The 243,264-nt window shown below is 39.8% G+C and overlaps 2 protein-coding genes, 2 non-coding genes and 1 pseudogene across 5 annotated transcripts; 3 read left to right on the top strand and 2 right to left on the bottom strand.

The window, feature by feature from the left end:
• The first annotated feature begins 28,940 nt into the window (after positions 1-28,940).
• PPIC (peptidylprolyl isomerase C) lies at positions 28,941-42,135 on the top strand. Its single transcript, XM_012448351.2, has 5 exons — positions 28,941-29,143; positions 36,218-36,331; positions 36,769-36,862; positions 39,593-39,777; positions 41,523-42,135. Exons 1-5 carry the CDS (start codon positions 29,027-29,029, stop codon positions 41,649-41,651), a joined length of 639 nt encoding a protein of 212 aa, XP_012303774.2. The 5' UTR covers positions 28,941-29,026; the 3' UTR covers positions 41,652-42,135.
• A 2,118-nt stretch (positions 42,136-44,253) lies between these two features.
• LOC135270584 (U4atac minor spliceosomal RNA) lies at positions 44,254-44,379 on the top strand. The gene has a single exon (XR_010338740.1). It is a non-coding gene; the product is annotated as a U4atac minor spliceosomal RNA (small nuclear RNA).
• An 11,817-nt stretch (positions 44,380-56,196) lies between these two features.
• On the top strand, positions 56,197-56,300 carry LOC135270586 (small nucleolar RNA U13). Its single transcript, XR_010338742.1, has one exon. It is a non-coding gene; the product is annotated as a small nucleolar RNA U13 (small nucleolar RNA).
• A 640-nt stretch (positions 56,301-56,940) lies between these two features.
• On the bottom strand, positions 56,941-227,417 carry SNX24 (sorting nexin 24). 2 transcript variants are annotated; one of them, XM_012448361.2, is made up of 7 exons: positions 227,338-227,417; positions 138,341-138,424; positions 129,384-129,488; positions 66,134-66,228; positions 64,375-64,407; positions 63,810-63,874; positions 56,941-58,122 (listed from the first exon to the last, which is right to left on the bottom strand). In XM_012448361.2, exons 1-7 carry the CDS (start codon positions 227,395-227,397, stop codon positions 58,055-58,057), a joined length of 510 nt encoding a protein of 169 aa, XP_012303784.2. In that variant the 5' UTR covers positions 227,398-227,417; the 3' UTR covers positions 56,941-58,054. The 2 variants fall into 2 exon arrangements, with proteins under 2 accessions (XP_012303784.2, XP_064222291.1); XM_064366221.1 differs by lacking the exon at positions 227,338-227,417 and adding an exon at positions 139,750-139,826.
• Positions 117,397-123,612, bottom strand: LOC105715278 (protein BUD31 homolog; annotated as a pseudogene).
• Positions 227,418-243,264: the final 15,847 nt, after the last annotated feature.

Genomic DNA, 243,264 nt, shown 5'->3' with positions numbered 1-243,264 from the left:
AAAAACCTTTTAAAACATTTCAGTCACAGACCAATCTCATCCAGTGAATCTGTCAGATATATATCTGTATGTACAGATGTATATAATTTTTTTTTAAAGATGGCCTTCTAGAGGACTCTGCTCCCCTTCAATCCTCCTATCTAAGCTTATTACTACCAGGACTACTGGTGGCTGCCATCTTAACACCTGCATTGGCTGTCATCCCTGAACTGCCTTTGCCTATCTCTGGGTTTAGATTCCCCATTCAACTGAAAAAAAGGGCACTGAAACAGGGAGCCAGGTGATCTGGCTTGGCTGGTCCCACCCCCACAAAGACGAGCAATCTGAAATGCTCTGGATTGAGAGTTTCACAGAAAGACCAGGGATGGTCCAGCTCTGTGGGGGGAAGGGTGTCCACCATTACCAAGGCAGTCCACCACTACTGAGGAAGTCTGCCATTACTGAGGCAGACCACTATTACCGAGGCAGTTCTAACTATAACCTTATAAGCAAAACTGCAAGGAAGTTCATACAGCATCTGGGCAGAGCCCATGGCAGCTCAGCAATACCTCTGCTGGCAGACTGTGACTAGGCTACCTCCTCTCTGGGCAGGGCATTTCTGAAAAAAGGCAACAGCATGACAGGAACTTATAAATAAAGCCCCACCTTTCCGGGACAGAGCACCTGCGAAAAAAAGGCAGTTATGAGTTCCACTGCAGCAGACTTAAACGTACTTGCCCAGCAGCACTGAACAGAACAACAGAGCTCACAGCGCAGCACCTAAGCTCCTATAAGGGACAGACTGTTTCCTCAAGCAGCTCCCCAACCCCTGTATAACCAAAGAGACACCTCATAAAGGAGAGCTCAGGCTGCCATCTGGTGGGTATCCTTCTGGGACAAAGATAACAGAAGAAACTGACAGCAACCCTTACTGTTCTGCAGCCAACACAGGTGATCCCCAGGCAAGCAGGGTCTGGAGTGAACCTCCAGCAGTCCTACAGCAGGGGGGCCTGACTGTTAGAAGGAAAACTAAGAAACAAAAATAAATAACTTCATCAGCAACAAAAAGGACATCCACTCAGAGACCCCATCTGAAAGGCAGCAACCACAAAGACCACAGGTAGATATATCCACAAAGATGGGAAGAAACCAGCACAAAAAGGATGAAAATACCCAAAACCAGAATGCCTCTCCTCCTCCAAGGGATCACAACTCCTCACCAGCAGGGGAACAAGGCTGGATAGAGAATGAGTGTGATGAATTGACAGAAACAGGCTTCAGAAGGTGGGTAATAACAAATTTCTCTGAGCTAAAAGATCACATTCTAACCCAATGCAAAGAAACTAAGAACTTTGAAAAAAGGTTTAACGAAATGCTAACGAGAATAAACAGCTTAGAGAGAAATATGAATGAATTGATGGAGCAGAAAAACACAACACGAGAACTTCATGAAGCATACAGAAGTTTCAATAGCCAAACTGACTAAGCAGAAGAAAGGATATCAGAGATCGAAGATCAACTCTATGAAAAAAAAAAAGAGAAGGCAAGCTTAGAGAAAAAAGAGTAAAAAGAAATGAACAAAGCCTCCAAGAAATATGGGATTATGCAAAAAGACCTAATCTACATTTGATAGGTGTACCTGAATGTGATGGAGAGAATGAACCCAAGCTGGAAAACACTCTTCAGGATATTATCCAGAACTTCCCCAACCTAGCAAGGCAGACCAACATTCAAGTCCAGGAAATACAGAGAACACCACAAAGATATTCCTCAAGAAGAGCAACTCCAAGGCACATAATCGTCAGATTCACCAGGGTTGAAATGAAGGAAAAAATGCTAAGGGCAGTCAGACAGAACTGTTGGGTTATCCACAAGGGAAGCCCATCAGATTCACAGTGGATCTCTCAGCAGAAACTCTACAAGCCAGAAGAGAGTGGGGGCCAATATTCAACATCCTTAAAGAAAAGAACTTTCAACCCAGATTTTCATATCCAACCAAACTAAGCTTCATAAGCAAAGGAGAAATAAAATCCCTTATGAACAACCAATTGCTCAGAGATTTCATCACCACCAGGCCTGCTTTACAAGAGCTCCTGAAAGAAGCACTAAACATAGAAAGGAATAAGCAGTACCAGTCACTCCAAAAATGTACCAAATGGTAAAGAGCATCGACACAATGAAGAAAATGCATCAACTAATGGGCAAAACAACCAGCTAGCATCAAAATGGCAGGATCAAATTCACACATAACAATATTAACCTTAAACATAAATGGGTTAAATGCCCCAATCAAAAGACACAGACTGGCAAATTGTATAAAAAGTCAAAACTCATTGGTGTGCTGTATCCAGGAAACCCATCTCACATGCAAAGATACATATAGGCTCAAAATAAAGAGATGGAGGAAGATATACCAAGCAAATGGAGAGCAAAAAAAAGCAGGAGTTGCAATCCTAGTCTCTGATAAAATAGACTTTAAAGCAACAAAGATCAAAAGAGACAAAGAAGGGCATTACATAACAGTAAAAGGATCAATGCAACAAGAAAAGCTAATGATCCTAAATCTATAGGCACCCAATACAGGAGCACCCAGATACATCAAGCAAGTTCTTAATGACCTCCAAAGAGACTTAGACTCCCACGCAGTAATAGTGGGAGACTTTAACACTCCACTGTCAATATTAGACAGATCAACGAGACAGAAAATTAACAAGGATATCCAGGACTTGAACTCAGACCTAGACCAAGCAAACCTAATAGACATTTACAGAACTCTCCACCCCAAATCCATAGAATATACATTCTTCTCAGCACCACATCACACCTACTCTAAAATTGACCACATAATTGGAAGTAAACCACTCCTCAGCAAATACAAAAGAACAGAAATCATAACAAACAGTCTCTCAAACCACAGTGCAATCAAATTACAACTCAGAATTCAGAAACTAACTCAGAACCACACAACTTAATGGAAACTGAACAATTGGCTCTTGAATGTTAACTGGATAAACAATGAAATGAAGGCAGAAATAAAGATGTTCTTTGAAACCAACGAGAATGAAGACATAACGTACCAGAATCTCTGGGACACATTTAAAGCAGTGTCTAGAGGAAAATTTATAGCAATAAATGCCCATATGAGAAGCAAGGAAAGATCTAAAATCGACACCCTATTGTCAAAACTGAAAGAGCTAGAGGAGCAAGATCAAAAAAACTCAAAAGCTAGCAGAAGACAAGAAATAACTAAGATCAGAGCAGAACTGAAGAAGATAGAGATGCAAAAACCTTTCAAAAAAATCAATAAATCCAGGAGCTGGTTTTTCAAAAAGATCAACAAAATAGACAGACCACTAGCCAGATTAATAAAAAGAAAAGAGAGAAGAATCAAATACATGCAATAAAAAATGATAAAGGGATATCACCACCAATTCCACAGAAATACGAACCACCATCAGAGAATACTACAAACAACTCTATGCACATAAACCAGTAAACTTGTAAGAAATGGATAAATTCCTGGACACTTACACCCTCCCAAACCTAAACTAGGAAGAAGTTGAAACTTGAACAGACCAATAACAAGGGCTGAAGTTGAGGCAGTAATTAATAGCCTACCAACCATAAAAAACCCAGGTCCAGATGGGTTCACAGCCGAATTCTACCAGACATACAAAGAGGAGCTGGTACCACCCCTTCTGAAACTATTCCAAACAATCCAAAAAGAGGGAATCCTTCCCAAATCATTTTATGAGACCAACATCATCCTGATACCAAAACCTGGCAGAGACTCAACAAGAAAAGAAAACTTCAGGCCAATATCCATGATGAACATAGATGCAAAAATCTTCAATAAAATGCTGACAAACCGACTGCAACAGCACATCAAAAAGCTTATCCATCACGATCAAGTAGGCTTCATCCCGAGGATGCAAGGCTGGTTCAACATATGCAAGTCTATAAACGTAATTCCTCACATAAACAGAAGCAAATACAAAAACCACATGATTATCTCAATATATGCAGAGAAGGCCTTCAACAAAATTCAACAGGCCTTTATGCTAAAAACTCTCAATAAACTAGGTATTGACAGAACGTATCTCAAAATAATAAAAGCTATTTATGACAAACCAGCCAATACCATACTGAATGGGCAAAAACTGGAAGCATTCCCTTTGAAATCTGGCACTAGACAAGGATGCCCTCTCTCACCACTCCTATTCGATATAATATTGGAAGTTCTAATTAGAGCAATCAGGCAAGAAAAAGAAATAAAGGGTATTTAATTAGGAAAGGAGGACGTCAAATTGTCTCTATTTGCAGACAACATGATTGTATATTTAGAAGACCCTATCATCTCAACCCAAAATCTCCTGAAACTGATATGCAACTTCAGCAAAGTCTCAGGATACAAAATCAAAGTGCAAAAATCACAAGCATTCCTATACACCAATAACAGACTTAAAGAGAGCCAAATCAAGAATGAACTGCCACTCACAATTGCTACAAAAAGAATAAAATACCTAGGAATACAACTAACAAAGGAGGTAAAGGACCTCTTCAAGGAGAACTACAAACCACTGGTCAAGGAAATAAGACAGGACACAAACAGATGGAGAAACATTCTATGCTCATGGTTAGGAAGAATCGATATCGTGAAAATGGCCATACTCCCCAAAGTAATTTACAGATTCAACGCTATCCCCATCAAGCTACCAATGACCTTCTTCACAGAACTGGAAAAAACACCTTAAACTTCATATGGAACCAAAAGAGAGCCCACATAGCCAAGTCAATTCTAAGCAAAAAGAACAAAGCTGGAGGCATCACACTACCTGACTTCAAACTATACTACAAGGCTACAGTAACCAAAACAGCATGGTACTGGTACCAAAACAGAGATATAGACCAATGGAACAGAACAGAGGCCTCGGAGGCAAAGCCACACATTTACAACCATCTGATCTTTGACAAACCTCACAAAAAACAAGCAATGGGGAAAGGATTCCCTGTTTAATAAATGGTGTTGAGAAAACTGGCTAGCCATGTGCAGAAAGCAGAAACTGGACCCCTTTCTGACACCTTATACTAAAATTACCTCCAGATGTTTTAAAAACCTAAACACAAGACCTAATACCATAAAAACCTTAGAAGAAAACCTAGGCAAAACCATTCAGGACATAGGCATAGGCAAGGACTTCATGACTAAAACACCAAAAGCATTGGCAACAAAAGCCAAAATAGACAAATGGGATCTAATTAAACTCCAGAGCTTCTGCACAGCAAGAGAAACAATCATTAGAATGAACTGGCAACCAACAGAATGGGAAAAAATTTTTGCAATCTACCCATCTAACAAAGGACTTATATCCAAACTCTACAAAGAAGTAAAACAGATTTACAAGAAAAAAACAAACAAACCCATTCAAAAGTGGGCAAAGGATATGAACAGACACTTTGCAAAAGAAGACATATATGAGGCCAACAAACATATGAAAAAATGCTCATCATCACTGATCATTAGAGAAACGCAAATCAAAACCACATTGAGATACCATCTCACGCCAGTTAGAATGGCGATTATTAAAAAATCTGGAGACAACAGATGCTGGAGAGGATGTGGAGAAATAGGAACACTTTTACAATGTTGGGAGTGTAAATTAGTTCAACCATTGTGGAAGACAGTGTGGCGATTCCTCAAGGACCTAGAAATAGAAATTCCATTTGACCTAGCAATCCCATTACTGGGTATATAGCCAAAGGATTATAAATCATTCTACTATAAGGACACATGTACACGAATGTTCATTGCAGCACCATTTACAATAGCAAAGACTTGGAACCAACCCAAATGCCCGTTGATGATAAACTGGACAGGGAAAATGTGGTACATATACACCATGGAATACTATGCAGCCATAAAAAATGATGAGTTTGTGTCCTTTGTAGGGACATGGATGAACCTGGCAACCATCATTCTCAGCAAACTGACATAGGAACAGAGAATCAAGCACCACATGTTCTCACTCATAGGTGTGTGTTGAACAATGAGAACACATGGACACAGGGAGGGGAGCAACATACACTAAGATCTGTAGGGGAGGACTAGGGGAGGGACAGTGCGGGTAGGGAGTTGGGGAGGGATAACATGGGGAGAAATGCCAGATACAGGTGATGGGGATGGAGGCAGCAAACCATGTTACCATGTATGTACCTATGCAACAATGCTGCATGTTCTTTACATGTGCCCCAGAACCTAAAATGCAATAAAATATATATATTTTATATATATTTATATATTTTTATATAGTTCCAATAATATAATATATATTACATATATATATAAATGAAAAACTGCTATTATTGGAACTTCTGTACTAGTTACCTAATTTTATCTTTTATCTTCTAGTTTTGTTTTTTTCTCTATTTTTTGAAACATTTATTCAACTTTCTTTTCCAATATTTCACATTCCAACCATAATATTTTTGCTAGTATGCTTTCAATTTCTAAAAATTAATTTTTGTTCTTCAAAAGTTCTTATGTTTTTGTTTTGTTTTTTGGTTAATGACATTTGTTATCTAAATGTAATATCTTCTCTTAACATTCTGTGGATATTAATGTCCTTTGGGGGTTTTGTATCATTTAGTTTTCTTTCCTCTGCATTGCTTCTGATTTCTACAAATTGCTTTTCTTTCTGTCAGTTCATTTTCACCTCTATCTTCTGGGTTAGTGACACCCACACACACCTGGCAATCTTTGGCTGTCTGTTTATGTTTAATATGGGGAACTAGAAAGCTGATTGGAAGTTTTGAGACATTTTCTTTGAGTTTATCCATGATGAACTTCATTGAAGATTTATCTGGCTGAGTTATTTTGGGGCACCTTTTGGCATCAGTCAGAATCTTTAGGTCTTTTTTCTAGGGCTGGTCAATTGCAAGCTGGAATACTTTTCTCTCTTCCTGCCTAGAAGGAAAAAAACTGGCTTTCTGTATTCTGAGAGTCAAGTGGGAGAAAAAGCAGAAAGTCTTCAGCATAGAGTGCACAAACATTTGCCTAACTTTCTTGTTTTAATATGGTAGTGTCACCCAAAGCCCTGCCTGGAATTTTCCAGTCCAGACATAATCAGTTCACCCTTTGCAGGAAATAAAGTTCCTGGGCTGAGGGGCCAGTTCCCAGGGTGGAGTGAGGAGCTAGCAGAGGGGCCTGCTTACTCCCTCAACAGCTGTCAGTTGAGCCTCTGTGTTTTGCTCTTCACCACCCAACTTCTCCCTTCTGGTCCAACCCTCCTCCTCCAACCAAGCCCCTGGTGCTGCCACTGCTCAAGCCTTTTGAGGACTGTGCTTCAAAGTCAGGTTTGTTCTCAGCTTTTTCCACTGCAGGCTTAGAGTTGGGTTTCCTGCATTTGCTAAGATGCCTCCTGTCCATCTGCTTTCTAATTTACAAACTGTTGTTCTTATCTCTTGTTTTGTCCACTCTGCCCAGATGAGTTTACTTTTCACTTTAAATCTCTTTGCTATAGTTTTTGTGGGGTTTCAGGAGAGAGCAAAATTAGACAAATGGGTTCAACCTGCCATGTTATCTAAGAAGCTGTATTGTGTTTTTTCTACTCTATTATAGATATTTGTGCTAGTTATATGAAGCATATAACTCAGGAATATATGATTATTATGGTACTTTCACAAATAATAACCACCTTAATCAGCTACAGTGGTTTTATGTCAGATAAAACCATGAAGTAATGACCAGAGGTTATCAATTTTAAAAGGAAGAAAGGGTTGAAAAAAAGGGGAGGAAAGAAAAAGAATTTTAATTTATTATGGATGATGTAAGTTCCAACAATCTTGTAGAATAAAAATGGTTATCTAATATAAGAGCAGCCTTAAGAAGCTTATTATTGATTCATGTTATGCACAAAGAGGAAAAAGAGGAAACTCCAGGGACTAAAATTCTCAAAGTTTGCGCATTCTCCCTTTAGGGATATGCAGCTAATAAGTCATGACATAAACAAACTCTTCTCCAATGGTGAACTGCCTGGACTTGTCCCATGGTAGATGCCATGGGGATTGAGTTGGGGCTCAATGGACCACTGAAATCAGCAAGCTGCGTTTTTATATTGCAGTAGCTTTTGGGGTGCAAGTGGTTCTTTGTTACATGAATAAATTGTATAGTGGTGAATTCTGAGATTCCAGTGCACCTGTCACCCAAATAGCGTACACTGTGCCTAATGTGTAATTTTTTATCCCTATATCCAATCCCATCCTCCCTTTTCTGAGTCTTTGAAGTCCATGATATCACTCTGCAAGCCTTTGTGTACTCATAGTTTAGCTCCCACTTATAAATGAGAGCATTTGTTTTTTGCTTTTCCACTCCTGTGTTACTTCACTTAGAATAATGGCCTCCAGCTCCATCCAAGTTGCTGCAAAATACATTATTTTGTTCCTTTTAATGGCTGAATAGTATTCCATCATGGGTATATACCATATTTTCTTTATCCACTCATTAGTTGATGAGTACTTAGGCTGGTTCCACATCTTTGCAATTGTGAATTGTGCTGCTATAAACATATGTGTGCAAGTGTCTTTCTCATATAATGACTTCTTTTCCTTTGGTAGATGATGCACAGCAGTGGGATTGCTGGACTGAATGGTAGATCTACTTTTCACTCTTTAAGGAATCTCCATACTGTTTTCCATAGAGGTTGCACTAATTTACATTCCCACTAGCAGTGTATAAGCATTCCCTTTTCCTTTTCCCCACATCCATGCCAACATCTATTGTTTTCTAACTTTTTAATAATTGCCATTTTTTTTTAAGACAGAGTCTCACTCCGTCACCGAGACTTATGATCAGGAATTCAAGACTAGCCTGGCCAACATGGAGAAACCCATCTCTATTAAAAATACAAAAATACAAAAATTAGCCGGGCATGGTGGCAGTTGCCTATAATCCCAGCTACTTGGGAGGCTGAGGCAGGAGAATCACTGAAACCTGAGAGGCAGAGGTTGTAATGATCCAAGATTGTGTCACTGCACTCCAGCACACTAATTGTTAAGACATGTCCTCGTGTCCTATTGTTTCACTAAAATGAGAACATACACACCTGTGGTTGGGGCTAGGGGTCTTCATAAAGGGTTCCTGACTTGGCCAAATACTATTCATGAAACTCAATTTAGACCTGGTGTCCTGGCTTTACTTCTCCAACCATCTTGATCTTCAGATGTAGATTGCCTTGTTCATTCTGCTGAGGCCTGAAGTCCCTGTCTGTTGATTTTGTTGCTGGCTCAGCCTATCCCTGACTCGATATTTGATAATTGAATCAGGTTCTATGGGCTCACTTCTGTTCTCTCCATTATGACCTCTGCTTTTCCACTTTTAGGTTGGAGACTACAGGTGAAATCGGAATCAAAGGGAAACCTTAAAGTTACTCATATGGAAGTCAGCCTACTGTATCCCAATGTGCTTCATTTGTAGAGGCTGCTCCTATGGTTGGGGGTGCAGTATCATCATGTATGTGTCAGAACCTTCAACTGTAGACAGCCGAATCCACGTTATCTAGTTTAAGCAGAGAAGAATTCATTAAACAGTAGTAGGCACCTTGCAAGAATTTCTGAAAAGACTAGAGAACTGGGCTTTGGACTCCAAATCCCCAGTGTAGATGTCCCAGGAAATCCAGGTGCCTCATTCACTGCACTTGCCAGATCTGATCTCTCTCTGTGGAGCTATCATTCACATTTGGCATCTCTGCCTCCTAGTCTCAAGCAATATGTCTTCTTGGTGATAGGTTATATGCAGAAACTAGCTATAAGGGAGTCTTGGAGAATGTAGTTGTAATATTCCAGCCTGCATCGTACAGGAAGGAAAACTGAAATGAAATTAGAAAGGGTACTAAAGTTGAAATGAAATTAGGAAGGCAATTTACTGTATCTGCCACACCCTAAAGGGAATGGAAATTCCCCATATTACACATCTGGGATGAAGTGGCTCCTACACTTGGGCCTGGACTCTAAGACTCTAGTCAAGAGGGTGTCCCTAGGTAATGGAGGAAGAACAGTGTCTGGCCCAAGGAGGCAAGCTGCAGTCAGATAAGGAGCCAGTGCAGCAGAAAATCCCATTGCAATGGTTGGTACATGGGGCCTCCTAAAATAGCCATACCTAGAAGTCACACATATGACTCTTTGTGGCAGTAGAATGGAATTTTTAATAGCACAGACTCTGAAGCCAGACTACTGGGTTTGAATCCTAGTTGTTCTCTTTACCAGCTATGTGACCTTGGGTTTTATATATGTGTGTATGACATGTGTTTTATATATTACATTATAGTATAATGATATATAATGGTTACTATAGTATATAATGATATATATGTTAATTTCAATGTCAATTTGAGTGAGTGAGCCATGGGGTATCCAGAGTAAACATTTTTTCTGGGTGGGTCTGTGAGGGTGTTGCAGATGACAGCAGCATTTGAACTGATAAAATTAGTAAGATGACTGCCCTTCCCAATGGGCGTCACCCTGTCTGTTGAGGGCCTGAAGAAAATAAAAGGTGGGGTAAGGAGGAATTTACCCTTTTTTCCTACTTGAGCTGGAACATCTCACTTCTTTTCACTACTTGAGCTGGAATATCTCATCTCTTCGCCTCAGACTGGGACTTATGTCATTGTTTCCCTATGTCAGACCTTCAGACTTGGACTTAATTACACCTCCTGCTTTCCTGGGTTTCCAGCTTACAGATGGTAGACTGTGGAAATTCTCAGCCTCCATAATCATGTGAGCCAATTCCTCATAATCTCCATTTTTCTCTACACACACGCACACACACACACACACACACGCACACCCCTCCCATTGGTTCTGTTTCTCTGAAGAATACTAATATACTACTGTGTGTTTATGTGTGCATGCATGTGCATGTGTGTATGCGTGTGTGTGTGTGTGCGCGTGTGTGTACTTTTTCCTTTCACTTACTCCCAAGTCTTTGGTAGGTCCAACTTCACCTGGAGCTGGGTCTATTTCCATGCTAGGGTGGTGATGTTCATGAGAAGAAAGGGATAATTCACACTCCCCATATGAGATTCTCCTCCTTTACTAACCTTGGAAGTTCAGGGTGTTCTTTTATTAGGCAGATGAATAACCTTCATTACAGAGAGGATTACTTTGCATGAGGAACAGTGCAAGAATGTAGAGGAATTGTAAAAGTTTCCATTAAGCAAATAAGCTTTTGTGATATAATTACAGGTTAAAAGATTATGACAGGCTGTGTCAGCTATCTATTACTATGTAACAAATCACCCTAAAATGTAGTGTCTTAAGACAGCAAGTATATCATTTCTCATACTTCTGTGAGTTGGCTGGGCAATTTCTCTGCTGATTTTGCTTGTGCTTTTTCAAGTAGCTTCATGCAGATGGATGATTATCTGGCTGGAGGGCTCAGATGGCCTCACTCACACGTCTGGCAGTTGGTGCTGGCTGGGGTGCCTCCATTTTTCTCCATGTGGCCTTTCAGTCTCCTGTAGACTAGATCAGTTTCCCTACATGGCAGTTCTGAGCAGTGTTCCAAGAGGTGAAAGTGGCACTTTCGAGGCTACTTGATATCTAGGCTCAGGAACTCAAACAACCTCACTTCTATCACATTCTATTCATAGCCAGAATTCAAGGGGGTGGAGAAATGGGCACCACCTCTGGATGGGCTGTGAAGCAAAGACCTGTTATAAAAAGGAGTACATACTGGAATTGGGAGGTAAGGGAGGGGATTTGGGGTAATTAAGCAATCTACCATGTGGGTAAATTCAGAGCTAATACAATTAAACATTCAGTGATTACTACAGTCTGAATGTATCCCCCCAAAATTCATATATTGAAAGTTAATCACCAATGTGGTAATACTAAGAGGTGGGGCCTTTAAGAGGTGATTAAGTCATGAGGGCAGCACTCTCTTGAGTAGGATCAATGACTTTATGAGAGAGGTGCAGGGAGTACAAGGGGAAGATGGACTTAAGGTGTAGAGTTTCATAGTTTTTTCTGTTTATTTTCTTTTCCTTGAGATCAAATTTGTCATCTATTTAATATAACTTGTTATAAGATATTTTTTGTAAGCCTCATGGTAACCACAAAGTAAGTAAAAATCTGTAATACATACACTGAAAAGGCAAAGAATGAAAGCACACTACCAGGAAAATCACCTAACCATAAGGGAAGACAGTAAGAAAGGAAGAAAGGAGTTACAAATCAGCCAAAATACAAGTAACAAAATGACAGTAGTAAATCCTTACCTATCAATAATAGCATTGAATGTAAATAAATAAAATTCTCCAAAAAAAGGCATACAGTGGCTGAATGGATAAAGAAACAAAACCCAACTATATGGTGCCTACAAGAAACTTACTTCACCTATAAAGACACACATAGACTGAAAGCAAAGGGATGGAAAAAGATATTCTATAAAAATGAAGCCCAAAAAAGAGCAGGAGTGGCTAAACTCATAGCAGATAAAGTAGATTTCAAGTCAAAAACTGTACAAAGAGGCAAAGAAGGTCACTATATAATAATATATGGGTCAATTCAGTAAGAGGACATAACAATTTATATACACACGCATAAACACACACACACACACACACACACACACACACAATACTGGAACACCAAAATACATAAGGCAAATATTAATGGATCTAAAGGGAAAGCTGGACTGCAATATAATAACAGTAGGGGACTTCAACACCCCACTTCTAGTAATGAGCAGATCATCCAGACAGAAAATCACCAAAGAAACATCAGAGTTAAACCACACTCTAGACCAAATGGACCTAAGTGATGTTTACAGAACGTTTCATCCAAGCGCTGCAGAATAAACAATCTTCTCATGAGCACATGGAACATTCTCCAGGATATGTTAGGCCACAAAACAAGTCTCAACAAACTTTAAAAACTTAAGATAATATCATTAATCTCTTTTGACTACAATGGAAAAACTGGAAATCAGTAACAAGACAAACTTTGGAAACTATAAAAACACATGGAAATTAAACAACATGCTCCTGAACGATCAATGGGTCACTGTGGAAATTAAGAAGGAAATTTAAAAATGTATTGAAACAAATGAAATGGAAACACAACATACCAAAACCTATGGGATACAGCAGAAGCAGCTCTAAGAGGGACGTTTGTATCAATAAATGACTAGTAGAAAGTAGAAAGACTCAAATAAACAACCTAATGATGCATCTTTAAAAACTAGAAAAGCAAGAACAAACCAAACCCAAAAGTTGGTTTTCTGAAAAGATAAAATTGACAAACATTTAACTAGACTTAAAAAAAAAGAGAGAAGACCCAAATAAAATCAGAAATTAAAAAGAATTTACAACTGCTATACAGAAATACAAAGGATTCATAATAGAGAACACAAAAATACAAAAGATACATAACAGAGACTATTACGAACAACTATATGCCAACAAGTTAGAAAACCTAGAAGAAATGGATAAATTTTTGGTCATATGTGACCTACCAAGATCGAATTGTGAAGGAATGGAAAACCTGAAGAGACCAATAATGAATAACAACAGAAGCAGTAATGAAGTCTCCTACCAAAGAGAAGCCCAATACCTGATGGCTTCGTGGCTGAATTCTACCAAATAGTTAAAGAATAATATCAATTCTACTCAAACTATTCCAAAGAATTGAATAGGAGAGAATACTTCCAAACTTATTCTACAATGCCAGCACTATCCTGATATCAAAACCAGACAAAGATATAACAGAAAAAGAAAACTAAGGCCAATATCCCTCATGAGCAGAGATTGAAAAATTCTCGACCAGATACTAGCGAACCAAACACATTTAAAAGATTATTCGGCCGGGCGCGGTGGCTCAAGCCTGTAATCCCAGCACTTTGGGAGGCCGAGGCGGGTGGATCACGAGGTCAAGAGATCGAGACCATCCTGGTCAACATGGTGAAACCCCATCTCTACTAATACAAAAAATTAGCTGGGCATGGTGGCACGTGCCTGTAATCCCAGCTACCCAGGAGGCTGAGGCAGGAGAATTGCCTGAACCCAGGAGGCGGAGGTTGCGGTGAGCCGAGTCCAGCCTGGGTAACAAGAGCGAAACTCCGTCTCAAAAAAAAAAGACTATTCACCATGATCAAGTGGGATTCACCCCAGGGATGCAAGAATGGTTCAACATACGTAAATCAATAAATGTAATACATTTACAGAATCAAGGATAAAAACCATATGATCATTTCAATAGATACAGAAAAAGCATCCAATACAATTCAACATTACTTCATGATAAAAATTCTCAACAAACTGGGTATGGAAGGAACACACCTCAAAACAAGGAAGGCCATAACTGAAAACTCTCAGCTAACAGCATAATGAATGGGGAAACACCGAAAGCCTTTCCTAGGCAAGCATGTCTACTTTCGCCACTTTTATTCAACATAGTGCTATATAAGTCCTAGACAAAGCAGTTAGGCAAGAGAAATAAAGAGCATCCAAATTGGAAAAAAAAAATTCAAATTATTTGCAGAAGACATATTTTATTTAGAAAAATCTAAATACTCCATCCAGAAAGTTTTAGAGCTGATAAAGCAATTCAAGCCAGGCACAGTGGCTCATGACTATAATCCCAGCACTTTGGGAGGCCAAGGTGGAGGGATTACTTGAGATCAGTAGTTCAAGACCAGACTGGCCAACATGGGGAAACCCTGTCTCTACTAAAAATAGAAAAAATTAGCTGGGCATGGTGGTGGGTACCTATAATCTCAGCTTCTCTGGAGAATCGCTTGAACCTGGGAGGTGGAGGTTGTAGTGAGCCAAGGCCACACCACTGCACTCCAGCCTGGGTGATAAGAGTGCGACTCTGTCAATCCTAGCTTCTCTGGAAGCTGAGGCAGGAGAATTACTTGAATCCGGGAGGTGCAGGTTGTAGGGAGCCAATATTGTACCACTGCATTCCAACCTGCATGACAGAGTGAGACTCCATCTCAAAAAAAAAAAAAAAATTCAGTAAAGTTTCAGGATACAAAATCAACATACAAAAATCAGTAGCATTTATATACACTAACAGTGTACATAAGTCAAAAGAAAGCAGTGAAGAAAGCAACTCCATCTACAATAGCTACAAAGAAATACCTATGAATAAATTAAACCAAAGAAGTAAAAGATTTCTGTAAGGAAAACTATCAAATACTGATGAAAAAAATGGAAAAGAACAAAATAAAATGGAAAGATATTCTATGCTCATGGGTTGAAATAATTAATATTGTTAAAATGTCTATACTACCCAAAGCAATCTACACATTCAATGCAATCCATATCAAAATATCAATGATATTCATCACAGAAAAAGAAAAAAAATCTAAAATTTTTATGGAACCACAAAAGACCTCAAATAGCCAGAGCAATCATAAGCAAAGAGAGCAAACCTGGAGACATCACACTATCTGATTTCAAAATATACTACCATAGTAATTGTGATGATTAATGTTAAGTGTCAACTTGATTGGATTGAAGGATGCAAAGTATTGTTCCTGGGTGTATCTCTGAGGGTATTGCCAAAGGAGATTAACATTTAAGTGAATGGAGGCAGACCCACCCTCAATGTGAGTGAGCACCATTTAATCAACAGCCAGTGTGGCTAGAATAAAGCAGACTTGCTGAGTCTTCCAGCCTTCATCTTTCTCCTGTGCTGGATGCTTCCTGCCCTCAAACATCAGACTCTAAGGTCTTTCTTCAGCTTTTAGACTCTTGGACTTATATCAGTGGTTTGTCAGGGGCTCTCAGGCCTTTGGCCACAGACTGAAGGCTACATTGTCAGCTCCCCTTCTTTTGAGGTTTTGGGAGTCGGACTGGGCCACTACTGGCTTCCTTGCTCCTTAGCTTGCAGACAGCTTATGAGACTTTACCTTGTGACTGTGGGAGTCAATTCTCCTTAATAAACTCCGTTTCATATATACATATATCCTATTAGTTCTATCCCTCTAGAGAACCCTAATACAGTAATCAAACAGCAAGATTCTGGCATAAAAAAACAGATATATAGACCGACAGAACAGAATACAGAGCCCAGACATAAATTTGCACATTAATGGCCATCTTATTTTTGACAAAGAACATATGCTAGGGAAAGAAGAGTTTATTTAATAAATGGTGCTTGGAACCTGGAAAACCATATGCAGAATGACTTTAGACCCTTATCTCTCACCATTTACAAAAATAAAATCAAAATGGATTAAAGACATATATAAGACCCCAAACCATAAAACTATAGAAGAAAACATTGAGAAATGCCTTAGGACATTAGTCTGGGCAAAGATATTTTGGAAAAGATCTCAAAAGCAGAGGCAACAAAAGAAGACATAGACAAATGGGATCACGTCAAGCTAAAAAGCTTCTGCACAGCAAAGGACACATCAAAGGGAAGAGACAATCTATAGAACGAGAGAAAATATTTGCCAACTATACATCCAACAAGGGATTAATAATTAGAATATTTAAGGAACCCAAACAACTGAATGGCAGAAAACAAACTGATGTAATCTAATTTTAAAATGGGTTAAAGATCAGAACAGACATTTCTCAAAAGAAAATATACAAATGACCAACAAGCACATGAAAAACCACTCAACATCACTAATCATCAGGGCAATGCAAATCAAAGCCACAATGATGTATATCTCACCCCAATTAAAATGGCCATTACTAAAAAGAAAGTACTGGATGCTGATGAGGATGCAGAGAGAAGGGAATGCTCATACACTCCTGGAGGAATGTAAACTGGTACAGCCTCTATGGAAAACAGTATGGAGATTCCTCAAAAAACTAAAAATAGAACTACCATATGATCCAGGAATCCCACTGCTGGGTACACATCCAAAAAAAAAAAAAGGAAATCAGTATATCAAAAAGATATTTGCACCCCTATATTTATTATAGCACTTTCATAATAGCAAAGACAGAAAAACCTAAGTGTTCATTAATGGACAAATGGTTTAAAAATGTGTATATGTACACAATGGAATATGATTCGGCCATAAAAAAGAATGAAATCCTGTCATTTGCAGCAACATAGATGGAACTGGAGGATACAGTTAATTGAAATAAACCAGACAAAGAGACAAATATCATGGCATGTTCTCACTCATATGCACAAGCTAAAAAAATTGTTTTCATAATAGTTGTACATATTTATAGGGTACATGCATACAATGTGTAATGATCAAATCAGAGTAATTGGGATACCCATAACCTGAAATATTTGTCATTTCTTTGTACTGGGAACATTCCAAATCTCTTCTAGCTATTCTGAAATACACAATAGATTATTGTCAGCTATAGTCACGCTGTTCTCTTGGACACTAGGACTTACTCCTTCCATCTAACTGTATGTTCCTACTCATTAACCAACCCCTTTTCATCTCCCCCTACCCACCTTCCACCCTTCCCAGCTCTAGTAATCACCATTCTATACTTTAATTCCATTAGATCAATTTCACACAGCTACTTTATAATTAAGTTCAGAAAAATTGAAAAACTCTTTCTGCAATAGTTTTAGTTGAAGGCAGGAATGTTTAGTACCCTCTTGGTGATAGATGTAATAACCTCCATTTTTTTTAAACTGTGGCTTAAAAGTCATAACAAAATATCACCTTTATAAAGCTCTTTCCTGCCCCAAGGGTCTAGAATTCCAGGATTTCTGTCAAGCCTGAAAGACAGTGGGCTTTATTGGGTTCTGTTATTTAAAACTTTACAGTTTTTGAGTTTATCTGGCATGTTTCCTCATTGAATGGAAAACGTAGAGGCTTTTCAGAATCATTCAAATGGATTTATGATGTGCCCTTGGTAGAAAGGGAGGTTGAAATCCTCCTTTGCTATTTAGAAACTTTCATTTGGGCTTATGCTGGAAAACAGGCTGAATTTGGCCCACCACTGCCGGGCAGTTCTCTGCAGGCAGCTGGAGGCAGCAGAGTCACCTGCTAAGAGAAGTGGAGAAGCTGCCCAGGCACCCCTTCAGACTCCCAGGGAGGGAGGACTGCTGCCTAGTGACAGAGCCAGCTCTGCATTGAGTTATTTCACTTCCCTGGACCTCAGCATTCTTATCTATTAAGTGAGAGGCACTGGACTAAAGGTCTTCCTGTTCTGATATCCTTAGAAGCAGGGTGGATGGGGCATCGCTGCCACATTCCTCTCTGGGCCTGGCTGGCTGCAGAAACTGCCATGTGCAAAGCAGCACAGAGGAGACACCCCGAAGTTTACCAGGAGCTGATGTGGCCTGAGGGTGGGTGGGGGACCTAGGTGAGTGAATCTCCACACTCTTCTCCACCAAGGCTGAGATTCTTTTCACTTCTCTCTGCTACAGTTCCAAATTCAGTTATTAGTTCCTACCGATGAAAACTATTGTTTGGTGCTTACAAGATTTGGAAATCTTTTCTTTTGAACGATTTTGTTGTTGCAGGAGAAATGCTACTTAAAATTTTTTTCAATTCTGTTAATTATCTTACATTTTCCAAAAGCATGTTTTAATTTTAATTTAATTATTTAATTAAAAATATTTTTTGAAACTACGTCTCAAAAAAAAAAATATTTTTTAAGAGACAGGGCCTCAGTATTTTGTCTAGGCTGCTCTCAAACTCCTGGCCTCAAGCAATTCTCCCACCTTAGCCTCTGTCACACCTGAGCTTCTAGATGTGCACCACCGCACCTGGCTCGAAAACATGTTTTAGGCTGGGTGTGGTGGCTCATGTCTGTAATCCCAGCACTTTGTGAAATCAAGGTGAGAGGATCGCTTGAGCCAGGAGTTCAAGACCAGTGAGTTAACAGAGTATGACTCCTGTCTCTACAATTAAAAAAAAAAAAAAAAAAGCCAGGCATGGTGACACTCGCCTGTAGTCCCAACTCACAATTCTGTGAGCCGTGCATTCCAGTCTGTGTGACAGAGTGAGACCATTTCTGAAAAAAAATACGGAAATGATCAAACTCATAATTCACACATCATCATGAAAGACATCCCAGAGCATTATGCTAACTGAATTCAATAAAAAATACAGAATAGGATGAACAGAATAACCAAAACACTGAAAGGAAACATTAACAATATTTACACTGAAATATTAACAATATTTACTTTGGAGAACTAGGACTTTGAAAATTTTTTCCTGTTAGTTTCCTGAATTTTAACCTTTCTTATTTCTTAAAAAAAGTTATAGCTAGGCACAGTGGCTCATGCCTGTAATCCCAGCACTTTGGGAGGCTGAGACAGGCAGATCATCTGAGTTCAGGAGTTCGAGACCAGCCTGAATAACATGGAGAAACCTCACCTTTACTAAAACTACAAAATTAGCTGGGCATGGTGGCATATGCCTGCAATCCCAACTACTTGAGAGGCTGAGACAGGAGAATCACTTGAACCCAGGAGGTGGAGGCTGGTGATGAGCCAAGACCATGCCATTGCACTGCAGCCTGGGCAACAAGAGAGAATCTCCATAGCAAAAAAAAAAAAAAAAGTTACATATAGGAAAAAACTCCATCTCAAAAAAAAAAAAAAGGTACATATAGGAAAAATAAATGTGCTCAAAAATATTTGTTATGATAGTCTCATACCTTGAGCTACTTTAAGGAGCAATTAAGAATTTTAAGCTGGGCACGGTGGCTCACTCCTGTAATCCCAACACTTTGGGAGGCTGAGGTGGGTCAATCACCTGAGGTCAGGAGTTTGAGACCAGCCTAGGCAACACGGTGAAACCCTGTTTTTACTACAACTACAAAAATTAGCCGGGCATGGTGGTGGGAGCCTATAATCCCAGCTACTTGGAAGGCTGAGGCAGGAGAATTGCTTGAACCTGGGAGGCAGAGGTTGCCATGAGCCAAAATCATACCACTGCACTCCAGCCTGGGCAACAAGAATGAAACTCTGTCTCAAAAAAAAGAAAAAAAGAATTTTGTTTTCATTCCTAAAATAACATATTAGCTTGTATGTATAGATTGATGTGAAAAGAGTGACTTGCAGTTCATCTTATATTTGACTCTAATTTTATGGCCATGGATTAGCCCTGTGATAGTGAATACAGGCTAGATTTACAATACCAATGTCTTTTCTCTCCCAGAAAAGCATATTAAACTGCCACTCTAGTGCCCGGGCGACCTCAGTCTGAAAGCTCGGTATCCTTTAGATCTACCCTAAAAATATGAAAAAAAACAAACAAGCAAGCAACAACAAAACACAGAACTCGAAGAGAAGGAATGTTTTGTTGCAATCTCAAATATGTACTAACAGCTTGCTTTCTTGAGCCATGCTCTTGACCAGAAATCCTTGGAGTGACTAGCTTATCAGTTGATAGAGGAAAGATATTCAAGGAGAAATCCACACAGACACTGTTAGCCAGTGGCCAGCACCAAACACACAAAATGATAAGAATGTCAATGTTTAAAAGGGCTGGGACTTTTTGAAACAGAGAAGTGCATGGACTTTGTCAATGTGATGTTTTAACGAGGAGATAGATGCCACCATTTTGCTTTGCCAAACTATTTTCTTTTCTAAGGGCAGGGATATTTGTTTCCGAGGATGCTAATTATATCTCAAGTTGCAGTCAAGAAAATGTTTTTCTTTAGACTATTGTTGCTAACAGCAATTGGGCTCAGAATTGAATATTTTTGTAAAACAATACTAGAAGTATTTTGCTATCACTTAAAAATACTAATAATTTGAGCTTTCCTAAATTTCCAACTTTAAAGAAAAATCATTCAGATAATTTCTTTTAACAAATGACATAGGAGTCTTTAAAGTGAAATTTCTCTCCCCTACAATAGTAGGGTTTTCTCAAACACAATAAGTCATTACCAATATATGAGAATCAATTTGTATTTTGCCTTTTAAGTTAAACATAATATATAGCATCATTCAGTCCCACAAAATATGTTCTGAAGTAGATAAATCTGCTTATAGTAAGTTCACAAATGTTCCTTTGACTTTCAATTTATTATTTCAACTGTCTCTGGTGAGGGCATTTCATATGCTTGTAAATCTCTTCAGTTTCTTTTTGTGTTTTAGTGCTTCACGTTAATGGACTCCGTAACTGTTACATAAAACACATCTATCAGCAAAGGTTTAGGAACAAACATTTACATCAAGACTGTTTAAAAGTTGGCAGCCTTGGTGAACAGTAAATAACTGAATAGGACAGAACATAAATACACAGATCAATTTAATAACAGATTGTCTCCAAAGAATTAGAAACAGTGTTGCCTGAACTGTCAAGGAAGACACATCTAGGACTCAGATCAATGCAGCATGAAGTAGGAATCATCAGAGTTTTACAGCATGAGATTTTCATTCTTTTGCATAAATAAATTCTCCTTAATTTTTGGAATATAATCAATGTTTACTCAATCTCCTATTTCACCAGTTGCAAGAGCCATATTTACTTGCTTTCCACCCCGCATCACTTCCTAATTATCATTCTCCAATGCAACTGTGCTTCTATACTCTCTAAATTAACCATTTTTGACCAGTTGAGTTAGATATTTGTGAAATCTCCATCACACCTGAACTTCGCAGATGTAGACACATTGAGGTTTTCAATGAACTTCAATTCCTCAGTTTTATCAGTTTCTAACAATACCTCCCTCTCAGGATTATAGAGCATATTGTATACAAGATGTCTTGCATAGTATTTCCCTTCTGCAATCTTTCTCCATGGTCTAAACCTGTTCCTTTACATAATGTTAAACCCTTCTCATGAATACATCCTACCTTTGAAATTCCTTGAGGGCATCTTCATTTTTGTACCGCAGTGCCCAGCCCAGGTAAGTACCATTGCTGTTGCTTCTCTTCTGGTTGACTGCTAAAGGAGCTCAGGGAGGGTGAGAACAGGATGTCTTAATGATACCTGTCATTAAGAGTGTTGGTTGGTTTTGTCCAGGTTGGCAAATAAAAGCAAGATTGATTTTTAATCCCTTGAAGATTTTATCACTGAAAGTTTGGCAGGGGCAGCTCGTAAAGGGGGAGACATTTGGCTAAATGTTTAGTTCCAAAAACAGATACTGCACACAATAAAGACAAGAATAGTATGAGAGCCCCAGTAACTTCACCCTGTTCTCAGATTCTAGCCAGGAGACCCTAGTGCCTCCTGAGTGATCTCAGGTGACCCATACACTTCCCCTATTCTAACATTTAAAGGAAAGTTTCCAAGCAAAACTCATCATTCAAATAAATAGCTGGTAATTAACAAAGGCCTTAGGCATTTACTTGCTAAAAGTGAATGTAATTTAACAAAGGCATTTGTGCCACTTCCATCTTAGTTTGAGGGGAAGGTATCATTTGACTTAACTAAGATGTTATTTACATAAATGAGGGAAGAAGTTAGTATAGTGGACAAAAAAAAAAGGGTTTTACAAAAGACATTGGCATGCAGCTTTGAGAGCCACATTTATTTTACAAGTAGCAGTAATCTAAAACTTGCTTCTAATAAGCTAGGGGAAAAAACACTAAATGTGACAAAACTGTACCCTTTGGTACTTATAAATGATTAATCAACAAAACACAAACAGTCTGTGATGAATCAAACTACAACAACAAAGGAGGAAAGCTATGGAAATGTTACACTGCCATTGTTTATTTTAACATTACAAAAGATAACTGCCAGCAGATTAGCTAATCGTTTTATAATTCATCCACATACTATTTGGATTTCATGTCATAGTCTTACATTTTTATTTATATTTTAATTGTACAATTTTATCATATGATTATATCACTTCAAGTGTCTTCTGCATGTAAAAGACAGTATACAAAATATGCATAAATGAAAGTAATTGGGCTGAGTGTGGTGGCTCATGCCTGTAATCCTGGCATTTTGGGAGGCCAAAGCAGGTGGATCCCCTGAGGTCAGGCATTCAAGACCAGCCCGGCCAATGTGGCGAAACCACATCTCTACTAAAAATTCAAAAATTACCTGGGTGTGGTGGTGGGCACCTGTAATCCCAGCTACTTGGGAGGCTAAGGGAGGAGAATCACTTAAACTGGGGAGGCGGAGATTGCAGTGAGCCGAGATTGGCCATAGCCTCAAGCATGGGGAGACAGAATGATACTCTGTCTACAAAAAAAAAGTAATTGTACCAGGGTACTGAGATTGATTATAACTGACTTCAAGAGTTAATGACTGCGAATTTTCTAAGCTTGGTAAAGCATCAGAAACCCTGAGTCCCAAGTAGGATAAGTAAAAAGAAATCTATATTTAAACAAATTCTAATAAAACTGCTTTAAAACCAAAATATAGAGATAAATGTTAAAATCATTCAGATTTTTAAAAATGGATCACCTTCAAAGGAGCAACAACTAGACTAATAGTGGATTTCCCAATAGAAATAATGGAAGCTAGAAGTCAAAGGAAGTAACATATTGATACTACTGAAAGAAAATAATTTTATACTGGACAAAAATATCCCTCAGGAATAAAATCAAATAAAGACATTTTCAGGTAAGCAAAAATAAAATAATTTGCCACCAGCAGACTAGCACTTAAGGAAATACCAATGTACTTCTTCAGGCAGAAAGAAAATGGCCACATATATAAAGTCTGAAACGCAAGAAGTAATGAAGAGCAAAGATAATGTAAATATATGGATAAATCTAAGTGTTTACAACTTTATAAACAATAATAATTGTGTGTCATGAGGGTAAGATAAAATACATGACAACAATGGCATAAAATTCTAGAGAAGGGAAATGGAAGTAGTGTCCTGAGCTGTTTGCATTACCCAGAGAGTGAAAGTAATAAGTAACAGTAGGCTTTAAGGAATCAGTAATATATATTGTAATCTCTAATATAACTACTGAAAGAATAATAAAAGAATATCTAACAGACCAATCCAGTAGAGGCGGAACATAGAATATTAAAATCTGTCCCACTGAATTAGAATAATGCAAAAAAGGAGCAAAAGAACATAATACAGGGTACTAATGGGAATAAAATATTATTCAGATGTTAGATTTAAACCCAAACATGTCAATAGGCTACTATTCAATATAAAGTTTATCAAACTTCATTAAAAACCCAATATATGTTATTTACAAAAGATATATTAAAACATAAGGACAGAAAGAATGAAAGTAGAATCTTATCTAAAAAAAAAACAACCCATGCATTCAGTAACCAAAAGAAAGATGTTATATTAGTATCAGACTTTAAGGCAAAACACATTACTAGAAATAAAGAATGATACTACATAATAAGATAATTCATCAAAAGATAATTTTAGATGTGTTTGCATTCAACAAAGTTGTTCCAAAAATATATTTAAAAAACACATAAAGAAAAAATTTATAGACCTACAAGGAGAAATAGACAAACTACAGTCATGATGAAATTGATTTTTATCACACTTCTCTCAGTAACTCTTATAATAAGCAGATAAAAGTAAGGATAGAGATATGAATTGGTCTAATGAACACATATGTAGAACACTATATCTAATGAGGGAGAATCAAATAAATTGTTCAGATCCGATGTGATAAAACAAGTCTCTACATATTTTAAAAGAATGAAATAATATAGAATATGTTCTCTGACCACAATACAACTAAGAAATCACTAACAAAAGGATTTATTTTAAAAAAATCATCTTTGGAAATAAAGTACTATGCTTTTATATAACACATGGGTCAAAAAATGTAAGTTAGAAAATATTTTTAAAGAATAATGAAAATATGATATATCAAAGCTTTCAAGAAGCATAAGGGGAACTTTATCATTTTAACTGTATATAAAGTATTATAAAAAACAAAAGAGAGGCATTAAACACTGATGAGTTAAGAGTTTATCCAAGAAGATAGAAAAATAACAGTAAACTCAAAGAAAGTAGAAGGAAGGAAATAATAAAGTTAGAACATAAATTAATAAAATAAAGCATTGGATTCATCAGCTTCCTTGGTGAAACTGTTCAAGAAAAACAAGAAAAGAAACAACCAATGTTAGGGATGAAAAAGAAGACATTACTACAGGTCCTGCAGACCTAAAAAAATCATTGAAAAATGTTTTAAACAACTTTATAAAACTATTTAAAATATAAATAAAATGGATATATTCCTTGAAAAATACTACAAGTAAAGGTTGATAGAAAATTTGAATAATCTTTCAACTATTTAAAAAGTTAAATATATAATTTAGAATGTTACAATAAAGAAAACTCCAGGCCCAGATGGCTTCTAACAAACATTCAAGGAAGAAATGGTAAACTTACGCAAACCCTTTAAGAGTAGAAGAAAAACAGCTACCATTTGCCAACTTGCATTAAAAGGCCAGAATAACGCTAATATAAAAACTGACAGGAAATTCCAAGAAAGAAAAATCTCAGGCTAGTCTCATTCATGAATTTAGATGCAAATATCCTGAAAATAAGATTCTCAGATTTATTCCCTAACACTGAAATGACACGTGGGTGACCAACTCAGTCTCAACTGGACAGCCAGAGCCACGCTTTACCCACTCCTTTTTTCCTGAACTTCAGAAGAGTGTCTATACTCAGTTTTTGGTAGCTTTGTTAATAAACAGTTATTAGCAAACCACATCTAGTAATGTATAAAAAGAATAATCCACATTGGACACATTCCAGAATGTAAGCTTAGGTTAAAATTTGAAAATTAATGTAATTCATCACATTAACAGAGTAAGGGAATCATAATTATTTCAATTGATTTCAATAGATGATGTTGACAAAATTTAAATCAAATGTATGCTAAAAACTCTTAGCAAACTAGGACTAGAAAGGAATTTTCTGAATCTAAAAAAAGATACCCCAAAAGGACCTTCAGCAAATATCAAACTTAACGGTGAAACACTGAAAGCTTTCCCCCGTCACTGGGACCAAGACAAGGTGTATGAGCCTCCTAGGGCTGCTGTAACAAAGTACCACAAACTGGGTCACTTCAAACAAGAGAAATGCATTGTCTCACGGTTCTGGAAGCCACCAGCTGAGATCAAGGTGTTGGCAAGGCCAAGCTCTCTTTCAAGGCTCTAGGGGTGAATCCTTCCTTGCCTCTTCCCAGCTTCTGGGGGTTGCCAGCAATCTTTGGCATCCCTTGTCTTGTAGATACAGCACTCCAATCTCCACCTCCATCCTCACATGGTGTTCTTCTCTGTGCGTGTGTCTGTATCTCTTCTCTTTTTATGAGGATACAAGTCATATTAGAGTAGGGCAAACCCAACTCCAGTATGAATCTCGTCTTAGCTTGATTACATCTGCAAAGACAGTCCAAATAAGGTCACATTCACAGATACTGGTGTTCAGGACTTCAATATACCTTTCTGGAGGAGAATTCAGTCTACAATACCAGGACTCCCACTGTTGCCACTTCCTTTTGAACTGCAGGTCCTAGCCAGTGTAATAAGGCCAAAAAGTAAATATAAAATACAAAGATTAGGAAAGAAATAAAACTGTCACTATTCATAGATGACATAATTGTCTATGGAGAAAATCCCAAACAACTCACAGATAAATTATGAGAATTAATATTTTTAAAAGGTTGGTATAGACAAGGTTAATATATAAAATTAATTTTACTACAATACATAACGATAGCTTAAAAAAGCAAACAAATCAAACTAATAAAATACATGTAAGACCTCTGGGCAGAAAGCTATAAAATCTTACTAAGAGAAACTAAAGAAGACCTAAATATGCTATGTTCATGAATTAGAAGTCTCAATATTGTGAATTTGCGAAGTCTTAAATGGTCTAGAGATGCAATGCAATCCCTATCAAAATCTCAGTGTGTGGAAACTGACACGCTGATTCTCAAGTTATAGGGACATGGAGACGGTCATGAACAGCCAAGAATTTGTTGAACAAAGCTAAGAGGGCATGTACTACTGAATATGAAGAGTTATTATAAAGCTATTTTAATGAAGACAATGTAGTATTGGCACAAAGACAGACAAATAGGCCAATGGGGCAGATACAAACACACCTATGCATACATGGGCACTTGCTCTATGACTGAAGAATACTACGGAGTGGTGAGTTAAACGAGAGGCTTTTCAATAAACTGAATGAATATTCATGTGAAAAAAAAATGAATTTGCTCTCTACCTTGTATTAGCCACCAAAATAGTTATATTCAAAAATATAGATGAATTTCACAAACAAAAATTTAAGCAAAAGAAATACATACTGTAATACTCTATTTTCAAATAAAAGTAAAACAAAATTAAACTTTAGTGCAAGAAAAGTCAGGATTGCAGTTAATTTTGGAAGAAAAGAGTGTTACTAACTGGCACTTTTTAAGAGTATAAGAGGAGTTTCTAGGCACCTGGGAAAGATTTCATTTCTTTGCCTAGAGGGTGAGATGGTGGTGGTATAAGTAGTTGGACACATTCATTCATTCAACAAATAGTTATTGAGAAATCACTATATATCAGGTATTGCACTGGGTCTGGGGTCATCAAAAGGAATAAATATAGGCATGATCCCTGCTCTGACTGTTTACCTCTGATAGCAGACAGACGAAAACAATTAATGAACACAGATAAATATATACAATCACCTAATAGGGTACGTGCTCTAAGAGATACCCTTGTCTTGCTACACAAGGGGGACTCTTTAGGAAAGCCATTAGGTCCTTCACTAGACTGAATCATAAAAATAGTTCAGAATTGCATTTCTCCTTTTCTCCATCCCTAAAAAGTCGTGGTTACTCCTTTTATGTCTAATGGTTCCAATGTCATTTTAGATCTACACTTAGTTACACCTAGGAATCCCATCTGACACTTAGAAATCCCATCTGTTAATCTGAGGAAAATCTTGGCTCGAAAGTAATGGCACCAGTCCCCTTAAAATGGCACCCATATGCAAATACCACTAGTTTTTAGTTAATTTTAGGACTGTTACTCTAAAATCAAAAAGTTCTTCTGAAATTCTAATTTAAAAAGCAATGAGTTTTAAAATAACTCTTTCTATGTTATAAAATATTTATATGCTCATTGTAGAACATTTGGGAAATCAGAAAACTGCAAAAAAAATCCTCAAAAATCCATAATTATATCAATAGCCATCAATTCTATCTGTAGCTACTGTTGGGGTACATCTCTTTCAATATTTAAATGCCTTGATATATTTATTTTCACAGATGAGATCAGAATTTCTATGTAGCTTTGCAACCCAAGTTTTCCATTTAAAAATATAATAAGAACTTATTTCCCCAGGCATTAAATAATCTTCCTAAACATAATCCTTAAGTTTGTAAAAATTCCATTTTACAGATATACCTAAAAGTCAGTTTATTTGTTTCCCCAGAAAAGAAATCTACATGACCATGGTTCTGGGCCTGTGCTGCCTTGTAAACAGGGTAAGATCACAGTATCAGCCTCCAAATAAAGTACTTAAAGCCAGTGTAAAAGTTCTTCCAAGGCAAAGGGGGACTGTGAATCCAGCAATTGTCAATGTTCCCCAGACGCGAACCATCTCAGTAAGAGACCATTCTTTGAGTGCAAAGAGCTCCACGCGTCTAGCGGTGCCAAAGTTCCGCGAAGCGTCCGAAGCCCAGCAAAAGGTTCCGCTGGGCCTTTGGAAGTCGGCGGCCGCCGCAGAGGCTGCTCCCAGGGCGGCAGCAGTCAAACCACGACCGGGCGCAGAGTTCTCAGTCCCGCGGAGCGCCAGTTGCCGGGAGGATGCGGAGGCCCGAGGGTCGCGGTCTTCCCGTCCAGGTTCAATCCGCGCCTACACGGTAAATTCCAGGAGGTGCTCCCAGCCGAGCCCGCTGCGCCTGGCGTCGCGCCTGGGCAACCTGGGCTCCCCCAGGGAATCAATCCTTGGGCGCGGCGGCCGAGCCCGGGTTGCGTCCTCTGGGCGCGCCCCTCCGAGTCCCAAGTTCGGGTCGCTAGGCTGAACTTGGGAGGGACGTGCCCCGGGTCCCCGCCCTTCCCCGACTGCCCGATCCCCATCCCCCGCAACCGAGAGCGCGCAGGCGCAGCGGTCCGGGAGTCCCGCCAGCGGTCCCGGAGAGAGCGGTCACGCCCGTGCCGGTGGCGCCGCTGCCACTGCTCACCATGGCCCCGGGTCTCCGGCTGCTGCTACTGCTCGTGCTTTGCGGGGGGCTCGGCGCGCGCGTGTCTTCTTCGGGGGCCGGGGGCTTCCGCAAGCGAGGCCCCTCGGTGACGGCCAAGGTGACCGAGAGCGGCGGGCAGCAACTTCCCCCGTGGCGGGCGGGGGCCTGGGGGCGCTTTGGACACTGGGACTCGGTGTCAGGGTGGGCGAGGAGGAGGTGTCCCGCGCGCAGCGGGACGGGAGGCGGCCGCGGGGCTGGGTGGGAGGGGGCTGCTGGCGTGCGGGGTGGCGGCGCTCCCGGGGAGACCCAGGGGGCTCTGGGCTGAGGCCAGCTGGCCCCCACCGCCGGCTGCCTGGACTTCTTGTCCCAGGTCGAGGATCCGAGGTAAGCAGCCTGGGGGTAGGAGAGGCTTCCGGAACCGGCGGGCCCGTTCTCCAGGAAGGAGACTGCCCAAGTACTTCCTTCGGCGTGGCCTGGGCTCGGGAGCGGAGCGAGAGGAATGCGGGAAGGGTGGGGGACGGGACCCGAGCGGGAGAGGCGCTCGGAGCCCAGGGCTTGCAGCCTTCCGCCCCGCTGTCCTCGGGCGGGTAAGAGCCGAGCTCCACGCCGGCTGCGGGGTTTCGGGCAGGCGTCAGAGCGCCTCGCTCAAATGAGAGGCTGTCCCCCGCCTGTTTTTGGGAACCGTCATCCTCTCCCGGGAAGGGGAGGTGCGCCTTCAACTTCGGCTGGCGGGCGGCGCCGACTGTGGGCTGTGCTAGGCCCGGCGAACGCGGCACCTGTGCACCTGGGGCGGCTTCCACGGCGGGGGACGCGGGCGGGCGGGGGGCTGCCAGAAAGTGGGTCTTCAGGGCTTCCTCGTACTTAACTCCGCTTCAGTTCTTTTTTCAGCATATTTAACCAAGGGTAGACGATAGTGGGAGAGCGCAGGGAGAAGGAGGGGATAACTTGGTGCCCATGATCACCACTTCTAGAAAACCTGCCGGGAATAGTGTCTTGGAAACTGAAGCCGGAGGGGGCGGGGTGCAGCTGAAAGTGGTCCTAATCAGTCTGGGGTTTGTCCGTGGAAAAGACTAATCAACTAGTAGAATGCTTACATCCTCTACCGCAGACGCCACCTGAGGCCGGGGAGGACCGGGGTGGGGAGGAAGAGGTCCAGCTCAGCATTTGATGTCATGGCTGTGGGCGGGGTTGATAAACAGCCTGATGGTTTTGAGAAGCTCTGATCTTACTCCCAGCCTCTTGATCTTGTAGGCATATCTAATTTTGGGAAATGGTTTGTGCAAGGCCACAGAGCCGAACGGGGTCTCTTGGGATAAAGCCATAAACATAAAATTCGCACAATTATGAAATGTTGGAGGAAATAAACTTTAATATAGATTATGTGACATTTACAAATACCTGAAAAATGAGAAAAACCAGCGCAGGGATGACTTAGGGGATAAAAGGAACTGCACGTGCAAAAGCCCTCAAACAGGAGAGCCCTCCCTGCATTCAGAGCCTGTGGAGAGGACGGCGGTGTGTCTTCAGCACAGAATGAGAAGTGACTTGAGAGGAGGTTGGAGGGGTGAGAAGCAGCGAGATCACACAGTGCCTTAGAGGCTGCGGGTAGGTGTGCGGGTATCGAGGCAATTATTCTTAAAATTTGAAGTCTTACTCTGCAGTCAGAGCCACTGAAGGGTTTTAAGCCTGAGAATGGCATAATCTCAATATATGCTCTTAAGAAATTTCTGTGGTCACTCAGTGGAGACTGAACTGGGAGGTCATTCAGGGCACCATGCCAGCGTCCAGATGGTGGCTTGGATTAGGGTGGTAATCATTGAAATGAGGAGCAAGGGAAGGACTTGGAATAGATTTTGGAGGTGTAACTAACAGGAATTGCTGATGGTTTACAAAGTGGGTGAAGGAGAGGGAATAGGATTGCCAAATAAAGTACAGGATGCCCAGTTAGATATGAATTTCAGATTAACAACGAATAAATTTTTTAGTGTAAGTATGTCCCCTGCAATATTTGGGAACAAGTTTCACTTGGGAAACTTTTTAAACCTACTGATGCAGAGACCCACCGCAGAACAAGTCAATCACAGTCTGTATGGGTGGGGCTCAGTATCCTATCTTTTAGAAGCTTTCAGATGATTCTGGTGTGCAGCCAGTGTGGACTGGGAACCACTGGAAGACAGAGCCAAGAGAAGAGGAAGCTGGTGGCTGCAGGAAGGGAAGGGTTTGAGTATCCTAACCCCTTGTGTGACACTGTCACTGAGGGGAGTTAGCATGTACCCTACTCTCAGAATTGTTGCTTATCATGTCTTTTTTTCCCCCTACCAAATTTGTCATTAAGTTCTAAAAGCTAATTGTGTAGGCGCATCTTAAACAGATTCTGCTCTGTTAAATTACTTTTTCATGAACTTTTAAAGACAACTAAATCTATTGGAAAATGATGTTACAAATAATTTCTCTGAGTGCAGACAAGTACATTAACTGGCCCTTGCTCTAGTGTAATGTTTTCCCCAGCAGTGTTTTCATTTACCTCTGATTTCATTTAAAAGTAGGAATCTGTAAATAAGCGAAGTGTGAGGTACTATTGTGCCCACATGGCCCATTAGTGGCACTGACTTCATCCATAGATCCTGCTGCTGGGCCAGCCTGGCAGCTTCCTGCCCCGGCCATAGAGGCTCAGGTGGGGGCCCTGGCTCATTGGGCTCCAAATCCACAGAATTACATTTGCTGACCTATATTTTTGAACCAATGCCATCGGATCTGTGCAGGGTCCGGCACCGGGAGTGTAGGTACTGGGAGTGTAATGCCACCATCCTTCCAGCTGCACACATATTACAGCTTGCAAGCGCATTAGCATGTAGTGGCCAGGAGGCTGTGGCTAGATGGCCTTGGACAAGTGATCGAATGTCTATGGCTCCGTTTCCTCCTCTGTCAAATGGAGACAGAAATACCTGGGAGGGCTTTGCATATTAGATGTGGTAAAGCAGATGTCTTAGTCCATTTGTGTTGCTATAAAGGAATACTTGAGGCTGGGTAATTTATGAAGAAAAAAGGTTTATTTAGCTCATAGTTCTGCTGGCTGGAAGGTTCAAGATTGGGCATCTGGTGACAGCCTCAGGGTGCTTCCACTCATGGTGGAAGGTGACAGGGAGCAGGCATGTGGGTGAGAGAGGGGGCTTACGGGGGTGATGGCAGCTCCCTTTAAAAACTAGCTGTTATGGGAACTAACAGAGTGAGAACTCACTGCTGAGATGGCAGCAGGCCATTCATGAGGGATCTACCCCCATGATCCACACACCTCACATTAGGCCCCACCTCCAACATTGGGATCAAATATTCAAACCATAGAAGCAGGTAAAGCACATAGTCCATAGTCCCTGACTTCAGAAGTCACTTGTTAGTGTTATTTGTGTTTATCTTCTTAATCCTACTGTGACAGTGCAGACCTGAAAGGAATCATCATTTATTTTATAGATGAAGAGAGGGAGTTCAGAGTTTAATTAATTTGCTGAGGCTTCCACGGCCGTTGAGTGGTGGAGCTGCGTTTGAGAACAGTTTCTTTGACATCGCAGCTCATGTACTGGGTGTGCTCCCAAGTTACTTTGGAAATGGAATCAGGATTAATTTCACAGGGGTTTGGGTCAGGCTGTGCGAATGCCTCCTCCCTCTCTACCTCTTCCCACCTCCAATGCCGCATAATTTTCAAATGACTTTCAAGGGCAGCCTTGAGGAAAGAAAACAAGTGACTGAGGTGCCCACCCCCAAGGTCTAGCATGGAGTCCAAGTATCACCTTTTCCAGGAAGCCCACCCTGATCTCCACAGATAATCCCACCCCTTGCCATGACACTTTATCTGTACTTGTCTTATAAAACCTGACTTCTTATTACAGTATAGCATTCATGTATGTGTTTTCTGCTGGACTAAGCTCCTTGAGGGTAGGAGCTTTGTAGCCCCACCCCACCCCTGGCCCAGCACTGGGCATTGTTTCGCAGAGGCACTCAGCAATATTAGAGATGAATCCAGTGGTGAGAGGGTTTAGAGTGAGAGAGTTTGCTGCCAGCTGCCTCGCCTCCTGCCTAGGAATGTGTGTGTCCGGGTCCTCCTTGAGTATCATTTGACATTGAACCATTTAACATTTCCTGACTGCCTCCTTCTGCTGACCTTTAGCTGGGGAACTAAAAACACTGTTTCTACCCCTTAGGTTTCCCTGGCTAGACTGGGAGAGCCCTATTAATGAAAACCAGTTTAGCTAGAGGCAGCCCTGAAATTCTGGCTCTCACACTTACAGTAGGGAAACCTTGGTAAATCACTTAACCTCTCTCATTTCCACTTTTCTCGTTTGTAAATTATAATAGTTCCTATCCCACCTTTCCCAGGTGTGGTGAGCATTAATTATATAAGATGATGTGGGTTACACACACGGAGACCAACACTAAGTCACGTTTGTTTCCTTCCCTCTTCCTTCCTGCTCTTCCTCCAGTTTTTGCCCCTTTGTTTAAATGCCTCTCCTGGTCGGGCACTGTGGTTCATGCCTGTAATCCCAGCACTTTGGGAGGCCAAAGTGGGTGGATCACTTAAGATCAGCAGTTCAAGACTAACCTGGCCAATATGGCAAAAGCCCGTCTCTACTAAAACTACAAAAGTTAGCCGGGCATGGTGGTGCACACCTGTAATCCCAGCTACTCAGGAGGCTGAGGCGGGAGAGCAGCTTAAACCCGAGAGGCAGAGGTTGCAGTGAGCCAAGATTGTGCCATTGCACTCCAGCCTAGGTGACAGAGCGAGATTCTGTCTCAGTAAATAAGTAAATAAATAAATAAGTGCCTTTCCCATCTTCCTTGTGCATTCCCTCCACTACCACCCAGTGCAGGCCATTATGACCTTATTCTTGAACTAGTGTGAGAGCCTCCAGATTCTCTCTCCATTTAAGTAACATTCCCAGAGCCTCACTCGGCCCGATTCTTTCTCTTCTCTCTGTTGTCTAATGAAACTCGTGCTTAGGCCAGCATCTCTCCTCTGCCTTCTGAAACTGGTGGGCAGCTTCTTTCCTGACCCCCACTCACCCTCACCCCTAGTCGTGGTCAGAAGGGCAGCTTTGCTTCTCTGCACACAGGCCACATTTCCTGCCTAGGTGTGATGGCTCCAGAAAGAAGTCTGCCAGGCAGGGCTCACCCCTATCCTTGTTGGGGAGATGGCTCCCCTCCTTCCAGACCCGCCTCCCTTAAGCCTTCCTCCTCAGCCCCATCATTCCTGGGCATACAGTGTTTTGGAGGCATTTGTCACACGCTGCCCTGTACTGTGGTTATGGGCTTGCCTAGCCTGTCTCTTTATTTTAAACTGCTTTAGGACAGGGACTCTCTTACACAGTTTGTGCCCTTACATTGCCTTTTACGTGGACCTTGCATAAATACTTGTTGACAAACTAAGATTTGATTTTATCCTTTCCATTAGAGTTGGGAAAACCAGCTTTTTGTTCTTTTGCTCACTCATGAAGCTGAAGGATATTTCAATTTGGGGAAAAATCACAATGTGTGCTAGGCTGTGTGTAAAAAAAATGTGATTTTTGCTGAAGAGTTATGCTGGGTGACAGGTACTTTTTCTTCATCTGCTCATGCTGCTGTCCCAGATCGTACTCCCTTCCTTTCTAAACATTCACAGGCTTTGTTTTCTGTTCTTTATTTTAAAAGTCTGGAAGGCCCTTCTAGTGTCTTATACGATGTTTATTTAAGGTTGCCTCTCTGACTGGCTTCCGGGTGCTGCTTTGTTATTGCTGGTTATTGAATTTACACCTTGGCTTGCAAATCCCTTTGGGGAAACAACTTCTCTTGTAAGCCAGCTCTGCACTGAGCAGGCTCACGCATGTGTTGAAGCAGCTTCCTATCCCAAGCCATGCTGAATTGCAGTCCTTTAACGCACTGCCCCATCTCAAGGGCAGGGCCTTTTATGCATTCTATAGCACTCCTCTATATAAATAATAAAAGTTTTGCTGCTTTGGCCATGTAAAAATTGTAAAATGCCACATGGAACACTAAATATCACATCACCCTGTGACTGACGTGCTGATGTATTGGCAGAAGTTGTTGTCTTGAAATAAAGCTTGACAGTCTTTACTTAGTGATTTTTCTAAACTGTAAGACATCTTTTTTCATTGACAACCCTTCTTATATTTTTTAAAGCCATCTGTTGAATGTCTTTTCTACCCATTCAAACAGTAAATTGGTTCATATAATCTAAACTCGCTAATAGAATGCCCTTCGACTCTGTGGCCTTTTCAAGCGTTCTATTTCAGAATCATCTTAGCACAGTGATTTGTGAAGCAAAACGCATATAATTTTGTTTCAGATGAGACAGTTAAAAAACAAGTCCAAGAGAACTTTTAAGGTTTTACCTGCAAAAAGGGGACTCACACTCCCTTCTGACCACGTGTTTTCTTTTTTTCTGTTCTAAAATGTTGGGTTAGGGAAAGCCAATTTTACTTGGGTAACTTGTGAACAGGAGGACTAAATTCAGTGTCTGAGTTTACAAGGTGATGCCTTTGTCAGGACCCAAGCTTAATGTTTGCTGTCCTTTGGAAAGCTGGGGACCTGGTGCTTTACTGTGCTTGGATGTGAGTGGCAGGCCTTTGAAGGCCTGATGAAACACTGCTGTGTTTCATCATTTTCACCATCTCCTGGATGGCAGACATCTATTGAGAACTCATTGCAAATTTGAGACTGTTTGAAATTACAAAAAAATAAATTTGGATGGTTAGCCTGTTTCCTCACAAACTTTTTTTTTTCTCTTGCCAAGATTAGAGAGCATTATTTTCTAAGAGAGCAACATTTTCCACTCTAATATTTATCCTTAAAGCTGGGAAATGGGAAGTAGCAGCAGTGTTTGTCTGGGGTATGGGAAAAGAAGAATTATTGAAGACTTCGTTGCCCAACCCTGATAGGGTTGAGCCAGCCTTTAAACTCAATACCTGGTACAGTGCCCGGCCCATAGGTGGTGCTTAGTAATGTTTGTTGAATGAATATTTGTGAGTGAAATGCACCCACGCAATAGTTTTAGAGTACCTTTAATTGACATCATGCTCCTTTATAAAATACTGATGGGCAGGGCTTTTGTAGTGGATCAATTCTCAGATTTTAATTTTGACTTACTTTGTATTTGTGATTTTCCACCTTATAACCTTCCACTCTGCCTTTCAACTGCACACAGGTCTTCTTTGATGTGAGGATTGGAGACAAAGATGTTGGCAGAATTGTGATTGGCCTCTTTGGAAAAGTTGTGCCCAAGACAGTGGAAAATTTTGTTGCTCTAGCAACAGGAGAGGTATCTCTCAGTTTTATTTCCTTTCAACTGGATATTCTTTCTTTTAAGCCAAATATGAAGATGTCGTCTGGAAAATAAGTATTAAATTAGTATGTTAGATGAACCTTACCACATTTTACTTTATTTTCCAGTAAAATCTGTATTATTTGGGCACTCTGTGCCCTCAGGCTTCTGGAAATTGGGAGAAAATTATCATCAAGTAAAAATACAGTTTGCTCTCTTTTTAATTTATTCACAGTAATACTTTGCTTACATAACATTATTTATTTTTTGGTCAGCTAATGATAAATTTCTCTCAGTAAACCATAGCTGGGGTGTAATCAAGTTCTATAGGTATTTTATTTCATTTTCTCAGTTTGTCCTTTCCAGATAAACACTGAGTTTATCTTTCAGTATGGCTTCTGTTACTTGTTACTCAACTGAAATCATCTCTTCAGAAAGGATATGGATATAAAGGAAGCGTGTTTCATCGCGTCATCAAGGATTTCATGATTCAGGGAGGCGACATCACTGCTGGAGATGGCACTGGCGGTAATGTCTTTGCATTTCTCTTTTCCCATTTGCCAAATCGAAACCTAAGATTAAGCCAGTATATGAACCCAGTCCATTGAAATCCAGAGCTAAGGAACACAGTTGTAAAGACGACTCTACCTCTTTAAGAAGGATGGAGTTTGGGGGACTCATCTAGCAGCATCTTGGCAGGTATGAGAGAGGCGTCCTCCTTTTAAGCAGGATTGTTTTGGTGTGTATTGTCTTTCCATAATCGAGATGTATTCGTTTGGCAGGATATTTTGCAATTATTAAAATGCCGGACTGCTAGTCAGTAGCCATACAGAAAAATATCTGCCATAGGAAGGAAAAGGTGTGGAACTTGAAGCTGCGTTCCCCTGGGATGGCAGCCCGCTGCAGAGGCTGGCGTGGCAGGAGGGTGACACTAGAATTAGCAGCAGAGTCTCAGCGCACTTTCCTCCTTCTTTCAAGTCTTTCATCATATTGACGAAACAGTTAAAAACAAGTCCGAGAGAACTTTTAAGGTTTAACCCGCAAAAAAGTAATTCATACTTCTGGCTGTGTGTTTTCTTTTTTGTGTTCTAAAATGTTGTGTTAGAGAAAGCAAATTCTACTTGGGTAACTTGGGAACCGGAGGACTGAACCCAGTGTCTGAGTTTACAGGGTGGTGGCTTTGTCAGCACCCAAGCTTACTATTTGCTGTCCTTTGGACAAAGGTGGGAACCAATAATTTTTTAAAGTTAAAGCAATAGCTGAGTTGTCAAAATTGTAATGGAAACTAACTCTTATAAACAAAATCGGAGTTCAATAAAGTATAAACAGTTAAATTTATAGAGTTTCAAATCTCCTTCAGTTTATTGTTTCTCATGGAGGATTATAGCTATCCAGCTCCATGTACTGTTTTCCCTCAGAAGCATAGTGAGTTCTTTTCTTGATCATACACTATATAACTCCAAAAAATTTAAATTTATCTTAGATTTAAGATTTTTTATTCAGCAAATACTGGTTTGGATGGATATTTATTGTCCATTTTAAAGCAACAGGCCATTTTCAAGCACTATTTCTAATTTGATGTTTATTGCAATGGTTTGTTTATAAGAAAAAAAATGGCTGCTATTAAGTGTTTTGATTTGCCAGGCACTTTGGGAAGATTACTTTTAGTTCTTGCAAAAATGCTGTGGGATATGGGGATGTAGACTGGAGAGAGGAAGGCATTCACATTACCCCAGGCAATGGGATTTGCTGAGGACGCTGGTGGATCTCACTGGAAAACCCTGCGGGGCTGGTAGCCATGCCCTCAGAGCTGGCATCTGGCCTTCCTGCCATAGGAATCCTGCCCAGCAGGAACGGTGACTGAGCTTCACTCTGCCCTCTTTTTGCTAACTTTTTTTTTCTTACTACCTTCCCTGCCCAGTATGTGTCTTACGTTAAAATTCTCTGAATTTTGGACAGACGATGTTTTGGGCCATTTAAATACAACCTAGGCCCCTCTGTAGGAGCGTTCTCTTATAAGGCCACTTCAAGTATCACTAACCAGCCAGTTATAAATTGCTTGCCTGTGATATCCACTTCTGGGCTTTTTTTTTTTTTTTTTTCAGACAGAGTCTCACACTGTCAACCCAGGCTGGAGTGCAATTACACAATCTTGGCTCACTACAACCTCCGCCTCCTGGGTTCAAGCAGTTCTCCTACCTCAGCCTCCCAAGTAGAAGGGATTGCAGGCGCCTGCCACCTCGCCTGGCTAATTTTTGTATTTTTAATAGAGATGGGGTTTCCCATGTTGGCCAAACTCGTTTCAAACTCCTGACCTCAGATGATCCGACCACCTCAGCCTCCCAAAGTGCTGGGATTATAGGCGTGACCCACCATGCCTGGCTGCTTCTGGGCTTTCTAACTGAAATCCGAATTTTGAAGTTAGCAACTGATAGGTAAGGGGGTCCTACAGAAGGGGAGATGGGCCTGGCAGACCCTTGAGGTGTTGGAGGATGGTCAGATCCTTCTCATGGTCTGTGGAAAATGGTCTTTCACTCTGCCTGCTGCTTTGCTAGAACTCCAGACCTCATGCCTTGCTTTGGTTCTCCTGTTCAAGGTTGACCACTGGGTGCTCCCAATTGCCATCATCCTCTGTGTCCTGATGGGCCCTGAAGTTGCTGTGACCAACAGCTTCCAGATCAGCTGCTATTGTTCTCAGTGCTGAGGCAAGAAAAAGCACCAGCTTTCGAGTCAGAAAGTCAGTTGCTCAAATTCTGCCCTGCTGTTTTCAAGTTTTGTAACCTCTGTATCCCATTGTAAAATAGGATGGAGAATGCCTACTCCTCAGGGTTGTTATGAGAATTCGCTGTGGGTGTATATTGAATAGTTGGTGCATCCTGCTTAGGTGCTAAGTAACAACCATTCCTGGATAAGTAACAGGACTGTCCTGAGCTTTGAGGCTCAGGAAACAGGTACAGAGCCACTAGGATAGCTTGTACACCTTTCCCTCTAGCTTTAGGATGTTTTCCTGCCCTTCAGCTTCTTCTCACTTCAGAGTGAAATCATGGACCTGCTTGATGAAGGTTTGGCTCTCGGTTCGAGGTCAGACAGTATCCCACCATCCTGTGCTTGCTTTGTTCATTTTAGGCCCTAGGGCCCTATTTCCTTAAGGAGTTAATGATACTCCCTCCTTCCCTTCTCCATGTTTGAACATGTTTTCCCCATCCCTACCTTCCTATTGGAAGACATCTGTTGACTCTCCTCCTTGTTTTGTCTCAGGTGTGAGCATCTATGGTGAGACGTTTCCAGATGAGAACTTCAAGCTGAAGCACTATGGCATTGGGTGGGTCAGCATGGTCAACGCTGGGCCTGACACCAACGGCTCTCAGTTCTTCATCACCTTGACCAAGCCCACCTGGTTGGATGGAAAACATGTGGTATTTGGAAAAGTCATTGATGGGATGGTAAATTGATACATGTTTTCCCTTTCAAAGCTTTGTATTTTTAATGAGAGTACTTTCAGTGATTTATTTTGATCTTAAAATATGCTTGTTGGAGATCCATTATATAGCTGACTGGCCTCTTCAAAGGTGAATAAATTATATATGGTATGACATTTTAATTCTTAGGGTCATTGGTGCAGCAGCTGGGGACTTGACAAGGAGAAATTAAGTACTTAAGTTGATTTATTTTACTACTTGCTATAAATGTAAAGCCCTTTTTAATGGAACCAATATATACCAGGACCCCATATATACATACAATGAAATATTATTCAGTCTTCAAAAGGAAGGAAATTCTGAGGACATTATGTTAAGTGAAATAAACCAGTCGTAGGAAGACAAACACTGTATGATTCCATTTATATGAAGTATCTAAAACGGTCACATTGATAGAAACAGAAAGTAGAATGGTAGTTGCCATGGGCTGGGGATAGAGGTAAATGGGATGTTGTATTTAATAGGTATAGGGTTTCAGTTTTGCAAGATGAAGAATTCTGGAGATTGGTTGCACAACAATGTAAATATACTCAACACCACTGTACTGTGAACTTATAAATGAGTAAGATGGCAAATTTTATGTGTTTCTTACCAGAATTAAAAATAAATTGTTGAAAACAAAGCAAAACAAAACAACTCCAGAATCCTATGTGGTTCAGCTCAGACACCTAGGTCACACTCACAGAGACACAGTATAGCAACCAAAAATTACTGAAGAGAATTTGAATCTATACTGTTGGTTCTCAAAGAATGTCAAAGCAGTCCAATTCACAACCCATAGGAACACTTCTTAAAATCCTCATTCTCTCTCTTTCTCAATATTTCTGCCTCACAGCTGATAGAAGTAGCTCTTTCAGCTCCTAAACTGGCTACTGTGAAATCTGCCTGACCCAGGCCTGGACCATCCTCGTCTCCCTTGCCCTCTTCCATATTTTATTTTGTTTGTTTCCATGTGATTTGTTCTGCCTCCCTTATCCAAATGTAAATAAACCAATCTTGCTCACTGCAGTTCTTCCACAGCTACTTGCTCTTCTGATTCTACCTAACACAAGTTTGGGAACTGAGCTGGTAGCCTCAGCACTGTTTGGGAAACCCACCAAAAGCCTACTTTGTTGGTCCGTTCTAACCTCATTCAGTGTGAAATACAGTTCTGTTGGGCTTGTGAAGCCTTCCAGGGTAGAGAAAGGTGCCTTCACAGCACTGTGAGGACTTGGGGTTACATTAGTCTTAGGCTCAACTTATAGGTTAATGGCTTGGGTCACCTTTAAAATGGACAAACTTAGAAGTAGGTCCACTTCTACATCTGCCTTCTGGCCCATTTTATCATGTCCAGACCTATTATAGGATGGAGCTGAAACTGACTCAGACTCCATGTTAACTCTTACACTGGCTTATAGCAGGTGAATGGAAATGCCTTTCAATAGAGCTGAGTGTTTACAAAAATCTCTTTTGTAGAATATAAAATGCTTATTTAAAAATAAGTGAGGAAATACCAGTGTGGTCTCTGAGTAAGAAGGTCATGGATGAATTTTATTATGTGATGTATATATTTTCTGAATGTTCTAAGTTTTCCACAGTTAGCAAGCATGGTCTTAGTAGTCAAAAAAAAGAAAACACCATTCCCACTTGGGCTTTTGGAGTTGGCCTTGAACCTTTGGATTGCTATAGCTGCTGGTCAGAATTCAACATGTCTGCTTTTCTCTCACCAGACAGTGGTGCACTCCATAGAGCTCCAAGCGACTGATGGGCATGACCGTCCACTCACCAACTGCTCGATCGTCAACAGCGGCAAGATAGACGTGAAAACACCTTTTGTGGTCGAGGTTGCTGACTGGTGACACAACTGGCAGAAAACAGACACACTTTGGCAGGAGTGTGTGTGTGCGTGTGTTGTGTGTCTTTCAATTCTTTGGTTTGTTTTTTTACTTTCTTTTAATTTGCTACCCCAGATCATAGGAAAGTTATGAAAGTCAAACCCTCAGCCTTTAGTGTGCTTTAATTGTAGTAAACCACCTGCTTAGGGACTTTGAACTGAAATATATCCCCTTCCTTAAGTGGTGCTATTTTTAAACTGGAAAAACTTTGAATTGGCTATTTTTTTTAATGCAATAATATTTTTTCTGAATTCATTATGATCCCTGTGTTGGATAATGCTAAAGATTTATCTGAAACAGATGAGGATATGTTTATTATTTTGTATCCAAGTAGAAATTCAGATAAGGGAAATTTGACTTGCGTAATCTGAGATATGTCATAGGGATTTCTTCCTGACAAAAAGGTGCTTTGGTGTTCTTTATATTAAATACTTTTTATATAGATCAACTCTTTTTGTAATACTTTTTTAAAAAATTTAAAGTTCTTTAAAAAAAATAAATATACAAAAATACACTCTCTAGCATTAATAGTGAACAGATTAGAAAGATTTTATAAATCAAACTACAAACACAATTAGATAACTCAGAAATTATGTCCATCCACATCTCATATGCTTAAGCTGATTTTTCACTTATTGTTATTCAATGTAACATTTTTAGAAAGTTATCTTGAGTCCAATTGCAATAGGAATATTTTTTGTTACTTTCATAAGGGGATTAAGACTCAGGCTATAGAGCCTGGGTATGGTGACTCATGCCTATAATCCCAGCACTTTGGGAGGCTGAGACAGGAGAATTGCTTGAGCCCAGGAGTTTGAGACTAGCCTGGGCAACATAGTGAGACCCTGTCTCTACAAAAAAATAAAATTAGCTGGTTATGTTGGTGTATATCTGTAGTTCCACATACTCAGGAGGCTGAGGTGGGAGGATCAGTTGAGTCCAGGAGGTCAAGGCTGCAGTGAGCTGTGGTTGCACCAGGAAACAGAGTGAGACCCTGTCTCAAACAACAACAACAACAACAAATCACTCAGGCTATATTTAAACTAGATGAGGCCAGGTGTGGTGGCACATATCTGTAGTCCCAGCTACTGAAGAGGCTGAGGTGGGATGACTGCTTGCACCCAGGAATTTGGGGCTATAGTGAGCTATACTGATTGGGTATCTGTACTAAGTTTGGCATCAATATGGTGACCACCAGGCCGGGCGCGGTGGCTCACGCCTATAATCCCAGCACTTTGGGGGGCCGAGGTGGGTGGATCACGAGGTCAAGAGATCGAGACCATCCTGGTCAACGTGGTGAAACCCCGTCTCTACTAAAAGGGCATAGTGGCATGCGCCTGTAGTCCCAGCTACTTGGGAGGCTGAGGCAGGAGAATTGCTTGAACCCAGGAGGCGGAGGTTGCAATGAGCTGAGATTGCGCCATTGCACTCCAGCCTGGGTAACAGGAGCAAAACTCTATCTATCTCAAAAAAAAAAATATATGGTGACCACCAGGGAGCATGGGACCACCAGGTTGCCTAAGGAGGGGTGAACTGGTTCAGGTTGGAAACAAAGCGGGTCAAAACTTCTGTGCTGGTCGGTAGTGGGATCACGCCTGTGAATTACCACTGCATTCCAGCCTGGTCAACATAGCAAGACCCTATCTTTAAAAAAAAAAAAACTAATGGGAAAGTGGAATTCTACTAGGTCCTTGTTATAAGATACCTGGCTATAACAGAGTGTGCTTGATTTCTGTTCAGAGGAGAAGTATTGTCTGTTAGAAAACAGTGTCATTGCTTCTCCTCCAGGACTCACACAGTGAGGATCCAAAGTAATCTATCTATCTAAAGTTGTTTTCTAAGAAAACAGCATCCATGAGAGATGAATTGAGTATTCCTACTGCTGATTCATAAATTGCTACAATACTCTTGGAGAGCAACTTGTTAATTTTTTTCCAACAAATATTTATTGACTGTCTTTGATCTGCCAGGTGCCAGTTTGAGTTTTGGGGATACAATAATGGACAGAAAAGGGCCTCATGGGGCTTACAGTCTAGTGGGGAAGACAGAATAAACAAGGAAACAAGTAAAAAGGGCAAATTCTGTGAAAAAAAAAATTTGCCCATATCTGCTGGAGAGGCTGCGAGAGAAGCATCGTGGAAGTGGAAGGCCTCTTGGGCCTCTTGAGGGATGGCTTTTGTGCTAAGGCCTGAAGGAAGGGTAGGAAGTGGTAAGAAGGGCCTTCCAGGAGGAAGGAAGAGAAAATATGAGGGTCCCAAGATAAGGATGAGTGAATTCCAGGGCAGAAGAGAAAGCCAGTGTGTTAGGGCCTGGTGCGCAAAGGGAAGCAGACTGGGGGCATGGTCAGAGGTAAGGCTGAGACTGGACCAGTTTGGGCCTGGATGCCAGGGTGAGCTTTTGGTCATGGTACACAGGAAAGTTATCTGTTTGAAGTTGGGGAAGGGCATGATGTCATGATCTGCATCTAAGAAATACTATTTTATCTACTGTAAGAATTTATATGGGGGCGGTAAAAGTGAAAGCAGTTCTTCTCAGGAAACCCAAACATTCATATCCTTGGAATTTCTCGCTCCTGGGATTGGGGCCGCGCTACTGTCCAATGAGCCCGTAGTGAGGGCAGTACTGCTAACGCCTGCACAACACACTCGCATCCACTAAAGCTCTGCTTTACGCTGGTGCAATTTTTAGAAAAAATGAAAACCCTTTAAAAAAAAAAAAAGAAAGTGATCTGAAATGGTAAGGGACATCAGTGTTTCAGGTAGCCCAGCATTTAGTCTGCTTGTTCTGGTGATAGCTGCCCAATTTCTTATTTTTCTTTTGAGAAATCACATCCTATCCTATCCCTCACCCATCTGTAGTCCTCAGGGTGAGCTGACCCTACAGATGGGGACACACCTGGCCTGGGAGACTCGTTCATTAACTCACTTGATAAATAGTATCAATGTTATAGGGTGGACTAGAGCTGCAAACAAACAGTGTCACCCCTTGTGGTTCCTGTGAAGGTGACAAGTTATACTACCTGAATATATAACACAACATCAGGGAGCAATAGGTCTGTGAAGTCAGGGAAAACAAAGAGACAGTGAGGGTGGTCAGCGGGGACTGAAGGAAGTGAGGGAGCACGCCATGGGGACAGTGGGGGGGACAGTGTGGAGGCAGAGGGGATGAGAACAGTGGTCCTCAGTGACAGGCAGCCCAGGTGGGCTCAGGAAACAGCAAAGGGGCCAGATGAACAGAGCAGGGGAGGTGGGAGAGGGAGCAGGGCTCTCCTGTTGGCCATCTAGAACATTCTCTTACCCCGGCTCCAATGACAGGCTCAGGCTTAGGTGCTGGACCTCAGTCATATGAACGAGCCATTGTTGGACTTCTGGAATGACTGGGAAAGAGCTACTGTCTTTCTGAAAGAGAATATAAAGGAACAGGCCTAAGAGCGAAGCCAGCACAGAAGGAAGTGGCCCAGAAGACAGAAAGCTTCTGAAAACATCATTTAGCTGCTGCATCCAGCTGTGCCCAAAGCTAATGCACGCTTAGCTTTCCGCTACGTAAATGAATACATTTTCTTTTTTCTTAAGTCAAGGCAAACTGATTTCCTTTGACTTGTAACCTAAAGTCTTTACCTAATATAGCAATATAGAACATTTTTTATGTGTAAAGATGTGAATTGCTGAATATTTATGATAGCAAAATACTGGGAGCAACTTCAATGTCCCAAAATGGTTATAAAGCATACATCCCATAATAGAATCGTATGCATTCATTAAGACTGATGTTAGAGAACTCAGAGTAACATGAGAAAATGATTGTTTTAATTTTTCTTTAAAGAAATTCTATATGCAGCATGATCTCAATTATGTAAACATTCTCATAAAGTAAATACAACAAAATGCAAATTCACATAAGTAAATGCAAATGGTGGAATTTTTACACTCTATATTTTTACTTTTTTCAGTTTTTAATTTTTCTCGGGTGCATTTCTTTTTAATAATTAGAAAATAATTTTTTAAATTTTAAATAAAGATAACATGGAGGGAAACTTGGAAACTGACCTCTGATCCATGCAAAAGTGCTTCGTATCTCAATGTGCAAGAACACATAGCCATCAGCCTCCCCCATGCAGAAGGACACGTGCTTTACACCATACATGCCATCTAGTTTTTTCACTACTGTGAGCATACATGACTTCTCTCTATAACAAAGCAAAAAGCACTTCATTTTGGAAGTGCTGAAATTCGGAGCCCACTAGTGCACCCCTGGTAAATTATCATGTTATCTATCATGCCAGATGACCAAGAGCTAAGGACATACCAAGGGTCGGGCCTCATACAGAAAACATGAGCAAACTGATGACTATGAAAATAGGAACTGTTACTTTTTACAATCTAATGTTTTCTGCAAAAGCTTTTGAAATAGTTCACTGTTTTGAAGATCACGTTACTAAAAGGACACATTTATAGCTGTGGGCGGATGTGGAATCAGGAAGATTTACACTGGACACCACCACCAAGCCCTAATTATTATAATTTAGTCTTGAATCACTTTAATCAACAATTTAAAATATTTTGGTATTCTTAGCCATAATCTATTTTGTTCTCTTACAAGTGCTCTTTAGCAGTTTTCTGGGTCATCAAATAAGAGTTCAGTAAAATTTACTTTTGGGTCAATTAGTTGAAATAACATTTTTGGAATTATCAATTACTTTATTTCTGATTAAGTTTTAGGTTTTGAGCAGGAGTCACCAACCTCATTTCTCAGTTCAGCCGCTTTGAGTTACATAAAGACAAAAACATGGCAAGGATTTTATAGCAGGAAAATGATTTGTTTTTGTTTTTCAACATTCCTATAATCCAGACAGCTGAAGAAATCTTTGATCTAGAAAGCTTGGAAATTCAAAGCCCCCTCAAGGCCCTTTTTAAAATTTTTTCAAATTAAAGAAGAATAAAAACAGTATTTGTAATGGAAAATGTTGGTACTGTTAAGTACATAACAGTTTTTACTTAAGTCTGTAATTCATCTTGTGGATTTAAGATTTTGGCCAAGAGTAAGTTTTAGGTGTGATATAGCATAAGCTCCTCTAAGGTTTGCTAGTGTTACTGACATTCTAGAGAGGTGGAAAAACAACTGGCATTAATGCAGAATTGGAGTGACTAGTCCCAGGAATCAAGTCAGAAAAAAAGACCATCTGACACGTAGTAAGAGCTAAAACAAAATGCATTTAAAATCCCACCCTAGGCCAGACGCTGTGGTTCACGTCTGTAATCCCAGCATTTTGGGAGGCCGAGGTGGGCGGATCACAAGGTCAGGAGGTTGAGACCAGACTGTCCAATATGGTGAAACCCTGTCTCTACTAAAAATACAAAAATTAGCTGGGCATGGTGGCAGGCGCCTGTAATCCCAGCTACTTGGAAGTCTGAGGCAGAGAGTCACTTGAACCAGAGAGGCAGAGATTGCAGTGAGCCAAGATCGCACCACTGCACTCCAGCCTGGGCAACAGAGTGAGACTCTCCATCTGCAAAAATAAAAAAAAAATCCCACCCTAGCTAGATTGGGATGCAGGGAACTCTCAGATTTGGAGGATTTAGAGGACCCAACTTACCAAAAACCCTTTTGTTACCCACTTCTAAAGTTTTTTTTAGAAGTCAAGTAAGTTTCCACTCCGGTTAATTTTTCAGAGCATGTGAAGGACTTGCTTCCTGGAGCACAGTGGGCCTTCAAAGTGCTGTTAAAACTACAGTCACCGTCTGTCTGAGGTGGTAATGTTATGTCCTGTTATAGATATCCTGGATCAATTTCCAGGATCCAGATATCTCTATTTGGAAATGATCCTTTTTCTTCCCTGTCTTGAAAGACAAGTCTGCTTCTGGTGCCTCTTCTGGACTCCAGGAGCTGCACTCTGACACAATGTCCAGAGTAAAGGGGGAAGAACTGCTCAGCCTGGAGCAGAGAAACTCCAGACTTGCTTTAACCGTGTCTGCTTGAAGCATAGCCTCTCTTACAAAGACTTCAGAACCCTGAATTAGCTCCACGCCTTGTGCAAGGTGCTCTCTGTTTGCTGCTGGCCATCCCTGGGGCCTCAGTGTGGGGCTCTTTCAGGAAGACCTCTTCAGATGCTCCCTCACTCTGAGCTGTACCTGCTTATGGCCCTGGTATCTCCTATGTCCTCCCTGAACTGGAAGCTCCTTTAGAGCAAGGATTAGATCTCATTCCTAATCTACCCCCAGAGTATTTCACACCTAATTAATGATCAGTAAGTATGTTCAGAATAAATGTGTATTAGTCCCTTTTCAGGCTGCTGTAAAGACATACCCAAGCCTCCACAATTTACAAAAGAAAGAGGTTTAATGGACTCACAGTTCCACAAGGCTGGAGAGGCCTCACAATCATGGTGGAAGGTGAAAGGCACCTCTCACGTGGTGGCAAACAATAGAAGAGAACTTGGGCAGGGAAACTCTCCCCTACAAAACCATCAAGATCTTATGAGATTCATTCAGCACCACAAGAACAGCATGGGAGAGACCCACCTCCCCATGATTCAACCACCTCCCACGGGGTCCCTCCCACAACATGTAGAAGCTGTGGGAGCCACAAGTCAAGATGAGATTTGGGTGGGGACACAGTCAAACCATATCAAAATGGCCAAAAATAATATGCTCAAATTTAGACTGAGGTACTTATAATAATCTCTCAAGCCCCCGAAGATTGTCTAACACTGGACTTGCCTTTCAACTGTTTCTACTATTTTTCAAAAAACTTAAAGAAAAACAAAACTTTTTATTTTCTGAGTTGAGGTTTGAAAGGCATGATCGAAGTAGACTGGCAAAAATGAGGTGGGTGGCAGATGGCAAGACGAAAGGCCCAGGGGAGGCGGGCCTAGCGGAGCTGGTGAGATCTGACCTGAAAGGTGAGGAGAAACCACCCTCCCTTAGGTACTGTGAAGCACGGCATCCACTCTGCAAACCATTAAATTCGAATCCCCACTTGTTGGGTGATTTATGTGGCCCTCCCGGGGCCCCATGAGACAATTATATACACTCACACCATTCAGCACTTGTGAATGCAGGTAGTGATGATGTACTTGACTGAGCACAAAGTCACAGGTTTGATCTCTGTGCTCTGCTTTGTTCCTGACCAGAGTAAACAGGGGGAAAAGTTGCAAATGGTTCCGCAAAAATCTGTCACTACGGTGGGGAAAACCTAGGCTCATTTCCTTCTGTTGATGGGTCAGTGTTTCATCCAGTTTTACTTTCAAACAGCTGCAGACATCCTGAAAATGGAAAGTGAAAATGTTTGAACTAGAGGAGGGAACAAGGCCCAGGAAAGGATTTCTCCAGCCATGTGAAGTAACCTGAGCTTCCTAAAGACAGGAGTCCCACCCTTCCAACCTCCATCTATGAATAGCACCAACATCCACCCAGTTATTCAAGTCAGAAGCCCTTCCTTCACTTCTTTCTCCCTTCCCTTTGCCTTCCACATCCAAATCCATCAGCTAGTTCACTGGTAGCACTGCAATACATCCTGAATCTCTAGCTCATCCTCTCCACTGCTGCCACCCTACACCAGGTCACCTCCCATCTACTCAAGTGGCCTCCTAAGTCTCTCTGCTTCAAATCCTGAGCCTGTCCAGTCCACTCACCATAAGCAACCGCAGTAATGTTTTAAAAATAACTCAAAGTGTGATCCATCATATACATTACCCTAAATTGCACAGTTTGCCCACCTCACTAGCCCCAGCCCCTCATTATGCTCCAAGTTCAATGGCTTTCCTTCAGGACTTTGACTGAAGCTCTCTTATGATTTGGGGCTTTGTAACTTGTTGATGTCTCTGCAACACCCTTCCCTTGCCCCTTTGCTTTTCCTGGCTAATTACTCTAATATTCTTTAGGTCTCAACTTCAATGTCACTACCTCAGAGAAGGGCCCTGGCCTGCCCAAATCTAGGTATCAGTAAACCTTCCTATTTTCCTTCATCATACTTAACACATAGTTTATAATTGTAACTATTCAAGTATAATTACAATTGTTCAAGTATTTATCCAGCCAATATCACATTATTCTGTAAAGGGCATAAATTCTACTTTACTAAGGTCGAATCTGGAAAGATACCAAGGTTTTAGAAAAACACCATGTTGCCTGCTGTGATGAAGAAAAGTTACTATAACTAGGTATAAAAATTCATGTAAAAAAAAGGTGATAATTTCTAAGTGCATATGGTATCTTTTATTTTTTATTACATTTAAAATACCTTACTTATTTTGTCCAATCATCCTGATATTTGCTTGAGTTGCTGAGCATTGGAATGCTGCCTTAACGGGTAGCTCATGCCTGAAACCCCCACTACAAGGTCACTGGAGTCTTGCAGTAGCTATGCTAGTATTCTGTTTGATTTTGTGCCTGCTCCTTCTAGAAGTATTTTTTTTTTTATTAAAAGAAAATTGAACATTTTAAAATGTGCAACATAAAAATAATTTGAGGTGCCCTAGGACTGTGGTTCTCAACCCTTAGGGTGAATCAGAATCACCTGGAGGGCTAGTCAAATATCCAGACTGCCTGATTCTGCAAGTCTGGGATAGGCCCTGAAAAGCTGTACAAAGTTCTTAGGTGATGCTGATGCTACTAGTTCAGAGTCCACATGTTGAAAACCACTGCCCAGGGGTGTCATAAAATTATAGTTTGTAATCACTGAATTAGCTTAGGTATTTGTAAAAAGAACAGACATTTAAGAGATCATCCAAATACATAGTTACATAATCCATTAACCACTCTGTGTCAAACTGGTGAGCAAACTATAGAAAGTCTCTGTTTTCAAAACAAGGAGAATGTAACAAATACCAATTGGAATCTGGGAAGATGTTAGCCAATCCTGATTTCAAGGTCATTTACTCAAAGCACAGTTCTGAAACCCCTGCTACAGAATATGCAGCCAGCACTGACCCGGGGGCCAGAAGATAGGCTGCCATCCATCCACTCATTCAACAGTGGTTCTTAACATCGGCTCTGGGCCTTGCACTGGAGAAACTGTCCACAAGTCAGATGTTGCCGGTGCTGTAATGGAGTTCACATACTTTGAAGGAGAAAGGCAGTAACAAGTACACAAACAGGATAACTTCAGATGGTGACAGCAGCTCTGAAGGAAGCAACAACAAAATAATGGTATGGATTGGGGCCTAGGGTGCTACTTCAGATGGGGTGACCAAAGAAGAACTCTTTGAAAAGGTGACATTTAAGCTGATACCTAAAGGGTGAGCATTAACCAGCCTTTGAAGAGGTATGAAAGGGTTTCAGAGACTAGCAGGTCTAGAGGTCTTGTGGATAGACCAAGGTTGACATGTTCTGGGAACTGAAAGGCCACTGTGGCAAGTGAGCACCTGCAGGAAGAATGTAGAAAGACCTTGGAGAGGGCAGCAGAAATTTAAATGTTATGCTTAGTGGGAATGAAATCTACTGGAGAACTTTGAGCAAGAGAGTGATGTGATCTGATCAACATTTTAAGATCACCCTGACTTTTGTGTCAAGAATGGATTGCAGTAAAAATGAAAGCTGAGAGCCCTGGGAGGAGGCTGCTGTTAGCATGGAGCTTGGTTTAATTGAGATGGGAAAGCACTTTGCAATTTATAACAGTGTGGAAACATTAGCAGCTATTGCTGATGTTCTTTCTGATTTAAGAGTTCATGTCTGGTTCAGAATTGCACATGGGCTGCATGCAGAGCTCACGACTATAATCTCAGCACGTTGGGAGGCTGAGATGGGAGGATTGCTTGAGCCCAGGAGTTCAAAACTAGCCTGGGCAACATGGTGAAACCTCATCTCTGCAGAAAACACATGCACACACGAATTAGCTGGGTGTAATGGCATGTGCCTGTAGTTCCAGCTACTTGGGATGCTGAGGTGGAACGATTTCTTGATTCCAGGAGGTGAAGACTACAATAAGCCGAGATCATGCCACTGTACTCCAGCCTGGGCGACAGTACAAAGAGTCTCCAATTAAAACACACACACACACACACACACACATAAACACAATCCTACTGTGAGGCTGATTGGGGAGTGGATTCACCCAAGCTTTGTAGATCAAAGGTTCAAATCCAGATCCCCTATTAACTGGTATCCTTGGTCAAGCTATTTCACCTCTCTAAGTTTCCTTCTTCTCACTGTAAAGTGGAATAAGAATACACACATCTTTAAAGATGTTGTGAAGCTTCAATGAGATAGTCCGTGAACACGATTTAGCCCAGTGCCTCCTGGTCCCCAAATTAGTATTCATTCATGTTAGCTACTGTTTATTTTTATTAATCTCACTGATCTTCAATTTCTTCTTAAAAAAAATGGGGGCACTTAAAACTACCGTGTAAAGAACGGGATTAAAATATGCAAAACCCTTGTTCGACAACACATGACATCCAGTAGAAACTTAGTACATAGGCGTATTAAAATGGCATAGAACATTGCAGCTAGGGACACCAATGATCTCACTGTAACTACTATTAAGTGCAATGAAGACAGAAAATGGTTCACATTTTATAGGCCAGATTTACAATTGCACTCTTAGGACACAAAATTTTCTCTAGTAAATTATATGTATTCCAATGACTTGCCATAGATAATATGCCCTCCTTCCCGTCACACAAAGATAGATGCCCCTTTGTCTTCATCAGAATCCAGTCTGTCACTATGTATCTCCACAGACAGAAAAATGTTGCAGACACTTTGGTTTTGAGTTAGTACCTGCAGCTTCCCTGGGTTTCCACTGCTGAACTCAAAATCTGTAATTACCATCAAGGATAAAAACCAAAACAAAGCCAAAATGAAAATGATGACTTGCAAGGAGAATAGAGAGGCTGGAGGAAGATAGTCTTAATCACTGAACTTCATGTCCAATTCATTAAGATGGAAAAACCCTTCCTAGTAAATGGCCAATTCCAGAAAACAAGGATTACGACTGTATTCTTTAAGTGATTAACACAGCACCTTAATCCAGTGGGGGAACCCAAATACATTTCATTGAACAACGAATGAATGAATATACAACCTCCCCATTATGCACAGGGCATCTATTGAGACCAGTACCTAAACTTGTCCTTCCTGCTTCTTCAGAGTCTCTTCCTGTGGCCTCATATAACACCCCAACGGTTGAACAGATGTTTTCTTGGTACTGGATTCTGAAGGAGTTACAAAAGTCAGTAATTCAAGGAGATAGCTAAAGGGTGGGTCATAAACCATTTCCCTCAATTGGTGGTCCCCAACACAGGTGTGTATCAGAGTCAACTGGGTGGTGTTTCTAACTACCCAAGGACAGGTCCCTGGCTAGATTTATTGATTCAGAATCCCAAATGATTCTGATGCAAATTTCTAGTTTAGAACACTGTTTTAAGATTGTAGAGGTTGCCAGGGATGTGAGACTAGTAACTGGTTATGTGTGCCAAAAGCTCTCCTGCACATGACAGACAGTGCTAATTGATCACTACACCCTTACTCTCTGAGCCTGCACTCATTCAAAACCTTTATTACTTTTATTGTGGTAAAATATACATGACATAAAATTATTTTAACCATTTTTTAGTGTGCAATACTATGGCATTAGGTACATTACATTGTTAAGCAACCATCACCAACATCCACCTCCAGAACATGTTCATCTTCCCCAGCTGAAACCTATTAAAACACTAATTCCTCATTTCCTCTTTTCCCCCAGCCTCCGGCAACCAAAGTTCCACTTTCTGTCTCTACAAATTTGACTATTCCAGATACTTCATAGAAATGGAATCATAAACAGTATTTGCTTTTTTTTTTTTTTTTTTTGAGATGAAGTCTTGCTCTGTCACCCAGGCTGGAGTGCAGTGATGTGATCTCAGCTCACTGCAACCTCCACCTCTCGGGTTCAAGCAACTCTCCTGTCTCAGCCCCCTGAGTAGCCGGGACCACAGGCCCATGCCACCACACCCGGCTAATTTTTGTACTTTTAGTAGAGATGAGGTTTCACCATGTTGGCCAGGCTGGTCTTGAACTCCTGACCTCGTGATCCGCCCGTCCCAGCCTCCCAAAGGGCTGGGATTACAGGCGTGAGCCACTGCGCCCAGTTGAGTATTTGCTTTTTGGTGACTGGCTTATGTCTCTGAATGTCTTCAAGGTTCATCTATGCTGCAGCATGTGTCAGAATTTCCTCTCTCTTTATCCATTCATCCGTTGCAGGACACTTGCGTTGTTTCCACCTTTTGGCTACTATGAATATATGCTATGAACATGGATATATGTATTAGTCTTTTCTTACACTTCTATAAAGGATTGCCCAACACTGGGTAATTTATAAAGGAAAGAGGTTTAACTGACTCACAGTTCCACATGGCTGGGGAGGCCTCAGGAAACTGACAATCGTGGAGGAAGGGGAAGCAAACACATCCTTCTTCAAATAATGGCAGAAAGGAGAGGTGCCAAGCAACAGGGGAAAGTCCCTAATGAGAACTCACTCATTATCAGGAGAACAGCAGCATGGAGGTAACTGCCCCTATGATCCAATTACCTCCCACTGGGTCCCTCTGATGACCTGTGGGGATTATGGGAACCATGATCAATTCAAGATGAGATTTAGGTGGGAACACAGTCAAACCGTATCATTATACAAACAGCTGTTCGAGTCCCTGCTTTCACTACTTTTAGGTATATATCCAGAAGTGGAAGTGCTGGATCAATTCTGTGCTTCATTTTTTGAAGAAGTTATACCATTTCCCACAGAGGCTGCAAGCATTTCACACTTCTACCAGCAATATATAGTTACAAGGGTTCTAATTTCTCCAACTCCTCACCAAAACTTGTTATTTTCTGCTTTATTGATACTAGCCATCCTCACGAGCATGCTAGAATTCGTACCGCAGCACTTCAGGCAGCCATTGTCAATCAATCAAAATTGACAAATGAGATGAAAGCCATTTGTTATTTCAAAAGTGTGATCATGATATTTCTCTAAACTCTGATTATGAGAGCTCAACTTTTTCCAATGGGAGCTTATAACTGTAACTGTAGGACTTGCCATGTAGCGATGGCCATGGTGTTATTGGGGTTGTTCACATGGCTGATTGTAATGGGGGCAGTAACAAGGCCACCAGGAGAAAGGACACAATATGCAGAATGGGTAGGCAGAGATGAGGCCTGAGAGGCCCTGCATAAGGCAGCATCGGGAGACCGTCCAGGCAAAACACCAAGTCCAGGAACCAGGGGGTGGGAGAGTGGGATGTCCCCACATCCTGACTTAAATGGTAATGGGATTTTTTCCTTTTTTTTTCTTCTGGTTTCTTCTCTCTGTCCTTTACTTCTCTATTGCCTGTGACTCCATAGTTTGAATGATCTAATTTTTTGATATTTTCCCCAAGTGCAGGGTTCCAAGCACGATTTGGAATAATATTAACATTGTGGTCCATGTGACGGTACTGCTTGGACTTGCACAGTGCACAACCTGTACAGCAATATGGGCCAGACATGCCTAGTGAGATCCAAAGGAAAATGGTACTGGTTACACAAATTATAGAAAACCCATACATTTTTTTTTTTTTTTAAAGAGGATAGCACTTTATATACTGATATAAAAAGAATGCCCAAGATAGTGTTAAATAAAAACAGATAGAAAGCAATGAGTATTGCATGCTACCATTTTTGTAAAAGAGGAGAAATTAACTATATATACACTAAATGTACAGTATCTGCTTGCATGTAGATGAAATATTACTCAAAGTAGACACATTAAGTACAGTAGTTGCCTGTGGGAGGAGAATTGGGTATGCAGGAGGTAAGATGAGAGAAGAATTTATTTTTTTATCTATAGTTTTATATATTTTTATTAAATTTTCAGCCATGGAAATGATGGAAATATGTTCCATCATCTTACCCCGTGCGTTCCTGAGCTGCAGAAGGCTAGCAGCTCCTTTCCAGACTCCCTGCACCTGGGATGGAGAATAAGGTTCTACAAACTGGATGTGTGTTGAAGGGAGCTATGGAGTGGGAGGTGTGAGTGGGCGAACACCATCTTCCTGCCACTTTGGGCTATGGTTGCTGGCAAGCAAGGCCACAGGTGTTGAGAGGCAATTGTGATGCAGGCCCAGTCACCAGCTTCCTGGGTGCTACTATGAGGCCGTACCTCTTGGAGATATCGCCATTGTATCTCCTGGGAGCTCCATATCTCACAGATAACAGGTACTTTTTGATCCTACTTGCTGATCCCTGGATTGCAGCTCTCATGCTGTTTTTCACTTTAAGAGCTTCGCTCACAGCCTCCTGACTCCCTATATTCCTGCTTACGGCACAGGCTGTAGCTCCCAGGCAGGTCAGTGCTAGAAGTTGCTGGGGCATTCTAGAATTTGTCTGTGGACACCTACCAGGAGTGCACTCCTCTCACCCTTCCAAGAGATTCTGTAAGCATTCGATTTTCAGCATTACAGCCTTTTCTGCTTAAAAGACTTATCCGGGTTTCTAGTTCCTTCAATAACCCTGACTGATAGAATTACACATTAAAAATGTAAACAAATATGATCCTTTTGTAGTGCACAGGTCTGACAACTGGGTTTTCCTACCCTTTTGTGAGGTGTGCCTCCTGCAAATCTTGTTATGATGTCTGCATATGACCTGTCTGACATGGGAAATAAAAAAAATTTTACATAAATATAAAAATTAAAAGTCATCACTAAGAAAAAATTTAATTCTCAAAAAAGATTTCTTGGGCAGTATATGGCTATAGATACTTGGTCTTTTCAAGAAAAATTCTTATTATCTTGGTAAATCATCAAATATTTAATGAACATGTACTGACTTAATAATGAGGTAACTTTTTATAAACATCTATGTGAACGTGTGAGAGGCTGTGTGTGTAAACAGACAGATACAAACCATGTTTCCAATGAAATCCTAGGCGCAGAAGACAAACTCAAATATTTTCTTGTTCTCTGTTTTTATTTAACTCCAAATAGCTAATAACATAAAAACCTTTTAAAAAAAAAAACTCCAATACTCAACTATTCCGTTATTTTTGGTTAACACCACTTGATTATTTCTTGCATGTTTCCAACATATAGTAACAGAATCTATCATAACATATCTTTACAAGTTTGCAGCAGACTTAAAACTGTATGTTTAGATCCTAATCAAAAACCATGATGTAGTTATTAGTTTTGATTTTAAATACTTCCCCCCCAAACTTATTAAAATGAACAACCATAAATAGGCTAGCTATTAATTAAATCTTAATGAAATGCCCACATACAGCACATACATGTAGGTAGTATATATGCTTTTATCCTTTATTACTCAAAGTATGGTGTAGAGTGGAGTTATATCATAAACACATTTAACTTACATTAACACATGAGGTCAGTGAAAAGGAAGCCATAGCAAAGTAAGAGGAAATCCTGTGGCGGTCCCACCTATGATGAATGCGGTCCCCCGAGTAAACACAGGTGGGTGCTGTCTGCCCGCTGGTGCTTCACTCCTTGTCAGTTCACATCTGCCACTCACAGGGCAAGCATCTTGCAGCACTGAGTATGATTCTAGTGTTGAAAGGTATGTGCTTTTTATACAAAATGGCCCCTAAATAAACACCAACAACTTCACTTGGTCTTCAAACAAAGAAACACTCTTTTTTTTCCAACCTGGGAAGAAAAGCTACTTGTGGCAGATGTACAGATTTCCAATATGGCACCTTTCTAAAGGGCTTTCAAGGATCATCCTAGGAGCCCATTTTACCTATGTACTGACCTTGGAAGCTAACCCCTGAGTATGATGCAACCCACTCTAACGTAAATTAAAATGCCATGATCTTAAAAATGCCATAATATTGTCAGTATAACTTAATTTCCAGTTTACTTCCTTCTTCACATTTAGCTGTGTGTGTCTGTGACTGTCTCCTGATGCCAGCATTTCAGAAGGTACTATCACTGGCTGAGAAAATCTCACCGTGAGAAGAGTAGTGTGTCATAAGATCTGAACAAAAAAGCTACCAAAGTTGATCAGTCTCAGTATGATTCAGGACATGTTAGCAAATGGTGTGACTGAAGCAGAGAGTGGCTTTGTTTTGCTACACCCAGTGCTCCCAGGAATCTCCTGTGGCCTCCTTTCCATGGGTTTCTAAGCTGGCGGCTACACTCTACTTCTTAAACACTTGGCCTTAGCCTGACCACCGCCCTAGTTCAGTTTCTATTTTTAAGAGCACCATTCTAATGGAAACGTCCCTGCCCTGAATTAAGCTGGGACTGTGAATTTTGCCACTAGCTAGAGCTGTTATATATCACAGAGTCTAGGTTAATTTGGTAGGTATTGATTTCCATGACTGTGACTTCGAAACTTGCTTCTGCGACTTCGAAGCTTGCTTCTGCTTCTTTTAGCCATGTAGGATTTCTACCTGGGCTGCAGATGAGGGTAAAATACCCCATGGAGGACTCCTTCAATAACCACATTTGGAAAATCTGAAAAACAGAAAGAAAAACTGCTTTTCTTATGTGTAACAATAAAACATAATTGCATTCTGTAGAATGTAACAAGGCAAGGCCCCCGGTCAACACAGGAATCTGCATTGCCGGCGTCTGACTGGTTTTAGGATGTGCTATCAGTCATGCTGCTTCAGCCTAAAGCCACTTGAGCACAGCACCAGGCGCGGCAGGAATGTGCGGCCAGATTTGTAGCTTATTGATTTAAGGGATGTTCTAATGGTTAATGCTGCTAGGCCTCAGCTCTTTATCTGAATGTTTTCTCACAAGGAAGATGGATTACACTGGCAATTCAATTTCTAACAAAATCTCAATATACTTGAAGGAATTCCAAGATTTCTACTGGGAATACCTCACTGCAGTTTTTCCATTGTGGTTTATAGCGCACTTAGTCCAAGTTGTCTTGAGTCTACTTGTTCTATTAGACTAGCTTCTAGAGAGCAGTAAGATGGGGGCCTGTCTTTCTAACTTTAAAGGGCAAATTTCCAACAGAAGCCATCCTGCCAAACTTGAAAACACAGCTACATTATTATTACTATTATTTTGATATTTTGAGATGGAGTCTCACTCTGTTGCCCAAGCTGGAGTGCAGTGGTGCAATCTTGTCTCACTGCAACCTCACCTCCTGGGTTCAAGTGATTCTCCTGCCTCAGCCTCCCAAGAAGCTGCGACTACCACGCCCAGCTAATTTTTGTATTTTTAGTAGAGATGGGGTTTCAGTAGTTGGCCAGGCTGGTCTTGAACTCCTGACCTCATGATCCACCCACCTTGGCCTCCTAAAGTGCTGGGATTACAGGCGTAAGCCATCGTGCCTGGCCCACAGCTACATTATTACAGGAGACAGATAGAAAGGAAGGTTGGGGTGCAGAGTATACTGTACCACATTCCAGTCATTAGAGTAGGTAAAATGTGAATGGATTTCTTGAATGGGAACCAATCTATCACATGGTTCAGAAGTTTAATTTTTAAACTTTCATCTGTATATAATGAGATCCAGGAACTATGCTCAAGCTGAGCACTATAAATAAATATAGTTATTATGTAAGAAAATTAAAGTGGTCCAATATTTTTAAAAAAAAAGTGCATCTAACCTCTATTGAGAGTCTACTGTGTAAATAAAATCACTTACTAGGGGATTGAGCCTCATCAGAGGAGGCAGAAAGGCTCTCAGAGGCTAGGGGTAGGTAGAGGGAACTAACCAGGTGGAAAGTCTGTGGCCAGAGGGAGCCTGGAGGGTTCAGAGACCTAAACGAAGGCAAACATAGTGAGAGAAGCGGCCATGAGGAGGCTGGAGGGCACGGGGTGCTGAATCATACCTGGGAAGAACAGACGGAATTCTGGCTTTATCTGAAACTCAATGGGAAAGCCAATCAGGGAGTTTAAGTAGAGTGGGACAGAGTCGAATTGTGTTTTGAAAAAGATGATTCTGGCTGCCACCTGGAGAATGGACTGGAGCAAGTTCAAAGCAGCCACAGGGAGATCAGTTTGGAGACTACTGCAGCAGTTCAAGAGGGAGATGATGGCAGCCCAAACGAGGCTGAGGATGGAGAACCATGGAGGAATTCTGGAGAAATGAGGGACATGACCAAGTGACAGGTTAGATGTGGCTACTGAGGAAAGGGGTGAAGTCGAGGACGCCTCTTGAGTTTCTGGCTCACATAACCAGAGGGTGGTGGGAGAAGACCCAGAATGGGAGTAAAATAGATCATCAACTTGGTTTGGAACTTGTGTTTGAGGCACCCGTGAGACTTGCCAAAGGGGAAGTCAAGTAAGTGATAGAATATGGTGACAAGTTTACCTCAACTAATGTTTACTGAGAGGCCTCTGTGTCCTGGATCAGCCACTTAATAGCTGTGTTACCTTAGGTGAGTTATTGAACATCTTTGTGCCTCTCTTTTCTCAACTGTGAAATAGATTTTATAATAGTATCTGCCTTCTAGGCTGTTATAAAAATTGGGGAGACAAGCAAATGAACACACAAAATGCGTCTTAGAAAATCTCTAATACATGCGTATCCAGTTACTTTTGGTTGATGACACTTAATCTTTTAGTGGATGTCTTTCCCCAACATGAAGTAAGTTTTTCATGAAATATATCTTTGAAAGCTTGTGATAGGTCTTATACATGTATACTTAGAGCCCAATACAAAGCAATAATTTAACTAAGTTAATTTTAATTCTAAATGTATTTCTCCCACATATAAGGGTATCAAAATCAATTCCCATGAATAGAGCTGTAGATTAATTTTCTAAGATACCCAAATAGGACATAGCACATGAAGGTAGCAGACGTGCCTTTACTCTTTGCCACCCACAATATAAAAGTCAATTTGAAGGTCAGTGAAATGACATCATAAGCATATTTTGCTTAAAAGGATTCAACTAAATAAGTGAAGCAAAAAAGACATAAAGGAAAATAACATAAATACTGTGGGTAACTCTACTGCGCTGGTAATATGTCAAGCAGTGACAAGAACAGAGCAAGGAGAAAAACACAGCAGGGCACGGGCTGGAGAGGGCCCAGGGACGGGGAAGTGAGGGAGGAACCTCTGTGATGGTGCCATTTGGGCGACAACTTGCAGGAAGGGACAGAGCAGCCCGCTGGGAGGGTGTCCGGGAGAAGGGCATTCCCGGCAGAGGGAACCGCAAAAGCTGAGGCCCTGTGTGTATGTCTACCAAGAGCTGAGCATATGCTAGATACTGGGGATTTAGAAGACAAAGAACAAAGAACAAAGATAAGATCGTTTGTGACCATTACTATGAAGGAAGCAAATAGGGTTCTCTGACAAGAAGTTAATGGGATGGAGGTATTTTACAGCAAGGTCCACCAACTAGTAATCAGAAATAAGATAATCAGGGTTTCGGTTTGTTTTCTCATCTGTTCCACTCTAAACTGGTGGAGTTTTGGCTTTGTCATATGCATGATTTACTACAATGTCCATTTATTGCCAGCATTATTCAGAAGACTGTCCTTGCCTTTGGTTCTCATTGACAGGTGATGAGAAGGAAGGTGACTTAGGGCAGGTTTTGTTGTTATTTTTCTTGGGTTTTTGCTTATTTAATGAACATTTACTGTGAATGAGTGGAGGGGCTCGTGGAGAGGGAGAATTAGCAGAGGTTTTCTGAAGCTGTGACATTCAATGTGAGCCCTGGATGATGAGAGACAGCCAGCTATGGATGGAGAAAAGAAGGCTCAAGGTGGAGGAAACAGCACAACTGAGGCCCAGAAAGAATCAGTGTGGCTAGGGCAGAGTGTAAGGGGAGGTCCAATAGGAACATGAGCCTGGGGCAGACTATGAAGGACCTTGTAGACAAACCACAGTTAAGAGTCTGGAGCTCCCAGGAAAGGGTTCAGATGGAAATACAATATCATGACTCAGGTGGATACATGCAGGAGGCAGGTCCTGAACAAGGAGATTATTTGAAAGAAAGTGTAGTGAGAAGAGGAGAGGGTCTGTGACAGCATTCCAGTCAGCTGCCAGCGAGTGCAAGGAAGTGGGAAAGCCAGAGGGAGACAGTGTTTGAAGGAGGAGAAACTGATCAACATGTCTAAAGTGCATGAGAGGCCGAGGAAGATGAGGACTGAAAATATCCACGGGCTTTAGCCACACTGAAGTCACTGGGGACATCGGCAAGAGTTGTTTTGAATTTTCCAGAAAAATCAAAACAAAGACCAAAAAGCAAATGCTTTTCCATCTGTTAAGAGCGTACTCACCTGACTTCTGATGTTAAAAGCTAAGGGATATTTGGTTATTAGTATTTTATAAGAAGATATTGCTTGTCAGATCTTTAAAGACAGACACTCCTCTGACTTTGTAAGGGGGGTTCGGTACATCTGTGAAGAAATTTCCATATGCAATTCTTCTGTAATAATAACCTTAATTTCTTACTAAGAGGCATAATAACAAAAATGTGTGCAAGTAAAGTTTCTCTTTAAATTAAATGCTAAAGATTTGCAAGAACACATCATTAGTATAAAACTTCTAAGATAACAAGAATCTGATTCATGAAACTGGATTGGTCAAAACTCTCAGAAAGCAGATCTGGTGACTGGTCCTCCCATATCTCCCATCCCATCCATTAAACCCGTGATCTATTTATTCTCAAATAGGAGATCCCTTATTTTGCAAGTCTTCATCCATATTTCCATGCTACCAATAATACATACGTTTTACTCTTTCTAACTCAAGACATTTACCCCTGATGTTCGTTCCCAGAAAGTTCCTCCTGTTCTTCACTGTCAAGCCAGGCATATAGCACATGATAGGCACTGCTCAATAACCTGGATGAACTGGATTTAAAGGTCATAAAGATCTTTCCTCTTCCATCAAGTATCCTGGCTATTCTAGTCCAAAGTAACCATTTCACTCTCTACACTTCTGCAGGAATTTCAATCAGATGCATGACATATCTGAGCATAAAGAATACATAGAAAAAGTGCTTGTGGAGCCATTTTTCAAAGATCGTAAGAATAATTTATAAAACATTGTCTGTTTAATCTATATTAGGTTGCATTATGAATATTTGTTAAATATGATATTTTAACATAACATCAACTAAAATAACATGTGTATTTGTTAAACATAAGCAGATGCTATAGAGAGGCAGTATTCTTCACTGCAAGAATCTTACAGGAAAAAGAATATGAGGACATATTCTTACACAGCAAAGGCAGCTCACTGTGATCAGGGTTCTAGGAAGGGTCCCTCTACCCATCCTAGGGAGAAGCAGAGCTGCGTCCTGGCCACCCTTCTTTAAACTGACAGCTAAGTGGGTAATCTGAGTACGTGCATCCTTGCTATAGAGAGCAGTTCCCTTTCTCCTGCTCATTATAAGGTTTTATTGTCAGATATAGGAAGGGTTTCAATGGATCATTTATCTATTACTATTTAGTGACTCAGAAACAAGATTCACTACATGCAATGAGCACAGATAGGCAAAAAGAGATCCACCCATCAACCATCTGAGTGGACAAGTCTGGAACTTTCCTGGACCCCAATTTTCTCATTTAGCCAATTATAATATCTGCCCTGCTTAGTTCACAAGGTTGTTAAGAAAATTAAATGAGATAATGTATGCACATGAGCTCATAAAGAGATGCATAAGAGAACACTTTAAGAGGAACTCTGATGAATTTAAATTTCTTTGCATAGAGAAGACTCAGTCAATTATATTGATTACAATTATACCTAAATCAATTAATTGTATTTAAAATATGCAACTTTACAAAATATATAGTTGGTCATCAAAGATGCTGTAATCTAAATAGAAATGGAGATATGCCTGCAATGTATATATACATAGTTTTTGAGAAGAGGCATTTTTATAAAAGACTAGCCTTGAATTTGAACACTGGCATCTGGGCAAAAAAAAAAAAGTGGAGGCCAAAATGACATGACCAGAAAAATTAAGGACCATAAATACCTTTCTTCCTTATTACTCTAATTCAAAATAGTCTGGTAAGAGAAAAAGAAAAATTACATTTCCTCCTGAAAGGCCGGCCCCAATTAAAATTCTAAATGTCTCTTACACCAAGAGCACTGGTTTATTGGCAGATTATTAAGCCCTGGACCAATGTCACTCTGTTAGACCTGTATTAAAAACGTGGTTTATGTGGTGCAGGGTCAGATCAGTAAAGAGCTGTTAGCAGATGACAGGTTTGATTACCGCTGGCTGCAGGCAAGACGTATGGATCCCTGAGGAACAGCAGCACAGGCTGGTGGGACAGTTTGCTGGAAAGGTCAAGAACAGGCATGTCAGCATCAGGGGACGATGGTAAACAGAAAACACTACAAACTAGCTTTGAGGGGATCAAACTGCTGTGCGGGGACGTCTCAAGGTTTATGTTCTAACAGTGTGGGTGAATAATAGTGCACAGAGCGAGAGGGAACAAATGAGCACTGCTCTCATCTTCTAAACATTTCTTTGCGGAATTTGAAGCAGATATACAATCTATACAATAAATCATTGCTGAAACGTGCTTTCCTAAAAATCTTATATTATGATTGTTGATAAAACATTCTTATTACTTACATGAAACAATGTAGGGCTCTTATTCCTTCACTCTTAATTCTAACTGGTTACTCCTGTAATTCCCTATTAAATATTTATAATCTTAAACCAATTTCCAAACAAAGGTTTTTAAGAAAAACAAAACGTGAAACACATCATGGTAATCAAACATTTAGCAAGATCATAATCCTATTCCTGGCTGACGAAGAATAGCCCTTACCTTGACTCTTCAGACTCTGTTTCATCAAAAGATCTAAAAGTTTTGAGAAAGGGAGAAAAAAAAAAGAAAAACCACATATGTTGAGTCAATGTTAATGCCAACAAAGGAAAAAATACCCAATGTTATTAGACCACTGAATTGGGAAATATTTTTAAAAAGAGTTGTGAGTTTCCACTGAGCCATAGCATGGCTATGCACCGTCCTAAGGAATCTGAAGACTGAAATATTCTTTGATTTCAATTTTCCTGAAGATTACTTAAAAATCCTCAGGTTTTATTACTACTTTTGGGCTGGTATAATAGAGAAAACATTTCACTCACTGCTATTGCTAACGTCTGTTCTGAAAAATACATAAACATATATGAAGCCTAACCTCCCTATAAACACATACAAGTTGGAACAGAACACACTGACAACATAGTATTTGCCAAGTGTAGTGTACAATTTTTGCCCTGCAATAAGTGGAAATGGCCCTGATAAACAGTGCCCATGAGGAGCTGTGACAAGTGTCTGCAGCCCCGTCATCCAGCAGACGGCTGGGGTTTAACATGACTTTGGGTGTGGTCTGCTTGATCTTGTAGTTAGTGTGTTTCCTTCAGGCAGATCTGGAAGCAGTGAGAAAATGGGTAAATCTGTCTCTTGCTTGGATTTTTAGAGAGTTTGTAATGATTTCTTTCCCTGTAAATGGATACAGTATGCCACAGATGTTCCTGAAGGCCTTCTGAAGCTAGCTCAGCCCATGTCATGTGCCTGTAGCTGGGCAAGCGACTTGCTTCAGAGTTAATTCTTCAGGAGAGTTTTCCCAATTGCTGATGACATCAAACCTCTGGGTCCTTGGTAGATAGGGATTAGAATCTGTGGTCCTGCCACCGGAAGTTCCTGAGAGAGGCAGCTGGACAGCAGAGGAAGAGGGCTCACCTTGGAAGGCCTGGGTTCTGCCAGCTACAAGACAAGAGATCTTGGGAAAGACACTAAATTCCTGTGTCTCTGTTTGCTCTACTACAAAATGAGAGGAGTTGGATCAAATCATCTCTGAGGCCATTGATAGCTTTAAAATTATATGAATATGGGCCGGGTACGGTGGCTCACGCCTGTAATCCCAGCACTTTGGGAGGCTGAGGCGGGCAGATCACGAGTTAGGAGTTTGAGACCAGCCTGACCAACATGGTGAAACCCCATCTCTATTAAAAATATATATTAAAAAAAATTAGCCGGGTATGGTGGTGTGCACCTGTAATTCCAGCTACTCAGGAGGCTAAGGCAGGAGAATTGTTTGAACCCGGGAGGCAGAGGTTGCAGTGATCTCAGACAGTGCCATTGCACTCCAGCCTGGGCGACAGAGCGAGACTCCATCACCCCCTATCCCCTCAAAAAAAATATATATATATATATGAATATGTGTACCACCAGGATATGGACTTTGCTTGAGTTTTCACTAATAAATGAGTACATAACAAGTTATCTAGATTCATAATTCCCATCAAGTACATCATTCTATGTAACAGTGTAACTGAAAAGATTGATTCCTTGAGTCTAAACATGGGTTACTAAACCATGGTCATCTGGCCATAAGATGGGCATGAAGACTTCAGAGGAATTCTTTTGACCACAAGCAGGGGGCGAGCAAGTGTTGCAGCAAGCCAAAAGAGTGGGTGTGGCCGGCTGGCTACTCGGGCACCACTCTGGGCTATTTGTTAGACCAATTGGTCATGGAAGAGTAATTTAAAATACACATCCAATATGCAAACATGATTCTTACCCACAACTTTCTGCCTTTGGTAGAGAGGGCAAGTGTCGCACGTTTAGGAAATCAAGAAACAGTTTGGGAAGTTCTTCATTTTCTAAAATGACAGCCTGTGAAAGTAGAAAAAAACAGAATTAGAAATTGAAGTGAAGTTTGCTAGGCGATCAATCAAATGAACTATTTCAAAAAGTCATAACCATCCATCAAAGTTCTTACCAGCAACATTCCTCACAGTCAAGATGAGGAGTGGTCTCTGTTTTGCCCACCAGAAATTCAAGTTGACACACATGCTAGGCAGTGCTGGCAAATGCTGCAGTTTATCTGTTCTTTTATTCAATGGGCATTTATAGAACACCTACTATACACCAGATGCTGTCTAGGCGACAAGACAGTGGGGAGCCAGGTAGAAATGGTTCCTGCCTTCATGGAGATTCTAATCTAGAGTATTTCAAAACCTGGGAATATCAATAATACCGTTAAGTTATGTACATCAAATTTTCCTTACTGAGTGATAAAGTGGTCTGATATACATTATGTATACATTGTGTGTGTGTGTGTGTGTGTGTGTGTGTGTGTGTGTCTCCCTACAGGAGACCACTAATATTTAGGAAATATGATAAATCATTTTTTAACTGGAAGATTTAGTCAAGACTCTCAACTATCACCTGTTTCGGCATTAGAATCAACTGACATTTATTGCCATTTGGACAGTTCCACTTAAAGGGTCAGTAACAACTTTACTGCTAAATGTAAATCAGCGTACATGCTGAAAAAAAATCTATAGAGTTCTTCCATTTAGTGAGCTTTGCTACATAGCTGGCATAATGGCATAACCATGTCAGTATTCAGAGATCCAGATTATGCAATGTCAAGAGAAATCTGACAAAGAAGTATGTATCTTCATAGCTATGTACTTTTAAAGTCTACCAGAGTGTGTAAACTGAATATACGTTTGCCACCACCCCCTCCCACTTTTCCAAAAGACCACAGGAGGAAAGCATCAAAGATTGTGTAATAATCTCTGAGTTCAATACTACTATTCTTCAGGGTCATTTTTCATAACTACCATGGGTAAATTTTGTCCAATAAGTACATGTTGTTTAAAGAACTGTGAGAATTGATGGTGAAACATCATTCACACAACTAATCAGGAATACTGTGTAAGGTGGTGCATAAGACATACAACAAGTAGCAAAAGTGAGGTGAAATTATGTGTACCTTGTAGATACATAGTTCTAGATCACATCTTGTTTTTAGCCATGGTTCACATACTGAGTTGCCCCAATTTCTCATCAGGTTTTCTAATACCATTACCTAGTTCAGGTCATACAAATGGGGTGAGTGACTACACAGGCTGCCAGGCCTCCTAGGCTGCCCTCTGTCCTACACTAGATCACAGCCCTCTTGGTGTTCAGTCCCTGGAGAGGGATCATCTAGAGAGCCACCTCCACTGGGGGTTGCTACTGTTCTTTACACAGCTCACTGTTCCCATGGAAACTTAAGGAATAAAAGATAGAAGAAAAAAATTGGGTGTTATATTTTATTCATTAAATAATAATTTACTAGGCATCTATTATATTACACACTGGGACATGATGATAAATCTTACAGGTCCAGAGAAAAATGAAAAGTTCAGAAAATAAAGAGGAAAAAACCTTCTGTCCAGAGACACAATTTCATTACTATTTCAGTTAAATTTCCTTAGATCATTTCACTTTCATCTCAGTTTTTACCTATTCGAGGAAATTTTTTGTGTGCCCAGAGGTCATTATTTCAGTGCCTAGAACTCAAAAAGTTCTAGGAATCATCACACATATAAAACTCCAATGTATTTTGGTTGTGATACAGGTTTCAATGATTGTTCTTTTTTTTTTCTAGATATCTGTTTAAGAGGATGATACAATACTTATTTGAATAATAAAGCTTAATGTTGTAACACATGCAGACCTGTTCCCCTAGGCAATAGTTTTAATTATCTGTATAAGTGGTAGCTTTCAGATTTAAAAAAAAAAAGAGGCAAGGGTATAACATTCTTATCTCCACCCCCACCTTTTTAAAATAAATTAAATCAATAACAAGTGTGGGACATTTTTAATGACCTGAACTACTTAATTTCCAGGATCTTTAGACATGTCATCCATCACCACAGTATGGAGGAAGACATCTCTTGAGTGTTCAGAGGGTTACTTAGGTTTTATTAATGCAAGATTTAGGGAATTTTAACAAGGTGAATTGTTTATTTGCCTTGACAGATTGGCTTACAATGCACTGGCTACATCTACAGCATGATCATTAATGACAAAAGACAGGCAAAAAGCTGTTTACACTGCAACACAGGAATGGGAATTAATCCTGCTCAGCTTCCCCAAACAGAGTTCTCCAAACAGATGATCACACTGCTTTACGTAAGATATACTGGCAAAAAGAAATAAAGAAAACTCCAGAAATCTGTGTATAATTTATTTTGCTAAATTGTCACTGAATATTCTCAAATAATATTTTCCATAAAACAATGACCAATATGTACTTTGGGATTTATAGTTTTAGAGAAGGCAGCATCAAGGGTTAGTTAAGCATTTAGTTATGTGGGCATTTAGTTAAAACTGTGTTTTAAAGGCCTGGGAGAAAAGAATTAATACTTCAGAGACAAAGTAAAATATAGTAGAATTTATATAATCTAACATGTACCAATGAAATAACTGTCATCAGTTGGTACAGAGATACAAAAGAGGAATTAAATCTTTTTATTCACAGACACATGATCTTATTCATGAGAAACTGAACAGTAAGGCTGGACCTCACAACTCTTCCACTGACAACTTCTTCAGTTTCTTGAAAAGCTTTTGCTCTGAAGGAACCACCCCTTCTTGAAGGTGCACCCTGGGTCATCCTATAGAATAAGGATGTCAGTTTGGTTTAAATCACTCAACTTTGCAAACGATAAGCTCCTAAGTTTTAAAAAATCACATTTTTGAACATCAAATCCTATCTCTGTATTGTTTTAGATTGCTTATCTTTATTTTTTATTAATCTCCAATAGTTAATCTCTTTCATTCTTTAGAGAGGCAGTGTAGTGTAGTAAGTACGTGGGCTTCTGGGGAAGACCTGAGTTCGAATCCTTTCTCTTTCTATCTTAAAAGGTTATTGTGAGGATTAAATGTTTCCAAGAGTCTCTGATACACAATTAGCAATGGATAGATGCTAATTCTCTTTTCCCTGAGTATTGTTGTTGCATGAATTCCCAACAACCTATTTTATCCAGTTTGAAGTTTGGATTATTGTTCATCGAGCAAACAGAGCTTCTTAGCCCTCTATATTTCAGGGATCCTTTTGAGTATCAAATAAAAGCTGAATAACCTGCTTGCTGGAAAACACACATACATGTATAATTGTGCTTTTAGTGGCAGGGGGCTTGCAGACCCTTGACAGCCCCAGCCAAGAACACCCGCTTCTAGCTTAGACAGGGCAATAGCACTGTAGGGCCTACTTTTCTTTGGCCTGGAGCCCGATGCACTGTTGGCTGGTGCTGTGTGCCAGCTCCCCAAAGGACATGCTGGCCTTCTTGTTTCAGTTTTCTATCTCTTTGTCAATTAGAACCCCACTGGAGGGTATGCTGCCTTGCTATTAGAATTCATTAATGCCTTCAGCTCTGGGCTGAGTTGAAAACATTTGTCTGGCGTTGAGGTAAAGGATTCTTTCTAATAGACCAAAATCTACTGCTGCACCGATTCTACAGAGTAATTCATATTCATGATTTCTGTGTCTTCTATATATTATTCTAAAATGCAGCAGTCAGTAGTGTGGAGGGTTCCCAACATTAACAAAACATGAAGGAAAGTATGAATTTCAACTGTATCATTGCTGGGTTAGAGTACAGCTGATGAAGCCCCGCCATGCTGCCCCTGTTATAAGAGGGCACTCTGAACTGCAGGGCAGCGATGGGATCAGGCCCAGTGCTGTCTACTTAATAATCCAGTGATGCTGGTGGTGGAGTTCTGATGCTGCTCATCCCATTCCTGGATGCAAGTTGGCACACATGGCCTGTCAACTAATTTATGCAGTAAAACATCAAGAATTCAAAATGAATGTGACAAGTTTGGAGAAAAAGCTAGAAATAAATCCCAATACATTTTACAGGTATACATATGGAGTGAAATACTGTGAGAGGCAGAATTAATTACCCAGATGCAAGACAGTGAGTAGCCGTTTATGAATGAGAGTCATGGGTTTCAAGTGGTAGGTCTGCAAGAAAGTGCTCCTTCTACAAGGTGTCAAATGAACTGAACAGTTCTTTCACTCCACTTAATGCAATATTATCAAGCACTCCTGCCCCATCACAAAAGAGAAATATGAATAAACCTAGGAAGAGCTAGAGGCAAGTGATGAAAATAGCTAAAAGATTTCAAAATAGTTTCCATAAAAACAAGCCATCCAATAGTGGGTACCGAGAATGGAACCAGGCAGTGGAGAGTAAAGGGGACAACGATCTTTAAGTTAAGTAACCGTTCAGTTAAGGAGGGTGGCCACTGGTTATCCAGCATTTTCAAAGCTGCTGGAACAAGAAGAAAGTACTGTCAAAACCAGCAAGGAAGGAGTCATTCTCTAATTGAAGTGTTTGCAATAAAACTAGTAAAAGTGACACAGGTATGAGAAGACTAGGCACTGAAGAGCGTCTAAATATCCTAGAGTCTTTAATACACCTGCAGACTGGAGATGCTGTAGAATTAACAGAGAAATGCACTAAAGAAATTTCCATCCAATTTATCACTTAGGAATAGAGGTAGACTAAAAATTAGGTTGTTGTTATGGTGCACGTAGGAAATGAGGTTAAGTGAAAGAACTGTTACAAGTGTGTGATAGGCTACTTGACTTACTCTGATATTACTACATCCAACCTGATAAATGGTAAAACTGGGCAATACAGTGTACTTTGTTAAAAAAAAAAAATTACTTTTCTTTACACAATACCACTCACTCTTGTAAGAATAAATGACTTTCTCTAAAGCAGACCAGATATTTCTGAAGAAATATCACCTTAAATGAAGAATTTTAAAAATGTATACTCTATGAAAGCATTTACAAAGAGCTGCCTGAATGGGGCATAAAAACAACTGCATTACTGCCAGCAGCCCCTGCAAGCTCAGTGTTTACTCCAGAAGAAATGTTCTTTTTATTGAAAAGGTGCAATTATCATCATGTAACACAAATCACAAAATCCAATTTTTCTACCTTATCAGCTTTATAAAATCATGTTCCCAAAGGATACCATTGATTAGTTGCACATGTTCTTTCTGTGACATCCCAAATACTTAATTGTCAGTTATCTTTTCTTCTTCAGTAACTAAAATGTAGTCACAAAATTACAGAGGGACTTGTTCTGCCTTAACCTTCGCGAGATGCCATCATGCAGTGGAAAACACTGGTAAAATATCACAGGATAACGCCGTCCGACAAGGGAGACATATAAACACTGTAATGATTTCCCACGAGTTTCCATTTTAGAAAATTGTCACTAAGGCGAGCATAAACGGTGACACATCTCCACTGAGAACACGGTGAAATCGAACGCTGGCATTCTAGTTAGGTCCAAACCTACCCAGCAGCCAATTATAACAGGAATGGAACATCTTGTTGAAAACTTGGACAAGACCACTTTGCTAACCTTCTAAGATCATAGCACAGGGCTGTATTGTTTTCACTGATTTGATCCTTTTATTCCCTTTTCAACACACACACACACACACACACACACACACTCTCTCTCTCTCTCTCTCTCTCTCTCTCTCTATCTTCTTTCCATTGTCTATCAGGGTTGTTATAAACTGTAGGGAACCTCTTTGTCACAAAAGCCAAGGTACTGAACTAAGTCAAGAGGTTTACAAGAGCACTTTCAGCCCTTCCTCCATTCCATCTAGTTTGGTTTGAAATATCTGGGTGGTTGGGGTGACAAAGTTCACCACCGCAGCTTTTCCTCTCTTTACCAGGAAAGATGCTTCATACCATATCTACTTTAGAGATACAGCTAAAAACAGGGAAGGAGAAAAATCAATACCTTCTCACTGCAGTAAGTGGGTTGCAGTGTCACTGTCCTCTGGGACCCAAACCTACGAGCTCACAGAGGCTCTACAGTCCTCGGTCTTCTACTTACCACTTCCCTGCACTTGGTCAAAATTTCACAAAATCAGATTAGCAAAGGAACGCTTTTTAAAAAGCCAGCCAGTAAACAGATTTAAGAAGGATCGTGACCACCTGAAAAATAAAAATCAGATGTGCTTTGAAGAACCCACTGCACCATGCATCCCGCTTTTTGTTTGTGACACCATTTGCAAGATGTGTCTAGCTGTGCCTTGGTAAAAACTGCACTACTCAAGGAATTCAAACAGACATCTGCTATGGTTTTACAGGGCTTTACAGACTACCTTGCAAGAAATCTGAGGACCTGCACTAAACGCTGAATGCTGAAAGGGGCCTATTTGAAACAGTAATGAATCTGCACAAAGAAATAATAAAATTTGGCTTCAGACGATTTGAAAAAAGGAATATCATTTCTGATAAAGTGGCTAAAAGGACAAAACTAACCATGGAACAAAAGAAACTAGAAACTCAATAGTCTTTGGAACTATTTAAATATCAAAATTTACATTCTATGTTTTTCTGGAAGGTATTCATATAAAAGTATTTGTTCAGCCTACTAAGTACAAGCATGGTACTGGGGACACAATGGTTAGCCCAACAAATATAGTCCTGCCTTTCCAGGGTTTACCATTGGGTAGGGAAGATGAATGCTGAATCACAGCAATGAATGTGAAATTACAAAGTGAATTAGTACCTTAAAGGGGAGTAGCTAGTTTCCTTGATCATTAGTAACAAAGCACCCTTATTAACCTGTGGGGTGAAGAAGAGCTTCCCTGGGGAAGTGACCCTTGAGCTGGGAGTTGAATGAGCTAATGAGAATAATGTGAGTAGGATATTCCAGCTTGTTCAAAGGCTTGTGGAAGGTAGAAGCACGACATTAAAGAACCCTAAAGAAGGCCACAAAAAATAATGCCAAGCAATAAAATGAGGAAACCTAAGCTGGAGAGGTTAGGCAGGGCCTTTGGGCCATGTGAATGATTTTTTTCTTTTCTCTGTAGATTTGGGGGTTATCAAGTGATCTTATGTGGGTGGGTGGTAGATAGTGTATCTCATTGTACATGACACAGTTCGATTTGTATTTTGACTACAACTAGAATAGTGGTAGTGTTCATCAGATCCAGGGACCATGCATTAAATCCTCTTTGGATGTCTCTAAACTGCTTCTTAACCAATCCATTGAGCTAATTTTAATGACTATATTTTTCAGTTCATATTTGTTTCCTTTTCAAACCTGGAGGTTCTATTTTTCTTACAGTTTTGATTTTTTCCTATGCCTTAGACTAAACATTTTTTAATTTGTTTCTGTTAAATTGTTATTTAGTTGCAGTTCTTTGAATCTAATCCTGCTGTTTTGTGTGTTCTCACTCATAGCTGTTTATTCCTGTAGTTTTCTATGTTTTGTAATTTTGGTTCATTAGCTCATCTTCAGAAAGGCTTTATCTGTGGGAATCTACTGCAGGCCAGGTTCTAGGTATGTCTTCCTCAGATGGTTTTGCTTCTTCTCCTAGGAAGCAGATCCTTAACTGGGATCCTAGGGATATAATCAGCTTTGAGCCAATGGTAACTTTAATTTTCTAGATTGGGGCTTCTGAGACTATGCAGGTACTGAATATATAATACATATATAACATGTATATATACATACATATTCATATGTAAAACTCTAAAACTCTAAACTCTCAGGAAACATGGTTAGAAAGCATTAGGAAACCCCCTGTCCATACTCATGGATTTTTTCACAGGCCAGGGGTCTCCAAAGTATGTTACAGACGTGGAACATCAAGCAAGATCATTAACTGTGATTCAGAAAAAAGTATCAGAACTTCTATTTTTACTTATTTTTACTTCAAAGATAAAAAACCTGTTTTTTCTAATATTTAGTATGTGGACTTACAGTACATGTGTAAAATTTATTATTAAATATGCACATTTTGGAGTGTTATGCTGAATCATTTTTCATTGATAAGGATGTATGGTGCTAGGCCAGTAGACTAGAACTCTGAATATAGTGTACCCAAGAGTTTATAATAGCCAAGCCAATAAGGCCCAATATATCCCTACAACACTACTTGAAATAGCCTCTTTCATCCTTGTTTACTCTAAAGTAAATGATGTGAGGGCACAGCTCTATTACTGGAAATGACTTTCTCACCTCTTTTTAACTGGCCAACTCTAACTTATTTTTCAAGTTCCAGCTCTAGTGTCATTTCCCTTAGGAAACTTTTCCAAACCCTCAGGTTGGGCTCTTATCTTTTTTTGGTGACAAAATGGAATCATTTTATGTGATGTAATGATTAATACTGGGTTGTCATATTAACTTTCAACAACTTTAACCTACCAAATATGGCAATTTTCATGTGGGTTAGGACAACAATATTTTATTTAACGTCTACTCTGTGCCAGGCTCCTTATCTTATTTAATTCTCACAATACCATGGGATGTTATCATTATCCAAATTCTATGTATGAGAAACTTGGGGTTGAGAAAGGCTAAATCACTGGTGAGAATTTCTTAGAAGGTAAGGGGACAGTTGGGATTGGAACTCAGGTATCTCCAGCTCTAAAACTCCTGTTCACATTATGTATCAGTTCAGAGTCAATCATTCATTCACTCCCCAAATATTTACTGACATTTACTGCATGCACAATAGCACTATGCTACATAGTTTAACTCTTCTCTTATTTAATTTTATTGTAATATTTTACCTTTCCCAATTTTTTAATTATATTTATAAACTTAATTTATTTGACAAATATATTTAAGAGATCCATTGAAACTGGCTCAATTAAAATACATTCTTGATTTTCCTTGAATTTTAAACTTACCTTAAAATCTCAACTAATTCTTACAAATATATAAAGACTTTCAGACTAAGAAAGGCAATATATTTCATTAACCTTTCTCTTATATTTAAAAAAAAAAAAAGACTGGGTATAGTGGCTCATGCCTGTAATCCCAGAACTTTGGGAGGCTGAGGCAGGTGGATCACTTGAGGTCAGGAGTTTGAGACCAGCCTGGCCAACATGACAAAATCCCGTCTCCACTAAAAATACAAAAAATTAGCTGGGCGAGGTGGCACATGCCTGTGATCCCACTACTCAGGAGGCTGAAGCACAAGAATCACTTGAACCTGGGAGGCAGAGGTTGCAGTGAGCCAAGATAGCACCACTGCACTCCAGCCTGGGTGACAGACCAAGATTCTGTCTCAAAACAAACAAACAACCCAAAAAACAAAAGGATCTGGCCTTATAACATTTCAAAACCTGTTTGACTTCTAACCAGGTCAATTCTTTTCAGAAAATGACTGGGTACAATTACTTTAAAGTCACATATTGTACATATTTGATCCATTTAAATTACCTAACTGTATATTGAATAAAAATGCACTTCAATTACACGTAATAGATAATGCCAGGATTTATGAGGCATTTTCTTGATTATCTAATAGAAAAAAAAAAACTTTAAATAATTATAGGCTGAGTGCAGTGGCTCACACCTGTAATCCTAGCACTTTTGGAGGCCGAGGTGGGTGGATCACTTGAGGTCAGGAGTTTGAGACCAGCCTGGTCAACATGGTGAAACCCCATCTCTACTAAAGATACAAAAATTAGGGCCAGGCACAGTGGCTCATGCCTGTAATCCCAGTACTTTGGGAGGCTGAGGTGGGCAGATCACAAGGTAAGGAGTTCAAGACCAGCCTGACCAATATGGTGAAACCCCATCTTTAAAAAATAAATAAATTAATTAATTAAATAAAATGAACTAAAAACACAAAAATGAATCAGGTGTGGTGCCAGACACCTGTAATCCTAGCTACATGGGAGGCTGAGACAGGAGAATTGCTTGAACCCAGGAGGCAGAGGTTGCAGTGAGCCAAGATCGGGCCACTGCACTCCAGCCTGGGAAACAGAATGAGACTCTGTCTCAAAAATACATACATACATACAATTATAAACTAGCTATGTACCTGTAAGTCAAACCTAAGATCAAGAGACTACGGCATTTAATATTAGTGTTTTCCAACAAAGCAAACCAAAACAGATTTAATAATTCTAATAATGTGGTAAGACATTAAGTTAAATACAAATTATAGAATATTCCTATGGAAGTGCTGTTTTACTACTTTATAGAAGAAATAGTAATCAGAACTAGGCTTACAAAATGTTCCCTATAGATAGCCTTAGGAGAACTGGTTTTTAATAAAAGATTTATTAAAAACACAGCCCATATATGTTGATGAATTGATGCTTTTAAGGTGCTTTAAAACAATCTGCTCTCTCAGGTTCCCAAACATTCCCCCAACTACCTGGTTTATTCAGCATTCTCCTTCTTTACATACTGTACACTTTGATCCACCTCCAGCATAGCCAGATTTCGAGTGGTATAGTCCAGGCAGAGGAGGCCTTCCTTGGTATATACATTCTTACTGTATCATAGTTTAGACATAGTATACTAGGCTAATACCATTTTTTTAAATGAAGACTGCCAACACAACACCATTTTACATTTGATCAGTTATAACACTACATTTAGTCACCTGTTTAAATGCAATTGATGTTTTACATGAATTTAGGAATCCTCAATGAGCGAACTTCAAAGTGCACAGTACTTACTGGGAAAATAGTGGGAAATGGTTAGAGAGTGTGAAAACAGAATTATTATGAGCTGTGTGAAAGTTAGGAGGAGGTGCCAGGCCTCTTGACTGCAACAAAAAATACAGTCAATGAAATTGTTCACATAAAACACACAGGTAGGAATAGTAGCCTCTGGGACTGCACTACAGAAGACAGAACACAACAGCAAGAAAGATGAGAAATTAGGGTTATCTACACATGGCTGGTGAAGACGGCACAGGAGGTCCAAGCTGGAACCTATTCTCTGAGTTCAGAGAAAGAAGAACATGTGTACCCCAGCCCTTCTCCCAAATCTACACTGAAAAGAATCCTTTTATAACTTGGGAGTTAAAATTACAGACATTTATTCAGGGACCTATACACAACAATGAATATACCCTTTCCTGGGAGTTTTTCAGATTACACAGCCTTTTTCTCATAGGCTCCCTGATATCCCTAGAAGTAGGAATAGAAGGGTTACATGAAAAGCAGTTTTGCACTTGCATGAACACCAGGTTTTGCTGCCTACTGTCTGCTACTGTAGACATGGCACAGACTACTAGTTGTCTATGCAAGATCCAGTATTCCCTTCTTCTTTACTAATAGAATACCAATTTTCTTGGGGTATATGGCAAGCTGCCAAGCTAAAAATAACAAAGAGCAATAACAAAAACGGATGAAAATGATACACACTGCCCCACTCTTCCTCCAAAATTTCCCATCAACCAACCCTCCCCCCACTTGTTTCACTGTCCCTTAGCATGTGACACAGACCTAGCCAACAAAATATGAATAAAGCAGCTGGATGGGAAAAGTCAAAAAGCTTCCTTAAAGTGACTGGTCAAGCTGCACTGGCCCCCGTCTTTTTGCTCATCTTTCCACCTGTTTCCTCCCTTCTCTTGGCTAGAATATAGGCATGGTCTTTGAGCTTAGCTGCCATCTTGTAATTATGAAGAAAAGGCCAAAAGAATCAAGAAGATGCAATCCCTGATAATCTTGAGCCAGTGAGCTAAAACCCACAATTACCTACCACTTTACTTCTCAGTTCTTGAGAAGGTTAAAACTCACTTTAGTTAAGTCCTTGGATTTGGCTTGTTACCTATGGTAGAGCATATAAACCCCTACTGATAAGAGTCCTCATGCTTCTGCAGATTGTAAAGTCCTGTTATTGGCCCATAGAATAGAATACTAAGTAGAATGATTGCTACAAAGAGAGAGAGAGGGAAAAGAAAAAGAAATTCTGATATTCTATTTTTAATTTACTGCTTTAGTATTACGTAGAATACTTAAGGGAAAAAAAGAAAAAATAATGCTGATATGCTACTTTTAATTTACTACTTTAAAAAAAGTCCATAACATAAAGAATAGCATATGAAAAATGAAAAAGCAATTAGGTTCATGCACAGTCTATAAAAAGAAAGAAAAGCACTAATATATGAAAAGTTTGTAAACTTAACTCAGCAGGTGCCAAGAATACCCATTATAGGACAGTAAAGAAATCAGAATACAGGTAATGAGATGGGACTAAACAAAGAAAAATGTAAGCTAATTATCTAGAAAAACATCCTCCCAAATTGGGTCTTTTAAAGAAATCATAGACTGTATTCCCATGGAAATGGTGTGTTTTATTAAACTTACTTTATAAAACAATGTTCGAACCACTGTACAATGAGCCATTGGGAATACTTTAGCATTGGTTGGTGGAAAAAAAAATACAATTCTAATTTAACAGGTCTTTTAAATCACAAATTTTATGATCTTTTAACAGCCATCCATTAAGAGCCATTAAAGGAAGATAGCAAGGACTTACACTAATATTCCAGCAAGTTAAAGTGACTACATACATCTTTAAGCGGAAGTTTTCTATCTTGAAGAACTTAGCTAAGTTTGAGGAAGATATACTAATTTATTGTTTTTTTAAGCTGGAAGATGTGTCTCTGGTGTCTCAGGATAAAGGTTTTGAATTCATTTCTCCTCCCCGCCCATGGTTATCCCTAGTACACCACCTCTAAGGGGCCAGACATCACTGGGGCTGGGCAAAGGTTCAGGAGACACAAAGGTACTCCTAAAAACAATGGAGAAACCACCAGCCTAGACAGCTTGTCAGGCCTTTTTATTAACCACTCTAGTTGGCCAGACAGACCATACCAGGCAGTGGTTTACTCAACCACCCTCACCCCAGTCTGTTCCCACTGTGATCTGGAGAGGAGGGCAGGGAAGTACCTGGGAACACCTGACAGGCATGCACCTTTTGCCTGAATAATCTAAATAGCTCATTAAAGAAAGAGAACATTTTCTTACATGGTTTTATTTATATTATTATTAACTTCTCTTTAAAAAGCTTGTATTTTGTATGTAATCCACTATGTTGTAACTTCTTAGCCCCTTAATGCACGCACACAGGCCAAAGAAAGTATTTGTTCTACAGACTCGGTACGTGAACTCGTTTACTCAGAACTTAAAAGCACCATCTCTGTGGGCCAGTAAGTTTAGACAAAGGCCTTCTGTGCAATGGTGTTGCCCCTAGTATCAGCAAGATTTCCAATCTTGCTAACTAACTCCCATTAGTCCCTAACTAAATTTAGTACTTCCTAACTCCCCTTAGCCCTCTCTAAATTTTCTGCCCTCTTGTCCAGTTAAGGCGCCATGATCTACCACCAGAATCAGTCCCCTGAACTACCTCCAAACCCATCTGCCCCTCTCCCTCTGCTTTACTTGGGACAGCCCAGTTCTGGCTGAATCCCAGCAATCTCTCATTCATGCCTCAACCTAAGCAGCTAAACACTGAGAAAAATCACCGAATACAAAAAAGATTGATTTCACTTTAAATTTAAGCTCTTATCCTCAAAATATTGTCCAGAAATCTTGTTACTTTTCTCTAGAACAGTAGTTTTCATACTGTAGCCAGCATCAGAATTGCCTAGAGGGCTTGTTAAAACAGTTTGCTTGATCCTACCCAGAGAGTTTCTGATCTAGGTGGTCTTTGGTGGGGCCTAAGAATTTGCATTTCAAATAAGTTACCAAGTTTCCAGGTGATACTGAAGCTACTGGTCTAAGAAACACATTTGAAAACTATTGCGCTAGAAGAATCAGCCTTTACTCATTTTCAAAACTTACCCTCTTCTTTTATCTTCCTCAGCCCTTCCACCAACCTCTCTCCCAGTTGATAATCACTCTTCACACTTCAAAGAGAATGCAGAAGCCACCTGGCTTAATCCTCCTCCTCTTCATCCCAACAACTCTACCTATACTGCACTTCCATCGACCTTCTCCTTCTTCTGCTACAGTGGAGAAAACATCCCTCCTTCCATCAGAAGCCAATTCCTATATCTCTGCTCTGGCTCTCAGCCCACCTCTTGACTTTCTCAAATATTCATTTTTTTCAAATATTCACTTTTTTAATTATTGCCCTTCTTTCTCCTAGCCATTCATTAATTCCATCCATCCATCCATCCATCCATCCATCCACCCACCCGCCCGCCTATCTATTCACCTTTCCATCTCTGCTGAATCATTCCTAACAGCATATAAACACGCACATTCATTGTAAAACAACAGGAAAAAAAAATCCCACAGAGGCTACAGCCCATTCTCTGCTCTTCATGGCAAAAGTTTTCTACAGATGGTGTTTCCCTTTCTTATCTCCAGTTCATTCACTCTTCCATGTTCTGCAAATTGGCTTCGGCTTCCACTATCCTCAGCTTGCCATGGCCACAGGTCTCTTTTGGGTTGCTAAATTCTGGCCACTTCTAACCTCCCCTTACTGAGTTTCTGAGCAATCCCTACTCACCCTGACAACCTCCCTCCCACTTCTCTTTTCTTTTTTTCTGTGACTCTTCGGGTTTGTTTCACTTTACATTCTCATTTCTTTGTAGCCTCTTCCTATTCTATCTGAACTAAAAACATTGAGATTTTTCAACGTTTAGCCAGCACCCTCTCTCCCTAAGTCCACCAACTGCCATGGATTTTACAACCTTAATGGTGATGAGGTGCAAATTCACATCTCCAGGCTAGACCTCTTGTCTGGGATCCAGACTCATAAAATGAAATATCTATTTAACATCTCCACTTGAATTTCTTACAGACATCACAATTCAAAATGTCCAAAGGAGAACTCAGCATTTTTTTTAACAACAGCAATTAAAAAAACCCAGCCACTCCATGCCCCATCACTGTTCACTTTCCTCATCTCTGCCAGTGATGGCCACATCCACCCAGGAGCTTCCTTTCCCTCACATCCAACAACCAGGCTGCCACAGCATCCTCTGGAGCTCCTCTCTCTTTGCTCACAAAGCTGCAGCCACAGTGGTCTTCGGACCTCCCAATGTGAATGTGTTTACTCACAGCCTCTGCATATGCTGTTCCCCTGGCCTCCTCCTCACACTTGGCAGGGTTAATAAACCTCATTCTTAGGACTCTGCCCAAATGTCACCTCAGACCTGCCCTCTATGACCATCCAAACTCAAGCACTCATTCTCACTCTCTGATAATCTCTTTCTTGCTCCCTTATTTGTTTCCTTCAGAGTGCTAGCAATTCCTTCCTTTATAGGTTTACTTGGTTTTCATCCATTCAACTCCAGCTCCAAGAGGGCAGGGCTGAGTCTGCCTCATCATCACTGTATCTCTGCAGCCAAGAAAGGGCTCTGAACGCATGAGGGTTATTCGAGAGGCAGAATCAGGGCCAACAAAGGTTAAATACTGAGAAAGCAAACTTTGGCTTAGTATAAAGAGAAACTTTATAACTGAAGTCTCCTGATGGAATGCTCTGCTTTGGAAGGCAATAGGTGCCACTGCAGCAAGTGTCTGACCCAAAGCAGCTGGAGGCCCAGTTCACGTGAATGTTGAAGCAAGAACTTAGAGACTGATAGAAAATTAAGCAACGGATTTGCTGGGGAAACAATAATAACATCTAATATCTTCATAATGTTTTATGGCTTGCTAAGTGGCCTCACATATAATGGGTCACTTAATCCTCTCAACCAGCTTTGAGGTAGATAAGCTCAAGAGCACTTTATGGACAGAAAAACTAACTTTGAGATGTTAAATGATTTACAGTCCTTCCTACCAAACCAAGCTCAGATCCACCAAGTGGACAGTCTCTGTGTTTTCGGGCAGGAGAGCTGAGGATCCAGGTCTTGCACTCTCCCTGAAATGCTCTGAAGAGTCCTTCTCTCACCACCTTCTGGTCCTTCAAGGGTCAGCTGCTCCTCTTGATCCGGACCCACAGCACTTCTCTCACGCTCTGGTGAAAGGCCAAGCTGTGGCTGACTACATACACAAGGCTCAACCAAGGAGGATGTCACAGGAAGCGAAACAAACAGGGTCATAACATGAGATGATGTGGTTACAAGTCACCAATAAAATAAGCCACTGTTCATCTAAATCTTAGGAAAAATAATCCAAACAGAACAGTAATGCTCTCGCTTTGTGTCAAATGTACTCTGCTACCCAAAGAAGTCCCTCTTTGGCCCCTTTATTATGGCTCATTACAATCTCAACTTCAATAAGGACAAAAAAGAGAAACTGGAACCAGCTTGTTCACTATACCTTTTTTCTTTCTCTTTTTTTATTTGCTCACTATACTTTTTAATGCATAAAGAAAAATGCAGGCTGAAAATTCGGTTAATTTCTCTTTAATTTTTAAATCCTACTATCCTAATAAGTGCTAAAATCTCATGTCAAAGTTGCAAACATTTTCTAACTTTTTTTACACAGCTCACTATGTCTTCATTTCTAGAAGAGGAAAATAGCTCCTCACTAAAGCAATTTATCTTGAGTACAATTCTGCAATTGGAATATAACTGAGTCAGACAGCAACCTGGACTCTTTTAAAACACAACTTTGAATAATGCAATGAGAAGAAGCTTCCCAACTGTGATAACTTTTCTTGTTTTTTCTCACTGATATTTCCTTATGAGGGTTCTTGGGTCAGAGTAAACTCCTGAGGACTGATCCAACATTCCCTTTGAAACTAATTACATTAAACGGCAGGTGCCCACTTCAAGTTTGAGCAGGAGAATGCAAGATGTTCAGGGAATTCAGTGCACTTGGGGTTAATGCTCTCATTTCTTAGGAGTGTCTTTAAGCTTAGATATCCTCTGCTCCATTAACTGTATCATTTATGGAAAGAAAAAAGAAGGATCAATCTGATAGACTGAAGTCTAAAAGTGAAAAACACGGTGGGGTTTTTTTTTTTTTTTTTGGTGTATTTCAGCTACTCTAACAATACACTCGGAAATGCCTATGTACTTTAAGAACACATTAGCTAGTCATATTTTCAGGGAAAAATCTGATATTCAAGACACAGCTTCCAACAGATTGCTGTGATAATCATATAGCACCTAAGAGGGGAGCAAGCTCTAGCGAGGAGAGTGACGGATGTGTGTCTGTGACTGAACACTCTATCAGTAAACCCAGTTTTGACAGAATAGCGATTTTTTCACTAATTAATAGAAATAAAGATTACTCTGGAAAAAAACATTGATGATGATGTTATAATAAACCAACAGATATCAATGATTCTTTAGTGGCCTTCTGTTACTGATCTGATGACTATCACAATAATATGAATATTTAGCAAACTCAAAAGTATACCTTTTCAAACATACAACTTCACCCTAAATATAAACAGAAGCAATACAGTCATAGTTTTAAAATATTTGCTCACAGCCTGGGCAACATAGTGAGACTTCATCTCTACAAAAGTTTTTTAAAATTAGTAGGGGCATGGTTGCACACACCTATAGTCCCACCTACTCAGGCAGCTAAGGCAGGACGATTGCTTGAGCCCAGGGGGTCAAGTCTGCAGTGAGCTATGATCCTGCTACTGTGCTCAAGCCAGGGCAAAGGGTGAGACCCTGTTTCACCAACAACAAAAATTGTTCACTACTTTTTGGTTATATTTGAAGGATTTTGATAAAGTCTGAATAGCCAGTCATTCTAACACTGTAATCTCACTCCGAGTCTTGGCCTAGAAGTCTGCCCTCATCAGTGACTCCAAAGGAGTTGATTTTGAGATAAAGAGAGCCTAAGGTAAATGGTTTATATTTTATGCAGATAGTATGTGGTATAGGTAAATATCCAAAAATGCTTAAAGATCACAGGTTCTAAGTGTCTTAAGACAGAGAAAGAACAAAAGAGAAATTATAAGGTAACTTTTAGTTATGCAAAAGTAAATAAGAATATGCAAAATTTAAATTATATTTCATTTAAGAGAAAAAAGGAATGAATACAAATGAAAGAATAATCAAAATACAATCTAAACTGTTGCACTTGTAGAAAAAAAAGGCTGAAAAAGCTCACTTGAGAATGAATATGTCTCATTTTGGGACTAATTATATAATTATTCTCTTAACTATTAAGAATAAAACATTACTTACTAAAAAATAGCACCAGTAGTGATTTCCTCAATTTCTTGGTGAATTAGGTGTGTTTTAGAAGTAGATATTCAAAATTCTGTTTGGAGAAGCAGATCAATAACTACTGATAGACTGCATTGTTACTACCAATACTACTACTATTATTACTATTCAAATGCTTTTTTAAAAAGAGTTAATATTTTTTCAAATAAAATATCCAATGCCTATGCAATATTTAATGTATTGCCCATCACAGATAATACAAGAAAATCTCCTATGAACAGACTTACTCTTTATTATTCCTTTAAATTTAATGTCAGTTTTTATTCTACTAAAGGACTTTGCTGAAAGCTAAGTATCTCCTCTGAACCACCTACAAAACAAATCAATCCCATTCTCCTTCAGTAAACTATATATCACTGTACACACTTCTTTCAAACATACATATTACATTGTAATAATCGTTTAGATATCTGAATGGCCAACCTAAATTCCTCAAAGGCAAGGATTATGTGTTAACAACCTGCTCTGTGCTGGGCAGCTCCCACAGTAGACTTCTCAGTATCTACTGAACATTAGCATCTTTTTCCTAATTTGTTGACAGCATACCCTATATTCTGATAACTATAAAATTTCATTTCATAAAAAATGCTTTTGATATCAGTTTTTACTTTAGATTACCTATAGGTCCCATTTTTTTCCAGTAGCACAAATAATTAAGTTGCTTATAATTCTAAATTGTGTAATATAAAAAGTAGTTTAATTTGTCACAAAATACATTTTACATGCTAAATGGAATACAATTAAACATGTGTTAAAAAAAACTGCTCAAAACAGAGGCTGAATAAGTAGCAGAATATGATACCACAGCTCCTTCAGATTAACTCGAGCCCATGTAAGAAGCACTGGCATGCCCTTGAAACACAGGATATGCTCAAGAAATTGAGGTTCTCCTTCCTTTTCCCCCTGGAATCCACTACTACAGGGAATCAGGGACAAAATTAAAATGGGAAAGGCTTCTATTTTCTACCAGCCATTCTTCCCTGGAAAACAAATGTGTGTGCCAAAGGGAATGACAAAGCCACAAACAGAATGAAAGTTACATTACTTTCTTCCACTTCCTGCCTTCTATCTTTCTCTTGACTGTCTGGAAGGGCAGGTTCCAAAACCCACATTTTAAGATACAGCTACAACCTTCCAAGATGGTCTACATTCCAAGGACAAGCCACCTTCCAAACCTGAAACAGACAAGTGAGTAGAGTCAAAGACTCACTGATAAGAAAAGGGAGGCACCACCACTTTTAATCCCAGCTACTTGGGAGGCTGAGACAAGAGAATTACTTGAGCCCAGGAGGTGGAGGGTACACTGAGCAGAAATCATGCCACTGTACTCCAGCCTGGGAGACGGAGCGTGACTCTGTCTCAAACAAAAAAAAAACAAAAAAATCCCAAAAAACAAAACATGTATTTGATTTTTAAAATCTCAAGTTTATAATGAAAATTTCTTAAACTGTACAGACAAGAAAACTAGATTCTATGGGCATGATGCAAATATTGAGGTTGTTATAAATATTCTAAAACTATATTGTGCTGATGGTCAGACAACTCTATAAATTTACTAAAAATGATTGAATGGTATACCTAAAATATGTGCTTTTTATGCTATGTAAATTATACCTCAGTAAAACTTTTTTAAAAGAACATCTTTTTCATCTTCTCACTTTCCTATAGCTGATATTAAAGAGTCAAGTTGCCAGACGATTTGACTAAATAACTACTAGAAGATGCTGACCAGGTTTTTTCTGGGTCAGCAAAAAGACTTAAATACGGCTATACTTAGTGTAGGGTGTTGTCAAGAGAATGGGGAGGAATTCTTTTCTCTAACAAAAAGCTAATTAAGCATACCACTTTTAATATATCTAATGGTATATCAAGGTAGAAATACTACTCATCTACTAAAAACATACCAAATTGGCACAAATAACATATGTTTTGCATAAATTAAGACAAGGTCTAACCTTAATAATTTTGCTTTAATATTTTCAGTCAACACTTTGGCACGGCAATGGAGTGCTGGGAGTTTTGTTTAGAATTATTCAAGCATCTTCCCTACAATATCATCTGTACTTTCCAGCTTATGGATTCTCTTTGACCTCATGGACACAGGTCCCATTTGTCTGGGACAAAGTATGAGCACTGGCAATCTCAGAGGCAATGGCTCTCTGTTCTCACACTTGTCCTGTCCCCCACCAACAGCAACCTGTAGAAGGAAGGTCTTCCTTCTTTTCAACTTCCTTCTGGGTCCAACAAGCCTGATGCCAACTAGTCTTTTCCCACCTTGGAAATGAAAGCTCATATTTCTGGGGCAAATCATGGAGTAGGTATTCTCTGTCACGCTAGATACTGGAACGGGCACTGAGTTAAGTAAATTAGTCAAGGCACACACCCGACTCAGCACATCAGCATTTCAAGTGTGCCTCTTGCACCTTAAACTCCTTCTGCTTGTCAAGATTGTCTCTTATGTGAAAAGTTTGAGAAATTTGTTGAGTTTTCTTGTACTAGAAGAAGAGAAGGTCAAAAACATGAAATGCAACTTCATTTTGTTAAAGCAGCAAGTAAATTAAATTTCACCCCCAAACTCTTTATTGCCAGGGTAGGAGTGGATACTGGGAAGGGACAAAGCTAACATTTACTTGGGATCAAGCAAAAGGAACTTGCTTCTTTCCTCCACCAGCAAGAAAAATAGCACACAATAAAACATTTCCATTATAAGGAACAGCAGTTACAGAAATGCTTTTAAAACAATTATTTGTTATAACAGGTTGCTTCTGAGAAGAGCCCAGTAAAGTAGGTCTGCAGAGTTCTGCTATTACGGGCAACAGCTTCATTATACATTTTGTGTTACTTACATTTAAAATTATAAATTGCAAAAAAAATTCCCAAAAAATTAAAGTTGGCTAAACATGACTAATGTGTGTATTACTGAATAAAATGTATGTTTTATGATGTAAGTATACTTACTATCTTTTCATATTGTTTTTGACAAAAGGATTTTTGATATTTAATGAGTCTGGAAAACAAAGAAAAAACCCACAATTGGTGGGTTAGCCTACCTACCCTTAGTTTTTGCAATATAAAGTCATCGTTGGACACAGCTTCAAGGAAAATATTTACAAATTCAACATCTGCAACTACCTATTAACAAAAGACATTTTAAAACCAAATGTGGTTGCTGACAAAAGATTCAGGTGGACTGCAGGATAAATGGAGATGGCACAACTGGTAAACATGGAGAGGTGGGCTGTCAGCACAACTTGCATGTTCACTTTTATTTAAGACTAGAAAGCTCAACGGTGAGCATTACATGGTGTATCTAAAGATTACCTAATTTTGCCCCAAAGGCTGGAGGAGAGGTTTTATTTAGTTTTCTTCAAATGTCACATGCTTAAAATTCGTATTCTATGATTATTACTCTATTTGTTATTCACTGGAGATATCTACATAAGTGATGACCACAAATACTCTTTCTTTAAAAGCACCAGTGCATAAAGTGGCCCTATCACATCTAATTATGTTAATTCATGTTTTCATTTAAGTAGATCTGCATGGTTTCCAAATAAAATTTTTCTTCTTTAGGATTTGGGGGTGGGCTTATCAGCCCTTCTTGGCTTCCACCCTGGTCCCCAGATCTACATCCCTTTTCACAATGCAGTGGGCATGCCGGGTTGCAGGCTGCTCCTTAACTATGGAAGCAAATCAATAGCAGCTGAATGCCATCTGCTTCGGGCCGCAGAACAGAACCAAAGTGTAAGCCATGCATCTTTCCTTATTGAAAGGTTATTTTATGCAAGTAAACAATTCATCGTCTTCTTGCACGCTTGATGCTCATTTACCACTTTGATCAATAAAATATGCAAAACAACAAAAAAATTGAATCCTAAGAGTAGTTCTGATGCCAGCGTGATAGTTAATCAATATCCGGCCTCTGTTCATGAGGGCAAGTGGTGGGGGTACTCCTATTGTAACCTGTGAAATCCAGAGTGGTAGACGTAGCTCTTTTAGAAAAGACTGTTTTAGAAGGGATACATTATATTTACCCTGTAGATTACTTAGAATACATTCTCATTGAATTAAATCAAAATACTAACATCAACAGGCTTGAATGTTACTGATTCAAGCCAGTACTTTCCAAAGCCTGAGAAAAAGTAATTTTGGTGTATATGCCTTTTAGAATTTCAAAGACAAATAGTGGATGAGATAACTGACATGGGCCTTTGGACAGGAACCGTTTCAGCTCTTTCTCAGCTGTGCCTTATTAAGTCTTGCTTTTTCAATGTATTCATGTTTCAGGTGAACTCAGTTTTTCTTCTAAAAACAAACTGCTGTGGGAATTTCCTGTGCACAGTGTTTCTTTCAGTCATACCACAAGCTGCCTTATTATATTAAACCTCTTGACAATTGATTCAAGCAGAATACTTTCTCCCAACAAAGAAAACTATATCATCTTACAGATGCTACCATATAAAAGCACTCAATTGAAGACTGTTCCCGAGCAAAACTGAAAACACTAAAAAAGCTGGGAACTTTTCCATTTTAACTGGGTATCTCCAGCTGAACTGTGAATTCTAGTGTAGCACAGGAATAAAAATAAGATAAATTAGATATCTTTCTTGAAAGTCTAACAAGCAGTTTGATAGGAACAAAACAAAACACTGCCATGTGAAATTAGAACTGCCTCTGAGAAGACGGCTTTTGTTTTAGTGTGTTTTCAGATTTTCTGTATGCTATAAAAGTGAAATGAATTACCTATAAATCAAATATTCCTTTTCAGATAACTATTACAGAACAGTTAGAAACCAAATCTTATTATTCTTTACCCTGGTCTACTAAATTTATCATACTTGTAAACACTTCTCTAATCATTAGATATAATTTCTGTTATTCAATGAACATATTTTGTCCTATTTTTTTCATATGTATACTGAAGTGAATTGTTAAAGATCTAAATGATAAATGGGGAAAATGAGTAACGATATTTATTATACAGGAGAAAGGAGAATAAGTATGAAAAGTCTTACCAGGATATCTTTAATATGAAGAAAATAAAAACCAATGAAATATCCCACCAAATTCTTACCAATATATGTTTGTATATCATTTCACATCAAATACTATTAAAAATACTTTTCTTTACAAAGTATTTAGCTGAGACCAAAATTTTCCCCAAAGTTCTCCATTATGAAATAAACTAAATTTTATGATGATTATGGGACATAAATTCCTTGTGATATTCTTATCATCATAAGAACTCAAACAATAGAACTCTCTATTTCCAGCTATTATTTTAAAATCATAATCTTAGAAGTATACCTAATTCTTCTACTCTGATTTTTAAACACTGTATATTCATAACAATTTAAATACTTAGGTCAAATAATTGTGATGAAATTAACAGCAACAGCATGACTACGGAAGTGCAGTCACTTTGAGTCAATGACCCAACCAGCAGCAAGGGTATAATTTAAAGGCAGAAATTTCCAGTGCATGCACCGTTAGCCACAGTGAACCTGTTACTGCTCTAAAGGGAATTGTTTGCCTCTTATTAGATTTTCTACAGCACAGCCATAAGTGATAAATGTACTGCTGTACTCACTGTCAAGTTAATCAATGCTGCCAAAGTTTTGTTGACCTAACAGTAATCCATAAAGTGAGCAGCATTTTCTCTATCCCTATGACATCTCAGTCCACAGAAGGGCTAAGAATCAAAAGTAGCTTCGTATGAGAATGTGTGTGTGTTGGGAAGGGGTGGGGATGGGTTGGAGGAAGACAGGGTTGACAGAATAGACAGATTGGGTGATTTTTAAAATTAGCAGGTATTATGGGTCCCCTGTTCTGATGAAAAAGCATTTAAGATCACGGCTACAAGTAAAAATTCACTTTTAATGTTTAAAATCCTGATAAATGAATAACTCTACAAATAAAAGATGATTTCTTCCACAACCCCATTTCTTCACTTCAAAGCAAAACAAAGTACACCACCCCAAACCTTCAAGAATCTCAAAGCAAAACAGCCACTTCTAGTGTACAGTCTATGCCTGTCTATAGTGCAGTGCACTACCAAATCCAGTACAGGACACCAGTAATAAGAATGGTAACATGGATAAGAAAAAAAAAACAAATTTTGCTCCACTGTAAATCAGAGCATGTGAAAGACACACCATTAGAAGAGGGAAGAGAAAGGAAACAACAGGAGAGGGAAATCTGCCCTGCAAACAAACCACGGCCATGCTCTCACAGTCATTACAGACATATGAAATATGAATTGCGATTGATTTTTCTTCCTGGGGTCACTGTGCTCTGTGTTTTACGCACTCTAGGCATTTATTTGGGCAGCAAACTGACAAGTTTTCGTAGAATGACCTGAGCAGTGTAATCTTTGCTCAATCAGGGGTACTTCATTGTGGCTTCCCTTCCCTGACACTTGTCCCTCCCGAAAACTCACTGGCAAGGGATTCCTTAATAAAGACATGGAACAATACAATTACTGTCGTAAAGGGCTGGCAGAACCTGACCAAGGGATGCTAGCAACCTTTTGTGTGCCAATGAAAAATAAATAGCATGAATCTGGAAGAGTGACTTTCATCCTTATTCTTCTACAGCAAATTCTCTTATTTTGCTAGTGATAATACAGCACAATTACTAAACTCATGATATTTGTCTTGCTAATAACAACAGAAAAGTTGTGGCTATGAGAATAAGTAACACAGATTTCTTAAACAGGGCTTTAAACAATTCCAATCATAAAAAGGTAAGTTTTTTTGCCTGTTTTTTTTTTTTTATGACTGAGTGATTACAAGATTTCCCATATTTTGGTCTTCACAGACCTCCAAATTGTGAATGTTACTAATCAGAAGACAAACATTATATTTAAAAAAAAATTGTTGCTGGAGAACTTCCGATATCTCTTCCTATATCAGCCATAGGTGTTGGACATCTTTCCTTATCAGAATACATACATTTATAGCATTCTTTTGAACTGCCATGGACCATTTTGTATCTTTCCACTATATGAATATTCAAATACCTTTTTAACCAAATCCCCTCTTATTGAGTAATTTTAATAATTATATTGCAAGGAAAATGCCTTACAAACAGCATAGCCAAATTATGTAAGAATAATTGTAGGACAGATTCATAGAGAGGGAACTACCAAACTGCTTTCTCAAAAGGTTACTGCAATTTCGGTTCCTTTAAAGGTATGTATATGGGGATGCTTGTTCCTTTGTATCCTTACCAAATATAGGTACAAATGTTTTGTTTTAATCTTTGCAGATCCAAAAGTAAATATGTTATCTCATTTAATCCACCATTTCTTGATTAATCAAGTTTCTTTCCCCCTGTTTACTGACCATTTATAATTATTTTTAAATAAATGAATTCTGCCAATTTTCTTATTGAATTGTCTTCCTCCTAATGATTTGTAAAAGCTCTTTGCATATCATAGGAATTAGACCTTTGTAATATGTCTTGAATATATTTTTTCAGTCTTTTTGTCTTAGGATTTGAATTTGTGGTGACATTTTTACTGTACATAATTAAATTTTATGCAGCTAAAATTTAGAAGTTTCATATATCAATACAGAAATACCCTATCAATTCAGAGAATGTAATATAATGAAATACTACATAATGAAATCATGTAGACATGAGTCATTCAAATGTAAGATTATGTTCCAAGCTATCAGAGAAGAACACACACAAAAAATTCATCTTCAGCAAACAGAAGGAAGGATTAAAATAATATCAAATATCATCAAAACCAAAGTATCTATGTGGCAGCCTTGGGACAGTAATCAAGAAGGATTGAGCTGAAGTTAGGAGACATTGCAGGGAGCCCAGATGGGTGACATACAGGACTGGTAATCTGGTGTGGAGAAGACAAATACCCTAACAGCTATAACAGAAGAAAAAATGTGATGGGGTAATAGTCTATTAAAGTGCATTAGGGTTTAAGAATAGCACACCTGGGTGTGGAGAATCAAGAAAGGTCTGAGCTGACATTGATTCCAGAGAGCCCAAAACATCATTGTGGTCCTCCAGTTAAAGTAGGGGCTTATGGAGGTCAGGTAGTTAATGGAGTTTTAGGTCCAGTGGGTCCCCGGACTCATCCTGTGGTCATTATTTCCCCAGTGTCAGAATGCATAATTGGCACAGACATGCTTAGCAGCTGGCAGAACCCCCACATTGGCTCCCTGACTGGTACAGTGCGGGTTATTATGGTGGGAAAGGCCAAATGGAAGCCATTAGAGCTGCCTCTACCTTGAAAAACAGTAAATCAAAAACAATACCACATCCCTGAAGGGATTGTGGAGATTAGTGCCACCATCAAGGACTTGAAAGACGCAGGGGTGGTGATTCCCACCACATCCCCATTCAGCTCTTCCTATTTGGCCTGTGAAAAAGACAGAGAGATTTTGGAGAATGATAGTGCATTAGCATAAGCTTAGCCAAGTGATGACTCCAACTGCAGCTGCAGTACCAGATGTGGTTTCATTGTTTGAGCAAATTAACACATTTCCTGATACCTGGTTCATAGCCGTTGATTTGGCAAATGCCTTTTTCTCCATTCTTATTCATAAGGCCCACCAGAAGCAATTTGCCTTCAGCTGGCAAGGCCAGCAATACACCTTCACTGTCCTACCTCAGGGGTATATCAACTCCGACTTTGTGTCATAGTCTTGTTCACAGAGATTCTGATCGCTTTTCCCTTCCCAAGATATCATACTCGTCCGTAACATTGATAACATTACACTGACAGTCAGCAAGAAGCAGCAAGCACACTGGACTTATTGGTGAGACATTTGCATGCCAGAGGATGGGAACTAAATCTGACTAAAATTCAGGGACCTTCTACCTCAGTAAAATTTCTAGGGGTCCAGTGGTGTGGCGTGGGGCCTGTTGAAATATTCCTTCTAAGGTGAAGGATAAGTTGCTGCATTTGGCCCCTCCTACAACCAAGAAAGAGACACATGCCTAGTGGACCTATCTGGATTTTGAAGGCAACATATTCCTCATTTGGGTTTGTTACTCCAGCCCATGTATTGAGTGACCTGAAAGGCTGTCAGTTTTGAGTGGTGTCCAGAACAGGAGAAGGCTCTGCAACAGGTCCAGGCTGCTGTGCGAGCTGCTCTGCCACTTGGGCCATATGACCCAGCAGATCCAGTGGTGCTTGAGGTGTCAGTGGCAGAGAGGATGCTGTTTGGAGCCTCTGGCAGGTCCCCATAGGTGAATCACAGCGAAGTCCTCCAAGATTTTGGAGCAAGGCCCTGCCATCAGATAACTACTCTCCCTTTGAGAGACAGCTCTTGGCTTGTTACTTGGCGTTGGGAGAAACTGAACGTTTGACTATGGGTCACCAACTTACCATGCAATCTGAACTGCATATCATGAACTGGGTGCTTTCTGACCCATCTAGCCATAAAGTGGGTCATGCACAGCAGCATTTCATCATTAAATGGAAGTGGTATAGGCTCGAGCAGGTCCTGAGGGCACAAGTAAATTACATGAGGAAGTGGCTCAAATCCCCATGGTTCCCACTACTGCCATCCAGCCTTCTCTTCCCCAGCCTGCACCAATGGCTGCACAGGGAGTTCCCTATGATCAGTGGAAGAGAAAACTAGAACCTGGTTTACAGATGGTTCTGCACGATATGCAGGAACCACCCGAAAGTGGACAGCTGCAGCACTATAGCCCCTTTCTAGGATATCCCTGAAGGACAGCAGTGAAGGGAAATCTTCCCAGTGGGCAGAACTTTAAGCAGTGCACCTGGCACTTTGCATGAGAGAAGAAATGATCTGATGTGTGATTATATACTTATTCATGGGCTGTAGCCAAGGTGTGGCTGGATGGTCAGGGACTTGGAAGAAGCATGATTGGAAAACTGGTGACAAAGAAATCTGGAGAAGAGGTATGTGGATGGACCTCTCTGAGTGGTTAAAAACTGTAAAGATATTAATATTCCATATGAATGTTCAACAAAGGAAGACCTCAGCAGAGGAGCATTTTAATAATCAAGTGGATAGGATAACTCATTCTGTGGACACTACTTAGTCTCTTTCCTCAGCCACCCCTGTCATTGCCCAATGGGCCCATGAACAAAGTGGCTATGGTGGCAGGGATGGAGGTTATGCATCGGCTCAGCAACATGGATTTCCACTCACCAAGTCTGACCTGGCTACAGCCACCACTGAGTGCCCAATTTGCCATCAGCAGAGACCAACACTGAGCCCTCAATATGGCACCATTCCTCAGGGGTGATCAGCCACCTACCTGGTAGCAGGATGATTATATGGGACCTCTTCCATCATGGAAAAGGCAGTGGTTTGTCCTCACCAGAACAGACACTCACTCCGGATATGGGTTTGCTTATCCTGCATGCAATGCTTCTGCCAAGACTACCATCCATGGACTCACAGAATGCCTTATCCACAGTTACAGTATTTCACATGGCATTGCCTCTGACCAAGGCACTCGCTTTACAACTAAGGAAGTGCAGTGGTGGGATCATGCTCATGGAATTCACTGGTCTTATCATTCATTCTCCCCATCATCCTGAAGCAGCTGGACTGACAGAATGATGGATGGGGCAAAGTTCTCCAGAAGGCTGTGTATGCTCGGAATCTGCATCCAATATATGGTACTGCTTCTCCCATAGCCAGGATTTGCAGGTCTAGGAATCAAGAGGTAGAAGCAGAAGCAGAAATGGCACCACTCACCACCACCCCTAGTGACCCACTAGCAAAACGTTTGCTTTCTGTTCCCATGACATTATGTTCTGTTGACCTAAAGGTGTTAGTTCCAGAGGGAGGAATGCTGCCACCAGGAGACACAACAATGATTCCATTAAACTGGAAGCTAAGATTGCCACCTGGCCACTTTGAGCTCCTCCTCCCTCTAAGTCAACAGGCTAAGAAGGGAGTTACAGTGTTAGTTGGGTTGACTGACCCAGACTATCAAGATGAAATCAGTCTACTGCTCCACACTGGAGGTAAGGAGTATGTGTGGAATACAGGAGATCCCTTGGGGCATCTGTTAGTATTACTGTGCCCTGTGATTAAGGTAAATGGAAAACTACAATAGTCCAATCCAGGCAGGACTAAAAATGGCTCAAACTCTCAGGAATGAAGGTCTGGGTCACTCTACCAGGTAAAAATCCACAACCCACTGAGGTGCTGGGTGAGGGAAAAGGGAATAAAGAACAGGCAGAAGAAGGTAGTCATCAATACCAGCTATGGCCATGTGACCAGCTGCATAAATGAGGACTGTAACTGTCATATTCCCTCATTTTTAACAGAACATGTTTGTGTGTGTATACACTTGCACTAGGAAAATATCTTATTTCCTTTCTCATGTGACATAAGATTTATGGATTTCATATCAGCATTTAAATGTTGTCAGCTTCATGTAATAGCATTTAGGTTAAGGATTAGTGTGCTTCTGGTTGCATGAAGAATAGCTGGATTATGTTACACACAATTATCACCCTATTATCTTTATTCGAAGATTATGTATGATTTCAGGAGACACATATGGGTTCAAGTTGACAAAAGGTGGACCTGTGATAGTTAATACTGAGTGTCAACTTGACTTGGATTCAAGGATGCAAAGTATTGTTCCTGGGTGTGTCTGTGAGGGTGCTGCCAAAGGAGATTAACATTTGAGTCAGTCCACGGGGAGAAGCAGACCCACCCTCAATCTGGGTAAGTATCATCTGATCAGCTGCCAGTGCAACCAGAATAAAGCAGGCAGAAGAAGGTAGGAGAAGGTGACTTGCTGAGTCTTCCAGCCTTCATCTTTCTCCTGTGCTGGATGCTTCCTGCCCTCGAACATCAGACTCCAAGTTCTTCAGCATTTGGACTCTTAAACTTACTCCAGTGGTTTGCCAGGGGTTCTAGGGCCTGTGGCCACAGACTGAAGGCTGCACTGTCAGCTTCTCTACTTTTGAGGTTTTGGGACTTGGATTGGCTTCCTTGCTCCTTAGCTTGCAGACAGCCTGTCATGAGGCTTTACCTTGTGATTGTGTGAGTCAATTCTCCTTAATAAACTCCCTTTCATATATACATCTATCCTATTAGTTCTGTCCCTCTAGAGAACCCTAATACAGGGGTGTACTGGAAATAAGCCTGTGGGGTGGCTTGGTAAGCAGAGATGAGAAAAGGGGAGGGTACCAGGTACAGAGTCTGATAATTACAGGGGACAAGTGAAGAGGTTAGTTAGTAAATAGTGTGGCTGACACATAAGATTTGTGCAGAATAAGGCTGGAATTCCAAATATCTGGCCTAAGAATACCACAATTTTGTAGTCGTCAAGGATTCATAAAAGGTTTTCAGTAGGTAGTTATCACCATCAGAGATATACACCCCACAAGCAAGAGTATGCCACATTCTAAATGGGAAAGGACTTCTAAAATAAAGTTTTTAGAAATACAGCACATTTAACAAACTATAAACAAGTAGTCTAGGAAGAATATCTCCAAATTAAAAAGTTCAGTAGGTAGTTCGGTAGGCAGGCAAGTAGATACCACGAAAAGGAATATCTACCCAGAAACTCTGAGAGTCAGAAGAGCTGGAGTGAACCAGAAAATTGCTATCATGATCTTAGAGGAAAAGAACAAAGCAGTAAACGGCAATGGCAGTGGTGAGGACAAACAAGGAAAGCACTCTTTTGACTAATCACAAATAGCTTCCAGGGCACAGCCTGTTTTTAGTGAAGAGAATGGTTTTTATAATAAAAAAAAAAACCACCTAAGAAGGGCCCAGATTTTTCCAAAATAGTACAAGAGAGGCCCGTGGAGAAAGTCTTAAATAGGGGTGGGTGGGTGGTATAGAGACAAAGAACAATACTGCCTGAAATAAGCAAGCCCACGAGCAGCACCCTGGGTGTGATGGTGCTGAATTTGGTAATGGGTGTGGAATATAAAGAAGGTCTCACTGGGGAAAGAGGGATCCAGGATTAGTCTCCTATCATGAATGGTTTAAAATAATAACAGAAACAGATTATCAGATTTCCAACATCATATCCACACTGCTCTAATGTCTTTCTGGAATAATATTGCAGAATATCCTCTGATATTCCAGGTGTATGAGAAATAAAAAAAGAAATGTCAATTTATTTGTGTATCAGCTACATGAAAGGCACTCTGGGACAAGAGATGTTACGAAGTCATCCTGAATCACTGCAAGGGTCAGGAAATAGTGAAAATGGAATATAAGCCACAAGTCCCTCTGAGAACACAAGCATCCTCTGTGGAAAACGTTAAGGTTTTTTTGAAAACCAATACCTGTTCTCTAAATGGAGACCAGAAAAAGTAGAGAAGGCAAAACCAGGCAATGTTTTAGAAAGTATTAGACTTTCTTAAGACCTTAACTCCATGGCCACAACTAGAATTCATTCTGGATGCAGCTGTGTGGAAGTGAGGCCCTTCATCCAGCCTGAAAACAACCCACCACTTGCACCTCACAAGCAAGAACTGGCCACATTCTGAACGGGAAAGAGCTTTTAAAACACAGATTTCTGAAAATAGAGCACCTTATTTAATAAATTATAAACAAGTTATAAATAAATAATAAACAAAAAGAATATCTTTAAATAAAAAGGTTCTACACACCCTGTCACTATACTATTTTACTTAAAACCCGGAGTAGGAAGTTCCATTCAGGATGGAATAATGTTAGAACAGTGTTTTCCAAATGCTTTTTTATCACACACCTCTCCAGCATAAAAGAGCCCTAACAAGTGCATATTTAATTATATCTGATATCAAGATACTACTGTGCCAATTAGGTACTGTACAAAACACATACAAAAAGATATTTTAAAATAATATAAAGATGAAGTAATAAACGAATTTCGTTTTACTGTATTTATTATTGGTATAAAAAACTTCGCTGTTCTTATTCTAACATGAGTAGTGATAATATTTTAACTTGTGAGTACTGTGAATGGATATGGTCTATTAGGTTGCAACACAGTGATTGCTGTTCCTTGTGTTAAAGAGTGACTGGAAATTCAGCTTATCTCATAAATACCTGGTTTCAATGACTGCCATTGTCAAAAACATCTTATGAAGACAAGTAGAGCCAACAGCTGCACTTGCTAAATCACAATACTCATTTTTTTAAATTCTGTCCACCTAAAATACAAAGATTTTCTGACAAGATTTGGTCAGGAAATTGCCCTTCTTGATGTCACACAGTTGTTCTTTATAGAACAACAGGAAAATGTTGCATTTAAAACAATTTGAGGTCAAAGACCCACTCAAACTCTTCCTATGAAACATTTTAAACACGCTAAAAATTCTACTTCCAAGTTCTCTGTTTTTTGTTTTTTGAGACAGAGTCTCACTCTGTTGCCCAGGCTAGAGTGCAGTGGCACAATCTTGGATCACTGTAGCCTCCGCTCCCCAGGTTCACACGATTCTCCTGCCTCAGCCTCCCAAATAGCTGAGATTATAGGCATGCACCACCATGCCCTGCTAATTTATGTATTTTTAGTAGAGACAGGGTTTCTCCGTGTTGGTCTCAAACTCCTGACCTCAGGTGATCTGCCTGCCTCCGCCTCCCAATCTACTTCCAAGTTTTAAGAAAGGTAGAGAGAATTTTATAGGTTACACACATTCATTCTGACAACAACATCCCATAATGATAGACATTTTAAAAAACACCCATGTTCAAAATATTCTTTCCAAGATTTGTGTTATTTCAAAAGTCACCTACTTTCTCACTTGGTGTTCAAAGGGTCTTTACTCTGAAGGGTCGAATTAAGGGAGGGCTGCAGAGAACTTTCAGGAGGACTTGCAGCAGCAATAGCACAGAGCTACTGCCATTCACATGAGCTCAAGTTTTCTACTTTAATCTTCAATCTGTGGTTTCCCAGCAGGACTCCTGGTAAGTCATGTGTGCCTTTTGTGAGGTTTAGTTGAATGCAGATAAAAGAGCTCATAAGTCCACCTAATCAGGCCCCACAAATCACAGTGGACGCTAATCAAGAAGCAAGTCAGGCCCCCGGTTGTGGGAATGCCCATATCAAATGTGACCCCAGGCAGTCTGACATTTTGACTTGTAAAAGTACTGGTATCAGTCTAAACAGCATATTAATAAAGCTTAATCTGCCTTTTCATCAGAGAAAAATAAATAGAATGGCAAGTTTCCTGGCTGCTTTCTGCTCCCCAGGGGATTATCGTACACAGTCCACCTTGGAGACATGCTAGTGAGAGGGCTGCAGGCGCTGCCCCTCAGGTACCCAATTCCCATAGGCACTCATGAACACCAGTATCTGAAAGAGGTTAAAGGCAATTTCAGTGTGACCGTCTGCTGAGGAAAACCGATGTGCTTTACAGATAGGCTTCCACCTGTGGTTTCAGACAAAATAGCTCATATTTAGGCAGACTGACCTCCAATACCAGATGCTGCTGCTGAGCTAGGATGAGATGGACTATGAGATAATAAGCATAAAGCATCCTCAGAGGGTCTGGCCCAGCACAGGTTCTTCAAAGACATTGATTTTATGAATTAATGAATGCGTGAGTAGATAAAAGGTTCCATCAGAACCTTCTAGTCATAACATTCTGCATCATCTTTAAAATTTCTAACTCGTATAGGCCTAAGTAGCATTTCAAATCAGTCATGGTTTTAGTCGAAATGGTGAGATGGTTCCTGAAAGAATATTTTCAAATTTAATTTCCTAAATACTTAAGACTGTGCATTAACCTCCAGATTCCTTGAATTCCTGGAGGCATTCTGGGATTTGAGGAAAATGAAGACAAAACATACAAGCCAAATACAGTCCAGATCTGAGGAAAAATTGGTAGCTACTCTTTATTGCATGCCTGTTATATTTTAGGAATTAGATGATGCTTCATGTATTTTAGCTAATTTAGTCATCCTTAGCAACTCCATGTGGTCGATCTTTTTTTCTCTCTAGTAAAAAAAGGAGACTAGTGCTCAGAGAGGTTACATAACTACCCTAGTTTATAGAGCAGAGTGGAGACTCGGGGCTTTGAATCCACGTCTTTCTTATGCTAGTCCATGCTTTTCCATTCCAGTCCTCACTGTTACCTCTCTGCCCAACATGCCACCAGCCTTTAGTCCAGGGGTCAATAATACCCTGACAGCCAAATTAGGTCTCCTGCTGCCTTTGTAAATAAAGTTTTATTTCAACACAGTCCATCTCTTTCCTTTATGTACCATCTATGGTAGCTTTTGTACTACAATGGCAGAATGGGGAAATTGCAACACAGCCATATGGCTCACATGGCCTAAAATATTTACTATCAAATCTTTCACAGAAAAAGTTTGCTAACTTCTGCCTAGTGTAGACATTCTTGTGTTTGCAACTCTAATCCCTTCCTATTAGAGGAACAATACACACTTCTTTTTTAATTTAATCACTTTCTCATTTCCAAATACAAGGGTCAACTTTGATTTAGAATATGGCAAACATCCTTCTTATATAACTGGAGATTTTGGAAAGCAAATAGTTTTTGGCACTAAAAATCATAAGAAATATAACATTTAATCAGTTTTCCTTTTTGATATGCCAGAGGTACAAATGACACAGTTACCATGCCACAAACCACCAGATTCATTAATAATGTTGGTTCACATTCCCTATTATAGGAAATCTAGAACTAATTGCTCTCAATTAATCTGGCTCCACTCTTTGATAGCTTATTTATCAGAATAGGAAAGATAGATTTAATAGTGCTTGGTTGAAACAGGTTCTTTAATTGGAAACATCACAGCATTTAGCTCACTTTGTACTCCAGCAATTAAGAACAATTTGGAAAAGTGTTGTTGATTTTTTTTACACTATTGTCTCCTTGATTAGATTTCCAAAGATCCAGACAAAACAAATGACAACACTAGCTAGCACTATCGGTACAAATAAAAGCCCAACAGCCAAATTACTTACTATGAGAAATGTGAGCCATCCCCATCCATTTCGTCAGTGTCTTACATTTATTTCCCCATATCCTTGTCTCTTGTGTAGGTAAGTGGCAATATCTCTTATAAAAGGCATCATTTTGCACCTACCTTTACACAATTATCTTTTCTCCAAATAAGTCAAATCAACAGAAGAAATTATTTTTCTTGATTAAGCACCCACATTTCTCTTGGGAGGGAACAAAACAAACAATTAATCTTTCCTTATTTGTTCTCAGAAGTCCCTGCCTCTTTAAACTCAGGCTATCCAGGTACCTGTGGCAGCCAGTCGGCAGCAATTAGGCCTGAACGGAAAATGAATGCACTCCAGGCTGAGGGCCTAATCTGCTGAGAGTCTGTGTAGAGGGCAAGGTTACACCAGGAAAATTCCCTTGTTGTTGGAACACTGTTCAGAATTACTACCTGACTTCAGCATAATTAACCAGGCTTGGGAATTTATATGAACTAAGTAATTGGAAAGAATTAGCAAGAGATATGTACATTAATCTTTACCAGTTACACAGTGTTTAATGAAATTAAGGGTCCTGTGCTCATTCTTGACTTGCTTAGTTTGCACACTTTCTACTTCACCTGTAGAACAAGGAGAATATGCTACATGAAGATTAAAGCAAAAAACCAAAACCTCCAACCAACTAAAAGAAAAAAATTCTAGAAGAAAAACTAGAAACGACCTAAAAATTCAATAGCAGACTGTTAGTTAAGTAAAATATAATGCATCCACAGTACAGGACATTATGGAGCCTTTGTTAGAATTGTTTTACAAAAAAATCCTGTTACCAAAAAAAACTACTAGGAATACATGCTAAAGTATTTATGAATGAAAATATGATATCTGGCAGTTTTGTCAACATAATATGGAGGGAGTAACTGAGGAATACAATCTCCCTGAGTTGATAATTGTTGAAGCTGGATGATAGGAATCTGAGAGTTTATTATGTTTATACTTTTTATATATTGAGAATTTCCATAATAAAAAATATTTAAAAACCTTATCTTACAAGAACATGTAGTACATGGTAAATGCATATGGTACATTTTTAAGTTAAAAGAAGAATTTACAAAGCATTATTGATGGTATAACAAATATTTGAAAATATATTATTATAAATATGCACAAGAAAAAAGGCATACTACAATTTTGACATTATGGGTCACTATTAATATTTATTAGTTAGGTGCTAGCCTGTCCATTGTAGGGTATTTAACAGCATACCTCTACATTTCAGATGCTAGTAGCACCCCGTCCTCAGCTGCGACAACCAGAAATGTCTCTAGACATTGCCAAATGTTCCCTGTGAGGCAAAAACTGTCCCTGGTTCAGAACTACTGTTCTAAGTGGATGAATTACAGAAAATTATTTTTGTTGTTTGTTTTCCAGAGATGTTAGATATGTGTATACATATGAATTACATAGTCAGAACAATAACAAAAAATACTGTTACTAAAATATATTAACCTGCAAGAAGAGAACTCTTAATGTCTATGAAGAAACAGATTACCTATATTAGAAAGTAAATGACTACAAAATAGACTCTTAGTGATCTTCCTTGGATTAAACTGGAGTCATCAAGCTAAAAGTGAAACGCACTACAAATTCTAGTTCTTTTAAAACTCATGATTCCATCACACAAAAATCTAATAAAATACTAATAAAAATATCTCAAGAATAATGTCTGCATACCTAAAATCTTCTCTGAATGGAAGATTGCAGTACTGAAAGAGAGTAAAGCCCACAGCCACTTTAAAAAGACTAATATTCACAGAAATATAACACCAACTCAAGGATTACGTTTTCATCAGATAAAACCATCTACTTTTTCAGAGAAGTCTGAATGTGAAGAGAAGGTAACATGTGGTCTTTCTGTCCATATACATGAAATGACACCACCTGTTTCTAAAAGGGGCTTTGAACTGGCTTTCTGAAAATTAGCACAGGTCCGTGCAATATCATGCCACACCCCACCAGTCTTCTTTCTAGAAGCAGCATGCACCAACCAGCATGGCCAGCTCTAGAGAAGAATTAATTAATTAATCAATTTTTGAGACAGGGTCTCACTCCGTCATCCAGGCTGGAGTGCAGTGGCACAATCTCAGCTCATTTCAACTTTTGCCTCCCGAGTTCAAGCGATTCTCCTGCCTCAGCCTCCCGAGTAGCTGGGACTACAGGTGTATGCCACCAGGTCTGGCTAATTATTGCATTTTTAGTAGAGACAGGTTTTCACCATGTTGGCCAGGGTGATCTCAAACTCCTGACCTCATGTGATCTGCCCACCTTGGCTTCCCAAAGTGCTAGCATTGCAGGCATAAACCTGCATCTAGGCATAAGCCTAGAAAAGGATTTAACCCAAAACATTCACCTTATTAACAGGGGGCTCTAGCTGAGGTCACTGAACTTAATTAACAACTGCTGAAGGTATTTTTAAAAATCAGTATGCATTGCCAAACCAGGTGGTCAATATTTTATAATTCATAGGTTTAAAACTCCCAAAGTTTTATGTTTTAAGCCCAATCGAATCTTTGGGGCCACAATCCACTAGAGTTAATATTTTTATTCCATTCCCTTCTCTCACATAAATTCCTCTCCATGAAATCATAAATAGTTTTGTTATTTCTAATTGTCATTACTGCCACAGCTTCACAAAATGCCATTACTGATGCCTCCTCCACTGGCCCACGTCACCTCTGAAGGCTCATTTCCCACAGTCTGGTAGGCTTGGCTTTCATCAGGCTTGTCTACCCAAGGTGAGCAAGAATGCATTACCTGAATTTTTAAAATACTGGTTTATTTCCTAGAAAAGAGAGTGTACTGTTTTCCTTTAAAGAAATCACATGTATAGATGGTTTTAGAAATTTAAAACACTGCTCTGCACTAAAAATTATTTTAAGTGAAACACCTATCATTTAAAGGAGATATATCATATTTAAAATACATGCCATATTTTGGAATTAATGGAAAGCATGTAAATCACTGAAAAAAATAAAATGTATTTGAAATTAAGTAGGACAATTCTCCATGGTTATAATGCAAGCCTTAAAAATACGAAAAGAAATATCATACATTGTTCTAAGAAATTATTTGTAGCACTAAAAATTATTTTAAATAAAGCACATATCATTTTGAGATAAATGGAAAGCACGTAAATCACCGGGAAAAATAAAATATATTTGAAATTAAGTAGCACAATTCTCCATAGTTACCATGCAGGCCTTAAAAAACTATAAAAGGAAATGTCATACATTGTTCTAAGAAATTATCTGTAGCCTTCATAAAGAGGTTCCAGCTTAGCACAAAAAGTCTCATAGAACTACTGTAAAACTTACGCATCTATGGGTTACTATAGATTTGTAGAATCTATAGTCTACAAAAACTAAATTTACAAAACAAAGACTTCTAAAGTTTTTCTCATTTTCATATTTTGTCAATACATTCACCAATTATGATGACAAACTTGTCTGTCAAATCCTAGATAAGTGATTAGGGTTTTTCTGTATGAAAAACCAACCACTGAAACTGGGTTACAGTATTTCTAACCAGGCACAACAGAAACATGTATGTACAACAGAATCTGAAAACACTTGCTAGCAATGATGGATTTAAGTTATTAACAGATCAAAAAGAGATGGATGGTGGTTTGCTTTTCTTAATCTACATCATCATCTAGATCTATTTAAAGATATGTGGCACACTAACAAACTTGGTTAAGGTTTTGATAAAATCAGTAAAAATAATCTGCCCCCGTTACATTGAGTCTGTATCGATCAATAAAATCACTTGCAGAAGGAAGGTACTGTTAAGTACTGACAATCCCAGCCATTAATATTATTTAACACACTGTTCACAATCTTTAACAAGAACAAACAACAGTTTGTCTCATGTTATAAGCAGGACCGTCACAGAAACTGTATTCTACAGGCTTCTATGATGATTTTATAAAGTTCAAATTATACACCTCTCTTTTACCAACCCCCACCATCTCCCAAATACATAAGGTCTTGTTCTTTCCTTCAGATGCAGTTTAAAGGAAATCTGTGGTAAGAACCAAGACTGCCATGACAAATCACTTCTTAATCTAAAACTTCTAAGAACCTGAGCTGTCAGGGTTGGGATGGCAATAAGGATGGATAGCATGGGGCTTCCCTGCTGCACTCTGACTTTACTCAGCTTCATCAATGCCTTTACCTTGTCAGATGTGGATTAAAGGAGAAATTTTCAATGAATCCTTGGCCAGAGTTGGATGACTAGAAAGATGGGTTCATGTTTGACCATGTTTGACTTAAGACCACAAAAATGGAAGGTAGAGAAAAAGAGAGAAAAGATAAACATTTTACATAAGAATTTTTTTACTAATATAGACATCCATAATTATGTGAATGATGAGAAAATACTGAAATGCAACACATTTAGTTCATTGGTATAGAGGTAATAGGCTAACAGTTCTTTACTAATACATGCTCTGATGCTTATGCTTATCAAGTCCATTTGACTATAGCAAGCATTTCAGTGGGAGAAGTAAAAGTGTCAAAGAAGTCAAATATTTGTAAATAAAAATGAGAATAGTTTTTTAATGTAACTGGGAAAAGATCAGCTTTGCTTCCTTTACCGTGTGAATGGTGAAATAGTCTCAAATTTTAAATATTTAATTACACTAGAATTGTATTAACTGCAGAAGGAATAAACTTGATAGCCACTTTCATCCAAAAAAAAAAAAAAAGAAGTAAAAGTAACTTAGAAATAATAATAATTCTAAGATAGTAATTAGAAACTGTTCTAAACTTAACCATTGTAGTTTTTGTTACTCAAAATCCTAGCAGTCTTTGAAATGTAGTGGTTTGTGATTTTGATGATAACCAACAGGGAACCCCTTCTCTGGTAAGTGAACCTAGAAAGCATTAAAGACCTGAGTCTCAGTTCACTTTAATTTAATCTGTTCTCAGCTCAATTATGGCTTCTCTACAATTCTCATAAAGTGATTTAAACTAACAAGCAAGAACTTTGGGGGTCTGCACAGGACTTGAAGAAAAGGCTCCCTAAAAGAATATTAACTGCAGGTACTATTTAAAGAAATGAGAAAAAGGCGAAAATATGTACCTAAAAATGGCTTGTAGCCATAAAATAGAAATTTTAGGTAATTTAAGAATAAAATATCAAATATACAAGTAGTTTACAGTCATGAAAAATAAGTTCATGAGTACACTCTAGTATAGATGAAAATGTGGTTCACAAAATAGTTTAAGGACCAAAAATTTCGTAGATTAGTGCTACAAACTAGCAGTTTTGTATTAGTATTCCCACTATTACAACACTGCTTATCAAGTGAGAAAGAACACCAGAGAAAACATTACATGGTGGTAAAAGACACGCCCTGCCTGACACTTAATGACCATTTGTCTCTAAAGGCAAACGGGATGTTGTTTAAGCATTTTCATGAAGAAACAGTGATAAAGGCAGCAAAGCAGCTACTGACAACAATTTTCAAAATAAAATACCAGTTTTTACGGCATCATGGAGAAGAAAATCAAGTTACTGCCAAATCTTTTCTTTAGGAAAGTAAAAAAGCTCATGGAAAAAGAAAGATAACAGGTGGAAAACACATCCAGTATAGGGAGGGGAAAGCAGCCTACTTTGAAGGAAAATGCCTCTTAAACACTGCGGGTGTTTGAAAAGGGTCAAAGGCAAACACAGAGACTCTATTATTCAGAGATTCTGTTATTCTGTAAACACCATGATATTAAGTCTATTTGCAGAGAGAGCTGTTTTCCTTTCTCTTTCTTTTGCCTATTAAACCTCTGTTCCTAAACCCCTCATTGTGTGTCTGTGTCCTAAATTTTCCTGGCATGAGATGGCGAATCCTGAGTATTTAACCCAGACAACGTAGCTGCTTCAGTTCCTTTACAGGTAAGTGAACCTGGAAAGCATTAAATTAATGTAACCTAAATTTATGCCATCAGTGTGGTCAAAAAAATTTAAAAAAACAAAAACAACGCCTTAAGAAGTCTCAATTGATAGTCTTCTCAAATGATCAGCAAAAACAAATAAAAATTCTCCTGGTAAATTCAGTTTAATTCTAGTCATAAAAGCTGCATGAAGATAAAGATCCCAGGAAATTAGGCTGGGCACAGTGGCTCACACCCGTAATCCTAGCACTTTGTGAGGCTGACGCGGGCAATCACTTGAGTTTAGGAGTTCTAGACCAGCCTGGGAAACAAAGGAAGACCTTGTCTCTAATATACATAAATAAGTAAAATATTTTGAGATCTATCTCAAAGCAAGGAGAAAGAAGGAAATAAAGATTAGAGCAGAGAAAAATAGAATATGGGAGAAAAAAAAGAAAAACTGTATAACCTAAATGAAATAGACAAATGAAAATATGCCCATTCTAGAAGGAAACACAAAACATACCAAGACTAAACCATGAAGAACTAGACAATTTGAACAGGTCTTTTACTAATAGGATGTTTAACCTATAATAAAAAATCTCCTGACATAGAAAAGCTCTGGACCTGAGGGCTTCATTAAATTCTATCAAATATTTAAGGAACTAACACCAATCCTTCTCAAACTTTTCCAAAAAATTGAATGGAAGGAAATACACCCTAACTCATTCTAGGTAGCCAGCATTACCCTGATACCAAAGCCAGACAAAGATACTACCAAAAAGAAAACTACAGACTCAAATTCCTGATGAACACTGATGCAAAACTCTTCAACAAAATACTGGAAATCAAATTCAGCAGCGTAAGACTATATTGGCCAGGCAGGGTGGCTCAAGCCTGTAATCCCAGCACTTTGGGAGGCTGAGGTGGACAGACTGCTTGAGCTCAGGAGTTTGAGACAGCCTGGGCAACATGGTGAGACCTCTTCTCTACTAAAACTACATAAAAAATTTAAAAATTTAAAAATAAAAACACTATAAAGTATGACCAAGTAGGATTTACTTATGGAACACAGGGATAGTTGTACATATAAACAGTCAATGTAATATACCACACTAACAGAAGAGAAACAAATCCATGATTATCTATCTAATTGACGCAGAAAAAAAACTTTTGGTGGTCAGGCGTGGTGGCTCATGCCTGCAATTCCAGCACTCTGGGAGGCCGAGGTGGGTGGATCACCTGAGTTCAGGAGTTCGAGACCAGCCTGACCAACATGGTGAAACCCTGTCTCTACTAAAATACAAAAATTAGCCAGACATGGTGGTGGGAGCCTGTAATCCCAGCTACTTGGGAGACTGAGACAGGACAATCACTTGAACCCGGGAGGCAGAGGTTGCAGTGAGCCAAGATTGTGCCATTGCACTCCAGCCTGGGTAACAAGAGTAAATCTCTGTCTCAAAAAAAGAAAAAGAAAAAGAAAAAAAAAACAGTTTTGGCAAAATTTAACACCCTTTCATGACAAAAATATTCAACAAAATTGGAATAGACAAAATTATCTCAACATAATAAATGTGATATATTTATTAAACCCATAGCAAACATCATAATTAACAGTAAAACACTGAAAGCTTTTCTTCTACAACCATACAAAACTATGATGCCTGTTTTCCTCATTTCTATTTAACAGAGTACTCAAAGTCTAAGCCAGAGCAATTAGGCAAGAAAAAGAAATAAAGGTATCTTAATTGGAATGAAAGAAGTAAAATGATCCATGTTTGCATGTGATATGATCTTACATGTAATAAACCCTGGCCGGGCATGGTAGCTCATGCCTGTAACCCCAGCACTTTGGGAGGCTGAAGCAGGTGGATCACGAGTTCAAGAGATGGAGACCATCCTGGCCAACATGGTGAAACCCTGTCTTTACTAAAAATACAAAACTTAGCTGGGCAGGGTTGTGTGTACTTGTAATCTCAGCTACTTGGGAGGCTGAGGCAAGAGAACAGCTTGAACCTGGGAAGGTGAGGTTGCAGAAACCAAAATTGCACCATGGCACTCCAGCTTGGCAACAGAGTGAGACTCTCAGTCTAAAAAAGAAAGAAAAGAAAACTGTAAAGGCTCCCCAAAAAAACCATTATAACTGACAGACAAATCAGCCAAGTAGTATGATACAAAATGAACTTTGATATACTAACAATGAACAATCCAAAAAGGACATTAATAAACTATTTCAATTCAAAATAGCATCAAAGAGAATAAAATACTTAGAAATCAACTTAACCAAGGAGGTGAAAGACTTATACAATGAAAACTACAAAATGTGTCTGAAAGAAATTAAAGAAGACACATATAAATGTAAAGGTATCCCGTGTTCACGGATTAGGAGACCTGAAATTGTTAAGATGTCACTATTACCCAAACTGATCTACAGATTTAGGACAATCTCAATTAAAATTCCAAAGAATTTTTTTGGTGTGGACGCTGCATTTCCAGACGGATTTTTATTGCCCACAGACCAGGAGATTCCCAGGCAGAGGAGCCCCATGGGTCGCCAGCACGGCTGTTTTGGCCAGTGCAGCGGATCTCCACACAAAACACACAGGTCCGGGTGCCGTTTTAGCTGGCGATTGGAGCTCCTGGGAGACAGAGTTGCCCATTCAACCGATAAAAAAGGGGACTGAAACAGGGAGCTAGGCCAGGAGATTCCTGGGCAAAAAAGTGCCACGAATCTCAGCGCGGCTATTTCAGCCAGTGCAGGCGCAGTGGGTCGCCGTACGGGAAATCACACAGATCCTGGCACCTTTTCAACCGGCAACTGGAACACCTGGGCGACAGTCAACTGTTCCACTGAAAGAAAAAAAAAGGGGTCTGAGGAAGGGAGCCAGGTGATCGGGCTCGGCTGGTCCCACCCCCACAAAAAAAACAGCAATCTGAAATGCTCTGGACTGAGAGTTTCACAGCAAGCACAGCTGAACCCGGGACAGTCCAGCTCTGTGTGGGAGGGGTGTCCACCATTACGAGGCAGTCCACCACTACAAAGGCAGTCCGCCATTGCTGAGGCAGCTCGCCATTACAGAGAGAGTCTGCCATTACAGAGGTGGGCCACCATCATCAAGGCAGTTGTAACTGTACCCGTATAAACAAGACTGCAGGGAAGTTCATATGACAGCTGGGTGGAGACCACAGCACCTCAGCAAAGCCTCTGCAGGCAGACAGTGACTAGGCTGCATCCTCGCTGGGCAGGGCAGCCATGAAAAAAGGCAGCAGCATGACAGAAACTTATAAATAAAGCCCTAACTCCCCGGGACAGAGCACCTGGGGGAAAAAAAAGGCATTTATGAGTTCTGCCACAGCAGACTTAAACGTACCTGCCCAGCAGCTCTGAATGAACAACGGAGCTCACAGCTCAGCACTTGAGCTCCTATAAAGGACACACTGTCTCCTCAAGCAGCTCCCTGACCCCCGTATATCCAAAGAGTCACCTCATAAAGGAGAGCTCAGACTGACGTCTGGCAGGTATCCTTCTGGGACAGACAGCAGCAGAAGAAACTGACAGCAACCCTTACTGTTCTGTAGCCGCTGCAGGTGATCCCCAGGCAAGCAGGGCCTGGAGTGGACCTCAGTAGTCCTACAGCAGAGGGGCCTGAATGTTAGAAGGAAAATTAAGAAACAGAAAGAAATAACTTCATCAGCAACAAACTGGACATCCACTCAGAGACCTAATCAGAAAGTCAGCAACTACAAAGACAACAGATGGATAAATCCACAAAGATGAGAAGAAACCAGGGCAAAAAGGTTGAAAACACCCAAAACCAGAATGCCTCTCCTCCTACAAGGGATCACAATTTCTCACCAGCAAGGGAACAAGGCTGGATGGAGAATGAGTGTGATGAATTGACAGAAACAGGCTTCAGAAGGCGGGTAATAAGAAACTTCTCTGAGCTAAGAACATGTTCTAACCCAATGCAAAGAAACTAAGAACCTTGAAAAAAGATTTGAAGAAATGCTAATGAGAATAAACAGCTCAGAGAGGAATATAAGTGAATTGATGTAGCTGAAAAACACAACACGAGAACTTTGCGAAGCATACACAAGTTTTAACAGCCGAATTGACCAAGCAAAAGAAAGGATATCAGAGGTCGAAGATCAACTCAATGAAATAAAACGAGAAGGCAAGATTAGAGAAAAAGGGTAAAAAGGAATGAACAAAGTCTCCAAGAAATATGGGACTATGTGAAAAGACCTAATCTATGTTTGATAGGTGTACCTGAATGTGACGGAGAGAATGAATCCAAGCTGGAAAACACTCTTCAGGATATTATCCAGGAAAACTTCCCCAACCTAGCAAGGCAGGCCAATATTCAAGTCCTGGAAATACAGAGAACACCACAAAGATATTCCTCAAGCAGACCAACCCCAAGGCACATAATCAGATTCACCGGGGTTGAAATGAAGGAGAAAATGCTGAGGGCAGCCAGAGAGAAAGGTCAGGTTACCCACAAAGGGAAGCCCATCAGATTCACAGTGGATCTCTGAGCAGAAACCCTGCAAGCCAGAAGACAGTGGGGGCCAATATTCAACATCCTTAAAGAAAAGAACTTTCAACCCAGAATTTCATATCCAGTCAAACTAAGCTTGATAAGTGAAGGAGAAATAAAATCATTTATGAACAAGCAATTACTCAGAGATTCATCACCACTAGGCCTGCTTTACAAGAGCTCCTGAAAGAAGCACCAAACATAGAAAGGAACAACCAGTACCAGCCACTCCAAAAACATACCAAATGGTAAAGAGCATTCACACAATGAAGAAACTGCATCAACTAATGAGCAACACAGCCAGTTAGCATCAAAAAGGGCAGGATCAAATTCACACATAACAATATTAACCCTAAATGTAAATGGGCTAGACGCCCCAATCAAAAGACACAGACTGGCAAATTGGATAAAAAGCCAAAACCCATCAGTGTGCTGTATCCAGGAAACCCATCTCACATGCAAGGATACACAAAGGCTCAAAATAAAAAGATGGAGGAAGATTTGCCAAGCAAATGGAGAGCAAAAAAAAAAAAAGCAAGAGTTGCAATTCTCGTCTCTGATAACATAGACTTTAAACCAACAAAGATCAAAAGCGACAAAGAATGACATTACATAATGGTAAAAGGATCAATGCAACAAGAAGAGCTAATGGTCCTAAATATATATGCACCCAATACAGGAGCACCCAGATACATAAAGCAAGTTCTTAATGACTTACAAAGAGACTTAGACTCCCACACAATAATAGTGGGAGACTTTAACACCCTATAGTCAATATTAGACAGATCAATGAGACAGAAAATTAACAAGGATATCTGGGACTTGAACTCAGACCTGGACCAAGCAAACCTAATAGATATTTATAGAACTCTCCACCCCAAATCCACAGAATATACATTCTTTTCAGCACCACATCATACCTACTCTAAAACTGACACATAATTGGAAGTAAATCACTCCTCAGCAAATGCAAAAGAACGGAAATCATAACAAACAGTCTCTCAGACCACAGTGCAATCAAGTTAGAACTCAGAATTCAGAAACTAACTCAGAACCGCACAGCTTCATGGAAACTGAACAACTGGCTCTTGAATGTTGACTGGATAAACAATGAAATGAAGGCAGAAATAAAGATATTCTTCGAAACCAATGAGAACGAAGACACAACATACCAGAATCTCTGGGACACATTTAAAGTAGTGTATAGAGGAAAATTTATAGTAATAAATGCCCGCATAAGAAGCAAGGAAAGATCTAAAATCGATATCCTATCATCAAAATTGAAAGAGCTAGAGGAGCAAGATCAAAAAAACTCAAAACCTAGCAGAAGACAAGAAATAACTAAGATCAGAGCGGAACTGAAGGAGATAGGGACACAAAAAACCCTTCAAAAAAATCAATAAATCCAGGAGCTGGTTTTTCAAAAAGATCAACAAAATTAGACAGACCACTAGCCAGATTAATAAAAAAGAAAAGAGAGAATAATCTAATAGATGCAACAAAAAACGATAAAGGGGATATCACCACAGATTCCACAGAAATACAAACATTATCAGAGATTATTACAAACAACTCTATGCACATAAACTAGTAAACCTGTAAGAAATGGATAAATTCCTGGACACTTGCCTCCTCCCAAGCCTAAACCAGAAAGAAGTCGAAACCCTGAATAGACCAACAACAAGGGCAGAAGTTGAGGCAGCAATTAAGAGCCTACCACCCAGAAAAAGCCCAGGTCCAGAATGGTTCACAGCTGAATTCTACCAGACATACAAAGAGGAGCTGGTACCATTCCTTCTGAAACGATTCCAAACAATCCAAAAAAAGAGAATCCTTCGCAAATCTTTTTATGAGACCAACATCATTCTAATAACAAAACCTGGCAGAGACTCAGCAAGAAAAGAAAACTTCAGGCCAATATCCATGATGAACATAGATGCAAAAATCTTCAATAAAATGCCGGCAAACTGATTGAAACAGCACATCAAAAAGCTTATCCACCATGATCAAGTAAGCTTCATCCCGAGGACGAAAGGCTGGTTCAACATACGCAAGTCTATAAACGTAATTCACCACATAAACAGAACCAAAGACAAAAACCACATGATTATCTCATTAGATGCAGAGAAGGCCTTTGACAAAATTCAACAGACCTTTATGCTAAAAACCCTCAATATATTAGGTATTGATGGAATGTATCTCAAAATAATAAAAGCTATTTATGATGAACCAACAGCCAATATCATACTGAATGGGCAAAAACTGGAAGCATTCCCTTTGAAATCTGGCACTAGATAAGGATGCCCTCTCTCACCACTCCCATTCAATATAGTATTGGAAGTTCTAGCCAGAGCAATCAGGCAAGAAAAAGAAATAAAGGGTATTTAAATAGGAAAGGAGGAAGTCAAATTGTCTCTATTTGCAGACGACATGATTGTATATTTAGAAGACTCCATTGTCTCAACCCAAAATCTCCTGTAACTGATAAGCAACTTCAGCAGTCTCAGGACAGAAAATCAATGTGCAAAAATCACAAACATTCCTATACACCAATAACAGACTTAAAGAGAGCCAAATAAAGAACAAACTGCCATTCAAAATTGCTACAAAGAGAATAAAATACCTAGGAATACAACTAACAAGCAATGTAAAGGACCTCTTCCAGGAGAACTACAAACCACTGCTCAGTGAAATAAGAGAAGACACAAACAGATGTAGAAACATTCTATGCTCATGGTTAGGAAGAATCGATATCGTGAAAATGGCCATACTGCCCAAAGTAATTTTACAGATTCAACGATATACCGATCAAGCTACCAATGACCTTCTTCACAGAACTGGAAAAAACCAACTTAATTTCATATGGAACCAAAAGAGAGCCCACATAGCCAAGTCAATTCTAATCAAAAAGAACAAAGCTGGAGGCATCACACTACCAGATTTCAAACTATACTACAAGGTTACAGTAATCAAAACAGCATGGTACTGGTACCAAAACAGAGACACAGACCAATGGAACAGAACAGAGGCCTCAAAGGCAACATCACACATCTACAACCATCCGATCTTTGACAAACCTGACAAAAACAAGCAATGGGGAAAGGATTCCTTGTTTAATAAATGGTGTTGGGAAAACTGGCTAGCCATGTGCAGAAAGCAGAAACTGGACCCCTTCCTGACACCTTACACTAAAATTAACTCCAGATGGATTAAAGACTTAAACATAAGACCTAACACAAAACCCTAGAAGAAAATCTAGGCAAAACCATTCAGGATATAGGCATAGGCAAGGACTTCATGACCAAAACACCAAAAGCATTGGCAACAAAAGCCAAAATAGACAAATAGGACCTAATCAAACTCCACAGCTTACGTGCAGCAAAAGAAAGAGTCACTAGAGTGAATCCGCAACTGACAGAATGGGAAAAAATGTTTGCAATCTACCCATCTAACAAAGGGCTGATATCCAGAATCTACAAAGAACTAAAACAGATTTACAAGAAAAAAACAAACAAGCCCATTCAAAAGTGGGCAAAGGATATGAACAGACACTTTTCAAAAGAAGACATATATGAGGCTAACAAACATATGAAAAAATGCTCATCATTACTGGTCATTACAGAAATGCAAATCAAAACTACATTGATATACCATCTCGTGCCAGTTAGAATGGCGATCATTAAAAAATCTGGAGACAACAGATGCTGGAGAGGATGTGGAGAAATAGGAACACTTTTACACTGTTGGTGGGAGTGTAAATTAGTTCAACCATTGTGGAAGACAGTGTGGCGATTCCTCAAGGACCTAGAAATAGAAATTCCATTTGACCCAGCAATCCCATTACTGGGTATATATCCAAAGGATTATAAATCGTTCTACTATAAGGACACATGCACACGAATGTTCACTGCAGCACTGTTTACAATAGCAAAGACCTGGAACCAACCCAAATGCCCATCGATGATAGAATGGACAGGGAAAATGTGGCACATATACACCATGGAACACTATGCAGCCATAAAAAACGATGAGTTTGTGTCCTTTGTAGGGACATGGATGAACCTGGAAACCATCATTCTCAGCAAACTGACACAAGAACACAAAATCAAACACCGCATGTTCTCACTCATAGGTGGGTGTTGAACAATGAGAACACATGGACACAGGGAGGGAAGCGTCACATACTGGGGTCTGTTGGGGGGAAATAGGGGAGGGACAGTGGGGCGTGGGGAGTTGGGGAGAGATAGCATGGGGAGAAATGCCAGATATAGGTGATGGGGAGGAAGGCAGCAAGTCACACTGCCATGTTTGTACCTATGCAACAATCTTGTGTGTTCTTCACATGTACCCCAAAACCTAAAATGCAATAAAAAAATTAAAAAATAAAGAATTTTTTTTAATTTTTGCAGAAATATAAAAGTCCATTCAAAAAATCATATGAAACCTCAAGGGACACTCAAACACCCAAAACAATCTTGAAAAAGAAAAACATAGCTGGAAGACTCACACTTCTGGATTTTTAAACTTTCTATAAAGCTATAGTAAATGAAAACAGGTGGTACTGGCATATGATAGTCATAGACCAATATAATAGCATAAACAGTTCAGAAATAAATCCTCACATATATGGTCCAGTGGTTTTTTGACAAGAGTGTAAGATCATTCAAAGGGGTAAAGATAGTCTTTTCAACAAATTGTGCTAGGAAAACTGGATATCCACGTGCAGAAGAATGAAACTGGATCCTTACCTAACAACATATACAAAAATTAACTCAAAATGGATCCAGGGCCTAAATGTAAGACCTAAACTATTAAACTCTTAGAAGATGATGCAAAGAAAAAGCTTTGTGACACTGGATTTGGCAATGATTTCTTGGGTATGTTATCCAAGGCACAAAGGCAACAACAGAAAAAAACAGACAAATGGACTTCATGAAAATTTAAAGTTTTCTGCTATCAAAAAAGACAATATATAAAATGGGAGTATATATTTGTAAATGATATATAATAACAGAAGAATATCCAGAATATATATAGAACTCTTAACATTCAACAATTAAAAAGAAAAACACCCAATTAAATAACGGTAAAGGACTTAAATGGCCAATAAAAACATGAATAGATGCTCACCATCAGCAATCATTAGAAAAATGCAAATAAAAACTACAGTGAGATACCACCTCATACCCATCAGTATGACTAATATAAAAAACCCAGGGAATAACAGGTGCTGGTGAGGATGAGGAGACATTGAAACCCTTCAGCACTGTTGGTGGGAAATAAAATTGTACAGCCACTGTAGATAAAAGTATGGTGGTTCCTCAAAAAAATTAAGAATAGAATTACGTGATCAAGCAATTCCACTTCTGGGTATACACCTTAAAGAATCAAAAGCAGGATCTCTAAGAGATATTTGTACACCCATGTTCACAGCAGCATTATTCACAAAAGCTAAAATGTAGAACCCACTCATGTGTCCACTGGTGAATGGCTAAGCAAAATATGGTCAGTATGTATGTACGTGTGTGTGTATATATATGTGTGTGTATATATATGTGTGTATATATATATGTGCACTTTTTTTTTTCAAGAGGTTTAAAAGTTTTATTTTTACAAGTCACAGCTAATGGACAGTTAAGCCTTCCCTGCAGAGACTGTGTTCCAACTCCGGCCTGGGGCACTGCTCACTGCTCCCAGGAAGGGGCTGGCATCACATGCAGGAACCCACAAAGTCCAGAGTCCAGAGTGGAGAGTCATAGCCTGAGGCCAGAGCAGCCCTGGCAGCCATGCTGTGTGTACTCAATGATGCGGCCCACTTCTAGCTTGCTTTGGGGAATCTGACAGATGGAGTTCATCCCGAAATTGGTGTCTGGATGCACCACAAGCAGCAAAAGTTCTCATACAGTTACTTTTTTCATTTTGCTATCAGGTTTTTGTCTTGATATTCTTCCTTAATACAATATTCATAAGAGTTCTCTGCTGATGGCTTTCCACTTGTAAAAGAGGTTAAAAATATAGTGGCTTTCTGGTGGTGGATCCTAAGATGGGCTACAGAGATTCCATTCTTCTTTCTCTCACAAGGTTCTCTGTTTCAGCTTTTGATCTAATTCATCCAGTGTTGACTCAATCAACTCCCAGTCATCTGGGAGTGCTTTCTGGCTTCTACACATACAATGGAATATTACTTTGCCTCAAAAAGGAAAGAAATTCTGGCATATAATACAACACAGGTCAATCTTGAGGACAGTCTGCTAAGTTAAACAAGCCGGCCACAAAGACAAATACTGTACTTTCCTTTATATGAGGCACTTGGAATAGTCAAAATCAGAGACAGAAAGTAGAATGTTGGTTGACAAGGGCTGGGAGAGTGGGGAATGGAAAGTGGTTGTATAATGGGTATAGAGCTTCAGTTTTGCAAGATGAAAAGAATTTTGAGAATGGATGTTGATGATAGTTTCATAACAGTATGAATGTATTTTAAAGTCACTGAATTCCACACTTAAAAACAGTTAAGACAGTAAACTTTACATGTATAAACATTTTTAAACATTGGGGAATAATAAAACCAAAGAAACAAAAAGTCAATGGATCTACTTCTGATAAAATGGAGATATACTTTTCCCTATTCTTTCTGCTAAGTTCAACTAAAACTCCTAGATATTGTACATAAAACAAATATGAGAAGATATGAAAGGCTGAAGATAGACGGCAGACCTATCAGGGACAGCAAGACTGGAGGAATGACACAGTGCTATGATTTGAATGTTGCCTCCAAAACTCAAGTTGGAACTTAACTGTTAGATAATGATATTAAGAGGTGGGACCTTTAAGAGGTGATTAGGTCATGAAGGCCCTGTCCTCATGACTGGATTAATACTGTTATCATGGGAGTAGGTTAGTTATAATGGGAGTGGGATCCTGATAAAAGGGTAAGTTTGGCCTTCAACTTCTGTCTTGTGCATTTTTGCCCTTTCTTGCCATGTGATGACTTCCACCATGATTTGTCACAGCAAGAAGGCCCTCACCACATGCGGCCCTTCAATCTTGGACTTCGCAGCCTCTAGAACCATGAGCCAAATAAATCTCCTTTCTTTACAAATTACACAGTCTGTGGCATTCTATTATAGCTGCAGAAAATAAACTAAGATACACAGTGATGAATTTTATCTTTCTTGGATTTTTGTTTTGCCTTATATATGGCAGACTTGGAGCTGAAAAGGTGGCAACCAGGAAATGCCCAGAGATACAGACAAAAAAAGCTGCACCCAAAGTCTGTTCTGTCTAACCACAGAACCCAGAGAGGGGCAGTCGAGCAAGACAGAAAACTTGTAAACATAACCACTCTATTCCAGCCAAACACCGTGGAAGAAACTGTGGCCCCCACCCCTACTCATGGCAGCAAAAGCATAGAGGGAAGCCTAGGTTTCTACCCTTATAAGGCTGTAATGAGGTGTAAATGATAGGTTGGTAACAGAGACAGTCACTTAAGGGACCACGGCTTTCACCACCTGCTAATGGGCCCCCTCTTCTGGTGTCAGTGGAAACCATGTGAGGAGCTTAGACTTCCAGGGCCACCAGCAGTAACAAGGTACTCCTCCCTTTCTCTTCTATGGTGGCATCAGATGAAACCTAGCAAAGAATAAGAACTTTTTACATCTTAACAGTAATGAGGAGCATACCTCACCCTCCAGGTGTCATTGAGGGCCAAGTGAGGAGCCTAATATTCTGCCTTCACCTGGGAAAAACAAGGTGATGTCTTCCACATCCCATCTTCCCCAGGTGAAGTGGAGAAAACCATCTAAAATAGAAGGTATAAATAAGGGCCAGAGTCTCATAATTATAAAAATGTGTAAGATTCAATCAGAATTATTCATTGTACCAAGAACCAGGAAAATCTCAAACTGGCCGGGCGTGGTGGCTCATGCCTGTAATCCCAGCACTCTGGGAGGCCGAGGCGGGTGGATCACGAGGTCAAGAGATCAAGACCATCCTGGTCAACATGGTGAAACCCCGTCTCTACTGAAAATACAAGAAATTAGCTGGGCATGGTGGTGCGTGCCTGTAATCCCAGCTACTCAGGAGGCTGAGGCAGGAGAATTGCCTGAACCCAGGAGGCAGAGGTTGCGGTGAGCCGAGATCGCGCCATTGCACTCCAGCCTGGGTAACAAGAGCAAAACTTCGTCTCAAAAAAAAAAAAAAGAAAATCTCAAACTGAATGAAAAAGATAATCAATAGATGCCAACACTAGGATGACAGAGATGTAAAGATAATTGGACAATTATTTTAAAGCAGCCACAATAAAAATTTTTCAATGAGTAATTGTGAATACATCTGAAACAAAACACAAGAGAAAGACTCAAGGAAGACATATAAAATCTCAGCAAAGAAAGATATAAAGAATATGAATTTTAGAACTAAAAAATATAATAACTGATATAAAAAGCTTAGGGTAAGGGTGTAACAATGGAATGCAGGGAACCAAGGAAAGAATCAGTGAACGGGGAGACAAAACAATAGAATGTACCAAATCTGACCAATGGAGAAAAAAAAAATAGGCTGAAAAAAATTAGTAAGGTCTCAGGTCTCTGTGGATTTATAATAAAAAACCTAGCATTCCTGTTATCAGAGTCCTAGAGTAAGAGGAGAAAGAAGAAGGAGCTGAAAGTGTAATCAGTGAAATAATGGCTAAAACTTTTGAATCAGGCAAGAGACTAATCTACAGATTCAAGAAGCTGAAAGAACTCTAAAGAGGAAAAACTTAAATACACACCAAGACATATCAAAATCAAACTTTTGAAAATGACAAGAATAAAATATTGAAAGCAGCCCTTTTAAAACAACACCTTAAATATAGGAGAAAGAATATGACAGTGACTGCTTTAAAAATCAGAAACCACAGGGGCCGGGCGCGGTGGCTCAAGCCTATAATCCCAGCACTTTGGAGGCAGGTGGATCACGAGGTCAAGAGATCGAGACCATCCTGGTCAACATGGTGAAACCCCATCTCTACTAAAAATACAAAAAATTAGCTGGGCATGGTCGCGCGTGCCTGTAATCCCAGCTACTCAGGAGGCTGAGGCAAGAGAATTGCCTGAACCCAGGAGGCGGAGGTTGCAGTGAGCTGAGATCGCGCCATTGCACTCCAGCCTGGGTAACAAGAGCGAAACTCCGTCTCCAAAAAAGAAAAAAAGAAAAAAAAAAAAATCAGAAACCACAGAGACAAGAAAGAAGTATCACAATATTTTGCAAGTGCTGAAATAAAAGGACTGTCAACTCAAGAGTCCTATATCCAGGGTGATGAACCAAGTTAAAATATTGTAAGGCCCTTGTAATATTCAAGAGGAAAGTAAAGGTAACAGGTAACTATTAAAAGAACAAATATAAACTAAAGGAGGAACAATAGAAAGAAAAAAAAACAGTATTGGTCACCAATCCAAAAGTAGGTAAGAAAAAAAAAATCATAGAAAAAGATGGAGTGATAGCACAGATGGCTGAACTAAGCCCAATTATATCAATAATGATAATAAATTCAAGTGGGAAATTTTAACACATCTTTGTTCTTATAGACTAAGTGGCCAAGTTAAAATATAAGACATTTAAACAGAATGCTTTCATGTACCCCATAAATATATTAATGTACTATGTACCCACAAAAATTAAAAATAAAAACACTGATAAACAGAATGCTTAACAACATTGATCTGATTATACATAGTTCACTGCATTTGAGAATTCAAGAATACACATTTTCAAGCCCATATGGTTAATTTTAGTAAATGTTTTACATACAACTGAAAAAGTAAAAAATACAATACTCTTTGACCTACTGTGGACTACTGATCCAATGGAAGATATCATATTGTATAATTTAAAGAATGAATGAAGGGTAGGGTAGTCAAGTAATAGGCCTTGTGCAGACAATAACTCAGGGGCACCTACTATTGTTTAACAAGTCAGCCACACACTTGCTTTGTAAGTGTTCTCTACAAATAAACTGTCTAAAAAAGGATTTGTATTATTAGCTTAGATTATCCTTAGTCCTGATTTCTGTGAGCTGTTTAGCTCTCAACACTAATTGTATATTTAATTACTGTTTACTCTACAAAAAGAAAAAAATATAAACAAAAACTCTTATTCTCAAGTAAGTGATTTAAGATGTACCTTTCTCAAAAGATAAATTCCACATTACTGGAATAAATGGAACAAGTAATGTATGCACAACTCCATGAAAATCCTTGGTCTAAAAATTGGTACCAGTTTACAAATTAATGTTTCTACTGAAGAATGGAGGGATATGCCCATTGAACCAGCCTCAAAAGAAGAAGTGACGCCATGAATGAACTTCAACCTTCTCCATCATTAGCTTTTTCTTCCTGGAAAATTATAGATCTTGTCTCCAATGTACTGAAATTTTACCAGGTATGTCTAGGCATTACAAGGCTTCTGTCATTCTTTGTTCTCTGTCCTTGGAGCACATTTCCTATTTAAATGCTCATACCAGGAACAGTAGCCCATGCCTGTAATCCTAGTACCCTGAGAGGCTGAGACGGGAGGATCATTTGAGGTCAGGAATTTGAGACTAGCCTGGCCAACATGGTGAAACTCTGTCTCTACTAAAAATACAAAATTAGCAGGGCATGGTGGCAGGTGCCTGTAATCCCAGCCACTTGGAAGACTGACACAGGAGAATCATTTGAACCTGCAAGGTGAGGGTTGCAGTGAGCCAAGATTGTGCACTGCACTCCAGGCTGGGTGATAGAGTACAACTCTGTCTCAAAAAGAAAGGAAAAAAAAAAAGCTTATATTGTATAACCTGGGGAAGTTTTCAACTATTTTTCCTTCAATTATTCCCTTCCCTACTTGTGTATTGTACTCCCTAACCCCTTTCCTTCTGGAACTCCAGAAAGAAGTAGGATGTTAGACCTGGATTGGTCCTCTACATCTTTTATTTGAAGTTTCTGTATCTGTACTTTATGGGACAGCTTTCCAACTAGAGAGAGCATCTACTGAATGTTTTCAATTGGATAACACATTTAATTCTAAGAACTCTCATGTGTTCTCAGATTGTTCCTTTTATGTAGCATCCTTTTGTAATCTTTGGGATGTAATACTACTGTGAAGATCTCTGGATTTATTACATCAATTTTTAAGATATATTTTATGTCCTGAATTATCTCTTTCCTGAAGAGTCAGTATTTTAGTTCATCTTGGTCTTTTTGTTCATGCTACTTGTTTTCTTGAAATGCCTGATTATCATCAGATCACACTGAAGAAAGCAGCCTGGGTGGCTTGGGTAGGTTTCCTCTGCTAGTATGTCAGCAGGAGTGCTCACACAGGCCCTTGCCTGAATGCAAAGACCATATGGGTGGAGCACGCAGTCAGGGGGGCTTTTCCTAGGGGTAAGTGGGTGGGAAGGGGGTTGTAAACTTGGGGGCCCTACTATCCACATTACAAGACTTAGCTCTTCCCAGCCATTCTGTTTACTTTTTGTTGTTGTTGTATTGTTGTTTTTATGAGAAAACTATTTTTTAAAAAATTTATCTGGTCACAAACATCAGGCTGCATGTATTCTGCATAGAATGAGTGGTATCTGTTCCATGCAGACATTGCTTGGATAGCCCTTATATGAAATGCTTGGGACCACACGTTTTGGATTTCAGATGTGTTCAGATTTTAGAATATATGCATATACATAATGAGATATCTTGAAAATGGGACCCAAGTCTTCATATGAAACTCATTTATGTTTCTTATATATCTTATACACATAGCTTGAAGGTAGTTTTATTCAGTATTTTAAATACTTTCGTGCATGAAAGAGTTTATATTAAGTACTTACGTGTGGAATTTTCCTCTTGTGGCATCATGTCGGCACTCAGAGTTTCAAATTTTGAATCATTCTGGATGAGGAATACCCAACCTGTGCCCTGAATGGATCTCCTGGTTTTCGGCTTCTCTGCACACCCCATGCTCTTCCTCACCTGCAGGCTCTGAGCCTAGAAGTCTCTCCAGCACTGCCTGCACAGGCTGCCTCCTGCCTCCACCACAGACCCACATGACTGAGTTCGGCTGCTACTTTTTGAGCTCTGTTCTATCCACTCATATGTTCCCACCACACCCTATCTTCCAAAAAGTTGTTAACATTGATTCTCTCTTTTCCTTGCCCATCTACTACTTAACTCTTGGAGTTTATTTATTCTTAAGTTTCTGTACTTTTATTTCAGTGGAGTCTCAGGAAAGACAGGAAGTCATCTCAAATCAGGAGGCAAAACTATCATATAAACTGTTTTTGATGGTCAAGTCAGTTTGGGAAGCTGAAATTAATTTATTCTTAAGATTTCTGCTTTTCAGAAACTAGTGAACACTATGAGATGCTAAATTCATTAATGTTCTAGCTCATAACTTCATTGGTAATTACAAATTTTAAATGTAAAAAGTAATTACATTAATGGACAAATTTTATATTTTTAAAATAAAAATAAAGGAAAGAAATATTTCTGGTCTTTTTAAGTCAAAAGCCAAGGATATTCATGACTTTAAATTTTCTAGAAACTTTATCTATCTAGGAAAGAGCCTTGAATTCCAGTGTCAAGAAAGTCTCCACTTTTTCATAACCCTGGGCAATTCACTTAAAATTTCTGAGGATCATCATTTTCTGTGATGGGAATTTGCTGGTTGCCTTCCACTCCCCAACTCACACTCAGAATATTCCCTTTTCTTTTATCAAGAATACCCTGGTTATTCATTAGCGAAATAATCCCTTTCTCTCCCTCAGCTTCAGGAGCAGGCTTTGATTTACTTAACTCAGTCAGGGATGGCTGGCCATGGTGAGGTTTCAGATGTGAGCGTGCACACAAATATAAGCCAATGATATCAGGAAAAACATGTGCAGGACTCCTAGTGAAAGACACTGCCTCTTTCTTCTGTGATATCTTACTGAAAGGAAACCTTCTATTCCCCTGTACTTGGCTATGTGCTAAGAGTGAGGTCTAGAACTGTTGCAGCTCTTTTGTACCACTAGGGGGGCCAGATGAAGCCTGCACAATGGAAAGCAGAGAGGAGTGACAGAGAAAATAACCATAGTAGCTTAATTGGGGCTATGGTTCAAGGTATCTGTGAAGTTAGATCTGCCCTTCTGCCTCAGACACCATAGGTCCCTGATGAGTGTTTATCATTAAGCAAAACTATACAAACACACACACATACAACATTTATTGGTAAATTAATATCAAATATTAACTTGCTTTTATCTTCAAGTTAAAATACCCTCCAGAGTAGATAAATTTCTAGTTTATATAATTTGAAAAATTACGTTTTTTAATAGAAAACTATTTGGCATAGACCTTTTATTGAGATGAAAACCAACTAATTTTCTTCCACTCATATATAAAGATACTGTTTACTTAATTCTACTTTTACAGGTGATTGATTTCCTCATTCACTAAACCTCAGGGAGTTTTCCTGGGGAATATTGTTTAAGGGGAAAGAGATAAGAAAACATGATAATAGCTACTTGATTTCTTATTCAATAAACAGAAAATAATTCTAGAAAATAAAATTAAGATTCACTGTTCATCAGGTAGACTGCCAGACTTCAAATTACTCAAACGCCAAATATAGCTTCTAATATCTCCCTGATTAATTCTAGATTTTGATTCTAAGATACTACACATACTTAGATATTCAGCTAGGGTTTTTTGTTTTTGTTTTAGAATTTGTTTCTAATCAAATCATTTGAAAATTTAAGTAGGAAAGTAATAATGATTTAGAAATATACTTAAAAAATTAAAACTCACTTATATAACCTTAATACTACTGTTTTTATTCTCCAGGCAAGTAACACGAAATAGCATTCACTACAGTTGCTCCACTGTTAGACTCTGCAAAATTGATCATATGGAAATCTCCAGACTGGCAGAAGTTTTTGAAGGTAAATTCACTGACTAGAACCTATCCACAAATTATTCATACTGTGGCAATTCCACATTACTTTGAATAATGTGCTTGCTTTTTTCTCCTTAAGATCTGTAATTTCTATTTGAAAATAAAGTGGCTTTTTCAAATACAATGTAAAATATTTTAAAGAAACCTACAATAAAAAATATACACCAGGAAAAATTCCTAATCCCTACTTCTCTGCCAAAATAGTTTTTTAAAACTAAAATTACTTAAATTGAATAGAGATGCTAAAATAAAAAATATTTATAAATTGCATCTTGAAGACCAATATGATGTGTTTATTTTCAAATTGAAGAAGCAGCCAGATAAATGCTAAGTGTAGGGTTTTTTGCCTCTCATTTTCATTAGTTTTATTCCTTTCATTAATTTCATTGGTAACCAGCAAAGGAATAAAAAAGAGTTTTAAAAGTACAGATGCCGACATAGGTTGGGTTTCCTTTGTTTAAAATCTCAGATAGGACAAAATTAATTTTGAAAATATGTAATTTGACCTTTCTTGTTTTTAAGTTAGCACCTTACTTAAATACAGCACAGAAAATGAAAGCATGTGAATAGTTTTTGCTATTCAAGTTATTGATTTAAAAAATCATGTATCTGTCTATCCAGGGAGTTGGGGGATGATAGTCAATTAGACTGTAATAGTTTATTATAAGGTCTTTTCCTTTATCTATTATTAAAGCCTTACGTAAAGCTGTATGTCAAGGTTGAAAAATTTCTCCTGACTTAGAAAAATCCACCACACATGATGAAAGGAGCCCATACTGGATGTTAGGAAACTAAAATTCCAGTCCCAACTCTTTATTGTATTGCAGGAGCAGGGCAAGATTTTTAACTCCACTGGACCTCAGTTTGTCCATCTCTAAAATAAAAGAGCAGTGTGGAACCACCTTAGGAAATGTGTGGGGTTGTACTCGCCCATGGTCCAGAATGTACTAGTTGCCCCTTGGATGGCAGGAAGTTGTTTTCTCTGACCCTCTCAACAGCTGATCTGCCTGTTTTATGGGTGGAAAATTGAGGCTAGAGGGATGATTGTGAACATAGCTGAAGGGCCAGACTATGTAACGTCTTAAGTTCCCTTAAGTGAGCTTAAGATGCTATGGCTTGGAGGTATTAATACTTTCGTAGGTTGATGGGCCAGATCAGGGCCATACTACTGGCTCCTATGGAGATGGGTTAGTGGCAGGAGGGTACCTGCTGAGAAAGTGCTGCTGGCACCCCACTGCCTGGGTTTCAGACTGGACCTGAACATGAATGGATTCTAGCTGGTGTAATGAAAGCAAGCAGAAGAAACAGTAACACTGTCTTACTTCTAGCAAGATTTAAATGATCAAGAAATGACACCTAGGCTAGGATTTTCATTTAAGATTAATAAATTGTTCAGGCTTATCTTTGCAACGTCCATCTAGCTCCCATTGCCTGTAAACAGAATCAAGTAGAAAAGAAATCTCCCTTGAACTCCTTGGGGAATTAAGTGACAACAAATTGACTATTAAATGCACAACAAGAAGCAAACCCTCTGAGCCCTTCGACCACATCTTTCAAGCCTTATTCCTGAGAATAGAAAATTCTAAGCTCAATTTGAGTGTCACTATAAACTCCTCTCTGTGCCAGATGACTCTATGCACATATTTATATCCAAAGTACAAACAACTTAAAATGTTTACACTGAGTAGTAATGGAAATCATGTGTCAAATGCAATGAAGGGAAGAGAGTAGAGCTTTCTTCAAAACTAAAGCTTAAAGATATACAATATCATGGAAAATCTGGCTTATAAGTAAGAATGCACTGTTTACCTATTTCATTTAATTATAGAGAACATGCATTTTCACTCTTTACATACAATTTCTGAAGTCTGTTTTTTTTTTGTTGTTTGTTTTTTGCTCTGTAGTGTTGCCTAAAGCTATGGAAGGATCATAGCTCCTCATACACAGTCTCAAAAACCATGGCCACACACATTCCTGTGATTTGTAATCCCCATTTCCTTTAAGCTCTCACCCCCAGAGAGAGGCAACGAGGGATTCTTCTACCAAGTCCAAAAGCAGAAGAGCAAAAACAGTAAAGAAAGCCCTCCTTAGATGTCCTCAGGGGCCTTCTGCATGTCACCTTTCCTATTAGAGCACTGTAAAGACCAGGAAAACTGTAAGGGCCAGGAACAGAATTCTGGAATCTTTCTACTGTGAGAGCATCCTCTGGATTTCTCACTAAGTACAAGCCTGAGGAGTCGGCCTCCCCTCAGCTTCTCATCACCAGTGATTCAGGGACAGCCATTCACAGAGCTCTGTAGAAGAGACAGCATACTAGCTCCACAGCCCTGTTTCCCTCCTCGACAGAATCCACCCTAAGGTTAATGCTTAAAGGGCCGTGAAGATATCAAAGGGAGAACACAGTCATGGCTGCCAATTTGTTTGATGTAACATGTCTTAGATGGGTCAGTCAGAAATTCATAGCTCTTAGGTGGAGTCTGGCTACACTGTTTCAAGAGCCAGGATTCCCCCATTCCCAGTCATGTTCACCCGTCATTCTCATGTGTCGCCTCTCCAGTGGACTCTGGCGCCAGGGAGCAATGGCTGACCTCAGGACCTGCCCACCCTAGCTTCTGCCCTGCACAGTATTGGATTTAATGTCGACGACACTGAGTACTCACCTGGGGCCACTAGTTCTTTTTGTTTTAAAACTCAGAGAAACTGATACTGCTCTACCTTCTCCTTTTGCTTCTTCTGTCACTTGGTAGAGAGATTTTTTTTTTTTTTTAATTATCAAAAAAAAAAAAAAAGACAGGGTTTCACCATGTTGGTGAGGATGGTCTCGATCTCTTGACCTCGTGCTCCGCCCGCCTCGGCTTCCCAAGGCTCTGGGATTACAGATGTGAGCCACAGCAGCCAGCCCGAGAGATTGTCATTGTCCTATCTCACTTAGGCAGCCTGCTTGCTCCTCTCAGCTGCAGGAAAGAGTGTCCCAATGCATTCTTCCTAAATGGACATTCCAATTTTCAAAGAAGTTGGCACTTCATCATCAGCAATTTTTATACATTCCTTCTCAATTTGATTCCAAAGATATGCTATCCAGATCTGCTGTGAGTTCAGTTTCTCTCCCTGCCTACCGCAACCAGCCCCACAAAACTCAAAACCTAAAGGCTAGGATTGCTATAAAGAAGCAAAAAAATCTTAGAGGAAAAACAAAAAGCAAAAACAAAGTAATGTGTAGAGTTGAATTAAAAAAAAGACAGATCAGGGCTGGGTGCGGTGGCTCACGCCTGTAATCCCAGCACTTTGGGAGGCTAAGGTGGGTAGTTCACAAGGTCAGAAGATTGAGACCATCCTGGCTAACATGGTGAAACTCCATCTTTACTAAATACAAAAAATTAGCTGGGCATGGTGGCATGTGCCTGTAGTCCCAGCTACTCGGGAGGCTGAGGCAGGGCAATCGCCTGAACCCAGGAGGTGGAGGTTGCAGTGAGCCAAGAGAGCCAAGATTGCATCACCAGCCTGGTGACAGAGTGAGACTCCATTTCAAAAAAAAACACAGATCCTCTCTACAACAGTTTTCACCTTTTTATTAAAATTTCACTTCCCCAATGCATAGAACCAATTTTAAATAGAATCCTAATTGAAGCTACAAGAACCAACCAACAACATATCTGTAATTCTGAACATCCTTTCATTTAGAATCTTTGGCTGCTTAATACATTTTGTATTGCACCCATATGTCCTGAGAAAAAATGGTGAGACATATGATTATTTAGGTTATATTATATAAATTGAGGATTTAAACATATCTTACCTGTAAGTATGTTTCCAAACCTTGTCGTCGCTGTTCCAAGACTTTGGGGACCCAGTTCCTAACATGTTTAGAAGGGATTTCTGGAGTTTTTATACATTTCTTAAGCTATAAAGACAGAATAGAAAAAAAAAAAAAACAGAGATGTCTGTTAATTATAATGACATTATTTGGGGGGAAAAAAGCCAATAAAAGAAAGTGAACTACTGCTATCTGCAATAAAAAACAGAGAAAAATATAATTACACTGAAATTTTGTCAAACAATTCTTTATTTAGGTGTCTTGACTATTGAGGTTTCAGAAGAATAGTTTTGTGTTTTGGTAAGTATTATTGTTGATATTTCAGATTGAAATCCCTTTTCCTGAAAAACTAAAAGCCGAGTAAATGAATAAAAAAGAAAGCAAAGAAATTTAGTTACAAAAATCAATTAATACAACAAAATTTTGCTCAGATGAAGGACTTCACTGATAAAAAGTCTTACTACATATTTTTCACATAAAGAAATCAAAACAAAATGCAACTGTAAATAAGCATTGTCCCTAGAAATGCCATTAACTAGACTACATCATTTGGAGAGAAAACTGAAAAAATGAAAGCTTAATCTTTTCAATATTCCTAACAATTACTTTCCAACTCCATTCATGAAAACTCAATGATAGTTCTCAGCTAAGCCTTTTGGGACAGCAGTTTTAGGGGGTAATATAAATAAAGAAAAATTTCTTTGCAAGTTGCATTAGAACTGTCTGTGGTAGACAGAATAATCCTTCTTCTGCAAAGATACCCAAATCCTAATCCTGTGGATGTTACCTTATATGGCAAAAGGGACTTTGTAGATTTGGTTAAATTGGTGGTCTTAAAATAAGAAGATTCTCCTGGATTGTTAGGGTGGGCTCAATGTAATCACAAGGATCCTTATAAAAGGGAGGCAGCAGAATAAGTTGGAAGAGATTGGGAGAAACAATGTCACTGGCTCCGAAGATGGAGAAAGAGGCCACGAGGCAAGGTGACCTCTAGAAGCTGGAAAGAATGAATTCTGCCCTAGAGCCTTCAGAGAAAATGTCATCCTTCTGACACCTTGATTTTAGCCCAGTGAAACCCACTTCAGACTCCTCACATCAGGAAGTGTACGATAATAAACTTATATTGTTTGAAGCCACTAAGTTTATGGTAATTTGTTATAGCAGCAATAGGAAACTAATACACTGCCTCTAAAAATGAAATGTGCTTAATTGCTAATTAAAAACTTGAAAAAACCTACCAAGGTTGCTCCTTTACTAAACATGCACAGAAACAACACAGTTATGAATAAGAAAATGCACGGAATTAAACCTGGGCAGCTAAAACTATAATGAAAAATTCTTTCCATACGTAAGAGTAAAATTTGTTGTACATCACAAAGAAGGGGCCCACGTACTGGCTAGAGCAGAGGGGCCATCTTTGCCTCTTAGGTAGAAGTCTCACATGAGAATGGTAAAGCAGCAAGCGCCTGGGTCCCTGACAATCATGAAACCACCACACCAGCACCAGACATTTATGGAGGAAGGAACCAAGTTGTATCTGCTAATGTCATCATTATTTTGGTTTTAGAGTCACTTGCAGCCAAATCTAATCCCACATAAACAAGGGATGTGGCTAGCACTGCTAGCTGCTTAGCCAATATTCATTCCCTCCTTCTTTCGGGGGAAAAAAAATCAATGTCATTCAGAGGGCTAACATGTTGAGCTACAAATTAGTTTTCCAGGTTCCCTTTTAACTAGGGTGACCATGTGACAGAGTTACCAATATGTGTACATGTCTACTGGGGGTAGGGCTCTTGTTTTCCTAACAAAAAGCAACAGGCTTTTCTTGCCAGAAAATGCAGAAGCCATTCCTGGAGGGGTAGCAGCTATGTTATCACCATAAGTGTGAAAGTCACAGACTAAGATGAAGACAGTGAAGCAGGGAAACACGAAGAGCCCAGAATACAAATGTTGTGAGATGCCTGCATCACCATGACTACCTGCCTTTAGTTTTCCTATGAGAATAATAAATTTCTTACTTGTTTAAGAAATCTAATCAAGTTTCTATTATATGCAATCAAAGACACTACTAATATAAAGGAATCACTTGTTCTAGTTTAAGTCAGAGATGCTCAATAGGTTCCAAGCAGAGATGTTGGGTAGGCAGGTGGGTATGGGTCTGTAAATGTGGGGGTCAGAATATATGGGTATTTAGAGCCATGTAACTAGAGGAGATGGCATTAAGACTTAGGTACAGATGGAGAAAAAAGACTGTGGTGGACAGAATCCTAAAATGAAACCCCTGGTGTAAACGCCTTGTATGATCCCCTCCTCTTGAGCAGGAGTGGGACCTGTGACTATGTCGGGACAGTCACTCCCATGATTACATTGTGTTATATGTGATAGTCCTAGCAGATTGCTGGCTTTCAAGTAAGGTGTCATGCGATGAGAGGGCTACATGGCTAGGACCTGAGGGTGGTCTCTAGGAGCTGAGAGCTGCCCCTTGTGTTCAGCCAGTAAGGAAAAAAAGGGACCTCAGTCCTGCAACTGCAAGCCACTGAATTCTGCCTGAATGAGCTTGGAAGAGGGCCCCAAGCTTCAGGTGGGATGGAGTGGCAGGGAAGAGAAGCAGGGCAATCACTGGAGGAAGTGGGGGAGTAGGTTTCATCAGGAGGACAGGGATAATCAGACTGTGCCAGATGATGGGAAGTCAGTAACTTGGGTACAGAGAGAAGGGCAGTGGGGAAGTAGCAGCTCCTCTTTTAAGGAGTTCTACTACAAGATTAGGAAGGAGTGCAATGGGATGAGTGCAGAAGGGAAGCATGGGGCCAAAGGTAAGCTTTATTGTGTGAAACAGAAACTACTGCAATAGGTTCATATATTGATGAGACTGATTCCATATTGAGGGGGAAGCTGATAATGCAAGAGACAGAGAAGGAGGGAGATTTATAATTCCTGACAGTGGAATAAATACATATTTCATCTCTATATGCTCTGAGGCATTTCTCAAGAACAAGGCCAAAATGCTAAATTATTCTGTGGTAATAAGCTTATTAAGTTTCACTTTAAACATAAAGAAACTTCCTTTCAAACTACTGAATCACAACATATATTTCAGAATAGAAAATCACTCCATTATATGTTTCCCCTTTAAAAAAACTTTTGAAGATCTAGCCCTGAAAACATTTTTCCTTTTTTATTTATGTCAAGAGTACTGAGGAAGCGGATCATTGTAGCTGCTGGGATCTGTGACAGCATTTGTAGGTGAGTAATGAATTGCTTTAGATGAGAGACAAACCCAAGACAATATGTTTCCAGTAGGGCTCAGCTGCTTATAAGATAAATACTCCTCTGCCACTTCATCCGATGATTAACGGCCTTTCTGATTCACATAGATAAGTACCAGATTCCACGATACCACAAACACAATCCCCTTTTCCTGGTGTGACCACTCCCTTTTCCTTTTTTATACTGTTAGAAGAATTTACACAGAACTTACTCCACATAGATCTACCACTGCATACATTGGTTATAGTAACCATTTTCTACAAAGAAGCAGAAAGACTTTTCCCAAGCACATGAATGAAAAGAATGAAAAAGAAAAGAGAAGTTAAAGAGGTGTGACACATTTGGGGATAAAATCCCATCTTCCCCCCAGGATTCCCTTTAGAGAGAATGTACAGGGTGCTGTGCTACTGGTTTGATCCCACATGGCGGGTTTTTGGTTCTTCTTTATTGTCTACTTCATGGAAATAAATACAGGAGAATGAAGCTTTTTACTCAAGCCAAAAGTAGTCAATAATAAAAAATGAAGATCGTTAATTTAAAAATGAAATAGCACCATATTTCACTGAAACCTCTGTGAATAAAAAGATGGGATGCAACTGACAGAAAACAGCTGGGAAGGCATGAAAATAAAATGTGCTTAGCAGTTTACCATGCTGGAAAGGTTTTTCTGACCATACATGCAATTTTTGGCCTAGGGAGGTAAAACTCTTTTCAGGAACCACCATTTAAAATAGTAAATTATTTGGCCGTAGTGGGGTGTGGACAGGTGTAGCAGAGGCACACGGGAAAACACTTACAAGCTTGAAGGCTCGCCTTGTCACAGGAGCCTGTGCCTGGGCTGTAACGAAGAAGACTAGGATGGGGTTTTCTTTCTGTTTTGGTGTGGACGTGGTGTTCTTCCCACCTAGTACTAGCAGAGGAGCTACAAAGGCATCAGGGCAAGCACAACCTGGGGTTAAACTTAACAGAGAATGCAAACTCTCACAGTAGAAACTGTTCCTCTAGTAATTCATAAATACGAATGATGCTCTCCAAATATGCCATTTGCCAAATACTTATATAATGCCCAGTATGTGCCCAAGACCCTACTAGACACTCTAACAGTGTGGAAGATGCAAAAAAGAGGACATGGTCCCAACTTTTTAAAAATTACCTTCTAATTAGACATAATTTGGGAATTACAGTTTTATCTCATATGTTTCTAAAATTTAAGCAGAAATCTCTATTCTAAATGGAACAGGAGTCCTAAGAACAAAGACATTAGGGAAGAAAGGGAGCTAACATGAAAAAAGGAGAACTTGCAATGTCTTGGTGTGAATAGACCAGAACACAGAGGAAAGGACATTCAGCAGGGCAAAGACAGGTGGGAAGCAATTTTTACAGCATATAATGGGGTAACGGGAGATACTGGCTCAGCTGTCATTGAAGGCTCTTAGAAGGAGTGAAAAATAAAGTTGGCCAGCAAAGGGGTTAGTAATAGACAGAACAATGGTTTCTTCAAAGATGTCCAAGTTCTAATCCCCAGAATCTGTGAAGGTCTTTGTTTACATGAGAAAGGGGTTTTTGCAGATGTGATTAAATTAAGGATTTTGAGAAGAGGAGACTATCTTGGATTATCTGCGTGGCCTCAATGTTATTATAAGGGGAGGCACAAAGAAAAGGGCATTGAGTTTGTGGTGTGGTGGAATCTGGTACTTATCTGCATGAATCAGCAAAGCTGTATACACATGGTGTCGAGTCAGAGGAGAGGTGATGACAGGAAACGTTATGATGGATACAGAAGCTGAAGTGGAGTGATTGCTGGCTTTGAAGATGAAAGAGGTCACAGACAAGAAATGCTGGAAAAGGCAAGGAAATGGGACTCTGTCTTAGAACCCCCAGAAGACTCAGCTAGAGTCAGATAATAAATTTTAAGGCCAGATGTGGTAGCTCACACCTGTAAGCCCAACACTTTGGGGGGCCAAGGCGGGTGGATCACCTGAGGTCAGGAGTTCGAGACCAGCCTGGCCAACATGGTGAAATCCCATCTCTACTACAAATACAAAAAAGTAGCTGGGCATGATGGCACATGCCTATAGTCCCAGCTATTCGGGAGGCTGAGGCAGGAGAATGGCTTGAACCTGGGAGGCGAAGGTTGCAGTGAGCTTAGATCACACCACTGCACTCCAGCCTGGGTGACAGAGTGAGACTCTGTCTCAAATAATAATAAATAAATGTTAAGCCGCTGCATTTTTGGTGTTTTGTTACAGTAGCAATAGGAAACTCATACAAGGTTTAAGATTATTGGCCTTGAGGGTAAATGTCTATGATGGTAGACAACAGAGACTTGTTTCAGTGTATTTGAGTAAAAGAATGAAGATAAAAATGGTGTTTTAGGAAAACTGTCCTGCATCAGACTGGATAAGGATCTGAAACGGTTCAAGTAATACTGATATAAAGTAGTAAGATTCTGGACTGGGACAGTAGGAATAGAAAATGAAAATTTAGGCTGGCCACGGTGGCTCATGCCTGTAACTCTAGCACTTTGGGAGGCCGAGGTGGGTGGATCACCTGAGGTCAGGAGTTTGAGACCAGCCTGGCCAACAGGGCAAAACACCATCTCTACTAAAAATATAAAAATTAGTCAAGCATGGAGGCAGGCGCCTATAATCCCAGCTATTTGGGAGGCTGAGGCAGTAGAATTGCTTGAACCTGGCAGGTGGAGGTTGTGGTGAGCTGAGATCGAGCCACTTCATTCCAGCCTGGGTGAAAGAGCAAGACTCCATCTCAAAAAAAAAGAAAAAGAAAAGAAAAGAAAATGAAAAATTAAGGCCGGACACCGTGGCTCACACCTATAATCCTAGCACTTTGTGAGGCCGAGGCGGGTGGATCACTTGAGCTCAGGAGATCGAGAAAATGAAAAATTAAGTAGTGCATATTATAGGAATTTGAAAGATAATGCAAGGTAACAGAAAGGCAGGAACAAACCTGAAGGTTTAAAACCTTGAAATGTATGGTTCTAAGCTTTGTGACTTCAGTATGTGTGATGGAAGTAGGTTAGAAAGGGTTGTGTCTAAGTGATAATCATACTATAGGAATTCTCAAACTTTAACAGACATTAATCATCTGGGGTACTGCAGATTATTGGGCTTCATTACAAATATTCTAATTCAGTATATCTAGGGTGTTGCCCAGGAATTTGCCCTTAGATAATTCAAAAATGCCAATCTAGAAAAACTAAAAGAAAATGGAATCAAATACTCATCATAGCACAACAAGACTAATTTTAGATAGCATCTGAAAGGGTAAAAACAGACATATTAGAAAACATAAAAATTTAACACCTGCATAAATTAAAACAAATGTCGTAACCAAAATTAAAAGGCCCTTGTTAAAAAACACTTCCAGCAAATGGCTAACATTGTATTAATAGGCCACACAAACTAATAAGCAAAAAAACCTGAGACCCTAGCAGATAAATGAGAAAGCACATAAAACACACAGTTCAGAAAAGATGGACTACAACTCCTAAACAAACCTAAGAAACACCTATTAAAACAAGGCAACATACATGCTTGCTAATAAATCTAATTTTTGAAGGGGTAATATAGTTGAATATTTCAAGAGGATTAAGTAACAACAGATTTAACTACATTTAAAGGGAAAATATTTTATGTTAAACTCTAACATTCAAAGCATTTCACAAGATTCAAATGTGGAAATTTAAGGTACCAAAACTGCAATAAAAGGGTAAGGTTGCGTGACGTGGCAGCGGCAGTCAGTCAAGCCTGAGTACTCTGATTGCATTTTTTACCCATTTCAACCCTTCTTAGCACACTATCTTACAGTCAAACTTACAGATTTATGTTTATTTTTATACCCCATCATTATCTGTATTTCACTGCCTTTTAGAGTTACCTTTTTGCCAAATCTAATACAATCACAAGGGGGCAAGTAAAGGAGACTTGTAGCAGCTGCTAGCCCCTTGATAATACATAAAATTAGACAGTGTATCCCAACTAAAACTGCTCCACAAAGCTATTTTTATCTCTATGTCCCTGTAAAGCTGTCTCAAAGGCTTCTAAAAATATTCAAAATTGGGAGATTTGATAATTTCTATTCTATTAATGGTAGTAGATCTCATTATATAATTATAAGAATAGCTAAAATTAATTATTAATAGAACTGCAAATATTGAAAGAAGAGAGAGTCCTGAAAAATCTAGAAATTTTTTTGACCATGAATAGTTACAAACTGCCTATACTTATTGGGGAGAGGGTCCTCTTCTGCAGAAGAAAATAAACTGTATTAGAGCAGAGAACAGGGTGAACAAGCCTCCACTCCAGAAGCACAGGCAGTCGCGAGCTCGGGGCAGGCCTAATTGGCAGTCACTCAGCTGTGCCTGGTGTGGAGCTGGTCCCTGAGTATCTGGAGAGTACAGCTGGGCTGTGCTAGGGTCATGGAGTGCTGGGTGCTGACCTGGGAGGTTAGCGAGGCGCCTGCATATGACAAGCTGCTTCCTCCAGACTGGTTAACAGAGGCTGAGCAAGGCAGGGAGTATTTGTTTTAATCCCACAGTATGGACTTAATTTCATCAGGTACCCAGCAGAAACCTCACTAGGATTTTTTCCCAAAACACACAAACAAAAACAGAATTCCCTGAGAAGGAAGTGAGCCCCAGACTCCAGATTTGTTTCTCTTTGGAGCACCCTGGGGTTGGAGCTTTTGAAAAGTCACTGGCAACACCTGCTGTAAATCTTTGTTCACCTGTACTGTTTCTTTTCCAAGTCAACTTGTGTTGAACAAAGTACTAACTACAGAACTAGATGTGGATTATCCCTTGCCGACCTAACAGAAAAGTGTACCGATAACTTAGAGCTCCCCTTTAAAAGAAAACAGAAGGAAACAGTCTCATTCATCTCTCATTAATATCCTGTTAACGTTTATACATTTATCCTGTTAGCAGGATTTTTCTGGGCAATTTCATGAGGCATTTCTAGATATTAAAATAATTTCAGCACACCAATAAGAATTTATAACTTAGAAAAAATTAAATTTAGGTAGAAAATAAAGAAGCATTCACTCTCCTATGCTTTAATAACCATTTCTCCCCAAAACTCAGCTCTTCTTTTTGTCTTTCTGTTTCATTTATCTAAGACCTTTAATGAAGTAAAGCCTAGAGCTGAAACATCAGTTTTGTAAAGTGGCTCTACAATTCAAAAGAAGGCTAAGAGCTTCCTTTAACTTGTGTCCCCCAGTTTCTGAATACACAAGTACATGTATATGATCTTTTCCAGGTACATGTAAGTATAATTTGAGTTTAATAAATGTCTTCCTGGAAGACAATCATTTGCTTTTTCTCCCCTTTCTGTAAAGAACATTAAGTGTATTTCATGGATAAAACAGGGTCTGCGTCTTATTCTTTCTGAACTGGTAACATTGAAAGCAACATAATGCAAACAGCTTGCAGCCTCAGATTTTTATATGTAAACGATCTTAACAGAAAATCTACCTATTCAGAAAGCATACCTTTAAGGAACTGAACTTATTCTAAAAAGAAATTTACTTCATGATACAAGACATTGTATATACATACCCAAGAAATATCAATGCTCTTAGAACCATAGAGAGGAGTGTTAACATTATACCATCTGCCACATAGAGAAAAGAAAAACAACCAAAAAACAAGTTACCTTTTTGTGCAAAGCATGAAATTCACTGTATCTTTTTTCGACAAAATGTTTTCTTCCATTCATTAACACTTCTATCTTAAACACCTGAGGAAAAAATTTAGCAGATTAATTATATTAGTTCAATACCCTCAATTGTCTGATGTGGTAAGTTTGTGACCGTGATATATTTCATTCCTTTAATTACAGTAGCTGATCCCCCAAAACCCAGCAGGCTCAGGAGACCCTGGCCCAACAGCACTGATTAATGAGCACTCGAACCAAAGGCTCACTAAGAAAGTACAGCATTCTCCAAAAACATGTCTAAAAACAAGGGAAACTTAAATGCATTAAAAAGGTACCTAATTTTTAATAAGATAATATTTCTTGCTTAAAATGATAGCACTGAAATAATACTCTTTACCAGAGTATTGCAAGAGGAATACTCTGGTAAAAATCTCAGGCATGTGGCATTCCACTATGGGCATTTCAATGTAGGCAGTACTGTGTCATCTATAAGACAATCATGCAAACAGCAGTACATTTTAGGTTAATTTCCTCCTAACCTGCATATTCATCTCTAGTCTCAGCTGGGCTTATTCTGCTGTTTGCAAAACAGGGAAAATGCAGTAAAGGCTCATTTTCCCTGCATGATACAAGTGACAGCTTGTGCTCCTACCTCCACAAGGTTGAAAGGCCAGATGAAAAGGCTCTCTGGGTGCACTAATTAGTAGACACTAACATGACATTTTCTTGATTCTTGGGTCAGTGGGTCAAGACTGGGAACAAGGGATGAAAAATACTGCGAAATGCTCATGAAAATACAATGTTAAGGTCAGATGGGGAGGGATGGTTGGCAGGATCTAAAGAGGAGCTCTGTCATTCCAAGAGTTTGTATGTGACTACTGTTTTGCTAAGTGAGAATTTATAAACACTAAGATGAAGGAATATTGTTTAATTACATAATAAGCCTAATTTTCTATTTCAATTGCCCTTCTGAAAAAAATACAAAACTGTAGCTGAGATCACGTGACATTAAAAAGTATTAAAAGCATGCTTACTTTTAGTCTAAAAATAAGAACGACTTAAATTTAGCATATGAGATATAAGGTTGCTCATCTTCATTATGAAAATAGATTGCTATAGCTCTATATTTCTGTCTTATATGTTAAGTATGACTGTTTTAGAAAGCCAGAAATTATGTCATCAAACATAAAATCTGTTTGCATTTTTGTGCTTCTTTGAATCAGAAACAAAATATTCTGCTGCATGGTTCAGTTTAAGAAATCTGCTTTTATGAAGTGGTAAATTTTCAATAATGTAATCAATATTTTATATTAACATTTTGTTTTTCACAAAAAACAAAATGAACTAGTACAAATATTTTCTTCTAAAACCATTTACATATGCTTCAAACTCTCAGATATACTTACACTGTTTATTAGAAAAAAAATGTTTATTAATTCACCAGAGAAAATTCTTCTTCTTCAAAGACCCTGACAGAAATAGAATCAGGAAAACACCTCAAGAAAACAAACAAGAGAAGCACAGCTTTAACTTGGGGGCTTGAGTTATAAGCTACAGAGCCCCTTTTTTACTATCAGGTCCCAGACTGAAATCAGGACAATATGGTAGCAGTGAAAGTAGTTTTCATCTGCTGAGCTTTCTGAAATAAACGAGATTATGTTCTGGGTCTTATTGCTTGAGGCTTTATCACAAAACCACCACCTTAATTGGCACATTAGCTACAGAATCTATAAAACAGGGAGAAGTTTGAAAACTGTGCAAGGCTTGACCTACTGGCTCACCCCTCAAAGCACCCCCACTTGAAGGCCAAGGTAAGACAAATTACACAACAGCTGCTTCACAGAATGTCATCTCTTCTACCGACCAGATGGTTACATGACCGAGTTCCACAGTTACTCTTCACAAGCACTAAATTCTCAGTGCGGGCCGGGGGAGGGTGGATGTACACACCCACAGGAATGTTTGTGATAAACTTTAATTTTTGTATTTTATAATGTTACAATTGGAAAAACACACAAGATGTCTAATACTATCAAGACTTTCTTCTAAATTCTGGGAAAATATCTTGGAAAGGAAGTCGTTCATCAGGATTTTCATGATGAAGTGAAGCAAGAAATAGTCAATTTAATAAATCCTATTTTCCTGAATACCATGCTAGGTCATTTTTGTAAAGCCTTTCCAACTTTCTTACAGATGTTGTCCGTGCTGTCTGGAAATCCCTTTTGTTGTTTGGCTCTGCTGGCAAACTCCTAGTAGTGATTATGCAACTCATGAGGTGGCAGCCTCCAGGATGGTGCTGGGAAAGCACTCAGCACAGAATCTGCCATTCATCTATTTATTTATTCAACAGATATTTACTGAGGGCCTGTAAGTGCCCAGGAGTTGTTCTAGGCTCTGCGGTTCAGCAGTGAACAAAAAAGACAAGAGGTCAGCTTTTATGGGGCTTACATTCTATCCAGTGAGGGACAAAAAATACCATGATTTAGGAAATAATCTGTGACATGAAGAACAATACAGCAGGGTGACGAGATGGTGCTCCATGAAGGTACTGTTTGGGGATTGGTCAGAGAAGGCTTCCCTGAAGAGGGAGGCGGTGAGAGGTACTGAACTTGGGGGTAAATACCAGCAAAAAGGGATGCAAGAGTTGAGTGTAGGCCAGATGTGGTGGCTCACACCTGTAATCCCAGCACTTTGGGAGGCGGAGGCAAGCGGATCACCTAAGGTCAGGAGTTCGAGACAAGCCTGGCCAACATGAGAAACCCTATCTTCACTAAAAATACAAAAATTAGCCAGGCATGGTGGTGGGAGCCTGTAATCCCAGCTACTTGGGAGCCTGAGGCAGGAGAATCACTTGAACCTGGGAGGTGGAGGTTGCAGTGAGCCAAGATTATGCCACTGCACTCCAACCTGGGCAATAGAGAGAGACTCCTTCTCAAAAAAAAAAAAGTTGAGTGTGTTGCCTAGAATTTCAAACTGGCTGTGGGTGGACAAGGACTGTTTTCACTCCTGTTAAAAAAAAAAAAAAACCCACACACTTTAAGGTTAAAACGAAGGGCACTTCTGGACAAGGAGTAACAGGAAGGAGATGTAGCCTCCCACTTGAAACTGGGCAAATTAAATAGCTGCACAAAATATGTGGGAAAAAATGGCTCTCAAGACATTGGACATCAGGAAATGAAGGACAGTGAGAGACAGGAAACAAACAAGGTGAGCCCTACTAAGACCTCAGCTTGCTGCCCAGGGAGAAGCTAACCAGTCCTCAGCCCAGGGAAGGGGCCCTCGGGTCCCCTGAGTTAAGGAAAGGGAGCTGGGGGTATGGGAGAACAGTGAGCTGCACCCCGGGAGAGCGCCTGCAGCTGAGGAGGCCTCCCTCAAGTATTCAGGTGAAAACCTATGGGCACATGAGACTGGGAAAACTACCCAAGGATGAAAAAGGATTAGAGCTCACATGCAACTAACAATGGTGACTGTGTTCAAAAGCCGGGACAGAAAACCTCATCATTCACAAGGCATTAGTTACAGTACCCTGAAGGTTCTTGACTCAGAAGTGGGGAAAATGAACTAGATTAAAAGTTGTTTTAGTCCAGTTTAACAACACTTGAAAGCCAGATCTGAAGAGATCGAATTGTTTCCGGGTAACTTAACCGCATGCCAGAACAAAGCTCAAGAATATTTTTAGGACTATAAAAATATCTAGAACCCAACAAGGTAAAATTAACAAAAAGGTTGCCAGATTTCCCCTCGAATGTACTAAGTTACACTGTTACTAATAGGATATGGAATGTCTGGCCCATCCTGGTGAACATAGTCACTTTGGCCAGTCTGGTGCATAAAATGAGAATTAATTGGGCATATTTTGACAAGTATGTATGGTGGCATAAGTTTCCATTCCAGCTATCTCACATAAAATTACATATAGGCCTGAGCTGCCTGTTTATTTTTTATTTTATGTATTCATTTAGCTATGTTACTCAAGCTAGAGTCAAACTCCTGGCCTCAAGTGATCTTCCCATCTCAGCCTCCTAAGTAGGTAGGATCAGAGGCCCATGCCATTGCGCCTGGCTCTGACCTACCTGTTTAGTTTTCTATTCCTAGAGACATCTTTCCTCAGAGTTTTTCAGAAATCGCTTCTGTATAAAGTAAGGGAAGCTGCATGTAATTAAACAAGTGTATTAAGGATTCCATTTAGGTTTGCTTAACAAAACAAAAATCATTCTGTTCATTTGACTAAATTTTTGCCACAGTTCTAGAAACATTAAGTCAACAGAATTCAAATTAAAAAGAAAAACAAATGCCATTACTTTAAAGGAAAGAATCTGATCCCCAAGTATGGTTTTTATTTTATGTCAGAGACAACTTTTTTTCCTTTGTGGTAACATCTCTAAAATTATACCAGAAGTCAAGGATAAAATATTTCAAAATGTGGGTTTATACACCAATTTTTCAAGAGTATGTCTAATAAATAAAATAAACTTAAGCTAAGGAAGGACTTAACTTATATTCCAGGTTGAATGGTCTGTCTCAGAAACTCATACCTTACAATGTTGATCACTTCTAAAGCAAAAAAAAGAGGAAGAGAAAGAAAAAAAGGAAAGTATTCTCTCTAAGAGATTAAAAGTATCTAATAAATAATTCAAGTGCCTGACAAATACAGATGGGGGTTCTATATACAAATAAAGATTTAAGCCCAAGATTCCAAGTAGTTTAGGTCAGTGTATTGTTATGCTGGTTATCTGAAATATACATGAAGGACAACTATCTGCTTAGAATATGACTTTTCACAAATACATATACATGTACATGCATATATATGTATATTTAATACTTGTTCATCAGAACAAGATGCACCAAATAAATATTAAAGCCAGGCTTAAAATCAATATTCTCTCCTTCTTTAGCAGGAATAAGCAATCAAGATAATAAAATAAAGAAGGTTGTTATTCCACTACAAAAAGTTAAATCTCTTAAAGAGCCATTTTGTTTTTTTTTTTTTTTGAGACGTAGTTTTGCTTTTGTTGCCCAGGCTGGAGTGCAATGGCATGATCTCGGCTCACTGCAAGCTCTGCCTCCCAGGTTCAAGCGATTCTTCAGCCTCAGCCTCCTAAATAGCTGGGATTACAGGCACCCACCACTATGCTCGACTAATTTTTTGTATTTTTAGTAGAGATAGGGTTTCATCATTACTCCTGACCTCAGGTGACCCACTTGCCTTGGCCTCCCAAAGTGCTGGGATTATAGATGTGAGCCACCACACCCAGCTTAAAGGAGCCATTGTGGGCCTGTTGTCAGGTGCTCAGCAAGGTATTAATTCACAACACATATAGTTTTTATGAGGGGACAAAAGTAAGAAACCCTCTAATTGTAAAGAATTATTATGATATTCAATTTGTAAGTACATTTACATTTTTAAAAAACTAGCATAAAAATTCGATTTGTTCCTATTCTGAGCCTTAAGTCATGTTTGCTCTATTCTCAGATGCCACATTGATAAAGCAACAGACATTGTTAATTTAATCATACTATTTTGGGTGGGAGAGAGGCAGCTAACTTTTTTCTCATATTTTCAAAAATATCTAAATTTCAGAAATTTTAAAAAGTTTTCAAGAAAAAGGCATACTGCTACAAACAAACCACTACTTCAAAAAATAATTCTCTAAATATAGTAAGCCCTCATTTAACGTTGCTGTAGAGGTTCTCAGAAACTGGCATATGAAGCACACATATAACAAAATCAATTTTTTTCCTTGTCAACTTCATAACAAAACAACATGATTCAAGGACCCGCTGTATGTCATTTCACTTGTCGCAGTTTCCAAGAACCTACTGATATTAAGTAAGGACTTAACCAAAATTGCCACAACAGAATACCTGCGTAAGAGTTGGACATGATTAAATGTATATGTATGTGTATCAATATGATTCTGCTTTCAAAAGAAAATTCATGATACCAAAAAGAACATCAGGAAGATCATGGATAGAAGACAGGAATACATATCCAGTCTACAATGAGAAGAATCCCTGATGAAAGAACACAAAAATTAGAGCAAGAGCAAAAATCAAAGACAAAAGAAATCTAACTTTCTTAAGCTGGGAAGTTCAACAAGGGTTTACATATTTCACGGAAAAACAAGACAAGGATGTCCACACCTACCCACCCTAGAACTTGTTTTTAATTACACGCATAACCAAAAAAGCACTGCTAATATACAGGTGCAAAGAGCAGAAACAGATCAGGATGACCTTAAACTTTTTCTCTGACACATTAATTGCTAGAAAAAGTAGAGCAATGCCTGCGGAGTTTTATAATATTATCTAATAGTCATCTAAATTATTATTTATGTATAAAGACAACAAAAAGTCAATCTCAGTGTGGGAAAACTCAAAAAACAAATAACCCAAACACCTTTTTTGAAAAAATTACAGAAGGTACAGAACTGCCAATGGAAAGATAAATCAAAAGGAAGAGGCTGCTACTGAAGAAAGGGCTACCAAAGAGCCCAGCAGAAAGCACACAAGGGCTTCTAGGCCGCTCGAAGGCATCTTCTCACAGCCTGCTCTGTTGCTCTCCTCTCTAGAAAGGATTTGTGATCAAAGGCACATGGCACACAGTTCAAAATTTTAGCTCCAAATGTCTTCAAAGTTTGATAGAGCATGAGCTTTAATGCAGAATTCCCTATCTAGTCAAATCTTCCACCAAGTGCAATGGAAAATGCTATTTTCAGACATGCAGGAGCACAAATGTTTTATTATGTACACATTCAGGAATCTTCTTTGAATATTAAAAAAAAAAAAAAAAAAAAGATTCACAAAAGAAGCCAAGACTGTAGACCCAATCTTAAAAGTGTTCAAGTTAGAGTAAGAGCCAGAGAGCTCCAAGAAGAACACTTTCATGGAAAAAAAATAGATATGATTTGGTATAGTTTACAGAATAATGAGAAAAGAGTGTCCATTTCACATAACACTTGAAATATTTCGCACTTAGTAGTAAAGATTCAGTAATTTATAGGGCTACGTTTTCTTCTCTGCAGTTCCAAATACACTTCTTGATTATACAGTGAAAATATAAATAAATATACGTACACATACACATATAATTATAATACTGGAAACATTAATTATGGGGGTAAGGTTTTGGAATCAATCTATATAGCACAGAAGACAATTATTTTTACAGAACAGATTGTAAGTATCTTAAAACCCTGCCAGCGTAAAATGGCATACAAGCAGAAGATAAGAGATGAACTGTGGAGGGACTGGGTAAAAGGAAGTGAATGGGGTGCAGATTCTCTCATCTTGCATAATTGGTAGTCCGAGAATACTGCTAAAAGCTGGTGGATGAAGAAATAAGTTCAAATTGCAAAGTAACCAATGAAAAAAATTATAATACTAGCTTCTTCAAAAAAGTGATGACATTAAAATCATAGACATAGTGAAAATTGAGTGCTGAAAGGAGGTAAATACATGGGTAGATTAAGCTAAATCCAGTTTTTAAAATGGAGGAACAGTGTACGTTTTCGAAGATTCAGACCTCAAGAAATGGAGATACAGATATGTTATTTAGAATCATGGTGCTTTAAACAAACCTGTAACTTTTCATCTAACTTGATTCTGGAAGGTTCTAGACACATTTTATCTTTTCCTCTTACATGTTTACATAGTGTTGGAACTTTCTCCACATACTGTATTACTTTCAGACATCCGAAGAATGATCCCTGGTAAATGTTTTGAATCCTTCTCATTATAAAGAAAATATTTTCTTGAGTTCACTGATATTTACAGAATTCCAGGATTCCAGATATGACAGGATTCCAGGTTTTCAGTCTAAACCCTAATACTGACTAATTTTAGCTGCATCTCCTTGACTGATGATTTGAGTATGAAAAGTCTTCATTTTTCTTCTCTTAAGTTGCACCAATATGACACAAAACCAATCAATCAATTCCATGTGAGGGAAAAAATGCACTCAAATACATCAGGTCATACGTGCTGACTGGCTTATATAGTTTTCCTTAGTTTCAATATCATATAACTTTGACATAAGTTTTTCTATAAAATGTGAACACTGCTGGTTCTTTGCTTACCTGAGTTGTAACAATAAATCACACATTGTGTTAATGAAACATTCTAGAAGATAACTGCCATCATATAGCTTTTATATAGCTTTATTATTCTCCCTCACAACTTGCTTTGCAAGAATGAAAATAGATAAATAAATTTTATCTCCACTACTTACTAATTTGGGCAAATCTCAATGTATCTTTGAGTCATAACATTTTCATCAATAAAATAAGAATAACAAAGCCATGTCTACTATACTAGTTTGTTGGATAATAAATGTCTTGGTGCTTTGTAAGATATTTTGAAATAGTAGAAATAATTACTGCAAATTATGAAGAGGTTGACAAAGTCTCCAGCAGAAAGCAGAGAATGGTTTTCATGGGCATTTCAGGACACCCTTCTTCACAGGCTAGTCGAAGAAGGGATCTGTGGTTGAAATAGCTTGTCACATAGAAAAATAAAAGAATACATCTTTCTTCTTTCAAAACTACTTAGCTGTAGATTGCTTCTCCTCATCACAAGTCCGTACCATCTGCAAATCATACCAACTCTTGCACCTACTTCCAAAATCCTTCAGTTATCTGTTCCAACCCATCAACACACTCTTGTTTCCACAGTTGTCCTGGAAGAGCAAATCAGTAGCAATTTTTTCTTCAAGTCTCCACTCTGGGCACCACCTGCACAGAGCTGGCCCACCTCTGCTCACAGGTGAGCCTTTCTAGGCCCAGGACTCCTGTCCTGTCCTCCTTTCAGCATTCAAGTGAAATCCCACCTCCATTCCAAAGCGTGCTGGGACTTCAGGCATCACTGTCTTCCATACCTCTACTTAAACAGAGCATCTAAATGGCATAATAGTATTATTTAAAGTATAGTCACAGATTTTAATTTAACTTTCAGCATTACCAAATGTAATTCTATTGACTATTACACACAGATATGTACTAAATGCCCCAAAAAACCTGTACTTTTTAGGAGATTTTTTTTTAGGGAAAAGAGGAGCCTACAGTGCTGTTTTGAGGAAGTATTTGTAATACAGTATTAACTTAAAAAGCAGGATAAAATAATTTATTCACACTGTGCTGTTGACACATAAAATATGCATCGAAAGACAACAAAGTCAAAATGATGCCTGAGTGGAAGGATCATAAATTATTATAGTTTTCTGTGTAATCTAAAATTTCCATTAGAGTACATACTATTCTTACAATCAGGAGAAAAGATTTAATCAAATTTCTGTCTTCTAAAGTTATACTAGAATAAATGTAATAAATGATTATTTTTAATATAACTATCAAGTTCTTATGATTCATTGATATATTTCCACAGATATTTATTGAGCTATGTGCCAGGCACTTTGCTATTGTCTGTATTAATAACAAAAGAAATATCAGCTAACATATAATTATGAATTGTTTTGATTATTATATTAGTATCACTTAATTTCTTCTCTGTAAGCACCATGAAGGTTAAGACTATGGTTTTGCTATAATGAACCATAAGTATGCTATAAAGGAGATGTCTAAAAAGCTATCTGGGCCAGATGTGGTGGCTCACGCCTATAATCCTAGTGCTTTGGGAGGCCAAAGCAGGAGGATCGCTTGAACGCAGGAGGATCGCTTGAACGCAGGAAGATCACTTGAACGCAAGAAGATCGCTAGAACGCAGGAGGATTGCTTGAACGCAGGAGGATCGTTCAAACACAAGAGGATCGCTCGAACGCAGGAAGATCACTTGAACGCAAGAAGATCGCTCGAACACAGGAGGATTGCTTGAACACAGGAGGATCGTTCGAACACAAGAGGATTGCTTGAACGCAGGAGGATCACTTGAACCCAGGAGCTTGAGACCAGCCTGTGCAACATAGTGAGACCCTGTCTTTACCAAAGGAAAAAAAAATTAAACAGGCACGATGGTGAGTGCCTGTAGTCCCAGCTACTTGGGCAGCCGAGGCAGGAGGGCTGCTTGAGGCCAAGTGCTCGAGGCTGCAGTGAGCTGTGATTGTGCCACTGCACTCCAGCCTGGGCATTAAAGTGAGAACCTGTCTCTAGAGAAAGAAAAAATAAAAAAGGCTATTGGAGCTATACTCAATATAAAATGCTTATTTTTCCCCTCAAATGAATATGCCTTGGAAACAGTTTTTAATGAGAGAGGACAGGATTTTCTCCCAGGGACCTGGGAAGCTTTTCCTAAAGAGCTGATGCTTCAGAATAAACTACAGAGAAAGGAGGCAAAGTGGAGGGACAAGCGCGGTAGGCAGAGCATGTGCAAAAGGCCTGAAGCAGCAGGTGAGAAGCTGGAAGCAGCTGAGTGTGCTACAGCCAGCCAGTGAGGAGACACCTCTGCAGGATGCTGGAGAGGGAGCAAAAGGCTAACTCCACTCAACTTTTCTGCAAGTATTAATGGTCTACCACATGCCAGGTCCAGAGCTAGTCACTGGAGATACAACAATGAACACAAACAAAAACCCCTAACAGAGCTTAACTTACATTTTAATAAGGGTGGAGGGTGGGACAAAGACATGCAAATTAATGCATATTAGTTGATAAGTGGTACAGAGAAAAATAAACCAGGGTGATGGGGATAGAGAGGGCCTGGATGAGTGCATGGCTGTAATTCTGGGTGAGGTCTTGATGGTAAAACAATACCTGAGCAGAGCTCTTGTATGGTTTTCTATTATTGCTGTAGTAAATACAACACCCACTTATCTCACAGTTTTACAGATCACAAGTCCAGTGGGCTTGGGTGGTTTCTCTGTTCCAGTCTCATGGGCTAAAATCAATGTACTGGCAGGGCTGTGTGACTGCAGGGGTTCTAGGTGACAACAGGTTCCTGCAATAGGATCTCTGCAGTTGTGAGACTGAGGCCCCCACTTTCTTTCTAGCTGTTTCCAGCTCCTAGAAGCCACCTGCGTTTCTGGGCTCATGAATCCCTTTCTCCATCTTCAAGGCCAGCAACAGCAGCTCACGCCCCCCTCCCTTGTCACATTTCTTTAACCTACTCTTCTGCTTTCCCCTTGTACTTACAAGGACTTCTATGATTCCACTGGGCCCACCGGGACAAGCCAGGATAATCTCCTTCATCTCAAGGTTCTTAACCTTAAACACTTCTACAAAGTCCCTTCTGCATGTAAGGTAACATATTCAGAGGTTCTGGGGATTATGGTGTGGACATTTTTGAAGGTCTATTATTTCATTCACTACAGACCTGAAGGACAGGAAGGAGGGAGTCCTGAGCCCACCTGGGGTGGGAGGGGGTTGGTCTGGGCAGATGGAAGAGTGAATGCTTGGCATGCTTGTATGCTAACAGTGATCCAGAGAGAGAACAGTTAGAGCGAAGGTGTGAGTGGCAGTGGAAAGAGGTGTGTGAAAGTAGAACCAACAGGATAAGCTGATGACTGGATGTGGAAAAATGTAAAAACACATAAAAGTAAAAGGGAGAAAGTGAGAGAAGAATGAAATGCAATGGTGAGGTTTTTGGTCTGAGACACTGGAAGGCTGGTGATGCCATTGACTGGGCTGGGGACGTCTGCATCAACCAGTTTGTGGGGCTAAGTAACAGTTCAGCACTGGCCACACTAAGTTTGAGATGCACATTAGACGTGATGTGGAGATGTTGCAGATGACTGGTCTTAACTAGAGATATAAATTTGGGAGTCATTAGAGTGTGAATGAAGACTGGATCTGATCACCTAGAAACAGAAGTCAAATAGGGGCCTTTAGCTCATATTAGGGTTTACGGGTTTTATCATTTCATCAATGACAAGGTTTTGCTTCATGGGGTTTATAGTGGCACCTATCATATAAGTTTGTTGCAAGGATCAAACACAATTATCCATACAAATCATTAAAACACTATCTGGTATTTAGCAAGAATCCAAACATGCTACCCATTCATATTATTAACTTCTAACCATTGCTACAACTGTTCCCTTATCAGTGGAGAGGGAAGCTGTTGGTAGATAGGGGAAATGATGACCAGGAGAGTAACACTGACCACGTTCACCCATCTCTACAGGAGAGAGGGTGCTTCTCTCTCCATCACGAGAGGGGTTGACCCTGTAATGCATGCGTGCAGTGGGCTGCTGCACTCACCTCTGTCGTCAACGCCCATTCATAGGCCTGGATTCCTGAGAAGGCTTGATGAGCACAAGGTCCAGTGGAACCCTGACCTCCCATGATTCTAGCTTAAGCTTCTATATCTGCAACCTGAATTCACCTAAATGTTTTGGGAACCATATCTCACTGTTGGGTAATGATGCCTTTGGAATCAAACAAAACCCCCAAGTCCTCCCCAACAGTTCTTAAACAGGCAATTTTCAGACCTGAGCTTAGGCTTTATAATGACCTGTTAAATATTATCATGTTAATTTTGACTTATTACGCAAGGCTGTTGAAACTTTTCTGGAAACTGATTCTGTCTTCCAAAACATGAGCCAATGTCTTTGCCAAACTTTGTATCACATGTAAATCTGAAGTGCCTGCCTTCTATGTCTTCATCCAGGCCTGAGTTCTCACTCTACGGCCTCCCTGCTGGTCTCCCTGCTTCACTCCTGCCCTGAAGCAATCTATATTTCACAGCAGCCAAAGTGGCTCTTTTCAATCTCTATCAGATTCTTCCTCACTTCCTACTTCCCTCTCAGTCACCCTGGTCCAGCCACACCAGCCTCTTCGCTGACAACTCTAATAGGCACATCCCCTCACTGCCACCTTTAACAGGCTTTTGCAGTGCTTTTTCCTCTGCCTAGAGCTTCTCCCTCAGTCTGTTCAATTGTTGTTCCAGGTCACCTTTTCAGAGGTGTTATCTACCCAACCCATCTAAAACTAGCTCCCAACATTCTCTATCCCCAAACTTGGCTTTTTCTTCTGTGCATTTACCATGGTCTGGTGCACGTGGGAATGTGCGCACACACACACACACCACGCACATACAATGCTTGCTTGTTGGTTGGTTTACTGCCTGTTTGTCTACTAAACTGTAGGCTCCATAACAATGGGAACTTCATCTGTTTTGTTCACTGTTAACACCCTCACTGCCTTAAACATTACTTTGCAACACAGCAGGTTGAATCCATGAAAAATAAGGAAGGAGAAGAAAAGGTGAGCAGGTAATTGACAGCTGAACAACAAATTGGAAAGAATATGTATAAACTTCAGTCGAGCTCAGTAATCTTATAGTGCAAAGTGTAAAATGAGTTATTTTTGTTAGAACGACTAATAAATTACACATAATAGAGGCAGACTGTGTAAAGTAAGATAGGATTTCTTATAGAAAAACGGTTGTATATAGTAAAAGAAGACTGTTCAGGAGAGCCTGAAAGCTATAAAAATAAAGTAGAGTGGCTCACATCTCTAATCCCAGCACACTGGGAGGCCGAAGCAGGAGGATCACTTGAGCCCAGGAGATAAAGACCAGCTGGTCAATATAGGAAGCTCTAATTTCTACAAATAATAAAATTTTTTAAATTAGCTGGGTGTGGTGGCATGTGCCTGAGGTCCCAGCTACTCTGGAGGTCCAGTGAGCCCAGGGGGTTCATCACTTGAGCCCAGGGGGTTGAGGCTACAGTGAGCCATGGCCAAGCCACTTCACTGAGAAGGAAAGGGAAAGGGGGAAGGGAAGGAGGGAAGGGAAAGAGAAAAAGAAGAGGGAGGGAAGCGGGAGGGGAAGAAATGGGAAAGGTGAAGGGGGATGGGAGGGGAATGGGAGGGACAGGAGGAAGAAAGGGAAAGGGAAAGGGGGAGGAAAGTGGAAAGGGGAAAGGAAGAAGGAGGGAAGGAGGATAGGAAAGGAGGAGAAGGAAAGGGAGGGAGAGGGAAGTGGTGAGGGGGAGGGGAAGGGGAGGAGGATGGAGAAGGGGAAGGGGGAGGAGGAATGGGGGAGGGGGAGAGAAGGAGAAAGGGAGGGGAAGACAAAAGGGAAAGAGGGGAGAACGGGGAGGAAAGAGGAAGGGAAGAGAGGGAAGGAAGAAAAGGAGAAGGAAGGACAAGCCTTTCATCAATAAGAAATTATCAGTCTTAATAATTTGTGCCATTCTGAGAAGCCACATGATACGGTAGAAAGAGCACCAGTCTGGACTTAGACACACCCAACACCCAGATCTGCTACTTCCCAGCTATATTTCCTTACAGATGTTGCTTATTCACTTTGAGCCTTAGTTTCCTCACATGTAAAATAGAGATGATAATGCCTACTTTCTTAGGGCTGGTGATAAAGCAAATAAACAAGACAAGGTATATAAAACCCTTAGCACCTAGCTTGGCACATAACTGGTGCTCAATGCATTCTGCCATCCTCCTGACTATAGTCGTCCCCCACTTAGCTGCGATCTCAGTTACTCATGGTCAACTACTGTCTAAAAATATGAAATGAAAAATTCCAGAAATAAGTAATTTGTAAGTTTTAAAATGCATACTGTACTGAGTAGCGTGGTGAAATCTCACACTGTCCCAGTGTCTTGCCTGGTCCCACCTGGCACATGAACCCTCCCTTTGTCTGGCAGCTTCACACTGTCTACACCCTCAACCATTAGTCACTTAACTAGCTGCAGTAGCTCAGTTATCAGATCAACTGTTGTAGTATTTCAGTGCTTATGTTCAAGGAACCCTTATTTGACTTAATAATGGTCCAAAGCACAGGAGAAGTGATGTTGGCATATTGTTTTATTTTATTATTATTATAATATTCTTGTTAATTTCTTACTGTGCCTAATTTATAAATTAAACATTATCACAAGTGTGTATATATAGGAAAAACATAGCACATATAGGGTTTAGTACTAACCATAGTTTCAGGCATCCACTGGGGGTCTCTGAACATAGCACCTGAGGATAAGGGGGGACTACTGTATTATTTAGTTTCTCAGAAATCAAAATGGAATCCAAAGCAATGAAAAGCCATCATTTCTTCAACACACCATGAAGTACTATGATGTACTATGCTTATTTCTAAAAATACCACATTTTCATTAAAAACCTATGTAATTTAAAACATCAAAAAACTTTAAGGTGTTTTCTGTCTCTCTCACACACATATGATGAATGGATGGATAGATAATTATCTTTTTAACCAAAAGAAGTGTAAAGTGTAAGCCTGGATGGCTGCAAATTTCTTGTTTCATTCATGATGAGTCAGGCTCCTTTCTTTTTTCTTTTTTTTTTTTTTGAGACGGAGTTTCGCTCTTATTACCCAGGCTGGAGTGCAATGGCGCAATCTCGGCTCACCGCAACCTCTGCCTCCTGGGTTCAGGCAATTCTCCTGCCTCAGCCTCCTGAGTAGCTGGGATTACAGGCATGCGCCACTGTGCCCAGCTAATTTTTGTATTTTTAGTAGAGACGGGGTTTCACCGTGTTGACCAGGATGGTCTTGATCTCTTGACCTCGTGATCCACCCGCCTCGGCCTCCCAAAGTGCTGGGATTACAGGCTTGAGCCACCGCGCCCGGCCCAGAGTCAGGCTCCTTTCTATGGGCATCAGAAAAATGAGATCCAAGATTCACCTGTGTTCTTTCAAGACTGAACTTACGGTTCTTTTTGGATCCCAGGAAGGGAAGGTTGCTTGGGGACAACGGCTGCCAGCTTTCAAAGCTCTGCAGCTGGGCTCTGAAAGATGGGAAGAGAAAAATAATAATAATAATAATAATAATAAAAGAAAGATGGGAAGAGAAGAAGTAGAGAGGGACAAGCTCTGTGCCCGTGAAAGAATGCAGGCCATTTTGCAAAGACGGAAAACAAACAATGAATATAAAACTAAGTAACTTAAAAAGTAATTTTTAGAATGTGATTACTGGCATGGGGAAGGGGGAGAATAAAGCCAGGTAACAGAAAGTAGGAGCTCTGTGGGAAAGGTTGTAATTTTCAATAAAAAGCTCAGAGAAGGCAGCATTGAGAGGATGGCAACTGCAGAATATGAAGTTATACCAGGGAACTTAGGAATAGCCTTTATTGTTATTTTAAATTTAAGTTAACCTACTTAAATAAATAAACAAAAAAACATGCCCAATGCCGGGCACAGTGGCTCGTGCCTGTAATCCCAGCACTTTGGGAGGCTGAGTGGGTGGATCACCTGATGTCAGGAGTTTGAGACCAGTCTGGTCAACATGGTGAAACCCCATCTATACTAAAAATACAAAAATCAGTTGGACGTGATGGTATGTGCCTGTAATCTCAGCTACCTGGGAGGCTGAGGCAGGAGAATCACTTGAATCCGGAGGGCAAAAGTTGCAGTGAGCCAAGATTGTGCCACTGCACCCCAGGCTGGGCAACAAAGCAAGACTGTCTCTCAAAAACAAAAAAAACAACATGCCCATACAAAGCTTTGAATATTAAATTTATCTGATGAAAAATTTACAACTATATTTCTGTATTAAACCAACTACTACCTCTTCTAGATACATATAACCAGTATCGGTGTCAAAGATTTTCAGAGAGCAGTTAGGAGTCTAACAAGGCTGGGCCTCAGCATGAATCACTGTCATTCTTCATGTAGAATCAGCATTTCTAAAGCCATACATAAGGAGCTGCTAAAGAGAGAGAGGAAAAGGCCATTCCAAGAGCTTCTTGTATTGATTTCTTTCCCCCAACAAAGAGATTCTCCTAGTTACATGATATATCATAATCATGTAATTTGTTTGACTGCTTTAAAGAAAGAACAATGGATTTGAGAAAAGGTGTTGACTTGCAAAAATACAACCATTTTGCAAGTTTTCTTTGTTGTTACTATGGGTTGCTTTCCCTCAGTAATATGACATATGTGGTCTCTACAGAAAATTGAAAACGCAAAGCTCTAATTCATGCCCTCCCAAGAGCCTGAGCTAAATCTAAGGCATCCAACATCTGAAAACTCTTACATTGCTCCCAATGTAGGAAGAATAAATATTTTTTTCAAGTCTTACATCCAGGTTTCATGTATTAGACGTTCACAACTAAATCACCTATATTACCTGGATGTGAATTTTTTTTCTTTCTCTCCAAAGTGTTTCTTTACAGACACAGTACAACTGTGAATCTTCTGCCAAGTATTTTCCCACATGTCAGGACACATAGACTTAAAAGAAACTTTTTGAATAAGACCTTTTTCCTGGGCTTCTAAATGGTTCACAACACCTTCAACCATGATTAGTGCCTGTATTTTCCAAACATTTGCTCTCTAGGTGACCAATCCCTCTATCCCTCACCATGGCTTTGCCAAAGCTACCCTTTTACAAACTAAAATTCTCAATATCAAATATGGACACATAAGAGTATTTCAGAGAGGCAAGCTGCAGGGTCCTCAGGGATAAACAGTATGTCCAATTTGAACACAGCTGAGAGTAGGAAAGACATGCTTTTGTTAAAATTAAAAAAAATAAAAACAGGCTACAGAATACATATTTGTTTTATTTAGTAAATATATGTGCCTAATAGTGTATGTATGTGTGTGCATATATATTCTTTACCAAAAATGTTGGGAGAAAAAAATGCCAGTGTTGGCTGGGCATGGTGGCTCATGCCCATAATCCTAGCAGTTAGGGAGGCTGAGGTTGAAAATCACTTGAGGTCAGGAGTTTGAGACTAGCCTGGGAAACATAGTGAGATACTGTCTCTACTAAAAAGAAAAAAAATGTTAATGTTTAAGAGGGATTATGCATAATTTTTCTTATTTTCATATTTCATGTTTTCCCTGCAACTTTTCTATATTGAACATGTATATCTCATTTTTAAAATTTTTGAGTGATAACATTCTATAATGAGAAAAAAAATCTGTGAAGCAGAAACCTGAGTTCCAGATCACTCTTTGACACTTCTTAGCCATATAGACAGGAAAACCACTTCTCACCTCTATGGTTGTTCATCATCTGTAACATCTGGGGATGTACCCACAGCCAATATCATACTGAATGAGCAAAAACTGGAAGCATTCCCTTTGAAATCTGGCACTAGACAAGGATGCCCTCTCTCACCACTCCTATTCAATATAGTATTGGAAGTTCTAGCCAGAGCAATCAGGCAAGAAAAAGAAATAAAGGGTATTCAGTTAGGAAAGGAGGAAGTCAAACTGTCTCTATTTGCAGATGACATGATTGTACTTTGGAAGACCCCATCATCTCAGCCCAAAATCTCCTGAAACTGATAAGCAACTTCAGCAAAGTCTCAGGATATAAAATCAATGTGTAAAAATCACAAGCGTTCCTATACACCAGTAACAGACTTAAAGAGAGCAAAATCAAGAACAAACTGCCATTCACAATTACTACAAAGAGAATAAAATACCTAGGAATACAACTAACAAAGGATGTAAAGGACCTCTTCAAGGAGAACTACAAACCACTGCTCAACAAAATAAGAGAGGACACAAACGGATGGAGAAACATTCCATGCTCATGGTTAGGAAGAACCAATATTGTGAGAATGGCCATACTGCCCAAAGTAATTTACAGATTCAACAGTATCCCCATTAAGCTACTAATGACCCTCTTCACAGAACTAGAAAAAACCACCTTAAACTTCACATGGAACCAGAAGAGAGCCCACATAGCCAAGTCAATTCTAAGCAAAAAGAACAAAGCTAGAGGCATCATGCTACCTGACTTCAAACTATACTACAAGGCTATAGTAATCAAAACAGCATGGTACTGGTACCAAAACAGAGATATAGACCAAAGAAACAGAAAAGAGGCCTCAGAGGCAATGTCACACATCTACAACCATCTGATTTTTGATAAACCTGACAAAAACAAGCAATGGGGAAAGGATTCCCTGTTTAATAAATGGTGTTGGGAAAACAGGCTAGCCATGTGCAGAAAGCAGAAACTGGATCCCCTTCCTGACACCTTACACTAAAATTAACTCCAGATGGATTAAAGACTTAAACATAAGACCTAACACCATAAAAATCTTAGAAGAAAATCTAGGCAAAACTATTCAGGACATAGGCATAGGCAAGGACTTCATGACCAAAACACCAAAAGCATTGACAACAAAAGCCAAAATAGACAAATGGGATCTAATTAAACTCCAGAGCTTCTGTACAGCAAAAGAAACAATCATTAGAGTGAACCGGCAACCAACAGAATGGGAAAAAATGTTTGCAATCTACCCATCTAACAAAGGACTTATAGCCAAAATCTACAAAGAACTAAAACAGATTTACAAGAAAAAAACAAACCCATTCAAAAGTGGGCAAAGGATATGAACAGACACTTTACAAAAGAAGACATATATGAGGCCAACAAATGTATGAAAAAATGCTCATCATCACTGGTCATTAGAGAAATGCAAATCAAAACTGCATTGAGATACCATCTCATGCCAGTTAGAATGGCGATCATTAAAAAATCTGGAGACAACAGATGCTGGAGAGGATGTGGAGAAATAGGAACACTTTTACACTGTTGGTGGGAGTGTAAATTAGTTCAACCATTGTGGAAGACAGTGTGGTGACTCCTCAAGAACCTAGAAATAGAAATTCCATTTGACTGAGCAATCCCATTACTGGGTATATATCCAAAGGATTATAAATCATTCTGTTATAAGGACACATGCACACGTACATTCACTGCAGCACTTTACAATAGCAAAGACTTGGAACCAACCGAAATGCCCATTAATGATAGACTGGACAGGGAAAATGTGGCACATTTATACCATGGAATACTATGCAGCCATAAAAAATGATGAGTTTGTGTCCTTTGTAGGGACATGGATGAACCTGGAAACCATCATTCTCAGCAAACTGACACAGGAACAGAGAATCAAGCACCGCATGTTCTCACTCATAGGTGGGAGTTGAACAATGAGAACACATGGACACAGGGAGGGGAGCATCACACACTGAGGTGTGTGGGGGGGAACTAGGGGAGGGACAGTGGGGGTAGGGAGTTGAGGAGGGATAACACAGGGAGAAATGCCAGATATAGGTGATGGGGATGGAGGCAGCAAACCACATTGCCATGTATGTACCTATGCAACAATCCTACATGTTCTTTACATGTGCCCCAGAATCTAAAACATGTACATTGCTCTGCAACTCCACTGTAAGGTAGAGACAGTGCCATATGCGCATATTGTGTTCCACACTTTATACACTGTGCAGGATAAACAAATGCTAACTCATTCATAACCAACAATGCATGCTAACTGTGCCACTCAAAATAATTATTTTCAGGATCACATTCTGTTCAGTTAGTTGTCTTAGTCTGTAACTATCTTACCAAACCGCAAATTCACTTCTCAAGGCAGGATAACCCTATCTTCTACCTTACTTACACTACCCTACTTCTCCATCCTGTGTGTAATTTCTGATAGTGAAATCAGAGAGCTCTAACAAATTTAAACCCCAAGTTAATCTGGCCAGACAAAAGTTCTCAGACAGGCTTGACCACATGCCCTCTGCTCACTTCACACGCCTTCTCATCCTACCAGCTTTTCTAAACTTTTCACACCTCTCTCCCCCTTAACCTGAAAAAAGAAGGCAATCAAGTCTGTACATGACTATCTACCTGAATTTTCTAGTTTCTAGATGTTTCCTCTTGCCTTGGAGAAACACATAAACTATCCCACTGCTAAACACTGTAAGCAAACACCTGCCCTCATTCTCAGGAAGGGATGAGCTTGCTCAACAGGTAACTATTAGAACAATTCAGCTATTCATGATAATGTGACACAAAAATTGGGCCCTTTGAAAGGGTATAACATTTTTCTAAAGTTGTTAGAACCCTGTGCCTCCACAGTCTGGGAAGACTTTGTTGGGCCCCAATGCATGTGAACCATGTAGCCAGCGTCTGGTTTGGGAGGGGAGCTGGTATATCAGCAGGCTACCTGGACTGTCCCCTGGCTTCCTGTGCAAAAACATCACTGTCCCTCTGACAGGTATTCACCAGTGTTGTTTATTTCAATTAATATCATTATGTTTTAGTTTTAATTATTTTCCTAATATGTAAAAAATCCTGAGTTAATCCACCATTGGGATCTTTTTAATATTGCTTTCTGAAATGCCAAAAAACTAAAACAACTTATTTTTCTCGCCATGAAGTCAAAACACCACTTCAGCTACTACAGAAGCTACTACAAATTTCCTGCACACGTTTCTTTCTGACTGGAAGATATGACCCCCAAATGAGTTTTGGACTTTTTTTTATTCAAAGATATTTCCACTTCATTAACACAATTCTTTATATTCTACTTCTTTGTTAGTACCAAGGAGAAATTCCAGGCCTTAAAAGATTCAAATGACTTGTTTCTAAATCAGACCTGGACTCGCTCTTCCCAATATGCCGATTTACATGAAATCTCTTAGAGTTTCTCTGCTTCCATAAAATGCGGACGCCACTGCCTATCAGGCCCAGGTTTGCCTCTTTGCACAAACAGTCCAAAACAGTTTTCCTGATCTGTTTCAACTTGAAGTGTTGTCAATATATGGATTGTCTTGCTTTCTAATTCAGTGAAAAATCTAGTTTTCCATTAGTCTCTGCCTTTCTAATTTTCGATACAGCTTTACTAAATGTAATTATTAAAGGCAGATTCAAGAAAGCAATTACTGAGCTACTGGTTTGTATCTCTGAAGTCTTAATAAGCGACAAAAAGTTGCAATTGCGCTAAGAGCATAAAATAAATTTTCATATAGATTACACATATACACCGTTAAATTTGTATATGGGGAGACATATTTAAGAGAGTATACAGGGCATCCCCTCTTAAATCACATTTTAGCCCTCATTTAAACTTTATTCAACAGCAGTGCAGTATGTTGTATAGAGTAGAAACCTACATTTCACATTCTGTTCTTTCTCAGGACTCTGTGACTTTGGTAAACCACGTAACTTCTCTGCATCTCTTTTTTTGTTCTTTCCATCAATAAATATGAGAAAGTGAAATTATTGTCACCACATATTCTATGAACTCTAAAAGTCTATAAATTATTTACTAAATTCCTATGCTATGCTAGGCTCTGTACTACACACAGGACTGTAAATGATTTATTAAAAGTCTATAAATTATTTACTAAATTCCTATGCTATGCTAGGCTCTGTACTAGACACAGGACAGAGTAAGATATTTTACAAATTCTAATCCACTGCTTCAACAGGCTTAAAACTTAGTAAAGAAGAAAAGACAAATACATATGATTACTTATGAAGCAACATGTAAAAGTGTGGCCCAATGTTATAAAACAAATTATCTTTCCAAAAGTCCTAAGGAATAGCTGTACATGTAAATGGGGGCTGCAACTCCCTTGGTAGTCATCCAAATTACAAAATTTGGCCTTTAAACTACAGGCGAATAGAAGAGCATTTATTATATGGTCACTTAACAGTGATCTTGGGCAAAGAATAAACTATGTATGGAGTCCACTGCCCTGTTATAAACTGAACTCTGCACCCCACCACCACCACCTCCCAATTCTTTATATAATGAAGCTCTAACTCCAATATGACTTTATTTAGAGATAGGGCCTTTAAGGATGTAATTAGGGTTATATAAGGTCATACGGATGGAGCCCTAATCTGATAGGACTGGTGTTCCTACAAGAAGAAGGGACACCAGAAACCTCTCGCTTCCCGAGTGCAAGGAAAGGCCGTGTGAGGACACAGAGAGAAGGCAGCCATCTACAAGCCAGGAAGGGACGCCTCACCAGAAACCATCCATGGTGGCACCTTGATGTTGGACTTCCAGCTTCCAGAATTGTGAGAAAATAAACTCCTGTTAAGTCTGTTGTATCTTGCTTGTTAGGGCAGCCTGAGCTGACTAAAACATGAAAATCCCTCTGAAACATTTAATAGTCATGTAGTGGTAATTAATCATCCTTATCTCGATACGGTGATATTATTTACTAGTTCATGAGAGGCACAAGGATCAGGCTATTATCATCATTTTACAGATGAGCAGATCAGATGGGGATCATAAAAGTAAATGGCTTTTCAGAAGCCTCACAGCAGATCAGTAGTAGTCTGTCTTCCAGGATATGACCCTAGGCAGCCCTTTGTAAAATTAACTACTGAATAAGGCTAAAGAAGGCTTTATCCCTGTGATCTTTTCACTCCCTTGAAAAACCTTCCTTGTCCTCAATGATGTCCCTTGATTTGTTAGCATTTTTTTTTTTTTTATCTTTTATTTTTTTGAGACAGAACCTCTCACTCTGTCGCCTAGGCTGGAGTGCAGTGGTGCAATCTTGGCTCACTGCAACCTCTGCCTCCCCAGTTCAAGTGATTCTCCTGCCTCAGCCTCCTAAGTAGCTGGGATTACAGGTGTGCGCCATCATGCCCAGCTAATCTTTTGAATTTTTAGTAGAGATGGGGAGTCACCATGTTGGCCAGGCTGGTCTCAAGCTCCTGACCTCAGGTGATCCTCCCACCTCACCCTCCCAAAGTTCTAGGATTACAGGGGTGAGCCACCAGGTCCAGCCTATCGGCATTATTTTAAATAGTGCTTACTATTTACTATTTACCTGTTCACCAGAAAGCTAGAGCACCCACTTGTAATTCTAGCTTACATTTACTTAGCTAACATGTGAAGAATGCAGCTTCTGGTTTCTGTGCTAACAGATTTTGGGCAGGGTCCTTACACAAAGGCCTAAAAGTGCTTGATGCACATCATCACCACCACCATGGTTTGAAGATACAGCTGCAAATTTAAAACCAAACCACAGGGCTTTCTTTAGATCCTCCTTCCTGAACGTCTAACAACTGAATCTGAAGGAGGGAAGAAGTGGGGAACAGAACCAAGCGAGCAAGCAAACATGCTTATTCCTTCGGTTCCATAAAGCAGTGAAAAACCTGTATACCAGGTCCACCCTGAATCATTTTTGGATGCCACATTTTAAGAAGGTCATTGTCAAACGAGATAGAGTCTTTTCCATAGAGAAGCCAGAGCAGGGCCAGAGGTCTTCCCTTCTGGTATTTGAGAAGCAAGGAGAGATGTTGAGGAGGAGTCCTTAAGTACTTTCAGTGCAAATGGATAGAGGGAATGTAGTGAGGTTTTCTAGATTCCAGTAACAGAATTAAAGGCAGTTAGGCAGTTTTCTGAACAGTCTAGAGATCAGAAAAAAAGACCATGACAGAGTATGCCATGCAAGCATAATGAGCCCACATCCCAAATCACCCCCAGATAAGGCTGAATTGACAGTTTCCAAGCAGCTTATGTAAAGAAAAATTACCAATCAACCCAGTCTCTGGTCAGATTGTATGTTGGGAAAAGAGACGACACAACACTGTTAAGTAAACAGCCTCTTCCTTTAAAGTGAGTCAATAAGGACAGGGGTGTCATCAGCCATGGAAATAACAAACACAGAACTCGGGATGCAGAATGTTAAAAATAAAGGTCCCAAATGGACTATTCAAGCTTAAAGTACTGGTAAGGAAGCATCCAGATCAATTAAGATAAAAAAGCACAAAATATTATAAATATGAAATCTGAAATAGTCACTTTAAAGAATTTTAAAAAGTGAGAAACATTCAACTTCTAGCTTTATGATGCCAAGAGAACAAAGCAGGCCCCCTAGGATAAACCTTAAGAGGGGGCCTAGGAAACGTACCAGAAGGAATCAACTCCACAGAAGGGTTGGAAACAAAAAGCAGAGATCCATGTCTCCCTGGAAACAGACTCAAAGGCACATTTTCCTCATGCAATCAGAATGAGCAAGTCTCCTATGCAGACCCAGACTACTAATAAAGAAACAAAAACCAGATACAGTGGAAAGTCTGTGTGTTTTGTCTTAATTCTGATATTAAGTGGCCATGCTATCTTGGAGAGATCATTTACTCTCACTTCTGGCTCAGGTTACTTTATTTATTCAGTGAAAAATTATTGATCACTTTCATGTGTAAACATGTGCTACAGGATGGGAATACAGTGAACTAAGGGCACAATGAATCATCTTCGCCATGTTATGGGGGGAAAGACAGACTACTGAGGGCATGAAACCGGAGAGCCCAGCTAGGGCTAAATTTCTGAGGAGGCCATGATGAAACAGGCCTGCAACCTAGGGGGAGTTGATGGTGGATATGAGGACAAGGCAAAGAGGAAAGGTCAGTTTAACAAAAGAAACAGATTACCTGAGGAACTGAGACTGTGGGACTGGAGCTCAGGGCGCAGGAGAGCTCCAGGGCAGCTAAGGTAGGCAGAGAGCAGACCACACTGAGGGCCTCAGGCCACACTAAAGACCAGCCTTTACCTTACAAGAAAGGAGAAGCCACTCAATGACTATTAAGTGGGAACTGACATGATCAGATGTGTACTGTGAAAAATCTTTTTTTAAGAGACAGAGTCTTGCTTTGTTGCCCAGGCTGGAGTATGGTGACATAAGCATAGCTCACTGCAGCCTTCAACTTGTGAGCTCAAACAATCCTCCCACCTCAGCCTCCTGAGTAGCTGGGATTATAGGTGCACATCACCAGGCCTGGCTAATGTATTTTCTCTTTTGTGGAGATGGGGACTTGCTATGTCGCTCAGGCTGGTCTCAAACTATCACTCTGTCTCAGCTTCTCAAGTTGCTGTGTTTATAGGCATGAACCACAGCACCTGGCCATGAAATATCAGATTCCAAAATGATGGATTCTAGAGAGCTCAGGGTAAACAGGGAAGATGGAATAGGAAGTTATTACAGCAGTCCAGGGTGAGATGACAAGAGCAATGGGAGGGAGAGTGATGGTGGAGATGGAGAAGATGAAAGTGGGCAAATTGCAAAAGATGATTAGGTGGTAGAGTCAATACGATTTGGCATTAGAGTTAAGACCATTTCAGATTTCAGATTTTCAGATCTGGGATACTCAGCCACTAAATGCAATGCAAATATTCCAAAGTCTAAAAAACCCTGAAATTTGAAAATTTCTGGTCCCAGGCATTTTGGATAAGGGACACTCATTTTGTAACTGTTAGTAGCATTTCCTCCTGCCTCCACCTCAACTGGACCAAAGAAAAAGGGGTCGGGCATCATCCAACCTAGAGCCTTCATTTTCAAAACAGCCACATCCATGCCTAAATTCCTTCTCCCCACTCACTCATCAAAGCCTGCCTTTGCTCAGGCTGGGCCTTGGATGAGCTACAGTAGGGATGACCCTAATTTTGAACTCCTCCCTATATTCTAATAACATTGGTCCCGAAATGAAGAGGAAAAGAATTTCAAAAGTAAAAATGAAAACAAAAGGCAGTAGAGATGGGGTGGCTGTGAACAGAGAACAGCCTGGGCTACAGACTAAGGGATTAGCCTTGGAGAGCGCAGGTCTCAAGGTGTCCAGACACATAGCAAAGCGTACAAACTCTGAACATCACAATAGTAGGATTAAAGTTCTAATGCAACTTGGTTCCATTTTATTTTTTTCAATTATGTTTCCCCAAGTAAATTTTATCTCTGGTGATTGTCTTAACTTCCTAATCTTCTCCTTTTACAGCTTTACTCCTAATAGTAAAGTGATGGTTCACTATTTATGGAGTAAACTGATATCTTTCTGCCTTGAACCTACAAGCTCTCCCTCTACTCTGGCTTCGAAGTTGCATTCCTCATTAGTGAAAAGCATACACTAGAAAGAACTATTCTATTAGGTAGTTTGTGGAAGACAACCACACCAGTGTAATGTAATCTTGTCATTACTACAAGATCTGCCTGTAGTAATGGAACATTCCTTTGGCAAGTATTTATTAAGTACATTCTCTGCATCAGACTCTGAGCTGGGGCTGAGGAGGCAGCAAAAGAGACATGGTCCCTGCTCCATGGAGACCCGAGGGATAGACAGATTGGCTAATGGTAAGCATGTGACTAAAATGGGAACTATAAAGAAACACACATGGTGCCAAGAAGTCATCTTAATAGGTAAGCCTGGCAGTGATGAACCACCCCAGGGACTTAACATTGCCCTCTACTCTTCAGGGCATGGCCAGGTTAAGGCAACTGTCCGCACCGGTATACACATGCTTGGGTGCTTGTGCCTATCAGTTTTAGCTCTTTTCACTCTAATACTCAGACCCTGGACTTATTTTTGGAGACTGAAAAACCTAGATTCAAATTTCGGCTTTCCCATGTACTGGCTGTATAACTTACAGGAAGGTTTTAAACTCTCTGAGCATCAGTTTTTTCACTTGTTAAATAGAGATAATAACACTTTCTCTGTTGAGATTTTAAAAAGTTATTATGTATAAAGCAGAGAGTATAGTATCAGACATAGACTAAGCACTCGATAAGTAATAGGTACTATGTCTAAATGTCCCTGAATTTTAGTCAATGACAATAAAATCATTTAAACTAGCATTTAATGAGATTTCAAAACTCCATTCTAACACATCTGAATGCCTTTTTAGGTTTGGTAATGAAGACTCTTAACTGGAGTACTCTGAGACTATGAGTCCCTTGTTAATGTAACAATGCTGTGTTTCTCATCAAGTATTGAAGATAATTTCATACGTGGAAGAAATGCAAGTCTTTTTATAATAGTATTTTGAATAGGTAATACAGTCATATGGTTTAAAAAGAGAAAAAAAAGATACCCAGAGTATCTTTTTGGTGTCGCAATCATAACCCTTCTCTGAGCAAGTCCCATGCTCCACATCCTGCTCAAGTGCTCACCATAAGATCCCTTCAGCCTTGCTATGTGCACATTTCAACAGTCAGTTTTAAGTCCTTCCCTTCAACACAAAAGGCAGCACAGTACAGATTGTTCCACCTCTTGCTTTTTCACTTAGCAGTGGACCCTGACGATCTTCCCACATCAGGACATAAAAACAGTCCTCTTCTTCCTTTTACTGCTACATAATATTCTATTGCATAAATACTGTTATAATAAATGTCTTTAAGGCTACACTTCTTTCTCCACTGACAAACTTTCCTAATTATAGTTTTGGCAGTGGGTGATGGAAAAAATGGGTAGAAATACAATATTTTCATCTGCCTTAATTGTTCTTAGTCAAAAACTAACAGCAACTAATTGTTTTTGGTATATTTTATACAAACAATCTATACAGCCACCATGCTACAGTTTTACAAGAATAATTTTTTTCTTAAGTTATTTTAAAATGTCTGCACTGTATTTTACACATAACAGGATCATTTTTCTTCGTGTTTATACAGGAAAAGTGCCGGCTGCTACAGTATCCAATCAGTTACCCCGAGGAGATGTCAGCTGTCAACCATGTCTATTGTAGCGATTTCCCTCTCCTCTCTCCTTTCCCTCTCAGGGTGAGCTGTCAAGTTTCTAGTTTCTGACGTGCATTTACATCACTCAATGACATCTGACAGCACTGAAAGGCCACAGAAAACTGCTTATTGATCAGAGCAAAACTAGTTGACGGAACAGATGAGGTTGTATCACAGAAACGCAGCCACATTCAGGTGATGACATTTTGCTCCCCATACACAAGAGCTTAATAGAATATAACTTCATTATATCATGCCACTTGTGCTTACAGCACCAAACCCATCTCCTGATTGTTTTGTCTATGTGGTGATGAGGACAATCCATTTGTGCTGGTTTCAATGTATTACTAACCTGATTTGTTCACGAACACTTGCAAACTACTTGTGAATCTGTCCTGACAAATATACCAGAAGACACTGAAGTCTCAATCTTATCAAAATCTAATTGTGCTGTCCTTAAAAAAAAAAAAAAAATTACCATTCAGTGAGCTATAACTGCCCAATTATACTTTAAAGTTAAACTTTTATACCATGGTGTTAAGAAGTTTCAATGGATTTTTAATTCTTGCGCCACTGTCAGGAAAACAAACAAAAAATTGATAACTTGAGATACAGTCAAATTTTACTTATAAACAGGAGAATTTAGGTATTTCTATTTTCTTTTGCTATCTTAGTTCTTATGTATTTCTAAGAACTAAGATAGCAGATTAAGCCCCTCTGCATGCAAATTGTTCCTTCAGTTATAAAGATAACAATTGAAACTACTTCCCATTTCAACTGCCAGTGTAGATAAATGACCACAAAGTTATAAATTAGTACATGTCTGGAATAGAGATCATTAAGTCAGACAGACTCTTAATATTTTGCCATGTGACTTCTCAAACAGAAGAAAAGGACAAAGCAGTAAACGGGACAGGATTACAGTCCCCTGACTCCTAGGTGAAAGAATGCTAAAACTTTACCCTGAGGGCCGTCTGGCTTTTATCTCTATTCCTTAATTCCTCCCTTGGGGAGGGAGTGTTCCCACAAATTACAAATTCCCACACTACCTTAACAACTTAGCCACATCTGCATCCTATCTGGACTTGATTTTTTTTAAATAGACTTTTTACTTCAATAAGATTTAAAGAAAACCTTATGTCACAAATAGATATGAGAAACCAGTATCACTTGACATAAATAGGTGAGTATAAAAATGAAATATTTATTTTAAAATTACATTTCTTGTTTAAAGTTTGGAGCCTGAAGTTACTCCTTCTTCCTTAGGAAGAGGGATCAGCAAAGCAAAACCAAGTTAAAGTTTTTGGAGAACTTTTTAGGGTGGTGGAGAAAATGACATAGGATTAAAAGGTAAGTGAAAAGGGAATAACGTTCTTCCTTTTGAGTCAATGTTATTCAATGTCTAGGCACCACTTAAATCATCTCCTGTGGCACTGGTGGCCTGTATCCAAACCCAGAGAAGATGAGCCGAGTAAGCTGCATGAGCAGGGGCTGGAGTCACGCTGCTAGGGCTTGAATCCTGCCTCTGCCGCTGACTGTGTGGCCCCCACTGTCCTCTCATCTATAAAAGGAAATACCAACAGCATATGAACCCTAAAGAATTGCTCTGAGAAGTAAATGAGATTATGCACGTCAAGTTCCAAGTATTTTCACTTCACGCACTTTCTGTTCTAGGCCTACCTGGAAACAAAAATTTGATTCAAATCAGACCCACTATGCTGTACTCATAATTAGTAAGGCACATGACTACCATTAAATACAATCTTGTAAAGTACTTGTACATTGACAGACAGGATGGCAGCATGTGGAACCCAGAGCAAGCCAGGTGTGGGGTACTATGTGGAGAGGCGACCACCACCCTGGCTGTTCCCAGACAGGCCCAGGTCTACTGCTGTAATCCCAGCACAAATGTCAATACTACCACCTTGTACTTTCAAAAACACTTCAGTTTGGATGCCAAGTTGTATGGTCACCCCAAGAATGCAGAGGAACACTTCACTACCTGCAGGTTCTGTGGTCTTAGAGCTCTCTGTGTATACCTGAAGTGCCTGTGGTTGTTTTATATGGATTTGTTGCATATACACATCCTCCTGACTCTTCACTGTTATTCTGTCTCCACTGTCTATTTGAATTTACCACATAGTAGGTACTTAACTGTGGCTGAATGATTAATCCTGAGACATCTACAACTCAATGGATTACTATAAACCTGCTAGGACTGAGTTCAACCAGGAAGGTAGTAAATGGTCAGGGTCAGGTGAAAATCATTTGAACTTGAGTTGCCAGGTAATATCTCTAAATCTGCAACCTGTAATTATAAACCTACTCTTACAGATGAAAGTAATATCTGAGTTGGAAAGAGAGAAGGATCTTGAAATAGTGCTCAGGAAGTTTGGACAAATCTCCCATCAGTGTTCCTAGGGTTATTATAGGCTGAATATCCTTTATGTGAATTGCTTGGGACCAGAAGTGTTGCAGATTTAATAACTGTATTAAACTTACTGGTTGAGCATCCCAAATCTGAAAATCCGAAATATTCCAGTGAGCACTTCCTTTGAGCATCAGGTTAGCACCCAAAAAGTTTTAAATTTTGGAGCATTTCAGATTTTTGAATTTGGGATGCTCAACCTGTATATATTTTCTGAATGCAGTTAAGAAGTAGTGCCGGTATATCCTAAGCCTCCTGAATGAGTGGCTGAGGCAGGCCACCTGTGATCAATATAGTAAAGACCCAGAATCACAGACTTCCGCTTAGGAGTGGTGGGACCTCTTCAGGGTGTGCTGGTAGAATGAATCCAACTGTCAGGTACTACTTGTCCCCCAGACCCCTTCCCTCCTCCCACTTCCCAGTCTCCCACTTCCCTCCACTCTCTACCCCTAGCTGGTAACTTCGGGATGGAATCAGGACCCTTACCTAACCCCTATGCCCCACCCACAAAACCTGCGAAGTCAACTATGCCTATTTAGTCTTGTTTCACTTCTACACAGCTGGAATGTGAGTTATAAAAACACAACACATTCTAACATACTTTCACTGAGGACATTAAGGACTTGGAAGAACTTTTCTGAATGGACACATCTATCTTCTTACACACTTACTTAAAATGTTTCCTGGGAAAATTGCTTGAACCCAGGAGGCAGAGGTTGCAGTGAGCTGAGACCATGCCATTACACTCCAGCCTGGGTGAGAGAGTGAGACTCCATCACACACAAAAAAATGTCTCCTGGGAAACAACACCCACATAAAGCCTGCTAGAAGCTGACTGTGTGTGATGGCTTATGAGTGGGGAAATGCCAGACAGCTGCTCCAAACAAGCCTGGGGCATCAGGGTGTCTTCCTTCCACATGGGTCTACAGTGGTGGTATTTTTTTTTCCAGTTAAACTCCATGGAGTTTAAGTGAAAGCCAAAAGAACAATTAATCTCAATTTATTATCAATATGAAACATTTAGCTTTCTTCGTGGACATGTTCCTTTGGTCAGAGTTAACTTTAAGAGCATATTCAATAGAATTAGATATATTAAGCCGAATTATCTGATGACCATGTAAATTATTAAATTGTCTATAAAATACAGAAAAAGCTATAACTATCAGAAACATTTTTAAATACTAGGATCATGTAATTATAGATTTGTAGAAAAGGCTAGACACTTAAAGAAATTAAGATAATTAAGAAATAATTTTTTTAAAAAAGACTAGGTATTCCACTGAGTAATGCTTTAATTTAACAACCTATCATTCTCAAGCTTCTCTTGCTATATTGTCTAAAACTATGTTAAACTTAACCCACAGAACCCAAGAATTTATAAGAGCTACAAAAAAAATATAAGGTCTCCTGTCCCTACCTTGCCATTTAACTATAGGATCAATTAGACTTAACATTCATACATTTATGTTTTTAACATTAATATGCATATTTATGTGTCTTTTAATGTAATTATTGGAACATACTGTATACCCAGGAAGAGACTTCAAACAAATCTGTAAATAGAATATTTTAATTAGAAAGTAGTCCGCCAATAGAAGGGCTTTGTTACATCATTAAGGCAACAAAGCAGAAGCTTATCAAAATTACAAAAATTTAAAAACATACCCTTCTCAAAAAGTAATTATGCTTTAAATTACAGGAGCATGAACTAGATACACCACAGTAAACCAAAACTTCAGCTTAATTAGGAAACAAAACTCAACATTTAAGCACATGGCCAAAAGCTCCCCAGGTTTTAAAACTCCATTCAACATCGGCCTTCATTCATGCAACAAAGATGAGCTGAGTAATGTGTGGGTGCCCCGTCCACAGGAGATAATTAGATGCATAAAGCATGATTTGCAGATCAGACATCACACTCCAGTAGCAGAGGGAAAGACCTGTTCACTGGGCAAAACACAGTGCAAAAGTTGATATAAAAGAAACATAAACAGGGTACATTAAAAGTGCAGAGGAGACCAGGCGCTGTGGCTCAGGTCTGTAATCCTAACACTTTGAAATGCTGAGGTGAATGGATCACTTGAGCCCAGGAGTTCGAGACCAGACTGGGCAACATGGAGAAGCCCTGTCTCTGTAAAAAGTACAAAAATTACCCAGGCGTGGTGGCACATGCCTGTGGTCCGAGTGACTAGTGAGCCTGAGGTGAGAGGATCACCTGAGCCTGGGGAGATCGAGGCTGCAGTGAGCCATGATTGTGCCACTGCACTCCAGCCTGGGTGACAAAGTAAGACCCTGTATCCAAAAAAAGTGCAAAGGAGAGTGCAACTACCTCTGTCTGGGGCATTTAGGCAATGATTCACAGAAATACATTTGTTTCTGAGTGGGGTACTGGGGTCTCTGTGTACAGGGTGAACATGAGACTGAAGAGGTTGGGGATGCCTCAGGCCTAGGGAATAAGTAGGAAGATACAGATCCAGAATTGCTATGATACATCTGTGCAACAATAGCAGATTAATACAGGTTGAAACTTGGTTGAGTCTGGGGGCAGAGAGTCATCAAAAGGAGGGGAACTGAACTGGCTAAGAGATGGTTATAAAGGTAAGCTCAGACAAGACCGGGAAGGGGCTCTCTGAACCATATGCATGGTAAATGCACCTGATAGCAACAACTTTAGCATACCCTGAGGATGACTCTGCATGGCAGACAACACCTGAACGTGTGTACTGGGCTAGGGAATCCAGGAGTGGCCAATACAAAGATTCCGTTCCTTGTCTACAGGAACATCTGAGCCCACATCCCCTCCCATAGAATATAAGGTGAACAGAGAATCGAGGCCCTGAGTTTCAGGTGGAATGCAGACTGCCAGGTGGAGGTTGTTAGAGGGAAGGTATTAAGTGGAAACTCTATATAAACTGCATGCTTTTTGCAAGTGGTTGTGGTTTTCCTGCCCAGCTCACTGCCATTGAGATGTGTGGTTATCTTTCCCAGTCCTCTTCCATTTCCCCTGTATGTAAACAATAAATCTCCTGTCTCCTTTGCTGGTTCTGTGTCCCTTCTTCCGTCTCTTGAAGCTGGTGCCATCCCCACTGGAGTCAAAAGGGGTTCAGCACTACACTACACCTACAAGTCTGACCTTCAGGCTATAAAGAGCCAAGAGGCAGTAGAAATATTCAGAAAGGCAAACTCAAAAGAGGTACAGAGAGACACAGCAGGGGAGAGCCTATGAGAAGAGTGGCACTGCCACCACGAGTACACAGGGAAGGCGGGTGAACAAGGAGGAGTGTGAGCAGGGGACAGAGGCCACAGAGATTCCTGGCAAAGAGCCAAATGCCCAGATGAGGGAGAGACAATGACTGTTCTTATGTTTTATGTGAAGCCCAAGCTCAGACTCATAAAGATGCAGAAGACAAAAGAATATTGTTTATGGAAGAGAGAAAGATAGAATGGAGATAATACAATCAGTTTTGGGACATCCTGAAATTAGGATGTCCTACAGGATGTCCAGGGGCAGACGCCCAGTAAGAAGCAAGTCAGAGCAGAGTGATTCCAAATGGGCCAATGTGGAGGAGGATCCTGCGAGCAGGCATCTACCAGGCACCTCTGTTATTACCCCAAGGTCAAGGTCGGGTAGAACATGTGTGTATGACATATCCAAGGGAGAGAATGGAGGGTCAAGATCCTGTAGGATGAATCTGTGAAGTCCAAGGGCAATGACAGGAGATAAAAGTCAAAAGAGTGAGAGGCCAAGTAAACCTTCAATGGGAGCAGGAGTATGGAACAAAGGGAGCAGCAGGGCAGCAGCATCCAGGACATAGGCAATAAATGGGATGCCCAAATACCGCCCGCAGACCAGCCCTGCGGGACTAGGTTGATCGTTTCTAAATTCCTAGAATATTTATTCTATCTTTGTGTTTTGTCCTTAACCATATCCTAGCTTTCATTGTTGTTTAACTGCAATCTCTTCAAATAGCCTATAAATTCCAAGAAAGATATTGCATTTTATAATCTTCTACATTCTCTTTATTGTCCCCCACAGTCAATGCATAAAGTAGGAACAAATAAATACTTAATAAAATGAAAACGAAGCTATATTTTAAGAGATCCAAAGCTTAGCCACACTGCAATAGTTCTTCATCATAAATACTAGCAGTATTTTGCCCTTTTTTTTTTTTTTTTTTTGAGATGGAATTTTGCTCTTGTCACCCAGGCTGGAGTGCAATGGCGCAATCTTGGCTCACTGCAACTTTTCAGGTTCAAGTGATTCTCCTGCCTCAGCCTCTTGAGTAGCTGGGATTACAGGCGTGCGTCACCACACCCAGCTAATTTTTGTATTTTTAGTAGAGATGGGGTTTCACCATGTTGACCAGGCTGGTCTTAAACCCCTGACCACAAGTGATCCACTCACCCACCTCAGCCTCCCAAAGTGCTGGGATTACAGGCACGAACCACCGCACCCAGCCTTATTTTGCCTTTTTAAGACATATAAATCATTTTTTCCCTCTCAAAAAGAAACATTACTTATAATGGCAACAGAATAAATTTTTGGCTCTTCGTTCTTTAAAAAGATTTTATCCTTTCCCAGTTGTTTTCCTTTTTATTTTTTGAAACAGAAGTCTCACTCTGTCGGCTGGAATGGAATGGTGTGATTTCAGCTCACTACTGCCTTGACCTCCCAGGCTCAAGCAATCCTCCTGCCTCAGTCTGCCAAGCAGCTGGGACTATAGGTGTGTGCCACCATACCTGGCTAATTTGTTATATTTTTTGTAGGGGTGGGGTCTTACTACATTGCCCAGGCTGGTCTCAAACTCCTAGGCTTAAGCAGATTCTCCTGTCTTGGCCTCCCAAAGCACTGGGATTACAGATGTGAGCCACTACACCAGGCCCTCAGTTATGTTTTCTATACCACACTATTTTTACATGGCCATATACAACCAAATGTTGAATTTTTGTTTTGTTTTGTTTTTTGAGACAGAGTCTTGCTCTGTTGCCCAGGCTGGAGGGCAGTGGCCTTAGCTCACTGTAACCTCTGCCTCCTGGGATCAAGTGATTCTCCTGCCTCAGCCTCCTGAGTAGCTGGGATTATAGGCATGTGCCACCATGCCCAGCTAATTTTTGTTTTTAGTAGAGATGAGGTTCCACCACATTGGTCAGGCTGGTCTCAAACTCCTGACTTCGTGATCTGCCCACATCAGCCTCCCAAAGTGCTGGGATTACAGGTGTGAGCCACTGTGCCCGGCCTTGAATTTAATTTCCAATGCCCAGACCTGCATGTTCTCTGTTCTTAATTTAAAAAAAAAAGTTTAATAGTTCACATTTAAAAAATTGCTGCTACACGTACTCTCAAAATTATAACTATGTGAGGTGATGGATATGTTAATTAGCTTAACTGTGGTAATCATTTCACACTGCATATGTATCATCAAAAACATCGCAGCCTGGGCAACATAGGAGACCTCATCTCAAAAACAAAAACCAAAAAACAAAAACAAGTAGTTGGGTGTGGTAGCATACACCTGTGGTCCCAGCTACTAAGGAGTCTGAGGTGGGGGTATCACTTGAGCCTGGGAGTTCAAGACAGCAGTGATCCATCTGTGATTGCACCACTACACTCCAGCCTGGGCAACAGAGTGAGACCCTGTCTCAAAAAACAAACAGAAAACCTCACATCTTAAATCCATACAATATTTATTTGTCAATTATACCTCAATAAAGCTGGAAAAAAGGGAGAGAGAAAGATTTTTAAAACTGGCTCTACTAAAGTCCTTGAGTTTTCCACCTGTGAGTTATCAATCCTAATAAGAAAAACTTTCCCCAATTCTCCTATAAGGATTATCCCCCCAAGAGCATACACTGCCCTGGGAGGCTAATAGCTCACTGCATTCCTTCATCATTATATGATAAGCACCTAGCAAAGAGTCAAGAAAGTGTTGAAGGAACTTTTGTTATTCAACAGAAGGGGCCAGGCACAGTGCCTCACGCCTGTAATTCTAGCACTTTGGGAGGCAGAGGCAGGTGGACTGCTTAAATGCAGGATTTGAGTCCAGCCTGGGCAACATGGTGAAACCCCGTCTCTACAAAAAATACAAAAATTAGCTAGGCGTGGTGGTATGTGCCCGTGGTCCTAGCTATTTGGGAGGCTAACGTGGGAGGATAGATTGAGCCTGTGAGTTCGAGGCTTCTGTGAGCCATAATTGTGCCACTGCACTCCAACCTGGGCAACAAAAACTAACCTGTCTCAAAAATAAAAAATAAAAATATTCAACAGAAGCATTACTGATAGACTGTATGTTAAACTAATTTCTTCTGGTGGAAATGGTATATTTCTATGGACTCTATGATAGCTGAAGACAAGACATGTTCACTCAAGCTACTGCAGCTACTGCCTATGCCAACTCTCCCCTTAGAATTTCTACTGCTGGCACCCTACCAACAGCAAGGGATTTACTAGTCTAGCTCCAAAGTCACCATGACTTCGGGGCAGCTGTATGTTGAAGACTATAGGAGTAAAAAGAGCAGAAGAGACTGAGCTCTTCAGGTGGGGCAGAGATCTCACAGAGGAGGCTGGCAGCAGGTGGGGAAAGTTATTCCAGTAGGAATGGTAAAGAAAAAGCTTCAAGCATCAAGGAAAAGAAGCTCTCAAAAATGGCCAGGACAGCCCACCACCAATAATACATACACACTGTAAGCCTCTAGACACCCTCCCGTGTGCACCCAAGGATGGGGACACTTTCAAGGTTCTCTGACTCCAGTTCCTGGACTCTGATTTGCTACTGAAATACCCCATCAACCACATTTGGCCTGCTGGCTTAGGAATAAGAAACCATGTAGACCACTGATTCTCAATTCTGGCTGCATATTAATTACCTACAGAACATTTTGAAAATATCAATGCTCACGCCTTCAACCCAACCACTTAGAAACTCTGGGTAGAAAACAGTATAAACAGAAACATCTACCCATCATAAAGATTAAGTGGATATTTTTCCATATTTTTTTATTTCATTTTATTTTAGGAAATAAAATGTTACTGATTCACCTAAAGCCCTACACTGAACCTACAAAACAAACTCTCCTTTCCCAGACCAAGGAACTCAAAGCTGGAGAAAATCTGAGCTCTGCTTATACACAAACTCAGAGTGCTGCCACAGCAGCTAGAGCCCAGACCCTCTAACCCCAACACACGTGGCTCACTGTCCTGTCCCACACTGCCTGCAGGGTCTCAGATCTGGAAAGGGTTTTTACTTTAAGTACTATTAATTTAAAAAGTTATAAATGGAAAGGAATTTTGAGTAAGCCCCACTGCATTTTAATTGCCATCTGTATCATGTCTTGCAGACAATTTTGTCACCACATAGAACACATCTTTCTCCTTTACAAAAATTATAACTCAGGAAATGAAAAAAAAAAAGAACACATCTTCATTTTTATTACGTGTATCAGGGAAAATAGGGTTGAAGACGATTTAAGACTGACTCTGTAGGAGCGCATCTATGCCCTAGAGTTCCATACAGGTCCACTCAGTCATCATGAATCTTCCCTAAGTCATTCTTCACGAAAGGAACATTAACATTCTTCTGAATGAAAAAACCGCATGTAAGTATTTCAGGCAACAGATCACAATTCCAACATCACCCCTCTGACACTTGCACACAAACAGCTTTCCAGAACATTGGTATAACCTCAATTTGTACTGCTCAGCTGAAGAAAGCATTCTACAATACTGCTGATCTTAGTATGAAAGACCTGTAAATGAGTTAAATGAGCATCACGCTATTTTTCCTCTAAGAAGCAACAGAAGACATAAAGTCAAATACTTTTACTTTTTTGAAGGGCTGAACAGCTCAGTGAGCCCCTAGAAAAAAGCCTCAGACACTTAAACAATTAAGTTCCACTAATATTACTGTATAAGAAACTTGAAACTTCAGGATTATGCAACAAGATAGGAAACAGTTTCTTCTGTTACAGAAAATCTAGAAATTCTGACGAGTGGCCTCATAAATGTATAGAGGATCTAAAAATACTTGTTAAGAAAGTCCTCAGCTGGCAAGCATGCATGTGCAGGCACACACACACATGCACTGCATGTTAATTTTTTTTTTTTTTACAATATTCTTGAATTGTCACAAATAAGTATTTGGAGTGATGAAATCCCTACCCCAACCCCTGAAAAAGGTTTCTGGCAATACAGTTCTATACTAGCAGAGTGACATACATAAGTTCAAAATGATCCATTCCTTCCATTTAACATGTTAGTCTATATGCTGTCTTCTAATTCTTATGAATGCATCCAAAATAAATATTTTCACATATACATAAGGGCTCATATAAGGTAGTGTGGTAGCAGAAACAGGGAGAGAAACACTGATGTCATGTTTTATTAAGATAGTCTAAGAAAATTTTTTTTAAATTAAAAAAAAAGTGGTATAAACATTCTGGCTTACTTTTGGGAACTCTGGTTTAAAAAAAAAAACTGCCATGATAATTTTGGAAATTCCTCTAATGACATCTTTGATTTCCATTTAATGTACACAGTGACACCTACTGGCATACTGATGAGGCAATGAAGACAAGATGCGAAAATTCATGCACAGGCAGAGACCTCTGAAGTAGACATGTTTATATTGTGAAATGACACTTAAGTAAAATATAATAAAACACTGTATTGATTTAATACTAGAAAGAAGCAAGAGAAAAGCTCACATGTGTCCTTTTCAATTCTAACTGAATGACACCATGAGACTGACAGACACAAGGTTTAGAGGCCTGACTTCAGTGTTCTGTTCACATTTTCCAAAAGCCATAAGCATTTATGTTTGGTGGTTAGAGTTAAACCTCAGACCTCATTAAGATCAGTGTTTGGCTGAGGGCAGTCACATAACATGATAATTTTTAAAAATCATATAAACTAAAAAAATAGTCGTTGGGAGGAGTTAGCTGCTTTATAAACAAGCTGTGGCCTATTATAAATAAGCTATGGTCTATCACAGAAACAAGGCAAGACTCATAAGACTTTTTTTCCTAACAGTACATATGCTATTGTTGAATTTGGCCAGAGAGAGAAATAAATTCAGGATGAATCAGCTGGAAAAAATATGGGCAAGTGAGTAGAGCATCCATCAGAAGTCTGGCAACTAAAGGTAGTGTAACTTTACAATAGAAATAAAAGGGCCTGTGGCTGGATAGAACAGGAGGCTCCAGAGATGACAGGAACGGTGGCTGTCACCAAAGGCAACATGGTAGGAGAGCCTTCGCCAGCTGCAGCTAAGTCCAACTGGACCAGAGAGAATGACACGAACTTGTGTGTGATAAATCCTTTCTGTTAAGCCAACCTGTTGGCAAAATTGAATTACCTCAAGAATAGGATATGCAACTCACATGGCAAATCTGATCCACTAGCATGGCTACACTGTACTGCTGTGATTTTCAAGGTGGTGCCAACAGGAAAGTGTATGGGATCAATCAGCAATGTCTGTCATGGGTACGGAGAAAGGGAATTACAATATGTGTGCCAAAGACTGTGACCTCACCACCCGAAGATTAAAAACAAAACTCTGTTTCTGCTTCTTTTTTTTTTTTTTTTTTTTTTCTGAGACGGAGCCTTGCTCTGACACCCAGGCTGGAGTGCAGTGGCATGATCTCAGCTTACTGCGACCTCTGCCTCCCAAGTTCAAGAGATTCTCTCACCTCAGCCTCTCGAGTAGCTGGGATCACAGGTGCGCACCACCATGCCCAGATAATTTTTGTATTTTTAGTAGAGATGGGGTTTCACCATATTGGCCAGGCTGGTCTTAAACTCCTGACCTCAAGTGATTTGCCCACCTTGGCCACAAAGTGCTGGGATTACAGGTGTGAGCCACTGTGCCTGACCTTGCTGCTATATTTCTGTATCATTTCTGTACTGCTGCATTTTTGTGTTTGTGTATTTAGTCTTTTCCTTTGTTTCCAAGTAAAATCTTTTGAAAACAGTCCTGTTGTGGCTCAAATAAGCAGAAGTCAGGATTTTCTTAGGCTGGTTGAGAGGGATGGTGAGGGTGGCAAGGATGATTGCTGACACAGGGCACACTGGCCTAGAGAAGTAGCAGCTGCTGGCACGCTAAACACACTTGGCAAAAGTGTCTCCTGCAGGGGGTGATATTTCATCATCCCCTAACCCCCAGTCTAGGGGCCTCTCACACAACCTTATCCTTCCACCAGAAAAGAACACAGTGCTGATGTGGCTTTGCTTCAAATCACCAGGACCCAAGGTTGCCTATACCCTTGGTCCAAGATGTGGGATACAAAATGGTGTGGATTCTCTCAGGGGGCTGACTTCTAAATCTGAACAGCACTGAGCTCTTCACTGGTAAGTTACTTTTTAACCTGGCTCTAATGTATTCAATTAGAGATGACATCATGTTAAAATCAAGACATGTTTTACCTAAAATTAATGAAAATGCTTAAGTTAATCATGGATAACCTAATGCTTACATCTATCCCCTAAGTTTATTTTTTCCTTTATACTTTTCTGTCTTATAACTTTTCTATTATTAATACAAATACATATTAAATTTTTTAACCATGAATAGGCTGTGCAACCATGTATATTTTGAATGTGTAGGAGTGAACTAAATATGAAGCTTTTTAAAAATATAAAAAAAAAGATTTACTGTTTTGGCTGAATAATACTAATAAGAAAAAGATTTCCCTAAGTATATTTTACCTTTAGAAAGTCCTCTGTTTAAAAAAAACAAAAAGTGCTGTTAAACTAAAATGATTTACTGAAACCTAGCATTTGTAGCTCAATAAATTTATTAAACATTTATTTACTGAGGAGTATTTAATTTAAAAGGTTACTTTTTATTTTTACTTGGAAACTAGACTACAGCCTAATAGTTACTTCCCATATATTTGTCTCACCCTACTTCTATGAGAAGGCACAGTCAACACTCAGAATTACTGGAAGCACCCAGATTATACTTACCCACTAGATACTGGGCCACTTTTCTTCCTAGCCCTCTTCCTTCTAAAACCATCCCTTACCAGAAGCAGTAAGCACTTCAGGGGCAGAAAAAGTATCGTATTCTTCACTAGACAACCTAGCAGTCCTAAGACACTGCCTTTTCTAGAGCAAACATTCACTTAAAAAATTAGGGCCGGAGTGTGATGGCTCACACCTGTAATCTCAGCACTTTGGGAGGCCGAGGTGGGCGGATCACAAGGTCAGGATTTCGAGACCAGCCTGCCCAACATGGTGAAACCCTGGCTCTACTAAAAATATAAAAATTAGCTGGGCATGGTGGCAGGTGCCTCTAATCCCAGCTACTCCAAGAATGGCTTGAACCCGGGAGGCAGAGGTTGCAGTGAGCCAAGACTGTGCCACTGCACTCCAGCCTGGAGGACAAGAGCAAAACTCCATCTTAAAAACAAAACAAAACAAAACAAAAAATTGGCAGAGGAAGCATTATTTATGAGAGAAAAATGCTGAAAAACAACCCAAATACCTATCCAAAGGAGACTGACTGGATAAATGATGGTTCAGTCACACAAGGAAGTTCCATGGTGCCAACCAATGAGGAGGATTCTTATGAACTCATATGGAGTATTTTTTTAGGATATACTGACCGGAAAAAAAATTGAGGAAAAAAAGATTACATATAATACTATTTATGAAAGGAAAAAATACGGGACATATATAATGAGAGAGAGATATATTAGGGATAAAATAAGCATGTATGTACGTGTCTGTGCATGCACAAAAGAAAAACACAAGAAGTATAAATCAGAACCTAATAAAAATAATTACCTATAGGCATGGGTATAGAATGAAAGGGGATCAAGACTTTTCCAAAAATATCTCTGTATAGTTTTAAACCAAATAAATGTTCTATTTATAAATTTACATTTAAATCAAAAGAAAGAGGTTTTGAAAAACCTCAAAAATTTAAACAGAAAAAAAGAGCCTAAATGCATATTTACTTGATTACCTAACAATACTGAGCAAATAATTCAAGTAACTTTTTTTTTTTTTTGAGATGGAGTCTTGCTCTGTTGCCTAGGCTGGAGTGCAATGGCATGATCTTGGCTCACGGCAACCTCCACCTCCTGGGTTCAAGCGATTCTCCTGCCTCAGCCTCCGGAGTAGCTGCAATTACATGCACCTGTCAGAGACAAGCTTTCAACATGTTGGGCAGACTAGTCTCAAACTCCTGACCTCAAGTGATCCACCCACCTTGGCCTCATAAAGTTCTGAGATTACAAGCATGAGCCACCACACCTGGCTTCAAGTAACTTATGAATGCATAACTCTGGCTGTACAAACCTAATGAAATATATTCTAAGACCAAATGAACTGCATAAAAATTTTAAATTCTATTTCATGAGTTTATTGTTAAAACAGTTTTGATGTTGAAATACTGGAATTATTATGTATGAGCGAAAGAGAGACAAAATGAAATGTCATAATTTAAAATACATGTATATGCTCATACTTCATATAACTATGTGTATATATGTATGTGTGTGTATGTATAGGAAACATAAAATAAACATATTTCTTAGTTTTATTTACTGAAAGAGTCTAAAAGCAATGATTAACCATAGCACTCCTGCCACCTAGATCTTGGTTTCTACATACCATTACCCACTAAAAGAAAGCAGGAGTCCTAGGACAATGTAGAACTGTGAAAGTACAAGGTGAACCTGCATCATAGGCGGGTGTTGAACAAAGAGAACACATGGACACAGGGAGGGGAGCATCACACACTGGGGTCTGTTGGGGGAAAATAGGGGAGGGACAACGGGGGGTGGGGAGTTGGGGAGAGATACCATGGGGAGAAATGCCAGATATAGGCGAAGGGGAGGAAGGCCACAAATCACGCTGCCATGTGTATACGTATGCAACAATCTTGCATGTTCTTCACATGTACCCCAAAACCTAAAATGCAATTAAAAAAAAATAAAAGAAATGGTCATCAAAGAAAAATGGAGTCACATCAAAACGACACAAGAGCTGACTAGAAGGAGAGCTCTTGTGACAAATTTAAAACAACTGGGGCATTAAAAGGATGATGACAGTAGTAGAAAACACTTTGAATTTTTTTTAAAGCCCTTGGTCTATAAAGATACACGAGGATAAGGAAGAAAGGGAGAAGTTTCTCTTTACAGAAGAAAACCAACTAGTAAATTTAAAGGAAATGGGGCCGAGCACGGTGGCTCATGCCTATAATCCCAGAACTACCCGAGGTGGTAGATCACTTGAGGTCAGGAGTTCAAAACCAGCCTGGCCAACATGGTGAAACCCCATCTCTACTAAAAATACAAATATTAGCTGGGTGTGGTGGCACATGCCTGTAATCCCAGCTACTAGGGAGGCTGAGGCAGGAGAACAGCTTGAACCTGGGAGGTGGAGGTTGCGGTGAGCCGAGATCGAGCCATTGCATTTCAGCCTGGGTGACAGAGCAAGACTCTGTCTGAGAAAAAATAAAAATAAATAAATAAAGGAAGTGGGCCAGACGCAGTGGCTCATGCCTGTAAATCTAGCACTTTGGGAGGCCAAGGCGGATGGGTCACTTGAGGCCAGGAGTTCAAAGGCAGACTGGTCAACACGGTGAAACCCAGTCTCTATTAAAAATACAAAAATTAGCCAGGCGTGGTGGTGGGCACCTGTAGTCCCAGCTACTTGGGAGGCTGAGAAACAAGAATTGCTTGAACTTGGGAGGCAGAGGTTGCAGTGAGCCAGGATCGCGTCACTGCACTCCACAGAGAGACTCTGCCTCAATTAAAAAAAGTAAATAAAATACATAAACAAATTTATTTAAAGGAAATGACAGAGTTAGAAAATGCAACATTTTGCAATCATCAATGTAATAGCTTATTCATTACTAGAGTAATGATTTTTGCCTGAATAAGCTATTACATTATGATTGTGTGTGTATATATAAAGAGAGAGACTAAGGGAGAGAAAAAGAATATAAAGCAAACACAACAAAAGGTTAACTGGTGAATCCGAATGAACATAAGAGTTCCTTGTACTATGCTATCAATATTCCTTTAGGTTTAAATTTTAATTTCTCAACATTAATCATTGGTGGAAAAAACAAAAGAAAGAAGTCTGCTGCATGGACCTCCCCATTTTTGAAGGTCCTCATGATGTTATGAACTCATCCCTTTGACCCTACACTCCCATATTCTTACCCTTACCATTCCTATTTCAATAACAGAAGCACCCTTTTGGTCACTCAACAGTCTCCAAATTACACACATATTTTATTCTCACATGTTTGCTCACAAGTTAATATCTAACATTCACAACACATTTATTCACAGAAACATTAATTTTCCTGGCCAGCCTGAAAAGTCTATTTGAGAATAATACAATCGAACATAACAGCAAGGGTTTGAATAAAGTAAGTCACTACATAAGTAAATCAGATCAAAGTCAATGTAATTTTTAATAAATCTGGAAGATCCAGTGATACTTCTCCAGAAACGTGAGAGGCCTTCTTCGGGAGTATGCATTACTGCTTAAAGAGCAGGACGTGTGGAAAGAGATAACCAAAAACTATGTAAGGTAATATGTAAAACTTATACTTAAAAAAAAATTGCATTTTATTTTAAAAAGTGAATACATCATCACTGAAAAAGACTCAATAAAACAAGGTAAAAATTCCCCCATTTTACCTCAATAAAACAGGACTTTTCCTGGGTAACTATGATTACTTCATGTGTATGTGACAATAAAAATTAAAATTGATTTGGTATCTTTCCCACAAATGGTATCATAATGTACATACCATTTGGTAACTTGCTTTCTTAATTTAACACTTAGCTTTAAAGAATTCTTAAAATTACCTGCCAATCTGTATTTTTTTTTTTTTTTTTAAAGACGGGGTTTCACCATGTTGGTCAGGCTGGTCTTGAACTCCCGACCTCAGGTGATCCACTCGCCTTGGCCTCCAAAGTGCTTGGATTACAGGCATGAGCCACCACACCCGGCCTCAATCTATATTTTTTAAAAAGAATAGATTAATATTAGAATAAATAGGCACTTTAAAGTCAACACTCCTAAACAATTTCAACCAGAAAAATAAACTACTTAGGTAGAAAAAAAAAAAACCACTAGGTAAAGTTTTATAAAGTCAAAAATACCTGATACGTTAAGTCTTCAATTTGAAAAAGCAATTTAGAACAGTAATTTCATATGATTCCATTTTTGTCTGGAAGGCTCTATGCCAAACTATTACCCACTGAGAGGTAAGGCAGAAAAGAAAAGAAGCTTTTGGTTTTCACTTCATACCCTTACATATTATTTAAATTTTACTTTAAAATCCTTGCAGAAAAATCTTGAAGGGATAAAAGTTTTAATTAACAATCCTGTTTCTGAAAAGGTATAAAAAGGATTATAGTTAAAGTCACTGCTCAACTACAGCTCATTTCCTGAAAGATAATCAGTTATAGAAAAGATATTTCTGGGTACTTAATTGTCAAGATAGGGCTATAAATTCATGCTTTAAAAGTCCCCTCTACGCCAGGTGCGGTGGCTCACGCTTGTAATCCCAGCACTTTGGGAGACTGAGGCAGGTGGATCACTTGAGGTCAGGAGTTTGAGACCAGCCTGGCCAACAGGGTGAAACACTGACTCTACTAAAAATACAAAAAATTAGCTGGGCAGACACCTGTAATACCAGCTACTCGGGAGGCAGAGGTGGGAGAACCGTTTGAACCTGGGAGGCAGAGGTTGCAGTGAGCCAAGATCATTCCACTGCATTCCAGCCTGGTCAACAGAGCGAAACTCTGTGACAAAAAAAAAAAAAAATCCGCCCAGGCATGGTGGCTCATGCCTATAATCCCATCACTTTGGGAGGCCAAGGCAGGTGGATCACCTGAGGTCAGAAGTTCAAGACCAGCCTGACCAACATGGAGAAAGCCTGTCTCTACTAAAAACACAAAATTAGCCAGGTATGGTGGCACATACCTGTAATCCCAGCTACTCAGGAGGCTGAGGCTGGAGAATTACTTGAACCCAGTAGGCAGAAGTTGCCGAGATTGCACCACTGCATTCCAGCCTGGGCAACAAGAGTGAAACTCCATCTCCAAAAAAAAAAAAAAAAAAATCCTCTCTAAATGGAAATATTTTCCTTATAGAGAAGGAATGATGGAGTTAGTCATTTTGCCAACAACAGAGCAAAAACTTAGGCAAAAAACATTTGATGTCTGCTGAACCAGGACAGAAACATTTGATGAGGAACAGAATCCTTATATAAACTCAAAGTGTCTTCCCAAGTGTTAGTTAATAATTATAAAAGGAAAACACCATCATAGACAACGGAGAAAACATCGAAACCTAACCAGTGATCAAAATTAGCATCACTAGTTTGGGGCAAACAGATACCATATGCCTCTGAATGTGATACCCTAAGGAGGACACAGAGTGACCTTATAGAGTTCTCCAGCATCACCTAAATCTACCTATAAGGAACCATCAGATGAAGTCAAATTGAAGGACAGTCTATGGCCTGTCTCAACTGGTCTCTTTACAAAAATGACAATGTCACAGAAGACAAATAAGGGCTAAGAGACAGCTCTAGATTTAAGGAGACTAAAAAGACACAGCAAGTAAATACAATGCACTATTTGGATCTTGTACCAGCAAAAAACAAAAAATACTAAAAAGGACATTATTGAGATGACTGACAAATTTGTAATACAGACTACAAAATATTGTGTCAATATTAAACTTCTTGATTTGACAATTTTACTGTGATTACACTGAGATTCCTCGTCCTTAGGCATAAAGAAAAAATGAAGGGTGAAAAGGCATAATATATGCAATGCAATTTACTTTCAAGTGGTTCAAAAAAAGAAATTACACACACACATATATATGCACATATGCACGTATATATATGGATTGAGTATCCCTTATCTGAAATGCTTGAGACAAAAAGGGTTTCCGTCTCTTCCCATTTTGGAATATTTGCATCATATGTATTGGTTGATTATCCCTAATCTGAAATCTGAAATGTTCCAATAAGCATTTCCTTTGAGCCTCATGTTCGTACACACAAAGTTTTGGATTTTGGAGAATTTCAGATTTCAGATTTTCAAATGAGGGATACTCGGCCTGTATACATCCATATAGATAGATAGATGAGTGTTTGTAGACAGATAGGTATAGATGTCTATAAAAAACAGAGAGGGGACCGGGGAAACAATAAAGATGTTAAAAATTGAGGAATGTTTATATACAGAAATGAGAATTCTTTGTATTATTTTTGCAACTTTTTGGTACACTTAAAATTATTTCAAAATAAAGTTATTTAAAGGTTGTTCCAGCCAGGCACGGTGGCTCAATGACTGTAATCCCAGCACTTTGGGAGGCCAAGGCAGGCAGATCAATTGAGGTCAGGAGTTCAAGACTAGCCTGGCCAATATGGTGAAACCTCATCTCTACTAAAAATACAAAAATTAGCCAGGCATAGTGGTGTATCCCTATAATCCCAGCTACTGGGGAGACTGAGGCAGGAAAATTGCTTGAACTTGGAGGTGGAGGCTGCAGTGAGCTGAGATTGCACCACTGCACTCCAGTCTGGGCAGCAGAGTGAGATTCTTTCTCAAAAAACACAAAGTTGTCCCAGGACATCTATAACTTACTGAACTACAAGACCAGAAGCAGGCAGAGGAGGCTGACGTTCATTTCCTGTTGAGTAATGGGAATCAAAAGTCCACTTCTAGGGAATAGTGTGAGGGGAGCCAGGATCACCCCTTGCTTGATACGGGGATTCTTATGGCCACCCAGAGTTGTGGCCTTAAATGCACATCGGAGGCAGCAGGAATTAAGTAGCTAATGGAGACAAGAAACCAGATATTGAGTAAAAATCTTGTTGGCTCATTCTGGATCTGCAATTTTCTGAATTTATTTGTCAAAATTTATAAAGTGCTCACTATGATCTAGATTTACATCTGAGCAATAACTTATTGAAATCATCAAAACAACAGTTTATCTTAGATACTATTATTATCCTCATTTGATAGATGAGGAATTGAGGCACAGAAATGTTAAATAATATGCCAAGATAACACACAAGCAACCAACAGCGCCAAGACTTGAACTCAGGCTGTCAGGTTTCACAGCCTGCACTCTTAACAACTGTGCTATACTCTGTCCCTCCCTAAGTGATAGGAACCCGGCCTGAACTAGGGACTAGGAGGATGCAACAGAACAGAGTGGAGGGAGGGTAGACTCACATTTTTGAAGTAAGCCTGCAGATTAAAATTAAAAACCACAGAAGAACATCAACAAATAATCAGGAAAAAAAAATGCAAATAATAGAACTGAAAAATGTGAAGAACACTTAATCTGCTCAAAAGGGTAATGAAAGTAATAACATCCATTAGAATAGGATAAATCAAAAGCTAGTCAAATGAAACATACATAGGGAGATATAAAAAGGAACCAAATAAAAATCCTATATATATAAAAAATACAGGTTTGGCACTGTGGCTCACACCTGTAATCCCAGCACTTTGGGAGGCTGAGGCCGGTGGGTCACCTGAGGTCAGGAGTTCGAACCAGCCTGACCAACATGGTAAAATCTCATCTTTACTAAAAATATAAAAATTAGCAGGCATGGTGCCATGTGCCTGTAATCCCAGATACTCCAGAAGCTGAGGCAGGAGAATCGCTTGAACCCAGGAGGCAGAGTTTGCAGTGAGCCAAGATCGCGCCATCGCACTCCAGCCTGGACAACAAGAGCAAAACTCCATCTCAAAAAAAAAAAAAAAAAAAAAAAAAAACTACAATCACTGAAATGAAGAACTCTGGTTCAGTTAAACAAATTAGACAAAGCTGAAGAGAAAACTGATGAAGTGGAAGAGAAATCTTATAAAATTACCCAGAGCACAGTGAGAGAGATAAGGGCATAAAAAATATGAAAGAGTAATAAAAAGGCATGAAGGCTAGATTGAGAAGACTCTACATACATCTAAAAGTAGTTCCAAGAGCTGACAATTTCCCAGAATTCAATAACGACCTAAGTCCTTAGATTTAAAAAGCACAGAGAATGATGAAAAGGCTAAATAAAAATAGATTCCTGGACATACTGCAGTGAAAATGCAGAACAGTAAAGTTAGAGAAAAGTCTTTAAACTATTGGAGAGAAAATCAGATAACTTACAGATAAAGGACAATTAGGCCGATAGCAGACTTCTTACCAGCAACAACAGATGCCAAAAATAATCAAGTAATATATTCAAAGCGTTCCTGAAAGATGACTGTCAACCCAGACTTGCAAATGGAGGTAAACTCTCAACCCAGAGTATGGGTACAATTAAGATAACTGTCTAACTTACTGACTTACCTACTTTTATTTATTTTATTAATGATTATCACCCAGAGATCCTTGTTTAAATTAATAAACTATACTTCAGCAAATAAAATGTAAGCAAAGAGGGAAGCAACAGGATGCAGGAAAAAACAGTAAGTATGGATATGGATAAATTATTTTTTAAAATAACATTTATTAAATTTAAAAAACTGAACAAAAATTCTAAAATTTTCTCATAAAAACAAAAGTGGGATGAGGGAATACAGTAACTAAGGTGTGCTAAGGTTCTTGTCTTACTCAGGAGAAATATAAAAACAATGAGTAATTTTAAATGTTATTAGAAACATATACAGCAAATAATAAAGGTTAAAATTTTAATATTAAATATTCTAAAATGTACAGTCTCCAAAATGGCTGGCAAGGTACACGGAACGGAAAGTTAAAGAACTATCCACCTAACAGAAGACAGGAGAGAAAGAAGCAGGAATTAAGCCTGATAAACAGAAAACACAAATTAAGATGACAGAAATGTACTAGTAATCAAACTAAATAGACAAATTTATTAAAATTCACATTAATTATCTTCTATAAAGTATTCCATAGTTATGTGCAAAGCAATTACTAAAAATGAATGCTTTCCCACTGTCAAGAATCAATTAAATATCTTTAGTCTTCCACCTTAAATCACATCTAAAGTGTCATCACAAAGCTTTAGCATTTCCTTGCACTCTCCCTCACCTACCACAAAACTCCTGGAACTCTGGAGTACAACCAGTTGCTCTGAGCCCTGTCCCTGTCCTCTAGCACAGAGGTCCCCAACCCCCAAGACAGGGTGAACCGTCCATGGTCAGTACCTGGCCACACAGCAGGTGAGCGTTACCACCTGAGCGCCTCTGATCAGATCAGCTGGGGACATTAGATTCTCACAGGAGCACAAACCCTATTGTGAACTGTGCACTCAAGTGATCTAGGGTGCATACTCATGAGAATCTAATGACTGATGATCTGAGGTGTAACAGTTTCATCCCAAAACCACCCCCCATACCCTGACCCCCTGTCCATGGTTGGGAACCACAACTCTAGCACGCATTCTACTCCGTTTTATTTCAGCACCTTTGCTCTTATTTTTCCCAAACCCGGAATCCTACAAATCTCTGTCCTTATTCCAAATCCACTGATTCCTCAGCCTTAACTTGCTGCTCATCTGAGAAAGTCAGGACCCAAAGGAAAGGAAGAGCTGCTTAGTCCAGAGTTAAGGTGACAGACTGAGAATAGGCTGTAGGCCCTTCCACCCCAAATTCCTTAGAAATGACATTAGAGATAAAAGAATGGGTACTTTTGGTACACCAAAAACTGTCACAGATAACAAGGCATTAGAAGGGAGAGAAGGAGGAAGCCACCATTCTCAGAGCATGTACAAAAGAAGATGATACAAAAGTGGGGAGGGGCGGCAGGGGATTCCAAACGCAGAGGTGGAAGGGCCGGGAACACAGGAGGCGCCTGGGGCATTGAATAGTGTGCCCCCTATCCCCACCTCATTGGCTAGGCTGTGGGCAACAGGTGTCTGCTCTAGAGGGAACAGAGAATGAGCTTGAGGAGGAGGGGCAGGGAGGCAAGCAGGAAGGAAGTAACATCCAAGAAAAATGGGGAGCCCCCAACACTGAGAACTGGCTTTGGACACACCCCCACCCCATCTACACATCCAGCCTCCTTTCTTCTTTCCATTCCCACAGGCGCAGGGAGCGTCCCCAACTCTATTCAAGCCCAGTCCTTCCACGGTGCTTTTAAAAAACGATTTCCTTGTTTACTTCTAAATTGATATAAACAATTATTTCAACATGTTCTTTTCCATAATAGCATGCTTCTGAAAGGGCCAACAGTTCTCTAAGAATACATGTGCCAATTTGGTACAATGGCCCTAAGTAGAAATGTTTGTACAAATGCATTTTGTTTTCCACATTTTTCTGAGCATCTGTGCATAAATATTGACCTTTCCATTCAGAGACTACTTACCTTCCACTAGAACAGAGGCCCCTCAACAGAGAGAGGCCGAGATGCTCTCCATTCGGCAACCACACAGCACCCCCACTTGTTGACACTCGTTATTCCACCCCACACCCATGCTCTTCTGTCAGAACCTTTCTCTTAATCCCCACCTGACACACCTTACAGCCTCTATTGCTTGTTCTCTATTATTAAAGTCTAAGGTGAGTCAACTGCAGTTGGAACTATAATTATAGAGAACAGATTTTATTGAAAGAAATTCATTTTTTTAAATGTACGTTCTGTCAGATAAAGAAACAGGCTGGGTGTGCTGGCTCATACCTGTAATCCCAGCCCTTTGGGAGGCCAAGGCAGGTGGATCACTTGAGACCAGGAGTTTGAGATCAGCCTGGCCAACATGGTGAAACCCCATCTCTACTAAAAATATGAAAATTAGCCGGACATGGTGGTTCATGCCTGCAATCCCAGCTATTCTGGAGGCTCAGGCAGGAGAATCGCTCGAACCCAGGAGGCAGAGGTTGCAGTGAGCCAAGATTGCACCACTGCATTTCAGCCTAGGCAACAGCGAGACTCCATCTCAAAAAGAAAACAAAAGAAACAACTGGGGGTAATTATTCAAGACAGCAATAAGTACAATAAGTAGAGGAAAAAATCCAGAATTCAAATCAGACCAACTGATTCCTACAGGAACCAAAGGAAAAGTTAGAAAATGTACTTCATCATATCTGAGACTTCCAAGTTCTAAATTTGTAAGTAAAACTGAACATTTATATATTCAATTGAATAAATCAAATAGTGTTTGTTAAAGCTGACACTAAATCTGTTTCTTCTACAGAACCAATGGAATGATCACAGAAAATATTCACCAATCCACTCAAGCAAAGTTCTAGTGTAAGAGTCAATGATGTGGCCAGAAGCACTGGCTGATGCTTGTAATCCTAACACTTTTGAGAGAACAAGGTGAGAGGACTGCTTGAGCCCACAAGTTCAATACCAGCCTGGGCAATAGATTGAGAGCCCAAGTCCACTAAAAATTTTTTAAAATTAGCCAGGTGTGGTAGAGCATGCATGCCTGCAGCCCCAGCTATTCTGGAGGATGAGATGGGAGGATCTCTTGAGCCCAGGAGTTCAAGCTTGCAGTGAACTATAATTGTGCCCACTGCACTCCACCCTGGGTAACAGATCAAGACACTGTCTCAAAAAAAAAAAAAAAAAAAATGATGTGGCAATCCTGAGTAATACATTTCTGGCAGTTTTGAAGCCTACTGGTTCCAAGGCAGTAACAGTAACACCTTAATGTAATGCACAAATATTAATAGAAGTTCATAGAATTATGACAAAAGCTAACCAATGACATAAGCTTAAAATTTGAAAAGAAAAGAATGTAATGGTAATATTATCTAGGAAGACATGCCATTTGTTCATTTCTGTTCAAGAGATTTACTAAATCGTACATGAACAAATACAGAAAAGGCTATTATATTAATAATTGTATAAACAAAGAAGAAAGCCCTTAAATATGCAGAAATATAACTCATAGGGGACAGTTTTGGCTTTGGTAGAAGTGCCATTTGGAGTAGTGATGAGGAGTGATTCTTAACCTTTCTTGGAGTCACAGATCTGAAAATGTGAAGACTTCTGTGGAAATATATATACACATACATGTAAGATTCTGCATGTAATTTCAAGATTAGAAACCTGTGTTAAAGAACAGTTAAGCTCCCACCTTCTGAACCACTGACGAGCTAGTTAAGCGATTCTGAACAAGTCTCCCTAGTCACACTGATTCGTCCTCTGGCTCACTGCAGTCCCTTGCTCTGTTTCCACTTTTGCTTTCTCTGTGGCTCTTTCCCTTGATCTGCTCCACCCACTCCTCCACCCAAGGCATTCTGTTTCCCTGCCCAGCTTTCCCCAATTCCTCATCTACTCCCATTTTTCCCTACATACACTCCTACCCCCATGTCCTTAACTGGTCCAGATATGAAAATAAATCATATACTTGGGTGACCTAATTAACTAAATTTTTATGTTATTGTTCATAATTTTAAAAGCCAGTAAACTGAAAAATTTACATTTACAGATAGATTGAGAGATTAATTGTAAGGAAAAAAGAGGAAAGGAGGAAAACAATAGCGTTTTTCAAGGAAAAAAGTAGTTATTTTACATCTGGCCCTAATTTTTGTCTCTGTATTTTTTTGCCATAGGTCCATACTAGGAAAAAATGACTGTGCCCCCACCCATGACAATCAGGATGTTTCAGGGACACAGAGAGCCCCAAGCATTCACAGTGGGTCCAAAACACAGGACAAACAGATGAGGGCAGGAGCTGTGTGCTGGGCCAAGGCCAGAAGGCCCAGAGGGCTCTCTATCCAGAACCTGGCTCACACGAAGATGGGACCAAGTCCAATCTCCAAGAATTCAGGTGTGGTGCATTTTACACAACTCTCCAAGTAGCTAGCACCATTCATGGCTCTGCCATATACTCTAAATCACAACAGAAAGATGCTATAGGAAAAAAGGCTAACAAGATATGTGGGAGGGAATAGAGGCATCCTAACACTAAATTCAGCTACAGTCGGCTAAAGTTCATCTATAAAATTCACAATTAGGTGTGGTGAGATGGCTTATGCCTATAATACCAGCACTTCGCGGGGCTGGGGTGGGAGAATCTCTTGAGGCAAGGAGTTAGAGACCAGCCTGGGCAACATAGTCAGACTCTGTCTCTACAAAAAAGTAAAACATTAGCTGGGCATGGTGGCATGCATCTATAGTCCTAGCTGCTCCAGAGGCTGAAGTGAGAGAATCACTTGAGCCCAGGAGTTGGTCACAGCGATGCAGTTCAGCCTGAGGGACAGAGTGAGACCTTGTCTCCAAAAAAAAAAAAAAAAAATCCAACAAATAAACAAAATTCACAATTCTTGTACCATGGAAATTATTTGCAAGTGAATTATTTCACAATTAGACAAATGTTAATACTTTTAAGGCAAAGTCCATGGAACCAACACTATATGACATCTTTCAACTACTGTATGCTTTTTCTATGTCAGGTCTATATAGATAGAAGTTTAGAGATACTTATATGTATTCATAATTTTATATATACATAGTTTTAATATATGTATACCTAATTATATAATTTTATGTATATATACTTTTATTCAATCCTCAAAATAACCATATAAGTAATTATAATCCCCACTCAGTAGATGAGGAATCTGAAGCTTAGCAGAATTGACCAAACTGCCCAGAGTCAAGCACACTAAGTCAGAAAGACAGAATATCAACACAGAGCTCTCTGACTCTAAAGCCTGTGCTCTAAGCCTGAGATCCTGAGCTTCTCAAACTTAGATGTGCATATGAATGCCCTGGTCCAATTCTGTAGGTCTGGGATGGGCCTGACAATCTGCATTTGCAACACATTCTCACCAATGCTGATGATCCATAGACCACCATATGTTGAGCAGTAAGGGGCCAAATAAACCATTATATTAGACTAACTCCATACGAACAGCCGTAACTTCTAAAAGCTGAGTAAGTATACTGTCAGTAACGTATCTCTAAAAAGGCAACTATTTTAAAGATAAAATGAACAATATATTTCTATATGTTACACTGTGCACTACTTTAAAAAAATCAGATTTCTTCTAATCATCTGGTCTCTTTATTTAAAAAAAAAACAAAATCAGAAAACATAACTGCATAGCCTAAAACAAATTTTTAATGAAATTAAATGAATCTCCAATTTTTTTGCACACATTCCTGTTATCTTTGGCCAGAAGAGTCTCTCCTGTGTCCTGTGTCCAAACCAGATGCATACTGTGTTTCTACAGGGAAACCATCAGAATCTATTAAAATTACTGCACACTGATAGCAGCAGGGACATGACAAATCGCAGGCCAAGAGTCAGATATGTGTTTCAGGGCTTTAGGGGCAGGCCCATTTGCAACCAAATGATATTGTGTGAGGCTGGCATGCTCAGTGCATGACAAACTGATGCAATTTCGATGCTGTCTGCGGGCCAGGGGAGATTTCTCTGATGCTGGTTGTGGTTAGTTTACAGAATTGTGCAGAGTTCCCAGATTTGAATCACTTGGGGCTTGAAAGGGCTTCACTTGACAAGCTACAAATAATTACACCCTACTCTTTCCATTGTACTCTATTATTTTGCCCCCCTTATCTCTAGGATTTGAGCTTTTGTGAACAAGCAAGGTCAGCTTCTATTTTGACCACAACACAAAACATTGTTCTTTTCTGATACGATAAATAAAACGAGGCCTCGAAGACTAAACATTTTTATCAGGTCCATTTTCCACTTTTATAGGCAAAAATCAACTTTGCACTCAGTTAGAAGGGTTGAGCTGGACATAAGAAGGCAGGCAGGTTCGTGCATCCTCCCTTAGTGATGTGATCCAGCTATCTGGTTATTGTAAAAGCTCATTTGAAAAATGGGACATTGACTAACAGATAAAGGGCATGTGGGCAGTAGCTTTTACAAGGTCTCTGCTTCCTTGGCCTCCTCTCCTTTACCCTCAGCCCCATTCTAACCAACTCTTCATTCAGATATTCTTAATGAAAAAATTTTTCAAACTTGGGATGCAATTAGAACAAAGCTGCCTTATGTCACCACACGTCTCTGAAACACCAATATCTCAGATTCAAGTTTGCTATTCTATTTATAAAAGATTTTAAAGAGTATATTGCCCATTCTAAGGCAGTTCCTTTAAGGATAATATATTGATTACTCCTTCACATATTTTAATTTGGTAAATGCGGAACTTTATCTATGTTGTGTTATTTCTCCAAAGTAAACAGAAAATTGGAGGAAGCAGTTTTTTGCTTCAACTCAGACTTAAACATTCCATAAACGAGTCTTGGTCCTTAGACATTTTTTTGAAAAAGTCTACAATGGTAATTAACACTGACTCAAATAAAGTAGCCTAAATTTTTTCTTTTAAAATTTAACTTATTTGTTAAGCCTTAGCTGTGGGTCAACTATTATTCTAAGTCATCTACATTTAGTTTTTGCAACAACCCTATAACATAGGTATAAAATGTCATTTAATTAAAATTTGTTATTACTGGCTGGGCTTGGTGGCTCATGCATGTAATCTTAGCACTTTGGGAGGCTAAGGCAGGAAGATCACTTGAGCCCAGGAGTTGAAGGCCAGCCTGGGCAACATAGTGAGCCCCTGTCTCTATTAAATACATACATACATTAATTGATTAATTAAATTTATTACTATCCTCATTTTAGAGATAAGGAAACTGAGGCACAGAGCATTTAAGTAACTTATTCAATGTCTCGCAGCTTGAAATGGCAGAGAGTGAAACTAAGTCTGAAGAGTTTGACTTGGGCTCCTTCAATACTGCTTCTCAATTCCACACTTCCATTTACTTAAGGACAGGGCAACCACAGGAACAATATTCCTCACCTGAGCTAAAACCAAGAGCCTGCAGAGAACTCATGTTGACAATGTACACCAAGAATAGTGAGACTGTATTCTCAACAGGGGCTAAAGTTTGAAAGCTCCTGAAACAGGATACCTTTATTCTTGCCTCACTACATGTTTTGCTTACTCTATAAGCATAAGACACCAAGTTTCAAAGAACTACTACAAAAATAAGTTGTTTCATTAATAATGTTTATATAGATTACACGTTAGAATAATATTTTGGATTTATTGCATTAAATCAAATATATTATTATAATTCATTTCATTTTAATATGGCTACTAAAAATTTTAAAATCTCCCTGTAGCTCATATTTGTGGTTTGCATATTTCTTTTTCAATTTTAATTAATTAATTAATTAATTAATTATTTTTGAGGCAGGGTCTTGCTCTGCCTGTATCATAGCTCACTGCAGCCTCAAACTCCTGGGCTCAAGAGATCTTCCTTCTTCAGCCTCCTGAGTAGCTGGAACTATGGCTGTGCACTACCACACTCGGGTAATTTTTGATTTGTATTTTGTAGAGATGGGGTCTTGCTTATGTTGCCCAGGCTGGTCTCAAACTCCTGGCCTCAAGCAATCCTCCCACCTTGGTCTCCCAAGCATTTGGGATTTCAGGCATGAGCCACCACACATGGCTAGCATTATATTTCTATTGAACAATGCTGCTCTAAACTCATCCCTTAATGCCAAACTTTGTATGGCTGAATCAGTAACACAAATCTATAACCCTGACAGGGAAAACAACTCCAAGAACAGCAGTTCACTTCCCAGGAAGCTTCATTCCCACCTCCATGCAAACTCTTCTCCCTTTAAAACTCTCAGGTTTTTATGTCACTGACTCCATTCCCTGACCTTGAAGTACTCACTGTCTTTGGTCTGATTTAGAAAAAGCCTTGACCTGACCCTGCTTTTCCTTCGTGCTTTTATGACTTCTCTCCCTCTTTTCATAGTCAAAGCATCTGGCAGGGTCCTCACTCTCTCCTAGCTTCCTTAATCCACTTTAATCTAACTTCCATCTCCCACTGGCCCCTTCTTCACCTCGTTCTCCTGATCTCTCTACCCTCTGTAGAACTGACACTGGGTCTCTAGAATCACACAGCAGGCCTCAATTGAGCTGAGCACCAACCAGATACTTGGAAGGCAGGAAAGAATCTTGCTTACCAAGTTCTGCGAACAAAACAAGGAAGTGGCACCAACCTTCTCACTCCATTCTCCCACCCGGGGTCCCAAAAAGGAGGTTCTCTCATTATCTAGGAATAATTTCACTTAAGGCAGATGTGGCTCCTTGCAGCTGTAACGGACCCTCCCAGGTCAGCCATCATTCCCTTGTGTGGATTCCCCAACTCCTTGCTCCCCCAACACCTTGCCTGTACAGGAAAAGTAAGATTCAGGTTGAGTCTCAAGCATCATCTGAACAGAGTGGACATCCAGCATGTGCAGCAGCCATCTTTCAGAGCATAGCCTGAGGGTTCCTGTCCATAGGAGCAGGACACCAAGAGAGGAGTCCAGTGGGGAATCACCATTCGTTGGCCTATTGGCTTGAAGATACCATCAATGGAGTAAGAAGCAAACTCGGGCAAAATCAAAACTCTTACCCCTGGCTACTGGGGGAAGTGAAACTAGAAATAGCTTGAAAAGCAAAAACACAAGTTAACCAACTCTGGGTGGGGGGTAGGATAGGCTTCCTGTAGGCAGAAGATCATAAGTCTCAGAGCATGGACATCCCTGGTTTTCCCGCAGCTGGGAAGTGAGTGAGGCAGTTCAGGAGTGCTGAGTGGAGAGTTAGGCAGAGATGAGACAAAGGATACTAAATTTTATCTTTTACTTCTCTTTTTCTTTCAGCTACCAACTACAGTTTCTAAAGTTCATATATTCTTTTCAGAATCTCTCATGTCCACCCCCTGCACTGTCCCAGTCCACACCTTCATCCTGGCCCACAGCCACAGTCCCATACCTGATTTCAATCAATCCTCTTTGGAAACATTCTACATACCAAGGTAAGTTTAATCAGCATGGTTTCCTCACTTTCGTATCACTTTGCTATTCATTAACATTCTGTGCAGCCTTGTTTATTTCTTCACAAAGTTCTCAGGTTTCAGAGTCTCTGGTCTCACCCCCACCTAATATTGGAGAAATACCCTTGGCAGCCCCACAGGCACTGCTTGAGTAGTGCCAGTGACAGAGCCCTCTCTCATCTCCACCCCTCCCCTGAAAGCAACTCATATTCTCCCCACCAGAATGTGCCCCTGCTCTTCCGAATGCCCATCAAAAGTCTAAGGGTTGACTTTGACAGCTTCAACAATGGCAGATGCCCACCCTCCAGGAGCACAAGGAACAAAGGTGGTCCTCCTGAGGGACCTCCCCAACATGGCTCTGCCCCATGTATCCAGAACATTTCCACTCTCTACCCACCACTGACCTCCTGCACACAGGACTCTGCTCCCTTTCTAACCCCCATGATATAATGTTCATTTATATCTTTCTATCTTTACTGAGGGTAGATTCCTTGACAAAGCCCTATCCTTTCCACACATTTATTTAAATCCTACCTAGCCTTCAAAATACAGCTTAAGCACCATCTCTTGCAGAAAGTCTTCTGGGTACTGCACTCCACTTCTCCTTGATCTCATTTTCAAAATCTCCATTCAAAACAAGCTATTACCATAGAGCATTCATTATTGATTCATAGGTATTGTGTGATTTTGTGCAGAGCTGAACTAAAAACTCCTTGAGGTCTAGAATCATACTTTACAGTTGTCAGTGGTCTGTAGCAGGAACAAAGCAGACACTCAAATACTTCATTTACTGGGTTATATTGATTAATTACACTACTTGATAACATAAAGATAAATGCTTTGCTTCAAAGCGTTGAAGCAAATGCATCAATGTTGAGACTTTATATTGAGAAGAAGATCACAAGAGGTTTAAATGGTACTGATTTTTAAATAATCTCCAGCTATTTTTTAATGAAACTATTCCTTAAAATTAACTATCTTACAACATTACCAGTGTTAAGTAATTAATCAGTTCAAAATATGTTAAGGTACCTTCAAAAACTAATATTTTTCATTTTTATACACTGACATTATTAATGACCAACGAAAATGAATGCATCTCTAACATAAAGCAAAGGCTGCTTTTAAAAAACCTTTCAAATCTCAGCTGGAAATATTGAAGAATAAAAAATTTAAAAATAATAAAAAAAAACCTTCCAAATCTAAAAAATTATAAAATATATACACTTTCAAAATGCCAGTACCGTGGCCAGCTCAAAAACCTACTGCCTACTCGTATTCATCTAAGAAAATCACTTGAAGAAAAGCAATGGGGCCAAGCGTGGTGGCTCATGCCTGTAATCCCAGCACTTTGGGAGGTCGAAGCGGGCGGATCACTTGAGGTCAGGAGTTTGAGACCAGCCTGGCCAACATGGCGAACCCCGTCTCTACTAAAAATTCAAAAATTAGCCAGGCTACTGTAGCTACGGTAGCTGGGATCACAGGCACCCACCACCACGCCGGGCTAATAAGGCCACTTGGGAGGCTGAGGCAGGAGAATTGCTTGAACCCAGGAGGCAGAGGTTGCAGTGAGCCAAGATTTTTAAGACTCTGTCTTAAAAAAATAAAAGTGTTCCTCAAGTCCTGCTTGCAATAAAGAGGACTACCATTCTCCTCCTGCTTTTGAGACCCAGGATGATAACAATTATTTGTTAGTATTAGGTTGCTACAAAGTAACCTAACCTGATACATGCCTTGCACTGTGCTAGGTACTTGGCATTTATTATCTCCATTATATGTTTCTCCTGACAATATCTGGAGACAGCACTCCTCCATACAAAAGAGGACACTGAAGCATGTGGAGGCATGTCAAGGTGAGAAACCAGGTCTGGCTTACTTCTGTTCTGCCGCACTCCTAGACTGCACAAGCCCCAAGCAAATCATGGCAAAATATTAAAGGAAGGTTTCTTTAAAAGTGTATGTCTGCATGGGCTATCCACAGACACATACATTTTCTTCATAAACATGAAATCTTAATATTTGAGCTCTGTGGAATTCTGGGTAATCTATTTTATGGCATCATATTTTCCATTTGTTGAAACTATATCATTAATCAGTTTTAATAGAGTGTCCCTACTGGACACTATAAGAAACAATTCTAAACAGTTCATGGATAAAATAACTCAGGTCAAATTCTAATTCAATTCTATAAACCCAAAATCCCTTTGCCACACTGAAATTTCTATCAAATGTTTACTTGAAAGCACTACTTTTGTTGTTTTTGTTTTGCTTTAGTTATATAAGAACAGGAGAGGGGCTTATGGTATTAACTGTATTCAGATCATATAAGCCTAACTCAGGCACCTCTTTGTAGAAATTCAATATAAAGATTTTAATTTTAGAAACAAATACCAACACTAGCTACTATAGAACCAATTATGTGTTAAGGGCTTGGCACCTATTATTTCAATTGAGTAAAACAATTCCTATTGGTCATGAAGCAGTTACTATTATCTCCACTGAAGGAAGCCAAGACTCAGCATTTATGCAACTGGTTACCATTCAACACATGGTTAGCACGTGGTAGGGCCAGGGGCCTGTCCAGGTTTTCTCAACTCCATAGTCACTCTTCAACCACAATTCTACTTCCTTTCTCCCAAAAAGCTGAAGCACCTCCTCCCAAAAAGGTCAAGTTGCAGAATAAACATAACCCTAGCTTCTTTCTGATTCATAAGAGCTGGCCCTAATGCTGTGTGGCCCAGTATCAGAACGAGTAAAATATGCTACACACCGGTCAGCACCCAAGGGATACACATCAATGTTCCTCCCTACTTGAACAATCTCACCTACTTAATGCTCCCACCTTGGTTTGCCAATATATTAGCCAACAAGGAAGCATGCTTAGAGTCCTCTCTGCCAGGATATCTCACCCAGCTGCTTTCCTGACTTTCACACAGCTTTCTTGACTGTATTGTACAATCCCTTCCCTTCTGGGAAGGGACAAACCCAAGGCTGTGAAGGCAGACAGGTCCAATAACATCAGCTGATCCTCACTTAGCTAAATGTAATCTGAGGTAGGCATTTCACATGCATTATTTCATTTAATCTTGGATGACTCTATAGTGTTGCATACTAATCTTAATCCTTCTTTTTTTTTTTGAGAGGGGTCTCACTCTGTTGCCCAGGTTGGAGTGCAGTGACACGATCTCAGCTCACCACAACCTCTGCCTCCCAGGTTCAAGCTACTCTCCTGCTTCAGCCTCCTGAGCAGCTGGGACTACAGGCGTGTGCCAACATGGCTGGCTAATTTTTGTATTTTTTAGTAGAGATGGGTTTGCACTATGTTGGCAACCCTTTTTGAAGATAAGGAAATTGAGGTTAACAATTTGTTCATATTTAATCTTGCTAACATAATGGTATTTATATGTTCATATTTCCATGGAACAATACAGGATGGGTTGATTTAACTACAGCTCCACTGTACACTGTGTTCACAAACAAAAAGAATCCTGGCCGGTGCAGTGGCTCACGCCTATACTCCCAGCACTTTGGAAGGCCAGGGTGGGTGGATCACCTGAGGTCAGGAGTTCAAAACCAGCTTGGCCAATATGGTGAAACTCTGTCTCTACTAAAAATACACACAAAAAATTAGCTGGGCATGGTGGCAGGTGCCTGTAATCCCAGTACTTGGGAGGCTGAGTCATAAGAATCATTTGGACACAGGCAGTGGAGGTTGCAGTGAGCTGAGATCGTGCCACTGCACTCCGGCCTAAGTGACAAGAGAGACTCCATCTCAAAAAAAAGAATCCCTACTGAAAGTGATGGCATCTCCAGGGCCCAGTACAGTGCCTGGTAAAATTCAGGCCTTGAAGAACCATTGGTTAAATAAATGAATCTAAGTAAATATTGGAGCTGACAAAATTGTGCCTCACACTTCATAACTCTGTGCCTTCACCCAGCCCTCATCTACTGCCACCTCTTACAGCTCCTACCTGGCACTTCTGCCTGACTGCCCCTGCCAGCCCTCTCTTCAGGCCCTACCAAGCACCCAGCATGCAAACACACTTATAGCAAATCACATAAACTCTGACCTAAACTTCCAATTAAATAGACTGCCTGCCTCCCCACCCATGCATTTAGAATTCTCTAGGCCACAGAAAGATTAGCTTCACAGAACTTTTCTAGACCCAGAACTCACAGAAGGAGCAAACCCTGACTGGAAAAACAGCTGCAAAAACAAAACTCTGGGCTGGGTGTGGTCTCATGCCTATAATCCCAGCACTTTGGGAGGCTGAGGTGAGTAGATCACTCAAGCCCAGGAGTTTGAGACCAGGCAGGTCAACATGACAAAACCCCGTTTCTACAAAAATAAAAATTAAAAAAATTAGCCAGGCATGGTGGCATGGTACCTGTAGTCTCAGCTACTTAGGAGACTAAGGCGGGCAGATCTATTAAGCCTAGAAGGTCAAGGCTTCAGTGAGCTGTGATCGCACCAATGCACCACAGCCAGGGTGACAGAACAAAACCCTCACTCAAAAACCAAAAAACAAAAACCTAACCTTTGGGTTAAAATGATGTTCATTAAAACTGGCCTCATCTGACAGGAGTCTAAAGTTCTACTTTTGCTCAGAGCAAAGCACACATAAATGGGTCTGGGTGGGAGCGGGACGCATTCCACTGCCAGGCTAGAGCTGTATACTGTGATACAGTCAGCCCTCATTATCTGTGGGTTCTGCAGCCACAGATTCAACCAACTGTGACTAGGAAACATAAGGGGAAAAGAATTCTGAATGCATACAGACATTTTTGTTCACTATTCCCCAAATATATAACAACTCTTTACATAGCATTTACATTGTATTAGGTATTTAAGTAGTCTAGAGTTGATTTAAAGTACACAGGAGAATGTACATAGTTTATATGCAAATACTATGCCATTTTATATCAGGGAATTGAGCATTCATGGATTTTTGTATCCATGTGGAGTCTTGGAACCAATCCACCACGGATATTGAGGGATGACCATCCTTACAAATTTAGGATTGGTTCTTTGGCCTCTTCTAAAAAGAACTTTTTATAAATTGAGAAAGTAGGAAAACAATACAAGGTTTTCCTTGAGAATACCACTAGAGCCTACAGCACAGAAAGGTAGCTGGAATTTCACCTAAGTATTCTGTGATCAATAAATAGCTGTTAATAATTGGTTTAACCACAGAATCTCCATTCTTCATTTTTTCTTACATACAATGTGGCTGGGACACTACAGATGTTATTCTCTAATTTAAAACGACTGCAGGGATCTTTTGATATTGCTTTTATAAAAACTTAAGCAGTGACTTAAATTTGCAATAATTCTAAAGTGAGAGAAAAAGAAAAATTCTCATACTGATAATAGGAAGGTAAAATATATAACGATGTATTAGCTCCAACTGGCAAAAATTTCAATTATAAGTATCAGAAATAACAATAGCTCCTTGTTGTGAGGTCTTTGTGCCTGGTACTTATAAGTGATCCTTACGAGAAAAGGGAATAATTATTTTAGGGAATGAGGCTCAGGGAAGTTAAATGACTTGTACAAGCTTCAATGACTAGTCACAATGCCAGAACATGGAATCAAGTCTGTCTGGCTCCAGAGCTTAATAATGACACTCCTTAGAAATTCCTCGAGCAGGTTGAGGTCAGAAAAGCTTTTCTTAAGTTCATTTGTTTATAAACCAGTCCTAGATGCACTTTTGCGGAATCAGAATGTGAACCAGTCCTTTAAAGCTTTAAAACAAAGCTGATGTTTCTCTTTTATGCTGAATATACACTCTACAGGGCATCTTTTCCAAACAGGGAAGCTACTCCACAGTTTGCAGGCTTAGCTACAAATTAAAATCATCTGGAGAGTTTTTAAACAGTACCAGAGCTTGAGCCCCTATGGCATGAGAATCTCTGGGGACAAAGCTTGTTAATGTGTGTTTTTAAGTGTTCCCCAAGAATTACTGAACTAACTTATTAATAATATGTGCTGGGGCAGGTAATCTGCCTTAACGAGCTCCACAAGCATTCTGGGACATCTTCAGTGCAGTAGTTCTCACCTTCCACTGTTCATAAGACTCACCCAGGGACCTTTAGAAAATTCTGATGCTCAATTCATACCCCAGAACCATCAGATTCTCTGAGGGTGGGCCGGAGGCATCAGTAGTTTTTAAAGCTCTCCAGGTGATGCCAGTGTGTAGCAAGGCGTAGCTCCATGGCTTTAGCAGCTAGCAACATGCACCAGAAACCCAAACCCTCCTTTGGTGTTCCAATGTGCCATCGACCAGCAGCACCACCACATCAACAGCCTTTTTCTCAAACTCCCTGCCCTCTCCCTTAGGGTCAGGCCCCTGAAGTGGTACTAACACCCAAAGTTTTTCCACGTGCCAGGCACTTCCCCCAATTCCCTGCACATGTGCATGCCAGTGTATGAGAAATGCTGCATGAGTCTACCCTCTGTCCTTAGGAATCACTCCTACAATTGGATGATTCATTCCACATGCAAACACGTTTGTCATTCTTCCACCACTTTCCATTTTATTATCTCCACTTCCGTTTCTCACTTATTAGCATTTTTAACACTGTCACTACTTTTGCCTTTAGGTACAATATGGGATTAATGCTGTTCTGGATTCATTAAATTTAGGTACAAAGCTGCAGGCTAAGGAACAACACTGAAACCAAGTGTCGCTGGCTGAAACTAAGCTGACATCCCAGGCCCACTGCTATTCATTAGATGTGGGCAGGGTTGAGGTCCTTTTTGTTCTGCAGGGGAACTCTGTTTACATCTGTAGAAGTTCATCATAGAAATCTGTGTTTTGGTTGTTTGTTTGTTTGTTTGTTTTCTGAGATGGAGTTTCACTTTTGTTGCCCAGGTTGTGGTGCAATGGCACGATCTCAGCTCGCCGCAACCTCCACCTCCCGGGGTTCAAGTGATTCTCCTGCCTCAGCCTCCCGAGTAGCTGGGATTACAGGCACACGCCACCATGCCTGGCTAATTCTGTATTTTTGGTAGAGACGGGGTTTCTCACATCATAGAAAGTTTTGAAGCAGCGGAGCTTCGTGTTGCTTTTTGATTACGTGCAGCTCCTTCGGATACAGAGTTCAAAAGGTTATCCTACATTTCCAAGGCACACATTTTAAATAACAACAAAGATCTTCATGGTTGATAAAGACTAAAAAGCTTTGTACATCGCCGTTCTAAAGTTCTGAATTATATGAAAATTCTCACGAGGCCTAAATGAAAAATATTCCATACTACAAGCAAAATGCTGTTTACCCAACAATATTTAAATGCAAAAGAAGCAGCATTCAGGGTGAAAATATCCTCTCAAAGGACAATTCAGGTGTTGATTAAAGCTTCCCTAAAATTATACTATTTTGGACTACTAATGAATGGCTGACAAAGTTAATCCATGGCGTCACCCTGCAAACAATCCCCCAACCACATACAAATAACAACATCAGTAAAAAAAAGCTCATAGCACTAAGAAATGCATTTGCCTCATAAAGTAGTTCTGAACTAGGTAAGACTTTGTCCATTACTTTGCTTTTTTCAATGCTATCTAAAACTATTAATGGAAAAAACATAGACAATGAATTTAGAGTCTATGAAGGAAAAAGCAGATTTGATTTTCATACAAATTATGAGATAAAATGTAGCAATAATATATTCCAATAATTTTTATGGGAAAAATCAAGATTACTGACATTTTAAGTAAGATCTCCACTAATGTCCCAAGTTAATTTCAATCCTGTTCATAATCATTGGTATTTAAGAAGAAATGTCAGGATAATATTTAAAAGTTAATTAAAAGCAACATAAGCATTTCTGTCAGTCAAGCATGACCTCTGCTCTACAACACATTTAAATGCATGTCACCTTGACCTGTAACACAGCAATGTAAAAAATTTTGGTCAATATAAATCAAATGTACACTAATTTATTCAGCAGGTTTCCTGGTATCTGAATCAACATCAGAAATCTAACCAGTATTTGTTATTCTGTTATTGACAAAAGGAAGCATATTTAAATGATAACAAGTACTCATGGGTGTCATTTGGAAGTTAAATTGTTCCCCAAGGACAGCCTCCATAAACAGCTACATTTAAAGGTCATTTACCACCAAATTATGAACAACTGTTGCATTTATTAGCTCAGGCTCAATAGTTTGGAAGCTGCAGTCATCAATTTTTACTGACAATGAGATCTAATTGTTCACCAATAATAAACAAGGAAAATAGAACTTTTTAATAAACTTATCCTGTACTATATTCACATTTTAAAAATTTGGTTGCCCACTTTCCACAGGTATGCATCTGAAGAAAAACCCTCCAACTGCAAATAAATATCAGATAATGAAATGTAAAAATGGTTCTCATTTTATATTTATCTGAACAAAAAGGAGAAAAACACTACAAAGCTTATGAAGGAAGAGTACATTTCACTTTTGGAAGGTGGTACAATGATTAATTTTACGTGTCTACTTGACTGAGCCATTGGGTGCCAAGATATTCAGTCAAACATTATTCTGGGTGTTTCTGTGAGAGTGTTTTTGGATGAGAGTCATATATTTAATTCCGTAAGCTGAGTAAAGAATATTATCATTCATAATGTGAGTGGACCTCTCTGAATCTCGGAGGCAAGATATTTCTCATTTGGACGTGTTATTCCTGTCCATTCATCAAGTAACTTGAAAAGCTTCTAGTTTTGAGTGGGTTCCAGAATACGGACAGGCTCTGCAATAGGTCCGAGCTGCCATACAAACTGCTCTGCTACTTGGGCCATATGAACCAGCAGATCCAATGGTGCCTGAAGTACCAGTGGCAGATACGGATGCTGTCTGGAGTCTCTGGTGGGTTGCTAGAGGTGAACTGCAATGCAGGTTCTTGAATTTTGGAGCAAAGCCCTGCCAGCCTCTGTGGATAATTACTCTGCTTTTGAGAAACAGCTTTTACCCTGCTACTGGGTTTTAGTAGAGACTGAATGCTTAACCATGGGCCACCAAGGTACCACGTGACCTGACCTGGCCATCATGAACAGTGTGTTATCTGACCCATCAAGCTATAAAGTTAGGCATGACCAGCAGCACTCCATCATCAAATGGGAAGTGGTATATAGGAGATGAACCCAAACAGGCCCTGAAGGGGCAAGTAAGTTACAGAAAGAGGTGGCCCTAATCCAGCTACACTGACTTCTCTCTCCCAGCCTGCACCTATGGCCCCATGGGGAGTTCCCAATGATCATTTTGACAGAGGAAGGGAAGACTAGTGCCTGGCTTACAGCTGGTTCTACATTATAAGCAGGTACTACTTGGAAGTGGACAACTGTAGTACCACTGTCCTTCTCTGGGATATCTTTGAAGGAAAATGGTGAAGAGAAATCCTCTCTGTGGGCAGAACTTCAGGCAGTACATTTGATTGTGAACTTTCCTTGGAAGGAGAAATGGCCAGACATGGATTATACAACAATTCAAGGGCTGTGGCCAATGGTCTGAATGGTCAGGGACTTGGAAGGAATATGACTTGGAAGACCAAGTCTTCCAAGAAGACCTACATGGAAGACCTCTCTAAACAGACAAAAAACTGTGAAGATATTTGTCTCATGTGAATGCCCACCAAAGGGTGATCTCAGCAAAGGAAGATTTTAATAATCACGAGGATTTGAATAAAATGACTGCTTCTGTGCATACAAGTCAGCCTCTTTCCCCAGTCTCCACTGTCATCAGGCAATGGGGTCATAAAGCAGCCATGGTGGCAGGAATAGAGGTTATACAAGGGCTCAGCAATATGGACTTTCACTCACCAAAGCCAACCTGGCTACAGTCACTGCAGAGCACCCAATCTGCCAGCAGCAGATCAACACTGAGGCCCTGATATGGCACTATTCCCTGGGATGATCGGCCAGACACCTGACTGCAGGATGATTACAGTGGATTGCTTCCAACATGAAAGGGGCAGAGTTTTGTCCTTACTGGAACAGACACTCTGGATATAGATTTGCCTTCCCCGCACACAATGCTTCTGCCAAAACTACCATCGGTGGACTTACAGGATACTGTATCTGCTGTCGTGGAACTGACTTCATAACAAATGAAGTGAGGCAATGGTCCCATGCTCATGGAATTCACTGGGCTTACCATATTCCCCATCATCCTGAAACAGCTAGCTTGGTAGAATGATGGAATGGTCTTTTGAAGACTCAGTTACAGTGCTAGATAAGTTGCAATACTTCGCAGGGTTGGGTCAAGTTTCTTCCCAAGGCCATATATGCTCTGAATCAACATATAATGTATAGTGCTGTTTCTCCCATAGCCAGGATTGATAGGTCCAGGAATCAAGGGGTGGAAATGGGAGTAGCACCACTCACCATTACCCCTAGTGACCCCCTAGCAAAATGTTTGCTTCCAGTCCGCAGGACTTTATGCTCTGCTGGCCTAGAGGTCATAGTTCCATAGTGAAGAATGCTTCCACCAGGAGACCCAACAATGATACCAATGAAATAGAAGCTAAGGTTGTTGCCTACCCACTTTATACTCCTCATGTCTTTAAATCAACAGGCAAAGACGGGAGTTACTGTGCCATGTACTGCTCTGCCATGTACTGCTCTGCCATGTACTGGCTGGGGTGATTGATCCTGCTTACCAAAGGGAAACTGGACTACCACTACTCCACAATAGAGGTAAGGATCTCCTGTCGAATACAGGAGATCTCTTCGAGCATGGTATTAATATTACTGTACCCTGTAATTAAAGTCAATGAAAAAACTGCAGCAACCCAATTCAGGCAGGACTACTAATAGCCTAGACCCTGAGGAATGAAGGTTTGAGTGACCTATCAGGTGAAGAAACACAACCAGCTGAGGTGCTTGCTGAAGGCAAAGAGAATATGGAATGGGTAGACGTATTTATAAATACCAGTTATGGCAGGGCATGGTGGCTCACACCTGTGTTCCCAGTACTTTGGGAGGCTACAATGAACAACTTTGTATCTTTATGAATTTATGGATACAGACTAAAAAGTTGAAAGGCTGTCTCAAAGGGTGTATAAATATCTTATCTAATAAATTAAATATCTTATCTAATAAATACTGCCAAATTGACCTCCAAAATAGAGCTTCCAACTTTCAGTCTCACCAATAGTGTGTTAAAAAACCTGTCTCCTCTCACCTCCATTTTCAAAAGAACTGGTTTTTATCAATCTCTTCCATTTTGCCTATTGAATTAAAAAAAAAAAACAACTTGTTTTACTTTGGGTTTCTTTAATTACTAGGGAAATTGACTATCTTGTCTTCCTTTTTTTCTCTTTCTTTTTATTCTTTTGTCACTTGTGCCCCTGATGTTTCTCTACTCTTGACAAAAACAAACAAAAACACATTCCCTACTCGTGGCTGCTTCCAGACCACACTTTTAGCTGGAGAGCTTCACTCCCAATGCAACCACTCAACCTAATCCTTCAAGCTCCAACCCCATTATGGTCCCATTAGGAAATTAGCAACGATCCACACTTCTTCTTACCCTTCCCCATACATTTCCTTGAGCCTAAAATTATTTCCCTCCCTTTCTCAAACCGGCAAACTTCCACTCACCCTTCCAGAACGAGCTTTCATTTCAGTGGCCCCTGCGCCGCAATACCAATGCAACCCCTGGGAATGGGAGGCACAGAATAAGTAGCCACAGAAATGAATTTTTGCTCTACCTGCCAATGTAACCTCAATAATCAGATGAACTGCTATTCCAGTAGCAAAAGAAATGGAGAAAAGGGTGAGGGTGTAGAGAAGATAGACGCTTACAGTTTCTAAAACAATCCCCAGATTTCTAAATTCAGAGAACTAAGAAAAGGCAGCTGGTGAGACTCATTTCACATACTTGCTCTTCCTTAGAATGAGAATTATAAAATCAACAAGAAGAGGGGAATAGCATATTTCAAATATGCTATATCTTTAAATCAACAGGCAAAGATGGGAGTCTTTAGACAAACTCAACTAGTTCCCCTCAAAAAAGAAAAAGAAAAGCAACCGAAAAGGGACACCACATTGGGTGTTTTAAATATGCCCAATCTAATAATCAGAATTTAGCCAGCAAATTACATGGGATCTGTGAGGGCTTTTAGCTTTGTGGAAAGTTTTCTGCTCCTTCTAAAGTTTTTAGGAAGGTTAAAAAAAAATTCCTCTGAGAGTTTTCCCGAATCAAATGGAATAGCAAATAAAGTGAGGCAATGGTCCCATACTCACGGCATTCACTGCCTACCACATTCCCCATCACTCGGAAGCAGCTGGCTTGGCTGAATCATGGAATGGTCTTTCGAAGACTCAGTTACAGTGCTGAGTTGTAATGCTTCACAGGGCTGGGTCAAGTTTCTTTTTGGAAGGGAGGGTGGGAGACAAACTCTCACTCTGTCACCCAGGCTGAAGTACAGTGGCAGCATCTCAGCTCACTGCCAACTCTGCCTCCCAGGTTCAAGCAATTCTCATGCCTCAGCCTCCCAAGTAGCTGGGATTACAGAGACACACCACCATGCCCGGATAGTTTTTTGTATCTTTAGTAGAGACAGGGTTTTACCATGTTGGCCAGGCTGGTCTCAAACTCCTGAACTCAAGTGATCTACCCACCTTGGCCTCCCAAAGTGCTGGGATTATAGGCATGAGCCACCACACCAGGCCTCAGTTTCTTTCTCTTGCATTTATTTATTAGGTTGGAAACATAAGAGAAGTGGTAAAAACACCCCACCTGAGTGGATCTAAAGTTAATTCTCAGTTACTATGAGATGACATTTTCCTACGGTGACAGATAATTAAATAATCTCAGCTTTTAAAATTTTTTTCTTCCACTCTTTAAAAATTGTTAGAAAAGTAGTATGCACCTCTCACTGTTAATGCCCCTTCATCTCCTACAGAGCTTAATGTGGTTCTACAAATGGAAAAAAAAGATAGAGTAACTCTTCTTTCAATGTTCAGAGTGGCCCAAAGATAACAAACACAGCCTGTGAGCTCGGACCATGAGCCAGGAACTTTGGGGAACTTATACACGTAAAGCACATCAGTGGTAAGTCTATGTCTTATGTTAATTATGACAACTAAACTCTGATTCTTTTATCTTGCCCAAATTCCTATCTAAGCGGTCTGGGGAGTCATGCCCTCAGATGGGTTTTATTTAACCCTATATATCATAATTTACTTTCCAACCTGACTCTGTCATAACATTAGCAAATAAAGAAGAAAATCAAAATATTTTACCCTGAAACATGTTTCTTTGCTATATGTTGAAATGGCCCTGCAAAGCGGTTCTTAGTGGGGAAAATGTTGCATCTGTAAAGAATCTCTATTAACATAGGTAGATCCTTTTCTTCCAGACCCTCCCAATCCTAAAGAGATTAACTAAGATCTGCATAGGAAAGATTTGTCACCTGTTGTCTCTAAGGGCAGCCACTATTAGACTTGAAAAGAACTTTGGTCTCCACAATCTTTATCTTATCCCAAATATTTCCTTTTTATCTATCCCAGGTCTTTAGACAAACTCAACCAATTGTCAACCAGAAAATGTTTAAAATCACCTACAGCCTGGAAGCTCCCAGCTTTGAGTTGTTCCACCTTTCTGAACAAACCAATGTATTTCTTATATGTATCTGACTGATGTCTCATGCCTCTCTAAAATGTATAAAACCAAGATGTGCCCCAGCCACCTTGGGCACATGTCCTCTGGACCTCCCAAGGGCTGTGTCACAGGCCATGGTCACTCATATTTGGTTTAGAATAAATCTCTCCAAATATTTCACAGAGTTCTACTCTTTTCATCGACAATTATTATTATTTGAGACAAGGTCTTGCTCTGCCACCCAGGCTAGAGTGCAGTAGTGTGATCATGGCTCACTGTAGCCTTAATCTCCTGGGGTCAAGCGATCCTACCACCTCAGCCTCTCAAGTAGGGACCATAGGTACATACCACTATGCCCAGCTCATTATTTAAATTATTTGTAGAGACAAGTTCTATGTTACCCAGGCTACTCCTCAAATTCCTGGGCTCAAGGGATCCTCCCACCTTGGCCTTCCAAAGTCCTGGGATCACTTTCATGAGCTACTGCACACAGCCAATTTTTGTTGGTGGGGAAACAGGGTTTCCATATTTGTGCGGTCTGGTCTCCAATCCTGGGCTGAAGTCTGCCTTGGCCTCTTGAGTGCCTGAGACTGGAGGCATAAGTCATTAACTTTTTTCCTTCACTAAATCTCTTAAGGTGAGACTAAGATAAGCGGATCTCATTCATTCATGTATTCAAGTGCCAATGATTACAATATCCAGGCATGATACCTAGAAATCAATGGCATTAAAACAGACAAAGTCAGCCTGGGCCTTGTAGCTCACACCTATAATCCTAGCACTTTGGGTGGACAAGATGGATGGATCGATTAAGTTCAAGAGTTCAAGACCAGCCGGGGACAACATGGTAAAACCCTATCTGTACCCAAAATACAATAATTAGCCAGGCATAGTGGTCGGCACCTGTAGTTCCAGCTACGGAAATAGTGAGACATTTAAAATAATAAATACAATTTTATAAACTGTCTTATTCAGAGAAAGAAATGAAAATGATTATTAACCGTATAAAAAGATGTTCAACTTCATGATTCACAAAATTATGAATGACATTAAGAATTACACTACAATACTATTGTTCACCTATCAGATTGGCACAAATCCAAGAGCCTGAGAACACTCAGTTGGCAAGCTTATGAGGAAGGAGATACACTCATAAACTGCTATAGTAATGCATAATAGCACAGTCCCTATGGATGGGAATTTGACAATATCAGCTAACATTAAACATGCATTTAATTTTGGTCCAGAAACCACTGCTAGAAGCTTATTCTAAATATTCACTTACAAAACCACAAAAAGACATATGCATAGGCTATTGATTGAAAACAAACAATGCAGAACAGTTCAGCTACAGGCTTTATCTCATTTGACTGTACTTTGCTTTAATGTGCTTTGCAGATATTGCATTTATTACAAATTGAAGTTTTGTTACGATCCTGCATTGAGCAAGCCTATCAGTGGCATTTTTCCAATAGCACGTGCTCACTTTGTGTCTCTGTGTCACATTTTTGTAATACTCAAAGTATTTCAAATTTTTCCATTACTGTTTTATCTGTTATGGTGATCTGTGATCTTAGAAGTTACTATTTACACTTAGATCTCACTGCAAAAAAAAAAAAGAAGTTACTATTATAATTGTTTTGGAGTACCACAAGCCACACCCATAAAAAGAAGGCAAACTCAGTAAATGGTGCTGGCTATCCACAACAGCAAAGACATGGAATCAACCTAAATACCAATCAAAGGTGGACTGAATAATAATAAAGTGGTACATAGAAACCATGGAATACTATGCAGCCATAAAAAAGAATTAGAGAATGTCCTTTGCAAGAACATGAATGGAGTTGGAGGCCATCATCCTTAGCAAACTAATGCAGGAAAAGAAAACCAAATACCACATGTTCTTATTTGTAAGTGGGAGCCAAATGATGAGAACACATGGACACATAGAGGGGAACAACAGACACTGGTGCCTGCTGGAGGGTGGAAGATGAGAGGAGGGAGAGGATTAGAAAAAATAACTATCAAGTACTAGGTTTAGTACCTGAGTGATAAGATAATCTGTACACCAAACCTCTGTGACATGAGTTTACCTATACAACAAACAAGCATATGTATCTGTGAACCTAAAATAAGTTAAAAAATAAATAAATCATGCGAGGATAAATGCTAGCCATATGTAGAAGACTGAAACTGAACCCCTTCCTTACACCGTGTACAAAAATAAGCTCAATATGGATTAAAGATTTAAATGTAAAACCTAAAATTATAAAAACCCGAATGATAACCTAAGAAATACAATTCTGGACATAGGCCCTGGCAAAGATTTCATGACAAAGATGTCAAAAGCAATTGCAACTAAAACAAAAATTGACAAATAGGACCTTATTAAACTAAAGAGTTTCTGCACAGCAAAAGAAACTATCACAGTAAACAGACAACCTACAGAATGGGAGAAAATATTTGCAAATTATGCATCTGACAAAGGTCTGACATCCAGAATCTATAAGGAACTTAAATAAATGTACAAACAAAAAACAACCCCATTAAAAAGTAGGCAAAGGACATGAACAAACACTTTTCAAAAGTAGACAAACAAGCAGCCAACAAGCATATGAGAAGATGCTCAACATCACTGATCATTAGAGAACTACAAATCAAAACCACAATGACATATCACCTCACACTAGTCAGAATGGCTATTATCAAAAAGTCAAAAAATAATGCATTCAGGCTGTTCTGCCTTTGGAGTAGCCATTCTTTATTACTTTACTTTCTTAATAAACTTGTTTTCACTTTATTCTCTGATTCACTTCTTATTCTTTCTGGGCGAGATCCAAGAACCCTCTCTTGGAATCTAGAGATGGACCCCTTTCTGGTAACATCTTTGTGATGACCATGAAGGAAAGATACTGAGGATACCCCTGACCCAAAGGAAGTAGACCACAGCACTGAATGGAAGACTTTGGAGTTAAGGAAACTTTCCTTTTGAGCTATTTATAGCTTTTAACAATTAAGTAACAGACCAGGCACAGTGGCCCATGGCTGTATTCCCAGCACTTTGGGAGGCCAAGGTGGGCAGATCGCCTAAGGTCAGGAGTTCAAAACCAGACTGGTCAACATGGTGAAATCCCATCTCTACTAAAAATACAAAAATAGCTGGGCATAGTGGTGGGCACCTGTAATCCCAGCTACTCAGGAGGCTGAGGCACAAGAATCGTTTGAACCTGGGAGGCAGGGGATGCAGTGAGCCAAGATGACACCACTGCATTCCAGCCTGGGCAACAGAGCAAGACTCTGTGTCGAAAAATAAATAAATACGTAACAGGTATTCCTATGAAAAAAATTTGGAGCACATTGTTTCTTTCTACCTGGTTTTTCCAGAATCTGGAAACCATTTGTGAGCATTCTTAACTTATGGCAATATAGTTATTTTCATCAGTGCAATAAGAATCTGTTTTCATTTGAAACAGGACACAATTAGACAAAGTGGTTGTTTTACCAAGGCTTTGACTGAAATGGTATGCTTTTCTTCAAGGAATCCAACTTGACTTATAAAGCCAATAAAAGCGCTTTGAGAAAACTGGCCTCACACCTTATGTACACAGGGTTCCTGACCTATGGTAAGTAAAGAATATCACTTTCTGATAGGCCCAGGAGCCTCAAGTTATCTTGGGACCTCGAGAGGAAAGGAATTTACCCAACTCATAGGTATTCAAGGGTACAAACCCATGGCTGGGCTCAGCTTTAAAAAAAGGTCTTATCTGAGATTCCTTATAGAACAATGTTCCATCAAAGTCAATTTAAAATGCCTATGTAAAAGACAATTATTCTTGCTGCACTTTATATACAAAATATCAGGCCAAGTATAATAAAGCAAATTGGTCTTACCATAATTTGGCTTTAGTAAAAATGAAGGACTGGAGAGGGGAAAAAAATTATGTTTCAAAAACTACGGTACACCTGTATTAGCTTCTAGACTCATCGGTTGTTTTTTGTTTTTTTTCTGCAATTTAGACTGACTCTGCTTATTCCTGTGAATCAACCAGTAATCACTGGAAAAGAAACAAGAGGAATGGGTAATGTAAAAAATATTTATCAGTATTCTAATTCTGAACACCTATTGCAACATATGGCACATATAGCAACCCCATATCAGCTTGATTACAACAATTGCCCAGTTCATGGAAAGCCTTCTTATTTAGTTTACTTGGGATAATTTTACTTATTTTGCTTTACTGTTGTGAAATATATTTACTGTTGTACTCTTTGTATAGGAATGCAGGATAAGCTTACTAAATGTTTTCTTAAACTGAATATTTATTAATCTTTCAGATATCACCTTTTCAGAATTCAGTTATTAATGGCCCTTGCCATACCAATGCTTTCTAACTGAGCTCCTCTCTACCCCAAATATAAAAGACCCTTAATAGGCAGGAATATCATCGCTCCTATTCGGCATGAAGAAGTTACAGAAGATGAATCTTTGTCTCTCTACAACCCTTAGGATTAAGGGTTCTCTTATAAAAGGGAGTGTGGGCTGGGTGCGGTGGCTCACGCTGGTAATCCCAGCACTTTGGGAGGCCAAGGTGGGTGGATCACCTGAGGTCGGGAGTTCAAGACCAGCCTGACCAACATGGAGAAACTCCATCTCTACTAAAAATACAAAAAGTTAGGCAGGCGTGGTGCTGGTTAATCCGAGCTACTTGGGAGGCTGAGGCAGGAGAATCACTTGAACCCAGGAGGCGGAGGTTGCAGTGAGCCGAGATTATGCCACTGCACTCCAGCCTGGGCAACAAGAGCGAAACCATCTCCAAAAAAAGGGAGTGCGGAAATGTCAGAGGCATTTGAACAAGAGTGCCTCTATCTTGATAGAGGTTGGGTAAAATAAAGCTGAGATCTACCTGCCTACATTACCAGAAGTAAGGCATTCTAAGTCACAGAATAAGATTGGAAGTCCACACAAGACCTTGCTAATAAAACAGGCTTCGGTAAAGACGGCCAAAACCCACCAAAACCAAGACAGTGACGAGAGTGACATCTGGTCATCTTCACTGCTCATTATATGCTAATTATAACGTTGTTTTGTTTTTTGTTTCACTCTTGTTGCCCAGGCTGGAGTGCAATGGCTCAATCTTGGCTCACTGCAACCTCTGCCTCCCTGGTTCAAGCAATTCTCCTACCTCAGTCTCCTGAGTAGCTGGGATTATAGGCATGTACCACAACACCCAGCTAACTTTTTGTATTTTTAGTAGAGATGGGGTTTCTCCATGTTAGTCAGGCTGGTCTCAAACTCCCAACCTCAGGTGATCTGCTCGCCTTGGCCTCCCAAAGTGCTAGGATTACAGGCGTGAGCCACGGGCCCAGCCACTAATTATAATGTATTAGCATGCTAAAAGACATTCCCACAAGCACCAGGACAGTTCACAAATGCCATGGAAACATCTGGAAGTTACCCTATATTGTCTAAAAAGGGAGGAACCCTTAACTCCGGGAATTGCCCATCCCTTTCCTGGAGAAAACTCATGAATAATCCACTCCTCGTTTAGTATATAATAAAGAAATAACCATAAAAATGGCTAACCAGCCTAAAATAACTAAATAAATAAATAAAAGACGGCAAACTGAACTGACAAATGTTGTGTGTTTGGGCTGTTCCACAAACCAGCAATTACCTGCCTCTCTCTCTCTCCTCAGGCCTCACTATTCTCTGAGACAAACAATACTGAAATTAGGTAAATTAATAACCCTACACTGGACTCATGATAAAACTTTAATGGGTAAGAAGTTGCTTCTTATGGAAGGGCAAAGAAAGTGGTTTCTTGAGATGGAATCTACTCCTAATGAAGATTCTGTGGACACTGTTGAAATGACAACAAAGGATACAGGACATTACACAGACTTAGCTGATAAAGAAGCAGCAGCATTTGAGAGGACTGATTCCAATTATTTTTTAATACAGATTGGGTCTCTCTATGTTGCCCAGGCTGGTCTCAAACTCCTGGACTCAAGCAATACTCCTGCCTTGTCCTCCCAAAGTGCTAGGATTATAAGTTAGAGCCGCCATGCCCAAATTTTCTGAGGGTAAAATACTATCAAACAGCATCACATGCTACAGAGAAATCTTTCATGATAGAGTCAATTGATAAGGCATACTTAATTGTCTTAAGAAATTGGCACTGTCAGTCAGGAGCGGTGGCTCATGCCTGTAATCCCACCACTTTGGGAAGCTGAGGAGGTCAGATCCCTAGGTCAGAAGTTCGAGACCAGCCTGGCCAACATAGTGAAAAGCTGTCTCTACTAAAAATACAAAAATTAGCTGGGCATGGTGGCATGCACCTGTAGTCCCAGCTACTCGGGAGGCTGAGGCAGGAGAATCACTTGAACTTGGGAGGCAGAGATTGTGGTTAGGGGAAATCATACCACTGCACTCCAGCTTGGGCAACAGAAAGGCAACAGAAAGAGAGGCAATAGCCTGTCTCAAAGAAAAAGAAAAGAAATCAGCACAGTCACTCAACCTTTAGCAACCACTACCCTGATCAGTCAGCAGCCATCAGCATTAAGGCAAACAAAAAGATTCCAAATCACCGAAGGCTGAGATGATCATTAGAGTTTTTAGCAATAAAGTACTTCTAATTAAGGTATGCACTTTTTTTAGACATAATGCTATTGCACACTTAATAAACTATAGTGTAGTGTAAACATTTATATGCACTGTGGAACCAAAATATTAGTGTGACTTGCTTTATTGAGATAATCACTTTACTGCAGTGGTCTGAAACCAAATTTACAATATCTCTGAGGTATACCTGTACAGTAAAGAATCATGCATCTTCATATATGTCCCTGTGCAGTGATCTCCAAGATATATCATTAAGTAAAAAAAGCTAGTTGAAATCAAATGTTTTAGTATACTACTGTTTATCTAAGAAAAGGAGTGGGGGCACAAATATACTAGTATTTGTTTATATTTTTTTAATGGAAGGATAAGCCATAAGATTTTTCTTTTTTTTTTTTTGAGACGGAGTTTCACTCTTGTTACCCAGGCTGGAGTGCAATGGCGCGATCTCGGTTCACCGCAACCTCCGCCTCCTGGGTTCAGGCAATTCTCCTGCCTCAGCCTCCTGAGTAGCTGGGATTACAGGCACGCACCACCATGCCCAGCTAATTTTTTGTATTTTTAGTAGAGACGGGGTTTCACCATGCTGACCAGGATGGTCTCGATCTCTTGACCTCGTGATCCACCCGCCTCGGCCTCCCAAAGTGCTGGGATTACAGGCGTGAGCCACCACGCCCGGCCTTAAGATTTTTTTTTTTTACCTAGGTAACACTACTGTTTATTTTTACATGCATCTTTTGATCCCATAAATCTGCTAGTAGTGAGAGCTTCTACATACAGAAGAAAAAATAATTCCCTTTGATCAGTGTAGTGCTGGGGACAGCCTCATATCCCCTTCCTTTTTTTTTTTTCAATAGTAATCAATGAGAACAAAAAGTAACAAAGCGAGGAGAAAAAAAGATGCTAAATTTCAGTAGATATACTTCATGCACTATATTTGATTTAAAATTATCAATATGCTTTACACAAACATAAAACAAAATTATTTTTTAAAAAAATCCTAAAAATACAAAATACAAGACTGGGCAGCTAGTTTGTATTTTAAGGAGAGAAGACCAATCCAAGTGATTTTAAAACCAGTCATTTGACTGTACACTCCTAGTGGAACAGGATGAAGAACAAAATAACTTATTTGGTTTATTTTCAAGTTTTTAAGACAGGCACAGTGGTTCAACGCTGTAATGCCAGCATTTTGGGAGGCTGAAGCAGTAGGATCGCTTGAGGCCAGGAGCTCAAGACCTGCCTCGGCAACATTGCAAGACCCCTACCTCTACGAAAAAGTTTTAAAAAGAATATATAAATTTGAAAATAACCTCTAAAAAAAAAGTTAAAATATATTTCTAGCTCAATGAAAACAAACTTACTTGTGCCCCCAAATTTCTAAGCACCGTATTTCCAAACTTCAATCCTCTTGTGCCTATTTTGATTCTTAAATGAATGTACCATTCTAAGTTTGTTAATGTTCAAGAAGAATGTTTTCAAACTGCATTTCTTACCCTTAAGGGTAAGGAACATATTTTACACATGCTTGATTTAATCATTCCAAAAATATTTAACGTGGGCTTCTGCTAGGAGCCTACCACAAATGAGGCACTGTGCCAGCTATGTCCTTGTTATACAAAGGCCTCATTCATCGTATATGCTGGTAATGGATGGCTGAAGGACGTGGTGTGGAATTGCGGTCTTCCTGACATCCTGCTGCCCTTCTCCCACTGTGATGCCTGAGGGGTTTGGTGGCAGGAACGGACTAACCCATTTCCAGTTCCAGAGATGCCTCCTATTTTAACTCCATCTGGTTAACCGACCCTCCTTGCCATGATGGTTGGTTAAGATAACTCTGGCCTCAGCAAATTGGCACTGGAATTCCTCTGGAATTCGGTGTTGGCAAATTCCTCTGGAATTCTGTGTTGAGAAATCAACTGGGGATAATGAGAAAGAAATTGAAGGGACACTTATTTGCTCAGGGTTTCTGGGGAGGAAAGTGCCCTTACTATTAAATGCGGCCGGGCGTGGTACCTCATGCCCACAATCCCAGCACTTTGAGAGGCCAAGGTGGGTGGATCATTTGAACGTAGAAGTTCAAGACCAGCCTGGGTGATGTGGTGAAACTCTGTCTCTACAAAAAATACAAAATTTGCTGGGCATGATGGCATGTACCTGTAGTCCTAGCTACTTGGGAGGCTGAGGTCGGGGAATCACCTGAGCCTGAGGAGGTCAAGGCTGCAGTGAACTGTGATTGTACCACTGAACTCCAGCCTGGGCAACAGAATGAAACCCTGTGTCAAGAAAAAGAAGAAGCTATTCTGAAACAGAAGAACCACTCTCAGGTAGCCAGGCTCCTTCACTCAGCGTCTCAGCCTTGTTCTCAAAAATACAAAATAGCAGTGCAGCAAACCACCATGGCACACGTTTACCTATGTAACAAAGCTGCACACTCTGCACCTGTATCCCGGAGCTTGAAGTAAAATAAAATTTTTTTAAAGAGAAAATACACACACACACACACACACATATAATGGCACTACAATAACAATAAAATGCACACAAATCACTGTTAATTCCAAGGCAGGGTTTACATTGTGCTTATTTTAAAAACAACAAAAAACAACCAGAAACTGGATGCTATTAAGGTATTGCTAATTTTGTGGTACCATTTACATTTTGGTTATGCTTTTTAAGTCTTTACCTGTCAGATATACATAGCAAAATATTTACAGATAAAATTATGTCTTGAATTTGCTTGAAAATACTCTAGAATTTTTTTTTTTTTTAAAGACAGGGACTGGGGTAGTGAATGAAAGAATTGCAAAATATTAAAGGTTAAGTAATGGGTAAATGATGATTTATTAAATTGTTCAGTTTTTATAGTATAATCCATAAAAGCTTTAAAACAATAATGATCACAATAATGTATCAAATTATGATCCTGTATATAAGAAGGTGCCTTGTGTACTGAAGAGCATGACACATTTCTAAGTGTTTATCAAGTGAATCAGAGAGTCTAGATCCCAAGAAGATATATTTGTCTATGCATAATACATGCAGTCAGTCAAGTATTTAAAATGGACTTGAATCTAATTCAATGCTTTAATTTTTACAGCTATAAAAACTGAAGTCTAAGCCTGGGTGTGGTGGTTCACGCCTGTAATCCCAGCACTTTGGGAGGCTGAGGCAAGTGGATCACTTAAGGTCAAGAATTCAAGACCAGCCTGGCCAACATGGTGAAACCTCATCTCTACTAAAAATACAAAAAATGAGCCAGACATCCTGTGGTCCCAGCTACTTGGGAGGCAGAAGCAGGAGAATAGCTTGAACCCAGGAGGCAGAGGCTGCAGTGAGCCAAGATCGCACCACTGCATTCCAGCCTGGGTGACACAAGATTTTGTCTCAAGAAACAAAAACAAAAAACTGAAGTCTGATACATTCATACTTTTATATTGTGACCTAAGTAGTAATTCTAGTTTTGTTGTTTTTATCAACAATGTATCTTAAAATTGAAAATACCGGCCTAAAGTCGCATCCAAGACCTATTACTCTCAGTTCTTAGAATGAACTGTTCTCTATCCTCAACTTGTAAAACCACTCAAGAGCATCTGGCACTTTCTTTCTTATAAAGCATCTTCTGCCCTCTCTCTTCCAGCCTCACACTCTGGGGTTTCTTTCTCCCTCTGGCTTCTGTGGTGGGTCTTCTCTGCTCATCAAAGTTTTCAAGTTTTACCCTTGGTCCTCCCTTGTTCTCTGTGGGTTTTTTGGTTGTTTTTTTTTTTAACTTTCATGCTGAATGTCCCCTTAGAGCCATATTTCTAAGCCAGACTTCAATCTACCCTAGACTCCAAAATCAAATAGCTACACCCATCACCAAAAACTCAGTGGGTGCCCACATGAAATATCTGCCCTGCTTCAGTTCTTATTTGCCTACTGGTACCTGCACTCACGGGAGTCACCCTGCTGCCGTACATCTGGTCACCAGGTTCTGGAGATTCTTGCAGTCATCCCTTCCTTTCCATGTTCAAAGCTAAAGTCTTAGTTCTAGCCTTCATCTTCTCCTTTCTGATCATTTGTAAGTGTCTCTTAAATGATGAGTGCTCCAGGATCATTCCTATGGTCTGATTGTCTCCCCCAATTTCACATGTTGAAATTCTAATTCCAATGTGATAGTATTAGATGGTAAGGCCTTTTGGGAAGTGATTAGGTCACAGGCAAAACCCTCATAACTGGGATTAGTACACTTAAAAAATAGGTCCCCATGAGATCTTTGCCACTTCTACACAACAAGCAGAGATCACCTGTAAACCTGGAAATGGGGCCTCACTAGACACTGAATCCACTAGCACCTTGATCTTGGACTTCCCAGCCTCCAGAACTTTGAGAAATAAATTTCTGTGGTTGATAAACTACCCAGTTGATTGTAGTTTGTTAAAGTAGCCTGAAATAAGATAGTCATCTTTCTAAATGCAAAGCTAATCATGTTACTTCCTTCCTTAAAATTCTCCTATGACTTCCCTGTTTAAAGGATAGTCAGCTGGTCTCTCCACCACACTTACTGCAATCACTTTGCACAATCCCAAAATTCCAGCCTGCAGCATGACCCTCCACCTAACTCTCTGAACTGCTATATGCCTCAAGATCACTGCTCTTCTGATTTTTCTCCTCCTATGAAGATTATATCACTCATTATTTATTCGACAGACATGTACTGAATTCTGTATTAGGATACAACAGTGGAGATGGACACTACCTAGCCTCAAGCTTAGGGACAGAGGATATTAAATAAGCTATTGGGATGGAAGAGAATAATCTCCCAAGGAGATTATTTGAGGTCAGGAGTTCAAGACCAGCCTGGCCAACATGGTGAAAACCCGTCTCTACTAAAAATACAAAAATTAGCCAGACATGGTGACACGTGCCTGTAGTCCCAGCTACTTGGGAGGCGGAGGCAGGAGAAGAGCTTGAACCCAGGAGGTGGAGGCTGCAGTGAGCCAAGATCACACCACTGAACTCCAGCCTGGGTGACACATGGAGATTTTTATCTCAAAAACAAAAACAAAAACAAAAAAAACTAAAGTCTAATACATTCATACTTTTGTACTGTGACCATTTGGGTTCATCTGTATTTTCTTACACTATCATCTCCTACTTCTTTATAAACTGATTTAGAAGTGATCCTCCCCACCCCATCCCTTTTATTTTTGGTGTATCTGAGTTTTAAAGTGGCTTATAAGATTTTGTCCTGTATTTCCTCTTTCTAAAATTCACAATCCTAGCAAAAACCTAATCAGATTTCAAAGTCAGCATTTCCTAAGCACCCCCACCCCCACCTCAGCACAGCCACCCTGCCAAGCAGAACTGACCTCTCCCTCCCTCAAGCCCCCGATACAAGGCTCCAGCTGACATCGGGGAACCCTGGCCTAGCTCTGAGCAGCTTCTGTACGGACGGAAAAGCCCTAAGGGCAGGAACATCACCAACACAGTACAGGCCCACAGTAAAGCTTATATGTTTAAATGGCAAAAAGTCATTCTTTCAAGGTAAATTACTTAGTATTGAGCAAAAATTTTTATAAACCTCTTGAATAACAATTGTGCAATATCTATAAAAACTTTAAAGGGCTGGAAGTACCACTTATAGTTAAGGTTCTACAGAAACCTTAGTAGTGGGCATAAAAAAGCATGTCCAAGGATGTCTTGGCCATCAGCAGATACCTGGGTAAACAAATTATGGCACATCCTACCATGGAACAGCCTGTCTCCAATAGTTAGAGGAGGCAGACCTCTCCATATCAACACTGAAAGATGTCCATAAATTGTAAGATGACAGCTATAGTAAAATCTTGCCATTTATTTTTTTAAAAGAAAAAAAAGTATGTGCTCACAGCACAGGGAAAAAATTCTAAGATACACCAAGACACTTTATTTCTGGGGGAATGAGACCAGAAGCAAAGAGGAGAAACCACCCATTTCTACCTTAAACTACCTATCACTGAATTTGTTAGAATGTGATGTAATGTGTTTTTTATTTTATCTATCTATCTATCTATCTATCTATCTATCTATCTATCTATCTAGAGACGGAATCACACTCTGTGGCCTAGGCTGGAGTGCAGTGACACCATCTTGGCTCTCTGCAACCTCCACCCCCCAGGTTCAAGCTATTCTCCTGCCTCAGCCTCCCAAGTAGCTGGGATTATAGGTGCTCGCCACCATGCCCCACCGTTTTAAATTTTTTAACATAAACACAGGCCTGGCTCAGTGGCTCATGCCTATAATCCCAGCACTTCAGGAGGTCAAAGTGGGAGGATCCCTTAAACCCAGGAGTTTGGGACCAGACAGTGCAACATAATGAGATCCCATCTCTACAAAAAATACAAAAATCAGCCAGGTGTGGTGACTTTTGCTTGTGCTACTCAGGAGACCAAGGGGGAGGATCACTTCAGCCCAGGAATCCAAGGCTGCTGTGAGCTAGGATTGCACCACTACACTCCAGCCTGTGTGACAGAGCAAGACTCTATCTCTTAAAAACACACACATATTAGCCGAGTGTGGTGGGCACCTGTAATCCCAGCTACTCGGGAGGCTGAGGCAGGAGAATTGCTTGAACCCAGGAGGCGGAGGTTGCAGTGAGCCAAGACAGCTCCATTGCATTCCAGCATGGGTGACACAAGGAGACTCCGTCTCAAAAAAAATAATAATAAAAACACACACATACAAACATAATTGCTAAAGTAAAATGCTATTTTTTACACTAAAGTGTACATTATTTTACCAGCTTCTTATTTAGGAAACTAAGATATTTTTTAAATTCTGGGTTTTTTTTTTTTAGCTGCTATATTCATAGCTTGTTCACTGCTATATTCCCTATACCCTGAATACAGACATAGAGCAGGCACTCAGTAAATATTTGTTGAATGAAAAAACTGCTGTACAATTATAAAGCCAGTTTTTCAGAGGGGAAAAGCACCTAACAACTGCTTCACAAATTCACCAAGGCAAAAAAAAAAAACCACTTCAGAAGGTATTTTAGGGCTGGGCGTGGTAGTTCACTCCTGTAATCCCAGCACTTTGGGAGATATAGGCTGGTAGATCGCTTGAGCACAGGAGTTCTAAACTAGCCTGGGCAACATGGAGAAACCCTGTCTCTATAAAAAATTTAAAAATTAGCCAGGAGTGGTGGTGTGTGCCTGGAGTCCCAGCTACTCCAGAGGCTGAGGTGGGAGGATTACTTGAGCTTAGGAGGCAGAGGTTGTGGTGAGCTGAGATCACCCCACTGCACTCTCGCCTAGGTGACAAAAGAAGACTGTCTCAAAAAAGATAACAGAGATTTTAACAGTTTAGCTCCCAATCTGGATGAGTTAGGATTTTTTTTTTAAGACGGAGTTTCGCTCTTGTTACTCAGGCTGGAGTGCAATGGTGCGATCTCGGCTCACCACAACCTCCGCCTCCTGGGTTCACGCAATTCTCCTGCCTCAGCCTCCTGAGTAGCTGGGATTACAGGCACGCACCACCATGCCCAGCTAATTTTTTGTATTAGTAGAGACGAGGTTTCACCATGTTGACCAGGATGGTCTCGACCTCTTGACCTTGTGATCCACCCGCCTCGGCCTCCCAAAGTGCTGGGATTATAGGCGTGAGCCACCGCGCTCGGCCCGAGTTAGGATTTTTTCAAGCAAATATTTAAAGAGCGAAATCTCATCACATAAGCAATCTTCAAACTCTACCGAATTTGTCCAAAAAAGAGCTCCTTCAAATCAGTTTAATTCACAACCTCGAGTGTGGCACATGCCTGGTCATAAATACAAATAATAAAAAGATACATAAAGCTTTGGGAGAAAAACACAGCTCGTCTAATAGACGAAAATCAATAATGGGCAATGAGCCTTAATTATGGACTATTTCAAAGTGCTTATTTCTGCAGGTAATTAACTTTTAGCTTGAACCAGTGAGATCAACTTCATCTTTTCTTTGAAAGCCAACGCCCCTAACAAGGAGCCTTTTTATCTTCAGATCCTAAAAGAATGTCCCATAGATGGTAAGCCCTCTATGACAATTGACAGTGCTGATGGGAGAGGCGAGATACCTGGGAGACCAAACAACAAGCAAGGTTTTAGGCTTAAGAGACTTGTTTAAAATCTCCAAGAAAAAAAAAAGCCTTGAACAAACTCGAGGTTTTTTTTTTTTTTTTAAGGAAGCTACAGACTAACGAAATGTGAATGCATTGGAAAGGATAATTTATATAAACAACTGCCACTATGGAGCACAGCTCTCTCTCCATGCAGTTTCCTTCCCAAGGAAAGCACTTTTAACAACCTGTTTCAGAACACTTGACCCAGCAGTCTACTCGATTCTAAAAACCCACCCACTTCCTGGACTAGTTTTTCAATCACTGTTTTTCATTCTAAATCTTCCGTTGAGAGGGTAATTTAGTCCCAACTATGAAAACACAAGGGCCCAAACAGACTGTCACCAAATATCAGTAATGTTTAGAGGAGGGGAGTGAAGTAAAAACACTCTCCGTCAAACTAACGTAACGGGTGTTTAGCGAGCGAGTGACTAGTATAAATAAAATAACAATCCCTTCAGACTGTCCTGCAATCTTCCTCCAACCCTCCCGGCTCTTTAACAACTGGAAATAAATTCCTCCAAGGTGTAGGCCCTCTCAGACATTTCTCCCACTAGCAATGACTGTCCAGGAAAGAATGCTTTGAATTCACTGGGAAATCTCCACCAACAATTCACTTAGTAAACTTGTTACTCAAAGGACCCATGCCCTGGTCTCTCCTCTCCCCTTCCCTCTTGAGACCACGGGTCCTGTTTCACATGTCTCGGTGACCACAGTCCTGGGTATGAAACAGGTGACCAGCAAGTGATTTTGCCATTTCATGGAACTGCACAACTCAAAAAGAAAAATCTTTGGAAACCATCTCAAATCAATACGTGTGTTCAGTTTGGTTAATAAACAGCTACAAATGATTTAAAGAAAAAAAAACAACAGGTTTTCCGCCTGAACGAATTGTACAGAACTTGGAAGCCAGCGTGAACCTGCCGCGAAGCTACTACTGTCTGGACTGAGGGGGCAGCTGTGCCAGAAAGAAACGCAGCCCATGCTGGGCGCCCGAAGGCGAGTGACAGGGAGAATGGCGAGCGCTGCGTCCGAGGACCAGACTCCCCGCGTTCCTGCCCCGAGGCCGGGAGCTCAGCCGGGAGGAGAAGGGTTAGACCCCGAGGGGCTGCGGGCGCCCGCAGCCGCCGCGCCAGGGAGGGGCGGCCGTTTCCTTGACAACCGCGCCAGGGCGGAGTCCTTCCTCTGGGCCGGGGGAGGGGAGAGAGGAGCGAGGGGACCCCCTGCGCCAAGGTGGCGGCGGCAGCGGGTGTTTCTTGGGCGCAGCAGCCGCAGGCCCGGCTCGTGGGGCCCTGTCCGGCCGCGGCCCGCGCCTACCGTGTATCCCCGCTCCAGGTCACTCTCCTCGTAGCGAAAGGACGGGATGTAGACTTCCATGGCCGCGCCGGCCAGCCGGCGGAGGGCAAGTAGGGGGCGGGCTCACGGCCGCGAGCGCCGCGCCGCCCACCGCCGGGCCGCCCCGCCTCCCGCCCCCATGCGGCCGCGGGGCCCGGAGGCTGCGGGTCGGGTTCCAGGTCCGCGCGCTGACTCTGCGGCTCGCCGCGCCCAGGGCGTGTCGGGGGCCCGGAGCGGAGGGCGGAGGGCACAAGGCTCCTGGCGCCTGGGTTTCGGGCCTAATGGGCGGCAGAGATCAGCTGGGCCCGAAGGAGGCGGGGCCAGAAAATCTGAGTCTGCAGAAACCGGTTGTGCGCGCCACCGCGCTAGGGTCAAGGACTGGGCCGCACCCGGTGCCCACTACCCAGCGGATTTCGGCGGGCGCTTGATTTGCAATTTGCTAGACGCCACCATTAACAGATTGCCAGCTAGCAAAGAATAGAAGGCGTGGCGCTTTTAACTTGTGTTTTGGTTGGTTGAAATTTTTTTTTTCCTCTCGGCTGGTATTAACAGGGGTGAACCATCCAGCTTTCACCGAGACTCTCCGATTTCCTTTCGATTCGACGGTCACCGTCTCCTTTTGAGTTAGCCGTCGAATCTGGGAATGGTGTACCACCGAGTGAACCCAAAAGTTGGCAGGTCACTAAGAGACAAACTCTCTGGCTTCACGCTCCAGTTCTAAAATGCTGCCTCTAACTGTGAAGTGCTTTTTTAACTATAAGGGAAAAATAGAAGACAAAAAAAAAAAGAAAAGAAAAGAAAAGAAAAGGAGAGACTGAACCCCGCACCTCGGACCAGGGCCTAGTAGCCTGAAGGTCCCTAAAAGATGAAGTGTCCCAGCGGAGGAAGCTTGATTATCAAGTTACTCAAGTAAACGTTGAGTTTCTTCTTTAGGTTAAAGCACGGAGAATAGAAACGTGGACTTGGACGGGCGCAGTGGCTCACGCCTGTAATCCCAGCACTTTGGGAGGCCTAGGCGGGCGCATCACGCGGTCAGGAGTTTGAGACCAGCCTGACCAACATGGTGAAACCTCGTCTCTACTAAAAATACAAAAATTAGCCGGGCGTGGTGGCGCGTGCCTGTAATCCCAGCTACTCAGGACGCTGAGACACGAGAATCGCTTGAATGCGGGAGGCAGAGGTTGCAGTTAGCTGAGATTGCACCATTGCACTCCAGCCTGGGCGACAAGAGCAAGACTCCATCTGAAAAAAAGAAACAGGAAAAAAAGGCCGAGCGCGGTGGCTCACGCCTGTAATCCCAGCACTTTGGGAGGCCCTGGTGGGCAGATCACAAGGTCAGGAGTTCGAGACCAGCCTGGCCAACATGGTGAAACCCATCTCTACTAAAAATACAAAAGTTAGCCAGGCGCATAATCCCAGCTCCTCGGGAGGCTGAGGCAGAAGAATCGCTTGATCCCAGGAGGCGGAGGTTGCAGTGAGCCGAGATCACGCCACTGCACTCCAGCCTGGGCGACAGAGCAAGACTTCATCTCAAAAAGAAAAACAAAAAAAAAGAAATATGGATGTGATTTTGTAGGTCACTGAGAAGTGACCTCAGCCGTCCAGGAAAACAAGTTACCAGCCAGCAAGCTTTCTTGGCCTATAAACAATTGCACTTAGTTGGTCCTTGAGGGCAGGGGACTGTCAACTTGGCAAACTAGAGTTTATGATGGGACCCTGAGCCATGCAACAGAGAGATAAGGCAGCTTCTTGTCTTAGGAACTTACCTGATATGGACCCTGCACATCCCTCTACATTAGCCTCATCTGAAGATCTGTCCTCCTAACCCAGCACATACATTTGCAGCTCCAGGATGTGCCCCTCTCTCAAAATTCCGTGCCTTAGCTGTGCCCTCTGACTACACACCTTTCTTTCTTCTGGCCAGCACCTCCTGAGGTGACCAGCCAGCTCTGTGGATGATAAGCTGAGGTCAAAGCCCAGCTTGTAGGTTACCTTAAGACACTGGTGGACTATATGCTATATGTGTGATTTATTTACCCTACCCACTAGGTTTTAGAGCATGTATGCTTTTAAAAACGCATCATCTCGTGGTTGGCATAGTACCCAGCACATAACTTAGATAAGTACTTATCTTTACAAAACTAGTGAAATGCAGCAGGTACTATGTTCGATACTATCACATAATGTTGTCTCACTTCAGCTCTATAACAATCATATGGCCAGGCGAGGTGACTCATGCCTGTAATCCCAACATTTTGGGAGGCTGAGGCAGGCGGGTCACCCGAGGTCAAGAGTTTGAGATCAGCCTGGCCAACAAGATGAAATCACATCTCCACTAAAAATGCAAAAATTAGTTGGATTACAGGGAGGTGGCTCACCCCTGTAATACCAGCTACTTGAGAGGCTGAGGTGGGAGAACTGCTTGAACCTGTGAGGCAGAGACTGCAGTGAGCCGAGATCACACCACTGCACTCCAGCCTGGGCAACAAAGCAAGACCCCATCTCAAAACAAACAAACAAAAACCAACCACATGAGGAAGTGTTATGTGCAATAAGAGGCAACATGGGTTTCAAGGGCTTCCCAAGAATCAAGTTTTTAATATGCTCTCTATACTATCCTACAACCTGTTAATAGCCTGGAATATATATTTTGATAATGGCATGGCTCACCCATTTACCTATTGGATTTAAGAAGCAGAAATGTGCGGGACCATGAAGGTCTGACAAATGGTCCAAATAATACCCATTTGCTGTATTCCACTAATAGCTGTGTATAATTTACATTTCCCTTGCTGAAAATATATACAAACTATCAATTTGTGGGTGTGTTTGTATATTGGCCCAGCCATAAATGGTAATTGTTACAATTTCAATTATTTTAGATGACATAATTAAGGCTCACAGACGGTAAATACTATGAAATTACTAGCTAATAACTAGAAGAACTAAATTTCTAACCAAATTCTGTGAGTCTTCCAGCCACCAAGGAAGGGGAGAATAGAGCATCAAAGTAAAATGACATGGCAAATGTATTATCCTGTTTTCCCTACGTTATCTTTTAATCCAACTCTATAATCTAAAAGGCCAGCTAAATATCTTTTCCTCAAAATATTAATAAAAATGCATGGTAAGTACATATATAAGACATGGAACAGTTAGTATCTCTTAATAGAAGCAAACAATTTTCATGAGCAAAATCATAAAATTCTTTAGCAGTAACCTCTTGGCTAAAAAAAAAAAAATCATAAAATTCTGCTGGAATCTGGGTACAAAATTCTTACACTAAAAGTATATTTACTTAGTATTGAGTAGAAATATACTTCAGCAAATTGAGTGATAAACTGCATACTAACATATTAGAAGTTTTGACTAAAATGTAAATCGAATATATTATACATTTAGCATTCAATTATAAGATTAAAACATCATGACAAAGTAAGATTTATCCCAGAAATATAAAGATGGCTAAACATGAGGACATCTTTTGATGTATTTTGTAATATTGTCAGATTAAAAAACATCCCGACAGATCCTGAAAAAAATTAACGAAACAGTACAACCATTCATACAAATTCTTAGAAGTAGAAAGAAGTATCTTTAATTTGATAAAGATTAACGTCTTAGTCTCTTTTCTGCTGATATAACAGGATATCACAGACTGGGTAATTTATAAAGAATAGAAGCTTATTTGGCTGAGAGCCTGGGAAGTCCAAGAACATGGCCCTGGCATCTGTGACGGTCATCTCATAGAAGAAGGGCAGAAGGGCAAGAGAGCATATGAGAGAAAGAATAAGGGGCTGGGCTCACTTTTATAACAACCTGCTTCAACAGATCATCAAGGAGGAAGGTTATATTGAGAGAAATGAAGGCAAGAGAGAGGTGACAGGCACAAATTGGAGGATTTAATGTGAGGAGATGAAAGCAGATTTTCTGGTAATGAGAGAATAGGAGAGAAAAAATAAAAAAGTAGTGAAAGAAGGAAAGTTAAGTTTCAGAAATAATGGCATTAATTTTTAGTATATTGGCAGTTTTTAAAAAATAGTTACTTCAGGCTGGGCGTGGTGGCTCATGCCTATAATCCCAGCATTTTGGGAGGCCGAGGCAGGTGGATCACCTAAGATCAGGAGTTCAAGACCAGCCAGAACAATATGGTGAAGCCCCATCTCTACTAAAAATACAAAAAATTAGCCAGGCATGGTGGCACGTGCCTGTAATCCCAGCTACTCAGGAGGCTGAGGCAGGAGAATTGCTTGAACCTGGGAGGGAGAGGTTGCAGTGAGCAGAGATTGCGCCATTGCACTCCAGCCTGGGCAATAAGAGCAAAACTCTTGTCTCAAAAAAAAAAGAATAACTTCAATATGGGCAAAAATTTGGAAAGAAACGCTATCGATGAGGATTGAATTAAATATATATATATTCAATGAAGATTGAATAAAACATATGAATACTAATTGCATTTAAAAAGACTGTTGTACAGGTTTTTTTTTTTTTTTTTTGAGATGGAGTCTCACTAAGACACCCAGGCTGAAGTGCAATGGCATGATCTTGGTTCACTGCAACCTCTGCTTCCCGGGTTCAAGCAATTCTTCTGCCTCAGCCTCCCGAATAGCTGGGACTACCGTCGTGCACCACCACGTCTGGCTAATTTTTGTATTTTTAGTAGAGATGGGGTTTCACCATGTTGGCCAGGATGGTCTTGAACTCCTGACCTCAAGTGATACACCCATCTCAGCCTCCCAAAGTGCTGGGATTATAGCCATGAGCTACTGCACCTGTGCCCAGCCTGTTGTACAGATTTCTGAGTTAAGATAGCAAATTGAAAATACGTAACTAATTTCAACCTTCTAGTCCCAGTAAAAATGCAAGTAATTTTTCCCTTTTATTTTTTTAAACCTACAGAGATAGAAAAAACAGGAGAGGAGAGAGCAAGACTTTTGTTAGCTGGAAAGCAGATAGAAGGGAAGTAACAATTCTAGCAAACAAGAGAAATCCCAATCTTAAACCAACAGCAGGAAAAACATAGAACCAACCTGATTTACACAGCACAATACTCAAAAGGCACCACAAAAGGAACAATAGGTACTTCTAGAATGGGAGGTAACTGGCTAAAATAAGGAATATTGGTAAAAACTGAGAATCAGGAAAATCTTTTCTCTTCCTCTACAAATGGAGAATATTTCCTCTAGAGAGGGAAAAAGAAACAATCTTTGCTTTAGAAGTTGACTGCCCCAGCTGAGGGCATGGATACTTTTATCAAAAATAATTGGAGTCTGAGGGTAAGTGACCATATACATGCTGAATAATGAATGCTGGCCCTCTATAAAGGCTGGCAGCTACACTTTTACCTGCTAAACAGGCAGCAGGAAATCTATTCTCTGGGAGAACCTAACTAGCTTAAGAGGAAAACTTCAGAGATACCAACATTGGAAGTCCCCTACAAATAGCCCAATAAGATCATTCTTCAGTGATGCTCTAAGTTGACAAGCCCCATCACTACACACACAGCTTCCAATCAGCTTTCAAATCCCACTGCTAATCAGGAGGAGATATCTAAGGATTGACATATCTGAGGACAACATTTAACATGGAAGAGATACCAAAATAGAAAAACAATTTGGAAGAAACAAAAACCAGGAGGGGGAAAAATACTTAAAAAATAAACCATCAGTAAAATTATCAGAAAGATACAGGAAGACATTGCATCTATGAAACAAGAACAGGAAGCTGTTAAAAATAGAAACAATCTTCAACATATAAATTGGAATGGGGAACAAAAAAAAGAAAAAAGAAAAAAACAATAGAAACTATCAGAAAACAGAAAAAGAACTCCTAGAAAGTAGAGCAAAATGACAGAGATGAAAAATAGGAGCAAAAATCAAATCCAGGTTATCCAATATTCAAATAATGGAAAAATTCCAGAAAGAGAAGACAGAGAATACAGAAGGGAAGAAATAATGAATGAAATAACTCAAGAAAATTTCTACAGCAGAATGTCATGTTTCCTGATTGAAAGTCCCCACACAGAATGAAAACACACACACACTGTTACAAATCTTTTTTTTTTTTTAAAGATGGAGTCTCACTCTGTCACACAGGCTGGGTTGCAGTGGTGCAATCTTGGCTCACTGCCACCTCCACCTCCTGGGTTCAAGCGATTCTTATGCTTCAGCCTCCCAAGTAGCTGGGATTACAGGCACACACCACCATGCCTGGCTCATTTTTTTTGTATTTTTAGTAAAGCCTGGGTTTCACCATATTGGCCAGACTGGTCTTGAACTCCTGACCTCAAATGATCCTCTTGCCTTGGCCTCCCAAAGTGCTGGGATTATAGGCATGAGCCACCACACTTGGCCACTATTACAAATTTTTATGGATTTTGGAACACTGGAGATAAAAGAAGATCCTATAGTCTCCAAGGAGAGGAGGAAAACAGCTCGCAAAAGATTAGACCAATCAGCAGGCTTTGCAATTCTCGGCAGCAACACTGGAAGCTAGAAGATAATGAAGCAATGTTTTCAAAATTCCAAGAGAAAACTTTTCCAATCTATATGCAAATTATCTATAAAAATTAGGGTAAAAGAAAGTCTCAAAAATAGGCTAGGCATAGTGGCTTATGCTTATAACCCCAGCACTTTAAGAGGCCGAGGCAGGTGGATCACGCCTGAGGTCAGGAGTTCAAGATCAGCCTGGCCAACATGTTGAAACCCCGAAATCTCTACTAAAAATAAAAAAATTAGCTGGGCATGATGGCTCATGCCTGTAATCACAGCTACTCAGGAGGTTGATGCAGGAGAATTGCTTGAACCTGGGAGGCAGAGGCTGCAGTAAGCTGAGATACCACTGCACTCCAGTCTAGGCAACAGAGCAAGGCTCCTCAAAAAAAAAAAAAAAAGACTTTTGATGTATTTGTTTTTAAAAACCTACTCTGTATATTCAGCAAAATTAGGGAATAAATCAAGAAAGAGGAAACTGTGGGGTATAGAAAGCAAAGAATACAACCCAGGGGAGAAGCAAAGAAAATCTTTAGGATTACCACTGTGCAATGAGTTCAAAAAGGTAACCAGTACATACTACAGCAACATGACTCAAGAAGCAGGCATTTTGCGGTCTGTCTTCACAGTGTTTTCTGCTGTGTCTTCCTTTTAAAGTAAAGGAACTACTGGAAACTATACTTCACCAACACAAGAAAATAAACCAAGAAAGAGGAGGGCCTGAGTCTCAGGATATAGGGACCAGGAGAATAGTAAAGGCAATTCCAAATTGGAGAGCAAGAGAAGTCCAAGGATAACACTACAGCAAGCCCAGAGAGCACAGACCCAGAGAGAAGTCCCCAGGAGGGAGGGCTTGAAGGAAAACAGTTGAAGTGGCTAGATTACCCAGTGAGGGTGGGCTATGGGAAAATGTACTGAGACACAATGGGAAGACTTGGGAAAAATTAGCAATAATACAAAAAGCACCAACCACATAGAAAAAATCAAGGCATGCTTTACCTGAGAGAAAAAACAGCAAGGTAATAGAAAACAAGGAGAGCCTGAGAAACTGTCACAACCAAGAGGAGCAGAAAGAGTCATGACAACTCAGCGTATCCTGGATGTGGTATCCTGGAACAGACAAAACGCATTAAGCAAAAACAAAGGAAATCTGAGTAAACAACAGAATTCAGCTAATAATAATGTCTCAGTATTTATTTATTTGTAGTAACAGATGTGCTATACTAACTGTTGATAGAAGAAACAATCCAGGGTAAGAGAACTCTGTATGTACAACTTTGACATTTTTCTGTAAAACTGCTAAAAAATAAAGTTTATTTTTTTAAAAAAAGGAAGAAAATCACAATTAAATACACTTCAGCTTTGAGCTTTGAATAATATTTGTATAGGCACAATAATGCAAATACTGATTTAACAAAAATATTGCAATGTAACTACATTGGAAGGGTGGGGAAGAAATGTGTAAAGCAGAGAGATGGCAGAGTGAGAGAACCAAACTCTTATTTATCATAAAAAAGATAAGTAGATAATGCCTAAAATTGATAATTAATAGCAGAATATGCCTATTATTTAGAAATGTGAAGGTATATTATAGCAGGAGAAACAGCTAAGACTAGAAAGAGGTTGTCTCTGAGTAAAAGGATTAGGAAAATAGGACATGTGGGACAGAGAACCATTGTTTTTTATTTAGCCTTTTCTTTTTTTTCTTTCTTTCCAGACAGGGTCTCACTTTGTCATCCAGGGTGGAGTGCAGTAGCATGAACATGTCTCACTGCAGCCTCGACCTCCTGGGCGCAAGCAATCTTCCCAACCTCAACCTACCTAATAGTTGGGATTACAGGTGTGATCCAGCTAATTTTTTTTTTTTTTTTTTTTTTTTTTTTTTTTTTGTAGAGACAGGGTTTTGCCATGTTGCTTAGGCTAGTCTAGTCTCAAATTCTGAAGCTCAAGCCATCAGCCCAATTTGGCTTTTCAAAGTGCTGGGATTACAGGCATGAGCCACCTCGCCCAGCTAGTTAGCCTTTTCAATGTTAGTTTTCAGATTGTGTGCATGTACTAATTTGATAAACATCAACTTTTAAAAATCAAAAGGGTGAAATAGATTTTAATGCATTGACAAACAAAAAAACTGCCAAGACATTGGCAAACCAAAAAGCAAATTCTAGGCCAGGCATAGTGGCTCACACTTGTAATCCCAGCACTTTGGGAAGCCAAGGTGGGCAGCTCACCTAAGGTCAGGAGTTCGAGACCAGCCTGGTCAACATGGTGAAACCCCATCTCTACTAAAGATAGAAAGATTAGCTGGCTGTGGTGGCACGTGCCTGTAATCCCAGCTACTCAGGAGGCTCAGGCAGAATTGCTTGAACCCAGGAGATGGAGGTTGTAGTGAGCCGAGATCATGCCACTGCACTCCAGCCTCGGGGACAGAGCGAGACTCCGTCTCAAAATAAAAAATAAATTCTAGGAATGCCACAGAAATAACCCTAATGGCATTACTAAGTACAGGTTGGTTGCCATATTGAAGTTTTTCTCTTTTCTAAAACGTGCCAATATACTAAAAATTAACGTCTTCATTTCTGAAATGAAGTCAAAGGAATTCCCTCCATTGACTACTTTCTTAATTCTTCTATTCTCTGGTAGAAAATCTGCTTTTACTTTATCACCACGTCAAAATCCTCCAACGTATGCTTGTCACCTCTCTCTTGCCTTCATTTCTCTCAATGCAACTTTCTCCCTAAATGTTCTCTTAAACCCATCAACAATCCCCAATACTGAAAAAAATAGATCAGTTTTAGGTCCTACTTTCTGATGGCTGAAAAAATGTATATTTTCTTAGGTTGGCTTCACTGTAAACTCACGATTTTCATTCCTTTGAAAATTAGCACTCAATAGTCCTTTTACTCATCCCTTTTTTTTCCCTAATCATGTGCTATTCTTTTATGGCATCCAATCTTCTTTGGCCTTTCTGCTGACATTACTCCCTGATGGCTTTCTTACTTTGCCAAAACAAAAAATGTCCTGCTTGAACTCATACTTTTTTTCATCTCCAAATATACCCATTCTTCCCTTTCCTTTTGTGCAGAGTAAGAAATATCCCTACTTCTTTCTGAGGCTCTTTCCATCTACCTCACTTCTCCTTTCTTAGACATTTGTTTTACCCAGGATTTTGAAATTAGCATTCTGATTGCAAAATGGATAAATGAAATAAATGAAACTTGCATTTTAATTACCATTTCCCTCAATTACCTCCTTTCGTACTTCCACTACAGTGGTATAGGCCCTTAATCATCACTTGGTTGGCTGGCTGCTGCTCCATCAAATGCTCTTATAATTTTTTCACTCATCATCTTTCTTCCATGATTTACTATTTCCCCTGGCTTACCACATATTCAAGGTTCTTACATGTGTGAGTGGAAATGAACTTTTCTTCCCCTAAGTAATAACCACATTTGTGTTTCATCCTTGGTCTCCAGGCTTCTTTAAAAGTTTCTCACATTTACTGACAACATTCATTTAACTAGAGTATCTCTGTAGTGGGTGAAGTTCTAAACTTCCGTTGGCTGAATACAAACTAATTTTGACTGCTTGCTTTCTTCCCCTCCACCTCTGATGCTCTGCCCAGGGCTCCCATTGTGGATCTCCTAGGGCATACTCTTGCGGGAAGGACTCTTTGGTAAGCCTATTTAGACCCTTTTCAAGCATAAACTTATTGTTTTGAAGAAGGCCTAAAGACTGGTGAAATAATCAAAATGAGTGCTTTGTTTAGACGGAGATATTAAGTGTTCAGTAAACATTTGTTGCATATATGATAGCTAATATTTTATTAAGCACTTGCTACTGCTAAGAAATTCACATTATCTTAATGTCCTTAAGAAGCATCTGAAGTGACATTTTCCATTATACAGATAAGGAAAGTAACTTTGAGAGATAAATAACTTGCTTAAAGTCAATATTGTAGACTCTTGAGCCAGGATTCATACTGGTGGGCTGAATGTGTAACTGCATTCTCAATCACTCGATTACACTGTCTTGGCTGTAAAACACTAGTTTCTACAATAAATAACATGGGCGTAGTCATTCCTCAAGAGACAAACTAGTCAAGGCAGTAATGCCAGTCAACTATAATGCAAATAGGTCTCCATAAGTGCAATCTAAAAGGAACAAAGTGTTATTGGAGTCCTACTGAGAGATCAAGAGACATTTCTTCTAGCTAGAGTACTTAAAAGGATGTGGACTTCAAATGTGGCTTTAAAGGAATGGACAAGATTTAAACAATTGCCATTAAAAGGGAAAGGTAGATGAGACAAGGGATGTCACTAACAAAAACATGAACCAGGAAGGAATAGAGCCTAATTTCATTAAAGAAAAGGTGGGTGAAGCTAAGGGATAAGAATCAAGACAGGAAAAATAGTTTGAGATGAAATTATTCTGAAGCAAGCATCTGGACTTCATCTGCAGACTGTAAGGAGTCTATGAATATTTCTGAGCATAGTACCATGACAAGAGTTTTTTAGGAAGATCAATTTGGGAACAGGTTGTAGCACTGGCGGAGTAGAGAGAGACTAACAGTTTTTTACAGGAGACTCAAGATAGTTCCAGTAAATGGTCACAAGATCTTGACCCTAAGGAGAGAGACAACAGAAATGAGAAGGGCAGAGATTTCCAAAGTAGAATCAACTCAAGTTGGTCCTAGTAAAACTATGACACCTAAGCAATATAACTCTTAAAAACATAAGCAGTTGGCTTTATGTCTCAGTTATAGAAGGCTGGGACACATTTAAAACTAAAATTTAGAAATTAAGTTTGGTTTAAAAGCCTGTTGCATTCACACACACATTTCTACACACACAAATATACAAACACGCTGTATACACATATGTAGTTGAGATCTGAAATGAAGATCTAGAAAATAAAATGTAGGTTAAAATCAAGATAACTCGAGACTGACTATGGAAGCAAAAAGAAGGCAATTTAGTTTTGTTAAATTTTGTCTGACTTAGTTTTTATTAAACAGTTACATGTATAAATTTAAAATAGAAATTTTTTTCTCAAAGTACTCTCTTAAAACGGTTTATCCCATTAACTGGCCTTAATAAGAAAATAATTTTCTGTGTATTAACAAGTGGGCATCTTCACCTTGATTGGCTTCAATTACAAAGTTTCCATTTCACCCAGTTAAGAAATATTTAAAATATTCAATCGTTAGAGAATTTTTTAAAAGTAAGTGACAAGAAAGGAAGAAGAGCATTTTAAATTACTTCATATGCATTAACAAACTAGATAGTAAACTACAACTTCCCTATCTTCTACAATCTTCTCAGCATCTGAAGCAACAGTTGGAAGAAATAAGTTCTCTGTATACCAAAAGATTTCCTAGAATTCTAAATGTTAATGATTAAAACAGGAATCTTGAAATGCTTATTATACATTTTCAAAGAATGTTCACACATGGTTCACACACAGATTTAACAGGAATAATCAGTTCAATCATGATTTAAGCCCTGAATCTCCTAGTTTAGTTGTAAAATTGAGAAGGTTGTTCTAGACAGGTTATAAACTTCCTTCAAGCAATACAGTGCTACAATTCATTAATTGTAGATATTGAACATCCACTACTTGCAAAACATTATACTACAAAGTCTTGCACCTAAATTATACCTGCCCTTGAGAGCAACAACTAGGAGTCCCTTTTATTCAGCTTTGATTTCTTCACTGGGTTCAGGATGATAAATAAACTAGCTGTCGGACTTAACTCTCCATTTTCATTACCACAATAAACTCATTTCATTTGTACAATGAAAGTTGGAAAACTTTATTATATCTGGATAATAAAGAAAAAAAAAGAGTACCAACAATGAAATAAAGGTATTTTGAGATTTATACATATAAAACAAGTTGAGTAGTTGAAATAGGCATTGTCTAAACCTATGCTGTCCATTATCATAGCCACTAGTCAGCCACGTGACAACTGATCACTTAAAATGCTGAATGGAGATGTAATGAAAGTGTAAAATATACATCAGGTATCAAAAAAAAGAATGCAAACTGTCCTGTAACTTCAATATATTGGATGTATGTTAAATATTTTGGAGCTACTGGATTATTAAAATTTTTTTTATTTTTTAAAATTTGGCTATAGAAATTTTGAAATACATATACATGACTCATATTATATTTCTATTGTTCTATACTTTTAAGTACCTTCTCCACAGATTACCATGACCTCTCTTCATGGCCCTGATCACAAATGCAGGAAAATGAACTATTACTCATATGCATCTTGTTGTACTTCCCTTTTATTGCTAGTTCCATGTCTGACCCATGATCTACTTTCATTGTTACTTGAAACCAAATTCTTCACCGTAAGAGTTTGGAGTGATACTTATTTTATTCTGATTTTACCTAAGGAAGTGTGTGTGTTTGTGTGTGGGGGGCGGGATTCTATTGTCTCCTTTCCAATACTTTGAAATAGACTGTGTCAATCACACATATAACTTACACGTTTCTTAACTAGTAAATATGAGATGAAAATGCTTCAGTCCCTGAGCCAGTGACTTAGAATTCCTTTCACAGGTGTTATTTTCCCACCCCACTACCAGTGACCTCCTTTCCTTTAAAACAAAATGACTTTGATTGATCTAGCTGCAGTCACTATTTTAGAATATCTGCTATTGCCCTGACTCTTTTTAACATAACTGCCCATGCAAGGAGCCATGACAAGAAGATTCAAGTAACATCCCTTATTTAAGGCAGAATAAGGTAAGTCTCTGTAAATCCCTTAGACATTAAAATTAAAAGTGTTTGTAAAGAAATGTAACTTTCCTTCTCTACTCATCTGACTTCCTCCTTTCAAGAAATCCGATTATGTTAAAAGGCTTATTTCACAGTTAAAGCCACTACAAAACAATTTATGACAAAGAATGAAATTACTTTTGCACCAACCTTAATACAATGAACTTAGAAAACTACTGAATTTAACAAAGAAAAGAAGTTTAAGGAGTAGCAACAACGAAACAAAGGTATTTTGAGACTAATATAATCTGTATAAAACAAGCTGAATACTTGAAAATAGTTGAGTAGAAAATACAATCAAGGAAGTCTATGTGTTAGAGTAATATTTTTAAATAGTTTGTCTTGTTTTACTTAATAGAAGTTCTTTGATCAGAATTGTTTTCCAACGTAATATTTATATTGAAGTTTGATATTTTAAACAAAATATTTTCAAGTAGAAAGGCACTTCAGGAATCAAGAGTTTTATGTACTTGTTTTATAGGTAAGAGATTTAAGTGATATGCTCAAAGTCATATAGCTACTAAGTGAAACAAGACTGAAAAATGTATGTTGATCCCAAGTTCATCTTGTTTCATGTTATTATTTATGCTGCCTTAGTCCTTTAACTTTTGCTCTCCTTAAAAAAAAATTAAATTCAGACCTATCCTACAAAGATATTGTTAACACTATTAATGTTCTTGTTTATTTATTTGGGATGAAAGCATTTTAGATACCTGAACAGGAGAAAAGAAGATTGATGGGTGGAGTGTTGAAATAATTAAATCCTGTTTAAATACTGGTATCAGAGGCTCATATAATACTTGAAATTTCCAACACACTCATCTTTTAGTAAACGTGGGCAAGGGAAATGAAGACTGGAATGTAGTAGAGTTTAATCAAGGCTGAAAATATTATTTTACTTGGAGATACTGAGTATTCTAATGTGCCACATCTGAATGGAAGATTTTAACAACTTGAATAACTATCCCATGTGTAAACCATACCTTTGTAAGTAATACAACTGTGGCTATAACACTAGGACATCATTCTAGTGAAACTATTCCTGATAAGCTTATCTGTTGCTCAATATTAATGGGGCAACAAGATAGCATCTTATATATATTACTATGAATTATTCATTTCTCAAAAGTATTCCCAGTAGAAGCAACAAAAGAAGACTGTACTATTTCTGCTTCAGTTTCTTCTTAAAAGGGCAAACCTTATTTTTCCCTGTTCAACTCATCATGTCTTAATTTTTTTTTTTTAGAGGTGGGGTCTATGTTGCCCAGGCTGGCTGTAGGGCAGTGGGTATTCACAGGCATGATCATAATGCACTACAGCCTCAAACTCCTGGAATCAAGAGATCCTCCTGCCTCAGCCTCCCGAGAAGCTGGGACTACAGGCACGTGAGCCACTGTGCCTGGTCCATCAAGCCTTTATTATTAACCTATAATGTATCAGCCACTCTTCTGGGGTCTAGGAGTATAAATATGAGTAACACCTACAGAAAGCTTAACATTTCAACTAAAATAAGTAGAGGCAAACACAGGCTAAGGATACTTTGATATATAAATTGTATCCAGTGACTCACTAGAGAGGACTTAGTTACACATACCATATCTTGCTCCTCTGAAAGGGAGATGTGGTTGTTAAGATCAAGAAGAGGGGTGTTTGTAAGAGTATTTTTTAAAAAAACAAAAATAACTCTGATGCCAGTCATACCTTAAATTTTCTTTTCTTTTCTTTTTTTTTTTGAGATGGATTTTCCCTCGTTTCCCAGGCTGGAGTGCAATGGCACAATCTTGGCTCATTATAATCTCCGCCTTCCTGGTTCAAGTGATTCTCCTGCCTCAGCCTCCCAAGTTGCTGGAACTACAGGCACACCTCACCGCGCCTGGCTAATTTTTCTATTTTTAATAGAGACAGGGTTTCACTATGCTGGCCAAGCTAGTCTTGAACTCCTACCTCAGGTGATCCACCCGCCTTAGCCTCCCAAAGTGTTGGGATTACAGGCGTGAGCCACTGCACCGGCCATAACTTAAATTTTCATCAGCATTAAGGACTAGATAACAGCTGTCTAAGTAGCATACAGAATTGGGTAAAAACATTGCCCGAGGCAAAGTAAATTTCACTTCAAATTTGCTTTGTGTTATGCTTGCTTATTCATCAAATCATGGTATATTTTAGCATGGTATCATTCCCTGTCAACTGTGAGCATAGATGATATACTTTTAGTTTTAAAAGAAAACAAAAGGAATAAATTAAATATATGCAAAATACTACATTTTGAAGATAACAAGAGAAGATGAACAAAATCCATGGGACTTGTAACCAAAGTATATAAATACATTTTTTCCTAATTCTTAAATTGGGCACTTGTAATATGGATGGTTAAAAACAAGCAAAGACAATTATTCTCTTCTTTACCTAAGACAATCATGAGACAAATGTTCTTTGATTTATGATGGTTTCATAAGAAAACTTAAGCTTCATTTAGTCATTCAGTAATACGAGTTCAGCTTTTTTTGTCAATTAAAATAATTAAGGAATCACAGCATCACTTATATACATCTAGAAGAAAAAGTTTCTTCCTACTAAAAATGCTTGGAAAAGATTCCTAATATGTTTAAATACCCAAATAATTTGT

This window comes from Aotus nancymaae, unplaced genomic scaffold (assembly GCF_030222135.1).
Source record: "Aotus nancymaae isolate 86718 unplaced genomic scaffold, 86718_ANA_hifiasm-v0.15.2.pri h1tg000064l_0, whole genome shotgun sequence".
Lineage (NCBI taxonomy): Eukaryota > Metazoa > Chordata > Mammalia > Primates > Aotidae > Aotus > Aotus nancymaae.
Note: the sequence above shows the minus strand (reverse complement) of the source record. Positions and strands in the feature narration are given on the sequence as shown.

What these genes read in the sequence shown, in the direction of transcription:
- PPIC (XM_012448351.2), top strand. Translation starts at nt 29,027, where the DNA reads ATGGCCCCGGGTCTCCGGCTGCTGCTACTGCTCGTGCTTTGCGGGGGG. An exon ending in TTGCTCTAGCAACAGGAGAG is followed by an intron (nt 36,332 to 36,768) that starts GTATCTCTCAGT and finishes TCATCTCTTCAG; the next exon opens with AAAGGATATGGATATAAAGG. An exon ending in TGCTGGAGATGGCACTGGCG is followed by an intron (nt 36,863 to 39,592) that starts GTAATGTCTTTG and finishes GTTTTGTCTCAG; the next exon opens with GTGTGAGCATCTATGGTGAG.
- SNX24 (XM_012448361.2), bottom strand. Translation starts at nt 227,397, where the DNA reads ATGGAAGTCTACATCCCGTCCTTTCGCTACGAGGAGAGTGACCTGGAG. An exon ending in TTCATGCTTTGCACAAAAAG is followed by an intron (nt 129,489 to 138,340) that starts GTAACTTGTTTT and finishes CTGTCTTTATAG; the next exon opens with CTTAAGAAATGTATAAAAAC. An exon ending in GTTTGGAAACATACTTACAG is followed by an intron (nt 66,229 to 129,383) that starts GTAAGATATGTT and finishes CTACTTTCACAG; the next exon opens with GCTGTCATTTTAGAAAATGA.